The 288,358-nt window shown below is 38.7% G+C and overlaps 6 protein-coding genes across 19 annotated transcripts in view; 2 read left to right on the plus strand and 4 right to left on the minus strand.

Moving 5' to 3' along the window:
* Positions 1-15,696: 15,696 nt before the first annotated feature.
* LOC127625798 (latent-transforming growth factor beta-binding protein 3-like) lies at positions 15,697-81,755 on the minus strand. Of its 2 annotated transcripts, none has more exons than XM_052101169.1 (30): positions 81,059-81,755; positions 53,926-54,074; positions 50,977-51,100; positions 50,694-50,860; positions 50,500-50,605; positions 49,827-49,913; positions 45,372-45,491; positions 45,113-45,268; positions 44,827-44,943; positions 44,723-44,736; positions 44,523-44,592; positions 44,307-44,393; positions 43,973-44,098; positions 43,665-43,790; positions 42,407-42,535; positions 42,015-42,134; positions 41,393-41,515; positions 40,092-40,214; positions 31,535-31,654; positions 31,290-31,418; positions 30,744-30,914; positions 30,564-30,647; positions 30,323-30,451; positions 24,488-24,625; positions 23,191-23,331; positions 22,697-22,825; positions 22,260-22,421; positions 21,065-21,154; positions 20,820-20,951; positions 15,697-19,309 (listed from the first exon to the last, which is right to left on the minus strand). In XM_052101169.1, exons 1-30 carry the CDS (start codon positions 81,297-81,299, stop codon positions 19,158-19,160), a joined length of 3,762 nt encoding a protein of 1,253 aa, XP_051957129.1. In that variant the 5' UTR covers positions 81,300-81,755; the 3' UTR covers positions 15,697-19,157. The 2 variants fall into 2 exon arrangements, with proteins under 2 accessions (XP_051957129.1, XP_051957119.1); XM_052101159.1 differs by having other exon boundaries at positions 22,697-22,855.
* An 11,236-nt stretch (positions 81,756-92,991) lies between these two features.
* LOC127628962 (sal-like protein 4) lies at positions 92,992-100,722 on the minus strand. Its single transcript, XM_052105963.1, has 2 exons — positions 99,646-100,722; positions 92,992-95,804 (listed from the first exon to the last, which is right to left on the minus strand). Exons 1-2 carry the CDS (start codon positions 100,382-100,384, stop codon positions 94,816-94,818), a joined length of 1,728 nt encoding a protein of 575 aa, XP_051961923.1. The 5' UTR covers positions 100,385-100,722; the 3' UTR covers positions 92,992-94,815.
* An 11,656-nt stretch (positions 100,723-112,378) lies between these two features.
* LOC127632904 (leucine-rich repeat neuronal protein 4-like) lies at positions 112,379-123,035 on the minus strand. 3 transcript variants are annotated; one of them, XM_052111754.1, is made up of 2 exons: positions 122,904-123,035; positions 112,379-113,504 (listed from the first exon to the last, which is right to left on the minus strand). In XM_052111754.1, exon 2 carries the CDS (start codon positions 113,497-113,499, stop codon positions 112,774-112,776), a length of 726 nt encoding a protein of 241 aa, XP_051967714.1. In that variant the 5' UTR covers positions 113,500-113,504; positions 122,904-123,035; the 3' UTR covers positions 112,379-112,773. The 3 variants fall into 3 exon arrangements, with proteins under 3 accessions (XP_051967714.1, XP_051967706.1, XP_051967700.1); XM_052111746.1 differs by having other exon boundaries at positions 122,880-122,987; XM_052111740.1 differs by lacking the exon at positions 122,904-123,035 and adding an exon at positions 114,783-114,935.
* On the plus strand, positions 117,548-128,754 carry LOC127632892 (uncharacterized). Of its 2 annotated transcripts, none has more exons than XM_052111719.1 (3): positions 117,548-117,900; positions 126,654-126,743; positions 127,347-128,754. In XM_052111719.1, exons 1-3 carry the CDS (start codon positions 117,732-117,734, stop codon positions 128,042-128,044), a joined length of 957 nt encoding a protein of 318 aa, XP_051967679.1. In that variant the 5' UTR covers positions 117,548-117,731; the 3' UTR covers positions 128,045-128,754. The 2 variants fall into 2 exon arrangements, with proteins under 2 accessions (XP_051967679.1, XP_051967687.1); XM_052111727.1 differs by lacking the exon at positions 117,548-117,900 and adding an exon at positions 123,216-123,594.
* A 31,939-nt stretch (positions 128,755-160,693) lies between these two features.
* Positions 160,694-263,862, minus strand: LOC127630466 (kelch-like protein 13). 8 transcript variants are annotated; one of them, XM_052108061.1, is made up of 8 exons: positions 263,797-263,862; positions 247,648-247,727; positions 185,634-185,778; positions 179,031-179,163; positions 177,024-177,220; positions 176,138-176,933; positions 170,622-170,735; positions 160,694-161,998 (listed from the first exon to the last, which is right to left on the minus strand). In XM_052108061.1, the coding sequence occupies exons 2-8, from the start codon at positions 247,698-247,700 to the stop codon at positions 161,505-161,507; spliced, it is 1,932 nt and encodes a 643-aa protein (XP_051964021.1). In that variant the 5' UTR covers positions 247,701-247,727; positions 263,797-263,862; the 3' UTR covers positions 160,694-161,504. The 8 variants fall into 8 exon arrangements, with proteins under 8 accessions (XP_051964021.1, XP_051964013.1, XP_051963985.1 ...); XM_052108053.1 differs by having other exon boundaries at positions 247,636-247,727; positions 263,797-263,827; XM_052108025.1 differs by lacking the exon at positions 263,797-263,862 and adding an exon at positions 189,511-189,582.
* A 4,664-nt stretch (positions 263,863-268,526) lies between these two features.
* LOC127620935 (WD repeat-containing protein 44-like) overlaps positions 268,527-288,358 on the plus strand; it is a 22,795-nt gene continuing 2,963 nt past the window's right edge. The window contains exons 1-18 of one of the 3 annotated variants that reach the window (XM_052094317.1): positions 268,527-268,819; positions 268,913-269,054; positions 271,403-271,436; positions 273,002-273,079; positions 273,375-273,996; positions 274,177-274,301; positions 274,407-274,499; positions 274,640-274,776; positions 275,725-275,808; positions 281,245-281,503; positions 281,615-281,753; positions 283,369-283,433; positions 284,219-284,335; positions 284,542-284,664; positions 284,745-284,936; positions 285,132-285,233; positions 285,455-285,570; positions 287,155-287,282. In XM_052094317.1, coding sequence (XP_051950277.1) covers positions 268,978-269,054; positions 271,403-271,436; positions 273,002-273,079; positions 273,375-273,996; positions 274,177-274,301; positions 274,407-274,499; positions 274,640-274,776; positions 275,725-275,808; positions 281,245-281,503; positions 281,615-281,753; positions 283,369-283,433; positions 284,219-284,335; positions 284,542-284,664; positions 284,745-284,936; positions 285,132-285,233; positions 285,455-285,570; positions 287,155-287,282 — 2,491 coding nt within the window. In that variant the 5' untranslated portion in view covers positions 268,527-268,819; positions 268,913-268,977. Of the gene's footprint in view, positions 268,820-268,912; positions 269,055-271,402; positions 271,437-273,001; positions 273,080-273,374; positions 273,997-274,167; positions 274,302-274,406; positions 274,500-274,639; positions 274,777-275,724; positions 275,809-281,244; positions 281,504-281,614; positions 281,754-283,368; positions 283,434-284,218; positions 284,336-284,541; positions 284,665-284,744; positions 284,937-285,131; positions 285,234-285,454; positions 285,571-287,154; positions 287,283-288,358 lie in introns of all 3 variants that reach the window. The other 2 variants (XM_052094299.1, XM_052094308.1) reach the window with 2 other exon arrangements.

A 288,358-nucleotide genomic window follows, 5' to 3' on the forward strand; every position in this document is an offset into this window, starting at 1 on the left:
CCATAAATCACTGGACTTAATGACTACAGACTTGTCGCCCTGACATCTATGGTTATGAAGTCATTTGAGAGACTGGTGTTGGCCATACCTGTCAACATTTGGGTACCAAAATCCGGGAGACCTCTGAGCGGGTGGGGTTGCTGAATGGCAGAGGCAGGCTAAATACTATACAAATTGTGCCGTTGTAATCTAATGTGCTGAGTAATTTTTCCCACCATGTCCGATATTAAAATCAGTCCGACACACTTTGCAAAAGGCGTGGGCATTGTAGACATGGCTTTGACATATGAAATTAAATTCTTCCATCCAGGTGTTGTTAAATTTACATGTATATTTTGTTTTTTTCACCGGGGCACCACCTGAGTCTTCTCCTCCCATCAGGACTGGACTGGGAAGAGAAATCGGCCCGGGATTTTACATAGCAACTGGCCCTAAAGTTGAGAGGGAGAGGGGGTGTTCGCTGTCCTTTTCTGCATATCGCGGCGCCGTCTTGTGTTCCGTTTTGCACAATGCGGCAGCTCATTTTAGCTTATCGCGGCCCATTCGGCCCGTTTCGCGGCTGAACCACCAGCCCGCTTGGTTCTCCGGATGGCCAGTCCGCCCCTGATCAGCCCCAAAGTGCGTTGGCTCACAGGGAAAATGAACAAAGGAAACTGACAACTTGATCAATATATTTTAATAGCATGTTGTATTTGATTCCAACTTTTCATTTTTAGTCTTTAAATCTTACCAAGTAATTTTATATCTGTCTCATTTTACTATTTCTCTTCTTGGCAGTACACATTCATGTGCAACAATAAGGACTCCCCCTAGTGGCTAAAAGATTTAGAGCAGCCAAATGACCTGAACAGAACAGTTTACGCCATGAACAGTTAAAATTGCCCCATTGAGAATAATTATGTGCAATACACAGTTTAGTCTTTTTTATATTTATCCAACAAATCTACCGCTTCCCTTCATTTCTGCCATTTCATTCCTCTGAAATTATTATTATTATTTTTTAATTTGCACTGTACATAACACATTGCACTGTGATTTGTATTAGAATTGCACTATGTATGTGTGTGTCTGTGACACACACTGAAAGTTATGGATGCTGTTTATTTGTATTTTCATTTTTGTTGTTTGTGTCACTCAGCAGTTGAGACAGAGAGAGAGACAGACAAGATGGTTCCTAGATATGTCTGTGTGCTTGTCACCACAGCAGGTTTGTGGTTTCACATGTGCTTTGCTCATTATAAATTAGGGGTTCAAAGCAAAATGTACAGCACAGCAGAATTTTCTTTTTTTAAATCCTGAATATAAGACATGAAATTAATAAGATCACTTCTGAGCTGATGTGGGGTTTAGTCTTGGGAGTCACTATGCCCCTTTGCTACATTTTCTGAAGCTTTGGGGCAATGAAGCATCTTTGAACTGAAACACATATCATTGCCGGTGATTAAAAATAATAAATATGAACCTAACATCTGATCTGATATCCGATTATGAATGTTCTAGACCTAAGAGTGAGAACATGATCTAATATCTATGGCTAGTTAAAAATGAGACAAAATTAAAGGGAAAGTTCACTCAAAAATGAAAATTCTCTCATCATTTACTCACCCTCAAGCTATCTTAGATGTGTATGACTTTCTTCTGCTGAACACAAACAAAGATTGTTAGAAGAATATTTCAGCTGTGTACAATGTCATACAATGCAAGTGAATGGTGGCCAGAACTTTGTAGCTCCAAAAATGATAAAGGCTGCATATAAGTAATCCATAAGACTCCAGTCTCCAGAAGCAATTTGATAGGTGTGGGTAAGAAACAGATACATTTTTAAGTCATTTTACTATTAGTCTCCACTTCATATTCACTTTCATATCAATCCAAGAGAGCTGAGATATTTTTCTAAAAATATTTATTTATGTTAAGTAGAAGAAAGAAAGTCATACACATCAGGGATGGCATGAGGGTGAGTAAATGTGAATTTTCATTTTTGGGTGAACTGTCCCTTTAATTAAGAAAACCAATGGGTTATCAAAGGTTATCAAAGATCAATCACTACCTTGTTCTGCTTACTGGTCCATTTATGTCTCCCATCTTTATGCAGGGGTGATCTGTGTAACTGGTCTGCTGGCATCTTGGATGGACAGGTAAAAATCTTTGTAGTCCTTTAAACCTACACCACACAAAAGAAATGTGACAGTCTATTAAGGGTGTCAGTAAGACTGCAAATTTAATTTCATGAGAGAAACACAATCAAGAAATGTATTCTGGATTTCATATGTAAGAAGGGGGGAATAAACATACACATTTTTTTCTAGGTTTGAAAGATCTCCGATTAGAAGGAAGTTTTCAATAATTCCATCAACAGTATGCTCAGATGCAACTCAAACAGAAATGACAACTTTAGCAGGTACAGTACCTATGACTAAAGGTGAATCAAACATGCTGAAGGCACACACGTCTGAATCATCTGTGGTATCAAGAGCATCATCTACCATTGCTATTGCTGAACCCTCTTTGCAAACAACAGCTGAGACAGCAGCAGTGAATGCAGCTGGGTCAGTCGAAACTACAGCTGGAGAAACATCCAACTCGTCTGAGACTGCAGAGAAAGAGAAAGATAAGACATTCATTATATCTACAACAAAAAAGGCTGAAAGGCTAGAGACACCAGACACAACCATGGCAATAACAACAGCTACTAAATCAGAAACAACAACATTCAAAACATCAACAACTACAGCTCCTTCCATAGACACAACCACAAGAGCAGTTTCAACAACTGAGACTACAAACAGAGTACCGGTAACAACAGAAACAACCCCAGGTGAAACAGTAACTTCCTGTACAGAAATAGATCAAAGAATCACGGTGGAAACATCAACACATGCAGTTGAAGAAACAACCCCCAAAACTGAGAGAAGTGTTATTGATTTTGTACCAACACATAAAAGTGGAACAGATGTGACAATATTTGGAAAACCAACAGAAGTAAGCATCATACCAACAAAACCAGAATCAGAGACATCTAAGTCTGGAACTGTAGCGACAAGTGTAAATGCAGCAAAAATCAGGGGTGCAACTCCAATACCAGAACCAATTACTGATGGAGCAACAAAATCAATTACCAACAGAATTACTACATCAAAAATAATAGCTGAAAATAAAGCATCAACAAAAGCTGGATCAGAGTCTGCATTGAGGACAACAGCAACTATAACTGAAATCATTACAGCAATTGCAGATTTTGCAAATATAAACACAGAAGGAATAATGGCACCAGGCACAGTCCTAAAAAATCTAAAAACAGTACGAACAGAACCATCAAACGATAAAACAAGGGAAGAAACCACAGCCAGACCAAAGGAATCTATACAAGCTAAAACAACGTCATACAGTCCAACTACAATCAATGGGGCAACCAATATAAAACATCCAAGTATGACTGCAATTACCACAGGAACAAAAGAAATTACAGATGGAAAACAATTAACTGGTAAAAGCAAATTGTTTACAAAAACTACAATTAAATCAAATAGATTAACATCTTTCAGGTCCCCAAGTCTTTTGACCACCACCTTAAATGGTTTAAGCACAAACACCATTTCAGCAGAGAGATTGTCTACTAAAGCGTTTCACAAGTTGACAATGCAGTCACACAAGTCATTATCACCTTGTACAGGCAAATGTCAAACCGAATCTACCACAAAGAACCCTGCAGGCAAACATGGCCAAGGAAAGGTACCCATGACCACAGATAAGACTTTCTATTCTGCTATAACAATGGGTACCATCCTAGTTTTATGTGCCCTCCTAGCTCTTATTGTGTTTATAAAGGACTTAGTTAGGAACTGAGAAGATATTCAGAATGTTATTGTTAATTTTTCAGTGCTAAACAGGTTAATCATGTTTAAAATTTAAGAAAAAATTGATTTACTATAAATAAGTGACTAATTCATTTAAGATAATTGAAATATCACAGAAATTGGCTTAAAGCTTAAGAAAAATATTTGATAACTTTGTGTTTGTTTCTAATAATGATGTACTTGAAATATGCATGTTTTCCATATTTATTTAATAAAATTGTCTTTATTATATTTGTTTAGTAAATTTGACCAGACTCAAGCAGCTCAAGTGACAGCAAAAATGTTCTCAGTAAATTTAGGTAAAAGCCAATTACGTGATTGTTGTTATATATTTCTAAATTATATAACGTGTTTCCATACGTGTATTATGGCAGTATCTTAACTGTGGTGCAAAATGCAAGTTACATGTTCTTCAAAACAGAACAGTGTTTTAAGGTTAGTTCTCTATTGAGTTTTAAATGAACAAAACTGACCTTCCTACCCTAAACCTAACCGATAGTTTCGTTAAAAGCAAATGAGTAACATTTATGCCATGTGTATACCATGTGCTTCAGGTGCACTGGCATAAAAATTGTCACAATATTAAAGGGGACTTATTATGAAAAATTCACTTTTACATGGTGTTTGAACATAAATGTGTGTTGGCAGTGTGTATACACAACCACCCTATAATGATAAAAATCCACCCAGACCTTTTTTTTAATCCCCATTATTAAAAAGCACTGTCTCAGAACAAGCCGTTCGCAGATTCTGTACAAAGTGACGTCGTTTTGTGTCTGAAGCAGAGATGTCATAACTCTGCCCTATTCTGGATATGGGGCGGGGAGCACCAGTTAATTTGCATTTAAAGACACACACACACACACACACACACACACACACACACACACACACACACACACACACACACACACACACACACACACATACACACACACACACACACACACACACACACACACACACACACACACACACACACTTGTTGTGTTTCCATGTTTTATGGGGACTTTCCATAGACATAATGGTTTTTATACTGTACAAACTTTATATTCTATCCCCTAAACCTAACCCTACCCCTAAACCTAACCCTCACAGAAAACATTCTGCATTTTTACATTTTCAATAAAACATAATTTAGTATGATTTATAAGCTGTTTTCCTCATGGGGACCGACAAAATGTCCCCACAAGGTCAAACATTTCGGGTTTTACTATCCTTATGGGGACATTTGGACCCCACAAAGTGATAAATACACGCTCACACACACACACACACACACACACACACACACACACACACACACACACACACACACACACACACACACACACACACACACACACACACACACACACACACACACAGCTCATTTTTATTACCACCCAAATATTTTGCATTTTCAACATGGTATAATAAATTATCTGTAGGGTATTTTGAGCTGAAACTTCACAGACATTCTGGGGACACCAAAGATTTAAATTACATCTTGTGAAAAGTACTATTAATTTAGTAGTATTCGGCTGTTCTTGTGATCCTAACATGGCAGCCCCCTTGAGGGGACCCTCTTCATGCAGGATAAAACACCTTTTATTAGGCTGCTGATTTGGGGTCTTAATGTCTTCATCTCTTTATTGGAAAAATAACAGATTGTTATAACATTGTTTTGATTAAAATTAATTGATTAAAATTCAATTAAAAGGTGGCAAGGGATCATTTTACCCCACAATTGGGGTAAAAGGCGCCCACATATGGGGTAAAAGGCGGTTTAAAGTGATTGTGACGAGGAGGAGGGCATGGCCAGGCTGTGAGTGTGCATGGCCAGTGCTGAAACAACTATTCAGCAGGGGACAGAGATAAAAGGGAGCTGGAGACGCCAGTTCGGTAGATAGAGACACACGCGGTCGCTGTGTGTGTGTGCACACATGTCTGTTTATTTTATGTTGTTTTAAGTTTGTGTATGTTATTAAAGTTCTGTTGACTGTTCTGCTGATTCCCGCCTCCTCCTTGCCCAACCTGAACCCGTTACAGTTATAAAGTGTAAATATAGGGACAATAGTTGGATATATGCTGTTGCATGTGAAAATAGCAGGTGCATCAGGCTGAACATAACCTTCCCCAATGCCCCAAGAGATGTCATATAGTTCCCCACATCCCTGAGGGAGGGAAGTTACGTAACTAGCCTGGGACCAGGGCATGCCAGCCTCCGGTCGCCTCTAAGGAACCTGATGATCAGGTCGTGCTACCCAAACGACTTACTGTCCACTGCATCGTGGTGAGCCACTACGGTGGCTACATAGACCTTTCCTGCAGGAAAGGGAGCACAGTCCGACTGCGCACCTCTTCGGGTCTTCAGATCAGGAAGAACACCCATTTGCGAATAAGTGCCACTTTGGGGCATAAAGCCTGGTAGAAGGAGCTCTGGCTTGAGTGATCGTGTCTACGATGGCTGGTGGTAGACCGTTTTAGACCTTCCGCATCCCATCCAAGGGCCAGACATGGAGTTTCCAGAAGTCTGGGCACAGATGCCAGAGGGTACCCCGTCCCTGGGAAAGAAGGTCCTTCCCCAGAGGAATTTGCCAGGGAGTTGCTTTTGCGAGGAGCGTGACATCTGAGAACCAAGTCTGAGTGGGCCAGTGCGGGGGCCACGAGATTGTCTTGTTCCTCGTCCTCCCTGACCTTGCACAGGACTTGTGCAAGTAGGCTCACTGGGGGAAATGCATACTTGCACAGCCCCCGGGGCCGGCTGTGTGCCAGCATGTCTGTGCCGAGGAGGGCTTCTGTCAGAGTGTACCATAGCGGGCAGTGTGTGGAATCTCGGGAGGTGAACAGATCTACCTGTGCTGTGCCAAACAGGTGGACCACCTGAGGGGGGGAGTCTCCACTCTCCGCTGATCTTTATCTGTCATGACAACGCATCTGTTGTGGCATTTAGGTTGCCCGGGACATGAGTGGCCTGCAGCGACCTCAGAGATGGCGGGCGAGTTGCGACATGTGACGAGAGCGAAAGCCACCCTGGCAATTTATATACGCTACTGTCGCTGTGTTGTTCTGAACGAATCAACACGTGCTTGCCTCGGATCAATGGCAGAAATCTGCGCAGAGCAATAAATAAAACCAGCAAGTCTAGGCAGTTGATGTGCCAACCCAGCCCGGGCCCAATCCAGGAGCCAGTGGCCACATGCCCATCGCACATGGTGCCCCAGCCCAACAGGGAGGCGTCCTACGACGCATCTAGACACCTGCTGCAGGGGGACTCCGGCCCGTAGAAAACAGAGGTCTGTCCAAGGGATGAATAAGTGACGGGGGTGAGGGTCACACGGTATGTGCCACGGCGCCATGCCCATCTCGGACGCGAGTCTGAAGCCAGTGCTGAAGCGGTCTCATATGCCTGGCCGTCGAAAGCGAACCGTGGAAAGGGTCTGTGACGGGGTAATATTGAGACGTGAAAATACGTATTCTTCAGGTCTACCGCCGTGAAACAAATCTTGTCTGCTCCTTCACCGCTGTGAACTGCTCGGCAAAGTCCTCTACAGTGTCGGGAGATGGGAGCGTTGTGAAAGCGAGCCTTGTCAGTGTCCCGCATCTTGACCGGATTCAGCCACAGATGATGTTCCTGGACCACGAGGGTGGCCATCGCCTGTCCGAGTGCATGCGCCATGACCTTGGTGGCCCGGAGGGCGAGGTCGTTCACTGAGCGCAGTTCCTGCAGCACATCAGTAATAGGACTACCCAAGTGCAGATCTCTGAGCGCCTTGGCCTGGTGGACTTGCAGGAGAGCCATGGTGTGCAGGGCAGAGGCGGCCTGTCCAGCGGCGCTATAGGACTTGGTCGCCAGAGACGACGTCAACCTACAGGCCTTGGAGGGGAGTGATGGTCGACCCTGCCAGGTGGCCGCGTTTTGCGGGCACAGGTGCACCGCAACAGCCTTATCAACCTGGGGGAGTTCCATGTATTGCCCTCCCGTCAAGGGTAGTGAGAGCGGACGAGCATGTAGTGTAAAAGGTACACTACATGACTTCGTCAAATCATCGTACACCTCCGTGAATAAAGGAATTGGGCGGAGGACGTGGCTGTGAGTGGCACCCCGTGCCCAAGAACCAGTCTTCTAGCTGCGAGGGCTGGGAGAGGATTGAGGGTTCCAGTCCAGCCCAACACTCGTGGCGATACCGTGCCCGTTGAACTCCCAAAATTGCCCCCAGCGCCAGACGCGCCAGCCCTATACCCATGGGATGAAGGCGCAACGTGGGGGAGGCTGGAGTGGCTTTCCCCCAGAAGAAGGAAAGCTGCTACCGCAACGTTACCATAGTCATGTTCTCACAATGACAACATGAGCCATCTACATACGCTGCCTCAGTGTGTTCTCTGCCCAGACACGTGAGCGCCCGTGGCCGTCTGAAGCAGAGAGGTAACGACCGCATCCAGGAATATCACAAGGATGGAAAGGCATCTTGAAAAAGATGCATCTTTAAAAAGATGCTCAATGTCCAAGTGCTTGCTCTTTTAGAGAAAATATACTCTTTTAGAGAATAAACTCCCAGGGGCGTAGTCTGCACTACTCCCAGGGGCGTAGTCTGCCATATCTCCAACAGCATATGCTCTTGATAGAGGTGAGTGGAACAGCAGTAGATTTATTCAGCTTGCTGAAACACAACCGCTCAGCTCTGAAGAACAGTTCAGTCTGAGCAGACGCACGCCTCCCTCCTTTTATACCCAGAGGGGCATGCAAATTCTGTTCGCTAATTATCATTGGCATTTTCTCAAAGATAAGAGGTAACCAAGGTTCTCAAGAGAGACCCCAAGTGTCACTACATCGACACAACGTCGAGTGAGTGACAGAAGGGGAACAGCTTTTATTCAAGCATTCAGCTTCACATACAAAGTATAGGATTTTCAGCTTCATAAACAAAGAGCAGGCTTTTCAGCTTCACAAACACTAAACAGACATTCAGGTTCATGAACACTAAACAGACTTCACAGATACAGAAGTGGCTTTTCAGCTTCAAGCAACTCTTCCTCACTGGCGTTCTCTGCGGCCTTTTCAAGCCCATCTCTGTCATCACTGTAACAAGAAACGGGTGTTACGCATCATTAATCACCAGGTGATGACCCTTACCACTGCCTCTCACCCCAGTGACAGACACATGACCAAACAGGTATTAAGGAAAATTCTGTGCTGTTTTTGATGCTGTTTAGTGTTTTGGGATAAAATAAAATAAAAATGACCCACTGTACCCTAAAATGTTTTTTATGAGGAAAAAATGGCAGAGGCTATTTGCACTATTCTGGCCAAATTTCTGAAATCATCCAATAAGATTTTCTTGTTCCCAGACTTTGCGAATTCAACAAGAGAGAAACGCGATTGATTCAAGGAATGAAAGATCATCAAGAGCACCAAATTCCTTGGTGTTCACCTGGCGGAGGACCTCACCTGGTCCCTCAACACCAGCTCTATTACCAAGAAAGCCCAGCAGCGTCTCTACTTTCTTCAAAAGCTGAGAAAAGCACATCTCCCACCCCCCATTCTCACTACATTCTATAGAGGGACTATTGAGAGCATCCTGAGCAGCTGCATCACTACCTGGTTTGGGACTTGCACCGTTTCGGACCGCAAAGCCCTGCAGAGGATAGTGAGGACAGCTGAGAAGATCATCGGGGTCTCTCTTTCCTCCATCAAAGACATTTACAAAAAACACTGCATCCGCAAAGCAACCAGCATTGTGGATGACCCCACACACCCCTCACACAAACTCTTCACACTCCTGCCGCCTGTACCAAAGTATTCAGGCCCTCATGGCCAGACTGTGAAACAACTTCTTCCCCCAAGCCATCAGACTCCTCAATACTCAAGAGACTGGACTGACACACACACACACACACACACACACACACACACACACACACACACACACACACACACACACACACACACACACACACACACACACCCACACACCTGTACACCATCCAACTTTTGCACATGTCCAGAGTTGCACTTAATTAATTGTCACTTTATACCTGGCTGCTACCTCAATAACTGCTATGTCCATAAAACACTATTTCATAGGATGTTATGTTTACATTTGGCATTTTTAGAGTGTAATCTTTTTGCACTATTCGATTACAAATGTGTCTCTCAATGTGCCTATTGTCCTGTTCCTTTTAGTAATTATTGTACTGTCCCATATTTTTCGCACACGTTGCACGTGCCCTTTATGTAGGAATGTTATTTAGTCTGTGTAGTATCATGTGGTTCTGTGTTTGTCCTATGTTGTTTTATGTAGCACCATGGTCCTGGAGGGTCGTTTTCTCGTTTCGCTGTGTACTGTACTAACTATATATGGATGAACGACAATAAAAACCACTTGACACACTTGAAATATTTACATGCCCACAGCAAGCAATGTCCTTTATAAAGTCAATGGAATAAGTAAGTTATTGTGTGATGCTCTCGATACAGCTAAGTAGACTTGACTAACTAAACATTCACTTGATTGTCCGAGGAGACTGGATGGCTTCCTTGTTTCTTTTTGTGTTGATTCATAACGTGTCTCTCTCCATGTGGAATGTGAATGAGTTGGGGCACCACATAAAAAGAAGGAAGGTTATACATTATACATTCAAACAGAGTAAAAATAAATTAGGAAGAGTCATTATTGTTTTAGCAGAAATTCAGAGGCAAAGGTTGATTTTTGCTAATATTTGTGTACCTAACGCTGATGATCAGGGATCTTGAAGGGATGTTGCAAGCCACTGGCACCCCTCATGATATAATATTTGGAGGAGACTTTAATCGTTTGATGGACTCAGTCTTTGATCTTAGTGAAGTAAAAGTGTGTAAGCCCCCTAGAGCAACATTGACGCTTCTCAGGATGAATAATCATGGTCTTACAGATATTTGGAGACTTTTGAACCCATCTGGTAGGGACTATACATTATTGTCATCAGTCCATAAGATCTGTTCTAGAATATTTTTTTATATCTAAGTCCCTCATTTCATCTGTTGTTGATTGCTCAGTTGGAAACATTTTAGTCTCAGATCACACCCTGGTGAGTTTAGAGGTGTTGCCACATATGGAGAAAAGGAAATCATATAATTGCCTCTTTAATGTATCCCTTTTGCAAAATTCTAAATTCCAACAAATGCTGAAGGCTGAAATCAATGTCTATATGGAGACCAACTGGTCCTCAGTATCCTCTGTGGGCGTGGCTTGGGAAGCACTTAAGGCGGTTCTTAGCCTCATTCATCAAAAAATCCAAAGCATGGGAACTTGTGGAGTTGTAAGGGAATATTAAAAGTACAGAGCTGAAGCACCAAATATCGTCTGATGGCTGATTGAAATACAGATATAATACTATTTTGTCATGGAAGTTGGAGTTTTGGCTATTCAGGGCAAGACAGTATTTAAGCATTTGGCTAGATATATAAAGCAAAGAGAGTCTTTTTCTACCATTCCCTCAGTGAAATCTGCTGATTGTGAGATATTTACCATTTATATTAATAATGCTTTTAAGGAATTCTATCTTGATCTCTATAGTTCCACGTCTTCGTCTACTGATGAAGACATTAAAAAATTTGTGGAACCAATAGAACTCCCTAAATTGACAAATGAGCAAAACAAATATTTTGATTCTGAGATAAACCAACTGCCAGATGTTTTTTCCACAGAATTTTTTAGATCTTATGCTACAGAATTGGCTCCACGTTTGTTAGAAGTTTTACGGAATCATTAAAGAATGGAAAGCTTCGCCAACCATGACATAAGCCCGGATCAGTCTGATTCTTAAAAAGGACAAAGATTCAAGCAAGTGGAAGAGTTACCATCCAATTTCCCTGATCTAGCTAGATGTAAAAATATTGTCAAAAATTCTGTCTAACAAGTAAATTATGACATGTCTTATACATATAGATCAGGTGGGGTTTATTCTGGGCCATAGCTCTTCTGATAAAATCAGGCGTTTCATCAATATTAGGTGGTCAGTGGTGAATGATCAGACTTTTTATCAAACTAATCGTAGAAGTTAATTTACACCCCTTTATCTTGCATTTGCACTCGGTATGGACAAAAGTGTTCAATTCTGACATTTATTGAAATATTGCCTCAAGCATATGGCTGAACCCTAAATGATGTATTAATAAGTACCCTTTCTGCAGGTCAGAGTGGATTGTGAGGGGGGTTACTACACTGGGTGACCTGTATGAGAGTGGAGTGCTGAGATATTTAGAAAATTTGGTTCAACATTTTAGGATTCCCAGATCTCAGTTCTAAAGGTATTTACAGCTGCGCCACCTGCACTGTATTGTTCTTGGGAGTAGCCAAACACCCCTAAAGTGGCAGATACTCTGGGAGAGGTGATTACTGCTTTTGGAAAAGGTCACGAGGCATCAGTGTATTACTCCCTGCTAATACAGAGTCTGGGGGACAGAGCTTCAACTTCTCTCAAGAGATTATGGGAGAAAGATTTCAATTTGGTATTAGAGGAGGGAGTGTTGGCTAAGATTCTAAACAATTTCAAATCTGCATCTAGAGATGCAAGGGTTCACCTTATGCAATTCAAGATTATACATAGATTCTATTTGACACTCTCTTTATATTTATATATTTTTTAGATTTATGCATTAGGCAGACTCTGTATTTTGGGTGATGGGGCGGTCATAAACTTGGGGGATAAACATATTTAAAAAAAAAATATTTTAAGGGGTTGGAAGTCGGCGGGAGCACCATCATTTCTGGAGTGATGTGAGGAGATGGGGAGGGTAGCAGCTTTCGAGGAGGTGGCAAGTAGGAGGCTGGGGTTTGGGGACTTGTTTGTTTGGAAATGGGGTAATAATTTAGCATTTTTAGGGGACTCTCAGGGAGGGGATGGGGAGAGAGAAGTTTACTTTAATTATAGCATGTTTATTTTTATTTATTTAATTTTTTGAGTGTGTAAAATTATATGTGACCACAGGGGTGTTCATTGGGGGTCAGGGTGGGGTTGGTGATTGGGGAGAGAAATTAATGGGGGTTTAATGCTAAATGTTGATTCGATGTGTATGTGTTGTGTTTTTCTCTGTTGTGTATTTTTGAATCAATAAAAAATGTTAACTGAAAAAAAGAAAAAAAAAAAGAGTGGAGACAGGAAACAGATGGGAAAAACTGGGAATCGAACCCAGGTTGTGCGCACGGAAGAAACACATACGTGTGGTGCGCATGCATAGAACAGCTTAAGCTGCCTGTGGGTGATTTATTTTTTTTTTTAAAGATGCCTATTGTGTAATTTGGAATTAAATTATTACATAATTAAATAACCTACAACACAACACATTTCTGATAATCATTTAGGGGACAGGGGCAGAATTTTCACTCGCTTATGATGCAATTGGACCTCAGATCTGTGGTCCCAGTGCACAGTCAATTATGCTGATTCCAGTAAGGTTGTATATTGCATAGAGGACCTCATGTGCACCCAATAAACCACAAAGTCATTGATGGCCTATATAAATATTTATTATAAAAACAATTATAGGATATTCTCTATTCCTTTTCATATTTAACAAAAATTGATAAAGAATAGATGATAATGAGATTATTAAAATCTAAACCAATAACATCAAAATTATATCATGTGAAGAAGTGTTTTGGTCTAATATTTATCCAATAATTTGTACAATGGTGGCAGGTGAGGAGGGCAGACCATGAAGCTCTAAAACACGGGGCATGCAGGTAGCAGCAGAGGTGGGAGGGGCCAAAGGCGTGAAAGGTAACCCTCTGAAACTAGTTGGAATCAGCCAGCACTCACTATAGTTAATACAAACATGTGTATACAAAAATAGAGTACATTCACCAAATGGTGCTTTGATAAGTCTGGCTGTGAGAAATTTGGAATATGTTGTGAGCACACCTGGTAACACTAAATGGAAGCATAGAGAAGTACTCAATGCAAGTTACAGAACATATTCTAACTGCTGCAATATTGAGTATACCCAAAAGAACAATGCAGGGTAGAAAGAAAGTGGTAATTTGGTGGAATGAGGAATGTAGCACAGCTATATATGAACAAAACAAGGCATTCAGAGCATTGAGGAAAAACAAGAGAATCTTATGGATTTACAAAGGAAAAGGGCAATGGCTCATAGAATAGTTAAATATAAAAAAAATAGGACATGGAGAGAATTTTGTTCCACCACTGGCAGAGGAACAGAGTTAGGGGATGTCTGGTCTACAATTAAGCAAATGAGTGGAAATGAAATGTGTCAAAATCCCAACACTGGATGATGGAGAGAGGCTGGCAGTGTCAGACAAAGAAAAGGCAGATGTGTTTGGTAGGATATTTGCTGCAGCACATTGTGGGGAGCACCTTGATGATATCCATAGACAGCAGAAAGACCCTGTAATCAGAGAGAATAAGAATGTGAGGGAGAAGAGAGAGGATAATATATCAAATCTGGATGAGGACTTTACAATATCGGAACTCAAAATAGCCTTGCAAAATACTGGGTATACAGCCCCAGGACAAGACCAGTTATGTTATGCCATGGTCCGACAACTACCATTGGAAACACTGAAGCTAGTGCAGAGATTTCTTTAATAAAATCTGGAGGGATGTAGTAATGCCGAACTGTTGGAAAACAAGTAATACTACCATTTAACAAGCCAGGGAAAGATCCTGTTAAATGTTGTAGCTACAGGCCCATAGCTTTCACATTACATATATGAAAATGGATGAAGAAGATAATAGTACGTAGGCTAACGTACTGGAACAGAGAGGGCTATTGTGTAATTTTCTGTTAAGATTTTGAAAAGGACGTTCCACAACAAATGCTCTAGTTAGAGTAAGTAATGAGGTGGAAAAGACAATAAAAATGAAAGAGTTGGTGGCAATAGTATATTTTGACATCAAATAGGCATATGATTCTATGTGGAGGGAAGGGTTACTTATCAAATTAAGTAAAAAATGGGTATTAGAGGAAGGATGACAATTGGATAATGGACTTTCAAACAGCCAGAAATATTAGAGTCAAGGTTGGTGCAGAGGTATCTAAGGAATCTGAAATAGATAATGTTATCCCCAGGGAAGTGCAATCAGCCTTGTATTGTACAACATAATGATAAATTACATCTTTACAAATTTAGATGGATACATCAAGTCAGCACTACATGCAGATGATGGGACTATATGATGAGGGGAAGAAATGTGACATTTGTGTTAGAAAATTTAAGAAAAGCAATAGAAAAAGTTGAGAAGTGGGCATATGAGTGGGGGGTTCAAACTTTCAGCAAGCAAATCCTGTTACATGATGTTAACAAATAAGCACAAGATGGGTGCTGAGAAACGAACACTATATTGTCAGCCGATGGAGAGGGTGTCTGAATTTAAGTACCTGTGGCTATGGCTAGATAACAAATATACATGTAAAGTGCATATCAAACACCTAGAAACAAAATGCAAAAAAGTAATAAATCTATTATGAGCTGTGGTCGAATGTGAAACTGGGGGGCAGACAGCAGTTATTAATTGACATTTGCAGGGTGATTATGAGGTCAACAATAGATTATGGTTGTAAAAGAAAAGAGAATGGCAAATGAATTAAGTGGGAGTTAAAACAAGTATGTACATGAGGAATAGTTGTCACAGTCATCTCAAAATCTGCACAGATGGTTCTAAGAACAAACAGGACTGTGTGGGAATTGGTGTGTATATCCCGGAGTTTAAAATATCTATCTCCATAAGGTTGTCTATACAGCAGAAATAGTGGCAGCCATTATTGGATCACAATGGGTTGAAGAGGTCAGACCAGATAGGGTGGTGATATATACTGATTCAATAGCATCTTGGAAAGCATACAATCAACAGCAAATGTCAGAGAAGATTTACTCATTGAACTGTACCAGTTTATTTAGACTTCATAGAGGTGGTATTGCTGTACAATTTAGTTGGGTACCAGCTCATGATGGACTGAAAGGAAAGATCATAAAATACAAAAGTCTGTCATAATAAAAATCTATAAAAAAAGGAACAGAAGGGAGGAAATCATCATAACAAGACTCAGATTGGACCACACATGATTAAATAACACCCTGTTTATACTAAGGAAAATGAACTGTGATATGTGTGTGATATGTGTTGTGTCTAGTTATAGAAAATGTTGAACATATACTGCATTGTACCATGTATGGAGTGGAAAGAGAAAAGCTGCGTGATAAAGTCTGAGAGGTGGGACAGGAGTGTGATCTGATGGGGATACTTGGAACAGAGGGAGAGGGGGTAAAAATCACCAGGAAGGCACTGTTTACTTTCTTAAATGGTATGTACCATTTAAGAAATAGGGTAAAATTACATGTTACACACTTGTAAAGTACCGTAAAATTGTTTGTGATCCGCCAGTAAACCGAGAGAAGAAGAAGAGTTGGAATGATGTCACATATTCCATTGTCTTTTGTTTTAGTGCTCATTTTGTGATTGTTTTCCCCTGATTGTTTCTTATCCCCTGATTGTTTCCCCAGGTGTTCCTTGTTTCCCCCAGTTTATTTGTCAGTTCTCGCATGTTTGGTTATGCTATGTGCTAGGTTTGATTTATTCTATGCTTTCTTGTTTATTTGAATTCTGAGCTTTATTCCATTTTTTTTTTTCAAACAAGGAACACCTGGGGAAACAATCAGGGAATAAGAAAAAATCAGGGGGAAACCAATGACAAATAACTAAAAAAAAACTAATAGGATACAGGAACTAAACAAGAACTTCAACAGAAAAGCACAAAAACAAAAGACAACAGGGAATATGTGACAAATGATCTGTTGCTTGTTTCTCATGATGTAAAAAGCTTCTTTGTTTTTTTTAAAGACTAATTGTTACAAAAAAAAGGCGTCTCCACAAGTTTTATCAAGACGACTGGTCACCCTGGTTTGGTCTTTTGTTGAAATCATGACTAGAAACAGGCTTGACTGACAGATTGCTGGGATGTCAGCAAATACTACTAATTTAAATCAGTTTGTGAGATCTTAAGACAGTTTCCTTAATGCACCCCTGTAAACATGTTAATTTTAGGCATACAAAATAATTTTGGTTTCAAATATCTATAACCGTTTTTGAGATTTTTCACAAAGTTATTCAAATAACTGATTCTATTGTCTTGTTTTTGGAATGTGATAGCGGTTTCTTGGAGATTGACAACACAATTAAAGTTTTTGCTTTGTTTGGGAAATATCACATACACAAAGCAAAGTGTATGTCAAAAGTACCAAATATTAATTTAGAACTTTATCCACTATGACCGAATGCATAATCACATCACTAAAGATCATGTGTCCCTGCCTTATACCAGTATTTGTAACAATCGTGACACAAATTATAACAACTGTACAAATATGTGTATCGTCAGGCACAAAACGTCACAAGATTAAAATCACATAACGATTTTCCAACTGATAAAACCATATAAAGGTTTATACTCCAGAGCTTTGGCGCAGTTTTAGTTTTTGCCACTAGAGAAAAGTGGAACAACACAGACAAAACACTGTCTCAATGAGAATGTGTTGAAACGTGTATGGTAAAACATTGGTCAAATGAGCTCACACATGGTGTATTAGATTTTATTTTTTAAACAAGTTCCATCAAAAACATTTTAGAATTCCTTCAGTTGGCACTTGGTTATGTACAACAAATTCAATTTATCTCTGTAGTAAGCCTGTTTGAAAGTCAAACTTACTGTATTGCCAGCACTTCCATGATTTAATTATAGAGCTGACCATTTTGTTCAGCTTAGCTTCTGAATTAGTTTTGTTATTTGTTGGTACTCACAATTTCTCTCTTTTAGTAAGTAGTAAGGAAACTACACAGATGTTTATGCATCCCATTTGAGACCCAAAGTGTCTGATCAGGTGATACCACAGCTGGTAGTTCATGAAAGAATGATGCTGTAATGTTATTTTTAAAGTCATTACTTGTTTTTTTAAAAAGTAATTACAAAATTTTTAACTGGTAGACTATGTCTATAAAGAGGGACAACAAAACTGACAGTGTTTCCCTCCATGTGAAGCTGCTAAAACCTAAAATCTCTGTTCTATTTTCAAAGCATGTGCAAACATTTCATATTTTATTTTGAGCTTTAGTCAATTTTATCTCATTCCTAATGATTTACCAAAAGCACCCAGTTTTAACCCAACCTTGATTTGAAAATAATAATTATCAAAAGAAAGAACAAATATAGAGAGAATAAAAGTCATACAGCACTGAACATTAAGGGTTTGACATCCTTTCTCATTTATAAATTCATCTTCATTTCTTTGGTAAATGCATCTTTCTCTCTTACTGTTAAAGTATGGCGCTTGCATAGTTAGGTCTAAACTGTTCTGCCTTTCCCCATGTCTCCCACAGTCTTGGCAAGATGGCAAAGGTATTTAAGAAATTTAAAACAAACATTTTGTATTCTATATCAATAGAACATTTTTGAATAATTTAAATGGTTTGGTCAACCAAAATTATCACTGCCATCTTTTTCAAAGACTAACTTCATTTGTAAACAGGCAACAAAGGCAAATTAAATAAGATTTGGAGCAATGCAAAGAAAGGCAAACATTTCTTCAGAAGAACACTAACTTACATGCTCAGTGCAACTGAAGAAAAATGACGGTTGCATTATCATATAAAGAAAACAATGTAAAGAAAAATACAAAGCAAATTAATAGAACAAAACACAATAGACAAATAAAAACAATAACACAAACAAAGAAATAACACAAAAATCAAATCATCATTTGTATCAAACTGTCTGAATAAGAGCTTTGGGCACAAACCAAAGGGTAAAAAAAAAAATATTCACTTTAAAATCTTCAAAGTTAAGTCTTAAAAAAATAATAAGAGGAATAGATTAGAAAACAAATTATTTAACAAAATGGTGAGCTATGTTAAAGTTACCCATAACTTGCAGAGCAGCATAATTACAAAAATTAAGAACCACAATTTAAAATACACATTTCATCCAAAGCGAATTCCTCTTTTAATGACAAACGCATTTTCAAATGGGTGCAACAGATTAATGGAAGAAGGAACAAGCATAAAAGTTATAATAAATGCAAACTAGCAAGATATTTATATTTAAGAAGCTAATGGTGATTAACTCACATTCCCAACATAACGTAGAAGGGAATGAAAGGGTGAACACATGAAATTGCTTGTAAATGCTGTTACACCAAAATTTATGAAGTGTATCAGTGGTGGCATATCACTTTTTACGTATGTACATAAAAAGAGTGAGGGCACAAGTGAGTGTTTGTGTGTGGAAGTGTTTGAGAATATAGTGGATGAGACGCTTTGCCGTTATTGGGACCTAGCACGTATACAAACATGAGGTCGTCGTGCCGCTACAAATCCAAGTTTACAGTGACATTGAAATGAGCCAAAGGTGTTAATACAGCGTGCATTCTTGCAGGGGTTCTGCCCTGAGCTTCGCCCTGCACACTCATCAATATCTAGAGAAAGAAAGAGAGAAGGAGCCAACTTCAGACAGGGTGACCTCAGATTAGTAAAACAAATAATAATAGGAAAGTGTGTGTTCACACTGCATCTTCATCATGTTGATATCATAACCAAAAAATGCATCATATACTGTATGTATAACAACATCTTTCTATCCATTTAACTTCAATTCTATAATTTCAACATCATTTTATTAATGTTTATCATTTTCTTCATTAGTAAGTAAATTCAAAGTGGTCAGTAAAGTGTAATGAACTTATCCCAGCAAGTTTAAAGGGGTCATGTCATGAGTAATAACATTTTCCTTGATATTCTGACATATAAGAGGTAATTCTACTAAAAAACATCAGTAAATTTTAGAACTCAAAACTTAATCCCCAATACAATAAAATAATTTATTGAAAACAAGCTGCAAAAACACCTCATTCTCTACTTCTATGACTTTTCTACGTCACTTGGGGTCCATTAATTCATGACCACCTCTACAACAAAAAAACATAATTGCCTACTTTATGTCATCACACCCATGGCTTCATCAATTGGTGCTTCAGTTCGTAAACTGATAGAGAGCAGGACAGACAGGTCACAACTATTCCTGAACCTTTGGCTATTTTGAATTATTTTTGTATATAAACATGCACTACACAGAATATTTTGGCCATTGTCATGTATATGGCACTGCTTTTATAAAACGAAGTGTCAAGTTACAACTCTGAAGAGGAAATACCATTTTGTCTTATTCAACTACTGTGCCTCTTGCTCTTTTGAGCTCAAATGCATCATTAAAATGTTCTTTCACTCATCCGCACTATTTTTAATTGTTGGTGTATGTAAACATGCACTAGATGGATCTCCAACGTTTGAACATTTTGATGCGTTTCCAGTGATGTGATGCTGTTAGTACGTCTATTCTCCATGCTTTGGACTATGTATGTGCATTTTTTACGGCTCATATATCAGCGTGGATTGTATATTTGTTCAGCTCAAATCAGCATGGATTGCTTGTGAAGCAGTCATAATATGATTCAAGCTTTGCAAAGGAACTGTGATTGAAGGATGGGGAAGTAAATAATAATTGGGACCCGATCAAAAAAATAAGTAAACCGTTTCCTTTATGAATATTTCAAATGTCATGACTGTTTGATAGCTTATTGTACTGATGTGCTTGAGATGAACAGTGTATATATACGGATGCAATGTGCTGGATGTGCGTTATGCATATATATTTGAGTTGCACAATGTTAGCAATCATAACAGTGGCCGTTTAGGCACTTAGGCCAAACCCGAGCATTTCAGACAGAGGGCCAGAGACAGGGTGGAAAATGATCATATATTACTAAATTATGACTGTTTTGGTGCAAACAAACTTTATTAACATTATCAGTGTACCTCAAAAAAGATAATAAATACTATTATTACGAACATTTTGTGACCCCTTTAAAACGTTTATGTAGGAATTGAATTGAATTGAATTGTGTTAAGACTATCTGCATTAATACTCACCTGTACAGCGTGTTCGGGAGTGGTCCAGTACAAATCCAGGATTGCACTCACACATTGTACCCAGATAGGATCGCACACACCTACCATTAGCACAGCTACACTCATCTGAGTCTTCTTCTGAACTGTCTCCATCTGAACAAGTGACAGGAAGAGTAATAGAACATTCAGTCAGTTTTGATACTGAATTAACTTTCTACTTAGCTCAAGGTGAATGACACAGTCATGATTGGCTGTTTCAAGGTCACCTGGGTTGTAGTTGGAAAAAGCTGCCAAGAATTCCCCCTCTCCATCAGACTCAGTATCCAAATGCATCTCACACAACCTGTTAAAAAGCACTGTATACACACACACACACACACACACACAAACATGCGTGCACATACACCAACCAAATAAATAGAGTAAAATTACTTTACATTACCCTATGCATGTTTACTTTAATTTGGATTTTACAAATATTTTGACAACCAGAATAATTTAATATAAAATCAATATCAATGTTTATAAAGACCTCGGGAACCTCAGTTAAAGTTATAGAGAAAATTATCACCGTTTAAAAAACAATCTTTTTTTAACTAACTTTGGGGATCCAATGTGTGATTGTGTTAAATATGTTGTTTTTTCACAGTACTTCTCATTTATTTTGACCTATGTGAAATAACACAACTATAGCTACATTTCTCCTAGTTCACTTTCTTATGTATTTAGAATTTTATTTAATTTTCTTTGCCCTTGTGAGTAAAATAACAGTTGTTGGTTCAAGTTCTGCTGGCATAACATCCCATTTTGAAAGAGAATCGAAACAATAAGGAGTGTCCAATACCTGAAACTGCTCACAAAGGCCAATGTAGTAGCAGGGCCAGGTATGATCCTCAACATAATTATTTACCTTAGTTATGTACTTAATGTTAAATTTTAAATAATCACATATTGTCTAATTTATTTCAATGGGGTGTGTGTTTGTGTATCCAGATCATGCAAAAATGTAAATTCTGTCATTATTTTCTCACCATCATTTTATTCTAAACCTGTTTAGAACACTAAAGGAGATGTAAGGCAGAAAGTTAACCTCAGAAAGCTTGACTTTCATATATGGAAAAAAAGATGCAGTGAAAGTGAATGGAGACTGTCAGTCACTAACATTCTGCCTAACATCTCCTTTTGTGTTCCACAATGGAAAGATAGTAATATTGGTTTGGAACAACATAAAGGTTGAATGATCACACCCTCCTGTTCTAGGAGACGCATGACAGATGTCAATAAACATAGATGCAAGGGAGTTGGGGCCGTTGTTGCTGCTACTCTGTTCCAAGTCGTGAAAGAAATGGGCCAAGCGTATTTGTGTTCGATCTTGTGTGGCAAGACAGAGTTGATCGGTGGAAGTGCAAAATAAATATATTGATATTGCTCCTGCAGGAGTGGAGAAGTATTGGGCATTACCTGAATTTCTATTGGGACAGGTACGGCACTCTGGGCCCCAGCCCCGACCGTAGTGACAGCAGCACTCAGAATAGGTCACCGTTAACTCGTTCGGAGGCATAGTACACATAAGATCCTCATCAACCTCTTGGAAACATATATCTTTATGTGCTGCAGTGCGGTCTGAGAGAGAAAGAAATGAGTGATGGAAAATATAGAAGTGTAAACAAAATACAGAGATCCAAGTCAAATACTGCTAAAATAACATATTTTATGGTCCTTGCTCAGCAGTCATGTGGTGAAGCAAGGCTTAGAGGAGAGCACAAAAGTTTATGGACTGCAAAGCCACACGAAGTCTATCTTAGACAAAAAATAATTTGCTAATCATGTGGACCAAATGTTTTCTCCAATCACAGGTATGCATTTTGTAAATATAACAAATGACTTGTGATACCCACCATCATAGACACATTGCTTGAGGGCTGCACTGAAGGTGAGAGGCTGCTTGCAAATGCAGTGGAAGGAGCCGGGAGTGTTGACACATCTCCCGTTCCTACAGTAGGAGGGATCCTCACACTCATTCACATCTGAAAGGTGCACCACAGACACACCCGTTACTAAAGAGATATACAGAGGAGAAGAGATATAGAGAAAAAGAGAAAAAAGAAGGAGGGAGGAAGACAAGGAGAGAGGCATAAGAAGCACACAGTCTTGGGCGAGAACTTCAATTAATGTTTATACTTATTTAATAGTTTATCATTATTTGAAGTAGTACTTAAGTAGACCTGGCAAATACAAACTACTTTGAGAATCATCACCATTATACAAAACATATACAAAATGTAATACATTCACAGAATCTTTGGTATGCTATTTGTTCCACTTTTAACAACTCTTCCTCCAAGTCATGCCATCTGTTGTGATGGTGATGATCCTGTAAAGCCATGCTCACCTGCCTGTTCCTCATGTGTAACACATCCATTACGGTCGGTTGCCAGAATCCAGGGTGGAGTACAGATGCAATAATAGGAATCTTGGGTGTTTACACAGTGGCCATTTTTGCAATTAGCAGGGTCCTGACACTCATCCACACCTATGGAAAAAACACACACATGCTAAAAACAGTGAAATATGGTTTTTGGAACATGGTAGCTGGTTGACCAGCTAAGGACCAACTTGGACCAGCGTAGGACCAGCTACCGTGTTCCAAAACACAGCTACCAATTAAAATTTTCAGGGACATCTGATGTAGGATAGCTCAACTAAATATATAATTAAATATAACTAAATATTCAGACATTTGATTCTAAAATGCATTTCTTTAACAATACTTTTGTAGTTAAACCCATTGGTTTAGACTTAAGTCTCCAACCATATGCTCATGAAAGCACGACTGAAGTAGTAATGCCTCAAAATTTGTTGACTGATTAAAAGTAGAGAAGATGGCACCTAGTTACAGATGAATAGCATCAAATAATAAATAAAAGTCACAGGAAATATTTTAATGCTAGCTACGTTACAAATTGCTAGGGGGGTTTAACAAGGCTGTAAATAAAAATATTTGCTGAAAGAGATCTCATACTTCGTATGGTTTGAGAAAAAAATTTACGCATTTATGCAAGTCTCATCTGTACAGATATTTCAAGTGGAAAAACAGTGGGAGACCTTAAACAATATTTTTCACACTCGGTTTTATTTTCTAACTATGCCAGGTCGATTTTGTGCATCAGTGCGTTCTGATGTGTCAGAACACAATTCATAACACTAAGCAAGTTGTGTTGCATGTAAGCCTTGCTGCAAGAGCCACTATAGCGGACATTAGTGTGAACTGTCGGCTTCTACTTTGAGTTTTCTCTTTCAAGTCAACGGATTGAAGAGCATGTTGCTGAGCATATAATTAAATTCAATATTTCTATAGCAACTTCCCTGAATAATATCAACAAATCTGATTTTATGGCCACCTTTTTGAGAACTGAGGTTTATTACTGTCACAGTAATGCAAGAAAACACTTCAAGCATGTTCAACCAGACTATGCGTTGGCAAAGCATTTTCCAAGTGCTCGCATCTGCGTGAATTATGTGTCATTGAGTCTACATAATACGCCCCACAAGGATGACTTTCAATGACTCGTAGGCAGCGCATCAATCTCAAAATCTGATGGTTGTGAGTTTGATTCTCACAAGGGGCAAAAACTTTTTAACAAGTAATCTTTACTACTAGTGTAACATAACAATTTATACACACATACCTGTGAATGTGGGAAAGACACACTTTTTGTTAGCAGCGTCAGGGACCCAGGGTGGATTGCAGGTGCAGTAGAAAGAGCCTCGAATGTTTACACAATGCCCATTTGTACACAGGGACTCATCATGACATTCATCTACATCTATAGAGAGAGAAAATGGTGTTTACAAATTGTTAGTGTGTTTTGAGTTGGATATATGTAAAGGTTTAAAATCTGTGTATCATTCGTTCATTTCATATTCAATTAGGAATTCAAAATTGGAAAAACAAAAAACTATTTGTTATTTTATTATTTGTTTCAAAACCAATATTAAAGGTGCAATATGTAATAACTTTCATGTAATATTCGACTTTTTTTGCCAATGTGTGAACGGCTTGTAACGCAACTTAAAAAATTAGCCCTTCCCGGACTTCCTAGGTTGCCTATTAAAGCCTGTAGACTGATTTTCATGCAAAGGGTATGGGTCGCTTTTGCCAGGAAAATCCAAAGGATGTGACGTTCATTTGCGCTCCCGAGAGCTTTGCCTCAGTAATTTCTTCTCTTCCGCTATTCAACAGCAGGGTTGGGACTGTTACCACTACAGATTACAGAACAAATTCTGTAAAATGTAATTTGTAACATATTCCGTTAGATTACTCAAGGTCAGTAACATATTCTAAATACTTTGGATTACTTCTTCAGCACTGGTCGATTTTTTTCACTTGTTTTGACTATAAAACTCTGCCAGTACAGTAAGACAAAATACACACATTAAAAATACATTCTCTGTAAAACCTAAATATCTTATGCAGTGTTGTTTCTAAAACAAGATCAATCAAATTGATCTTTTTTTTTCTTCTTTTTTTTAAATATTTTTACAGGAATACAATACAAAAATGATCAAGAATACTATTTTTGTCCTAATATCAAAGGTAACAAAGTAACAAAGAAATTATGATCCAACATGAATTTTCTTGATAGGAAAATATGATCATGCCTGGTAACATGTGCATGTAAAATGGCTAGAAATTTCATTTTAGCTTAGCGTAAAGCTGACAATGTACACAAGGTTTATTTCTATTTCTTCTGCTCCAAACTTACATCAAACTTATTTCTCTGTCTGCTCATATGAATGTAACACATCATAAGAAAGTGTTTCACCGCTGTTCAAATGCACTTTATATTGTATCATTTATATGTTTAAATGTTTTCCATCTGAAAGGACTAAATATTAAATTAAACAAATGACAATAAATTGCAAAGTAATCTCTTCAGTAATGAAAATACTTTTTGAATGTAACTGTATTCTAAATACCAATGATTTAAATTGTAACTGTAGTGGAATACAGTTACTTATATTTTATATTTTAAATCTGTAATCTCGTTACATATATTTAGTTACTCCTCAACCCTGTTCAACAGCGACAACAAACTGTAACACTAATAATGTAATTTGAGATGAGTCTAGCAAATGTCCGGCTCCCAGCACAATACCGACTCCTACATAAACTCTGAGTAAGCCAAAAAAAAATGTTTATATACTGAGTCCCGTCTGGTTAAGCGGGAACGGGATCATGGTCGAGCGAAAACTAGAGTGAACATCGGCAGGGTATTTGATTCCTGGAGGGATCTTTGTTCAGGTTTGGGGACCCTGAATTGGCGTTCTTCTTACTGGACAGGTAAGCTTACATAACTGTAAAACATGTGAAATATAGTGCCATAAGGATTGAACAGTCATTTTAGCTAACTTGATCTTGTAATTATTCTGCAAGGTAAACTACAATAATACATGAAATGAATGCTATTCAATGTTCAAGATAATGCAAAAAGACCCATTCATTAGTGTAATGTAACTTGGTTATACAGAAAATATATACATTCTATTATTATAAAGCAATAGCACATCGATATACCAAAATGACAGTTGTGATGGGATCACATCAATACTGAATTGTCTCAACATATTTATAATGTACATAATATTTTATAAACAGCTATGGTCATCATCCACCAAATTTAGCTAACAGCTTTTGATAAAGCTGGCTGGCTAGCTAACGCGGACATAGACTATCGTATAGATGCAGTCAAAGTATCATGCAAAGAAAAGTGATTACTTAAATCTACAGTCTCGCATAGCCAGACATATATCCACACTTTGTTTTAGCCCTATTCCAGCACCGGAGAGTCAAATATAATATGCAGTCATACATCATAACCGTGTAATTTCAATTATGTCAGCATGATGCCAGTGAATGACGTTGTCTCGTTGTACATTACGCCATTGTTTTGGCTGATGCTCGCGTCCCAATGGAGTGTGTGCATGAGCACGAGCAACAGTTAGCTGGCTGCAGTTCACTTAATGGCTACAGGTATAGGACATTGGAAAAATAGGACATTGGAAAAATAGCTACAGGACACAGTGCGTTTTGATTATATGATTTCACTAATAATTGGCTTGAATATTTGATTTACACTTATGGGTGGACCTGAAACGCCCCTTTCTTCTGATTGGTCAACCTGCACCGTCGTCTTTCTCGATGCTGTGAGACTAAATAAATGTTCTCTGCTGTTTCATTGTTCAGATAAATTCTCAGTTAATATTACAACTTTACTATTTATTCTCCAAAACTCACCACGTTTTTTGCAGCCAAGCTATTTCTCTCATTAAATAGTCAAATTTATCAGACAGACCTACACATAAACCTACTGTCTTTGACGTTGCTTCGGTTTGAAAAGGCATGATTTTAAATGAGATGATGAAAATAATCATGCATTCATAAGACTATTGAAGCATATGCCTACATTGTAAAGACACAGACTTACGTTTAATTGCGGGATAAATTAGAAAGATCGAGAAATATTCATTAGATATTCGCATATGGTGCATAAGGGACCATCTGAAACCTCCACCCACAACTAAAGCATCACTGGCGTCAGAGCAGTCATTAATTTGACAAATGACTTGCATCTAAAAAAATACATTATTTAAAAAACAAACAAACATACAAAATAAACATTTCACAGGTTTTAGTAGATCACCAGAGTGATGGCTGTGCATATGAATGTACAGTATTCACTTATATTATGAGGGGTAAAAATCACTTAAATGAACAAAAACAATATTTTCACCTTCCAAAGATTGTAGTAACTTCAGGGTGAGCAGACTGACTAACTACAGGTGTGATTGTTACAGTACATCCAATAATATGAGTAGAATTTGATTATTTTAAAAATGAATTAACTAAAATGCACCAAAATGTTATTTTCACATTCCAAAGATTGTAGTAAGTTCCCATTAGATAGACTTACTACAGGTGAGATTTTTACAGTTAGTCAGTCCAGCCATTGGGAAGTTACTATAACCTTTGGAATGTAAAAATAAAATTTTCAGGAATTTGTATGATGTTTATTCTAAAATATCCTTATACTGTACTCATATTATTTACTGTAATAATCTCACCTGACATAAATCAATCTATCTACTTGGAATTTATTACAACCTTTGGAATGTAAAAATATAATTTTGGCGAATTATTATTTATTTATTTTAAATCTAATACTGTATTCATATTATTGGACATACTGTAAAATTTTCACTTGTAATAGCTTAGTCTTTTAACTGGCAACCTACTACAACATTTGGAATGTAAAAGTGTACATTTTTGTAATGTTTTATGTTTAACTTGCACGTCAACTGAATGAGTGATTGGACACTGCCAGTGTTAAATAGTGAGTGGAATTTTCAGATGGTCCGTTAAGTATGCTAAGCAATGAAAGTGCATCGGAGCATTTTCAGTCATAATTCTGCAGCTACACCAACTGTCAGTTCTGAGTGCAGTGTTTTATGTCTGTATATTATAGTTATATATAATTTATATACCATAACAGTGTGTGCACAACCGAATATAACAAAATATCAAACCTAAAACTAACTTTACCCCGCTCTGGGAGCTTAAGCGTTAGGGACTTGCTCATCATGGAAATTATGATAAAGAAAGTTCATGAATGCTCATCTCTCAAAAGCTTAACCAGTGAATTTAAAATCAGCATTTAAATATAGCCTTCACATTTGTCCGATAATAAATGGTACACAAACTTGCCATGTATATGAGTAGGTAAAGGCTACCAATAATCCCATTCAAAAACATGAAATTAGTACTCTTTGCTTCCATGTAATTACTTATTGTTTTATATTAAATGTAACAATATCTTCCAATTTATTTGTTATTATTTTTATAAATTTAGCATTTGTTATTTACTGTTGTAGCTGTTATAATTCACTCGTATGAATGCTCATCTGTCTTGGATGCACCCTACGTTAAGTCTGTATATTCCCTGAACCGCATCTTGCTTTGCTAATTGCACTGCAATATGTAAAAATGTAAATAAACTGATTCTTTCAATACTCTTTGAAGATTTCTAATTTCAAAAGCATATGAAACACTGGTCAATTTAAAAAAATCAAACTATAGCTGCCTTAGACTAATTATTAGAGCAAAATGTGTCCCGGCTGTAAGTCCACCATAAGGCGGAAACATGATTTGTAAAATCGGGACTGTCCCCGGTTTTAAAGTGACGTCTGTTCACATTAACTGCGAATGCCTGCCGATTCTCCAGTGCAGTGTGGACAAAAATGTACCCATTGAAATCCATTAAAATGGCAATATTTGATCCCAGTGCCATTAAAGCATAAAATCATGAATTCTATGACATTATGCTTCACTCTGGAGCCCTGGCTTCAAAATAAAAAAAATAAAATAATCCCCTTAGCATTTAGTATATGGAAATTATATAAACAAACTGGCATTTAAAGGGTTAAAATCCTGAAAATTCATGAACATTTGGTAGTCATGATCAGGACTGATGCTGGTTAAATAATCTAAATAATATAATATATAATGTATATAATATTTTTATGGCAGTTTTTGACACTGACATTTTTGTCTCCTAAGGTCCTGAGTGTGAGTTTATTATTATTTATTTTTTTTAATCTGAAACTACACAAATAATAATAATGCATCAAAATCAGTGTTGTTGCTACTCATTGACATATGTGATATTCCAAAATAAATAATACATATAAATCCCCTTAGCAATTAGTATATGGAAATTATATAAACAAACTGGCATTTAAAGGATTAAAATCCTGAAAACTAAAGAATATTTGATAGTTAATATCAGGACCGATGTTGGTTAAAAAAATGTACTAATTGAAAGAGGAAATAAATATCAATATACATTATTATTTGGGCAGTTTTTTTCCCAGTATATCGCCACAGAATACTCCTTTTTAGCTGTATCAATCTGGCACACACAGGTTGTAGAAAAATAGCTGTTTGTACACGTTTTTCAATAATTTTTGTAAAGTAATCTAATATGCACTCAAAATTTCTTTTGTACTTTTTACAAGCGACTGAAGTCTAAACTATAAAACACTAAATTATAAAAACTGAATGAAGAACTATATTATTAATTTTATTTAGTATTTATTGATTTACCAAGGAATAATTACAAGGACTAATCCTTTTATAGTATTGTAAATATAAACTATAGGATTCAATCTGGGAATAGATTCAATATAATATTTGTATAGTTCCTTTTACAATACATATTGAATTGTTCCAAAGCATATAAAGATCAGATTAGTTATTTGCATTTACCAAACATTGAAGTAGTTATATTAAAATCTAAAGTACTTAACACACTGAAAAGTCTTATGAAGAGCATTGATATGAACAGTTTTGTTATGGAAAAGCTTATAAGAGTGTTTATAAACTGCAAGAACAGACATGAGAAATTGTCTGTATGTTCTTGGCTGTGTGTATATGAACAAGCAAATGTGTGCATTAATGAATTTACCGATACATTCCAGTAGATTGCTGTCATAGTAGAATCCCTGTTGGCAGTAACATTCAAAGCCTGGCTGTGTGTTCATACAACGTCCCTCCTTACAGATCTCATTAGAGAACAGGACACACTCATCAATGTCTACAAAGAGAAAAACAAAGAATCATACATTTATTATTAGTGTGTGTGTGTGTGTGTGTGTGTGTACAGTATGTATTGTGTGGTTGAATTACACATATATGTGCATATGTACCTCTACGTACTGGTAATCCATATTCTATCTTTCCCTCCTCATGGTAAAATCCTCTGCCGGTTGGACAAAGTGAGTGATACTCCGCTAGAAACAACAGACACCATCAGTCCAACGCTTGTAAATGTACTCATCTATTAATGTACCCATACATGAATAAATCTTGACCTCTCTTAATCTAACCTGAGTGGTAGACTGGACAGGGGTATATCTCGCAGTGATCACCCCATCCCACACCAATAGAACAGCAGCATTCCTGCTTTGTAACATTGGTTGCCAGAACACTGTCACAGAACACGGTGTCATCCAGATTTAGATAGCATTCCTTCTTGTAATTCAGGTCAAACTCAACCTCTGTGGGGAAACGCACACACACACACACGCACACGCACACACACACACACGCACACGCACACACACACACACACACACACTTTTGTTTAACAAAGATTTCTCATTCAAAGCAATTTCTTTACGCAAAAACAGACACTTAAACTACATGGTGGACTTGTTGTTGAGGGATAGTTAGCCCAAAAATGAATATTCTGCCATCTTTTACCCTTATGTTATTCCAAACTCATAGACTTTTTTTTCCGTTAAAGACAAAATGAGACGTTAGGCAGAATGTTAGCCTTAGAATGTTGATATTGCAAAGTTTTTGGTGGCTTTGGCAAACATTCTGTTTTTTGGATGAACTATCCCTTTTTAAAAAGTGAAAAAACCTCTTACCCTCACAGCTGTGTTTGTCTTCAGATAGTATGAAACCATCATTGCACACACACACATATCCACCCTGTCTGTTTTCACATACACCATGAGGTTGACAGAGACTCCTGTCCTCAGCGCACTCATCTATGTCTGAGAAAGAGTGAGAAATGGTGAACAAGAGGACAGTCTGGGGTGGCAGTAAGAAATCTCTGTTTCTATGTGTGTCTGTACTAGGTTTGAATGTTGATGAATGTGTGTATAAATACCTTGGCACCGGCGACTACTGACCAGCATGTATCCTTTCTGGCACTCACAGCGGTAGGAACCCATTGTGTTAATACAGCGTCCTCGCTGGCAATTGGAGGCTCGCTCACACTCGTTGATATCTAAATAGATAAAAATGTCATGGTTACTGTTGTAGCCTCTATTCCCTGATGGAGGGAACGAGACATGTCAAATGTAGTGACACAAGGGGTCTTTCTTGAGAGCCTCATGAACCTCTGAACTTGCGAAAAGGCCAATGAGAAATTGGCAGACAGAATTTGCATGTTCCGCCCCTGGACATACGGGTATAAAGGGAAGCGTGTGTGCATCTGAGAGTCAGGTTTTTGCACTGAGGAGCTGAGAATAAGGTACAACCATTTACAGTGGTAGGTCTAGTGTCGTGGCAAGGGGTGCATAAGTTCTCGTTCCCTCCATCAGGGAATGGAGGTTACAAAATAACCATGACGTTCCCCTTCTGTCACTCACTCGACGTTGTGTTGAATGTAGTGACACAAGGGTACCATTTAAAAATGCCATGCACTAGACAGTGTTAGGTGAACTGCTGACACAGGTGCAAGCAAGCTACTGACAAGCGTCATCTTAAAGCTATGAAATGCATCGGGGAAGGCGATCTTTTCCATTCATATTCTTTCAGGTGGAAAAGACCCTGAAGAGATTACATCCTGCACAGACTGGGGGGAGGTAACATGAAGCCAGTACGTCACATGGGTTGTCAAACCACATGTGGAAGTGGAGCAGTGACAGGTCCTACCTGGTGAGGAAGAAGCTCTACAAACACAGCGACAGGGGGCAGAGGGACTGCCCAAGGGAGACTCGGGTCCGCCCACAGGGGGACCGTACAGCGGAAAATACATAACAGGGAGTTGCCTGAAGAGGGTATTAGGCCTGTGGAGCCCTACCCCAGTACAGAGCACTTGAGGCTCATAGTGGGTCTGGACGCAAATTCCTCCACTGAATTCTCAGGCCAGAAGGCTAGGGAGGAAGCACATCCAGGAAGCGAAAGCTTAGTGGCTAACCTGGGATAGAGAGCGCACTGGATCACTTTGGTGAAGGGCGCTAGGTGCAAGGTATTACCGAATTCTACCAGCTCGTACCTGACAAAACATGGGATGAGACCGACTCAACCCTGAGATTGTGGAATCTTGCAAAGGTTTTGGGTGCTGCCCAGCCCACTGCTCTGCAGATGTCTGCTAGGAAGGTGCCGTTGGCCAGTGCCCACAAGGATGCCACACTTCGCTGACAGAAAACACTTGCAGGTCCCCAACCCTCTTGATGGAAGCTAGCACTATCAGGAGGGCCATCTTCAAGGAGAGGGCCTTGAGTCAAGCAGCTAAAAGTGGGGTCTCTGAAGGCCCAAGAGGACCACTGAGAGATCCCAGGAGGGGAACAGGCTTGGCCAGGGAGGGTTCAACCTCTGGGCGCCTCTAAGGAACCTGATAATCAAGTTGTGCTTACCCAAGGACTTGGTGGTCTTGGTGGGCCGCGATAGCGGCTACATACACATTCAAGGTGGATGGGGACCACCTCCCCTCCAACCTCTCTTACAGGAATGAAAGCACTGACAGAACTGCACATCTCTGCGGGTCTTCAGACCGGGAAGAACACCAATTTGCAAACAAGCAGCACTTTAGGGCATAAAGCTGCCTGGTGGAGGGAGCTCTGGCTTGGTTGATCGTGTCTACGACTGCTGGTGTTAGGTCACTCAGATCTTCCGCATCCCATCCAGAGGCCAGACGTGGAGGTTCCAGAGGTCTGGGCGCGGATGCCAGAGGGGAATTTGCTAGGGAGGTGCTGTCGCGAGGAGCTTGAGATCCGAGAACCAAGTCTGAGTGGGCCAGTAAGGAGCCACTAAGGTAACTTGTTCCTCGTCCTCCTTGAACTTGCACAGCAACAGTGTAAGAAGACTCACTGGGGGAAATGCGTACTTGCACAGCCCCCGGGGCCAGCTGTGTACCAGAGCTGTGTACCATTGTGCCCTTGAACAAGGCACTTAAATCCAGGTTTCTCCGGGGGGATTGTCCCTGTAATAACGGCTCTGTAAATTGCTTTGGATTAAAGTGTCTGCCAAATGCATAAATATAAATGTAAATGCCCGGGATATGAATGGCGTGCAGCGACTGTCACTGCTGACTCCAAAGGAGGAGATGGCAGGCGAGTTGTGACGTATGATGAGAACGCACGCGGCCATGGCGATTTATGTACACTACTGTCGCGGTGCTGTCTGAACGGATCAAGAAGTGCTTGCCCCAAATCAGCGGGAGAAACCTCCGCAGGGCAAGGAATACAGCCAGCAACCCTAGGCAGTTGATGTGCCAATGCAGCCGGGGCCCTGTCCAGGAGGCACGCCGGTCTTGCATCGGACCCGGACAGAAGCAAACGAGCGTAATTTCATAGGGATTTACCCGGCAAAACCGAGCCTGTTGCTCCCCCCAAATCGCCTTTATCGGCTGAAGTGGATTTCCCTCGGAAGGGAGAAAGCCACGATCACAACGTTGTCATGGCTATGTTCTCGCTGCCTCCGTGATCGCATTCCAGACACACAAGGAGAGAAATCCATCCAGACACCCATCAGGAGCGGAGAGAGCATACAGGAACTACACAGAGACAGAAAGACATCTTTTAAAAAATGCGTCCTGAAAAGGACGTTCAACGCCTGCTGTGTATTGCTATTTTGTGAATGAAAATACTCTCTTTTAGAGGGAAAAATATTTATCTTTCAGAGGTATACACACTTTCACAGCAGCTTGCTGCTGCACAACTGCTCAGCTCCAAAGAAAAAATCCAGATTGACAGATGCACGCCCGCTTGCCTTTATACCCGTATGTCTGGGGGCGGGACATGCAAATTCTGTCTGCCAATTTCTCATTGGCCTTTTCTCAAGTTCAGAGGAATACGAGGCTCTCAAGAAAGACCCCTTGTGTCATTACATTCAACACAAAGTCGAGTGAGTAACAGAAGGGGAACAATATCTTGCTCATCAATATTGTGCTATATTGTGTGAACTTCTGCAGTTAATCCAGGATGGAGTTCAAAGACATTGGTCATTAACCTTACAGTTCAAACTAAATCGATGTTTAAACACTTTGATACTTGATACCAATCTGTCCTTTGAAAATCAAATTACCAATTTGTGTAGAACAGCATTCTTCCACCTAAGAAATAGTAGGCACATGCTCTCTGTTGCTGATGCCGAAAATCTAATTCATGCTTTCATGACCTCAAGAATAAATTATTGTAATGCATTACTGGGAGGATGTCCAGTGTCACGATCCCCTGTTGTCTGCCCCGTGTTTCACCTGTCAACTGTCATAAACTACACTTCCCATAATTCCCTGCCCTCATCACTGCCCATGCACTTCATTGTTCTCACCTGCATGTCGTTTAGTCATCATTGTGTTTGTGCATTTAAACCCTGTTTGTTCCCCAGTCATTGTCGATCATTGTTTGTAGATGTTGGATGTCGATGTGTCAGCCCAGTTTAGCCCGTTCATGTACCCTTTGATGTTTTCATGTTTTTGTTTCATTTTTCCCATCGTGGATGTTTCCTTTGTTCCTGTCTGTCTTGTTTTCACCTTTAGCCCAGTTTACCCTGTTCATGTACCCTTTGATGTTTTCATGTTTTTGTTTCATTTTTCCCATCGTGGATGTTTCCTTTGTTCCTGTCTGTCTTGTTTTCACCTTTATAAATAAAACCCACACTTAGATCCTCACTCCTCGTCTGCCTCCTCCTACTAATGTTACAGAACGATCGACCAAATATGGATCTAGCGGTTCTCCAAGCGAAATGTCGACTCCTAAGCCTCATGCAAGAGGACCGTCCTGTGGAAGACCACATCTGTGATTTCCTTGAGATGGCGAGTGTCACGGACTTCCCAGACTCCTCCCTGGTGGTTTTTTTCCGGGCCAACCTGAACAGTTCGCTCAAGGAGCGGTTGCCACCGGCGACGCCCGGCTGAACGCTCAGCGAATTCGTGGAGGAGACTCTGCTGGCCTGCGGCTCGCCGTTCACTGTGGGCGTCGTCGAGGAGGACCCTGCCTCTCCTACCACAGTGGTGACCCCCCCCATTCGTCCATGGCTCATCCCTTCACGCCTGCCCCGCCTGCCAGCGAGCCAACCCCCACACCTGCCTTGGTCAACAAGCCAGCGCTGCCAGTCTCGTCTTCCCGGAGGAGGAGGAGAGGAAAGGTTCCGCTCCCCAGTTCACGCCTGCGACCGTCAGTGAGCCAGTGCCTGTAGCCTCGAACGTCAGTGAGCCAGCGCCTGTAGCCTTGACCGTTCCAGAGCCAGCGCCTGTAGCCTCGACCATCCCAGAGCCACCGGTTCCCGAGCCTCCCAGGGCTCCGCCACTCAAGCCTCCCAGGGCTCCGCCTCCTGAGCCTTCTACGATGCCGCCTCCAGAGCCTCCCTCAGCTCCGCCTCCTGAGCCTCCCTCGTCTCCACCTCCTGAACCTCCCTCGGCTCTGCCTCCAGAGCCTTCCATGGCTCCACCTCTCAGGGCTCCGCCTCCCGAGCCTTCCAGGGCTCCGCCCCTCGAGTCTTCCACGACTTCAATCCCCGAGCCTTCTAGGGCTCCGCCTCCCGAGCCTCCCTCGGCTCCGTCTCCTTAGCCTTCTACGATGTCAACTCCCAGGCCTCCAGAACCTGTCCCTGTCTTGTGGCCAGCTCCTAGGCCTCCTGAACCTGTCCCTGCCCTGTGGCCGCCTCCCAGGCCTCCTGAACCTGTCCTTGCCCTGTGGCCAGCTCCCAGGCCACCTGACCCAGTCCCCATCTTGTGTCTCCCGTGGACTGCCTGCTTGCCCTCTGTGCCTCCGTGGACTGCCTGTCTGCCCCTTGTGCCCCCGTGGTCTGCCAGCCTGCCCTCTGTGCCCCCGTGGACTGCCTGTCTGCCCTCTGTGCCCCCGTGGACTGCCTGTCTGCCCTCTGTGCCCCCGTGGACCGCCTGCTTGCCCTCTGTGCCCCCGTGGACCGCCTGCTTGCCCTCTGTGCCCCCGTGGACTGTCCGTTTGCCCTTGTACCCTCTTTGGTCTGCCTGCCCCCCTCCTCACTCCTTGGACAATTTTGTTTTTGTTTTTTGGGTATTTTTTCTTTCTTTGTTAGGAGCGTCTGGAAGCTGCTCCTTTGAGGGGGGGTTATGTCACGATCCCCTGTTGTCTGCCCCATGTTTCACCTGTCAATTGTCATAAACTACACTTCCCATAATTCCCTGCCCTCATCACTGCCCATGCAATTCATTGTTCTCACCTGCATGTCGTTTAGTCATCATTGTGTTTGTGCATTTAAACCCTGTTTGTTCCCCAGTCATTGTCGATTGTTGTTTGTAGATGTTGGATGTCGATGTGTCAGCCCAGTTTACCCTGTTCATGTACCCTTTGATGTTTTCATGTTTTTGTTTCATTTTTCCCATCGTGGATGTTTCCTTTGTTCCTGTCTGTCTTGTTTTCACCTTTATAAATAAAACCCGCACTTAGATCCTCACTCCTCGTCTGCCTCCTCCTACTAACGTTACATCCAGCAAGATCAATAAATACATTTAAATTTGTTTAAAATGCAGCAGCCAGAGTGCTAATGAGAACCAAGAAATATGATCATATTAGCCCCATTTTATCATCGTTACATTGGCTACCTGTTCATTTCCGTATTAATTTTAAAATTCTGTTAACTACGTACAAACTTTGAATGGTCTAGCTTCGCAGTACTTAAGTGACCTTCTACCACGCTATATTCCATCAGCTTCATTACGATCACAAAATTCTGGCCTGTTAATAGATCCTAGAATATCAAAATCCACAAAAGAAGGTAGATCCTTTTCATATTTGGCTCCTAAATTATGGAATAGTCTCCCTATCACTGTTCGAGATGCAGACACACTGCCTCAGTTTAAGTCTAGACTAATGACTCATCTATTTAGCCAGGCATACACCTAATAACACTCTTCGAGATGCAGACACACTCCCTCAGTTTAAGTCTAGACTAAAGACTCATCTATTTAGCCAGGCATACACCTAATTTATCCTCCAACCCACAATTAGGCTGATTTAGTTTAGTCTGCCAGAACCAGAAACCAGAAACAGTGATCATGATCTCTAACTCTGCAATTAATTGAATGGCATCTATGCTTATATTATTTTATTTGTTTCCTGTTTCAACCTCGGGACTCCTATCCTGAGGTCACCAGAACCGGCTGGATCCAGCACCATTCCTGCTTCGTGTTGGAATCCACTGCTGAATGATGATGACTAAATGCAGCCGCTGCCAGCCAAACATCACTTCAAACTATTATGATGTACTTCAGAGGATGAACTGATGCCAATTCCAACCATAATATGATATATACATTATAAATACGTTATAAATCATATGCCATTGTCTGAACCTTGGATTTAGGATGGACCACACCAAACCTCACCGAAATGACCGGCCAGGTTGAACTGTGATCCAACTCACTGATCTCTGCCTGCAGCACCTCAGTCTATTGTAGGGATGCACCGAAATGAAAATTCTGGGCCGAAACCGAAACCGAAAATCCAGGATGCACTTGGCCGAAAACCGAAACCGAAATTTTTACCTATTTAAAAAAAAAAAAAAATGTTGTGTATAATTGTATTAATGTTATACTTTTTCATTAATTTCATGAATTTAATTAATCTGAATTGAAAAACTACAAACCAATAAAATAAATCACACTTTTATTGAAAGTAGCACACCAAAATTGGACAAAAAATATATTAAAACTATATTAAATATTCTTCTTCTTTCAGTTCTGTAAAAATCTAATTTTACAGATTTTATTAACAATTATCCAAATCATGTAAAGTTTTAGAAAACTATTATATGCAAAACAACAGTCAAGTAATGAACTTTGCTAACATCTTTCAAAAACGTTTAAATATGCAACAGTAATTTTAATTAAAACAACAGGCAGAACACAGAATGGTCTCTATTCCACTGATCTATATATATCTATAATATATAATTATATATATAGATCAGTGCTCTATTCTGTGTATGTAAACGTATGTACACTTTAAGTGAAAATGATTGTGCAAAACAGCAGTAATTGAACTAAATCCAACCTCAACTGTAAACGACAGATGTATCCTGAAGTGAAGAACAAGTGTAATGTAATTGCTATACACATCATATTGGACCGCTTTCTATTTAAGTACAAGTGACAGGTTTCTCTTCAAGAACAAAAGTTGCTTAAACGTTCTGACAGTCTCTCCTGTCAGAAAGCTCATCAAGAACATGAGATGCTGCACTGAACAGTCTCTCACTCTCTGTGCTGGTGCTTGGGCAGATAAATACCTGTGCGCAATCCGCGCAAGCAAAGGAAAGCGGTGTTTGTTTATGCGCCCGTAGTCAAGGAGATTGTCGCTTCTGGCGTAGTTCAGCTATACGTCTCAAGTTGTGTTGTAGCTGCGCTAGTTGTGACATTTTCCTGTAGAATCTCTTGCTGTATTCTATATAATATATATATATATATATATATATATATATATATATATATATATATATATATATATATATATATATATATATATATCTTGAAAGTTCTGCTGAATAAACACTGCAGATCGCAAATTTGATGTCCTTATCAGAAACTTTGAAGAATTTGCACACCGCTGACATGATCGCCTTTGTTTGGTAGCGCTGTGATAAGGGCTAGATCGATCCAGATTGAAACCTGAGCTCTGAGGGGCGGGGCGAGGAGGTATATATTTTCGGCTCATATTTTCGGCCTTTTTTCTCTTTCGGCCGAAAACCGAAAGTGCTGAAAGTGCCATTTTCGGCCGAAAATTTTCGGCGGCCGAAATTTCGGTGCATCCCTAGTCTATTGATGGACGATGCTCTTGAAATGGAATGCATAGACTAACAATTGCCAACAAAAGCCTTCATCAGCCAATTAACAAGGACAATTGCATCTATGTGAACTTCTGCAGTTAATCCAGGATGGACTTCATAGACATTGGTCATTAATCTTACAGTTCAGACAATATCGCTGTTTAAACACTGAACCTTAACACTTACTTAGTTTAATAATTTTAAACCATGACTTTAACTATACATAAGTAAAATTTACATTATATTCATGATGTTAGCCAGAGGGGAACTGGCCCCACAGTGAGTCTGGTTTCTCTCAAGGTTATTTTTCTCCATTAATCAACATCTTATGGAGTTTTGTGTTCCTTGCCACAGTCGCCTTCAGCTTGCTCACTGGGGTTATTAATACAATTATTATTTAATGACTTATTTTTAAACACGTTTATGATTATTACACAATGATGATTCATCAACATTATAGACATTACAGTTTTATCTTCTGTTAATGCCTATCTTCTGTAAAGCTGCTTTGAAATGATGTGTGTTATGAAAGGCGCTATACAAATAAAATTGACTTGACTTGAATAAAGTCACAGCTAAAGGGGTTGCAGACTGTATTCAAAATACAGCACAGGCTTTTGTACCTTATTGCATAAATGTGCAGTGTGATCTGTAAAAATAAGTTTGGAATGTTGCATTAGTTGGTAATAGCTGACCTTCACAGTGGCTTCCCTCTTGTGTAGGCTGGAATCCAGGGTAACATTGGCACCGGAAAGATCCTTCCGTGTTAATGCAGTGACCATTAGCACAAAGACGATTATCCTGACACTCATTAATGTCTGTAGACAAACCAATAAATACTTACAGATGGTTCAAAAGTCCACATAAAAAAATCTGGGTTTTAAAATCAAATTTTAATTTTAGGATTTTTTTAAAAAATGATAAAAATATTATGATGTAAATTGAATACGACATATTTAAGATTCTGTGTCATTTCTAGGACACTAATTTGTGACATTGACCATGTTAACTCTTTTGTACAAAAGATCTCCATGCTTGCATAACTTGAGTTCATGCTGACATTAAAGGAAAAGTTCACCCAAAAATAAAAATTAACTGATCATTTACTCACTTTAAAGCCATCCCAGATGTGTATGACTCTTTCTATCTTCTGCAGAACACAAAGATTTTTAGAAGAATATTTGGTGACCATTTGGGAAGAATAACGGTGGCCAGACCTTTCAAGCTCCAAAATCACATAAAGGCAGCATAAAGGTAATTTATATGACTCCAGTGTTTAAATATGTATATTCAGAAGCAATATGATATTGTGGCTGAGAAAAAGATACTTATTTAAGTCCTAGTTGTTCTATAAATGTCCACATTCACTTTTAAAATTCTTTCAAATTCTGAAAGTGAAAGGTGAGATTTATTGTAAAAAAAACAAAAAAACATTGAAATATTGTTCTGTTTCTCACCCAACGTGATTGCATCACTTCAGAAGACATATATTAAACCACTGGAGTCCTATGCACTACTTGTATGCTGCCTTAATGGGATTTTTGGAGTTATTCTTCTAAAATATTCTTCTAAAAATCTTCATTTGTGTTCAGCAGAAGAGAGAAAGTGAGTAAATGATGAGAGAATTATCATTTTTAAGTGACCTATCCCTTAATGCAAAAGAGGGACCTATCAAATACTGATACATTCTGAAATTCATGTAATATTTTCAATTAAACGTTTCATTCAAAATTGTAATGCTGACAACATCATTTGTATTAAAAAATTTTTTTTAGTAGTTGTAGAAAAAAAGCACTTTCTCAAGTGGACTCTTGTAAACCCCACTGTAATTGCAAGCACACACATCCACATCTGCTCAAATCTGTTTTCATTCTATTTTTTTTCTAGAATGAACTTTTGCATAAAATTATATAATACAAATAAAATTAACCAATGGTAGTATTAAGTTTCCATCTTGCACCATGTTATATAGTTTTTTTGGATGCGTGCCACTGACCTCTGCAGCCTTTGCTGTCAGCCTCAGGCAGGAAGCCCTCATTACAGAAACAGCGATGCGATCCAGGCAAATTCTCACAGCGGCCATTCAGACAGACACCACGCTTTTGACACTCATTGATATCTGATAAAGAGAGAGAGATAAAGAGAGAGAGACCAGACTTAGACATTCCTTGTAAGATTACCCTAATATCAAATAAATTAAATAAAACTAGCATAAACTAACATTTGTCATCCTAACAATTTACATTAGAATTTTGGGGTTTTACCAGCAACTGCTTTGGTACTGTTTTTATAATGCCATAAATGTTAAATGTTACTCTATAAGCCCCCACTGCAGCCATTAGACTGCAATAAGGGCTTTGAACTGAAGACGCTAGTGTAGGATACATACATGCTGTACAATACATACGCAGTTATTAAAGGTGCACTCATTTTTCTCATTCCAAATGTTTTAGACATAAATAAATAAATAGCACTCCAGGCAAATCTGTTTAAAATCATGACCATTCACATGAGACGAAGACTTTTATAAATCTGTCGATGAACGTGGGCTCTTCTTTGTGTTTGTGAGTGGTTACATGTGTGCACAAATGTATGTGTCTCTATGTGTGTGTTCTGACCGTAACACATTCCTCCCTGTGCTTGGTGTCCAGGTTGGCAGGGTATACACTCATAGGATCCAACAGTATTCTCGCACTGTTCATTAGGACAGGTATTCGGGTCCAAACATTCATTAATGTCTGTAGACAGAGAGTGAGAGAGAGTGAGAGATAGAGAGCGAGAGAGAGAGAGAGAGAGAGAGAGAGAGAGAGAGAGAGAGAGAGAGAGAGAGAGAAAGAGAAAGAGACAACATTCCAATTGTTATAGACAATCAAAGACAATCAAAGGTTTCTCCTTAGAAAAAAGAACATGCAGAAGGGGAATGAACCAGAATTGTTTTTAACATTAACAGTTCAACTTTAAATAACATTATAATGTAGTTGTGTGTATGTGTGTAGGCGGGTGTACTCACCTTCACAGATAGGCTGTCTGCGGGATTTGCTCCTGAAGCCTGGCAGACATTCACATTTATAGGAACCATGCAAATTAGTGCACTGCCCTCCAATTCCACAGATATCAGGCCTAGAGCATTCGTTTACATCTGAAAACATTTATGCAAACAAATGTTGGCCACCATTTATTTCTTACTAGTAGCAGGCATTATTGTTTGAAGTTAACATAAAGCCTCTGACTCTAACTGGACATGCATCTGGTAGTTAACAGGTAAACACCATAACACAAGTGTCTCTGAGACCCTGTTTCCACCTGGTATTACGATGCGTCTCAGGGGATCTGATCACATGTGGTCAGGTGAGACACATCGCTGTTGACACCTAGTCTCTTAAATGCATCTCTTGTGACCACTTCGGATTTGGATCTCGGATTTGGAGGGGATGGTGTCAGTTTCATGATGACATGCATCAATCACTATGACAGCGTGTTACTGCATGATAATAAAGTGCAACAAACCCAGAAAAGACTAGGAAAGTGTGAAAAAAACGGCGCACTGTTTCTCCCAGTTGCGGTTGATATTTAATCTAAGCACAAACACAAAATGTCAAGCAGAATTATCCATTATTTTAGTGGATTACCTGTATTAAAGGAGCTTCAGGTGTTCGTGCTCTCATCTGAGTTGATATCAGACACACTAAAGCAGATCAGTGATTGTGTATGTATCCGCTTTTTACAACTATCAGATCGAACGGTTATATCCTTTTAAAGCCACTTGTAACTGGCAAACTCTAAACTCTTGTTTTAGCGCATCAGTTGACTGACAGGTGAGGGGTGATGCTTCACTGCTGCCAGGATGCATACAGGCATTTAGACCTCAAATGTGATGTGTTCACATTCGTTTTTGACCTCATTCATAAGTGTTTTTTGTGATCTGATCACAAAACATTTAGACCCCGTTTAGACAATGCATCTTAATACCAGGTGGAAACAGAGTCTGAGACAAAAATAAAATAACTAAAATAAAGTATAATTCAGCTTGACATTTTTTTCTTGCATTCTTTGCCTTATCTGACTTTGTTGTGCTTTAAAACGATGCAGTGAATCATAGTGACCAGGTGTAAACATCCATGTGTCTCACCTGACCACATATGATCACCCGAAACACATCTTAATACAAGGTGTAAACAGGGTCTGACTGGTCATAATTACCATAACTGGTAGCTGTCAAAAAGAGTCTTTGAATGGCTGAATAAACAGTAACTCTGATGGACACTCACCAATACATCTGCGTTTCCCATGAGGCACTGCAAGTTTATAGCCAGGTTGACAGTTGCATCGGTAGGAACCAACAGTGTTAATGCAGGTGCCTCTACCGCATGGCTCAGAGTCACATTCATTTTCATCTAAACAGACAGTGAGACAGAAATGTAATCTTGGATTCTATCTATCAGTGTGTGTATAACTACAATGTTTAGGTGTGGATATTTTATATTTAGAGAGGTTTTAGTGCACTGAAGATATGGGTATTTCATTTAGGATACATCACTCTGGCATTTCATTGGTTGTAGAGTACGTGTGTACTTACCCACGCAACTCTTTTTCTGAGCATGTGGTTGATATCCGGTATAACAGTGGCACACAAAACCATTCTGTGTGTTTACACACTCTCCATGACCACATATATTCCTGTTCAGTTTGCAGTCATCCATTGCTGTTGTTCACAAACACAGACAGACACACACACAACACACCGATGAACGAGAAAAATACAGAGCACACAAAATTGTTTGAATGCACAAATGCTAGCACATTCACAGAGTGGCCCATTATTCTCAATAAATTACCAAGAGGAATTTAGCGTAGACAAATATTTTGCAATTATCTGACAATTGAATGAGAGTTCAACTATTGGAACTCACGTGAGACCTGCGTCTGTGCCACCTCCAGTGAGTCAGACTCTGGGGGAACCCAGGATATGGGAGGAGGAGTTGGCTCAGCCACAATGACTGAAGAAGAAACAAAATAAATACTCAAAGAAATTGTAAGTACATGAAAACGAAGGAAAAACAGAAAGGCAGATGAAAAATAGATACAGATACCTTTCTAATAAATTGGAAATTAAAGAATGAGTCTACCTGGTATGCGAGGACCGTGCGGGCTGACTGGTAAATGCTGCATGGGCGTGGTTGTCTGAATGGGGCCTTCCTGTTGACATAATGGACAAATCAATTTGGTGAACTGTGAAAAGACCCTAATATAAATTGTGATTTTAACTTGATTTCTATTCTTCCCTGAACCAGTAGTTTAGACAGAAAATTTTTACTTTCAATCTTACCGGAGGCTTGACCTCTGGAATACAAACACAAAGAGATACAATTAAAATTAAGTTTTATAAATAAAAACAACTGTAATATTAAAATGTAATTCCAATTATTGTACCAGTGTCAGGTTTGAGATTGTGTTCAATGCTAGTCAGGAAGGGCTGAATGGACAAAGTTCCATGATAGGTCAAGAAAGACATCCCTTTCCCTGCTGGACAGATCTTATTGAAGGCAGCTATTGAGTCACAGAGTGAGATAAAATATAAAATTAGACCATCAGAGAGAGAGCGAGAGGTGTATATTAAATTGTTTGCGTTTGGTGCATCCAAGAGTCCAAGTCTTTTAAAGTTTAAAGTTGTGCACAATCTAGAGACTGACTTCCACACAGGGACGAACACACTCACCTGTGCCATCCTGTGGACACCTCTCACAGTTGCTACCCCATGCTTTACCAACAGTGCAGCAGCATATCTCATGGGACAGGCGTGTTGGAAGAGCATGTTCACATTTCCCTGCCTCCGTAACCATACGAAAACATAGACCCTGCTCAACAGTTGATGCTAAGACAGAAGTTAAAGTCCTGTATGAATGTTTGTTATAGTTTGCAAATCTTCTGTAATTGTGTGTAAATTTGTGTGAGCTTGCACAACGTTTTTGCCTCACCTATGCAGCGTGTTCTGTCTGTCAGTACATATCCAGGCTTGCAGGTACAACGGAAACTTCCTTGTGTGTTTAAACATTCTCCATTCTGACACAGTCCCTGCATCATACATTCATTTATGTCTAAGATATCAACAGAGACAGGGACAGAACAACAAATAAACAATAAGTATATAAGTTTGCTAAACTCAAAACGGTAAACAATTCAGTTTACTTTAAAGGTGTCAGTCTCATGAACTCAAAAGAAAGAGAACGTTGTAAATACTCATCAAGGTTAATTTATTTGAACTAATTTGTATTATTAAATGTTTTAAAAATTTATAAAAACAATTAATTATTTTGAGCATTAGGGTTTTTAGTGTACTATGTACACTGAATTGTCTGCACAAGTATGTGTTCTCTTTCAGGAAAGCACTAAATTATGTTTCTTCATTAAATATAGAGGATTTAGGTTAAAGGTTAAATCATTAGTCATTTGATACCTTTATAATAGTAGGTTAGTGGGAATTACTTCAGCTAAAATCTTTGTTTATCTGGATTACAATGAAGCTGATTAATTGCAAAGTTCTCTTCTCTTACTCAACAGGTATTAGAATATTTCAAGCAATTGTAAAAGAAGCATGATTAAGCCTGTACCACCCTAAATAGTATAACATTTTTACATTCAGCAGATTATCTTTTTCTACAATGCTGATGTAACTGATCCAACTGACGTTTTATTAAATTCTTAATCTTGTGCAATTGAGTTTTGATAGTTTCTGCTTCTTGAGGCATGGCCTGCTCACATCCTCCAGAAGATCATGGATCTGGAAGACATGATCTACCACCACCAGTACCATCTCCTTAGCAGAAGGAAGCTTGGAGAGGAGAATGAAATGGACCGCCTTGGAAAAGCAGTTCACCACAGTTAGGATGACCTTATTGCCACTGGATGGAGGAAGACCTGTGACAAATTCCTGGATAATATGGGACCAGGGACAAGAGGAGATGGGGAGGGGCTGGAGCAGACTAATGCGAGGCTTGTAAGAAGGCTTATTCTGGGCACAGACCGTGCAGGCTGCAATAAACTGATGGACCTCCCCAAACATGGAAGGACACCAAAACCACTGGCAGATGGATACCAGCGGTCCTCCTCACATCTGGATGGCAAGCAAGCCTTGATGAGTGGCCCAACTGGAGGATAGAGGACCAGATAGATTTAGGCACAAATACCAGACCCTCTGGGCACCCCTCGAGCACCTCAGCTGAACGAAGGGCTTCTCTGACCCCTGCCTCGATGTCCCAAATGACAGCCACCACTACCCATTCAGGAGAGATGATCGGGTCGGGAGTGTGGCTGTTGTCCGGGCCAGCGAAGTGATGAGACAGGGCGTCAGGTTTTACATTTTTGGAGCTCGGACGGTAAGAGAGAGTGAAGCTGAAGCCGAAGAACAATGCCGAGCAGGCCTGCTGAGATGTTCTAAAGGTTTTCTTGATCCATCCAGACCAAGAAGGGTTCCCTCACTCCCTTCAACCAGTGCCACCACTCCTCCAAGGAAAGCTACACCGCCAACAGCTCCCTGTTCCTGACGATATAGTTCAGTTCGACTGGGGACAAGCGGTGGGTATAGTAGGCTCACAGGTGCACTTTATTATCCTTCAGGGACCACTGGGAAAGGACTGCCCCGACCTCTGAGGCATCCACTTCCACAATGAACTGTTGTCCAGGATCTGGAAAAGATCATATGGCAGCCGAAGAGAAATTGACCACAGGTGGCAAATCCCCAAAACGCTGCAATGCCTTACAAGAATTGGGAGCCGGCCAGTCAGAGATGGCCCTTACCATGGCTGGGTCTAAGCGGATCCCTTCTGCCGAGATAATGAACCCCCAGGAACGGAACTGACCTCACGGGGAAAGTGCACTTCCTGGCACCCAAGCTAGACATTTCAAATGGCTGCATAGGCGCACTGCCAACCGGTGATCAATTCTGATGACCAGGTCCACCAGATCATCAAACTTGGCTGGTAGCTCATGGGTGAATATCTCATCCTGGATTTCATCCACTAGCCCATGCAGGAACTGATTCCACTGGGCTGCCTCATTCTAGCCACAGGAAGCTGCCAGTGTGCGGAACTGGATAGAGTAGTCTGAGACTGATTGGCAAAGTGAAACAAGGTGCCATGCTTCTTCCCTCCCATGCACTGATCAGTCGAACATCTTGATCATCTCTACCTCAAACTCCTTAAAGGAAGAGCTTGGCTAGCCACACGGTGATTCCCCACACACGTGCCCGGCTTGTGTGCAGGGTGATCATGTAGGCTTCTTTGGACTCTTCAGATGAGAAAGTGGCTGGAGGGCAAAGTCCACAGAGCACTAGGTCAAGACAGCTTGACAGGACTGACCCTGGGTTTGGGAGCTGGTCAAACAGGGAGCAGAACAGCAGTGGTGGCAGCGGCAGCCAAGGCAGAGTCCTGGTCAGACCTGAGTCTTTGGCGCTGAGGTCAGCGATCTGGGATGCCATCATCTCCATGGAAAGCTGGCTCTCGTGATGACCAAACAGGGCACCCTGCTGGGCAATAGCTGATCTAACTGGGTCTTCACCTGCTGGGTCCATGCTGGCCAGATCGTTATGTCAGGACCAAAGATGGTGAGACAGGACCCAAATGCAGGATAACCACAACTGAGAAACTTTATTAAAGAACAGAGGCAGAACTCAAAGTGACCCCATAAGGCGAGAGCAGGAACACTCCAATAGCTAGGCAAGATCTGCAACCAGCAGGCAGGTGAAGCAGGATGACCAGGCCGAAGAGGGGCAGGCAGGGATAAAAGTCATGGCAGGCTGGGTTTTGAACCGTAAGGGCAGGCAGAGATTAATAGCCAGAGGGAGCAGAGAACTAGGCAGATATGACCAGACAGGGAATGGTCTCAGACAAACTCAGGGGCAGGCAGAGCTTCAAATCCGGTGAAAGGTGCAGGGCATTCAAATGTGAAAGGTGCAGGGCAATAGATCCAGGCCAAGGGCTGACTAACTCAGGCAGAAGACAAAAACCTGTAGGACAGGAGATCAGGCTGACAGAATCAGGCAGAGGGGGTAGACAAATGTGCCAAGAATTCAGGAGCCATCAGGAGACAGTGCAGATACATACAGATACTCCATAAATTCTTGCCCAGTGGAACTCAGTAGTCTTAAAGGATTAGTTCACTCAAAAATTATTATTTTTTTATGATTTACTCACCCGTAAGCCATCCTAGATGTTTATGTCTTTCCTTCTTCAGCAGAACCTAAATGAAGGGTTTTATTAGCACATTTCAGCTCTGTATGTCCATACAAATAAAGTGAATGGGTGCCATGAGCCTGTTGGCTGTTTGATGGTCCAAAAGGCACATTTAGGCAGCATAAAATGTATCCACACATCTACAGTTGATGAATGTCTTTTGAATCAAATCAATAGGTTTGTGTAAGAAACAAATCCATAATTAAAAAGTTTTACACTGAAAATCATTAATTTATGCCAACACTGGGAAACTGATTGAAATGACCAAACTCTCACATTACATTCTTTCTTCTGTTGTATACAAAGCACGCTTCCGTCTTCTCTTGTGAATGCACCATTGTGCTTGCATCACGTGACAGCTCTGTGATGAGTCGACTAGTGGCAGGAAGCATTTTAAAAAAGTGAATAAAGTTTTAATCATCAATTTATTTTTTACACAAACCTATTGATTTGCCTCAGAAGACATTCATTGATCAACTGGAGTCATATGGATTACATTTATGCTGCCTAAATATGCTTTTTGGACCATCTAACAGTCAGCAGCCTCATGGCACCCATTCACTTTCATTGTATGGACATATAGAGCTGAAATATGCTTATAAAAATCTTCATTTTGGATCTATTGAAGAAGGAAAGACATACACATCTGGGATGGCTTAAAGTTGAGTCAATCATGAGATAATTTTAATTTCTGGGTGAACTATTCCTTTAATCCTGCCCTGTCTCTGACAGAAGTCATGCATGTTAAAGCGCTTTCTCTTTACAGCCTTTTAATCCCTTAAATATCTGCATTTGCGCTTACGTAATCTTTCAGAATGCTGCTTTCTGCAAAACCCCGGAATAAGCAGTCTTCTTAATTCCATGTAAACATGGTCAATGTCTTGACGGAATGAAAGATATATATGGAATAGAAGATACAGAAGCCTCAGCGGAATCAAATAATATCCACACTGCAAACTATCAGGGAACTATGTTTCTATCTACAGGTGGAGAATTATTCAAACAACACAACTTAGCAGTGCTGTTTACAAATGTTTGATGGAACTTTGGTTTCGGGAAACAACAACTAGTTTAACTATTTTGGTAATGATGGAACTTGCAACCATAGTTGGCTAAAAGTGAGTCAATTAATTAGCAATCTACAATTAGTAAAACCATGACACTATGTAAACTTTCCAGCAGGCACATGTGTGCACTCATTACCTTGGCAGTGAGTCCTGTTGAGCCTCTTGTATCCCTGAGGGCATGTGGAGCCAAATTCCTCTACTATAGTCTGGTGTTTCCCAGTATCTGAATGAGAGAAACCCAGAAATTCAGACCGTTACTATGAAACATCCAGCAAATGAGAAGAAAGTAAAAACAAATCTAAATAAAAATGAGAATGAGGCAGATGTTGGATTTTATTTGGAAACTGGTGGTGTAGTGAGCTGCTGAGTGTGTGATGTGGTTCTTTTATTTGTATGTGTTTGTGCAAAAGAGAGAGAGTGAAGGGCTGCAGTGGGAACTTTTCTCTGAAGCTTGATATTTTCTCGTCTGTATAAGAACATGTGAAAACAGAGACAGAGTGACTTTCCAGAGAAGCATTTGCCAAAGCCAATATTTTTTTCATCCTATTTTCCATCCTTCACTTTTGTCTACTTTTACTGCAAAGGGTGTGGCATAGGAAAATATGATGTTGCTAAGACACTCGCAGACATTCACACACAGTCAAATGCAAACACTCATACTAACACACATCCGCTCACACACAGAATCATTCAACTGGCCAGGATTTTCAAAAAGAACCAGACATATTCCAGAGAGCCATCACTGTCTGACTGTGCTCTAAACTTTCAATTAAGTGTTTGTGATCTTTAATTACTTACTAGATACTTACAAGGTAGTAAAGGGCATTTGTAACATTTGTTTTGGCCCCATGAATTACCCACACTGCCACAGCAGTCTTCCTGATTGGTCAGACCAGGGAGAGGGTTACTACTACACTACAAAAAGAGAGAGAGATAAGTTAGAGAAATTGATTTCATAGACAAATCAGATATCAGTATCATCCCATTTTCATCTGTCACTCACAGCTTGTTTGGGTGTGGTTTCCTGGAAGCACCTCCCCTTGGGCTTATGTGTCTGTGGAGGAAGGCGGGTCACAGCCTTAGTACTGTGGGGCTTGTTCTCTGATTGTTCGAAAGGATGAATGACAACTGAAGTGTCTGGTGCATGAAGAACATGGACATTGACCTGCACTGGAAAGATGGATTAATAGAAATCAAGAAAAAGATTAAAAAGAGGGTTATATTCATATTTTTTTAACAATAAAAAAACAAAGACAGCTCAGTAAAGCTGAAAATGTTGTGATTACCTTCAGAGGAGTGGTGCCCAGCACCTTGTGATAAAGGCAGTGTGAATACAGAGTGAGTCTGTGCTAGTTGCTGTCGCCCACCTGTGCCGCCTTGATCAGACAAACCCTGGGAATCAGGCATCACCTGTAGAGATTTATCAGTCATATATTAATTGAAACAAAAATCAGTGTCTACACAAAACCCTCAAGGGACATGAGACATATTACACTGCATCAGCTATTTAAATATTCTTTCTATTTATCTCAGCCTGCTGTTGGCGTGGTTCTGCCCCTCTCTGTCAGTCAATTTTCCTTGGGGGACATATTTTATAAACAAGCCTCATTTATGCTTGGTATTAACATTCATCAAGTTGACAGCGCTAAGACAGGTGTAAATGGGGTCCAAAATGCTTTGTGATCATATCACTCAAACCACATTTAGAGGTTGTCAGAAAGCATGTGACCAAATTACATTGAAGTGTAAATGCTGATCTATCCTGATGTGTCCCAGACAACATCAAAGGATATAATGTGTACTCACTCTTCAATAATCCGTTGCACTACAACAAGCGTTTTAAGGTGTTTTCACACTTGGTTCGATTGATTGGTCTGGTCTGAACCTGTGTTCGATTCCTTCCCCCTTCTCCTTTACTTACACAGAACGGCATTTGCGTTTGTCTGCTGCGGATGTATTGAATGTGCAAAAATGTTAAGAATGTTAGTGTTTTTTTTTGCTCAGCAAATCATAGAGTTTACATGAACCGTACCCCAGACCATCTTTTCATACAGAATTGGGTGCAGTTTGTGGATCCACCCTCATGTTTAGAAAGCAGCGTTCACATCAACGAAAAAAAAAACCATAGACATCAAATGACCCCAGGTATGCTCCAAAAGCACTAGTGTGAAAACACCCTTAAACTTTGCTGACTATGTATGGCAGAAAGAAACTAACTGTCTGATCTGAGAAATTGGAAAAGCCCTTACATACACACTGATGAGCCAAAACAATATGACCAACTGCCTAATATGTTGTTGTTCCTCTTTGATGGTTGGTCCTCTTCCATCAAAACAGCACGGCACCACAGAGGCATGGGCTCTACAATACCCCTGAAGGTGTTCTGTGGTATCTGGCACCAAGACATTAATTGCCGGACCCAGGGTTTCCCAGCAGAACATTACCCAGAGCATCACAATCCCTCAACTGGCCTGTCGCCTTCCCACAGTGCACCCTGGTGCCATCACTTCCCCAAGTAAATGGAGCACACTTACATGGCCGTCCATGTGCTATATATGAAAACGTGACTCTTTGGACCAAGTGACCTTCTTCCACTGCTCCAAGGTCCAGTTCCAATGCTCGCGTGCCCATTGTAGGTGCTTTCGACGGTGAACAGGGATCATCATGGGCACTCTGACCAGTCTGTGGCTACACAGCTGATACGCAGCACGGTTCACGGTGTGTTGTGACACATTCCTCCCGTAACCATCATTAAAAGTTTCTGTGACTTGTGCCAAAGTCTCGCATCAATGAGCCTTGGGTGCCCAACAACCTGTCGCCAGTTTGTAATTAGTCCATCCTCGGACTACTGTTGGTAGGTACTCACCACTACTGACTGGGAGCACCACACAAACCTTGCCATTTCATTGATGCTCTGACCCAGTCGTCTGGCCATAACAATTTGGCCTTTATCAAAGTCACTCAGGTCTTTACTCCTGCTCATTTCTTCTGCATTTAACACCTTGACTACAATAACTGATTGTTTGCTTACCATCTAATCTACCCAGAACTTGACATGGTGCCTTGTTAGAAGATGATCAACGTTGTTCGGTTCACCTGTGAGTGGTCATAATGTTTTGGCTCATCGGTGTACATGCAAAAGACTTCACTGAAAATTTTAAGTGTGCCATAAATCAACATGCAGTGATACAGATCATGTGAACCATACACATCCTCAATTAATTTAAAACAGGTAGTTGACTTAAGTAATGAATCATTATATTTGTGGTAAGATTACAAATCAAGTTTATTGGGGAAAAACGGTGCACAGATGTTTTTTGCTTTCAACATTCAGTAACACACTAGTGTAGTAATTTATAAATGTAGTCATGAATTTAGAGACCCTCCCCTCAAAATCTGACCACACAGACTGATCACACTGAATTTGGCTACAGGATGTCAAAAGTTTTGCTCCTGAAATCGCTCTGTGCATACTGAAATGCAAACCACTGACCCAGTGGCTGAAGCTGGAAGCGTTGTTGAGGTAAAATGTCCACACTGTAGTGGCAAAATTGAGTTTTATTTTTAGTTGTAAATTATGAAATAACTCAACAGGAATACATTTTAACTAACCCTCTTGCCTAATCCAAACCACAACCCTAGCAATTAGTGGAGTAAACATTTTATTTTATAATACAAAAATGCAATCTTCGTGAATGCGATTACTTCCTGCTTTCCAAGGGATCAGAACCCATGACATTTGTAAAGGTGAACGCTTGTCAGTAATTCTGGATAATAGGGTCTATGTAATGATACATTTGGAAGCAGCATGTTGATTTTGCATTTGATCATATTGGACCACAAATGCAACAGAAGACACTGGTTACTACCAGGAGTAAACAACAATCTGTCTCACCTGACCACTTGTGATCAGATCAAACAAGATCAGGGGCGCATTAGCACACAGGCTTATATGAGCTGACGCCCAGGGGCCTACAACTCCCATGGGGCCCAGCTCGCGGCCATGGGGCCCATTTCCCCCTATCTGTGTTTGTGGGAGGAGCACGTTTAAATGCTTTCAGCGGGAGACATGGTTGTTGACATGGTGACAGTACGCAACCATTAAAGGCATCTGTGTAGTGCTTGTTCAATGCCAGCGAGCCCATGGGCCCAGAGGTACCTTAAAGCGCCCCTGCCCAAGATGGACATTAATACCATGTGCAAACACGATTAGTAAATGAGTTGAAGATCGCCACCTGCAGGGTGTAGACAGGCTGCTTGTTTCCACGAGAAGCTTGAGTTCGAACAGGGTATTGGCAGAGGCGTCCAGTGAAGCCTGGTGGGCAAAGACAGTGTGTACGAGTACTACACACTCCTCCATTCATACAGGTGAGAGGACACACCACTGCAAACAGAAAGAGATTACACATGAAAGACTTCATTTGATCTGACTGCATTTGATTTTCACTGTCACAAAAAAATCTGTTTTATACTGTGGTGTGTTTATAGGCTAAGGTTGTTTTAGAGCTCTCTTGTGTGGGCTGAAATATCAGACCAGGCTAAACCAGGTTAATTCCAGAACACACTGGCAAAGCTCATGTGTTTCAGATGGGGAAAAGTATCAGTATCTGTCAGTTATTCTATTCTGTTCTAATGTATAAATATCTACTCTACTCTTTAAGTTATTCAGCAGTATTTTTGGTGACTGCTGAAGAGGGGCAAATGAAAAGTTCCATTTTAAAATCACAGCTGATGATTTAAATAAGAGACAAACTATATAGCAAGCCTGGAGAGACCAAATATTTCATGCAAGAATGCCAAACCATTGCCAATGTTATGGATTTACAGCAAAGAAAACATTTAAACATATACGGTTGAGCATTGTAACCAGTCACAGACATTTCCTTTGCTAGCGTTCTCACTGCTATTAATGGTTTGGATAAATTGGAACACCCAACGGCTGTAAAAAGTTCCGCCATGCATGTAAAAGAGCCAATCTGCTTTTAGATAAAGAGTTCACCTGTGAATCAACTCTAGAATGTGCATTAGCATTAGCTGAACAAGACTGAAAAATAGAATTTTTTTAAGCGTGACCTGAGCAAAAGTAGCACAATGTATGATACCATTGTTACCAGATTTTATTGCAGATTTGAAACATGTTCTTTGAACGTAATCTTGACCAACCATTTTGAAGATTTTTTATTTTTATTTTTGAAGATTTTAGTTCTTAGAGAAACGGTGAACAGATTATTTTACTTTTTTGTGCTTTAAAAACATTCACAGACTTATGTAGCAAATTATAAATTACCCCTCAAAATTTGACCACACAGAATTCAGATGTGTTGAAAGTTTATGAATCAACAGTAATAATCACAATTACAATATCAAGGGAAATAATCAAGAATTATGATTTTTGGCATAATTGTGAAAATGTAATAACAATTAGATGGATGATGTTATATATGAAGTTAATGTTTACAAACAAATGCTCTGCCCCACCCCTTCCGGGTTCTTTTGGTAACTCAGGAAATAACTGCTATGGGTGCTTTACTCAAATTGTGCTGAAACTGTCCAAAGAGTGCTATTTGTGGGGTTGAAACACCCCGTTTCCCAGTGATTATTGGAGATTAGGGCTTCTTTAAATTTCCACCAAATCATGCATCAGGGAAAACACAGGATTTTACATAAATGATGATATTTCATGGGTCACTGTCATTGTTGTCGTGTCTGCTTTATTAGACCCAATTGAACCACAGCAGCTTTTGGTGGATTTTAACTTTTACGAAGAAATCGTGCAAACGCAGATTAAAAGTGCTGTCACTGTGACAGATACAAGGTCATATATGATCTAATGATGATCAAGACCACTATAGTTGAAGTCAGACGTTTACATACACCTTAGTCAAATATAATTAAACTCATAAGTTTTTCACTCACCAAATATTCTTTTCACAATTCCTGACATTTAATCATAGAAAACATTCCCTGTCTTAGGTCAGTTAGGATCAGTACTTTATATTAAGAATGTGAAATGTCAGAATAATAGTAGAGAGAATTATTTATTTCAGCTTTTATTTCATTCATCACATTCCCAGTGGGTCAGAAGTTTACATACACTTTGTTAGTATTTGGTATCATTGCCTTTAAATAGTTTAACTTGGGTCAAACGTTTTGGGTAGCCTTCCATATGCTTCTCACAATAAGTTGCTGGAATTTTGGCCCATTCCTTTAGACAGAACTGGTGTAACTGAGTCATGTTTGTATGCCTCCTATCTTACACACACTTTTTCAGTTCTGTCCACAGATTTTCTATTGGATTGAGGTCATGTCTTTGTAATGGCCACTCCAATACCTTGTCTTTGTTGTCCTTCAGCCATTTTGCCACAACTTTTGAGGTATGCTTGTGGTCACTGTCCATTTGGAAGACCCATTTGCAAATGAGCTTTAACTTTCTTGCTGATGTCTTGAGATGACGTTTCAATATATCCACATAATTTCCCCACCTCACGATACCATTTATTTTGTGAAGTGCACCAGTCCCTCTTGAAGCAAAGCACCCCCACAACATGATGCTGCCACTCCCATGCTTCACGGTTGGGATGGCGTTCTTTGGCTTGTAAGACTCAATCTTTTCCTCCAGGCATAATGATGGTCATTATGGCCAAACAGTTCAATTATCATTTCATCAGATCAGTGTAAAAATACGATCTTTGTCCCCATGTGCACCTGCAAACTGTAGTCTGGCTTTTTTATAGTGGTTTTGGAGCAGTGGCTTCCTCCTTGCTGAGCAGCCTTTCTGGTTATGTCGATATAGGACTCGTTTTACTGTGGATATACACTCACCTAAAGGATTATTAGGAACACCTGTTCAATTTCACATTAATGCAATTATCTAATCAACCAATCACATGGCAGTTGCTTCAATGCATTTAGGGGTGCGGTCCTGGTCAAGACAATCTCCTGAACTACAAACTGAATGTCAGAAAGGGAAAGAAAGGTGATTTAAGCAATTTTGAGCGTGGCATGGTTGTTGGTGCCAGACGGGCCGGTCTGAGTATTTCACAATCTGCTCAGTTACTGGGATTTTCACGCACAACCATTTCTAGGGTTTACAAAGAATGGTGTGAAAAGGGAAAAACATCCAGTATGTGGCAGTCCTGTGGGCGAAAATGCCTTGTTGATGCTAGAGGTCAGAGAGCAACTTTGCCTGAAATAACCACTCGTTACAACCGAGGTATGCAGCAAAGCATTTGTGAAGCCACAACACGCACAACCTTGAGGCGGATGGGCTACAACAGCAGAAGACCCCACCGGGTACCACTCATCTCCACTACAAATAGGAAAAAGAGGCTACAATTTGCAAGAGCTAACCAAAATTGGACAGTTGAAGACTGGAAAAATGTTGCCTGGTCTGATGAGTCTCGATTTCTGTTGAGACATTCAGATGGTAGTGTCAGAATTTGGCGTAAACAGAATGAGAACATGGATCCATCATGCCTTGTTACCACTGTGCAGGCTGGTGGTGCTGGTGTAATGGTGTGGGGGATGTTTTCTTGGCACACTTTAGGCCCCTTAGTGCCAATTGGGCATCGTTTAAATGCCAGGGCCTACCTGAGCATTGTTTCTGACCATGTCCATCCCTTTATGGCCACCATGTACCCATCCTCTGATGGCTACTTCCAGCAGGATAATGCACCATGTCACAAAGCTCGAATCATTTCAGATTGGTTTCTTGAACATGACAATGAGTTCACTGTACTAAAATGGCCCCCACAGTCACCAGATCTCAACCCAATAGAGCATCTTTGGGATGTGGTGGAACGGGAGCTTCGTGCCCTGGATGTGCATCCCACAAATCTCCATCAACTGCAAGATACTATCCTATCAATATGGGCCAACATTTCTAAAGAATGCTTTCAGCACCTTGTTGAATCAATGCCACGTAGAATTAAGGCAGTTCTGAAGGCGAAAGGGGGTCAAACACAGTATTAGTATGGTGTTCCTAATAATCCTTTAGGTGAGTGTAGATACTTGTCAAACTGTTTCTTCCAGCAGTCATTGGCTGTTTTTCTGGGATTGATTTGCACTTTTCACACCATCTCTAGGAGACAGAATATGTCTTCTTCCTGAGCTGTATGATGGCTGTGTGGACCCATGGTGTTTATACTTGCACATTATTGTTTATACAGATGAACATGGTACATTCAGGCATTTGGAAATTACTCCCAAGGATGAACCAGATTTGTGGTGGTCCACAATTTTTTTCTGAGGTCTTTTGATGTCTTTTGATTTTCCCATTATGTCAAGCAATGAGGCACTGAGTTTGAAGGTAGGCCTTAAAATACATCCACAGGGACACCTCCAATTCACTCCAATTAGCCTGTCAGAAGCTAATTAGCTAATTGCCTAAAGAGTTGACATCATTTTCCAAGCTGCTTAAAGGCACAGTTGACTTAGTTTATGTAAACTTCTGACCCACTGGAATTGTGATATAGTCAATTAAAAGTGGCACAATCGGTCTGTATACAATTGTTGGAAAAATTACTTATGTCAGGCACAACGTAGATTTCCTAAACAATTTGCCAAAACTATAGTTTGCTAATATGAAATATGTGGAGTATTTTAAAAAATTACCATATTGAAGTAAAATATTATTATTTGTAGTATGTGGGTTAATAATTTAAGCAGTTAAGACACATATTGTATGTCTGATGGTAGTTTTCATTTCTAAGTACCCACATTTTTAGGCTTTAGAAATGTGTTAAACGTGTGAGGATGTGTATTCATCAACCTGTTGCATGTCTGACATAATCATACAGGCTCATTGAACCAAGTTTAAGCTTGATCATAATTTTATCATAAAAGAACCCACATACTTACTTCAATGTAAACCACAGATATTCCTTTATAATAACTGTTATTAGCATTTACAAACATTATTACATTCTATAAAGCTTAAAAGATTATTAAAACTGCAGCGCTGCCTATTTCCACTATTGAAATCTGCTGCTCGAAAAAACCCGGAAGTGTGGTTTTTCTGCAGTGTGATGTCAGATTACTTTCATCTATGAACAATTTACTCTACTCATGATACTATTGACAATGTCAGTGTTAAGACTCCTTAGACATACAAGAACACACACTACTATACTATTCTGTCCTGGCCAGGCTGGGGAAGTAATGGACTACTTTTAACAGCGAAAATTTGTTACTGTAATCTGTTAGTTACAAACACCAATTTAATCAGATTACAGGAACATTTTGTAAAAATTTGGAATATTATCAGGATTCCATTTTTTTATTTACAACAAAAGAAACAAAAAATCCTACTGACGTAAAATTATAAAGGCTGCTGCTAGCTTTAGAGTGGTACAGATATGATCAGATACACGCTCGACATCTCTTCTAGTTCTCTCTTGTAACTCACATGTCAGAAGTGCCACTTAATGTCGGATGGGCAAATAACACCTGTCTTGGATCATCACTGTGCTCTCGAGGCAAACAAAGTGAAGCCATAAAAAGGGCTATTTCACTGCAGTGGCCACTGGGGAAAATACATTATTTTCATTTAAATTTCAACATTCTCATGTCTCTTCAAAGAAGAAAAGGGAATGGACCATATTCCTGTACACAGGATGCCTGTTGTCAAAACTTCACTGTCACTTCTCATTTCCATCATTACTTCAGTTGAAAATCTAAAGTTATCATCTGAAATGCTTTTGTGATGTAATGACAACAGCAATAGGGACAACAATTATTATTAAAAAAATACAAATTTTGCACATTTTACCAAATTAATTGAGTTCTTATGAAATTTTTTTTTCTGTATTCTCTGTAGCAGTTTGAGGACTCACCTGATTTGTATAACAAAATACTGAGTTGTTCCACATTTTAACATATTCTATTTTCCTATCGTGTCCCTGTTTTTCATGTTTTTTTCCTATATATATAATAATAGCTTCATTACTTACAACATTATTTGAACACGTTTTGTTTGCATCCGGAAGGCATTAAACCAGTCTTCAAGATCATATTTATTTTCTTTTGACTTTATTCACAAATGTGACCCTAAGGCAGAGGTGGGAGCAAGTCACATATGTTCAAGTCAGTGACTCACCTCAAGCAAATCAAGTCGAGTCATGATTAGTTTCAAGTCAAGTCGAGTCAAGCCATAGTACTAAAATAAATAGAGGTTCATTTTTTAAATGAATATTTATTTTTGCTCTGAAAAGATGAACTTATATAAATCTTGAAATATTTTTTTTTTAATATGAATTGTATAACAGTAATGTGTTATACAATATATATATATATATACTGTAAATTAGTAAATTGTGTTAATAAAAAAATCATTTAAAAAAACAATTTTTTTATCATGGGCACTTAAAATACTGTGAATAATTCTAGATACCTCATTATCTGAATTATTTTGATTTTTTAAATTAACCGGTTAAAATGTATGACACTGTATGACACTGTATGCTGTGTCAAAATGCAGTCAGATTTTCACATTGACTAAGAAAAACGGCAGACGGGCTGAATGAAAATGTAAATTCACTCTCTGACAGTAGGTGGCGCTTATGCAGCAGAAATATAGCTGTTATCCTGGTAACGCCTGTACACAAAGCAGCCCTGCACTTATAAACAATACTATATTAGGCATTATAAGGAGGTAAGATGAAAAGAAAATGCCATAGAAACTTTTGAAAACAGTCAGTTCCCTTCAGAGTAGGACTGCCCCCTGATATTCAACCAAGTTTTGATTGGTCGGTTGGTCGCAGAAAAATACCGACAAACCGGTATTACCGCTGGTTGGACGCTAGGTGGTACTATGGAGTAATTTCATTAAACATGGTTAGGGTTAAGCCTTCAAAATAAAGCAAGACACCTTGATTTCAAACTTCTGAACTTTATTTTTTATATATTTTAACAAAAAATTTAATTGAAACTGGAAAAAATAAGTGCAATTAAAATGTGCATTCGTGCATCCGTGCATTCTTTACCAGTCAGGTATTTCGATATTCGTGAAAATACATCATGTATGTGAATAAATTATTTTTTCCCCTCCTTCACGATATATATACACACATATATACATATATATATATATATATATATATATATATATACAGTGAGGAAAATAAGTATTTGAACACCCTGCTATTTTGCAAGTTCTCCCACTTAGAAATCATGGAGGGGTCTGAAATTGTCATCGTAGGTGCATGTCCACTGTGAGAGACATAATCTAAAAAAAATCCAGAAATCACAATGTATGATTTTTTAACTATTTATTTGTATGATACAGCTGCAAATAAGTATTTGAACACCTGAGAAAATCAATGTTAATATTTGGTACAGTAGCCTTTGTTTGCAATTACAGAGGTCAAACGTTTCCTGTAGTTTTTCACCAGGTTTGCACACACTGCAGGAGGGATTCTGGTCCACTCCTCCACACAGATCTTCTCTAGATCAGTCAGGTTTCTGGGCTGTCGCTGAGAAACACAGAGTTTGAGCTCCCTCCAAAGATTCTCTATTGGGTTTAGGTCTGGAGACTGGCTAGGCCACGCCAGAACCTTGATATGCTTCTTACAGAGCCACTCCTTGGATATCCTGGCTGTGTGCTTCGGGTCATTGTCATGTTGGAAGACCCAGCCTCGACCCATCTTCAATGCTCTAACTGAGGGAAGGAGGTTGTTCCCCAAAATCTCGCAATACATGGCCCCGGTCATCCTCTCCTTAATACAGTGCAGTCACCCTGTCCCATGTGCAGAAAAACACCCCCAAAGCATGATGCTACCACCCCCATGCTTCACAGTAGGGATGGTGTTCTTGGGATGGTACTCATCATTCTTCTTCCTCCAAACACGGTTAGTGGAATTATGACCAAAAAGTTCTATTTTGGTCTCATCTGACCACATGACTTTCTCCCATGACTCCTCTGGATCATCCAAATGGTCATTGGCTAACATAAGACGGGCCTTGACATGTGCTGGTTTAAGCAGGGGAACCTTCCGTGCCATGCATGATTTCAGACCATGACGTCTTAGTGTATTACCAAAAGTAACCTTGGAAACGGTGGTCCCAGCTCTTTTCAGGTCATTGACCAGCTCCTCCCCTGTAGTTCTGGGCTGATTTCTCACCTTTCTTAGGATCATTGAGACCCCACGAGGTGAGATCTTGCATGGGGCCCCAGTCCGAGGGAGATTGACAGTCATGTTTAGCTTCTTCCATTTTCTAATGATTGCTCCAACAGTGGACCTTTTTTCACCAAGCTGCTTGGCAATTTCCCTGTAGCCCTTTCCAGCCTTGTGGAGGTGTACAATTTTGTCTCTAGTGTCTTTGGACAGCTCTTTGGTCTTGGCCATGTTAGTAGTTGGATTCTTACTGATTGTATGGGGTGGACAGGTGTCTTTATGCAGCTAACGACCTCAAACAGGTGCATCTAATTTAGGATAATAAATGGAGTGGAGGTGGACATTTTAAAGGCAGACTAACAGGTCTTTGAGGGTCAGAATTCTAGCTGATAGACAGGTGTTCAAATACTTATTTGCAGCTGTATCATACAAATAAATAGTTAAAAAATCATACATTGTGATTTCTGGATTTTTTTTTAGATTATGTCTCTCACAGTGGACATGCACCTACGATGACAATTTCAGACCCCTCCATGATTTCCAAGTGGGAGAACTTGCAAAATAGCAGGGTGTTCAAATACTTATTTTCCTCACTGTATATATATATATATATATATATATATATATATATACACTGCTATTCCAATATCCAATTACATCTGCAACTCTTGGGCTGAGGGATTGGTGAATATTCTTGCTTCAGTGATTTTGCATTTAAATTTAATTCATTTATTTAAAAAAACGAAAAACTGAAATAAAATAAATTTCTAAATTCAAATTGCACTCCAAACTAAATGAAAATGCAAATAAAATAATGAAGTGGTCAAATAAAGTATATATATATATATATATAGATAGATATAGATAGAGAGATATATAGAGAGAGAGAGAGAGAGAGAGAGAGAGAGAGAGTAACCAACTTTCCATTTACTGTCAAGCAAGTCTCTGTCTAAACATGCAGGTGGAAAATTATTTTGACTATTATTAACAAATGAAGACATAAAAACAATTATAAATGTATGATGATTGTAATCACTGAAATATAAATCATGGTTTGAGGTGAACGTGTTTTTGTATTATTTTATGTTTTAATCACAGATGTATAGGCTATAGGATGCAGAGCTGTGGTCACAAGGAACTGCTCTGTGGAAATAAAGCGAACTGAATTCAAAGCACCTCCTGAGCTGAGAAGTCTGAGGTCATTTGCAGCACTTATAGACGATACTGTTCTTGCAAAAAAAAATAAATAAATAAAATCAGAAGACAGAAACAAAGAAACATGCGTGTGCTCCACAAGACTGCATGTCCCTGTATCAGCGTGTCAGACATGTGCATAGGTGGCTTTTCTGTAATCTGTTCTTAAAAATATAATAAAGTGTTTCTTCAAGCATGTGTCTGTTTGTCTAACGGCAAATTATTAGAAATATTAATCTGATAATAATAATAGCCTAATAATAATAATAATAATAATTTAATACATTAATGGGAAAACATGCCAAATATCGCCTTGACATCGGCAAAGGCATCAGCTATTTGCGATCACTCTGACCATCGTCAATCCCCGAGATCATCGTCTGTTGGCACAACCCTAATATGCATTTCTCTCTATAAATTAACAAAATGTTCAGACAGTCTCTTGCTGGTTTTTCCGACACATTCAGAATCATTACCGCTTTTGCCAGCATGGATGCGGTTCTCTTTGTTCATGCGCTTGTAAAAATTATATTTTAAAGGCTCATTATTACAATTTAGTATTTCTCTGTAATGTAGAACAGTGTTATCAATGTTACTTATAACATTCTTTCTCAGCCCTGGAACTAAAACCATTTTTGGATGCTGGCCAAAATATAGTCGACTAATGGCTTAAATTACTAGGAAAATCTTTGGTCGGGGGCAGCCCTACATCAGAGAGACATTTATATAAAATAGTCATAAAAGTATTGCATTCAAGGGCTTTAGTTAAAGTCTTCAGAAGTCATAATCACTATGAGAGCGCTTGGATTTCATCACGAGTCATTGTGTATATATTATACTACTTGTCATGTATTAAATGAAGTGTTGTGACTGCAATTCTGCCTGTTATGTTTTTATATTGCCAACAAATGGTTATTATATTTTCTTGACTGTTGAGAAGGTTTAGAAGAGGCACACACACATTTAGAGAGTAATTGTCGGGTCATTTCAAACTTGTCGTGCTACAAAACATGAGATTTATCGTGAATCATTTAAATTTACTGACAACCCTCAAACATTTGAACTGTAAATTTACATATTAATCTTTCTGGATAATGAAATGATAATGAAATTATTTACTTTACTTTCCTTGTGGTTTTTAAATGTCTGATGAAATTTGAGGTTGTGGTGGTTGTATCAGATATTTTTGTGTTGCATATTTTCATACTTTTTTTTAATTCACACAATCCAATTTGAAATTTTTATATCCAAAGGAGATTATTTTGGGAACTTGACAATCATCTGTCATTTTTGCTTGTGTTAACTGCGCAGATGCAGATCAGTGGTGCTGGCAGGGTTACATTTTTGCATATGAATTAATTGATGTTGCAAAATCTTTTTAAACACATTTTGTTACTGTTTATAATAAGATATTAAAAATAATAATAATAAAAAACAGTCAAGTCATTGTCCAGTCATGTAGTTAAAGTCAAAGTCAAGTCTCGAGTCACTGGTTCTCAAGTCAAAGTCAAGTCAAGTCATTTTCTTCAAGTCACAAGTCCTTAAATTTGCGACTTGACTCGAGTCAGGTCATGTAACTCGAGTCACCCACCTCTGCCTTAAGGTAGTCCAAAAATTATTAAATGTAATATGATTAAAGTCATTTCTTCTTGTGTCAATTGGATTAGGTTACTGATTACATTTTTATTTAGTAATCAGAATTTGTAACGGATTACATTTAAAAAGTTATCCTCCCAATCCTATTCCTTGCATTGTGTTGGGTGCTACTATGTTCTATAATGTATGTTTACCAATGTAAAAGGAAAATGTCAATGTTTAAGGCCAGAAATCAATTTACAAGGCCAGAAATGAGACAACTGGAAGATATTACGAAAAACACATACAGTACAAATATACCGTAGTGTATGAGCTTATATGTTTGTATAATGAACCTGGCAGCAGCAGACTGTGGCTGACCTTCTATTGTAGCTTGATCAGGAGGACACAAGGAAACAATTACAGCTGGCCAGAGAGTGTCTTTGTGCTTATGACTTCCACCCACACACACACTCTAACTGATTAAGGCTCTGTTTGAGTGGTTAAGAAGCATCGTCTCATTAATCTGTTATAGAGACGCGGAGTACACTTCTGAAGGCTTTGTGGAAGGACATGCCTCGTGCCAACCTAGAGAATGCTGTCTATGAACTATGCCAGGATCCACCAATATGGCTTCAATGTGCTGACCTGACAATGTTGTAACCTTTTCTCTCTTTAAAATCTTTGTATGTTTACTTAAATTTGGTTTTGACAGTCAACCTGTGGGTCCTGGTGCTCCCTACGGCCAATCTATTTCTGGCTCTGAGTGCATTGATATTCTTGCTTTTCCTTAAAAAATAAATACAAAAAAACCTTCTCTTATATTATATCCATGAGGGCACGACACAGAGGGAACTTTATGAGAATGGTGAGAGAATTAAAAAAAACACTTCAATCAAAATAAAGTAGTTTATGACAGAAATAATCAAGTAACCAAATCGTCTAGTAAAAAAAAGAATAGCCCTAGGAGGAAAAATATGGAAGAACTAAAAGGGGAAAAAAACTTTTTTCATTTCTTTCTTTCTTTCTCTTTCTTTCTTTCTTTCTCATAACCCTTTACAAGATGGCAGTCTGTGACATGGTAATGGCTTTGTAATCATATCAGAGACATACACTGAATGTCTGTGTACTGTATACCTTTAATGGGCTAGTGGGCTAAAGGGTGTGTATGCAGGAATCTGACTGATTTTCTGTGTGGAGGCCTGTGTTTTTGCCTATATTAATCTGTATTTGGATGGATGTGCATGTCATAACTCTGGGTAGTAGGGTTGTATGTGCGTGACTATGTATGAACCTGTCAGCATGTGTGGGAATGTAGTGTGTCTGTGCTTGCTGAGTTAATTGCAGTACTCCAGACAGACAGAAGTTTAAAAAAAAACAATACAGCTTAAGACTTCACTACACTACTTAATCACACACATACATGAGACTTTCCCCAGTAGTGTTTAGTTCTCGGGGCATATGGTTTAGTATATCTTTTGCTTTCGTACTTCAAATTCACCTTCCCTAAATCGGCTTAGACTGTCTATAAAATTTGTACTTTAATCTAAAAAATGTAAGGCCTCAAAATGTTATGTGCTTATGATATCAGAGGAATCACAAATTCTTTCTTACTCTTTTGTCTGAGCCAAAGAGAATGTTAATAGATTTAACAGACCCAATCTGTGTGTATTGTATGTGAGCGTGGATTGATGGGTGGGGTGTACATGACAGAATAGACTGTGTGATGATATTTTATTTTATTTGCTGGTTAATGGGGGGTGTCTGCCTTGCATGTCTATCCACTGCCCATCTGAAAATCACTGTGTTTAAGAAGCTGAAAATTGCATACCAGCTTTCGCACACCAGAGTATAAAGGCAGCTGAATCCATAAATCTGCCACAGTAGTGGGATAAATCAGTTTCACTATAGCAGGGTTCTTACACGTTCCTTAAAGTGCTTGATTTTCAGAAATTGAAATACCAGAATACTTGGGAAAACAACCTTAAAAAGTCCTTGAATGTGAGTTTATCAAATATCTTACTGAAATGTCTGCCATATTCTGATTGTCAGATCACTTTTGTGTAATGTGATTGTTAAAATACTCAAATGTTATGTTGCAGGGCTACAACAGACTATACTCAGTATCTGTCAAATGGCAGGTAAATGCTAATTTAATAAAGCATTCCTTAGGAAAGACACAATTATAAATTAAGGGGTCATGAACTGAGAATTCAAAATTCCCTTGATCTTTTGACATATAAGAGGTCATTGTACTATAAAAACATCCTGTAAATTTCAGAACTCAAAACTTTCTCGTTAGTCTAAAAACAGCTTATATTGAAGCCAATCTGCCAAAACGACAGGATGTGTAATGTGCCACTTTATTACATAATAGTGTGGCTAAACACCGCATCCACAGAAGAAGATCAACGCCTGCTTCTACATCACTGCCTGTTTAGCCCCGTCCACCAATTCACGCATGTAGTAGGTAAATAACGAGAGAGGCAAACGCAGGTCTACGCAGAATCCAAACAATAAAAATGACAAAGACAACAAGACATTGCCAAGTTGTGGAAAAATACAGTCTTTGCATTGCCTTCCTTCTGATCCCAACATTAGGAAAGAGTGGATGAACTTTATTTTTAATGAAGTTCCAGACCACATCAGTAAGAACTTAGTCCTTTGTTCGCTTCATTTTACCGCAGATTCATTTACAAACAAGGCAAAATTCGACGCAGGATTTTCAGAAAGATTGAAAGTAAAAGCTTATGCTGTGCCGACTCTATTGGATCCAGCAGTAATGTTGCACCACACAAGTGTGAGCAACTGTTTTTATTACGTGGTCACTATTGCTTTGTCTGTTATTACATATCGTTTGATATGAGTATTTATGCGTTTTTAACCTAAATCACAGCAGCGTCCATCTATGAAGGATGTAGGCTGTCAAACATTCATACAGAAGTTTACATCGGTGGGCACACAGCAAAACTGTTAGCCAATCATACCAGTGGGCGTTTACTTCTGAGTCTACAATCTGTCACATCTATTCTTGTTCCGATGAGGGGGTCAAAACAGGACAGAAAATAGCCTTTTACTTATAAATTATGATGATTTTTATGTAAAAATCTTAATAACATTATAAGTGGACCTTAGAGACCAGTACAAAATAAAAAAGGCAGTTCATGACCCCTTTAAATCTCTATTATGTCAATTGTTTCTCCAAGAGATTCAACATAGAGAGTCAAATAAATATAATATACATCCTTCATCTGGTGAATATATAAGATATAAAAAGCTTAATTAAATTAATACTTAAATATAGAGCATTGTAACAGAGCCATGTCTCTGTCAATTAAAAAGAAAGTCCTTGGTGTGATTCAGGCTTGTTTAAAAGTCCATTGTTATGCACCAAATCTTCATTTTTTTCCGGTATTATCTGGTATTTTATTCATTTTGGATTCTTGTAGCCTCTATGCCAGTCACAGTAAGGAAAGACTAAGCCATTTTTTCAACATTCTATAAACAATTAAAAATAATATCGGCCAATTAATCAGTTATCAGCATTTCCACCACCTAGTTATCATATCAGCAAAACACACTATCAGTCTACCTCTAATTATTAATCATTAGACTATAATTTTTTAGATTGGTATATCATTTTCATAAAAGGCTTTAAACTACTACATTGTTCCATGTTGTTACACAATGAGATTTGTAAAACAAAGCAACATTTAATCATTTCAAGGCCATTGTTAATAAAGTTAAACACAAGTATAAAAAAACAAACTCCAAAATTGTTACCACAAGGCTTTTATCAGTCAGCTCTCTACCTCTGTGTTCTTCAGAGTAGATTGGCATGCCATGTATCAATCATATCTTGTGCTTAACTAAATGTTTCTAACCCCCAAAAATGTACCTTTCACAAGCACATAGGTACAGTATTAAAAAGATTATGTACAAAGTCTTTCATCAAGACTCCAAGACACAAAGACTTTTCATACAGCAGACTTTTGGCAATAAAGGTATTTTCCAAAACAAAGGAAACAAGTATAACCTTTTCAGAACTTTGGAAAGAAGGAGATAGAAAAAGATAGAAAGAAAAAAACTAGCCTGTTTAAAACATTCACACATGTGTTTTAGGTGCCAAAGGAGTGTGGGCTGCTTTCCCATAATGCAGTAGTGGCTGAGCGGGAACTGGGCCATTAAGTATGTGTGTGAGAAAAAGAGTAAGTCTACCGTACATTGGTACAGTGGTGCAGAAGCAAAGAACTTTTACATTCCTCAGATACACTGGCTCAAAGGCCAGCAAGCTCAGACACATACACACATATTGTAGATTATGTGCTCTCTTGGGCACACAGGCACATGACATAACCACAAACAAATTATGTTTGTATTGATTATTTATTCATAAACTGTACATCTTATTTATATCTATAGTCAGCCGAGACTGTGACATGAAAATGACAGACAAGATATTAAAAAGGAAAAAGCACTTTAAAACAACCCAAAGCAACAGTGCCCTGATCTCACTAGCTTACTAGCTTAGCATGCCCTCATTTACATCCATCCACCTTCTCACACAGATTAATTTTTTTAGCACCAGATAATATGTTGGTCTACCTATCATTATGGGAACTTTCCATAGACATAATGATTTTTATACTGTACAAACTAAAGATTCTATCCCCTAAACCTAACCCTCACAAAAAACTTTCTGCATTTTTACATTTTCAATAAAACATTGTTTAATATGTTTTTTAAGCTATTTAAATTACAGGGACACTAGAAATGTCCTCATAAACCACATTTATAGCATAATACCCTTGTAATAATACCCCAGTTTGTAATAAAAAAAATAGTCCTTGTAAACCACATAAACATGTCCACACACACACACATACATTCTGGTTAGAACTGACTCCCACGACATATTACATTATGTAGGGACAGTTAGTTTGGATTTTGTGAGTGGAAGCCTGTTTAGTATAGTTCCCTAGACCTGTAGTATTGTGGCGTGTTTACTAGCAGCGTTTCCGTGTCATAAGAGTTGCATCTTTTATAATATCTATATTATAGTGAAGTGTAACTTAAATGATTGTGACATTAAATTGATCTGCCTGTTACATGCTTTATATTGTTGAAAAGTGGTTAGGTTTTTAGTTGGTGTTTGGGTTGTTAGGCAATGTAAAATATTGATATGATAATAATATGTCACTAAACAAATATATTTCTAAGCATAATACAATATGAAACATGCAAAAATATCCAAAGATTGCAGAGGCTATAACAGAATCGTTTGACCTGATTAACATAACAACTCTGATGTTTTCATGGTGCAGTCAAAAAGTCGCTATGGTAATGCCCTTATGAGACTGCCCTGGCTTCAACTAACTAACAACTAACATCTGACCGCAAACATACCAATCAACACACCAACCAACATGTTATCTAAATACACCAACTAACTTATCTTCTAACAAAGTTACTAACACATGCTGACAAACCACAAACCCTCCCACTAAATTACATCTTAACAACTATAATTTGGGGATTCTGAACACATACAGAAAATACAAAACTAGCCATTAGTGTCAAAACAACAGGAGGTTGGGCCCAAGAATATTCCACAACATAATGTGTTTCTTGACAATAGCTTCTCATGGGACTGTGTTTTTTTGGTGTTTTGTTGTGTGTTTATTTTTGGGGCCAGAAAAAAAACAAAAACAAAAAAAAAACAAGCACACACCCATTATAATGCAGACTTCATGTTTTCTAAGCAATCTACTCCCACTGCTATCAACTGTGTTGAAAACTAAACAGTCATAAAAATATCATGCGGATCAGATTTTGGAATCCAAAAACAAAACAAAACAACAACATTAAAAACATAATCTCAGTTTTTTTAAAATGCTCACCTGAAAAAGTCAAGAAAAGGAAAGGGTGGGTGTAAACCGAAAGGGCATGTTCATGGACTGTATATTAACATACATAAGCACACCCACATACAGTATGAATAAATACCACATTTATAAAAACTTTAACATGCTAACATGTATATTGTGCATACAGCGGTTGTTTCCTGAAAACCTTTAGTATTCAGCAAAAACTGTGATAAAATGCATAATACGTTGAAAAATTAAGCTGTCTGTTTTTGTTCCAAACACACAAAGTTATTTACAGTGCTCCAAATATGTATTTCTATTTCTTTAAATTCTGAAAAATATATTTCAAAGACTTTTTTCAACAGTCTGACCAACATTAAAAATAAATTTCAAAATATTTGTACATACAAGCACAGCAAATAAAACATCAAACCAGCTCAGGGGAAACCCTTCTCTTTCATGTCAGTGTTTACATTTCTTGCTATTTCTTAATTCTTAAACAAGCCTTGCCCTATAGTCACATGGGGGACTTGAACAAGTCGTAACCTTGGCAACAGCAGAGGTTCCAATTTTGTAAGCCAAGCAGATGTGAGAATTAAGGCAGCGTAGATGGATAAAATGCTAGCAATGCACCGTGACTGTGATGTCATCATCAGCGGTTGACAGGTATTTGTTAATTTATGGCAAGGGAGGAAGAGGAAGGGGGACATTTATATGGAATGTTAAGGAAAACTTTGTCCCAAGAGTAGACAGAAAAAAAAATCAGCCAGACACTACAAACACTAACTTAAGTCTCATGACTTATATCAGAATCGCAATGACTCATCGAAAATTCCTTTTTTGAAAGTTATTTAAAAAAAAAAATACAGTCTTTGGAAGATGAGGTGCTTTATCATAATGCCTGCGTCAGTGTTTATCTGTATTTGCAAGGTTTAGTCTGACTGAGAAAAATACTGATGTTGTGAAGTCTCCGTTTGAATGAGCCCTAATGAAGGAGAAAACCAGAAATGTTGTTCCTGGCCCTTGAGGGTCACTGCAGGGGCAGTTTAAATATATACAAGGGCCCAAAGATTACAGTATGTCCTGGGTCATGCAATTCTTAATGACCTCACCGTTTGCTTCTTGCTGTTTTATGAATCAGAATTTGGATTCAGTTCTATTTAAACATCTTGTTCTTTCTCCTGTGCTGTCTTGAGAATGCAGTAGGTACTAAAAATCACAACTGGACAATAGAGGGGATGTAGAAAACTAAGTTTATACCATCATTTAAGGGGATCATGAGGAAACAAACTTGATCTTTCGCATGTAAGAGTTTATTTTACTATAAAAGCATACTGTAAATTTCAGAACTCAAAACTTCCTCAATTCAAAAAGAGCATTTATTTAAACCAAACAGCAAAAACAGCTTGTTTGGATTTTCCCTACTTTGTGACATCACCAAGAAGAATACATAACACATGACTGCCTCTACAGCAAGACATCAAAGCCTACTTTTACATCATCACACCTTTGGCCCGTCCACTGGTGCTCAGTCAGAAAGGTGAATAGGAGAGAAAAAGACAGATTGGCCTTCTATTCCGCAACACTAATGGGGACTTACAGAGGACAACTTCTTGTGCCAATATGGGCTATTTTTAAAAGTTTTTCATAAACGTGCAATAGACGAACTGCTTCGAACATTACCATACATCTCACGCCACATTTAGAAGACGCAGTGTCAAGTTTGAACTCTTTAAAGGAGACCACCATTCTACAACTTGCTGTTTTTAGTATAAACATGTTTTGGATGCGTTTTTGCACCCATCTGCACCCCCCCCCCCCCCTTTCTCCCCAATTTGGAATGCCCAATTCCTCAATGCGCTCTAACTCCTCATGGTGGTGTAGTGACTCGCCTCAGTCTGGTGGCAGAGGAGGAATCTCAGTTGCCTCCGTGTCTGAGAAGTCAATCTGCGCATCTTATCATGTGGCTTGTTGAGCGCATTACCGCGGAGACCTAGCATGTGTGGAGGCTTCACGCTACTTTCCGCTGCATCCACGCACAACTCGCCACCACTCAACTCACAACTCCCACAGAGAGCAAGAACCACATTATAGTGACCATGAGGAAGAGGAGGTTACCTCATGTGACTCTACCCACCCTAGCAAACGGGGTAATTTGGTTGCTTAGGAGACCTGGCTGGAGTCACTCAGCACGCCCTGGATTCAAACTTGCGACTCCAGGGGTGGTAGTCAGCATCTTTACTCATTGAGCTATCCAGGCCCCCCCCATCTGCACTTTTTTTAATTGTTGGTCTGAATAAACATGCTCTAGATGGACGTTTCTGACCATTTTAATGCATTTCCGGCACTGTGCGTCACATTTTAAGAGCAGTACAAGCTAAAATTAAAAATTTTAGCTTGTCTGTGTCTGTTGTGCTCCTTTCCATTGCTGCCGCTGGCTGGGAGAACCACGTCTCATACAGAGTAAACAGACAATGGAAGATGTGAGATGTTGCACCTGTGTAGACCAGCGTTTCTGATACAAACTGATACAATGTACAGTATACCGTACCTTGAATGCACTATTAGTCACTTTGGATAAAATTATCTGCCAAATGCATAAATGTAAATGTCTCTGCTTTGGCCTCTGTTGAAGCATCCCAACATCAGGAAATAGTCAATGAAGTTTAAGAAAGTTCCTGATTACATCAGTGAAGAATGATATGCGTGTGCTTCATGTTTCACCATGCGTTGGATTATGTGTGTACATCACGTTTCACAGTAAATTGTATTATGTGTGTTCAGCAAATTTCAGCATGGATTGTATGTGTTTGACTGTTTGATAGTTATTAGTGATGTCGGAATGAACGTGTTAATCGCATGCGATTGATTTAAAAAGTTTAACACTTAACTTTTTCTTAAACGTGATTAACGCATTTACCGTTAATACAGCATAAACACTTGTTGGGAGGGCGGAACTTTGCAATGCGTCCGCCTGGAGTCATTACACTGACATGTGCATCCCTATCAGAGATTACCGGCAGATTAATATTGTGGATGATGAGAGTTTATGAGATTTAATGCCCATTGCAATGAATACTCAACTTTTGGGGACTAAAGCCATCTTTACACTGCAAAGGTGGCACAGAAGCTGCATCTGAATTGGCAGTTACTTGTATTTTCACAGAGCAGGAATAAATGCAATTACACAGCAGTTACAAATGCATAAAAAAATATTATGAGATGAATATTTTAAATGCAAAATTATGTATATAGAAATATGAAATTAATGAAAATATGAATGAATACTCAACCTATGGAGACTAATTCCTTCAATAAGTCAACTTCCGAATTAGACTTTGAGAAAAGTTTAAATTTAGATGAATTGGTGCTATTTTAGTGCATTCCTGTCTGTGGAAGTTGTTTACATTAAAGTTTATTGAAGTTAAGAAAACTTTTCCCTCCCCACCAACATCAACTCAGTTTAGTCAAATAATATGTGACTTGTATTACACAGAGATACCTAATATTGCCATTATATTCATGCTGTATAACCATACGGAATGGTTCGAACAGACAGAAAGGCTACAGTATCTCAGATAACCACTCTGTACAATTGTAGTGTGCAGAAGAGCATCTCAGAATGAACCTTGAGGTGGATGGGCTACAACAGCAGAACACATCAGGAACTTTATTAGTGTTCCTTATAAAGTGCTCAGTGAGTGTATATTCCTTAATATTAAAATAATATTGTTAAAATATAAAAATACATGTTTTAGTATCAACTTGATACAAGCACTGGTACTGACATCTCTACAAGATGCTAAAAAATATTCGGGGCTTTGCGAAAAAAATGTTTTGTCTTAAGCCCCGGAAGCCCAGCACTTGCACCGCCATGCTGCTCAATGAGGACTTTAAGACATTACAGCATAATTTTCTGTTACAGCATCATTTTCTGTAAAGCTGCTTTCAAACGAGTTGTGTTGTGAAAAGGAGACGCTGAGGGCAAAAACATTATGACTGTTTTGGTGCAAAAACCTTTTCTAACACTATAAGTGGAGCTCAGGGAAAATAATAAAATTATAAAATAAGAGTATGTCATGACCCCTTTAAATGTCCAATACTATAAGCTTTTAGATGTTTTCAGTTCTGAATAACTTGAGGGTAGGCAGCCAATAACAAATACACACACACACACACACACACACGCACACACATACACATTCCTCTACTCTACTTTAAATAACTGGCCTCATTCTCACAGTGAAAAGCACTGAGTTTACTCTGAGTAAACCAGAATGCTTTTTAAAGGGCCTGAGTTTCAATATTGCCCTTTAAAAAAGCCTCACAGCTGCCACCTCTCTCTCAAACATAGACACACTAATCCACACTTGCAATAAGGTTGTATTGTTAATATTAATGTAATTAATATATACTTAAATGAACAATACTTTTAGAGCACTCATTAATCTTGGTTAGTATCAAATTCATAATTTACTAATATATTTGTAAAACTAAAAGTTGTATACAATAATACAGTTAATGCATCACGATATAACATGAACTAACAATGCACAATTGTATTTTCAGAAATAACCTTTAACCAAGATTTATTGTAAAGTGTTCCATCCTTTGTTAAACTCTTTATGTGAGAGTGCATGTGCACAAGAAGAACTTAAGTATGGAATAAAACCGAGGTTGATGACACAGCAACTAATAACCACATCAAATCGTACTTGAATGACCACTGACTCACACTCACAAAGACACAAGGATTGGCGTGTTTCTGGAATGTTTGACTGGATTTCTGACACATTTTCCTCTCTGAAACTGCTCCTTTGTGGCTTTCTGGATTTTCCATGAAGAGCAGCGTGAGTGCAAGAGAGAAATAAAGACTATAAGACAGACTATCTAAAAAATTTTACATATCTAGTTATGTAATATAAATAGCTTTGATTCCTCTTAGCTCTTAATTTTGTGTGCACTACCTAAATCACAGCATACACTGAACATTAAACTATAATAACAAGGGACTAAAGACTAGAAGTACAACTGAATTAAATAAAGCAAAAATATGTCACCAAAATAAGAAAATAATATGTGATGCTTATGTGTAAAAGAGAGGCAGAGTGTGTGTGTTTTTGTGTTTGTGTGTGAATGAGGACAGAAAACGGTGTTGGGTAGCCCTGCTGTGGTGGCTGACATAATTCTGGGCACTCTGTGGCACTGTGGAGAAGTGGACGATGGTTTGGGGTTTACACACCTCTCACCACATGACAGCCCAGAAGCTGGCAGAAAGAGTGGGACACATAAGAGGCAAAGCTTTCACAATACTCAAAAAACATCAGTCTGGAATTCTGAATCTTATAGGAATACTCTAGGTTCAATACAAGTTATGCTCAGTCGACAACATTTGTGCCATAATGTTCAAATACATTTTGACCTGCCCCTACTTTTCTTAAAAAAAAACAAGAAGCAAAAATCTTGATTACAGTGAGGCACTTACAGTGGAAGGTGACTGGGGCCAATCATTAATTGTTAAAATTCTCACTATTTCAAAAGTATTGCCACAAGACATAAACAATATGCGTGTTGGTGTGATAAAATTACTTACTAACATTTTCTGTGTAGTTTTATTTAATTTTAGAACTTTGCTGCCATGATGACATAATGCTACAAAATGATTTAAAAACTTTAAAGCTCAAATAATACACAAGTTTGAAGAATTAGTGTGTGTTTTTATAAAATTAATAAGCTTTGCATTTCTGCCTTCAACCTCAATTTTTGATTAAAGAAAAGGAGAGACAAGTTGAAATAATTTTTTGAGTTAATAAACATTATGCCACAAAAGCTGTCGATTGAGCTTAACTTGTAATGAACCCAGAATATTCCTTTCTTCTAAAAAGTAAATATAGAGAATATAGAGCCAGACCAGTGTCTGTCAAATACTATGAGTCAACATACAAATGTTTCTGAAGTGCCATGATCTTCAAGGCAGTCTTTCATTGCATTCAATGACTGAAACCACAAAGACCAAGTCATAGAAAAATGTAGACTAATATGTGTCAGGCCTTAGGGGCCAGATGTAAAATTCTTCTATTAATGTCAAACTAAATTATTGTATTACAAGAAACCATTATTGTTATGATTATGATTATACAGTTTTAATACAGCCTGAGGGTAACTGGAATGCTAACTTCCACTGAACACAACAGAGATGAACTCTGGACTCTTAAGATCTTTCAAGGCTCAGGTTGCGGCTTGGGCTATTCAAGCACATGAAAATCCTTGTTAGGAGAGCATTATTCCCCACTGGACTCTTACAAGCAGCATACGTTTTAAAGAGACGTAAGGTATTCATATTCAAAAAGACTCTGGGTAGCATTTTATTTATCAAATATAATATATGGGGGGTATCTAAACACATAACATTTTTGATAGATACATGCTCATGCACATATCAGAATCTCTGTGAGATTGAGGAAGAAAGAATAAAAAAAAAGTAATAGAAAGAGCATATTTCTCCCTCTCTCTTTCTGTACAAAGGACAGTTTTAAGCCATTTAACCTCCTGAGACCAGAGCGTAACTGCTGTGTGCATTTTTTGTAACTAACATCCCCTAAGAAATATGCAACAAATAAAAAAATAAATGTTTTAGACCAAATAGTTTTCCTAAACATGTATGTCCACACTGGCTCAAAAACAAACACAAAGACAATGTTAATCTTCATTTAACAAATCAAATAGCTTTCAGCTGTGCTTGATATAATGGCAAGTGTTTTTCTAGTACCAAATTAGCAATTTAGCAAGATTACTCAAGGATAAGCTGTTTGAGTGATGGCTGCTTGAAATGTGGCCTGTCTAGGTTTGATCAAAAATGACTTTTTTCAAATAGTAATGGTGCTGTTTTTTTTACATCAGTAATGTCATGAGTATACTTTGTGATCAGTCGAATGCCACTTTGGTGAATTAAAGTACCAATTTCCTTCCAAAAGAGCAAAAGTTTTACATTATTCTCAATGTGATAATGCACAGTGAATATGATATTTTAAGGAAAATGAGAATACAGTCTACGCACATGGTCATTGTGTTTAACAACATGCCATTTCTTGATAAATCACTAACATTTTTAAATCCAACAGGTTTCAATATAAAAACTTAACAAGGTTTCTTACCAGATGTAGTTTTGTTGGCATTTCAACCAAACACAAACTCTGCTGTGATTGATGGCATGTTGTTTGGTCACATGGCTCATGAAATTATGCGTTGCGTATAGCGAAGCCAATATACAACATCCATGCATGTGGACACAGGTTTGCACAAGGCTAAGGCTTAAAACCATTTGCAAAATCGGTGAGTGTAATTGGTGAGGTTCTATTGTTTTGACCTCATTAACATTTTCTTTTCTCACACTCTCTTTCTCTCTCATGGCATTAAGTAAAGCCATGGAAGCAGGGCCGTAGCTAGTTGGGTGAAAAGTGGTAACGATTCTAGGGGCCCAAATGTCCAGGGGGCCCCACAACATATTCAAAACTGCATTTTTTACTATGTAAGGGGCCCAGAGCAATATACAGTCTGGAGGCCCAGAATTCCTTGTTACGGCCCTGCATGGAAGCATGGGGAAATTTTGAATTATCTCATATAGTGCAAAGGACAGGATATGATGTCATGCTCGAGGGCTTCTGGTTTTAAAAATAATAAATCGCAAATAACAATAGTAATATTACAATTAAATTGTTAAAATATACCATCTACTCAGCAGCTTTGAAATACATTATGTATTCTTTCTATTGAACCAAGAGATCAGTGTGTAAAGGTTTGATCTTCTATTGGTCAAACGTTTTCTCATCATACAAATTCACTTTCATCCACAAATGGAAAGTTACTCGACATGAGCTTGCATTTCTGGGCTACTGATTTCGGACACGTTTGAATGGAAGTGAATGGAGTGTGAATTGTAGTGTGACCACAGTTGTTCTCAGCAGCTTTTGCTTCAGGACCCATTTTTATACTGAACATCAAGTGGTGACCCAACACAGAACAGAAATTGCCTACAAAAAACGTCCTTAATATAATTGAAATGTATTCATATATTTATATGTATATAAATCATTTATTTATATTACCATGAATAATTGTTGAAAAACTCAGCAGGCTTGTCTGCATAGTTTAAAAGTGTTTGGTTTCTAAATATCTCTTGAATTTCTGTGGTTTTATGCTCTTGGCTGCCAATAATTTACTGCACAACACACATCGTGTTTGGCACAAACCATTTTATCCTTGTTGCAAGAGAACCCATATTTAAGGTAGCCTGGCTCATATTTTACCTTGAAGAGTTTTGTTAATGGTTTTTGAGGATGAGCAGATTTCAAGCAACTTGTCCATGTTGGCATCTGCCTATTTTGACTAGTTTCTTCCATGTGAATTTGCACCAAGACACTATGGGCTTTGATGGGACTCACAGTCTTTTAAATGCAGATGATAAACCTATTTATTTTTCTATCCTAACTATGCTTGATTATATTGTTAGCTGTATTTTATTATTTACATTTAGTATTGTTTTTACTTTACTGCCCCTTCAGAACAGACCTGAAACCCATTTTTGTGTCACAACTCACCAGTTGAGAACAACTGAACTAGGAAATATTCATGCAAATTGTGAGTGTTTGTCACGTGTTTACAAGTCAGAAACATCTTGAATTCAGTACTCACTTATGACTTTGAATTTACTTTTAAGCTTCCTACATTGATGCAGTCTCTGTGCACACATTTATTTAAACACTTCCTAAGTTTATGCCGCATTCCAATTCCTAACACTGAGAAGCCAACCAACAACTGCATAAGGTTGATATATTTCACAGTGATATGCGGGATGCTATATTGGGAAATTTTTATTTGTTTTAAGGGACCTATTAAAGCTCTGCTTGGTTTGGATCCATCCATAAGGCGTTTGTGTAGTGCTGATGAGAAATCTACCCTTTTGTAACCCTGTAGAACTTCCTGTTCAGAGCTATATATCACACCATCACTCACGGTTGCTAATTCAACACATCAACTATGACAGAAACTATAACCAGGATTTAACTAAATAAGTCAAATAGATGGATAAGTAAATAGGACTTAGGGAGAGATAAAAATAAAAAAAAAAGACTATTCTAAGTATGAGAGTTATCACATTGCTGTTTAGAAAGTCCCCCATTCCACATTAATATACACTCACTTAATCACACAAACATCTGATGTGTGTGTGTGTGTGTGTGTGTGTGTGTGTGTGTCTCCATCTTCTTTGGACTTCCATAAATGTAGCTTTCACTGAGCTATGAATCTGCTCTCTCTTTTATTTTTACCACATTAATTTATTTTTGGACTCAACTCGCATTCATTTCAAAGCACATGAGAGCAGCAGACAAAATTAGAGAGTAAGAGAGGGCAAAAGTGAGTGAGGGAGGGAGAGAGAGAGAGAGAGAGAGAGAGAGAGAGAGAGAGAGAGAGAGAGAGAGAGAGAGAGAGAGCAAGACAGAAACAGAAAGACAACACCCACAAAATTAACCTGCTGAGAGGGAGAATGACGATGACTATAATGATCAATTTCATCACTAGTCTGATGAAAAACACTGACACACACACACTTGTAGATACTCCTTACCATATCAGCCCCAGACATTCTTTACTTGAAATAACAAACTGGTGCATATAGCTATCCAGAGGGGGATTCCCATCACCAGAAACACACACACACACACAGATTTTTGTCTGTTGACTATGTGTGTGTGTGTGTGAACGTCATCATGGACAAAGAGAATGTACAGTATGTATGTGGGTTTTTAAAAGAAGAATAAGGGAGTGTATGTGTGAGTGTGTTGGTTTTTGTGGATTACAATATTTTTTTTTAGGTTACACACCAGTAATTACGAGGGTATTATGCTATAAATGTGGTTTATGAGGACACCCCTAGTGTCCCTGTAATTCAAATGGCTTAAAAACACAATACAATTTTTTGTTTTGTTTGTTTGTTTTTATTTAAAAATGCCAAAAGGTTTCTGTGAAGGTTAGGTTTAGGGGTAGGAGATAGAATATATAGTTTGTAAAGTATAAAAATCATTATGTCTATCAAAAGGCCTCGTAATGTTTGGAGTATCAATGTGTGCGTGTGTGTGTGTGTGCGCGCATGTGTGTGTGTGCAGGGCTAGAGCAAGGTAATCTGGGACCCCTGCCTGTACATTGCTCTGGGCCCCTTTCCTATTATAAAATACAGTTTAGAAATTGTTGTGGGGCCCCCCTGGACCTTTGGGCCCCTAGAATCTTTACCAACTTTCACCCCACCAGCTAGCCCTGTGTGTGTGTGTGTGTGTGTGGGTGCGCTGCATAGACTTTATGGCACCATGCCTTACCACCACCTCCAATCTGATACAGCTCAGAGTGAGAGCTACCCTTCCAACCAGACAACATGCAGAAACCATTACGAAGAGCGAGTTAGAATATATGAGAGAAGACCATTATGTTTTTTGTACATTTTGTGTGAGAATCACTGAAAATAAGCCCACTGTCACATAGGTAGATTGAATAAAAAAAATGTTTCATAACAAGAGTTGATATTAGAGTAGCAATAACTGTCCAAAAACCTGCTTGATTTTGCTTACCGACTCGGAAGCCATGTGCGGTCAGTGTATCCGCTGACTGGCCGTTTTCCCCGATAAGAGTCGTATTGTTGCCCTGCTCGCAGGTGTCCTGACACTGGCCCTTCAGGCACGTCCGTTTGCAGATGAGAGGCGCGATGACCACTTTGAAGCGCTCGCGAGTGGATGCGCGCTCGGCGCACAGAGCCAGCTGCTGGAGCGCGAACCAGATGAGGAGCAGATGGGAAAGAATCAGCGAGGGCATGCTGGCATCCCTCAATGCCAACGCAGGACAACACAGAGCATTCACGCTACAACCCACGGTATATGCACTTAGAGCCTTGGTAGGTCAGGCAGTCTCTCCAGGCTCGACCGCAGAAGACGTTTCACTGGAAACTTGAGTGGAAAAGTTACGCCAAACTGCCTCGCTTATCCCAGGCAAACCTGACTAGAAAAGTCCTCGCGCAGAAAGTTTTCCTGGTGCCTCCCTGTCCCCTTTTACGTAAACACTGGAAAAACTACGTCCGTTTCGATGTATAAAAATAGAAAAATTATCCGTACCCCAATTTGGGACATTTTCAAAGACCGTTTAAAAAATCGTACATGCGGTGTATGTCAGCTTTTCAGTCGAATAACGTGAAAAACGCTTCTTTTCAATTCATTCCTTAAAACCTGCTCCTCCTTACTTCAGTCGCTGCCTGGCTGGCTCGTATGTGTGCATATCGCAGTTTGGGAAAGTTTAGGAGGAGGAGAGGCAAAGAAAGAGCCAATCCACGGGCAGTCGAACTGGCTCAGGTCCAGAGCAGTAAAGGAGCGGGGCTCCAAAGTGGTTTGGTTTAGATGCTGCTCTTCTTAACCTTATTTACCCTACTCTCACCTATCTGTGCGTGATCTTCCGCTGAGGTCATGGTCAGTAAACACAAGAAACTGCATTGGCGATGACAACTGGGGTGACACAATTTTTACATGATATCCAGCGCGTTTACGTGCTTTAAATGCTAAAACTTGAGCAAGAGTGGGCAACCTAACACAGGAGAGCTCCAAATTATGCATTTTACCTGTCCCACTGACACAAAAGCGTACACTAGTACTAACATAGTACCATATTTCTTTAAAGTATCTTGGAGTACCAGGTTAATCATAGTAATCATGAAGTAGGCCTACATGGTATGACTACTTGATACCATATTTGTGCCATGGTACTGTTTCAGTCCTTTTGTAAGAATACTAACAAAAGATTTCCATGGTTAACAGTTTGCTCACAGCACATTACAGTAATTTTAACTACAATCAAAATTGTGATAACTTGCATGGTATTAGCCACTAGTGACCTAAAAAACATGACTGAAACATTCAGAATCTTTCTCAGCTGTTTGAAGGAAAATCCACAGTAACATATTTTGATTTTACAGAAACTATGGTATTTTAGTACAAACTGGTAACCATCCAATTGTTTTGTAAAGGGGTCAGAATAAAATAGGATAAATTAATCTAGGATTAAAAATAATATTTGCGTTATGGCAGCTATCTGCAAGTTAAACAACTTTTTTTTTTCTAAATTATTAAGAAAACAAGACGCTCCCAGGAGAATATTTCCAGTCATGCCAGTGCAGCTCCTATCTATTTGATTGGAGCTGCACTGGCATGACTGGTCAAGTTAACATATTTAAGATAACATTTAACACAACTAATTAAGATAACAAAAACATATTTCAAATCAGCAATACAATCTGACAATACTGGTATCATAAAATGCAGTGGCGGCTCATGCATTTTAAGTCTTGGCCTTCAGTTTGATTCATGCCATTAAGAAAAAACTGTTTAACAATTAAGACACACTATGCCTATGGACACCATACATTACATCACAGCCAAATAATAATACCAATTGACATTTTTAAAACACATCCCTGCATGAAAGCCAAAACCAACAAGGTCTCTAATAATATTTGCGATCTAAATGTTGCTTGCAATAATTTTTGTTTTGTAAGGTTACATGGTTACTTTTCAAAACTTAAACTGATACTGAATGCTCAAGCAGCCTAATTTACACTTAGAAAACTCCTGATGTTGCTATAACAGTGCAAAAAGCACTTACCAAATTACTTGAAAGGAAAATCAGCCCTCCTTTCCTGTTTACGTCTCAGGTTTTTAAATCCATAAGGATCTCTTTCTCAAAGCCAATAGTGGCAGTGGCAGCCTACTCGTCAGCTAGAGCTTGCGCTCTTTGCTTTCAAATGATGTACATCACTGAAAGCGAGACTGCATCACTCAAGGCCAGCTAGAAGACCTGGACTGGGACATATCTTAAAGACCACACCCACAAGAACAAATAAATCAATCTGATTGGCTGATGAATCTGACAATCTGGCTTTAGATGCCTATTCAATGCAGTGTTGAGGGATTCTGTAGGCTTTACAGGGTGGAGCTCAGACTTACGTGCTGCTTCAGAAGCGCTCGGCTTTGGGCATGTGATTTGTGAACCAGTTGTCATGCTTCGCTTGTGACGCTTGAGCAGAGAGGCAGACGAGGAGATGCGGATCCAAAATGCGGTTAAGACTTTATTAAATAAACAAGTAAACACAAAGGAACAACCCTCAATGGGAAAATAAAACATAAAACTGAAAACTAAACACGATGAACACAAACAGAAAACTCAGACCAGGCTAACAACATACCTCCATTAACAAACAACGACTGACAGAGACTGAACAAACAGACAGGGTTTAAATGCATAAATGTGGGAAAAAGGGGCCAATGAACAAACAGGACTCAAACAAGATAACAAGGAGTTTAACAGAGACCAAAGGCAAATTAACAAGGGCAGGTGAAAACAATGAACAGTGAACACAAGGGAAAACAAGACTGTGGAGCTACAAAAGGGACAAAAATGGTAAACAAAAAGGGCAACAGTGGAACAAGACAGGGTATACATAAGAGCCCCCTCTCAAAGGATCGGCTTCCAGACAATCCTAAAAACCCAAGACAAAAGACAGAAAACCCACAGAGAACAAAATGATGGCACCGGGGGCAGACAGACAGACCAGGGGGGGCACAAGAACAAGGAGGCAGTCCAAGGGGCACAGAGGGCAGGCAGGAAGTCCAAGGGGGCCCACGAGGGGAAATGAGACAGTCCACGGGGGCACAAAGGGAGATGAGACAGTCCATGGGGGCATAAGGGGCAATTAGGCAGTCCACGGGGGCACAAAGGGACAGGTTTAGGAGGCCGGGGTGGTATTGACGGGACAGGTTTAGATGGCCCGGGGGCTGGCCATAAGGCAAGGGCCGGTTCAGGGGGCCTGGGAGGGGGCCGTGGGCCAAGGGCCGGTTCAGGGGACCTGGGAGGGGGCCACAGGACAGAGGCCGGTTTTGGTGGCCTAGGAGATGGCCGTGGGGTAAGGGCCGGTTCAGGGGGCCTGGGAGGAGGAGTGGCCACTGGGGAGGCCGGCGGAGCCAAGGAGGACCTCTGAGGCGGAGGCGAGGGAGGCTCGGGAGGCGAAGCCGAGGGAGGTGATGGCTTAGAAGGCTCAGAAGGCGGAGCTGAGGGAGGCTCAGGAGGCGGATCCGAGGTAGACGGCGCCGTAGGAGGCTTTAGGAGCGGAGACCTGGAAGGTTCTGTGGTCTCTGGAGGCGGAGCCGTCGGAGGCTCGGGAGGCTCGAGAGGCAGAGCCATAGGAGGCTCAGGAGGCTCTGAGGGCGGAGCCGTAGGAGGCGGAGCCGTCGGAGGCTCGGGTGGCTCGAGAGGCAGAGCCATAGGAGGATCGGGAGGCAGAGCCGTAGAAGGCTCAGGAGGCAGAGCCATGGGATGTTCTGGAGGCGGAGCCGTGGGAGGCTCGGGAGCTTCTGGAGGCGGAGCCCTGGAAGAGCTAGGAGACGGGGCTGAGGAAGGCGGAGCCGAGGTTGGCTCAGGAGGCCCAGGAGGCGGAGACCTGGAAGTCTCTGGAGGCGGGGCCGAAGGGGGTGGCGCCGTAGGAGGTTTCAGAGGCGGAGCCCTAGAAGGCTCTGGGGTCTCTGGGAACAGAGCCGTAGGAGGCTCGGGGGGCGGAGCCCTGGAAGGCTCGAGAGGCTTGAGGGGCGGTGCCCTGGAAAGCTCGAGAGGTGGAGCCCTGGGTGGCTCAAGAGGCTTGAGAGGCGGAGCCCTGGGTGGCTCGTGAGGCGGAGCCCTGGGTGGCTCGTGAGGCGGAGCCCTGGGTGGCTCGTGGCGGAGCCCTGGGTGGCTCGTGAGGCCTGGGAGGTGGAGCCCTGGCAGGTTCGAGAGGCTTGAGAGGCGGAGCCCTGGAAAGCTCAGGAAGCCCAGAAGGCGGGGCTCTGGAAAGCCCGGAAGGCGGAGCTCTGGAAAGCCCGGAAGGCGGAGCTCTGGAAAGCCCGGTAACTCGGAAGGCGGGGCTCTGGAAAGCTCGGGTAACTCGGAAGGCGGAGCTCTGGAAAGCTCGGGAGGAGGAGCCCTGGAAGGCTCGAGAGGCACTGGCTCTAGGATGGTCCTGGCTACAGGCGCTGGCTCAGGGACGGTCGAGGCTACAGGCGCTGGCTCAGGGACGGTCGAGGCTACAGGCGCTGGCTCAGGGACGGTCGAGGCTACAGGCGCTGGCTCAGGGACGGTCGAGGCTACAGGCGCTGGCTCAGGGACGGTCGAGGCTACAGGCGCTGGCTCAGGGACCGGTCCGAGGCTACAGGCGCTGGCTCAGGGACGGTCGAGGCTACAGGCGCTGGCTCAGGGACGGTCGAGGCTACAGGCGCTGGCTCAGGGACGGTCGAGGCTACAGGCGCTGGCTCAGGGACGGTCGAGGCTACAGCCGCTGGCTCACTGACCTCTGAGGCGACAGGCACTGGCTGGGTTACCGTGGTATGCGCCAGTTTGGGTTCGCTGGGCGCTGAGAGCAGAGCCAAGAGGGGTTTAGGGCACGGGGCTGCGGCAGACGGAGGCTGGAGAGCAGAGACCTTTCCCCTTCTCCTCTTCCTCCAGGCTGATGCGACTGGCGAAGCTAGGATGCTGTTCCTGGTCAGCGTGGCCTCAGGCTCGCTGGCCGTGGCTGGCGTGGGCGCAGGCTCGCTCACGGTGACAGGCGTAGGCTCTGGCTCGCTCACGGTGACAGGCGTAGGCTCTGGCTCTGGCTCGCTCACGGTGACAGGCGTAGGCTCTGGCTCGCAGACCGGGGCAGGCGTGGGCCGGGAGGCGGAAACCCGTCTTCTTTTCCTCCTCCGAGCGGACGAAGTTGACCATGCTGGCTCATGGATGACGACAGGCGTGGGGGCGAGCTCGCTGACCGGTGGGGCAGATGGAAGAGGACGAGCCAAGGACGACTGGAGGGTCACCGCCGTGGGAGTAGAGGCAGGATCCTCAACCACACCCATAGTAAGCAGCGAGCCGCATACCAGAAGTGTCTCCTCCATGAACTCGCCGAGCGTCCAGCCACGCGTCGTCGAGGGCAACCGCTCCTGGAGTGAACCGGTCAGGCTAGCCTGGAAAAACACCACCAGGGAGGAGTCAGGAAAGTCGGTGGCGCCCGCCAGGTACAGGAAGTCCCTAATGTGATCCTCCACCGGGCGGCTTCCTTGCTTCAGGTCCAGGAGGCGGCAGCTTGCCCGGAGAACCGCTGGATCCATTGTTGGGTCAGTCGTTCTGTTACGCTTGAGCAGAGAGGCAGACGAGGAGATGTGGATCCAAATGCGGTTAAGACTTTATTAAATAAACAAGTAAACACAAAGGAACAACCCTCAATGGGGAAATAAAACATAAAACTGAAAACTAAACACGATGAACACAAACAGAAAACTCAGGCAGGGAACACAGACCAGGCTAACAACATACCTCCATTAACAAACAACGACTGACAGAGACTGAACAAACAGACAGGGTTTAAATACATAAATGTGGGAAAAAGGGGCCAATGAACAAACAGGACTCAAACAAGATAACAAGGAGTTTAACAGAGACCAAAGGCAAATTAACAAGGGCAGGTGAAAACAATGAACAGTGAACACGAGGGCAAACAAGACTGTGGAGCTACAAAAGGGACAAAAGTGAAAACTAAGGAGTACAAAAGTGACAAAAATGGTAAACAAAAAGGGCAACAGTGGAACAAGACAGGGTATACATAACAGCTTGTAAGCATCAAGAAATACATTCTGATTGGATAAACTATTCAGTATTTGCTATTCGTTTTTAGATGAATTAAGGGTGGAAAGTGATTGAAAATAAGCAAAAAGGTGTATGAGAATGAGAATATTTATTAGACATGTTAGGCCGGCAGGGAAGGCTTTTATTACTGATCAAATGTGATTCTTTACCTCATATTACGCTAAAAAATGCAATTTTCCCGGCTTGTATATCTAATGATATACAAGACTTGATTGACAGGTGTTGTCTGTGTCTAAAAGATGATTGGCTCTTTTTCCTGTAAGAAGGGACTTCCTTTCAACATCCATTAACAGTTGGGTGCTAGAGGTGTTCCGATTTCTCCCATTCATTTTAATAGAAGTGGCCCGTCTCTGCTAAATAATCTCTGGTTGAGTCACTTCCTTAAAGAAAGGTAAGAATGTTTGCTTTAAGTCACTAAGGAAATGACTGCATGAGAGAGTTCCTCACACACACACACACACACACACAGAGAGAGAGAGAGAGAGAGAGAGAGAGAGAGAAAGAGAGAGCGAGAGAGAGAGAGAGAGAGAGAGAGCGAGAGAGAGAGAGAGAGAGAGTTCACAGGCAGATCTTACATTTTTGGCTACATAGAGGCATGCAGCACCGAAACCCAAGCCACGCACAGTTTCTCAAATACATGAATTTCTATGCTAAAATACATCCATACACAGTTGAACCAGAGAACTACCACATGACCACAAAAAACAAACTGTTGCTCTCAATGCCAGCCTTCATTTTTGCTAACACACACACACACATAGTAAATGACTACACATTCGCTGACATAAAAATTTTAAAAATGAGTTTCCTTACAAACAGATGTCCTTGAACATTCTGGTGCAATTTAACTTCACAGAAACCAGAATTCATGTAATTTGTCAACAGGGTTATGTGTTTATTGGCTACATCTAGAGGAAAAAACATTAAAGGGATAGTTCACCTAAAAATGAAGATTCTCTCATAATTTAATCACCCTCATGCAACCCCAGATCTGTATAACTTTCTTTTTTTTCTGCTTAACAAAAAGAAAGACTATAAATCTCCACGTTCACTTTTGTTTTTTGTGATTCGCGTTCTATGTGCACATCGCCACCTACTGCGAGGGAGGAGAATTTATAGCAAAAAAAGATTTAAATATTGATCTGTTTTTCACCCACACCTTTCAAATCGCTTCTGATGACATGGATTAAACTACTGAAGTCACAAGGATTACTTTTATGCTGCTTTAATATGCTTTTTGAACCTTCAAAGTTCTGGCCACTATTCTCTTGCATTGTATGGTCCTACAGAGCTGAAATATTTGTGTTCAGCAGAAGAAAGAAAGTCATACACATATGGGATGACATAAGGTTGAGTAAAATTTTTTAATTTATGGGTGAACATTCCCTTTAAAAACCAAAGCTACATATCCAGGTATATTTGCTTATGACAATATATTAAACTAAATGTATTTAAATAATTCTACATTGACAAAATTCATGACCCTCATCAAGTGAGTTTAAAGAAGCTTTTAAGATGACTAAGGTAAAAATGGGAACAGAGAGCCAAGGATCTAAAGTTCATAGTGCAACAATTATAGCACCACAGACATGATCCCTAAATGTGATATTAAACCTGCTCTCCACCGCATTGAGAGCAAGACTGTGGTCTGGAGACAGGGTGGGGGCTCAAAGACTGCATGGTCTTGACTTATGTCACAGAGACTGTAATCATGGCTGAGGGGTTACATGAGTCATTTTGAAATCAAGAAGGGAAGGGAGTTCTGGTCTGAGACAAAACTGAACAGTGACATTTTTCAGTGGAATGCCTTGAAAGTTACAGGAATTGTCAGAAAACAATTAAAAAAGTGGGGCAGTAAAAACTTCCGGTAACGACCGTCCACACATTCACTGGCTTCCTCTATCCTCTGCGCTTCTGCCTTCATCACTTCTCACCGGAGTTTAAGCTACACCCTATGTCAATTCAAATTGAATCTCTCGTGAACGCATGGATGGCTGTTACTGGAAGCCAGTGATTATAGTTTATAAAGTTATAAATATGGATATTTTTCTTACAAGAAACGCATTGCTTCGATTCAGGCCTTTATTAAACCCCTGGAGCTGTATGGATTACTTTTTTGATGGATTGATGCACTTTCTTGGGCTTCAAAATCTAAGGTACCATTCAATCCCATTATAAAGCATGGAAGAGCCAGGATATTTTTTTTATTGTATTTGGCACATAGAAGAAAGTCATATACACCTAGGATGGCTTGAGGGTGAGTAAATCATGGGATCATTTTCATTTTTGGGTGAACAAACCCTATAAAGCTTATTCTCTGGAAGGTTAAATTCTATTGTGAAGTCACACAATATTGACACCTAAACTTTTAAAATATCTTTCCACTTAAATTCCATTACTTATTCTGTTACCCAATGTTGCATTATTAACCCTTAAAGGTATTATTAAAGCATGTTTAACACTTAAGTTCACCCAAAAATGTAAATTCTTTCATAATTTAATCACTCTCATGCCACCCCAGATTTGTATGACTTTCTTTCTTTTCCTGAACACAAACAAAGATTTTTAGAAGAATATCTCAACTCTGTAGGTCCATACAGTGCAAGTGAATGGGTACCAAAACTTTGAACCTTCAAAAGCACATAAAGACAATTTAAAAGTAATCCATATGACTCCAGTGGTTTACTCCATGTCTTCAGAAGCAATATAATAGGTGTGGGTGAGAAAAGTTATTTTTACTATCAATCTCCACTTTCACATTCTTCTTCTAGTGTTTTTTTTTTCTTCTTTTTTTTTCATTTAGAATTTGTGGGTGAACTATCCCTTTAAAGAGCCAACAGCCTCAGTCACCATTCACTGCCAATGCATATTTTTTCACACAATGAAAGTGAATGTTAACTGAGAACATTCTGCCTAATATCTCTTTTTGTGTTCTATGGAAAAATGAAAGTAATTTGGGATTAATTGGAACACAAGGATGAGTAAATGATGACACAATTGTATTTTTTGGGTGAACTATTCCTTTCAGGGGAGGGACATAAACACTAATGATAAGTTAAATTGTCCTTTTGAATATTACAGTATTTATATAAATTTAGCATTTCTGTATTTTTTCATAGATTGTTAATTCAAAAGAAACAAAGTTTCCTCTGTTTTTGTATCCAATGAGTCAAACTATCTGCATCTGACCCTAGCATAACATCTGAGTAAACAAACATAAAGGAAAGACTATTCCCACAACTAAAGACTATTAAGTATGGCGTGCCAGAAGGCTCAAAAATAAGACTAATGACTTGCCGAGAAAAGCCACTCAGCTACTGAAAGCAACTATCACTGATAGAACGACGCTGACTACTGAGAAGCCGGCAGTGCATCTGGGTTGGCCACTCACTCTCCTCACCCAGCGGAGGACTCACTCTCCTCACACAGCGGAGGACTCACTCTCCTCACACAGCGGAGGACTCACTCTCCTCACACAGCGGAGGACTCACTCTCCTCACATAGGTGGCGATGCACTCTCCTCTCCCAGTGAATGAAATGAATGGTTGACAATCCAAGAAACATTTAAAATAAACCAAATATCAGTTATTTGTACAAAAAAAAAAACATTATTTTCAATAAATCTAAATCCCCCTCATTCCAGTATGTTAAGCAACTAAATTAAAGTTGGTATACAAGTTTATATTACATATAGCAATATGACTAGGGTAACATAGCTGTACCAATTATACAATAAAGAAGCTAAGGCTTCTTTTTGCACAAGTGTAATAAAATGAGCATAAATGCACACTTGAAAATGAACGAGGGGGAAAAAAAAAACAGTCTTAACTTGCCAATATGATTCACAGCATTTTGTTTTCATGCAAAAAAAAAAAACACTACTACTGCAGCTTTCTGGACCATTTTTTAGTTTCCAATCAACTATATAGTTTTAAAGGGATAGTTCACCCAAAAATGAACATTCTGTCATCATTCACTCACCCTCATGTCATGTCATGTCAAACCGGTATGTCTTTCTTTCTTCTGTGGATATCTTGAAGAATGTTCTTTGTCCATTCAATTACAGTCAGTGGGGTCCAAAACATTTTTCTTCAAAATATCAAACATATAAAACATTCTTCAAAATATATTTTGTGTTTTGCAGAAGACAAGTTGTTGGATCCTGTATGGATCCTGTCAATCCATACATGTTGGATCCTGTATGGATCCTGTCAATCCATACATGTTTGGATTGACAGGATGACAATTTTTTGTCAAACTTTTCCTTTAAAATGTTAGCAAGGAAATGTTTTGTAAGCATACAATTAGTACATCAGAGGTTGCATTTGTGATTAAAATTTTTAGCAGCTAACAACAGATGCAAACACATCATAATAACCAATTTCCTTGAAACAGTTTAAAATTGTAAAGTGACTGTTTCTTACTGTATTCTAAGTAGACATCCAGGCCAAAAAAGGAACATTTATTTAAGGAACATCATAAAACAACCTGCATCAGAGTGAGTCGCGGGCACGAGGAGAGCAAGTCCTGATGCACCGCCGGCTTCTCAGTAGTCTGTGCAGTTCTATCAGTGAGTGACTCAAGAGCTGCTCTCAATAGCTGAGTGGCTTCCCTCGGAAAGTCACTATTCTTATTTTTGAACCGTTTGGCACACCATCATAAAGAACACCAAGACATAAACAGAGAAAATAGACATTTCTGATTTTATCTCTATTACAAACACACACCACACCTAAAATGTGCTTTTCAACATGTTCATGCCCCATAATTACATATAAAGTATGCACTGCTGTCTGAACCTTCTGAATGCTCTCACCCTGGTGTACGGTGCATTGCTAAATCCTCACTGAAACTACACACCCACCTTGCCTTTAACACCGATAGGGGAAGAATCTTGCAAGAAATTTTTTAATGCAGATTCAAAAAATAAAATACTTTTTATACTTTTTAATACTTCTTGTACACCATTATGATATTCATATATATGCATGATATGAGTGAAATTTAGTTTTATGGATAATATTGACACCAGTGAGGACATGGCTGTGCCTTTCTTCATGTAAAAGTAATAATTGGAAATGCATTAACATATTAAAGCATATTCAAGTAGAAATGCATTTCAACATCAAAACAATTATATCAAAACTTACCAGTATTTAGATATACTACAATGAAGTATAATTCTGGAAAATAAAAGTTCATTAAAGGTGCACTGTAACCATTTTCATGTAATATTCGCCTTTTTTTTGCCACTGTGTGAATGGCTTGTAATGCAACTTAAAAAATTAGCCCTTCCCAGACTTCCTAGGTAGTCTAAGCCTGTAGACTGATTTTCATGTGAAGGGAGCAGGTCGGTTTTGCCGGGAAAATGCAAAGGATGTGACATTTATGCTCACTCCCAAGAGCCTTCTCCTGACTGCTGTCTGGCTAAGCGGGAACGTGATCTTGGTCGAGCGAAAAATAGAGTGAACATCAGAAGGCCATTTGATTCCTGTAGGGGACCCTGAATTGGCGTTCTTCTTACTGGACAGGTAAGCTTACATAACAGTATATGTGAAATATAGTGCCATAAGAATTGATCTGTTAAGATCGAGCTAACATTATCTTGACTTACACTTCCTAAAGTTCATTTAGAATGCAATTTTCCACACACAGTTTTTTTGTTTTTTGGAGTGCTTACTATAAATTCAATACAGTTGGCAACAACAGCTCTACAATATCACATGTTGGCACATGATCAAATGAAACATTAAAACAGTGAACAGTTCAAAGTCTAGTTATTAAAACACTTGATATGGATAATTTTCACACAAAAGTTTTCTATTGCAGTTTAATGTACAGAATATACCATTTTAATAAACAAAATGACATTTCAAAAGATTTACATGGGAAAAAAATATTTTTCTGTGGGTAGAAAAAAAAAATTCACAAAACCACATTACAGATTGGTGCATTGGCCACCACAGAAACGACTTCTCCATGTTTGGAGGAAAACTAACCCAAGAAGCACTTAAAAATTATTTTCTTTCTTCCAGTAGAGGGAACAGTTTTTTTAAGCTTACTTTGATACTTGCTCAGCGCAGACAGGTGGCTCAGTTGTTAGCACTGTCACCTCACAGCAAGAAGGTCCCTGCTCAAATGGGCCTTTCTGTGTGGAGTTTGCATTTCCTCCGGGTATTCCGGTTTCTCCCACAAGTCCAAAAACATGCAGGTTAAATGTTAAGTCAGCTGAACTCAGATGACTTGACAAAGGGCCCTGGCAGTCATGTTCTTCACTCTTTGGATGAGCACCCTATGAGATGGTCTTAAAGGAATAGTTCACCCCAAAATTAAAATTCTCTCATCATATACTCACCCTCATTCCAACCCAAATGTGTATGACTTTCTTCTGCAGAACACAAATTAAGATTTTTAGAAGAATATTTCAGCTCTGTAGGTCCATTCAATGCAAGTGAATAGTTAATAGAACTTTCAAGCTTCAGAAATCACAAAGGCAGTATAAAAGTAATCCATATGACTCCAGTGGTTAAAACAGTCTTTTTAAGCTATATGAAAGGTGTAGGTGAGAAACAGATCAACATTGAAGTCATTTTTTTTTTTTTACTATAAATCTCCACTTTCACATTCTGAAAGTGAAAGTTAAAGTGGAGATTTAAATAAAAAAAGATTTAAATGTGAATCTTTTTTTTCACCAAAAGTGATTGCATCGCTTCAGAACACATATTAAACCACTTGAGTCGTATGGATTATTTTTTTTATTTTTAAAAGGTCTGGTCAGCATTCACTTGCATTGAAATGTCCTACAAAGCAATATTTTCTAAAAATCTTCGTTTGTGTTCAGCAGAAGTCATACACATCTGCGATTTCATAAAAGAGAGTTAATGCAAGAATAATTTTGGGGAAGTAAACTATCACTTTAACCTTGTATACAACATCTAAACATTCTCAAATACCCTGACTAAACCGAATTCAAATTTTACAACCTGCAAACACCCAACATATAGATTAAATAAGGTGAAATCCCAGCTAGCCTTCATTACATGAAAATATCTACCGGTACATATTTGTATGCACATCAGTGTGTGGGTCTGTGAAATAAATCCATAGTTAAGGCTTTAATGTGTTTGTTTTATGTCAGTCATAGCTCTTTAACAGGCACATTAAAATTACTACACCAATTACAACACCCAGAACTTGTGAGTAACAGATCATAAAATACCCTGTTAGTCCCACTGAAGCATTTACAGCTCTAGTACTAAATCACAGTATTATCTAGAAGTTGAATACACAGAAATAAAAAGTTCACAAGATCTACAGGTTGTTTTGTTATGTGAAATCTGTGACATGATACTTCACATGAGTGAATAAATGTTGTTATACAAGTTATATAACCATATTTAAAAAAAAATGAGCTTGTTGCTTGGTTGAATGTTTTAAAGACTCTAGATGAAAAGGTTGAAAAAATGCCACTGATGGTGTTTTTTTTAGTCCAGGACAAGACAACTTTCACACACTTAAAAGAGAGAAATAACATTTACAAAATTGTCCCCTCAACACAGTCTTAAGTCATGTCACAAAAAACAAAACCTTCTTTGTTCAGTTTTGCATGTTTGCTTTTCAGTAAATCCTTGTGTTGCCACGACTACACACAGTCCACAACAGGCTCCCCTTCGTTCCCTTCCTCTTCCCCCCACATCCCAAACCTCATATCCTCATCATCCATTGAGCCTCCATCCCCCTCTGCCAGACCAGCCATGGCAACAGCTTCCTCTGCTCCAGGCTCCCCTTCATGGGCACGGAGGTGTTTCTTCAGACTGGCCGGATCTTTAAAGGCTTTTTGACAGAGTGGGCAGCAACACGGCCGCTCTCCTGTGTGTATGCGCTGGTGGTGCTTTAGATGCTGCAGCCGGCTGAGACGTTTTCCGCATACACTGCACACATATGGTTTTTCACCGGTGTGTGTGCGCAGGTGCTTCCGCAGGCCGTCTAGATGACGAAACTGCGTTCCACATTCGGAGCAGGAATATGGCTTCTCACCTGTGTGGATGCGAATGTGAGTCTTGAGTGCTCCTGACTCACGGAAGCGTCTCCCACACACGGTGCACGGGTATGGTTTTTCTCCTGTGTGGATCCTCAGGTGCTTTTTCAGGCTTGAGATCAGACGGAATGTCTTGCCGCACTCCAAACACAAGTGAGGGCGTTCTCCAGGCGCCTCTCCCATTAGCTCAGAGATGGAGCGTCGAGTGGACTCATCTGGAGATGAGCCACCAACCCCAGGGCTCATCCTGGCTGTCATACTCAACCCAGGGGCATCTCTCTGGGCTGATCTAAGCCCTCGTGGAGGTGAACTACTGGATGAGGGTCCATTGTGAGGCCTGGAGGTGGGTGGTGGTGTCGGTTTGGAAGGGTGGTTGTGTGAACGGGAGCTTAATTCTTCCTCGACCATATGGGCATATGGCAGATCACACACATTCTGTGCAGTGTGATCAGTTGCTGTGGGTGGCTCTCTTACTCGCACACACACCTGCCCAGAAGCAAGACCCTGTTCTTCTTTAACAGAGAAGATAGTGTTTGTGGAGGGGTTTTGGGCTCTAGTGTGTGAGAGCCTTCTGCTGTCATCCACCATCTCACCTGTAAAAAAGATCACAAATTTATACACTGGTAGGACAGCTCTACAAGAACTGGCAAAAAGTCAAACTTGGCCATGAGATACATTTTAAATTTGTAAAACATTTCTCTCTTTGTGTTTCTTACCAGAATATTAGATTCCCTTGAATATATTAAAGGGAGGGTTCACCCAAAAATGAAAATTCTCTCATCATTTACTCACAATAATGCCATCTCAGATGTGTGACTTACTTTCTTCTGCTGAACACAAACAAAGAATATTTCAGCTCTGTAGTTCCATACAATGCAAGTGAAAGGGAGCCAACATTTTGAAGCTGCAAAAAGCATATAAAGGCAGCATAAAAGTAATCATATGACTCCAGTGGTTAAATACATAACTTCAGAAGCGATATAATAGGTGTGGGTGAGAAACAGATCAGTATTCAAGTCCCTTTTAACAATAAATTCTCTGCCCAGTAGGTGGCGTTATGTATGACAATTGTGAATCGACAAAAAAAGAAGAATGTTAAGTGGAGATTGATAGTAAACAAAGGACTTAAATTAGATGCGTTTCTCACCCACACTTATATATATATATATATATATATATATATATAAAACCATTGATTTAACCACTAGAGTCTTATAGATTACTTTTATGGTGTCTTTTTATGCTTTTTGGACCTTCAAGTTTCTGGCCACCATTCACTTGCATTGAAAGGACTTACAGAGCTGAAATGTTCTTCTAAAAATCTTCATTTGTGTTCAGCAGAAGAAAGAAAGTCATACACATCTGGCATGAGGATGGGTAAATGATGAGAGTATTTTCATTTTTGGGTGAACTATTCCTTTAACAATGTGATTATAGTGTTAATGGCAGACAGTGAGCCTTAAAAGGACAGTTCCAAAATAAAAACAAATCGGTCATCATTTACTCATGTCTTACCTCATGTCTTTCCAAACCCATAATACTTCTACAGGACACAAAATGAAATGATTAGGACTATTTTAGGCAGACTGACAACCCAAGTCCACATATAGTTTGATTGTAAGGAAAAAATAAGCGATGAAAGTCACTGGTCAATCAATTACATTCAACCCTAACATCTCCTTTTGTGTTCCACTGAGGAGAGAAAGTCATACATGTTGTAGAGACAGGAGGATGCGCAGAAATAACTTAAATTGTTGGGACAACTATCCCAATAATCTTGTGAATTTAGACCAATGAACTGACACTCGTCAAACTTAAGAATAATAGATCAGACTATTTCTATTCAACCACTCAATTTATATTACCACACTGTCTAATATAAGTATGGTTCTGTGTTGTAACACAAGCAAATGAAGAGCAGCATTACCTGCATATACAGGGGTGTAAAAGAGTATGGAAAAATAATACTAAAGTAAAAGTTCTGTTACTTCTTAAAACATTTAGTTTGAGTGGAGTAAAAATATCTATCCTAAAAACTGCTCAAGTAATAGTAAAAGAGTAGCTCATCTAAAAGTACTCATGAGTAGTGAGTATTGAGTACTGAGTTGCAAAAGCTATGCCCCTTTATAATAAAAACTCTATGCCATAATTTAAAAAAGTAGCACACTTACCATCATTTACATTCCCTTTTTATGGCTGTTAGCCAGAAAGAATAAAAAATATAGGTGTTTTATAGGTGTATGTGATTGACAACTTTTAAAATACATCACTTATCTATTATAATATAAAACACTACATGAATCTGATGGAAACACAAATAAAAGGGCGACATGATTATAGAAATGAAGATGAAAAAGTAATTTTTAGTACAATAATTCCCATTTTATATTGTAATGTATGAAACAATTACATTAAAATAATTTTGCGTAGAGTCTAAATTTCCCTTAATGCTGACTAAGAGAGTTACTGTTGCACATAAAACATGTTCAAAACAATCAAGGAATGCGAAAAAAGAAAAACACTAAAAAAAGCAGGGTCACTTGGCGTGTCATGTCCCACACAATAGAGGGGGTAGAGCATTTGTTTGGTATATGGGCCACATCGGGCTTCAAAGGAATAATTCACACAAAAATGAAAATACTCTCATCATTTAATCACCCCGGATGTGTATGACTTACTTTCTTCAGCAGAACACATTGAGATTTTTAGAAGAATTTTTCAGCTCTTTTGGTTAAATACAATACAAGTGAATGGGTGCCAAAATTTTGAATCTCCAAAAAATAAAAATCACATAAATCAGCATAAATGTAGCCTAACCCATGTGGTAAAAATCCATGACTTCAGAAGAAATATGAAAGGTTGGGTGAGAAACAGATCAATATTTAAGTACATTTTTAACTACACATCTCCACTTTAACTTTCACTTCTACTTCTACTTTTGTTTTTGGTGATTCACATTCTTCATGCATATCACCATCTATTGGGCAGAGAGAAGAATTTCTAGCAAAAATGGACATAAATATTGATCTTTTTCTCACCCAGACCTATAATATCTCTTCTGAAGACATAGATTTAACAACTGGACTCATATGGATTACTTTTGTGCTGCCTTTATGTGCCTTTTGGCATCCATTCACTTTCTATTGACCTTCAGAGCTGAAATATTCTTCTTAAAGTCTTAATTTGTGTTCTGCTGAAGAAAAAAAAAGTCATACACATATGGGATGGTGTGTGGGTGAGAAAATGTTAAAATATTTTGACATTTGAGTTAACTATTTCACATGGGGGGCCACACTGCACTCTTTTTGAGAAACAATGTTCCAGAATTAATTTAGTTCTTGTATCTTTTAAGATCAGCAATTGTTGTATTCTCATTTTAATGCATAATGCACAATTTTCTGAAGTCTGTGACTGGTGGAATATTCTGCCTGAAGTATTGCTGTACAAAGGGTGATACTTTTCTATCAGGCATTGGAAAAAACTTGATCAAGTCTAAGCATAATTATAAAACATTTTATCATCTCTACTTTCCTGGTAATTTATTATACAAATTAAAACACTCTCTACATCAGGGGTCGGTATTATAAAAAAAAAAAAAATATTCAAAATTATTGTTATTAAAAATGTCAGTTTTATTCTATTACACTAATACTTTTAAAGCTACTCAAGTTATTCAGCCAAAGTAGTGAAGGGTTTTCTCGTTTCCTTGTTAATGTTGTTTGATTAATAGCCTTAATATGACATAGCCTACTAGACAGTGCTCAATTCAGTTAAATGTACACTTCAAGTCCGACACAAATACTCTTTTTGTCCCACTGTTTATGTTCACTTTAGACCAAACCGACTGCGTTTACATTAATGCTTCACCAAGACGGGCATTGGCAGAATTATAAAGTGTATTTGATGGTTTAGGCGTGAACCCGCATTAGCGCACAACATTAGGCGGCTATTCTAGATGTAGAAAATAGTTTAAGTATAGAAAATTACTAAAAAATGTATCATCAATATGGAGAACATCTCTCTCTCTCTCGCTCTTTTTTTTTCCAGATAAACATCAAAATTGTTTTATCGCCCAGCCCTATTGATAACATTGCATTAATCGCTCACATCAACCAAATAATCTTAGTGATAGATAGGTAAATTACAGGCTAAATTATAGACACGGTCTCTAGTAAGCACAAATATTCAATTTACATTGATTTGTTTCTTAAAATTAGAGGCAGGATTAATGTTGATATCTGGCTTGAGCAAGTTAAATCAGGACAGGGAAGTAGCGAACACAGACGGTGGGAAAAATAGAGTTACAGCCCTTAAAATGTACTCAAGTAAAAGTATACAACTTTTAAACAACTTAAAGTAAATTACTTACAGTAACTTGAGTATTTGTAATTCGTTACTTTACACCCGCATATACAACACTGATTGTTATCTTACCAGTTCGGTTCATATCTGAGCAGATGTTAGACGAATGGACGGCTATAGGGTCATAAAAACTGTTCGTCACCGTTCCATCCGCCTGAATGGAGAGGTGGCAGCTCTTGAATTCCTCCCTGGCATCAAAGCCGTGTATGGCATCACCCAGCGCACCACTCAACTCCGGCTCACCTCCAGTAAAACAGCGTGGATCTGCCTCGGGGGCACTCCGATGAGTCAACCGACCCGAGTTTAAGGGTCCAGCTGTGGTGTAGATGTGATGTCCCGGCATGGGTGGGTTACCAAAGGGACCTTGAAGTTGATCGATTAATTTCTGTGCGCTACAAAGACAATCTTGTAACGTTTTGAGCTCTCTCTCGGAGACCTCGAGGCGAACCTTTAGTTTCTCGTTCTCTTGCTCTTTGGTCAACAGTTCCCGCTGGGTTTCGGACAGCACCGTCACTATCTCGCCCAGCAGGGTGTCCACCGCAGCGGACAGAGTGGACCGGATGGTCGGACCGAGGCGACTTCTGAGCGTGGAGATGGACATGCTTTTGTCCCGTGTTATGTTTTGCACGGATTCACCCTTCTCTCCCTTGTTTGATGAGTTGATTGTAGTGTGTTTACGGCTGGAGGCGCTCGCTTGTAAGCTGTTTGTTGCTGTTGATATCGACACTGGGTTGATTCTGCTTGCCCCGTTATCACCGTTATTGCGTTTGGAGTTCATCGCCAATGACTGGACTACAAGCGAACAGGACATTTATTTTATAAGTTATTGCTGTGATTGACTAGTGTTATATGAAAGTTAATGAGCATGCTTGGAAGTCTAAGTGCTACAGTCATTTGTTATTACTCAGAAATGCAGAGCTAAAATTGCGACAGCAGCCTCCCAATCGAGCTACTCTAGCTTTAGCAATCTAGCCCGCAGATTTCTCCTACAAACCCAAGCTTTCAATCGCTTGGGTTTTTCAAAAAAATCAACAGATTAACACCTTGAATAATCAAAGTAACCGTAAAATAAATCTGTTGTAATTAACAAATCGTTATTTCAACGCGCGCCAGATCCGCAGCCTTCATTCCACAATACAAACGCCTGAGGTCAATCCTGACTTTTGATTGGTTAAAGATGTGGTCGCGGCTTAATGACACACTCATGCGTAAACACAGCGCGTGTAAATGACGATTTTCAACTTTGACCTTTATAACTGAGGCGAATACATAATTATTGTATTGTACTCTGGAACCTGTTTGTTGTTTTATTTTTTAATTTGAATGAACGTTTCTCTTTGTTTTGATTATTCTTGTATAAAGCAACAGTTAACAGTTATTATTTGCAGTTATTTTATTGTACATTTACATTACAAAACAGTTACAACATGGACACAACTAGGCCCTATCAAGATAAACACAAAAAGTAGTAAACTAGAAAAAAAAAAACAGTGCAAGGACAAGAAGGAAGATTTAGAATGGGTGGGGAACTGAAAGACACTACTGCATTACTGCACTAAAATAATAAATACTTTGACATAGAGGAACATTAAATTGCAATCTTTCTATTTTGAGTTTTTTAAGTACTTTAAACTCTGAAATGTTTTTGCACAATCACAGAAAAAGTATTTAAAAGAGGATTTATTGTTTTCAATTTACATATGTAAATATGACATTTAACCAACAAAATATAATGTTTACAAGGTCAGAAATTTCGGAATTTCAATTGCTTTTGAAAAAAATAATAATAATTTAAACAATGGGAGGAATATTATGTATTTGTCTTGACAGCCATTTATGCACATCCAACCAAAATGTATGTGCTGTGCAGTGTGTAGTGTTCAGTTTTTACATTTATTCATTTGGCAAATGCTTTTTATCCAAAGCGACTTACAAAAGAGGAATACATGATAAGAGAATCATCTTAAGTTTCCCTAGCATCAGAATAGTAGTATTCAAGACAGATTAAAGTGAAAAAAATCTTATACTGTATATTAAAACTTATGCCACAGAATAAGTGAAAGTAAGCAAACACACATACAACCCTGGGAATATTCATACAGAACATTTAGACACATTTAATTTAAAGTGTAAGTACACACGCAAAGCATACATTAGGATGGTATTAGCAATCTATCAAATAAATAGTATATCAATAAATACAAATATATAAATTAGGAAAACCTTCTTCTTCTTTTTTTTACTTTCACTTTATTTTTAAATCAGTGGAAAACGGCTGCTTCACTCAGTTCTGATGAAGAGGAAATTAAGAGGAATTTTGGTTTGGTGAATTGTTCCCAACACTTAAACACAACATAATGCAATACAATAATCAAATCCAACAAATGTTGGTATACGGTACCTCACAGCAGCACAGTATTCAAAACAGCAGAATATTGTTAGCAAATGAAAAGTGTTACAAAAAAGAGGAATATATCAGAGTTACATGCCTAGATCAAGCATGTTAAATTGTTTATCACAAAAGTCACTGTATGCTGTGCTTTTGTGCCTGTTCTTGTCACTGTCTGTTATGTTGCACTGTTTTCAGACGGTTTTCAGTTTTAAGACACAATTATATAAGGCAGATGAGATAAATGCATTTTGAGGAACTTAGGATGTGTGAACAGATTCACTACCATAGTTGAAATTTTTGAGGTAACAACCAAATTTCAATGTCAAAACTTTTGTATTGCATGGTTGTGAGGTTGGCTCAGAATCTTAACAGAAACATCCAAGTAGATTTTGACTGATCTGGGTTAAACCTTGACCATAGTCCAGGAGAGAATCTGATTTGATACAAACTTAGAGAATGGTGCCAGAGAATCTCATCTATCAGAATCTAGTCAGATAGCTTAATTCTGCCATCTTCCAAACTCAGATTCATCCATGAGAGACCCTGATGGTAAATCATGATTCATTACACCACAGTTCCATGGCAGTGAGCTTTAAACCACTCAAGTGCAGTTTGGCTTTGGAACAATCATTTTGTATTGCTCCAGTGCACACCCATATAAACTCATTTTATGAAGCTCCCAAATTAAATTTCTTTTTGAACTTTGAAATGTTAAAACCAGGGAATTGGTAATGTTTACACGCTATGTGCGTCAGCACTCTGTAATCCTGTTCTCTGAGCTTATGTGGCCAACCACTACAGATATGAAAGCCAAAATGAAGTGGCAGCATTTTTTGAAGAATTTTCAACAGTATTTGAACTGGCTCTGCTGTAACAGAACTTCAATATTTTACAGTACTTTTCAGGAGATTCTGATTTAAGTTTCAATTCAGTGATGATGAAACATTCTCTCTGGATTACAAATTAATGCACATTTCTATGAATTCTTCATCATAAATTTACCTTCATATAATTTTTAAACAAAAGCTGAGAAAACATTTGCTTATTTCAATTTTTCAAATATAAATTTGTCTTTCTTTTGAAAAGTACATAATGTTCAGTAATTATACCTCATAACCCTAATATCTATAACCCCCCTCCCTTTTTTTTTATTTGTACACAAAAATGTACACAAACCAAGCATACATACTTGTATCAAACTAAACAGAATGTTGTAACAAAAGTAGAAAAATATATACATAAAGATTTAAGAAAACATTATAAAGAATTCTCTTTAGCCAATAACACAATGAGATGACAAAAATGCAGAGACCTGTGTTGCTTCCTTAAAACTCACTGTAATAAAGAATGAAATTTTTCAGAAAAACAGGGAGCTGAGTGTAATACACGAGACCTTATTTGTGCCTTCTTATGACAATTCTGCTTTAAGTTAGTTAGTTTCATTTTGTACTTGTGGCTTTCTAAAATATGGAAGATGTCAAAGAATGTAAAGCACAAAATGGAGAGAACAGGACTGTTAAAGGAGCTGTAATAGATTTTTCAAGGAAATGTATGCAAAAAAATAATAAAAAAAATACTGCAACCAAGATATCACTGAAATACATGTGTATCGTGAGATATCTCACCTTTCTCTGTGATCCAGTTGGTTTTGGGTAAGACCAAAATATAACTCCTTTTTCACTATGCATATTGTCATTGCAGTCTCTAGGCAGGAACATAATTACTCTTCCTAGTGCTTGACGCATGTTTAAAACGCTAGATGGCGCTTTAGAACATGTAAATGAGCATGAAATCATGATTACCAAGGAGATTACTGTCAAGATGTACAGTGAAAAAGGAGTTATATTTTGGTCTGTTCTCACCCAAAACCAAATGGATAGCTTCAGAAGACATTTATTAAATCACTGAAGTCTTATGGATTACTTTTATGTTGACTTTATCTCCTTTTTGGTGCTTCAAAGGTCTGATCACCATTTATTGTATGGACCTACAGAGCTGAGATATTCTTCTAAAAATCTTTGTTTGTGTTCAGCAGAAGAAAGTCAAACACATCTTAAATGGCATTTGGGTGAATAATGATGAGAGAATTTTCATTTTTAGGTGAACTATTCCTTTAACAATGTAATGCATTTTTACACTGGTGGCATAGGTGTGGTGGTGGCGTAGTGGGCTAAAGCACATAACTGTTAATCAGAAGGTTGCTGGTTCGATCCCCACGGCCACCACCATTGTGTCCTTGAGCAAGGCACTTAATTCCAGGTTGCTCCGGGGGGATTGTCCGTGTAATAAGTGGACTGTAAGTCGCTTTGGATAAAAGCGTCTGCCAAATGCATAAATGTAAATGTAATGTAAATTTACTCACCCTCATGCCTCTCCAAACCCATAATACTTCTATGGGACACAAAATGAGATTATTAGGATTATTTTAGGCAGTCTGACAACCTAAGTCTACATATAGTTTGATTGCTGACTGCCATTTTTATACTATGTTGTTCATAACAGTTTTCAGTTGAGGGCGCTATAGAGCGAAACAGAACCCGCCTACTTTTTCAGTATTTTCCAAATTCATTTCTTTTTATAAAATCCTTAATAAAAAAGTTGTAAGTCATGAACAGCTCCGAGGTGAATCACAACATCACAAACTTTGTTTTGAGACAAAAACGTTTTTTATAATTGGACATAAAGATGAAGGCACAGACTACAATCCCATTAAGCATTGCAAATTATGTCATTGAATAAAAAACAACGGGAATATATAAAACTACAGATTTTAGGTTGTTGAATAGAAGTAAAGAAACAATAAATTTAAAGTTTATTACAAAATATTCAGATATGTACCAACAGATAAGTAGTTTAAGGGTGAAGCGAGACCGGCTCGATTACATCATTCACAGTGCATCATGGGAGTTGGCAGTTGCTCCGAGGCACATTTCGTGGGTTTTGTTGGCTGCGGTTCTCTGACTGGTGGATTGTTCTCTGCTCTACCATGGGTTATGTAGTTGTTTACCATGAATTCCGCTATCGAACACAATTTTTAAACAATGAATATGAAATAACGCAGACGGATGGCTTCAACGGAAGCATATATACCATGGATGAACAACCTTGTAGCTCAATGTAGGTCTGTCTTTAAAGGTTTTTAAGTTATCATTGAAAATCAATTAGTCTATGGGACAAATGAATGGGATTTTAACTTCTGTTGCTGAACCAGACTGTTGCACTTTATTTTGCTGCTGTTGTTTTTAACAACCGCTTCTGCTCAGTGTTGGTCTTAATAAAGCTCAGTTGGTATCTTTAGTGTGTGGGTTTTGGAAAGATGGGGCATGACTAATCCAACAACAAAAGCTTGTGGTAAATCGCTTACAGCACATTTAAGGAATTCTGCTGATTCCTCTAGAACGATGGAAGTCCTCTATCTATTCTAGAGAGATTTACAAATGTTTTATTTTTTTGCTCCCTACCCTTACTAAAACTGTTTTTGATGCCCCCTTTGTGTCGATGGTAGACTTGCACTCTACAAAGTCCTCAGGAGGGAGTTAGAGATAAAGTGAACAAGTGTAACTGGTTATGAGAAGACATTTGTGGACCATTTCTGCTGTCTGGGCACTGTTGTTTCAAATAATTTGTTATCCTGTGGCAAATAAAATATTTTCACAGACTCTTCCCAGAACTACTTGTTTTACTTCTTTACTACTTGCTTTTAAACAGAAGAATTAACTGTGTTCTATGGATCTTTTGACAACTCTGGGAGCAAAAGAGTACATTTTAAATGCCTTTCCATGAAATTGAATGTACAGCACTGTTTTCCTCTCTTGTTAAGATGACTTTCTAGTCAGGTTTGTCAAGTGAATGTCTTTCTTCAGATGAAAATATATATATGACATTTAGTTATATAAAATATTTTGTGCTCAAGACTTTTAGAACTAGAATTTCAGACCTGGAGTTTTTGAACTGTTTTTGAACTTTCCATTGTCCCTTATCCTTTATTGGACACTATTATAAAACTGGCATCAACTAGCAACAGATGGAGCTATCAATCAAGGGTAACTGTTTTTTTTTTTTTTTCAATTACATTTTTATTGATTAATAAATAAATAAATAAATAAATATACATATATATATATATATATATATATATATATATATATATATATATATATATATATATATAAACACAACATATATACACTGAATCAACATTTAACAATTTAACAATTCCTTCTCACACACACACACACACACACACACACACACACAAACATAATAATCACATATAATAAAAAAAAAAATCTCTCTCCCCAACCCCTCCCCAAGAGTCCCCCCAAAATACCAAGTATTTACTCCACTTCCTGTCGAACAAATTCTGAACCCCCAGCCTTCTGCTTGACATTCCTTCATAAGCAGCCACTCTCCCCATCTCCACACACCACTCTGGAAATGAGGGTGCCCTATCTGAATTCCATCCCCTTAAAATAATTTGCCTGCCCATCATAATTCTGTCCAGAACCCAGTTTTTTATGTGTTTATCCCCAAAATTTAAGACCGCCCCATCACACAAAATACAAAGTCTGGGGCAGAGTGAAATTCATGTGTCTAAAACAACACACAAAAAACTCTTAACAAATCTTAACAAACCCCCAAAAAGCATGGGTTATGTCTCCTTCTTCTGACTGGCATCACCAGCAGGTGGGTGAGTCTTTAAGACCAAGCCTATACAATCTAGGGGGTCCAATAAAATCTATGGAAACTCTCCAATTGCATTAGGCAAATCCTTGCATCTCTAGATGCAGATTTGAAATTTATTTAGAATCCTAGCCAACACTCCCTCCTCTAATACCAAATTGAAACGTTTCTCCCATAATCTCTTGAGAGAAGTTGAAGCTCTGTCCCCCAGACTCTGAATTAGCAGGGAGTAATACACTGATGCCTCGTGACCTTTTCCAAAAGCAGTAATCACCTCTCCCAGAGTATCTGCCACTTTAGGGGTGCGTGTGCCACTCCCAAAAACAATACAGAGCAGGTGGCGCAGCTGTAAATACCTATAGAACTGAGATCTGGGAATCCCAAAATGTTGAACCAAATTTTCAAAAGATCTCAGCACTCCACTCTCATACAGGTCACCGAGTGTAGTAACCCCCCTCACAATCCACTCTGACCTCCAGAAAGGGGACTTATTAATACATCATTTAGGGTTCAGCCATCTGCTTGAGGCGACATTTAAATAAATGTCAGACTTAAACACATTTGTCCATACCATGTGCAAATGCGAGATAACGGGTTGTAATTTAACTTTTCTGACTAGTTTGATAGAAAGGCTTTGCAATAGTAAAATAGGGGCAAGAACTTCTTGTTCAATACAAAACCAGTGAGGGGCTCTCTCAGGTGGAAGCGCCAATGGGCCAAATGTCTGAGCCCGAATGCATAATAATAAAACATAATCTTGGGTAGGCCTAGCCCACCTTTGTCAATCGGTCTATGTATCTTATTAAAATGTAATCTAGGACGCTTACCATTTCAAATGAAGGACTTTGCTATGCTATCAAATTGCTTGAAGTGGGGGACATCTATTGGGAGAGATTGTAGCAGGTAGCAGTGTGAAGTCCCATGCTGCTTCAAACGCTCAGTTATTATCCCTGTCCCTAAGAAACCTAAAATCACAGGACTTAATGACTACAGACCTGTCACCCTGACATCTGTGGTCATGAAGTCATTTGAGAGACTGGTGTTGGCCCACCTGAAGGACATCACTGGACCCTTTCTGGACCCCTTCTGGACCCCCTTCAATTTGCTTATCGAGCAAACAGGTCTGTGGATGATGCAGGCAACATGGGTTTGCATCACGTCCTGCAACATCTGGACAGACCGGGGAAATACGTAAGGATCCTTTTTGTGGACTTCAGCTCGGATTTCAACACAATCATCCCAGATATACTCCGTACTAAGTTAAACCAACTCCCTGTTCCCACCTCTACCTGTCAGTGGATTACCAGCTTTCTGACGGACAGGCAGCAGCTTGTGAGGCAGGGAAAATTCACTTCCACCACCTGTACCATCAGCACTGTTGCCCCCCCAGGGATGTGTGCTCTCCCCACTACTCTTCTTCCTCTACACCAATGACTGTACCACCAAGGACCCCTCTGTCAAGCTCCTGAAGTTTGCAGACAACACCACTGTCATCGGCCTCATCCGAGATGATGATGAGTCAGGTTGAAGGCTGGCTGTCTGGTGCAGTCAAAACAACCTGGAGCTGAACACGCTCAAAATGGTGGAGATGATTGTGGACTTTAGGAGGAACACCCCAACATTGTCCCCCCTCACCATTCTAAAAAGCACTGTGGCAGCAGTGGAGTCATTCAGGTTCCTGGGCACTACCATCTCACAGGACCTGAAGTGGGAGATACACATCGACTCCATTGTGAAAAAGGCTCAGCAGAGGTTGTACTTCCTTCGCCAGCTGTTCTACTCAGCTGTCATTGAGTCTGTCCTCTGCTCTTCAATAACTGTCTGGTTTGGTGCAGCTACGAAATCAGACATCAGAAGACTACAAAGGACAGTTCGGTCTGCTGAGAGGATTATCGGTTGCCCCCTGCCCCCCCTTCAAGATCTATACACTTCCAGAGTGAGGAAAAAGGCTGTAAAAATCACTCTGGACCCCACTCACTCTGCCCACTACCTTTTTGAACTGTTGCCTTCTGGCCGGCGCTTCAGAGCTCTGAACATCAGAACCGTCAGACACAGGAACAGTTTTTTCCCTCAGGCCATCCATCTAATGAACAATTAAATTGCCCCATTGAGCAATAATTATGTGCAATACACAGTTTAATTCTATTTATATTATCCAACATATCCACTTCTGCCATTACTTACATTGCTCTGTACATAATATAGTTTTTTTGTTCTTTATATAACAGATTGTAATAGATTTTCACTACGTGTGTGTATGTGGGTATGCATGAAGGTGAGTGTATGTACGTATATTTATTTATTTTGTATTCTTTTTTGTTTTTAATTACCTATGTCTTGCTGCTGTTTTTGGTATTGTTTGTATTGTTGTACACTGGAAGCTCCTGTCACCAAGACAAATTCCTTGTATGTGTAGGCATACTTGGCATATATTTAGTAGGTTCAGAGATGAATAATAGAATTTCATCTGCGTAAAGCAAACGTTTATGTGCCACACCTCCCGCCACCACCCCTGGAAAGTCATACTCCTTTCTTACCGGGTGTCTATTAGTAACTTGATCCATCCAATAAAAATATTCCCAAACCTGTATATTTCCAAAATCTTAAAAAGATAATCCCATTCTACCATATCAAGTGGCTATTCGGTGTCAAGTGAGGTGCAGCACTCTGAGTCTGATCATTCGCCACTGACCACGATTTTGATGAAATGCCTAATGTTATCAGAAAAGCTGGGGCCCCGAATAAACCCCACTTGAACTGTATGTGTAAGAGTTGTTATAACTTTACTTCATCGGTTAGTCAGAATTTTTGACAATATTTTTACATCTAGCTGGATCATGGAAATTGGACGGTAAGTCAATGGCTCTTTTTCCTTTTTAATAATCAGACTGCTCCGGGCTTGTGTCATGGTTGGCGGATGCTTTCCATTCTTTAACGATTCCGTATAAATATCTAACAAAAGTGGAGCAAACACTGCAGCATAAGATCTAAAAAATTCAGTCGTAAAACCATCTGGCCCCGGAGACTCACCTGTAGGCAAAGCCTTAATTTCATCGCCGAGCTCCTCCAAGATTATCTCAGAATCAAGAGACTTTTATTGCTCATTCGTCAGTTTAGTGAGGTCTAATGGTTCTGCAAAATGTCTAAAATCTATATCTGCATTTCAATCGGGTTAATTCTCTGAGGCCATTAGATGACATTTGGTGCTTAAGCTCTGCCTCTGCACTTTTAATATTCCCTTCCAACTCCACAAGTTCTCGTGCTTTGTATTTTTGATGAATGAGACACACTGTATGATCCGGCCCCTAAGAACCGCCTTAAGTGCCTCCCAAGCCACACCCACAGTGGATAATTAGGACCAGCTGCTCTCCATATAAACACTGATTTCAGCCTTTAACATTTGTTGAAAATCAGGAGTTTGCAAAAGGGATACATTAAAGCGGCAACTATATGATTTCTTTTTCTCTATATGTGACAACATCCCTAAACTCACCACGGCATGATCTGAGACTAAGATGTTTCCAATTGAACAATTAACAACAGATAAAATGAGGGACTTATATATAAAATGTATTCTAGAATAAATCTTATGTACTGATGAAAACATTTTATAGTCCCTACCAGATGGGTTCAAAAGTCTCCAAAAATCTGTAAGACCAAGATGAAAGATAATGCTTGCTGAGGACATGTAAATAAGTTGCAGCCATCCTTAGTATCTATTCTCAGTTTTGCCGGGAACATCAGTGCAAAAGCGATCTTCCGTTGATGTAAGAGTTTCTTGCATTCCTTGTTTCGATAACGTTACTCTCTTGTCGAATACGCAAAGTCTCGGAACAAGAAAATGCTGTTAATTACAAGAAAGCTTACCTTTGCCTCGTGCAACCTGAGATCTCGGATGATCTCAGAAATTTGGCCAGAACTGACAGGGCCTGTCTCCCTCTGTGGATCTGCGAGCCGGGACCATGTGAGATCTCTCAATTTAAGCTAATGTCCTGTTATGTCGAGCAGACTCTGGAAGAGCTTGTCTAGGAATTTCACCATATCTCTGCCTTTTTCATGCTCAGGAATTCCAACAATTCGTACATTGTTTCGCAGATTACGATTCTTTAAATCCTCCAGTTTTTCCCAAATGCGTTCCAAGTCTATCTTGGTCGCTAGCGGATTAGTAGCTAATTCCCTCTTCGATGACTTCAGATAATCGATCCATCTCTCGATGTCCCCGATTCTTGAAAGCAACTCAGAGAATTTAGTTTCCATCTCAGTAATCGATCAGCATTTTACAGCAAGATCCTCTTAGTCAGCAACAACTTTCGTCAGCATCACCGACATGTTGGACAGCTGCTGCTAGATTCCTGCCGCCGCACCGTCCAAACTGATTCCCTGGTCTTTGGGCCTATCTGAGGTATCAGCTTTTGCCATTTTGACTTCAAAGTACCAAATGTCACCAGTTTATGACATAAAAATAATTAAAAACTAGCAAAGTGCACAGATTTACACGCCATTTACACATCCGCTCCTCGCATGGTGTCACGTGACTGACCCCAATCATGGGTAACTGTTAAAACATGGTGTCCCTTAACACAGATGACATTCAACTTTAGATATGAACATCATTTTATTGATATACATTTATTTATAAACATCTTTTTAAGATCTTTCATCCAAACAAATGTTCAGCCTGTTAAGAAACCGTCTCCCCAGAGCAACCTCGTGTTAAACAGCCTTGCTCAAAGGCACAGTCATGATCTCTGGTGAGCAACTTCTCAATAAATAGTTCCAGAACATTCTGCAGATATTTAGCCATTATACTACAAGAAACAGCTTTGGACAAGTTGTCTGTTACTGCAGATGCAAATAACTTTAGATCAAATTCCAAAGGCAGGGGCATTTTGTCCCAAAATAATTTAAGATTTAATCTTATTTTTATGTTAAGCAAATGACCTAGGAATATATTCAGTAATGAAATTTTGACAAATCTACACTGAAAAAAAATGCACCTTAAAATTAATTAGGTAATATCTAAATGAATTGGTTTTATTCCAGTAAAAATGACTAAATAAGCCTGATAAATGAAGTTACACCTGCAAAAGTCATTTTTATGGGTTAGAACATGTAGAAGTACAGTATATCATTGAGTTAACAATCGCAGGTCACCACTTTTTTCAGTGCATGGTTTTCAATGGTCAAATTAAAATAGCTTTGATTTTATCGGAAAATAAACCCAGAACATGCAAAAATGCCATCTTATATTTTGCGAGATTTACATTTACACTGATGTTCTTAGCAAATTCTTACTTACCAAAGTGACCTAAAGAAAGAACATAAATCACTTCGAGATCAACAATCCAGAACTAAATCTAAATATATATTATATAAATAAATGTGGATTCTGCCATTATTTGTCATTAAGAAAGAATGATAAAGTGTAAAATTCACAAACATAATTATTCTAAGTTTGTGATGTTTAAAAAGTGTGTTTGTGATTTGTGAAGTTTGTTTGGTGTCAACACACCAGTATACTCTGCAGTCTGTGCTAAATCACATTCTCAGACCCTGACGACTAAATGAGAAGAATGTGCTGAGTCATTCGCCCACATTTTCTGAGCCCCTCTTCTTTCTCTTCATATTCGAGTCAATCATGCACTGTCTCTATCCTGTACACACACAATGGGCTTTCAGTCCCCAGTCATTCTTTTATTCTGTATGCTAAATTTACACACACACACACACACACACACACACACACACACACACACACACACACACACACACACACACACACGTGCGCTCGCGATGCGGCAATCCTTAGATAGTCCATAGACAAAATAATTTTTATACAGTACAAACTATAGATTATATATTTTATCCCTTAACACTAACCCTACCCCTAAACCTAACCCTCACAGAAAACTTTCTGCATTTTTACATTTTCAAAAACATTGTTTAGTATGTTGAGTGATTTGAATTATGAACCACATTTATAGCATACACCCTGCCACAGCATAATACCCATGTAATTATCAGTTTGTAACCTAAAAAAAATTCCTCCTAAACCACCCACACACACACTACGAGAAATAATGTGCATATTTTTGTTTAATTCCACGAGTACTATGCTCTCTCTTTTAGAGAACCTCGTCTGCTCTTCTCTCTGTCTCTGTCCGTGCTGAAGATTTATGTCGTGTTTTGTGTCTCCACAGCAGTATAGCCAGTAACAGCAGCACTATAAGTCCCACCACTCCCCCTATGATCCCCAGCTTCAGCGCTAGTCCAGAGTGTGAATGTTGGGGCTCAAACGTGGTACACGCTTGAATCTCATGTTCGCTTAATCCAGCGGAATTCACGGCCTGTACACACACACGCACGCCAGTTTCCACATCCCCCAGTAATGCTGTCCTCTTCTTCTCTTCCACCTGTATGGTCTTGTGTATGTCTTTGGCATAAACCCAGATAACATAATAGGATACCATAGAGGTTGGAGCACACCAATGTACCACAACCCCTTTGCCGTCCTCTTCAGACAACTTCAAAAGGCGAGGTGCACTTGGACGGATATCATGTCCACTCAACCCAGGGCAGAGGCACCGAGCTTTTATTGAAAGATTCAAGCATGTTTCCTGCTGCTCCACACACATGTCATAGAGGCATTGATTGTTTTCAGGATCTTCAAACTGAGTGGGGGATGAGCTAGGTGGCTCAGCGTCCTCAAACTCATTGTAGTAATCTTCAATGCCATCAGAGGGGCGGAAAAGTGGTCGACTGGCATTTTGAGATGATGTCATAAAGGAGAGGTTGAGTAAATTGATGATGAGGAGTAGAAGATTGATGAGAGGACGTCCACACCTCAACATGACTCCTGTTCAAAACACATAAATACTTTTTTGACATAAAATCTTAAAGTTTGAATCGTTTTTATAAATATACTACCAGAAGTTTTTGCTGAATACATTTTAGCTTTATAACTTTAGCACACTGTGATTTTAGGCCTCAGCTTTATCAGCAAATATTGTATACCTCAATTACCCTGTTACTGCAGACACACATTGAAAAAAATTACCAAAAAAATAACCAAAAAAAAAATGGTAACATCTATTTTAACTAGTTTTATTCAACTAAAATGTTTTATTTGAAATCACCAAATCAACCTGAATACATAAGTTTGCATCAACAAATCTGACTTAGGGTAAAATCAAGTAATAATGTAACGATTTTAATTGCAGGCAAATAGCAGTACACAATTCAGATTAGACTATAAGTGTCATTTGTTCAGTGACTACAAATTACTCAAAAAAAAAAAAAAATAATAATTTCAGTGTAAGCAGTTTGAATTATACTTTCACTTTTAACCTGACTACATTAGGTTAGTCTGACAAAATCATTTTTAAATTAAAGGTCAGATCAGGTAGAACACTTTTTACAGTATGCCAGGTTGATCATTTATTGTAGCACTTTATATTGTACTGTATATTGAATATTTTCCCAGAAAACAACCTAAACAGGAATACCACAGTGTAGTAAGAAGATTTAAGGAATTAAGAATTAAGAAAATGGTTTACAAAAGAGCAAGAAGGAAAGTTTGGCATTTGAGCTGCATGGCTGTGGAATAGGGGATACGAAGTAAACATCCAAAGGAAAAAGAACCTGCTTGATATTCCTCGTGTGACATTCAACAATTCCAGTGCAGATTCGTAAAACAATGTGTATTTACCAGATACAACCAAACCAGCTGTCTAAATCACTATTTTAAAACAAATCATGGAATTTCTACACAAATGTGAGTGGGTGTGTATGTGTGTACCATGCAGTGTCAGCTGCCCTTGGTTAAGGTATCGATTAACATTCCTTTGCATGGGTTAACGTGATTTGAGACCATTGAAGAGACCATTCTGTGATCATTTGTAACAGATTTGTTTAATATATATGAAAAGAATTTAGAGAGGAAAAACACTTGAAACCAATGTGGGAAATTAATACAAGGTATTTTGATACTTAAATTAATGGCTGTTGTATTAAGCTTATTTGTTGTTTACTGTCTCTCCATTACCTTATACAACAAAAGTTGTAAAGTGGATCAAACAAAAGAGTTAATACAAAGATATGAATCCAAATGAGATAATTGTAAAACTAATCTTACCTGTTTAATTGGTAATCCAAGAAGTTATATTCTACAATCCTAAAATCCAACAGTAATTTTCTGATATCCTCTTTCTTTGACTCTTATTCCCTGTCTGTCTTTTATAACCACTTTCTCTAACTCCCCAATAATCAACTCCTTTTTCTTTAAACCCCATCCCCCTCACTCCCTCTTTCTCTCATCGCTCCACCTTTTCTCAGTTAATATGCATTCTGGCAGAGAATGTGTGTGTGTGTGTGTGTGTGTGTGTGTTGAATCTCAAAGATTCCAGCAGAATTTATGCAGGTCCGAAACTTGATGATGACACACACACACACACACACACACACACACACGCACACACGCACATACGCACACACGCACACACACACACACACACACACACACACACACACACACACACACTCGTGCGTTTCCTAGTATCTGAGAAGATATTGGGTAATAGGTATATTTGAAGCTTCCTCGTATTACATTTCATCTGCAGGAGATATGTCCTTGACATAGATAACACACTTGAAAAGGAAATGTTACATGAATGTTACAGGAAAAGCCATGTAGTCTGCCTATGGCATGTACAGTAGGTTGATATGATAGGGAACAAGAAACATAAAACTTTATTTTATGAAAAGATTTGCAGACTGAATATCAGCATGTGATTCACTCTTCAGTGAAAAGCAGAGATGGGGTTAGTGTTCCAATTCAAATAAAATAGCCCAAGTTAATTTCATTCAGAATTGTGTAATTTGATAGTTCAATGAAAAGCTTTATTGCTTCCTAGATTTCTTAATCAGTATTTCTGTGTTGTTTTCTGGTAAAAAAAAAAAAATACTGTGGCATCCTTAAAACAAGATAACTGTAGGGTACAATGGGGCTAAAGGAACACCTTAAGGAAAATTAAATTTTTTCTGGTCACAAAGTCTATTAATATTGAAAGAATTTAATATTTTTTTTTGAATATTGATGGAGCAACATAATTTGTGTGAAAATAAATAATTACGGAAGATTTTTTAACAAAACAAGGTGGCGAGGGGGTTTATAGAGATGTCGTGTAAACATAGTGACAACAGTTTTATAGGGCACATTTTTCAATTTAGGTAAACACATTTGAGACAGCATGATGCTTTTTTGAGTAACAATTAAGATGATGCTTATTTAAAATAACACCTTCATTAAACATTTCCTGTTAATTTTCAATCAGATTTGGCATTTCATAACATCTCAAGTATTCTATAAACAAATTAATCTCAATTGTGATTGGATCAGTCAATGTGATTCATAACAAATCTATTCGCCCCACTTAAGAAAAATACATGTATTTTATCTAAAAATAAATGGGTTACTTTCAGGGATTTTCATTAGCTATATAAATTTGCAACTGCTTAAAAATTATTAAATATCAGATCAAATTAATAATAATTTTAGACATTATATGCAATAATATCATGGATCAGGAATAATATGAAATGTACTGTTGTAGTTTTTGTTTCTATTTAGTGTTTGGGAGAAAATAAAATGTTTACCCTGAAGAGCCTTTAGCCCCATTGTACCCTACTTAGCAAAAAGATTGTAAGAAAAGAAGACTTATTTTCAGGGAATATATTGTGAATTATTTTTATTTTTCTTAGCCCATTGGCAAATATTTCTTCTTGATTTCAGCATACACATCTATAGAATTCAAAAAAATATTTGTCTATTGTTTGTGAGTGTGTGTGGGTTTGTGTGTGTATGTGTGTGTGTGAGAGAGAGAGAGAGAGAGAGAGACAGAGAGAGAGGGAGAGAGAGAGAGGTTGTGGTGCAGCTACTCAGAAGGAAGTCTGTTTTTACAGCCTGTATTAATTTCACAGAATTACAAAAACAGAAAGAGCCAAAGTTCACATCGGTCACTTTATTACACACCCTTCCTCCCAGTTCACCCACCTTACCACTCAAACACACACAGAAAAACACTATGTCACATAGGATTGTTGCCAGGATTATGCGTTCGTCATAATATACTAATCTTTGAGTCATATAATCAATTGTGTAATAAACTCAGCAAACAGTCTGTAGACAGAGTTTGGATAGACGATGATTCAAATGTTTGTGTCTGTTTCATTCAGGATTTTTCTGAGGAGCTGACAATGAGGTTCGGCCGCAACAGTGGCTCGGTTCAGCGACGTGGCTGGGAGGACACAACGTCGAAGTGAGCGACACTAGGGGTCCAAATTAACTCACGCCATGCACTAAGCCATGTACGTGTACTGCTGACACAGGAGCGGGCAAGGGGATCACTGTCCGTAGAAAGCAGAGGTCTGTCCAGGGTTTGAAAGTTTGGTGTCAGGCAGGGGTGAAAAACACACGGTGCATGCCCCGGCACCATGCTCGTCTCGGGACTCGAGTCTGGAGCCAGTGCTGAAGTGGCCTCATAAGCATCAACCCCAGCGGCGCGACCGCCGCGGAGGACGCCATATGCCCCAGGAGCCTCTGGAAATGTTTTAAGGGGACTTAAACTGATACGCCTGGCCGTCGAACGCAAACCGTAGAAAGAGTCGATGTCAAGGCAATATTGAGAGGTGGAAGTACGTGTCCTTCAGGTCTACTGCTGCAAACCAGTCTAGATGCCGGACGCAAGTTAGAATGTGTCTTTGCATGAGCAATTTGAACAGGAGTTTGAAGGGGCATGGCTGTGAGCGGCACGCAGACCCAAGGAACCAATCATGCAGCGAAGGCTATGGGGAGGACGGAGGGTTCCAGTGCAGCCCCACGCTGACGGCGGCCCGGGAAAGCATGTCGGACATCTGGGCGTCAGCCTCAGACTGGGCGTGCTGGCCTGAAGGCGGCAGCCCAGTCGAGTCATCCACGTCAGACGCCGGACCACTCTTCAATGCAGCGGCGAGCTCATCCAGCTCAGGGGGCTCAAGAGAAAAGGCAGGTGGGCCGTGAGGCGAGCCGCTGTTGCCTCGTGCCCGGATGGAAGTCAAGGAGCGTGTTGGGGGGCTGGTGGTTTGCGGGGACGTACCCGGTGAAACCGTGCCCACTGCCATCCCCAAATCGCCTCCATTGCCAGCCGGGTCGTCCTGGAGCAACGAGGGGGGTGTCTGGAGTGAGGAAGGAAAGCCGCGACCGCAACGTTGCCATGGTAATGTTCTCGCAGTGCATGTTCTCGCAGTTCTCGCACATGCAAATTCTGTCTGCCAATTTCTCATTGGCCTTTTCTCATAGAGTTTACCTGAGGGGGTGGAATAATTGATCCTCACTTGTGAGGACCTCTGACTCCATTGTGGCTTTGCAACATGTAGGTGGAACCAATACCTTAACAATAATTAGCAAAACTGTAGGATTACCCTGTTGAAAAGACCAACAAAGACTACCATAAATTCCCATACTGGTTAGGTCGGTTTATGCTTTTTTGTGCTGGTCTGGCTCTCAAAATCTAGTGAGTACTGCAACTAAATATGAGTTTCCCAGCTGCACTGCTGGATCCCAAACATGCAGTTCCCCAATTCTTTCCTCACCAAGAAAATGTATTTTTTTTTGTAAATAAAAATGTAGTATTGTGTCAATTCACAGACTAGACCTTGTAAATACTAAAAATACATCTTTATTTAATGATAAACATGTGTTTTCCATGGAGAATCCATCACATGAGAATATTTTTCTGTGGGAAAGCTGGACATATGGGCATCTAGGGACAGAGATACTGAGGGGGAAAAATACTTCAAAAACTAACTCTACAGTAAATCTTTTTGCTTCACATCATAGATCGAAGTTATTGTTTTATTCATCCATTTGCAATTCTTGCCATCATTTCACATCGATAAAAACTAATTTTGAGCTGTGATTAAGTATATTGTCACCAAACTTGGCAAGTCGTGTTAATTTTTTAGGACTAGCAAGTCTCCAGGGGGCGTATTACAGAAAAAATTCTTAACATGATTTAGGATTCTTATCTTACAAAATCGTATCTTATCTCTAGATAGGAAATCCTAAACCGTTCCATCGAGGGTAGAGCAGAACCTTTTCACTCGATAATCATGAGCTACACGGATGGGTTTAGCCATTGCGCATCCTCTCCGTGTTTACATACATGCCCTCCCGAGAACATCGACAGGAAAATACAGGGACTGTGTTACTGTAGTAAAACCATTACTGATTTACGTGCTTACATGCTGAATGGAACCAATCTACAATTGCATTATCTAGGTCTGTTAGTTTGATCTCGGTTGGATTAAGGCATTTATATGACATTTTAAAAAGGAGGGACACAACGTCTTGTTCGCTCCATCAGGGAACAGAGGTCACGAAAGTAACAGGACGTTCCCTATCTGTCACTCACTCGACGTTGTGTCGATGTAGTGACACTAGGGGTCCCCTATGCGAAACGCCACAACTAGCTGAACTTTGTTATGTGAACTGGCGGTGCGAGATGGGCAAACTACTCTGTGCCTTGTAGCCAGCGCACCAGGCCGACATGTAACCTCCCCCAACGCTGTTATGAGCATCGATCAGCCGTTCGGGGACAAGTCAACTGCTCAAAAAATATGGTCAGGCTAGCCCAGTTGTGCCTCTTTCCCTCCCCAAAAAGCACTTACATCGAAGCACTTACCTGGCTCCTGATACCCACCAGAGGATCGGTCGGGGACGGGGGAGGAGGTACATTGTCCCCACAGTCCGTCGAAACCATCTGGGTGTGGGCATGTTTGTGCCAAATCTGGGCGTGCAGGGGCGGGGGCACTTTAAAATTGGAGAAACCGCCCTGGAGAAGCCAGGCAGGAGAAAGCATTTAAAGAATTTCAGTTAGAATATTGAAGCTTTAAATAGAGTAAACCACTCAGTAGAACCATGTAGAACAGCCATCTAGGAGAGCTGAGTAGGAGAATTTGAAGTTTGAATAACAGATCAAAAGGATAATAAATAGAAGAGGATTTAGAGTAATCAATAACCTAAACATTTTATATCAAAAAAATTATCAGAAAGTAATTAGAGCATTAATCTAAACTAGAGGTCAACTTAAAATTGGAATCAATTTGTAAAGTGTAAATTAACAATAATTGCTTTACTTCAGCGCTCAGAAAAGACAGAACAATGCAGAGACCTTCAAAGGGAAATCTATTCTATTCAAAGCGTTCCACTCCAGACCGATAGGTTTATGAGTGTGCCCTTCTTTTCCATGCCATTTACATTACAAAGCTAAGACAATATTCTTCTCACTGTATCTAGTCCAGCGTGGAAATAAATGGCGGACTGTGTGTAGATCACTCAGGGGAGGATCTATGATAATATGGTGGAGTCCGTCACCAGTTGTGGGCGAGGCTTGCTGTAACGTGACATCACTTTAGAGCAGAAACAAAAACCATTCATTTTGACAAACAGTTTTTTGTTAATAGAAATATAAGAAAGAGGAGTGGTCAGACTTTTAACATTGTAGGGTGGTTGTGTACACACAATGCCGACAAACATCCTGTAAAAGGGAATTTTGCATAATAGGTACCCTTTAAATTCTCTCTCTGTCTTTCTCCTCATCACATCTGGTAGTGGTTAGCTGGTGTGCTGAAAGCAGCTGGAAAAGGGTGTAGCTGCAAAGAAAAGAAAGCCTGCATGCAAAACATCCAGCCATCAGGGTGTGCCCATGTGTGAGTGTTTAGAGGATAAATTATATATTTGTGTGTATCAGAAAGTTACTGCTTTCAACATGTTTTACTGTGTTTTTATCACACTTTGTGTATTTAAGTTTCGATATGTCTAAAGAATAGGTGACGTTAAGTACTAAAACATGTAACTAGGGCTGTCAGACATTTCTGAATGACTAATTGTTTAGATTTATGTGTGTGGATGTGTTTATTAAATGCCCTGCTATACAACAATTTTGTGTTTATGAAGTACATCCTGTCCCCATTACATGGTCATTAATGCTGAAGTGAGGCAATACTGTACGTCATCAGAGGTCTGAAATAATGCCTCTGCAACATTCTGGTATACCACTTCTTCCCTTTTACAGTATACTTCATTCCTTTATTTTACATAACACTCTGGAACATTTCAGTTCCACATGAAAGAAAACCAGGCTGGATATTTCTCTTCCATGTTTTTTGCTCAAATTAAGACTGTTGTTGGGTAAGCTTTGGTTGCAGATCAGTGAATTGAGCAATAGGCTGTTCCTGAGTTCTCAGCATAGAAACTGTAATCTGATGACATTGCAAGCATGTCCAGACTCTATTAATGGGGCATGCTGGCAGACTAGTTTCTGCAGTTCATATGGAGTGTGAACATGCAGTATGATCATTAATAGTCTACCTTATTTTCTTATCAGGCATTTCCTTTATATTCCATCTGTTAGACAGCCATTTTGTTGGTAAAAAAAAAAAAAATTCAGTACATATACAGCACATCCCTTTTCATTATAAACATGAACATTGCCACAGAGTTATCACTTTAAATACAAGCTTTTTAAAATAGTATGTAGAGAATCATAAGGAATTTTGACCAAATATAAGTTTAAGAACTTTTTAAATGGCTCGAAAATGACCCAAACATCACAGGAGGGTTAAAGTCAAACACTTATCATTGGCACTTGCAGATAATTTCTTGTATTGACCAAAAAGTCAAGCACATTAATGTAATTCTGCTCAAATAAAGGATAGAAACAAAGATAGAATCTAGATAGAAACAAAGATAAAAGCTTGAATTGCAGTTACATAAGGCTCACTATCAGCACAGCTGTTTGAGGAACAAATACTGTACTGGCTTTCCAAGTCTAGATGATCTGGCCATTGTGTCTTATCTGTGTGTTACCTGGTCTAAGGGCCTATAATGTTCTAAAAAGTCACAGGAGCCAAATAGAGAGAGAGAGACGCATTGAAATATTTTTCTGAGGATGACACAAAACACTAGATAAGCCAATGAAATGTTATATTGCACAAAATGTAACAGCAGTCATTTTATTTGAACAACAGTTTCCAACACTCTGAACCAGTGGTGGATTTAGCAAATTGGGGGCCCAAGGCGAAGGTATGTATGGGCCCCCCCCCCTCCAAAAAAATTTACAGACTGAATGGTGGATAGGCAGGTAAAGCTAATCTACGGCCCGTAGCAAGCCTACAGTGCTTTGGTTGGTGGCAGCAGGATTAGCACAGCTAGGGCTTGGGCTATTACTACACTGTAAAAATAAATAAATAAATAAATAAAATAACAGTGAGATTTACAAAAAGATTTTCTCTGGCTGATTATAAAACACATTCGTTATGGCGTGAAAATCCAAGAGAAAATGTGATCAGGTGTTGTTGGCTATTTATTGATGATGACATAATCATTATGTAGTGGCCTGATTCACTGATCTACAGAGAGGAATGCTTAATACGAATTAATATTTCACATTTTTGAGCATTAAAGCTCTGTGAACCTACCGCATGCGAGCTAGCAGTGACAAACAGGTAATCTGAAGAACTTTAAAAACACATGGTGTACAATAACGGTTTTGAACTACAGTATGATGTAGACCAACACAGACATCAAGAATCAGCATATGAATCTCAACAACGGTGACAATCAACAAAATAATCCAATAAAACTCTGAACATCACAAAACAAGCTACTAAAAAGTTGCAACAATAACAACAGCAAAAATAAAAGCAGATAATAATAATAAAAGAAAATACTAAAGGTGATGATACACAGGGCAACTTTTTGAGCAATGTTGCCGTCAACAGGCAACCAGATGAGACACAGGGCCTACGACCGATCTAAAATATCCAGATAGAAATGTATTGCCCATTTTCAATGGGAAAGTGCCCAAGCAACATTGCTCAAAAGGTTGCCCTGTGTATCATCACCTTTAGGCAATTCAGCATAATGTATTCATGCTGCAATGTATGCTGGGAGATATTGATGAGTTTTGATTGATGGCTCCCATCATGCACTGCACTTATATCATCACAGTTGTTGATAATGATTCATTATGCTGAATCTTGATGTCTGTGTGTGTGTCTGAAAGTTCAAACCTTCATTGTGCACAATGTTTTACAAATTCTTCAGGTTAAGATTATCACAACATATGATGGATCACATGCTGTAGAATCATAGGGCTACTACAATTACGTTAGTAAAAAAAATATGTTTTACCGTAAATTTCACAGGTTGACTCACCAAAGCCTCCTCATCGCTGTCAAAATGGCCATCACTGGACAACTCTTCCTCAGTGTCAACCTCAATAACACTGTCGGTGACGGCGGGCGGCAACAACGCGATGTCCTCTTCAATTTCTTGGTTGACGTTATCCTCACCTAGCACAACTTCACGGCTAGCTGCTGCTGTAGCGGCATGTTCAACTCGTTGGACGTTTTATTCCTGTCTGTATCAGTAACGTTAGCCGTAAAAAAGTGTGTCATCTTTGGCAGCGTTGCCAAATACTTATCAGCGTCTTTTCGCTTTTTTCTTTTAATTGAGCCGCTTGGGTAACTTCTTTTCATTTTCGCGTTTAGACTCGTCTTGTTTCGTCTCTGTTTGTGTACATCCCTGTCCTCCTGTCGTTGGCCCTGTCCCAAATGGCGCACTTCATGCGGACTTTCGGTCTCGTGGACTTAAATTGCGCGTGCTCGCTGAGTCTACGAGTCCGTAGGCCGTCCCATTTAGCATTTTAACGCTCTGAAGTGTGCTCAGCAGCGCCCCCTTTGTACCCTTGAAGCGGTCTTCCGCGAAGCCCGCATAGATCCAGGCTTCACGCACTTCAAGTACCCAGGAGTCCTTGCGAAAGGCCAATCAGACAACTGGTGTGAAGAGCGCTTTCGCTCACGGACACAGACAATTGATAACATGGCTGAGAAGAAAATATTTAAGTGTAAGTATCATTATGGTTTTTATGACTGTGTACATTTTACCAGTTGTTACCTACAGTTTATACAAACATTATGGTCATCGACCAGTGGTTGATGTCTCAAACATAGTAATAGCGCTGAATAATAGGCTGATCGCATAACGATTCATTATATAGAACCGAATGGCAGGGCTTTACAGAGTCATATGTAAGTGAAGTATGGATATTTAAACCTGTAAATTAAAAACGACATAAAAAATACAAGGTACACATAAAAATATTAAATACATATATATATATATATATATATATATATATATATGTATATAAAGAAAAAAGAAAATTAAACAGTAAATCAAATAATAATGACTTAATGCATTAACGACTTTTGACAAGTTATATGTTTATCTACAAAGTCAATAACATTTACTTGCTTACCCTTTCCTCCGTGCATAACATCAGCATTTGTATGCATGAAAAATAATCTTGTCTTCTACGACGTCGGAGCGTATAAATGTGATTTCTCTGCATGGCAAGCCATCTCGCAAACACAATAGTAAAAACAACAACAATAGGCAGCATATTTCCCCGAACCAAACCTGCAGCTCCTGTCCAACAATAACCACGCTTCACGATCGAGTCTGTCCCAAAAATACTTCTCAATGCGCCCTGGACTTGCGCGAGGGGCCCTATAAGTCTGCACTACATGACGTCACCGAAGTGTGGACTCTGAGGAAGTCCACAAGTCCGGAGTGTGCCATTTGGGACAGGGCAACTGTGTGTTTATCTTGCGCGGCGCGCACCGTTACGGACTAGTCCATTTCATTGTGAAAATAGGGGGTGTGTGTAGGGACAGATAACCATGAACTGGACATTTTAACCAGTATTTGAACGTTTCAACGTATTTCTTAAGAATGTTAATAAAATGTACTATGCTTTTGAAGCGTTCATGATGATAAGGGGCCTTTTATTTGATTATTTCTTATTATTTGTTTTAGGTTGGTTGGGGGCCCCCCTACTTCGACCGCTGGTAGGGGGCCCCAAGCAGCCGCCTACCTATGCCTCTATGTTAAGACCGCCTCTGCTCTGAACACAAGTTGCACTGGGCAGAAATGATCTTATCTTCTTATCAGTGCATTGGAGTGAGCCATCTCTTAACAGAATATGAGTCAAGAGAGGCTAATTGCAAAATAGACAACTGCAGTGATTTGGCTGGAGGGGTATTTGAGAGTTACACAGCTCACAGGATAATGCCTTATAGACACAGTTCAGTCAATCTAAATCTTTATTCACAGAAATACAGATTGAGAAATCCTATCTAAGCAAAGCCTCCAAGGAATATCTTTGCTTTGTACATTCATACAGTATTGTTGGATATATGATTAGATTTAGTGACAATTATATACTTTGATGTACACAAAACAATGCATATGAATAAGAATATAAATTATTTCACATACATTAATTCCAAATAAACTATTGAATGTCACATATTTTGCTTAGACACTTTCATGTGTGACACAGATACTTAAGAATAATATTATCATTCATAAACAGCTTCTTGTGACGCTCTGAAGGTAACACTTTAGTCAGGTTCTCTGTCAGGAAACTGTTGTTGTTCTTAAATTTCATGCTATTATTTTTGATGTCACTGTTGATGTAAGTAATTTATTTGATTGCTTTTAATGTAATTGTTTAAAATACACTGCAGTTTCTACATAGAGGTACTAATACAGTACTGTGCAAAAGTTGTATGCACTTTTAAAAAAATTTGCATTGTGAGTATATCTTCAAAAATAATGACATAAATAGTTTTCATTTATCACTTAAATGTCATACAAAATCCAGTAAACATAAAAAAGCTAAATCAATATTCAGTGTGACCACCTTTTCCTTTAAAACAGCACCAATTCTCCTAGGTACACATGGACACAGTTTTTCTTGGTTGATGGCAGATAGGATGTTCCAAGCTTCTTGGAGAATTCACAACAGTTCTTCTATCTATTTAGGCTGTCTCAATTACTTCTGTCTCTTCATGTAATCTCAGACTGACACAATGGTCAGTGGGGTCTCTGTGGGGTCCATGAAATCTGTTGCAGGGCTCCCTATCTTAATCTTTTCTATTTACAAAAGTAATGTTTGGGAGTCTATTTATATTTCCTATTGACACAATAAAGCTGAAGAAATAAATAACTATCTTAAAACAAATGCTTTTGCCAAACATCTTAAGTGCCTAAGACTTTTGCACAGTACTGTACATTTACAATTAAACTCCCGGGTTGACAGCCCAGTTCTATTTATAATTTCATCAAGTATTCAATGTATAAAAAGCAACAACAACAACAACAACAACAAACATCTAATATTTTTGCCATCTTACATGTTGCCCCTGAAACATTCATATGTAAACTGCTGTAACCTTTTTTAATTAAAGAACATTTAAAAATAAATTAAATAGTGAAATATCTGAATATAGCAAATTCAGTTCAGCTTTTTATGAGCTTTTACACTAGAAACATGAGGAAAAACATGCATGTTACATTGCTTCAAATGTTTTGTGCAGTCTGAAAAAATTAAACACAAACTAGTAAAAAAAACGTGTCAGAAAAATAATTATTTAGATATGAATAAAGTGAATATTTAGATTTTCAGCTTTCTTAATTAATTCGTTTTTTCTCACCCCATAGTAGCACAGGAAAAGTCACGGTTACATCATGGTTACCCTGAGGGAGGGAACGAGATGTTGTGTCGAATGAAGGAGTCTTGCGTACCTATGAACTTCCGAAAAGGCCAATGAGAAATTGGCAGACAGAATATGCATGTCCCGCCCCCAAATATACGGGTATAGACGGTTTTATCTGGACGCACGCGCATTGCCAGGGTTACGCGCTGGCCCGAAGTTAACTTCCGGTCTGTGTTTGTTTATCGGTAACAAAGTATGGCGCCGACTACAAACGCAGTTAAAATTAAGGTGATGAGTAGACTGAAGTTGGGCTCAGGTTGTTGTGCTGTGGGATGCAACCTGACCTCTGGAACAAATACCTTATCAAAAATAAAAATGTTTCTGTTTCCTAAAAACGAAGGGAGACGGCGAGCATGGATCACCGCTGTGCGAAGAGAGGCTTGGCAGCCAGGCAAGAATTCAAGGATCTGTAGCACTCACTTCGTTACAGGTAACAAACTCATGATAAGCAACAGATAATAGCTAGCTGACCAGTAACAAGCCTGCAATAGTTATGTATTAACTAAATTGATTACTACACACGTAGCTAACATTGTATACATTAATTTTACACAGTAACATTAGCCCAATGTTGTAGTTGATACGCTTTAGTTATGATTTAAACTAGCGTTATGATACCTGATATCTATCAAACATAAGAGCCACAATGTTTTTCCATCAATGCTTTACAAATAACCTACATTATTTAACTAACAGTCGCCTTTGGCTTGTTCCCTGGGGACATAAATACAATAATGCTGAATAAAGCTCTTCTAATGAAGCTTTAAATGAAGTACTAAATATGGACTTTTACTACATTTTCACTGATCTGTTAAGCAGCTTTAAAACGATGTGCATTGTGAAATAAATTTGACTTTGACCTAATTTCATTGTACTAGTAGGCTACTAATATTTTTTTAAATCAATAAGTTGTAATCAATATCATAGAAATGCACATGAAACCAGAAAAGTTATGGATTATGCCAAGCATGTATGTATGATGCTTAGCAAGGTGCAATACTGTCAACACAAACTGTTTCTGTCTTTATTTTAGGTGCGCCATCAGTGGACCCATGCCATCCAGATTATGTTCCATCAATTTTCGCTCATAAAAACACCATTGATGGTTCACAGAAGTTGGAGCGATACCAGAGGAGACAGAGGAGACCATCTGTGGTTGAGTCTATGGATTCACCTTCCTTAGAGGTCACCCATGCTGACCCTGAAGAAGGATGCACTGCTGTGGGTACAGATCTGTCAATGGCAGACATTGACCAGCTACAAAATGAAAATGTTGAATTAAAAAGAAAAATGGCTTCACTGGAGAAGAAACTGGAATCTCAAGAAAAACGACTACAAGATCATATTGGCAGTCCGTCCGATTTTATTTTAAATGATGACAAGCACACTCATTTTTACACTGGTCTACCATCTGCTTCTGTGTTCTTCACCCTCCTCACTTACCTGACAACAACATGTAACGCATCATCAACCATATTTACCCTTCCCGAGCAGTTTCTTGTGGTCCTGATTAAGCTTCGCCTAGGCTTAACTCATCAAGACCTCGCTTTTCGCTTCAGAGTGAGTTGTGGAACTGTCTCAAACATCTTTCATGAATGGCTCGATGTAATGGCTAAAGAGTTACAATGCCTTGTCCGGTGGCCATCCAGGAAAGATATCAGAAGAAATCTCAGCACCCTCTTCAAGACTACAGGTTTCCAACAAGTTAGATGTATAATAGACTGTACTTAAGTGTTCATTGAGAGGCCAACTAGTTTGCAAACACGGGCAGTCACATACTCCGACTACAAATCACATAATACTGTGAAGTTCCTTGTTTTTATTAGTCCAACAGGAGCTATTACATTTTTATCAAAAGTCTGGGGTGGTCGTGCTAGTGACAAGGTTATAACAAAAAATTCAGGGTTAATTGACCTTCTTGAACAAGGAGACCATGTAATGGCTGATCGAGGCTTCAATTTTCCTGAATATTTTGCCACCAAATGTGTTCGTCTTCTTGTACCAGCATCTACAAAGGGAAGAAAACAATTGACAGGATTAGAGGTGACACACTCTAGAAAAATGTCCCGAGTGAGAATCCACGTGGAAAGGGCCATAGGAAAACTGAAGACATTCAGAATTCTGCGGAACACCCTGCCAGTCAGTATGGTCAACCGGAGAAATGATAACAGTCTTTGCACAATAGATAAAATATTAATTGTTTGTGCAGCACTTTCAAATCTGGGGAAACCACTTGTACCAAAATAAAGCAGGACTTAACCACAACTTAAAGGGATAGTTCACCTAATAACCCTCATGCCGTTCCAAACCTGCAAGACCTTTGTTCATCTTTGGAACACAAATTAAGCTATTTTTAATTACTTAGGCTGTCAATGGAGGGACAGAAAGCTCTCGGATTTCCTCAAAAATGTGTTCTGAAGATGATCAAAGGTCTTACAGGTTTGGAACGAAATGAGGGAGAGAAATTAATTACTTTTTTATTATTAAATATATTAAAATACCAAACACATGCATTGATATTTGTAGTGTTGCACTTGTATCACAATGTTTCACATGGATTGTAATTATAAAATGAAATGATATATTCAGTAATGAACACCAACAACTATTGAGTAACTGATTTATTGACTGATGAATAAAGTACTGTAGACTATGATTTCCGTTTTTAATGTATTTATGTATTTGATGTAAAAAGTGAAAAAGCTTGCTGATCAAAAAGGCAGGAACAACCTATGCTTTAAGAAAAATAACTATTTTTCTTGTAAAACTGATTTCAGATCAGCACTATTAAGTTGCTTTTGAGACAATGTTCATGTAGCTGTCACTCAACTGCAGTCTTCCCTCTACAAATGCATCCACAACATTTGGCAGCATGTGTTTAAAGTAAAAGCTACGTAGCCTTTGCATATATTTGGAGACAAAACCATTGCCATAAGGCACATCAAGTTCCAGGTGCTGTACTGGGGTCCAAATAACTAGACAGTATGTTTTCAGCCCGAGACAGTGCATCCCTAACTATATCTGCCTGTAGTAACCTCTGGGGCCTTTTGGGTTCACAATGTACTGCCCACCCTCCACTCTGATGTCTTGGTTTGTGGCAGTGAGTGCATCATTAAGGGATGTGCAAGCACTGAGTGTGATAGGGAATTTTACTTCTAGCAGCTTGTCATCAATGATACCATCAGGGCTTGCTGCCAGCCATGGGTCTCCTGCACACACTACCAACCCTTTGTCCATCACTATGCAGCCCCTCTCCCTAATCTGCTCCTTAGCAAGTCCCTCGCTTTCCTTCCCATACCTTGTGGCCACACTCCCCTGGAACTTTGGGTAGAGGTGTTCAGTGAGAAACTTAGCCGTCAGTTGTCTCACGCTGAGGCACCTTGCTGGCTGTGCTTGCTGTTATGCGCATCATGCCAGAGTGGTTCTATGCTCTGTTTTCTAGTGTTTCTCTCTAGTTCCACCAGTTGATCTGGGTTCAGTTTAATGAAGGCATCATAAAATGTTGTGCACTTTGGACAGCTCAGAACACTACCATGCTCACTGTGGGGCTGAGCTAAGCTGCTGAACACGTAGAGTACCTCTCCCTGAGCATCATGCTCTCCCTGACTGCTGGTGAAATCCTGACTACCTGACTCAGAGGCTGTGTCTGTCCCACTGCTGTCACACATGACAGAAAAGAGAGCACAGCCTGGCACAACTTCCTAAAATACAGGTGAAACTCAAAAAATTAGAATATCGTGCAAAAGTTATAATTTTGATGATTATGGCTTACATCTTATGAAAACCCCAAATTCAAAATCTCAGAAAATTAGAATATTACATGAAATCAATAAAAAAAAGGATTTTAAATACAGAAATGTCAGCCCTCTGATAAGTATAATCATGCATATGTATATAGTTATATATACTAAATATATTAATTTCACCTTTTAATTTGAATTACTGAAGTACATGAACTTTTTTCATGAATTTTTCTAGTTTCACTTATAAATGGTGAAAAGACCTTATCTACACTGCCATATATATATATATATATATATATATATATATATATATATATATATATATACTGAATCTTTTACATTAGACTAGCTGATTTGTTAGAGATATATGAACTATAACTTACTTTCAGGGCTTTAAAAAGCATTTTTGGTGACCCATCTGGATTTTGTTTCTTTTACTGTCTATGGTTTCTACAGATGAACTCTGTTGTTATTGATTCTACCGGAAGTTAAGTTTGGGCCACTAAAGCGCGCATGCGCAGTAACGTTTGTTTATATTGTTGCCGTTGAAACCGCCTATAAAGGGAAGCGGGCGTGTGTCTGTCAGTCAGGTTATTGCACTGAGGAGCCAAGAATAAGGTACGGCCGTTTACAGTGGTAGGTCCAGTGTCGTGGCAGAAGGGACACAACGTTCACAAGGGACACAACATCACAGAGGTTACAACAGTAAATGTGATGTTCCCCTTCTGTCACTTACTCGACGTTGTGTTGAATGAAGTGACACAAGGGGTTCCATTCAAAAGAGCCATGCACTACACCGTGTTACATGAACTGCTGACACAGGTGCAAGCAGGCTACTGCATGCTAGAAGCAACAGTATCGGCCACACGTAACCCTCCCCAACGCCCCCAGAAAAGGTGTCATATACAGATCTTAGGTTCCCAGCACCCCTGAGGGGGGAACAGGTGCTACATGACCAGCATGGGAGCAAGCCCAGCAGCTGCAGCCTTTTCTCTCTCTATGTCACTCGCATAGAGTGTAAAGCGGCTGGGCCTATCTTAACACTATGAAATGCGTTGGGGAAGGTGGTCTTTCCCGATCCTATTCTTTAAGGGGGAAAAGACCCTGCGGAGGTCACATCCTGCCCAGACTAGGGGGAGGTGATATGTGGCCAATACACCACGTGGATTGTCATTACATCACAGGGAGTTGCCTGAAGAGGGAATTAAGCCTGTGGAGCCCTAACCCAGTACAGAGCACGTAGTGGGTCTGGTTGCAAATTCCTCCGCTGAATTCGCAGGCCAGAAGGCTAGGGAGGAAGAATCACCCAGGAAGCAAAAGATTAGAGGCTAACCTGGGAGAGAAGGCGCACTGGATCACTTTAGTGAAGGGTGCAAGGTGAAAGCGGAACACCCGGTTGGCTGTTCCGTATTACCATGTTCTACCGGTTCAGAAATGACAAAACACAGTACGAAGCCGACTCAACCCTGAGATTGTAGAATCTCGTAAAGGTGTTGGGTGTTGCCTAGCCCGCTGCTCTGCAGATGTCTGCTAGGGAGGTGCCATTGGCCAATGCCCATGAGGATGCCACACTTCTTGTCAAGTGTGCTCGAACCCGCAAGGGGGTGGGCATGGCCTGGGTCTGGTAGGCCAGAGAGATGGCGTCAGTGAGCTAACCTTTGATTGGAGACGGCGTTCCCTTTCCGCCGTCCACCAAAGCAGACAAAGAACTGCTCAGAACATCTAAACCTCTACGTGCAGTCCACATAGATACGCAAAGCATGTACTGGACACAGCTATGAAAAAGCTAGTTCTGTCTCCTCCCGGGGCAACGCTTGCACAACTTCTTGTTACCATGTGGTTGCTGCAATAAATGTGGTTGCTCCGAAGAAAAAATCTGACTGACAGACACACGCCCGCTTCCCTTAATACCCGTATGTCCGGGGGCGGGACATGCAAATTCTGTCTGCCAATTTCTCATTGGCCTTTTTTCAAGTTCAGAGGTACGCAAGGCTCCCAAGGAAGACCCCTTGTATCACTTCATTCGACACAATGTCGCGTGAGTGACAGAAAGGGAACTAAGTTTCTCTTCACAGTCTCTAAGTTTCCAGAGATCAATATGAAGGTTTCGGGCCCCACAGCGTTCAGTATAGACAGGACATGAAGGCAGTGACATCTGGCTGGCCAGGCAGGAAGTGTAGACCTGTCCAGAAGCGAACTGTTCATGTACTGAACATGTTTTTGGCTGTGAGCAGATCACTCTCTGAGGTAAGGCTGGCCAGGTCAATGTAGGTCACCCTGCAGTGCTCCAAAGGCTCTTCCCAGGTTTTATTATCTTCCACCAGGATCAGATCTTGCACTTTGTAACAAAAAACATAGTATATTCCCTTGCAATTCAAAATTGACCACATACCATCAATCACAATTACACACTGCTAAGATGAAGCTGTATGATTGTCTGTCAGCTGTGTGTATGTCACTCGTTTACCAATGTCCAAGAAAGAACAAAGTGAGTACAGAGATAAATCAGTAGAGGTCAATAGTGTCAATGCACAACTGGACAACTCTCAAATAACTCTCTGGTCCTCACCACTTTATGACTGTATATGACTGGAACAGTGTCACTTTTTATTTTTTCTAGTCACGTCAAATATGTCAGAGGCTTTTCCACAACAAATGAAACTTTTTCAAAACAAATGAACCCCTTTTTACTCTCATTTGAGGTATTTTGCCTCCACAAATGATGTTGAATAGTGTATTGAAATAAACATCTAATGTCACTTTGTGACTATAGATATGCACAGAATGAAAGACCAAAACTGAATAGATATTTAATGTTGAACATATTGTGAAAAAATTGGAGGCTTACTTTTTATCAGTGGCTCAACTCCCTTGAGCATTTTGGCACTTAAATATGGGACACAAAAGGCACGTCGTCATTTCGGCCAAAATACAGGATGTCCGGCTAATACAGGACAGTTGGCAACTATACTCTTTTCCATATAAAGAAAGTACATGAGAACTGGGGCCAGGTGCGAACTGGCCGTTGGGAGCACCAGACGTTTTCCCGATGTTTGGGCCAGCCCGTTGCTACGCAAGTACTGGTCCGTTCTACAAGTGATACAGGCGTCTGCCCTGGGCTCAAACATAGCTGTGCAGACCACATTACAATGCGAATATTCAAAAAAATAGTGATGGGTCGTTGGCGAACGAGTCGGCTCTAAGAGCCGGCTGTTGTAGGTGAACGTTGGGAGCCGGCTCGCATATCAGAAGAGACTAATCTATTTATAAAAATATTAAAAAAATTAAGATATGAATAATAAAAATATGTAAATTAATAGAATTTATTATAAATCAAAGAACGAAAAAATAACTAAAATAATATAGGCCTAAATGCTCAAGCGCACATACATTCGTTCTGCCTGTCTGCTCAGACTAACAGCCTCACCTGTTGTTCCTGTCAATCAGTGTGTTCTCTTACGAGAGGTTCTCTCGTATTGCGTAAGCTAGCTTACGCTACGGGAAAGATTCATCTTTTCTGAGATATTGAAGCCAAAAAATTATCCTTAATTTTTGTATCCATTGTCAACGCAGTGTGGCAGCTGCAGACCTTGAGCGGGCTAGCTAGCGAGCTCATAGGTTGCTCTGTGGCAACTGCTGCAGCCTATAGACGAGCTTGGGCTGAACTCGCATCCAATGAGAGGCGTCCAGCGCTCACTGCATCAAAGCCCGCCAAAATGGGCGTGACTAGAGTGCATATAAGCGTAGTTCGTAGGCTGGAACCCTGATTTTCATCTCTTCAACGAAGCTCTCCGCGATCGCTGACCTGGAAGCCGCTGCGCCGTTCGAGGGGCATCTAGCAAGCGTGGACAGCGCTAGAAGAAGCCGGCCGTCTCAGCCACCTTCAGCCATCCTGCGAAGCTACGCCATCCGACGACGTATCCTTTTATTCAGCAAGCTAGTTCTCACGAACTATTCACAAAAGAGTACAAGCGTCTTTTTCAAGATGCCTCGCTCCACTTGCGCCTCATGTCGCGCCCTTCTCAGCACAGGAGACCGCCACATCATCTGCGCTCTCTGCCTGGGACTGGGGCACGCAGAGCTCGCCCTCACTGAGGGCGGATGCGATTTCTGCGAGGAGCTACCGATGTCGACCCTGCGGGCTCGACTCGAGCCGGTCAAAGCAGAAACCGCCACGCCGCTTACCCTCAGCCGCGCAGGAAGAAGCGCCGCTCACAAAGGCTGCCGGAAACTGTGGTTGAAGCGACTGCCTCGCCGAGCCTCTCCCTCGAGCATCGCTTTCACCCTCCCCGCCCCGGACGCCAGCAGTTGCCGCCGAGCGGCCGCAATGCTGCCATCTCGGATGACAAAGCGGAGGATAAGGGCCGCTGTTCCATCATGGCTTCGGACAGCGAGGAGTGGACAGGCTCCCAAGCCTCCTCCTCAGCCCAGGAATCCAGCAGGACCCGCGCCGAGTCGAAGGGGAGTTAACACGCCTCCTCACACAGGCCGCCGACCGCCTCCGGCTCGAGTGGTCACCGCCCCTGAGCAGGCACCCAACAGACTCGACGGCTGCTTTCTTCAAAGCCATCGCCGCTCTACACCCGCGGCCGGGCCGCCCCTTCCTGCCGGAATTACATACGGAGCTTGCAAAGTCGTGGAACGCTCCTTTTTCAGCCAGGACCCGTTCACACGTCTCCACCTCTCTCGCGTCGGTGGACGGCGCCACTGAGAGAGGCTAATCCTCCATCCCCCCGGTCGAGGACTCGGTAGCAGCACACCTTTTTCCGCCCTCCGCGAGATGGCGTTCCAAGCCTGTGCTCCCGTCTAAGGCCTGCAGAGCGACTTCCGCCTATATTGGCCGCGCCTATTCCGCCGCCGGCCAAGCCGCATCTGCTCTGCACTCAATGGCCGTTTTACAGATCCTACAAGCAGACCTTCTTCGGGAGTGGGATGAGAAAGGCAGGCACCCAGAGGCTGTTACTGATCTACGAAGCGCGACAGACCTCGCCCTTCGCGCTACCAAAGCTGCAGCCCAAGCTCAAGTGACCGAGAGACACTTATGGCTAACACTAGCCGACATGGGAGAAGCAGAGCGCTCCACGTTCCTCAACGCACCGCTCTCTCCGACCGGTCTCTTCGGCTCCGCGGTGAGTGGCATTGTTGACCGCTTCTCAGAAGTCCAGAAAGCCACCCAAGCCATGAACCTCTTCCTGCCGCGTCGCTTAGCTCCTCTGCAGGCCGCTCACGTGATCAGCCTCCTGCACGAGCCTCTTCACAGCGCCCAGTTCAACAATCTCAGACTTCTCAGCGTCGACAGGGCGGCCGCCCTCGATCAGCGCTCAGACAGCCGCCGCAGACCGCCGCCCCGCGGGCCTCGATTTAAGGTAACGCTGAAACCAGAGCAACCGAAGTCTTCCTAACTTTGTTGAACAAGCGACGGCTCAGTCCGCCGCGGCGGACCACCGTCAAAGCTTTGCCCCTGTCAGTCCCCTTCTCTCAGGCTACTACAGTGGTGAATTTAGCAGCCAACAAGCCGGTGACACTGCCCGCTTGCTCTGCACTCAAACGCCGTTTTCACGGCGACCCAAATAAATCTTGTAAAGAGCAAACATGTCTTATGTGTAGAAAAAGTGCCCACAACCCAGTGTTCGCCCCTACACACAAGCATAACACATCCCGTGCCCCTATCAGAGCACGCTCTCATAAAGCGGTTACTGAACCGCTCGAGCGTCAGAGTCAATGAAGGCGCCCACAAATGCGTCTGCGCGCCCATTCTCTGCCCGCTCTGTCACACGACCAGCCCTATGTGTAGAAAATGTGCCCACAATCCAGTGTTCACTTCTGCACACAAGCACTGCATGTCTCGTGTCCCCACCAGAGCACGCCCACATAAAGCGGTTACGAACCGCTCGAGCGCTAGAGTCAATAAATGCGCCCACAAATGCGTGCGCGCGCCCATTCTCTGCCCGCGCTGTTACACGGCCAGCAACCATTCCTCTGTGTGTTAAGTCCCGTGCCCATGACTATGCTTGCGCATCACGTAACAGATGTGACTCTTTCCCCATTCATTTCAATCGGGAAGTCACTCACAAAACAGCCTGTTCATGCTGTCTGCGAGCAATCATGCATGAACACACTAAACGCGCTCACACATTTTGTTCAGCGCTCTGTGTGCGGCAATCAGAGCGAATTGGCCATTCACCCTCTAGCGTTACGCTTCAAAGCGTGGGAAGCTATTCCAGGGATATCCAAGTGGGTGTTAAGCACAATACAACAGGGCTATTTGCTACAGTTCGATCGCCGCCCCTCGCTTCAGAGCGCGGCTCGAAACCACTGTGAACACGGAAGCAGCGTGCATGCTTCGTTCAGAAATAGCAAGCCTTCTGTGCAAAAGGGCCATAGAAAAAGTGCCACCCTCTCTGAGCGAGTCGGGGCTTTACAGCCGTTATTTTCTTGTTCCCAAGAAAGACGGCGGCCTCAGACCCATATTAGATCTCAGGGTTTTGAACAAGGTGCTTGCAAAAGACCGTTCAAAATGCTTACAATCAGGAAACTCCTCGCGCATGTGTGCCAGGGGGACTGGTTTATTTCTCTCGATCTGAAAGATGCATACTTTCAGATTCAGATAAATCCCCGTCACAGGCCATTCTTGAGATTCGCCTTCGACGGCCAGGTTTATCAATACACCGTCCTTCCGTTCGGCCTGTCCTTAGCAACCCGTACTTTCACGAAGTGCATGGATGCGGCGCTCGCACCCCTGCGGAGTCAGGGTTTGCGAATTCTGAACTATTTGGACGACTGGCTGATTATGGCTCAGTCGCATATGGAGCTTCTGTCTCACAGAGAAGTTCTCCTCAGCCATCTGAACAGTTTGGGTCTTGCAGTCAATTGGACCAAGAGCTCACACCACCCAGTCAGACCATTTCCTTCCTGGGAATAGAACTAGACTCCGTGGCAATGACGGCTCACTTATCTACACAGCGCGCACGCCGTGTTCAGCGACTAGCCGCATCTTTTCAGATGAACAGCCTCACGCCTCTGAAGAAATTCCAGAGAGTGCTAGGTTACATGGCCTCAGCCGCAGCAGTACTTCAGCTGGGTTTACTGCACATGCGCCCGCTTCAGCATTGGCTAAACACCCGCACGTCTCGCCGGGCTTGGGCCACAGGCCGCCAGCCCATCAAGGTGACTCAGACCTGCATATCAGCTCTGCAGCCCTGGACAGTGGCCGAATGGTATCAGCGGGAGTGACAATGGGAGCTGTATCTCGCCGAAAAGTCATCTCGACAGACGCGTCCAACACGGGTTGGGGCGCGGTCTCGCGAGGGCTCTCCGGTTTTCGGCCTATGGTCAGTTCAGGAAAAGCTCCTTCACATAAATTGTCTGGAAATGATAGCGGTCGAGTACGCGCCGCGCGCTTTCTCCCGGTCATTCAGGGTCACCACGCCCTGGTCCGTTCGGACAACAGATCTGTGGTATCCTACCTAAACCGCCAGGGCGGTGTCAGATCCAGGAACCTCTTCCATCTGACAAAACGCATACTGAGTTGGTCCCAGTGCCACCTGCGCCGCTGAGGGCGACGCATGTGCCAGGCCACCTGAACGACGGCCCGGACAGACTGTCCAGAGACAATATTCCCCCAGGGGAATGGTCCCTGCACGCTCAAACAGTCCAGACGCTATGGCACCTATTCGGCAGAGCAGAGATAGACCTCTTTGCGTCCAAAGAGAACTCTCACTGCCCAATATTTTTCTCGAAGCGAGGACGCCGCTGGCCCAGGACTGGCCCAGACGCCCGCTTTACGCCTTCCCTCCCGCCTCGCTATTGCCACAGGTAATGCAGAGGATCAGGAAACGCGTCACTCGGTGCTCCTCATAGCCCCACGCTGGGAGAATCAGACATGGTTCCCGGAGCTTACGCAGCTGTCACTGACAGCGCGTGGCCCATCCCAGTGAGAGCAGATCTCCTCTCTCAAGCTCAGCGGCACAATCTGGCATCCCCACCCAGAGCTGGGCGCTGCATGCGTGGTGATCAACGACTACCCGTCGCTCTGCCAGAAGGAGTAATAAACACCATCATACACGCTAGAGCCCCTTCCACGAGAAGACTCTATGCGCCAAAATGGTCTGTGTTCTCAAAATGGTGCACCGACAGAGACCTGGACCCGCGGACATGTGGGGTGTCGTCGCTGCTCAGTATTTCTACAAGAGCTGCTGGATAAGGGCAGATCCCCATCCACGCTCAAAGTGGATGTGGCGGCCGTTGCGGCGTTCGCTGAACCCCTGCACGGCCAGTCATGGGGTAAAAAAGAGCTGGTCATCCGCTTCCTCAGGGGAGCTAGAAGGATGAACCCCCGCGCTCCCATCGGTTCCTATCTGGGATCTTTCTATAGTTCTCGAAACTATGAAAGCCCCCTTTCGAACCACTTCAATCCGTGGATTTGAAATACCTTTCACTCAAAACCGTTTTTCTGACTGCCCTGTCATCAGTCAAATGTGTGGGAGACCTTCACGCGCTGTCTGTCAGCGCTGCGTGTCTTGAGTTTGGACCAAGTGACTCCAAGGTCATTTTAAAGCCTAGACACGGCTATGTTCCCAAGGTGATCGGTACTCCTTTCAGAGCACAGGTCATTTCCCTATCGGCGCTGCCAGCACCGGATAGCGAACGCGACGCCAATCTCCTTTGCCCGGTCAGAGCACTGAGATTGTATACTGCGCGCTCCGCTGCTTTCAGACGCTCCGAGCAGCTTTTCGTTTCGTTCGGAGGGCGCACCAAAGGTCTCGCCGCCTCGAAACAGACACTATCTAGATGGATAGTGGATGCTATTGCTGCTGCATACGCGTCAAAAGACCTGCCATGCCCGTTGGGCATTAGGGCTCACTCCACTAGAGGCATGGCATCCTCGTGGGCATTTCCATTCACGACATATGTGTGGCAGCGGGATGGACTTCCCCCTCCACCTTTGTCAGATTTTACAATATGGAAGTGCCCGCTCTGCAGGCAAAACTACTAGCGGTTTAATACGCTACAGCTCCCCTGGTGAGCTGCACTGATGGGACACATTCCACACAGACCGGCACCGCCTCTGTCGCTCCCTTCCTACTATGTGCTTATGTATTACACAATCAATGACCCGCATTCTTGCCGGCCAAATATTATTTCCCCACTCATAAGGGCTCCCCGGGTCCCCCTTAATTCCCTGGGGCTCATACAGTGGATGCTTGGCGCGCACGGCGTTGACAATGGGTTCCCGTGAGCGTAAGCTAGCTTACGCAATACGAGAGAACCTCTCGTAAGAGAACGTATCGGTTACCTAACGTAACCTCGGTTCTCTCTAGATGAGGGAACGAGTATTGCGTAGCCGGCCGTGCTCGTGCCACGGCTGACTTTTCGCTTCAGTCAATGAAAACCAGGGTTCCAGCCTACAAACTACGCTTATATGCACTCTAGTCACGCCCATTTTGGCGGGCTTTGATGCAGTGAGCCGCGGACGCCTCTCATTGGATGCGAAGTTCGCCCAAGCTCGTCTATAGGCTGCAGCAGTTGCCACAGAGCAACCTATGAGCTCGCTAGCTAGCCCGCTCAAGGTCTGCAGCTGCCGCACTGCGTTGACAATGGATACAAAAATTAAGGATAATTTTTTGGCTTCAATATCTCAGAAAAGATGAATCTTTCCCGTAGCGTAAGCTAGCTTACGCAATACTCGTTCCCTCATCTAGAGAGAACCGAGGTTACGTTAGGTAACCGATACGTTCTCCGGAGTTTGCATTTGTCGGCTGCATACGTCATCGAGGCTGTCTCGTTTAATTTTTTTTATTATACATTTTTTTATTATTGGGAATGCAAAAAAAGGTTTACAACTGTATAAATTTAAGTGCATATACATAAAAGGCATTGACTATCGAAAAAAAATAAATAAGAAAAAGAAAGACCAAAAAAAAATAAAAAATGTAACGAGACAGAATCGATGACGTATGCGGCCGATAAATGCGACCTCCAGAGGACGCATCCTTCCAAATGAGACATAGCCACACACACTTGGCAGCCGAGGAGAGAGAGGAAGGACAGCTGTGAAAACAACAGCTGGAAAGTGGAAAATGAGTCGGAAGCAAAGTAGCATTTGGATGCATTTTAATAATGTAGACAATGTGCACAGTGTAGAATTTGCCAAAACAAAATATCATATAAAGCCGGTTCTACGCACAGCCTACATCAGCATATGCGAACTGTGCATCCTAATAATTTATTTCGAATTGTTTTAACAACAATCATAGTCAAACTATCGCAAACTCTTTGTGGGCAGGAGGTGGAAAAAATACAAAACATATATTTTTTTTTTAAAAGCTGAGCCTCTTTTTGGTGAACTGAGCTGAATGAGCCGGGTCACTGAAAAGAGCCAGAATGCCCATCACTACTAAAAAATCTGTAAGGTAAAGTGAATACAATGACTTTTATTTCAAAACGACTTGCATATCGTAGCACATTTCCATATGTGTGCAATAATTGTCACTGGTGCTTTTTATTTTTTTCTAGTCACGTCACATAAGTCAGAGGCTTTTCCACAACAAATGAAACTTTTTCAAAACAAATGCAACCCATCTGAACCCCTGAACCTCAATATTTGAGAAATCACAATAATGGTGACAACCAAAGACAACATATTAAGTAAGATTAAGCAGATTAATTAAATGAGCCCTGAATAATCACAAAATGACAAATAACTGCAAGTTACAGCAAATACAATAACAGCAGTGTATATAAAATCAGCAAACTGTAAAGCTATGAGTAGTACATAGTAATTTTAATCATTTATACATATCGCAGGGCGCTGAATTGCAGCTTGCTGAGTAATGTTAAAAATGCAGAAAAAAAGTCATGAATAATATTACTTTGTGGCTATTTGAATCTTTGAGGCTTACTGTGTTTAAAGGAAAGCAAAAACAGCACTTGTCAAAGCATTGGGCTTTTCACTTCAGGTGAAATCAGGTGATTCTGTTCAACCTCTCTTGGACTGTATTGAAGACATGAAAAAGTGGTTATCGAGTAACTTTCTCCAGCTAAACAATGATAAGACTGAAATGATTATTTTTGGTTCTGCTGAATCCAGAAGCGCTCTTGCTAATAAGCTTGGCCAATACTTCCCCAATGTTAACTCGCATGCAAGGAATCTTGGTGTCATTATAGATTCTGACTTGGGCTTAATCAGACAGATAAATTCAGTAGTGAAAGTTAGTTTTTATCAGTTACGAATGATTGCTAAATTTATATCAGCTTCAAAATGCTATGGCCAGATCGTAGAACAGGGGTGACCATCCCTGCTCCCAGGAAGCTATTTCCTGCAGAGTTTAGATCCAACCCTAATCAAACACACCTGAACCAGCTTATCAAGGTCTTGGATTACTTGAAAATGACAGTCAGGTGTGTTGGAGCTAAACTCTGCAGGAAGGTAGCTCTCCAGGAGCAGGGTTGGTCACCCCCTCATATTACCCCAATCCAGGCTGGATTTCTACTGGATTTCTGTTTTTTTCAGGATACAATTTAAAATACTGTTGTTTGTTTTAAAGCTCTTAATGACCAGGCCCCAGCATATATTATGTATTTAATACAGCCATACTTATCTACTAGGCAGGGCTGGACTTGTAATCTGGCATACCGGGCATTTTCTTGGTGGGCGGACTCCCTTTGGGGCCGATCAGGGGCGCAATGGCCATCGGGAGAACCCAGCGGGCCGGTGGGTCGGCCGTGAAACGTGCTGAGATAAGCTAAAATGATCAGTCGCGTTTTTGAGAAAAGAACAGCTAAACAGAGGACATTACATAACAGAAGTATATGGTTCTTGAATGAATCTCTATTTTTAGTTAGATCTTTTCAATAAATCTCTGATTCTTGAGATAAGGGAGTAAACATGTTTTAAATCTGTTGTTATTTTGTAATACAAAATTAATTTGAAATTGATATATTTGTATACAAAGGTCTCAGCTAAACAACAATGTAAAGCCATTTAAAAACTCTTTTTTTTTTTTCTGAAATTTGACATTTATTCACTTTATAGCTTACATCTTACTGGAATTCATGTCAACTCCGTCAGACACACTAAAAGCATTCTATTTTAATTTGATCCATCCAACAAGAGTGTAAAGTATTTAATTGTTTAATGATGTTCAGTAAAGGAGATAAGTGCTAAAATACATTCTATAAAAAAAATTATGTTTTCACGCTATTATGAAAATTTCCATTTTAACCACGTGTTGTACACTGGAGCCATTTCTTTTTTCTTAAGTTGAAGCTGCCACTATAACCTTAACTAAATGGCAAAATTATTCCACAAGTCTTAGAAATGATCACAATGGGATGACGGTGTTGACATGTAGCTGTGACTGCAGAGACTGCTGGGAAAGGGTTACTCAGAGTTATAGCTAACCATGGCATGTCTGATTTATTCAGGATTATAAAAAGTGTTGATGGACACACTTTTGATTGGCAGTTCTTTATGGAAAATATATTTTAAATTTTACTTTATGTATTGTTTGATATCTTGCAGATTTCTGCCTTTCATTTTATATTTATATTAATGAATTTTTAGCAATTTTTAAACACTGATGGTAGTTTAACATTTTGATCTATTGCTGAGGACAGTCTAAATTACATGTGTTTCCAAGAACAGAGCATGCCTTTTATAAAATATATTCTAGTGAATTGTTTAAAACTATAAGTAATAAATGCAGTGAGTATACACATTTCCTTTAGATTGAAAGTTTTCAACATTTTTGTTACTATGAATTTCTTGATTTTAACACAAAGAGGACTTTTGTGTATAGGACATGTTTTGTCCCATATCTCAAGAATCAGTGAACTATAATATTTTTAATCAATCTGAATCTTTATTCACTTACCTGTTCTTCAAAAATGCATATTTTGTGTTCCATGGAAGAAAGTGAGACATCAGGGTGAGTAATAAACAATTTGTCATTATTTACCATGTCTGGATTAAAAGACAGGATGACACCATTTACTATTTCGTAAGGTCTCTTGTCGTAAATCAGGAATTAATCACCAGTTTCCTGCTTAAGCATTACTTTTAACAGGCCGAAGCTTTCATATGGAGACCAGTGATCATTTCCAAGGTTGCATTATTGTGCCTTCTGCTGTCCGTTTTATTACTAGCATGCAATTCTATATTTGGTCACCAGATGTCACTTAGTTATTCGGCGAGCAGATGTCACTTAATATTATGCACCCTGCTTAAATAGATATTAGCACTGCTAATGATCAACATCCCACTTGCAAACACATCAAAGGACTATACCCAGGGAAGAAAAGGGACTACTGGGGAAAGAGGACGGCCGACTATAAGCACACCAGATTTCTGTAGATTCCTCATATCACTGGAAAAAATATCCCAATGGATGCAACTAATATAATAATAATTTAACAGTTCAGACATGCATACAAATATAAGGACATTAAGCTAAATAGTAACCATAGCAAAACCATATAAATGTTACAGTTTTGTGAAATGTATCATAAACCCCTTTAGGAGAAAGAAAACAGACTATACTGTAGATTATGAACTCAAGTATAGACATTAGATAGATTAGAGTTAAAAATGTGTGTACATGTAGTTTGTGCTAATATATACACTACCGGTAACATTTTTGAAACACTTACTCATTCTTATTATATATGTGTATATATATATTTCACATTTTAGAATAATAGTAAAGTCATCAAAACTATGGAATGAAATATATGGGAATTATATTGGGACTAAACAAAATCCAAAATAAATCAAATCTGTGTTATATTTTAGCATCTTCAATGTAGTCACCCTTTGCCTAGAATTTGCAGAAATGTACTCTTGACATTTTCTCAAACAACTTCTTGAGGTATCAATCTGGGATGCTTTTTAAACAGTTTTGAAGGGGTTCCCAACTATGTAGGGCACTTATTGGCTGCTTGTCTTTATTATTTGTTCTAAGTCATCAATTTCATAAACTTTTTTTTGTAATTAAATTTTATTTTTGTAATTATAGTAATATGGTGGCACAATTATATTTTTGTCTATAAAACCAATTTCAAACATTTAAGCATATGCCTTCAGATCAAAAGATTTAAGATCATGAGAAACATTTCAGTGTTTCAAAACATTTGACCGGTTGTGTGTGTGTGTGTGTGTGTGTGTGTGTGTGTGTGTGTGTGTGTGTGTGTGTGTGTGTATGTGTGTACCACTCACCCACAACATTAAAACCTGCCTAATATTGTGTAGGTCGCCCTCGTGCTGCCAAAACAGCTCCAACCCGCATCTCAGAATAACATTGAGATGATATTCTTCTTACCACAATTGTACAGAGCTGTTATCTGAGTTACCGCAGATGTTGTCAGCTTGAACCAGTCTGGTCATTCTCTGTTGACCTCTCTCATCAACAAGACGTTTCCATCCACAGAACAGCCCCTCACTTGATGTTTCTTGTTTTTGGCACTATTTGGGGTAAATTCTAGAGACTGTTGTGTGTGAAAATCCCAGGAGATCAGCAGTTACAGAAATACTCAAACCAGCCCTTCTGGCACCAACAATCATCCATGAGAATATCTAATCAGCCAATCGTTTGACAGCTGTGCAGTGCATAAAATCATGCGGATACAGGTCAGGAGCTTCAGTTAATGTTCACATCAACCATTAGAATGGGGAAAAAAATGTATCTCAGCAATTTAGTGGCATGATTGTTGGTGCCAGTTGGGCTGGTTTGAGTATTTCTGCTATTCTAAGATGCAGGTTGGCGCTGTTTGGCTGCACGAGGGGGACCTACACAATATCAGGCAGGTGATTTTATTGTTGTGGCTGAACGATGTATGTATATATGACTTAATAATTTTTCACAGTTCTCTCCTAAAAACTAGGCAATCCTCCAAGATGAGATGGAAATGAATCTCTATCAAACATTTACCCTAAAATATGCCATTCTCTCATTAATTTTTCCTTACCTGTCCGTATTCTCCATTTGTATTTATATAAATTTGGTAACTGAGCAGCTTTTTCTGTTTTTTTATCATCCTATTCTTTCGAAGATCATGGTAGCCATGGCAACGCAGAGTGAGTTGAAAGATTATGCAGGAAAGTCTGTGAGAGTTCATCAATGCCCTCTTGTAAATGGACAACACTGCAGTTGCTTTCTCACTTTCTCCATCTGTAGCTACATTTCATCCTGTTACTTTGTATGTCCATCATCCCCCATCTTTTTCCTCATTTTGCCATATGTTCTCAGTTTTATTTATCTGATGTTTAATAATCAGCTTCATCTTCCTCTGCTTTATTTAAACCTGACACATTTCAGCTTATTCTCTTTAAATAAAGGCAATACACTGTTTGAATGTTCGACTTCACATCACTTATGGGCATGGTTGGGGAGTAGCGGAATACATGTAACAGGATTAATTAATTAAAATATAAAATATAAGTAACTGTATTCCACTACAGTTACAGTTTAAATCATTGGTAATTAGAATACAGTTACATTCAAAAAGTATTTTCATTACTGAAGAGATTACTTTGCATTTTATTGTCATTTGTTTAATTTAATATTTAGTCCTTTCAGATGGAAAACATTTAAACATATAAATGATACAATATAAAGTGCATTTGAACAGCGGTGAAACACTTTCTTATGATGTGTTACATTCACACGAGCAGACAGAGAATTTTGAAGTAAGTTTGGAGCAGAAGAAATAGAAATAAATCTTGTATAAATTGTCAGCTTTATGCTAAGCTAAAATGCTATTTCTAGACATTTTACAAGCACATGTTACAAGAAAATGTATTTTTTATTTTTTTACTAATAAGACCTTTGATATTAGGGCAAAAATAATATCTTTGTTGATTTTTAAATAAATCAAATTATTATTGTTGATAATAACTTTTTATTGTTTTCCTGTAAAAATATTTACAAATTCTTAAAACAAGATCAATTTGAGTTATCTTGTTTTAGAAACAACACTGCATAAAATATTTGGGTTTTTCAGAGAATGTACTTTTAATGTGTGTTTTGTCTTACTGGCAGTACAAGTGAAAATATCTACCAGTGCTGAAGAAGTAATCCAAAGTATTTAGATTACGTTACTGATTTTGAGTAATCTAACGGAATATGTTACAAATGACATTTTACAGAATGTATTCTGTAATCTGTAGTGGAATAAATGTCAAAAGTAACCCTCCCAACCCTGATCACAGGCTGATTAAAAGTATGTGCTAGCAAATTTTTTATTTATTAATAAAACTATTACAACAGTTCTGAGTTATTCATCTCAGATGAGGTACATAGCTGTGCAGGTAATTTAGGGTGAATTTTAATCACTGTGTAAAACAAGCTCTTACTAAATGTTTAGTGGTATTTTTTGTTCACGCTTTAAGCTTAGTCTTTTACATTAAAGGGTTAATCTGATGCCACAAACATTACCTCACACAGTGCCCAGCTAGTCTATGAATAATGTATTTTGTTGGGCACATTGTGGCTGCCAACTATGTTAGGCCAGGGTGGTCTGTGCAACCAGCACCATGACAACGGCCCTCTCAGCCAATCAGAGATGAAAATAGAGCTGTACCAGATCCAGAATTCCCAAATTATGATTTGACAGGGGTAAAAGGAGAGGGAGAGGCAAGAGAGCTGGATATTCTGCTATCAAAAGAAGAATCAGGATAATGCGAATGATGTCACACAAGCACGCACATTTGAATTGTACAAAATTCAGCAAATTTTGAAACGTTATAAATTTTGAGAAAATTAATAATACTAGATTTCATACTGCATTTGATGGGAGCTAAAAGCCAAGTGACACCATAAATGCCTCTCAGAAAGAAAGAAAGCAAGAGAGTCAGAAAACTGAAAGAACATAAGGGCAATTACCTTCACATTAAATCAAGTCGAAGCACAAAGGACCTCAGATTTGTTAAGTGCTACCCTTCTTCACACACACTTTGGATAAAAGATGCTAAATAACAGCTAACCAAACACACAAACTGACCCAAACTGAAATCATCATTAACAGACTGCACAGTTTTTACATCAAACTAACAGGCAAAAAATAAAATAAAAATCATTACACTTTCTTTAAAGGTTTAACCAAATATGTAAATTCTCTCATCATTAACTCACCTTCATGCCATCCCAAATGTGTATGACTTTCTTTCTTCTGCTGAACACGAAATCTGTAGGTCCATACAATGCAAGCGAATGCTAGCCAGACCTTTGAAGGTCTAAAAAGAAGTAATCAGTCAGACTTTATTTGTTTAATCAATGCCTTCTGAAGGGATCCAGTTGGTTTTGGATGAGAACAGACCAAAATGTAACTCCTTTTTCACTGCACATCTTGTCATTGTAGTCTCTTGGCACGATCATGATAACAAGCTTGATTATACTTCCTAGCACTTGACACATGCACAGAGTGCTAGATGGCGCTATAGGGAGTGTATTTGAGCTTTATCGCCAAGAAGACTGCTGCTTTTAGTCTGTTCTCACCCCAAACCAACTGGAATGAAGAAGACGTTGATTAAACAACTGGAGTCTGATGAATACGTTTTATGCTGACTTTATCTCCATTTTGGAGCTTTTGGAGTTCTGGTCACTTTACTTGCATTGTATGGACCAACAGAGTTGAGATATTCTTCTAAAAATCTTCATTTGTGTTCAGCAGAAGGAAAGTCATACACATCTGGAATGGCATGGGGGTGAAAAAAGACGCGTCCTGAAAAGGACGTTCAACGCCTGTCTGTGTATTGCTTTTTTGTGAGTGGAAACTCAAACTCTTTTAGAGAATATAAACTCTTTTAGGAGGGGAAAACACTCTTTTAGGCAGTGAAAGCGCTGTTCAAGCGCTCAGGGGTGTGGACTGCACAGCGTGCAGAGAGAAAGAACGCCAGCTGGAAAGCACCATAAGATCCAACAGCAGTGCTTCTTGCCAACAGAGGTGAGTGGACAGTGATGAGCTTCAGCTTGCTGTTGCACAACCGCTCGGCTCCGAAGAAAAAAATCTAACGCACGGACGCATCCCTTTATACCCGTTATGTCCGGGGGCTCCTCTAAAACAGGAGCTGATATTAAAAATAGCTTTACATATTTAACACAGATCTTGGCAAAAACAACCAATCATACTATTACCAAACTATATACCCTATAAAAAACATGGATAAATGAGCATTGTTGAAAGCAACTTTGTAGAATTTAACAGATTGATTAGTTGATTAGACTGTCTGACTGACGACCTATTACATAAAGGTTGTTTCGGTTCAGGAAACTCACTTGTGATTGGCTGGATGGTCGCTCAATCAGCCCAAAGTAACAAAACGCAAAGAATAATGTATACAAATCCACCATTTGGACTCGATGTGGGTTTAGCTTGGATAAGTGTCCCCCACATCCCCCATAACTGTTTTGAATGTAGCCAGACACTGAACTCAGTTCTCCCACACATACTTCTCAAATCCAGCTTTGCCTTCACAGCACAGATCTGATATAATTCCCAGAGCACTGTCAGATCTGCAGTTCAGTTCATGTCTGAAGTGCAGTCTGCATTAATTCTGTAAATCACACACTATCAGATGTGAGCCAAGCACATAGGATATAAATTATACAATTAAAGGTTGTTCACCTTAAATTCTGTCATAATTTACACAACACAAAACATAAAAGCAGATGTTAGTCAGAATGTTAGATACTTTCATAACATGGAAAAAATGGAAGAGAATGGTGAGTGAGGCTGTCAGTCCCTAACATTTTCGTCATCGTTTGCATTCCACAAAAGAAAGAAAGCCATATGGGTTTTTCACGACATGAAGGTGAATAAATGATTAAAGGATTTTCATTTTAGGGTGAACTATCCCTTTAGTTGTACAATAAGATACATAATATACATGATATAAAGTGGCTTCATAGAGTTTGAATTATTTAACAAAATTTCAAACCATTTTATCTTGTCAGAAATATGGCATAAATACACTTTTCCAGTAAAAGATTTAACAACAAAAACAATCAGGTTTAATGATAAAATAGTTATATTGTTCAAAAGTAGTGGAATGTTGCTATAGTTACTGTGATGAACTACATCTGTGATTACTCATAATGCATCCACTAATATGTCCTTGACACTACTACAGAAAATGGCTAAGAAAAGTGAAGTGAGTTTCATATATAGGGGATTATTAGGAAGACAGGATAATTTGAAACTTGGCCAGGACTTACACCCCAACTCATTTTGAGATATGCCCTGGGATTTGTAATGACCAGAGAGAGTCAGAACCTCGGGTTAAAGTCTCATTCGAAATACAGTGATTTTTATAGTACAGCGTATCCGTCACTATACTGTAGCATTAGGACCCACACCCCCTGCTGTTCTTAGGAATACCTCTTCCAGCAGCAACCATAGTTTTTACCCAGGAGGTCTCCCATCAAAGTACTGACCAGGTTCAAACCTGCTTAGCTTCACTGGGTAACCAGGCAAGAGCTTGATCTGAATAGCATGTTTTATAGACATTATTCAGGAGAAAATTTACTCACATCAACTTCACCTCCAAACTATTTATATGTCATGATTTTATCATGTTGTCAGTTGATATAAATTGTCATGCCACATGTCATAACATGTTTGTATCACACTGGTGAAGTAAACACACCCGGGGCAGAATTTCCGTTTTCACTTGAGTACATTTTTCATCTTAAGTGACAGCATATGACATAAACCATAAAATTACAGGCATCCATGACAACACAACAATGCCTCTCCTCTCTCATTCTATCAGTCTCCTGTTCTGTTCTAAGAATTTTCTACTTTTTCTGTCACTCTCACCATGTTCATGCTTGTTCGGATTTTTCCCTCTCTCTGTGAATAGAGGATATACAGCGGCCCCAAAATGTATTTGGAAACTTAAAGGAATATTCGGGGTTCAAAAGAAGTTTAGCTCAACTGACAGCATTTGTGGCATAATGTTGATTACCACCAAAAATAATTTACTAGTCCCTCCTTTTCTATGAAAAATACCAAAAATTATAGTGAGGCACAATGGAACTGAATGTGGATAATATTTGTAATGTTTAAAGCAGAAATGTGAAACTTATAATTTCACTAAAGCACTTACATTAATTATTTTGATTAAACTCATGTATTATTTGAGCTGTAAAGTTGTTTAAATCATCATTTACATCGTCATGGCAACAAAGTTGTAAAATTGGCTATAACTTTACACAGAAAAGTTTAGTAAGCGATTTTAACACGCTTTTATTACACATTGTAAATACTTCACTGTAACCTTGTATTTTGCACACTTTTTTTTTTTTTTTTTTTAAAGAAACAGAGGGAAAGTCTAAATTAATTTGATGGTAATCAGTATAATTTCACAGATGCTGTTGATTCAGCTTACTTTTACCTTTTATTGAACACAGAATATTATTTTAAGTCACACTTAATGCATAAATGTCATTGCATTAGATAAAATACCAAACCAAGTTGCATATATTTTAAAGAAAGATGTATTAAGATGAAAGTGCATTTTTCAAGCAAAGCAAAATACAAGAGATATCATTTTTATTTTGAGTAGATATTCAGAATGAAGACAAAACATATTTGGACACTTTGGTTGTGGAATATCATATTAATATGATGAACTACATCTGTGTGAACATGAGGGGAACTGAACAAAAAAGTACTACTTCTGAGAGAAATGTAAGAAATTTTAAGTGTGGTTTAAAGGTTCGGTGGGCTGGGGATCTCATCGCTGCTTTTTGCAGATGATGTTGTCTTCATGTCATCATCGGTCCGTGACCTTCAGCTCTCACTGGATCGCTTGGCAGTCGAGTGTGAAGCAGCTGGGATGAGGATTAGCACCTCTAAATCTGAGGCCATGGTTCTCAGCAGGAAACCGATGGAGTGCGTACTCCAGGTAGGGAATGAGGTTTTGCCCCAAGTGAAGGAGTTCAAGTACCTCGGGGTCTTGTTCACGAGTGAGGGCACAATGGAGAGGGAGGTTGGCCGGAGTATCGGGGCAGCAGGGGCGGTATTGCACTCGCTCTATCGCACCGTTGTCACGAAAAGAGAGCTGAGCCGAAAGGCAAAGCTCTCGATCTACCGGTCAATTTTTGTTCCTACCCTCACCTATGGTCATGAAGGTTGGGTCATGACCGAAAGAACTAGGTCGCGAGTACAAGCGGCCGAAATGGGCTTCCTCAGAAGGGTGGCGGGCTTCTCCCTTAGAGATAAGGTGAGGAGCTCAGTCATCCGTGAGGAGCTCGGAGTAGAGCCGCTGCTCCTTTGCGTTGAAAGGAGTCAGTTGAGGTGGTTTGGGCATCTGGTAAGGATGCCCCCTGGCCGCCTCCCTAGGGAGGTGTTTCAGGCACGTCCAGCTGGGAGGAGGCCTCGGGGAAGACCCAGGACTAGGTGGAGAGATTACATCTCCACACTGGCCTGGGAACGCCTCGGGGTCGCCCAGTCAGAGCTGGTTAATGTGGCTCGGGATAGGGAAGTTTGGGGCCCCCTGCTGGAGCAGCTGCCCCCGCGACCCGACTTCGGATAAGCGGTTGAAGATGGATGGATGGATGGATGGTTTAAAGGGATAGTCCACCCAAAAATGAAAATTCATTCAACATACAGGTGAAACTCGAAAAATTAGAATATCGTGCAAAAGTTCATTAATTTCAGTAATTCAACTTAAAAGGTGAAACTAATATATTATATAGACTCATTACAAGCAAAGTAAGATATTTCAAGCCTTTATTTGATATAATTTTGATGATTATGGCTTACAGCTTATGAAAACCCCAAATTCAGAATCTCAGAAAATTAGAATATTGTGAAAAGGTTCAGTATTGTAGGCTCAAAGTGTCCCACTCTAATCAGCTAAACACCTGCAAAGGGTTCCTGAGCCTTTAAATGGTGTCTCAGTCTGGTTCAGTTGAATTCACAATCATGGGGAAGACTGCTGACCTGACAGTTGTGCAGAAAACCATCATTGACACCCTCCACAAGGAGGGAAAGCCTCAAAAGTTAATTGCAAAAGAAGTTGGATGTTCTCAAAGTGCTGTATCAAAGCACATTAGTAGAAAGTTAAGTGGAAGGGAAAAGTGTGGAAGAAAAAGGTGCACAAGCAGCAGGGATGACCGTAGCCTGGAGAGGATTGTCAGGAAAAGGCCATTCATATGTGTGGGGGAGCTTCATAAGGAGTGGACTGAGGCTGGAGTTACTGCATCAAGAGCCACCACACACAGACGGGTCCTGGACATGGGCTTCAAATGTCAAACGTCTTACCTGGGCTAAAGAAAAAAAGAACTGGTCTGCTGCTCAGTGGTCCAAAGTCCTCTTTTCTGATGAGAGCAAATTTTGCATCTCATTTGGAAACCAAGGTCCCAGAGTCTGGAGGAAGAATGGAGAGGCACACAATCCAAGATGCTTGAAGTCCAGTGTGAAGTTTCCACAGTCTGTGTTGGTTTGGGGAGCCATGTCATCAGCTGGTGTTGGTCCACTGTGCTTTATTAAGTCCAGAGTCAACGCAGCCGTCTACCGGGACATTTTAGAGCACTTCATGCTTCCTTCAGCAGACAAGCTTTATGGTACCAAAGTACCAAAACCTGGTTCAATGACCATGGTATTACTGTGCTTGATTGGCCAGCAAACTCGCCTGACCTGAACCCCATAGAGAATATATGGGGCATTGCCAAGAGAAAGATGAGACATGAGACCAAACAATGCAGAAGAGCTGAAGGCCGCTATTGAAGCATCTTGGTCTTCCATAACCCCTCAGCAGTGCCACAGGCTGATAGCATCCATGCCACGCCGCATTGAGGCAGTAATTAATGCAAAAGGGGCCCAAATCAAGTACTGAGTACATATGCATGATTATACTTTTCAGAGGGCCGACATTTCTGTATTTAAAATCCTTTTTTTTTATTGATTTCATGTAATATTCTAATTTTCTGAGATTCTAAATTTGGGGTTTTCATAAGCTGTAAGCCATAATCATCAAAATTATATCAAATAAAGGCTTGAAATATCTTACTTTGCTTGTAATGAGTCTATATAATATATTAGTTTCACCTTTTAAGTTGAATTACTGAAATTAATGAACTTTTGCACGATATTCTAATTTTTCGAGTTTCACTTGTATAATCACCCTCATTTTGTTTCAAACTCATGTGACTTTCTCTTCTTTTGTGGAACACAAAATAAAATGTTTAGGAAGAATTTGGTTTCATTACATCTTTTTCCATACAATAGAAGTGCATGGTGACTGAGACTGCCAATCTACTTAAACATCTCCTTTTGTGTACCATCGAAGACAAATTTTTTTTTATAGGTTTGGAACAACATACGGGTGAATCTTTATGTATTCAATAACGTTTTGGGGCCACTGTGAATATACTGACATCTTTATATACTTGTCATTCATGTCTTTAACTGCAATATAATATATACTTATAACTTAATAAATACTGTAACTTTGCATTGTGTGTCCTGTTTATATAATATTTGTCCATACCAGCAGGGTTACTTTTGAAATGTATTCCACTAGAGATTACAGAACACATTCTGTAAAATGTAATTTGTAACATATTCCGTTAGATTACTCAAGGTCAGTAACATATTCTAAATACTTTGGATTACTTCTTCAGCACTGGTACATTTTTTCACTTGTTTTGACTATAAAACTCTGCCAATACAGTAAGACAAAATACACACATTAAAAATACATTCTCTGTAAAACCTAAATATCTTATGCAGTGTTGTTTCTAAAAAAAAAAAAAAAAAAAAAAAAAAATGATTTTTACAGGAAAACAATACAAAATTTATTATCAAGAATTAGTCTTATTAGTAAAAAATAAATTTTGATCCAACATGAATTTTCTTGATAAAAATATGATCATGCCTGGTAACATGTGCATGTAAAATGGCTAGAAATTGCATTTTAGCTTAGCATAAAGCTTTAAAAATGTATTTCTATTTTGACTTCAAACTTATTTCTCTGTCTGCTCATATGAATGTAACACATCATAAGAAAGTGTTTCACCGCTGTTCAAATGCACTTTATATTGTATCATTTATATGTTTAAATGTTTTCCATCTGAAAGGACTAAATATTAAATTAAACAAATGACAATAAAATGCAAAGTAATCTCTTCAGTAATGAAAATACTTTTTGAATGTAACTGTAATCTAATTACCAATGATTTAAACTGTAACTGTAGTGGAATACAGTTACTTATATTTTAAATACGTAATCCCGTTACATGTATTCCATCATTCCCCAACACTGCATACCAGATATTCATGTATTCTTTAGTCAGTGGACATGCTAATATGTGTTGTGCATTTTTGTTCTTTTTTTATTTATATCCATGCTCGCTCTCCAAAGGATTTGTTATATAAATGATAACATATATAATCATCAATAAAGCCATTAGGTGTTGGTTACAAGAGAAAAAAAAAACACAGATGCTTTTACCCAAAGCGACTTACAGTGCAATTATTACAGGGACAATCCCCCCGGAGCAACCTGGAATTAAGTGCCTTGCTCAAGGACACAATGGTGGTGGCTGTGGGGATCGAACCGGTGACCTTCCGATAAACAGTTATGTTTACTACGCCACTACGCCACCACCACTCTATAATAAATAATAAAAAAATTAAATAGTACAAAGCATTTATTCTTAATTTTATTAATTGCAGTGTAAGCCCTCTAATTATTTTACTCAAGCGTTTGAGTGTGAGAATGTCACAATAATTGATGACTGTTTTTGTGTCGAGTTTAACAGAAAATATATTTAGTTTTCATTGGTTTAAGATGTTTTTCTACTCTTGAGTGGCTTCATCATCATCTTCTTGTGCAGGTGTATTTACCAGTAGTGACTATAGGGTGTGACCCTGAGTGCTGTCTCTGCCTAGAAGCTTTGGGTTTAAATGATACTATGGGAAGCTCAGTGGAGCGCACCATCCCACTGGTCACACAAAGATGGAAATGCATGGAGAAAAAATTGCAGAAGTACAGAGAGAAAGCGTGTTAAAGGGATGAGTTAACATTATTTTCTGTAATTGACAGCATGCCACAGATGTACTCAACTCATAACATGAAAGTAACAAATAAGCACCATGCAAATGGCATTGATGAAATACTTTGATTTGCTTTACAAAGGGGCCATTTGGATAGACTTATTGTAAGTCTCTTAAGTCCAGCTTTTGCCTCAGACATTTGACAAGATTTCACGAACATGTAATCGCAATTATAATTGTTTATTGATGTCATCTAATTAAATTGCTAGCCAATCAGACACACCAGACAACCACAACCAAAATCTGGTTCATTGCTTGATTTGGAAGCAACAGAACCTCTTAGAGAGAAAAAAGTCATAGTTCAGAAAAAATCTAATATAAAATGTGATGTTTATGTTGATAGTGATATGGTGACACTTGCACCTGAAGGATGACAGATTGAAAGAGATAAAAAGAAAGAAAAAGAGAGAGAGGCACAGACAGTGTGTATAGTACAATAAAGTAGGTCATGAAAGTGCCTTGGAACATCAAAATCTCCCTCTCTCTCTGGATTGCTCTATTTTTGGAGCAACTTATTAAAAACAGGAACATACAAATTTGTTTTTTTAGAGTAGCTGGCTGGCTTCTTTGCTCTTTAAGTGAAAATTCTGGGACAGTTGCTTTGTTCAAATGGAAAAGCTTGTAAACAGAAGACAGTACTTTTATTTAGGTCTGATTTTTTTGTAGCCTTTACATTAGTTGCTGTAACTATGACCGAAATGTAAAGTTCTTAAGAAAAGTTTGTAGAAGTTGTTCTGAGGCTTTTGAGCAAGTGAGAAATACATCTAGACTGAAGACAAACTCTCTGATAGAAAATGTTTAGTTGAGTCAGGAGCATGAACAGTTCTATGTTATACAGTTTGTTCCAGTCCTCTAATCTGACTGGACAAGCGGCAAAGTGATTGATTCGTTTGAAGCAAAAATAGACAACGAAAATTTGTGAATAAAATGCAAGTTACTCAATATTTACATCTTGCTTACAGAACTATCAAGCTCTACTGTTTATCATACACAGAGGAGCTAAAACATTACGACCACCTGGTGTTGGTCCTCCGCATGCCGGCAAAACAGCCGACCTGCCGAGGCATGGACTCTACAAGACCCCTGAAGGAGTACTGTGGTATCTGGCACCAAGACATTAGCAGCAGACCCTTCAAGTCCTGTAAGTTGCGAGGTGAGCTGCCGTGGATCGGACTTGATAGTCCACCACATCATTGGTCTCATCAATCGGATTGAGATCTTGGGAATTTGGAGGCCAGGGCAACACCTTGAACTCTTCATCATGTTCCTCAAACCATTCCTGAACAATGTGTGCAGTTTGTCAAGGTGCAATATCCTGCTGAAAGAGGCCACTTCCATCAGGAAATATCATTGCCATGAAGGGGTGGCTCATCCTAAATTAGTCGAAATATAGTGATAAACAGCAGCAATTAACTATATATTTCTCAGAAAAAAACAAAGCACAGTCAGGTGCAGGGGCTCAAGTGAACTAGTGAATCATTTATCTTTTAACATGAGCCGTCCAAACAAACCGACTCACTAACAGGAATTGGAATTCCCAACACAAAATATAAGAGAGTTGGTTGTTTTAACCAGTTAAATTACATGAACTGCCTGAAAGATCCAATTTACTAAAATTACTTTGATTACCCAGCACTTCATAAGATAGAGAGGAAAGGTTAGGCAAGCGTGTATGATTAAGTCCTCGGCTCCATTGGATGCGCTATATAATGTGACCAGTTTAAAGTTTTGTTACTCTACAGTGCTACACTTTGAAAACTGTAGCTCATTACTGGAAAAACGACACAATTGTGAAATTAGCTTAACTAGTGACACTACTGAAAGAATGTAGTATGATGGATCGCTACTTTTAATTAGTTACTCTCCAACACTGAATATTACAGTATTATGTAGGACTTGTCTCACATGATTGATATAAATACACACAGCTCATAAAAAACAAGCATAGCATTAATAATTCACAATCATTTCACTCTATTGTCCTGAGAGTGAAAAAAATTAGATAGAATGAGCAAAGCTTATAACAAATTCTTCCCAATTATGCACATTGTAAAATGTAACAGTGCCCCTAATGCATAATTATTACATTCAAATCCATTTAAATAAATATTTACATATATTTGCATATCCTGAGTTCATTCTGCTAATGAGGTAAAGCTCTGTCATTAAATTCATTTTAATTAACTGTTTATTATGACAATATGAAATGCAAAACGTTTAGCTGCTTCAAGCCAAAAGCAATCAAGACAGCAAACTATTAAGACTATAGCAAATCAATCTTCCCTCCCCAATGGAGAAGACCAATAACTATTATCATACCACCAACTGTGAAAAACACTCACGCACAAATAGTCAGTCATCACATTACCACATCATCAGTACAGACTACAAACATGGGTCCAGTGTATCCAAACAGAAATAATCTGTCTGTGGTGAAACATGACTGCTATATCCATTTATTAATAATGCAAGCACATTTTGTGACTAGACTGTAATAAATGTACATTTATTTATTTGTTAGAAAAATTGCCATTATTCCTTCATACGACCTGATTTGCAGGACACAAGTTTGAGGTCACAGCATGAATATTATTCAGCTAGCAATAAAAGGTCAAACCTGTAGTCTATTTCTTGCTTAATATCAAAGACAAAGAATAAATCAAAGACACTTTGAATTAAAATGAACAGGAGAAATCTGAATGTTCAATATGGTGGTTGTAGAAAAGGTAAAAGAACAAGTCACCTTTTAGATACAGACATCACCTGTCAGTCACGAGACTCGAGAACGTGCATGCACATAAACTGATCCAGCTTGACAAACAGCATTTGTTGCATGATCTTAGCTAAAGAAGCACAAATTATGATACTATTGTTGTCAGATTTTACTGCTGATTTGAAATATGTTCTTTGAACGTAATCTTGATCAACCGTTTTGGAGATTTCTGCCTTTCACTTATTCAAGTAGATAGGAGCTGTACATTTATGCCACTTTTATCCATAAAAAATTGCTGCCCGGGAGCATTACAAAGATGGCCACCAAGTGGACTGACTTGCCTTGAAAGGGACTTTCATATATTAAACTATCATGACTGACATCAAAGCAGCAATATAACAGTGCTTTACAATTCAAATTAAAGCTGCACATTTTCAAATATTAACACCATCTATTTGAAATGATTACAGCAATTATTTATCACATCATTCATATTTAATGATTAAACATTGTCTTCCTCTCAATTGGTTCATTGTGTGTTTTCTTCAGATATCTGAAACCAATTTAAAAGGTACAATCCATGACAATCAGTTTTACTCCAGAAACTAGAGCTGAGGCAAAAATCTAAGTCTAAAAGTCTAACGTTTAATAGAATAGTTCAGAAAAACTATCTCCGTCATCCTTTGCGCACTCTCATGTCGCTTAAAATCCAGTTGATTTTCTATGGTTGTGAAAGACAAAAGGTATTATTTGCCACAAAGTTCAGGCTGCTCTGTTCCATACAATGTAAAAGGGTGATCATTTATAACTGTCTAACTGTATAAATGCACAATTTTTAAGTTTTTAAAAGCTATTTGTGTGAGAAACATACCACAATCAAAGTCATTATTGACTGTAAATCTTGCCTTTTGACCATTCAAACCAGGTGTGTTTACAATATACGCAGCAATGTCTTTGTTTGTATACTGTTGGAGTGGCACACTGAAAACCATAGAAGAGAAAAAAACTTGCACACAAAAGCTTCATTGGTTCTCACATGTATTGTGAATGTGCTGGTTTCAAACAATATATGAGAGCAAGGGCAGAAATACCATACTGGTTTTAAGTGACATGAATGTGAGTAGATGATTACCGAATTTGTATTTTGAAAGAACCGAGGCAAAAATCAAAGCCAAACCTTTAAAGGAATTGTTCAGCTTAAAATAAAAATGATGACATCCATTTGATTGAATTTGGAAAACGATGTGAGGTTGAGCAGATGATGTCAGAATTTTCATTTTTGGCTGAACAATTCCTTTAAGCATTAGGCTTTGATTTTAGCCTCATTTCACCCCAATATTTTGTGAACTATCTAACATTTTTGGGCCAATATTTGAAAGAGGGGTTTATGGGAGTGGTGATGTTGTCTATTTGCTATTGCACTGCAGTGATAGCCAAACAACAGTGACAACTGTGTTCTTAAACCCAGGCGTATACAGACAGAAAAGTAACTGTTCTGTTTATAAAATACAGTTTGTGCAGGACAAGATAAGTGAACTAAGATACCCAGAAACATGACAGTGGAACACTAGTCTGTAGAACAGATCTTTGACTGGAAGGAAAAGGTGGCACACACAATCTTTAGTCTAGATTGCAGAGGCCAGACAGTTAAATCAGTATGGAGAAATATAAAAAATTTTGCAGGTTGGGCTGCAACAATAAAAATTTCCACGGACAATTATTAAGCAGATTTTTGTCTCTTTAACCTCCTCTTCTGAAGCTATCTATCTAGTGTTCTGATCCTCTATAATAGACTGGTTAAATGTAAAGAAAATATGAAGGCATGGATCCCTCACTTTCTTACCTCTACACTCTGAAGAACATTTGAGAACAAAGGCACACCCTCTGGTATTATATTTATTAGAGAAGTGTAGTGAAACATTAAAGGGTCTTTAAAAAGTAGCCCTATTCTTCACAATTGTAATACTAACAGTATTAGAGCCAAAACCTTCTATCGTACACAAATTCCAGAGGCTCTCATCTGTAGTCGCCCTTGACCCTGCACTTAGGGTTTTCCCATGATGCTTTAATGCAATTTTGAATAACTGCTGCAGCCCCAGGCCAAAACAACAAACAGGCCAGGCAGATATACGGTCTCACTGCAGTAGTTTGCAGTCAAATTGAAAAAAGAATGACTGTGACATGCTCTGTCAAAACTCACTATTCACTGGACTAAATACAATTTGACGAACTGGCACAAAACTGCCCTCTATTTCTCATAGTTATTATCCAATAAAAGATATGCATTTTACTTTGTCTCACAGGGCCATATGGTGAGGGTAGGCCTAGCCCTGTTCCTCTCATAAGTTGTAATAGATTAGTGACCATATGTCTCATCTGGAAAGCCTACACACATACAGATTTGTTTGTCACGTTGGCAACCTGAGTAACACTAAGTCAACAGGCTGAGGTGAATACCTACCTGAGAGAGATAGAAAGAGAAATCGAAAGAGAGTAAAGAAAAGTTGTGTTTAGACAATTTTATATCGGACCACTTTTAATGACTCACCAATTAATTAAACCAAAAACAGTTCAAAACAAGACAGTAAAAGAACTAATAAAATTAAAACGCTACCATTTAACTTCATTCAGTCTTACATTCATTAATAATATTTTTTTTAATAAGTAAGCCTCTCAAGGTCATGCTATATTGTGAATATAGTCACTGCTAAAGGTTTTGATGGCACTGCATTATTGCATTCAAAATACAGCACAACCTCTTGTACTAAAAAATCCTACTAAAGACTGTGGGACTGCCTTTACAGCAGATGCAAGTAAGTTTAGTCAAAACAATGCCATTTTCTTTTTTCTCAAAATTCTGTTTATTAAATTTAGAAAACACAATTCTGTTAATGGTTCATAACAACAGCAGGAGTAGTGAAATGAAATATCAGTTAGATAGGGTGGGATGGGGGTAGGCCAACCCCTGAGTTTAAAACTGTGTCCTCATCCTGTGGTTAAAGGTCAACTAACCCCCTGAGAGGGAGAGAAGGAGGGTACAAAATTGAGCAGGAGGAAAAAGGGTGAGTGTGAACAAAAACAGGGAAAAAGAGAAGGCAAAATGGAGAGATAGTGAGAGGGACAGAGAGAACCATGTGGGGGTAGGCGACCTCAGAATAGGGGGCATCAAGGAAACATCTTCATAGCAAAACTCAGAAACTCAGGTAGAAAAGTTGAATTGCAAAGTTTTTTGTTTTTCAAGTCAGTGTTATTCCTGCCACAAACCCCCAAATGCAAAGTTGACATCTAATTACGCACAACCCTGGGAGTATTTCCATTTTTCTTTCTCATCACAAAACAAATAAGAAAAGGGGATGAAGGAAAGAAGGATGGATTGACTGGAGGATGGGAAAAGAGGGATGAGGAAGAGAAGTGGAATTATTTAAGGGAAGGGAGAGGGGTTTTTACCACAGACAGATTGAAACGTATTTCAGTGGGGACTGCTAACATTGTCTTTTTCCTGTGGGGACAGAGAGAGATACAGATAGAGAGAGAGTAAGAGAGAGAGAACAAGAGAGACTGGGGTGCATGTCTGCACAGGGATGGAGCTGTTTTATTTTCAATCCATCCATCTGTCCATGAAGCGTTCTATCCCTTTATTCCTCTGTCTCTCTTACCCTCCCTCCATCCATTCTCAAGGAGCAGAGAGGGGAGACTCTCGATTCGGTGAGCCAGTAAGCGAGAGGTCCTCGGGGGGAAACACGGTCAGCGTGCAGGCCCTAATACCACCGAGGGATTCCGGCAGGTCGAAAACTTTATGCCATTCGTCCTTCTCTGGGTCGTACTTCTGTACGATCTCTACCATGCAGCGGTTGTTCCACGAGTAGCCGCCCACAACATATATCTTATTCTCAAATACAGCCACGCCCACATCACTCTGCCCTCGCAGCATGGCTGCTATTGGTGTCCACAGGTCGAGGGCGGGGCTGTAGTACTCACAACTCAGCACGTCGTCGTAGTCACTGGTGCCCCGGAAGTGGTTTCCGCCGATGACGTAGAGGCGGTCACCGACAGTGCACATGCAGTGCAAACCACGGACTGTCGTCATGGGAGCCTTCTGAGTCCACTTGTCTGCATCTGGGTCGAAACACATGAGCTCTTTCTGGAAGGTGTCATGGGTTATTCCACCTGCAAAACAAACAAGAGAGATTTACATCATTTCCACTGCTGAAACAGACACCCTCCTCAGAAAGCTCTGAAGCATGCATGAACATACTTTAGGAAGTAGTGCTGTCAGTCGATTAAAATGTTCAAATCACAATTAATCACATATTTTTTCATAGTTAATGGGAATTAATTGCAGATTTTGAAAGTGCTAAAATTTTACAGTCAAAATGCATTTGTTTCCTACAATATGGAACAATGTTTTATTAAAAATTTTCAAACAAAGCTTTCCATAGTATAAAGATAGAAATTAACCAAAATATCACCAATTCAAGTAAACAATTGTTCCACTTAATCTAAGTGGGAGTTTGACAAATTGAAAAAACTAGTCTGCCCATAGGTTGCCTATTCTTTGCAATGGGGATTAAATCTCGTAAACACTCTTACTCCACAGTATTAATCAGTCAGCAGACTGTGGCTATCCACTTTGCTATAGCAGCCGTGTAGCCATATTCACAATTTACATTATGGCGTCAATGCCAGTGTCAAGTGGAGCTTTAAACTCCACATGAAATCTCGCTCTGCATTTTTGTGATAGTTGAAATTTGGCGTGCTTCTGTGGTAATTAAACTGTGCATTACAGAGGCTGTAAAGTACTTGATTTCTATCACAAGTTCCATCTGGGCTTGTTTTGCACAACAAATAGCGTTAAGAGCTCCCATTCATTTGATTACTGACACGGCTGGTGTGTGTTTGTAGTGTGTGTGTCAGTGTAATGACTCTGGCGGGCACATTGCAAAGGTTCCCCCTACTCCAACCAGTGTATATGCTGGTATATGCTTTATTAACAGTAAATACGTTAATTGCATTAAATTAAGAAAAATTAATGCGTTAAACTTTTATAATTAATTGCATGTGTTAACATGTTAACTTTGACAGCTCTATTAGGAAGCAATATATATACAAAAAGTAATACATAACCACACATGCATCTCATGGTCTGCTGAGAAAAAAAAAAAAGAGTTAAGGTCAAATATACTCTGGTTGTCCGGGATGCTGATCGCTTTATACATAGTATGCATTATGTTTTTCTCGACCCGATGACGCAGTCCTCGTCTGTGCGCATGCACCGGCCATTGACTGTACTAAAAGTGGATTACAAAGTAGTCATATAATACATGCATCAAATGTGTACATATTCGCTCACAATCAGAAAAGTATACTTTGAAAGGCAATGCGGTCGAGGTTTCACATCCGAAATGAAGAAAAAAACTAAGTGCGCATGCGCACGCACACACGCACGCACACACGCACGCACACAAAAGTATAAACAAATCACACACAGTCTGAGGTTCTGGGGCTGAGACTAGAAAGGGAAGAAATGGAAAAAGACAAGAAGAAAAATAAAACAGGACATGTCTACAGGGAGGGCTGAAAATAAAGAGAACAATCCCATCAGGCACCTGGGCATCAGCCAACTACACCCTCCTTCCTCTATCTCTCTCCTAGTTTTGCATTCTAACTCTCCATCCATCACTCTCTTCTCCCAGAAAGTAGAATGGAATCACACACATACCCTTCTCCCCTCACATTTATGTGAAACAAAATACAAATAAGACAGAAAAGGACAAAGTTTAAAATGAAACCAAGGCAATTGGAAAAGAGAGGACGAGGTGAGATTAGGAAAATAAGAGAAAAAGAGAGGAAACACTAGAGCATGACGCAGCAAAAAAGACAAAGAACTATCATTAAAAAAAACAAGACAGATATGAGACCATTTCATACTTTCACATGAATTCACAATGCGCAAACAGAGCTTAAATACCAAATACCCAGAACACCAATTCATGACCTATATAACTGGCAGAGAGAGAGGGGGATGTAAGAGTGAGGGCACACACACCAGAGTAAAAACAAAAAGATCAGCAGTTCCAAAAATACTCGAGTAATGGAGAAAGAGCATGAGTGAAAAAGAGAAAGGAAAAAAGAAGTGTAAAAATAAATTCAAATGTGTGCATCACTGGCATTTGTGAGTTTCCACACATACACGCATAAGTACACTATACTGTATTTGAGGCAAAAATGAGAGATATGATGGAGGGGTCTTACAAGAATATATATAAATACAAGGACAGTTTAGACAAGACTTCTCAAAGCAAACATTACCACTCCCGTAATGACAAAATTAATGTTTTCCCAGTGAAGAAAATGTGTCCATGCCATTGGCCACTGTTGTCAAACTAGAATAAAACTGATTTCAGAATATTCAGCGGAAAATTGTAGGAAGGCATTAAGGTCGAGAACCGAGAACCGGTTCTAATTCAGATCGGAATCCATATTTTAGAAATACCAGAATAACAATTACTAAACAGACAGAACACAGTACTAAAATACTCTTTACAGTGTTTCCTGAGCTACCATTCAGCAGCACAGCAACACTTCTATTGAATCAGTAGCACAAAGCAAACAGTGAGGCTAGTGTAGCCCGATTCCTGAACGAATGACTCTTATGAGTGTTTTTTTTTTTTTTTTAATCTACACTGCAAAACATACAGTGCTTCATCCAGAAATAATTTAATTTCATCTTGTCCAATTTGAAATGAACTAAGAAATGTTACTGTATGTGTACTTCAGGCTTGTGAAACTTATGTCAGTTATTACTAGATGGTTGTTGGTATGACAATGTGTAGTTAAAGATACACATTATGAGTTTTGTTGTAATTAGTGATATTTTATAAACATGACTGAATGAATAAACATTCTAATTAAAAAGTCTGTGCAACCACAATAAGTTCTCTTAAAATATGAAATGATCTTGTTTCTTCCACAGAAGTACTATATGAATCGTTAATGGGACCCTTAAGGAACTGGAATCATAAAGAGGAATCAGAATCATTAAAATCCTAATGATTATCATCCTTAAACAGCACTTGATACATTAAACTGTGTGAAGTATGCCAGGGGCGTCGCACCCGTGGGGGATGTGGGTGTTTTAACACCCACACATTTCCCGATGAGAGGGTTCAACACCCACACTTTTTCTGCAGTTTTGCCGCAGTTTTGCACAAACACCTTACTACAGCCGCTCCTCCGTGTCTCTGGCCGCTCTGTGTCTGCGCTCGCTGCGGCTGCCTCCTCTCCCCCTCCCTCTCAAACATGACACAGGCTTTGAGTGTGACTGGCTGATGATTGGCTGTTCTACCTTAAGTCCCGCCTCTCTTGGTGTGTTAGATTTATCGGTTAGCTCGTGCTGAGGAGGCGGGAACTTATGGTTATGGTTATTTGCATCTCCCTCTTCCAGATACTTTGAGTGAGTGTTTATGCTTTCGAGGTTTTTAAATAAGCTTGATATGTATTTGGGAAGATGTTCTGTTTATGTTTTGTTGACATGTCGAGTGTTTTCGGTATTATATTTAGTTTTTTAGACTAATGCTAATTGGGATATTGCTCAGCAGCTAGCTAAATTTGGTTATGTATGTGGCATGCAATGTATAAAGTAACTGTGATGAAGGCAGGGAATTGACGAGGAGGAGGGACAAATTGCCATTGTTAAGCAGTGTATAAGCAGTGGGTTTATTGCCAGTGTAATTGATTTAGAAATTTTGAGCATTGTTTGTTGATTAGCTGAATACTTTTGTGGATACTTACCTGTTGTGTTTGATTGTACCTGTTGAGGAGAATTGAAAGTGAGAAATGATGACATTGTTTGCATACCTTTTGAAGAACTATGAAGGAAAAGTGTATATTATCTTATGTTTAAAAACAGTAAATTGTTACATTATTTATACCACCAGAGAAAAAGCTTTGTGTGGGCGTTTTCTTTTTTTTATATCTCCCCTTTTCAGGGCGCAAGTAAGCAAAATTTAGCAGTCTCAGTCACAGTCCTGTCAGACCCATGTCACTATCAAGCTTACCAGTCTTTTTGTCACACAGAATCATTAAGATGCAGAAAAGAAAGAGGCAGGAGAAGATTGACACCTTTTTCAAGAGAAATCTTGTAAGTGAAAGTTAAAAATTTGTTGACATTAAACAACAGTAGCCTATTACCATTAGATATTGTTTGCATTTATTTCATGATATTACTTTTCAATATTCACTGAGGTTTGCTAGTGCCACAGCTGTAACTGTTTGACCCTATTCTTTTACCACTGCACCCTTGTTTAGGAGAGGAAGTTGCTGGAGGCAGCAGTTTCAGAGAGAGCACAGGAAAATTCACAGGTGAAATGAATGTTACCGTTTGTGAAAGAGGTCTATGAAGGAAGAGAGGCCATGTGTGTGTTTTAGGCATGTGCCGGTATCACATTTTCATGCTGCGGTTAATTGATTGAGCTTTTATCACGGTATACGGTATTATCACAATATTTTAATTCCACAAGAGAAATGGATGGATTGGGGGGGATGTAAAAAACAACAACTTGCATCACAATAGGTGTAATTGTGAATGTCAAAACATTTGGTAACTAAACATAATTTTATTAAGTTTAGTGACAACATGTTACAATGTTTACATGGTACAATGACTGGTAGGCTACAGTTTGTATTATTGCTTAGCACAATTTTCATGATTTCAGTTCAATTCTTGATTTGATTTCAATCTTGATTCAATATTGACTTATTTGGATAAATATTAGGTAGGCTACAGTATATATTCTCAAGAAAAAATATATCTCACATAATGCTGTAATCATACAGACAGCCCTATCAGCTGGAATTATTAAAGGTTGAAAATAACAAATTAAATATAATGTGGTTTTCATTATAATAACAATTATGTAATGACACAAGTAAAAATATAATAAATATGTAATATAGTGCACATAGCCTATTTAGCAAAATACTCCTCTCTATAGCTATTTTTTCTAGTCAAATAACGTGCTGGTATTTAAATGGCTTTCCTGAGGTAAATGTAACGTTCTGTGACAATATTGTTCTCCTGCAGTTTTATTGACCTCTTTCCGTGGTTGAAAAACACTGATTAATCGATATTATGTTGAGTGTGTTTTTATACTTTTCTAGTATCACTCATTTAAATGGGAAGCTTTTTATATCTTGTATGTTATACCTTTTGTACCCTTCTGTCATTGCATTCATCGTTTTTATTGTTAATAAACAAACCACATCCATCCCCCGCACTTTTGAAAAGCTTGCTACGCCCCTGAAGTATGCCATTACATTATTGTATAACATTATTTTCCCTGTCCATGTGGCCTTGATTATGTTAAAAAAAAACATGGTTTCATAGATAAAGGGATTACATTTTGAATTAAGACTATGAAAACAATTCTTTTTTTTTTTCTTTTTAAGAACAACCAGCACTAAATGTTAATTTTACATATATCAGATATTCATTTTTAAAAAACAAAGATGCAAAGACAATGTCTTGTGTTGTTGGTTATTGTTATTTATGTGTGCTTTTTATCTTTGTCCCTTTTTCTTCATGATTGGATTATGCTAGACTGTTTTGTTTTCGTTCAAAATAATGAATGAATATAGAATAATGTGCATCGATGCACAATAAGAGCAGGCACATTTATTTAAATGGATCAATTTCCATTTCATGTTGTCTTCAAAGCAATCTCTCCAATCTAATATTAGAGTACAAACATAAAAAAGGCATTTTTATACATTACTCTAGACTATACTGATGGCGAATGATTGTTTGGGGACCTGCCACACAAAATGTTCCTGCCTACAGCCATCCTGCCTAATATATGGAGCTCATATATCATGTAAAGGAGTTGAGAACGTTATTTAGAAGTTGCCGGAGGTAAAAGAGAGTCATCTGTCTCATGCTTGTGTAAGTTTGAATGCTGATGTATGGAGAGGTTTCTATACGCCCTGTAAATGTGTGTGGGGGGGATCAGAATGCCTTGAGCAGCCATATCACGGCTCTGTATGGGTGTGTGATCACACTCCTCCTACATACTTCAATGTTCATTATCACACAGAAACACACTCCTCTGATTCATGTCATCACTACATCTCCTCTCACCACCCTATCCTACCCATTTCTCTCTCACGCTCTCTGTTTAACATTCTCAGAGAAAGCAGGACTCGTCTCCATAAAGCGGGATTTGTGCAGCAATCCTGTGAAGTGAACATGTGATGGCAACAATCCTGCAGGTTAACACCCTTTGAGAGTGTGCATTTGTGTCTTCCTCTATTTAGATGGGAATTTCAATTGAAAGTGTTAGGGTGTGTATGACTTAGAAAATACACACACACACACACACACACACGTATGTTGTGTTTCCATGTTTTATGGGGACTTTCCATAGACATAATGGTTTTTATACTGTACAAACTTTACATTCTATCCCCTAAACTTAACTCTACCCCTAAACCTAACCCTCACAGAAAACTTTCTGCATTTTTACATTTTCAAAAAACATAATTTAGTATGATTTATAAGCCGTTTTCCTCATGGCGACCGACAAAATGTCCCCACAAGGTCAAAAATTTCGGGTTTTACTATCCTTATGGGGACATTTGGTCCCCACAAAGTGATAAATACACGCTAACACACACACACACACACACACACACACACACACACACACACACACACACACACACGTTGGTGCAGCTACCATTATGAGGACTCTCCATTAGACATAATTAATTTTATACTGTACAAACAATAGATTATATCCCCTAAACCTAACACAACCCCTAAACCTAACTCTGCATTTTTACATTTTAAAATAAATATTTTTTGTATGTTTAAGCGATTTGAATTATGGGGACACTGAAATGTCCTCATAAACCACATTTATAGCATAATAGCCTTATAATTTAAGCAGTAATTACCAGTCCATAATCCAAAAAATGTCCTCGTAAACCACCTAAACCCGCCAACACACGGAGAAATGTATTTATGCTGACCTACACAGCCACAATGCAGTAACTAAGGCAACTCTGAAACTGAGAAAAATGGCTTCAAAGTTTTTGGATTGTCCAGTGAAATGTGGATAATAAAATTGTCTCTCGTCATTTTCTCTGATTCGAAGCATAGCTGAACCAAACCTGTCTGTCACAGGACAGATCATAGCCTAAGAAAAGGGTTTTTAAACTTTTTGATGCCAAGGACCCCCAAAAATGAAGATCCCCTTGTGAGGGACCACCATCCTTAAATATATAGGAAGCTGTACATTTTTATGCATAAAATAGGTAAGTGTGATATTATAAAGACAACGTGTTCACAAAATTAAATAATTGTTATAATATTGTCATAGCTCATGCTTTACAATTAGTTAAAGCATGAGCTATCATGAGCTAACAATTAACAATATTTTTCAAAAGCATTTATTAATCTTGGTTAATATTAATTGATAAAAACACAATTGTTCATTACTAGATGATGATAGTTTTTTTTTTATGTTAACATATACAACTTTTAAAAATATATTAGTAAATGTTGAAATTAACATTAATCAAGATTAACAAATGGTGAAAAGTATAGTTTGTTGTTATTCGTGTTAAATATAGTTAACTAATGTTAGCAAATGGAGCCTTATTGTAATGTGTTACATGTTAATGTAATAAAGGAAATTAAGAAAATTAAAATAAATGATTAAAATATAATATAAAAAAATATAGTGCATATCTTTTTTTCTATTAAGTGTAATGTTAGATGCATGAACCTGGAAAATCTATTAAATGTAATTACATGCATTTAGAAAGCAGAATGAAAGAATAATATTGTCTAAAATAAATGTACCCCCCTCCATGTTCCATGGAACCCCTAGTGCCCCCCGGCAGTACCTGGACCAGAGAGTTTGAAAACCCATGGTCTAAGAGACCCATTGTGCCAACATTTTTACTGAACATATAGTTACTGCGTTTTGCTGTTGTAAACAGTATTTTAAAGTATCACACAGTAGGTGCCCTCCCTACATGAAGGCTGTTCCAAAAAGAAGGCAACTTTATAATTCTGCCGTCTAAAATACTGTGATTTTGATACATGTGAAGGTAGCATCGCATATATCTTTCACAGAGAAGGCAGTCCCAGAATGCACTGTGATGAGATCAGTGACAAAAACAAACCCAAAATGGTGGACAATGTGAGAGAAGTCTACTTTGTAAATCTAAAACTTAAAATGTATTCAATTCACTCAATAATCAAAAGTATAGATAAAATAGTAAAAAATGTTTTACCCTAAATATGTGTGTGCCATGTATATTTAAGCTTATTAGAGTATTGGGTCATTCCTCTAATGTTGCCTGTATTGAAATCAATTGCAAAAGGCTCCATTGAGGCTCCATTTCATTTATAAACAAAGGCTTTGGAACAAAGCCTGTGTGTGTGTTTATAAGTGAGTGCGATGTGAACATCACATCCTCTCCCTTTCTTTCTCTTCCTGTCAAGTGACACCTAACACGCTACCTGAGGTGTAAAAATGTGTGTGAGAGTGAAAAAGAGAACATACAACTAAATTTAAAGGTGATATGCATAATTACTATCCTATTTAATGAGGACTGAAAACTATATGTAAGTCATTCATAGGTTGTTTTCCCCCCAAAAAAGGTAAACAAAGTGACTATGCATATGCACTACCTGCCAGGTTACACCTCCAACCAGATTTTTTGACTTGCACATCAGACATATGCACAAAAATGACAACACAAACTTGTATTTGAGTGGTACCTGAAATGTACATGAATCCTCCATAAACTGTGCCTGCGTGTCCGTAATGGGGCTCATTCATTTTGGCCACGTAAGTCCATTCATTCGTCCTGGGGTTATAACATTCCACAGTTGCTACAAAGAGTGAGAGAAAGAGAATGAGGGTAAAAAAGTAAAGTATAAATGCCAAGAAACTACATGACTACTAGACTAACAGCTGATTTAATGTGGGTCCAGGAGGACAGGACAGCATGAGATCTGTCCTACATTAGTCATGCTCTGACAAACAGGAGAGAACAGGGAAGTGCTCCATTATACATGACCACACAAATGTAATTACACTTGCATACAGAACATGCACATATATAACGGATGAAAATGAAGATGCTGATATCCAGCAATTTAATAAAGACCATATACAAATAGATATCCATTATTAGCTGACATAAGGTGCAGTATGGCACACAGCCAAAGAAAAGATGAACTATGATTATTTGATTCAATTATATGATCCCAAAAAGAGTTTTAATCATTCTCAGTTTCTCCTTTATGGACACAAACAAACACCTTTATTTCACCTTTTTAAATGTTCAGAAATACTGTTAGTCTCATCTACTGTAATCTATCCAAATCTGAACATATGCTTATCTTACATTTTATATAAAAATAAATAAATCTAAGGAAACACATTTGAATTGTACATATTTTGATATAATGTGCATTTATTAATGAATATATAATGAAGATATCTGATATAGCCACATAATAATACACTTCCAGTCAAGACTGATCCAACTCCAGGACTGAAGGAGCTCCAAAGGCTCCTACTTTTGTACATTAGTATTGGTATCAGATAAGATCCAACCAACCACATAACAACACATCTCTTAATGCCAAGGCTGTGTTTTGTCTTAAGGACATAAGCAGTGAGAGAGGTCTAGATTACTGTTCTTTAAAGGAAAGCATGGAAATAAATAGACAGCACATTGTTAAATACATGCAGCTCATTTTCCACTAAAGACCTTGACATTTCAGAAGAATCTGTCACATTGACTGATTTAGAATAAAAAATGCCACACTCAGTGCTTAAAAAACAAAACAAAAAATATATTCATCTGAAAACAGACAGTTCCATTAAAAGTCTGTTCCCCAAAAATGACTACATATCACTCGTTGCATTCTGCGTCCAGATGATTTCATTCATCAAATTCTCCAAGACCTCTCTACCCGCTATGTATTTTCACACAAAGAAAAAATCATTACATCTTTTTAAATCAAATAAATTGAAATGTATATTTAAAATTAGTTGCATCAGAATTGTATAAAGATTACATGACTAATCTACCATTATTCAAACTTTGATGCATCTTTCATAAGAAAATGGATGTTGAACAATACCAATTCGTTTTTATTAAGAGTCTCTTAACTCACCAGTTATCTGGGGACTGTAGTTCTAGAAATCAATCACTTGACACTTGAAGCCAACTCTCATAATAGCAAGTTCTACATTTTAAAAAAAATAATCGATTTAAAGAAAGCTAAAAAATAAATCTTAGTCTTTCCTTACTATGATGGGATTACACTGAGGCTACAAGAGTCCAAAATGAATAAAATCCCACAAGCAGTTTACTGCACAACCAAAATGTAAATAATAACCTTAAAAATGTGGTGCATAGCGCAGGACTTTTAATTATAAACAAGCATGAAACACACAGGGACACTTGTTTTGTATATATCAATATTTCACCAGGTGGAGTTTATTGATGAGGAATTTTATTTCAAATTAGCAATTGATAAATCAAAGATTTTTGCCGAAAACCGATAGTTCCAAAAAGCAACAATCAGCTCTGATTAATCCCTAACACAGACATATCGGTCTACCTCTAGTAAAAAGATTAAATTCAACACAAAGTCATAAATTCCACATGACTGTCATGACAGTGGTCGCTTTGGAAATGAAGACCATGGAAACACTTGGTACTAATTAATGCTTAAGGATTTAATATTCTGATAAACATGAGAAAGCCTAGAATTGTTAATGTAAGTTCAATTACAGAGGGCTGCGAGTTAAATTGCTCACACTCTCTTTGTAGTGTGTGTGAGTCCATATCAAAACTCAGTTCTCTGTAGAGTGAATCCTTTGTGTGTGTGTGTGTGTGTGTGTGTGTGTGTTTTGTCTCCTTTCTGTCATTTGTGGGTAACCTCTGGCTGCTTAAATTAGCTGGACCAGGCCCGGACTGGCCATCGGGAGCACCGGGACAGTTTTTTTTTTTTTTTTTAATTATTATAATTTTATATTACTACCTTTACCAGTGATCATTTTTGAATTCGTCATTCAATAAAATTATTATTAATATTAATAACAATAAAAAAAATAAAATCATGAATCTGTTAGTCTTGACTGGCATGGCTACGATTCGATTTTACGACAAACGGTTAAACAGAAAATGCGAGCAGCACCTGATGATGGAGAGAAAACGGCCAGGTGGAGCAGAGAGGGAAAGGAAAAAAAAAAGAAAGCACTCCAAGAAGAAGCAGCAAAATGTTGCAAAATTACTGACCTGTTCAGGGCTTCAAGTGCAGGACAGTTTCATCTGTAAATACTGTACTTTTTTCTTCGTTAACTTAGTATTGAACTGCTAGCAAATGTAAGCGGTAGCGCCCGTCTAACTTTACATTCGTGGAGAAATCAAAACAAATGAGTGCACACAGATTATAACATATGATTTAGTTTAACATAACACAACTAAGGGAGCTGTTTTGCTGAATATTATCACGATTGAAAATGTTACATTGAATTTATTGTTCAATAAACAAGTAGCATAGTTAATATTTATTATTAAGTTACTTACATTTTAGACACAACCCATATTAACTGTTTTTGTTCCATTTCACCGACTAAAATAGTTCCAAAGGAAAGCTACAGCAGTGTTTCGTTACTGAATGATTCAGCGTTTTGAACAAATCTTTTATATGAATGACTCACTAAATAAGACGGTCACTTGCCGCCACCTATTGGCTGTTTAGTTTAATGTTTAAGTATTGCATTTTTTTTATATTCAAACATTTATTTAAAACATCAATCTCATAACATTATTTATTGCAGTTGTAATTGCAGTGCACATTTTTTTTTATTTGATGGGTAATAGCCCTATAGTGTCTTATTATTATAACTGAATTTATTGATCAAATGTAAGAATTTGACATGAAAGATGATGCATACATTTAATAAGGTAATACAAATTTCCTTTTTTTTCATCAAATGAAGGTGGAGACAGCCAACCTAGCACTAGCTGTGGTGCAATGATCACACATCAGATTTAGCCAGGGAGTGAGATGACAGGTAGAAGCAAAATAAGAAAAGAAATTTTTTTACATATTGTATGAAATATAGTGTTGCTAAATGTTGGATATTTAAGTAGTTTTAAGATAAAAACAACAACATTTTGTCATAAATATAATACTTTGATTTTTACTAAAATAAATGTAGATTCTGGGCAAACAAATTACAATAAGGTGGTTGATACTTGTTGGAATTGACATTGACAACATTATTAACTTACGCAACCTGCTGACCTTCTAAGCTAACATTTTTGTTTAACCTCTCTTCTGCAGTTTATATACACTTATGAGTGAGAAGTAGAGCGGTAGAAACAGCTTTGGACTTCTAGGGTAAATGCTTGTACGTACGTTATGTGAAGACACATTTGATATTAGGACTGCTTTACTTCTAGATTGGTTGTTTATGTTTTTATGTTATGGTCATACTGTGAAATAAATGTAATTTAGGGGAAAAAAAAAAAGATTGTCCGTGTTTCTAAATTGTGTCCCAGTCTGACCCTGAGCTGGACCTTGTGCAGTCCGTTGTGTAAAAGAGAAAGAGGTTGTGCATTTGTGTACATTGTATTTGAGAAGAACATTGGAGATAGGATGATGAAAATTGTATTTATGTTTGAGTGTGCACAATATGCATACATGTGGACATCCATGTGTCATGTGTCTGTCTATATCCTGGTAATCCGCTTTTTCTAGTGCTATGCTGGCATTTCAGTATGCTACGTTCCATTGGGAAATTCACCCTGCAAGAACCTTCTCTTCCAGTTTTTCTCCACCTTTGTCTGATATGGTCTTTTAACCATAGCGTCTGCCTTGCTTAGCAAAAATGATTACATCAAATTCAGACTGATTGAATAAACAGCACATTGATAATTGCATGCACTATTACAAGACAGATTACGATTTTTTTTTTTTTCCCATATTGTTAAGTAGTCAAGATTCACCATTAGTTCCTGTCTAAAAAGCTTTAATAGGTTAATTTTAGATCTAAGAGTCTAATTGAAACACAAAACAGAAGAACTCTGAAATAATAGCATTCATTTGTCCCTACAAATGAATTGGATAAAAATTTAGGGGTGTAAAAATCACATTTCATATAAACTAATTATTGGACCAAGCCAAGGGAAAATCAATTCACCATCTGTCCATTAAACGCAAGGCTTTGTTTTAATAATTTATCCAAATTGAAGTAGTATTAAACTGCAAGAAATTACCAAATATTTACATTCTGTGATCATTAAGCAATGCTCATGTTGTTCCAAACCTGTACAACTGTATGTCTTTCTTCTGTGGAACAAAAAAGGAGCTGTTAGGCAGAATGACAGCCGTCAGTTTCAATTAACTTTCATTGTACGGATGCAATGAAAAGATGGAAGTGAAAGGTCACAGACTAACATTCTGTCTAACATGTCTTTTTGTATTCTAGGGTTGCTCCAATACCACAATTTTGGCTTTGGTGCGATACCTCGGTATCAATACAAAATTGATACTTAAGCAACAAATAAACAGCCTCAGATTACTGAAAAAAAAATACACAAAAAAATTACGATTATAAGAACTGCATAAAGTCTTGCAGTTACAAATTCGGTGTTTTCTGAACACAAAAAAAGTGTGCTGATATTTCATACGCTCATGCTTTTGTGATCTAGCATACATATTATAATAATAATAAGAAAATAACTTAGATGTTAAATTATTGTTAATATTAGTATTATTACTACTACTTTGAACATACAGTATTCATATTTTAGAGTTCTTCCTGTTTGTTTTTATGGTAAATTTTAATAAGCTCCCCATTCCAAATGAAATACTGAAATACCCGCAAGCTATAACCTCACAGTTGCACCGGAGTGTGAGTGTTATTAGCCACTCCTGCGCTGAACACATCGCATCATAAGCATCACGTGAGATCCTCTCATTCATTCTGAAGCATGCAGCGCATGCAGACTATATACTGTGTGTGTGTGTATGTATATATATATATATATGTATATATATATATATATATATATATATATATATATATATATATATTTAATTTAATCATATTCTTTTATGGATTAATTGCGGTAAATTATGACTAAATTTGTGAACTATTCCATTAATATCATTTTAACAAAACATCCCACACTTCCAACAACTGAAACAGCGAGTTTCATAGAAATCTCTCCCCTGCTCTCATACAAAAATAATTTTCTTACCCAGCTCTCCTGCAGCATTTCTTCCTCCCACGGCATACAGATGTCCTTTGAGTGCACTTAGATGAAAGAAGGTTCTCTTCTCATTCAAACATGCCACCTGAATCCACTTGTTATACCTTGGGTCATATCGGAACACAGTATCCACAGCTGTTTTACCTTTAGTGTCATAGTTACTCTGTCCACCAACCACATACAAAAAGTTCCCAATCACCGCAATCCCGTGCTGGTAGCGTGGTGCGTCCATTGGTGCCAAAGCCTTCCATTCGTGCGCTTTTTCGTCAAAAAGTCGCAATTCTTTACTTACAACTAGCTGTTGCCGCAGCACTCCCCCTAGCGTTATTAAATGAGTGTTGTCCGAACGGATAGCAGTTCGTTCTGATTGCATCACTGGCTGCATGTATGGCATCATCTGGTAGTTGCTGGCTTCTAATAAAAGATTAACACAGGTATTGTCTGTACGCATGAAGTCGACAGTCTGTACATGGTTTATGAGTTCTGTTGGACTCATGAGTGGAAATCGGATATTGCGCATTAGCTTGGCGGCGTATTCCATCCGGCCATCTTCGTAACGTAACCAGCGGCAAGCGGCTTTAAACAGGTCAAGCTCACTGCAGTGTTTTAGACTGTTAGAGGAGAGCACAAATGCTAGACGTTCAAATGGAAGTTTGACAAACTCGCCGGTGCCCAGTAGTGAGGGAAAATTCTTGAGGATGAAGTTGTTGACGTATTTGTCAACCTCAGTGAGGTTATAGGTGTTGGCGATACGGCCCACCTCCACACAGTTATCCAATGACACCTACAATGGGAGATGGAGCTGAGATTTAGTACTATAAAGTCTAAAAAACCCTATTTTTAAAAGGCATACAGGTAAAAATCAGTGTCTTACCCCAGAAATGAGAAAGACTTTGCAGAAGTCAAGGACAGGCAGAATCTGGAGAAAGCTAGCAGCCTCTAGGGTGTCCTGTAGGTTTTCCATGTTTAGAGAGAGTTTGGCGGTGTAAATGAAGTCTATAATCTTCTTTAGCCCTATTCGATTCACACCATGTAGCTTTATACACATTAAATCCTGCTCTTTCATTCCACCTGCGGAAACAGTAAAAGAAAATGCAAGGAAGAGATGAAAGAGAGTAAATCGGTGAAAAGAAATGACAGCAAAATAGATTTAAAATAGGAGAATGGGCAGATGAAAAAAAATTAGGGGAGGGATTTGCAAAAGTGTATTGCATAGGGAGAGAATTAAAGGAACAGTGGGGAGTGACAGAAACAATAAGGAGAAAGAGAAAAAAGGAAAAGAGTGAAGATAAGTGAGTCTTACAGCAAGCTGTCACCAATTCTCTCTACCAAGATAATAAGCCATTTATTCAAGAGCCACGTTTGAAATAAATCACACCACTTTCATTCATTCAGATGTGATTTCTCAACTCTTCAGTGAAAGAGAGAGCGCAAAGGATAAATGGAACACAAGGGAGGACGAAAGAAAGCAAAACAGAGAGCAAATCTCTAAGTCTTAATGTGCTGAACCGCTCATGGCACATATCTGCTAACAGGACTCTGAACCCTTTGGAGCTTGATTTGGCTAAATATTTCTCATGTATTAGGAGATGCACAGCATTAGCTGAGATACAGACAAAAAGGGAGAGCACATTTCTCAGCTACATACAAACAGTATAGAATTGAATTTGGCTAGGCAAATTGCTCCCTTTAACTATAACATAGTACTCTCTCACAATGGCTCTGCATTAATTTAATCCCTAGTTGTTGTTTTTTTATGAATTCATCCAGGGTTTTATAGTATGTGGTATTAAATGGCATAATTATTAAGGGAATAACTGAATTCAAATAATGAGATGCTAGCCCTTTCCATCTAACAGACTATCTTTGAACAAGCTTCTCCAAATAACTCTAAGCAAGTCCCTTGCTTTCTTATCTTTTAAACCTGCCTTGCTTTGATCTTTGTGAGCTCTGAGGGAAATCTCTGATGCGACTAAATGAGACTGACATGCTACTGATATTTAAATGAGGAACAGATTGAATAATAAAACAAGCAGACAGAAAAGAAAATATTTAAAGGAATATTCCGGGTTCAATACAAGTTTAGCTTCGTCAAAAGCATTTGTGGCATAATACTGATTACCACAAAAATGTATTTGACTTGTCCCTCCTTTTCTTCAATAAAAGCAAATATCTAGGTTACAATGAGACACTTACAATGGAAGTGAATGGGGGCCAATTTTTTAACATTAAAATACTCACTTATTCAAAAGTATTGCCACAAGACAAAAACAATATGCATGTTAACATGATTTAAGTGTGATAAAATCACTTACTAACCCTCTCTGTGAAAAGTTATAGCCAGTTTAACAAATTCTTGCAATGATGACGTAATGTCAACAAACCCTAAAATGACTGTACAAATTATGATTTAAACAACTTTACAGCTCAAATAATACATGAGTTTATACAGAAGAATTAATGTAAATGCTTTTGTAAAATGATAATCTTCACATTTCCACCTTTAAACCCTCCAAAAATTGTCCCCATTCACTTCCATTGTAAGTGTCTCACTGTAACATACATTTTTACTATTTATAAAGAAAGACGTCGATTAAAGCTTAATTTGTATTAAACCCGGAACATTCATTTAAGGAGACAGTTTAGTTCAGTACAGTACATAATCTTGATTTATAACCCATTCATTCATTTCCATCTCAAATGCATTCTCTTTCTCCTTTCTTTTCGATATCCTCTCACAAACTTTGACCTTTCCGTCTTTAAAACATGGATGTTTTTAATTCTTCCTCTCTTTAAAACTCTCCTCACCTGGAAACTTGGCATTACCTCATATAATCCTTTGTTATCCCATCTCTCTCCCTTCCCTTGTTCTCTCGCTCACCTGTAAACATGGCTTTAAAGTAGTCACTAGAGGAGGCCATCATGGCTCGGTGAACAGGAAACGCTTCATCCCCATCTCCTGCCACCAACGTGACATCACACAGCAGGCCTTCTATCCTCAACTGGTCAAAACCCTGAGAGAAAGAAAGAGAAAGAGAAAGAGAGAGAGAGAGAGAGAGAGAGAGAGAGAGAGAGAAATAAGACAGAGGAGAGAGAATGAAGGAGCTGACAAGCATTTCTGTAGTGCACATAATGAATTCAGTGAACATGGGGAAAAGAATGAATAAAGTGCACTTGAGAAAGAAAAAAAAAAACCCCACTACAGCATCTGTTATTACCTCTCATGAAAACTGAATGTTAAGGAGCAGTATCATTACCATTCGTCCCATGAGCGCCATATCTGAATGAAAGATTGTGGGGTTAATTAATGAACATGAGGTCAGATGTGTGAGGGGACTGCAGCAGAGATGGGCTCCCATGGTGGAGACGAGCCATAATTAACAGTACAAAGCCACCGTCCACTTAACACACACACACACACACACACACACACACACACACACACACACACACACACACACACACACACACACACACACACACCTGCTGTCCGTTTCGCTCAATCCTCTGGCATGTGAAAAGGTAAACGCCAAACATGTGATAGGACATGAATTAAGCCAAGATCCAATCACAGATGTACTTACCAAAACTGCACATAAGCTTATTAACCATCCAAATGCTGTCCTACTCCCTGTGACCTACAATTTATCAGTCATTCTATGATAAATGTGGGAATGACAACTGGCTGTCATGACCGTCCTTACAATATCAGCCAGCACCTGATGCAAAATCTCATACTAATGATGTTGACACACTTGATAAGACATTGACACTTATCATTTGCTGCATCTAATGTGTGATCTCAAAATGTTGAGCAGTTACATAAGGGTTCATGACTAGGCATGTAAGAGAACCTGGTGAGATGTGTGTTTTAGCACTGATGGCTGTTCAGTGTGTGTATTTCTGTGTTTCCTACAGAATTCTGCTCTTTCAGCGAGGGAACCCATCCCCTCTTAATAATTTAATTCTCAAATAAAATATCTAAATATATTATATTCTTATATAGTTTATTATGTATTATATTTACATGATATATTAGTAACAGTTTAATGTTTACATTTATATAATTAAAAAAAAGTTATTCCAAACGTTTATCTGTTGCTAGCTATACGCTGTCATATGAACACTGAACAACACTGATTCTGTGAGTTCATTGGTAACACTTTAAAATAAAGTTAGTTAATGCATTAACTATCATGAACAAACAATTAACAATATATTTTCTACGGCATTTATATCAATGTTATTTCATGTTAGTTCATGGTTCAATAACTAATGTTAACTAATATAACTTTTGATTTTAAAAATGTAATAGAATATATTTTAATTAACATTAACTAAGATTAATAAATGCTTAATATGTATTGTTCATTGTTAGTTTATATTAGGTACTAATGTTGCTAACTAATGTTAACAAATGGAACCTTATTGTACACTTATAAGTGTTACCAGTTCATTCATTCAAGGATCCATCAGACTGTGCACCTTGTGATGGGGCCCACTTATTCCTCACTATTATTTGGAACCAAGTCAACTTTAATATTATATCATTGTAATATAATACTGAATCATAATAATGATAATAATAATAATAATGGTTATTACTACTACATTAAGAAATTACAGAAATGTATTGTATATGTTTTATAATAATAACTATATTAATACTATGTTTATTAATATACAAGTAATATTTCTCTAATAATTTCTCAACTTGCATGTGTGGGATTTTGGAAGAAAACTACAGGAACTTTCTGTGTGAAGTTGCATATACAATAGCCTTTGAACGAGCGCCCTTATTCCAGATAAAGTGAAATGCTCTCATCTCCTCTTCTGTCCACAAAAACCTGGTGTCATAGGATAATTTTAGATTTGTAAAGTAACCTGTAGTGGCCAATTAAAGTGAATTTAAAGCACTGTAACAATAAGCCTGGCCCATGTTACCAAACCAAATTTAATGCAACACACCTGTTAATCTGTGCACGAGATGAAATTTGTGAAGCGATCAGAGAACCACCTCACAAGTGCTCAGAACACAGCTGTGCAAGAGCAGCGTGTGCAGACCATTTGATTAAATTACAGCTCTTGGCAGTTTAATATTCACTAATGGTCATATCTTGATTTAGATTTTATTTTGATGTATAGTTCAGCCCTACACAATGCCAATAGAATGACATGTTGTTTTTGCGTTACTTCACGGCATGCGGCTCTGTTAATCTTATCACATTCCATTCAGAATGCAAACTCACAACTTTTTTTGAGTTCATTCTCTGATTTCAATGCTTGAATTGGGAAAATATGAAGAAGAAAAAAAACTATTTAATAAATAAATGAATAAGGCAAAGAAAACAAATTTTTATTGCTCCCATTAGCATCTTTTCCACCATTGGGCTGAATGGTTCTCATTGGGAAGCTGTGCCGTTCTTTGCTGATCCGGGTCAGTTGGCACGGTTATGGTTTCTTTTTCACTGTGGTGCTTGAACAAATTAATACAAATAAAAGTACCAAATACATTAATTGCCAATGGCATGAGAGGTAAACATTGGAGACTGAGCTAAAGGGAATTTTCACACATTCCAGTTTTTAGGACTATTTTTCCCCTGGTTTTTGCTAATGCACAGGAAAGATGTGCCCAAAAAAAGCAGCTATAGTTTGCACATTTCTGCAGCTTTTTATAAAGAAAACATGTGTGTATATATATATATGGATATATATCGTGATATTTACAGTATAAAAACTGTGTTAGAAACTTTTATTAGGAGTCAATAGTTGCCCCCTCATATCAGGTTTAGGGCCATTTTTTCTAATGATAAATACTTCACTTGAATAATTTTCATGAAATAGATTCTGAATCTGAACAATTGTGCCTATAAAAACTAATTTGTCAAATACAAAAAGAAGCTTTAAACAATACACAAGATTTATACCACAAACACTGAATATACACTCACCTAAAGGATTATTAGGAACACCTGTTCAATTTCTCATTAATGCAATTATCTAATCAACCAATCACATGGCAGTTGCTTCAATGCATTTAGGGGTGTGGTCCTGGTCAAGACAATCTCCTGAACTCCAAACTGAATATCAGAATGGGAAAGAAAGGTGATTTAAGCAATTTTGAGCGTGGCATGGTTGTTGGTGCCAGACGGGCCGGTCTAAGTATTTCACAATCTGCTCAGTTACTGGGATTTTCACGCACAACCATTTCTAGGGTTTACAAAGAATGGTGTGAAACGGGAAAAACATCCAGTATGTGGCAGTCCTGTGGGCAAAAATGCCTTGTTGATGCTAGAGGTCAGAGGAGAATGGGCCGACTGATTCAAGCTGATAGAAGAGCAACTTTGCCTGAAATAACCACTCGTTACAACCGAGGTATGCAGCAAAGCATTTGTGAAGCCACAACACGCACAACCTTGAGGCGGATGGGCTACAACAGCAGAAGACCCCACCGGGTACCACTCATCTCCACTACAAATAGGAAAAAGAGGCTACAATTTGCAAGAGCTCACCAAAATTGGACAGTTGAAGACTGGAAAAATGTTGCCTGGTCTGATGAGTCTCGATTTCTGTTGAGACATTCAGATGGTAGAGTCAGAATTTGGCGTAAACAGAATGAGAACATGGATCCATCATGCTTTGTTACCACTGTGCAGGCTGCTGGTGGTGGTGTAATGGTGTGGGGGATGTTTTCTTGGCACACTTTAGGCCCCTTAGTGCCAATTGGGCATCGTTTAAATGCCACGGCCTACCTGAGCATTGTTTCTGACCATGTCCATCCCTTTATGGCCACCATGTACCCATCCTCTGATGGCTACTTCCAGCAGGATAATGCACCATGTCACAAAGCTCAAATCATTTCAAATTGGTTTCTTGAACATGACAATGAGTTCACTGTACTAAAATGGCCCCCACAGTCACCAGATCTCAACCCAATAGAGCATCTTTGGGATGTGGTGGAACGGGAGCTTCGTGCCCTGGATGTGCATCCCACAAATCTCCATCAACTGCAAGATACTATCCTATCAATATGGGCCAACATTTCTAAAGAATGCTTTCAGCACCTTGTTGAATCAATGCCACGTAGAATTAAGGCAGTTCTGAAGGCGAAAGGGGGTCAAACACAGTATTAGTATGGTGTTCCTAATAATCCTTTGCGTGAGTGTATGTTACATTTAAATAATATGAAGGCTATGTAAGTTTATACAGCTCACTATTTTCTATCGTCAGGGTGATTTTGATGTGTATAGAACTGTTTTTTTTTACCATAAATGGGAGCATTTTCTTCATGACTGATGTTTTCAGAGATGTTAAACCATATTATGTTATCTAGACAGCGACAAATCACTACATTGTATGAATACACTCTAAAGCTATTCTAAACCCCCTAAGCTAGAACAATGAAATTATTTAACAAGAAATATCCCCACAAATATCTGGGGCATTGTTGTCATTTTTAGTGGCCTTTTGCCACAAGACCTGGTTAATTTCTGACTCTGATGCGCACACACACTAAACTACCATCTTCAGCTAAAAGTCCAGTGTGAAATGCCAGTGTGTGTACAGTGTTTCCGATACATCAGGACACAGAGCCTAAGGGTGCACACCCAATAAAATAAAAAAATTAGTGCTGTCTCTGAATTAAATGACTTGAATCAAATCATCTTTCCAGCAGTTAGTGATATTGGCGAGGACGAGGGCTGCTGCGCTTTAGGACACATGTGGCATGTGACAGATTTAAACTAAAATGTAGCCGCTTCATCTCAGACATGATAACCGGCTACCATGTTAACAGTTCTAACCAGACTATGCGTTCTTAAATCTACACGATAGCACAATTTGCACCCACTAAGAGTTTGTAAAGAATGTTTGTGTATCTCGAAGCATTGGCGCAGAAGGTGGCGCATCCCCCTGACATATGGAGAACTGTTTGACACAGGTTTGAATCGGAACCGGAATCGTTAAATTCCTTATGATTCCCATCCCTAGATACATGCACAATTGTCTGTCATATGTTAAAATAATGATCATCAATAGCATTTTGATTTACCAAACACTTTCAGTCAAACTAATTCATAGCACTATTACAGCAGTAGCTGGTTGTTGCCCTGATGCTGATGGCGAGCTTGGTGATGGATGGCAGCTGTCAATAGTGACCTAGTCACGGCAATGTCAACTGTTACTGCTGATGACAACAAGAGATCACGTAATATGAGTGTATGTCTGTGTTCATGACATGAATGTCTGTGTTCATGAATTTTCCCCCCATGTAAAGGGTGACTGAACTTCTTTGCAGTTCAGAGACGAACTCTCTGGCATGCAAATGTCCAAAAAGTCTAAAAAAAACACATGCAAACATATTACCCACAGGCCAGAAAAATCAACACCTAGATGCACAAAGTGGACATTAACATTCATCCAAAAAAAGTATTTGGACACTCAAGACAGACTTGAAAAAATATCAAACAAAGTAGCATCTACAAACAGATATAACTTAACTTTTCTTGCCAACTGTATACTTTTTTTAGTGGATGTATGAAGCCAGCTCTCCTAAAGTTATCAATGTAACCACAGGCTCAAGTTTGACTACAAGAAATGTATCCAAATTATACATAATTTAAAAGATTTCTATTGTTTAGTTTTTTTACTTTGAAACCTAACAAATGTCATTTTGAGAAATGTTTTCAAATACTTTTTGAGGTCACAAAATGTACAGATGCACTATATATCAGATGTCCTTCACCTATTAATCTGTCTGCAATGACTGACTTGGCAATTTCCATTTTAATTCTCACTTTTGTTTCCACACAAGCACACAATGACACATGTCAGGTGACCTGCAGATACTGTACGTGCAAATTAATCTTCTCTTGGACATCATTTGACAATATGCATATGAGCTGCCAGTAACAGCAGTAATAACCTTCACAGTCTCTTACAAACACTTGTCTGTGGCACAATGCCATGGTGGCAGATGGTGATGCCCCAGATACTGACTATAGGCGCAGTCACATACCTTTTTATGGCAAAATTCTGCAGGCAAAATACAGTAATGTCAGTGGGAATCCGCACGATTGTGGATTTCGTTCTATGGACTTCTGATTGCAAAGAATTACCCCTTGTGGATTCCGTGTGAAATTCGAGTTTGGTGAACTTTGACAGGCGAATTCACCACGTTGACCAGTGGAAGTTGCATGGTTTGGAAGTGACCTTCATGTGGGTGGTGCTTCGTACACGGCAACGCTGAATATTCACAATGGGCAAGGATATAATTTTAGAGGTGAGTTTCTTTTTATCTTAAGTCTTAGAGTATTATGTGCAGTGTTAAAAAGAGTCTTCTTGACAATTATATTTTTGCTGGTTACAAACACGATCAACGTCCGGCCACGTCATCTTCACCTGCGGAATTCCGCCATGCGAAGGTATGTGTGATCACGCCTTATGACATTTCATATGTACGCAAACACACAAAACACACCCTCACCTGTAAAACAACAGAACTGTGTGTGTTGCTAGTAAAGAAGCGTGTATTTCCTGTTTTTGAGGCCTGCAAGTGGGAAGAGAGCCCCATTTCACTGCATCCCAGGGACACCTTCATCATCTGAGCATCATCATCCTCCACCAGTGATCTGTCCATCAGAGAGAGAGAGAGAGAGAGAGAGAGATGGTTAATATGCAGAATTAACTTTTTATCATGTTTGAAGGTTATATATAAAGCACTCAGTGCATTTGTCTGTAAGCACAGATCAAATATATTTGACTACAAATGCAATATTGATTCATGTGATGTGTTTCCTTATGATTTTCCATCAGCACATCACACATCACTGTTAGTTAAAAGAGTACATCACACAGACACCCCCTCCAAACAAAATGAACACATAGCAACAACACATCATCTTCAAGACAAGGAACCCAAATCACAACATCTTGAAAATTATTTTCCCCACTGTCATACACAGACATGTTTAACAGACACAACAGATAGAAGATATTTTAGGCCTCTCAGAATCATTCCTTTTACTACAAAGTCTTGTCTTTTCAACAGAGGCTTCTCATTTTCAAGAGCCTTAAATCAGTATTCATCATAAAACTTGGTCTAGCAACATGAAACCAATATAATTTCTTTAATGGGACATATTTTCCAGTGAAACAGGGAATTAAACAGGAACAAAACTTATAGGCTAGGACTATCCATTGGGAATTTATAAAAGTGGGCATAACATTTCAGACGTAATGATGATTAGAGGATGGGTTGAAAAAAAAAGAGAGATTGGTGACAAGAAAAGAAAAAGACTGGCTGAAAAGAAAAGTTGTTTCAGAGGCAGAACAAGTTATATTTGATGGAACAATCTATTTTGTGTGTGTGTGTGTGTGTGTGAGCGGGTATTTATCACTTTGTGGGGACCAAGTGTCCCCATAAGGATAGTAAAACCCGAAATTTTTGACCTTGTAGGGACATTTTGTCAGTCCCCATGAGTAAAACAGCTTATAAATCATACTAAATTATGTTTTTTGAATATGTAAAAATGCAGAAAGTTTTCTGTAATGGTTAGGTTTAGGGATAGGGTCATGGGATAGAATATATAGTTTGTACAGTATAAAAACCATTATGTCCCCATAAAACATGGAAACACAACATGAGTGTGTGTGTGTGTGTGTGTGTGTGTGTGTGGCATATTTTGCACAGTTGTATTGTTTGGAATGAGACCATGAATGTGAATTAAGATAATAAATAAAAATGCTGAAGAGCTGAGAATGGGACAGAGTAAATAAGTTAACCTGACTTTTTAGGACACATCTATAAAACATAAACATCAAGCAGGCTTATTAGGCTAATCTATATTTGCCATTTCTTTCAAGTCTAATGGTAAAACAGCAAACAAGTCAAAATAGTTTAGGATCAACCATGATTCTAAATGACAGAAGAACACAAAACAGTCTTTATTCAGAAACTAAAAAAGACAAACAAAGAATAGGGGGCTATAAGTGACTGACTACAAAATTTTGAACAAAAACAACCACAACAACCAGACAAACAGTAGGGGTCATATAAAAGGGTTTGTAAACATCAGGATTTATAAAAAGCAAATGTGACAACTTTTGTCAATTTATATGCACATTTTCACTGGTATTGCCATGATAGCAACTCCAGTGCCTTTATGCCGCTGTTCTATGGCAATGTTGCAGAAACAAATTCTCCAATCACTGTTAATGAACTGTTACTGGTTTCTAAAAAAATTATAGCTAAAATCTTTCTGTGCTCATGTTGACAATAAATGCAACAGCGGAGAATGAATTTGCTTTTTTCAACCGAAAACACTTCCAATGCATTAATGCGAAAGGAGTCGTCAAAATCTTATGTTTGGCTTGTTAGATGTTAGAAAACAGTACATTCAAACAAAGCCTTCCACACTGCAGTACTGCCCAACATTGCCCAAAAAAGGGGTTCTACTTTTTGACCCTGACCCCCAGCACAATGACCTTGACAGTGACCATCACAATATGGTAGTCAATGCAGCAGCAATTCAGCCCATATCATTCAAATGTAAAAAAAAAATTATAAGCTTGGGGCCTGGGTAGCTCAGTGGTAAAGACCCTGGAGTTTTCTAGTTCGAATGCCAGGACATGCTGAGTGAATCCAGCCAGGTCTCTTAAGCAACCAAATTGGCCCGGTTGCTAGGGAGGGTAGAGTCACATGGGGTAACCTCCTCGTGATCGCTATAATGTGACCGCATGAATTTGCTCTCGGTGAGGCGCATGGTGAGTTGTACATGGATGCCACGGTGGATGGCATGAAGCCTCCACATGTGCTACATCTCCGCTGTAAGCTCAACAAGCCACGTGATAAGATGCGTGGGTTGACGGACATGGAGGCAGCTGAGATTCGTCCTCCACCCGGATTGAGGCAAGTCACTACGCCACCACAAGGACTTGGAGCACATTGGGAATTGGGCATTGCAAATTGTGAGAAAAAAAAAATTTGAAAAAAAAAAAAATACAATTGTAAGCTCATATGTGATAAAATATTTCATTCCATTTGGTACTCAATTTGGATCAAAGACATTTCTGTAAGTTTATTGACAGCTTGTAAAATATATGTATTACCAGTACTTGTCAGTTCGCAACCTGAAGGTTTTTGTTTATCGCAGTTACTGTACGGTGAAGCAGCCTTGTTGCCAGATGGTGTAACTCGCATTATTTTATTTCTAACACACACAGAAAAAACAGGAAAAAATATTTTCTATAATATTTTCTACCTTCTACTTCCATGAGTGACTTCATTTTGAAGTCTTCTGAAGCTTCTCCTCTTTACTTCCTCCATTGTTTCTACAAGCAAATTCACTAAGAAATATGGCCAAGTTTAAATTGATGTTAAATTATAAATGATTTAAAAAGTGCTATAAGAAGCACTTACAGTATGGTTAACACTGTGTGCCTAAAGGTACACGTGCGTTTACAGATAATTTAGATGAATGAAAGAATTGTGTGCAGGACATGGTGTATGTGCGGTTTAATAATTTAAAATGTTTTGAATATTCCTTAAACTTTAGCACTGGACAATAGAAAAACCTATAAGGTCAACACAATTACATCTAAAGTATTTCATGGTTCTCAACCATAAGAATCGCAGCATCAAGCTCTATTGCTTTAACAAATTAAAAGAAGAAAGAGTCAAAAATGTTGCCCTTTCATCTAGGTTTACAAAGTGATCCACTGTCATGGATGAAAAGATGCGTAACAGTGAGATGGTTTTGGGATCAATCGCTAATTGATTTGGCATACCTCCATGGAATCGGGGAACATAAAAAAAAAAGAAACAACTTAAAAGATTATAGTATTGTAATGCTTGTCACGATACTGAACCAATACATTGGCACCACTTTTCATGCATTGCACGGCACTGCCAGTTTTCAGTATTCACAACTAAATGCATCACCTCCAAAATTGTACGATACTGCATTTGTAGGCAATGGTTGAAGCAAAGATTTGAGGTGCATCCAAACAGGTGCAGCCATCTGAATCGAAACTAAGCATGTCAATTACTGTTAGTTAAAATATTGGGATGCTATTGGTGTGAACTTATTGCAGTCATATTAATAAATACATTATTAGTACATGAATAAATAGTAATGTGTTGCAATATTCTGTATATCGCAACACAGAATGATAATATGTACTGTATCGAAAATACATGGTAACAAAGGAACCTGGGTGATTCCACGTCCTACAGAGCTATGGTGGAAGGGACATGCTAGTCAGGGAGTCACTAGCAGATGTTGAGAAGCTTCTATGGTAAAAAAGGAGGAGACTAAAATGGCAGACACAGTCACATGACACAAAGCGGATTTGTGCATTACCCTGTCAGGTGATAGGTTGGAGATGCAGCAAGCAGAGAGTGGGTGGTCCACACCACAAACGAGTGCTGGTGGCTGCCAAAAACAATGAGATATAAGATCACTTAACACACGCACACTCTGAGAATACATGCAAACACACACATGAAATAGAGAAAAGCTTATGCACAGACAAGTGCTTACAAGTGGACAGACAGCCACTAGATGTCTGGATCCCGACCTGATTTTCAGACCGTTTTAAAAAGTATAACTTTGGGTTTTGATTTGTAATAAATGAAATATTATGAAAATTATATTAATAAATATTGTGATTAATATAAAAAATAGCTTTGTTTTAATAGATTTTTTTAATAGATGTTAAACATGAAAAAATATATGTAAAAACATAACTCACTCATAGGCATGTGTGAACAGGGGTTAGGGGTTGTTCACACAGAGCGTGCATTTGTGTGCATCTGCATTGGTTTTCGATCGTGTTTTATGTTAACACAGTGTCTCCTGCAGGACCAATCACAATTTTAGACACTGTATCAAGTAAAAGAACTTTAAAATAAAAAAAAAAGTATCTGATTCCTCATATCATGACACCTTTAAAATGTATCAGTACCAGTCTGGTATGGGCCAGGTTTGGGCTTTAACTTAATGCCAGTGCAAACCTCTAACAGACACACACAGTCTGACAAATAATATAAAATGACAATTGCCAATCATAACATTAAAGAAGAACAGGACTGACAGAAAGATCACAAGGGAATTAATTTATTAAATAAACAGTTTATATTGGTCTCTTAAGTATTTAAATTAGTCTGATGAATTAGATAAAGATGATTGTAGTGATGGGAAAATGCATCGCTTTAATTAGGACAACCTGACATGAGATGGCAGACCATAACACACAACAAACAGACTTTGAAATCGAAATGGTGGTGAGACATGACATGAACATATTGACGAAACATAATCAAACATACAAAGACAGCTTTAATGTTCCAACCACACAGTACAGATATTCCACTCTCACTACGTACTAACCATCAAATGTGACATAGGATTACATTTCTTTAGAAGGACCATGAGACATATAATTAGTGATGAGGAGAGATAATGAAATATGAGTGGAGGCAGACATTTATGCAGAATGAGAGATAGATGAATTGAGAAAGGAAGAGAGAGAAAGAAAGAGAGTCAGACAAAGAACATCAGCATAACAGCATTTTATATATTTTTTTTAAATGTAATTCTGCATCATGGAGTTCAGTAAAATCGCTGCATAACAAGACAGCAGAACAGCTGGGCTGACACCACACACAAATGGAGAGGGACCTCGACATATTCTGATTTGATTAACCAACATCCTTCTCAACTCTCCTGGACCAGATCCCTGCCTGTTAATTAGGCTTTGAGCACACGGACGGACACACACACATACACACACACACCTGCTCTAACACCTGGTATTAATCAACAACATCCCTGAATAAATGACACTATCATGCATTTCCCTAGTAGACTTTTAAAAGTAAAGTGAAAAAAACACTGAATGAGCACATTATTAGGAACAATACACTACTACTGTGTAGGGCTTCTCTTTGCTATCAAAACAGCCTCAATTGACATTTTGCATTTTGCATCCTTTGAGATTCTGGTCCATGTTGAAATTATTGCATCAAGCTTTTAGATTTCTCAGCTCCACATTCTTGCTGCAAATCTCCTGTTCTACCACATCCTAAAGGTGTTCTATTCAGATCCGGTGATTGGGAAGGCCACTGAAGAACAGTGAACTCAATGTCATGTTAATGAAATCTGTTTGAGATTACTTTTGCTTTGTGATTTTTTCACATGGTCAGCAACAGTACTTAAATAGGCTGTGGCATTCAAGCGAATACTGATTAGTATTAACGGGCCCAAAGTGTGCCAGGAAAACATTCATCACACCATAACACCACTGCCACCAGCCTGGACTGTTGACACAAGGCAGGTTGGGTCCATGGATCCATGCTATTGGCACCAAATTCTGACCCTACTGTCTGTGTGCCACAGCAGACATCGAGATTCATCAGACAATGCTAAGTTTTTCCAGACTTCAACTGTCCAGTTTTGGTGAGCCTGTGACACTACAGCCTCAGCTTCCTGTTCTTGGCTGACAGAAGTGGAACTCGAGATCGAGAGGTCTCCTGCTGTTTTAGCCCATGCACCTCAAGGTTCGACGTGTTGTGCCTTTTGTGCTGATATTCTGCTCACTACAATTGTACAGAGTGCTTATCTGATTTACCGTAGCCTTTCTGTCAGCTCGTATCAGTCTGTTCATTCTCCGCTGACCTCTCTCATCAACAAGGCATTTTCGCCCGTTCTCTCATTTAATCACAATGCCACTCACAATGTTTGTTTGTTTTTTTGGCACCATTCTAGGTAAAAACATTAGAAAATGGGTGAAGAGAGGGAGAGCACACGAGCGAAAGATACAGATGACTGGTTTGATATTATTATATGTGTTTTTGAAGCTAAATATAACTACTATGCCCTCTCTAGAATGTTTTTCCTAAAAAGATATAATAGTGAAGGACGACTTTAAATCTAGGACAAAATGCTTGAGGGAGGGAGCATGTACCTGCTGCTAGAGGATTGCACATTCAAGACATTTTAGTTCTGATGTTAAACTGGTGCAATGTTAGATCAAGGTGTTTGATTAGGGTAAAGGGAACAGTGGGCCACAAGGGGGCCTCAGCAAATTTCCAAGGGGGACACAATATGACTTAACATTACTTTAATATGCTATATTAAATATTCTACGGGCATTTTCACATCCAGCACTTTTGGAGAATTTGTTTAAAAACCTGGTGCGGTTTCTGCATTTATGAAAACAGCAATTGCACACTGATCTGCACCAAATCAATCAGTCTCAAAGTTAGTTTGGAATAGGGCTATATATTTTATATATGTGTTACTTTATCATTCCTGAGATAATATTAGTATGATTGCTTCTACGGCATTAGAAACTTTTTGACAGATTTAAAAAACAAACATACAAGAAAGTGTGTGCTCATACACTGAAAACACCACATCATGAGCATTATGCGCAATCTGTGTGTGCGGTAGATGACAGAGAGCATAGCTCATTCCCGCTACAGTGTGCAGCACATCCAGACTACATATACATTTACTTAAATTGCAGCCTTTTACAGTTTAATAATCACTCTGGTTCATGTAGCGACCGGCCTTTCTGGAGGTGTGAAGCAGAAGTCATAAACATACAGACTGAAATGGCTTCACTCTGTATCAGCCCAAAAAAAAAGCTCCATTTAAATAGAAAAATCTGAAAGATATATATCACTACTGTATAGTTACGAATGTAATATTCACTGTAATATTACTACTACTACTACTACTAAAAATAATAATATGAATAAATCAATAATAATTGTATTATATTTAAGCAATATCTCACGTGCTCTGTTGTGCAGCACTTTATTTAATGTTGTATTTTGGATTGTGTTGTGAGGATCTGTATAAAAGTATTTCATATGATAAAAATAATGCAATGTTATGTTGAAAATTAGTTGTTCTATTGAAATTTTTTTTAAAGATGAACTACTTAACTTTGTGCTCTCTATCGACATCATTGGTTGAAACTTAAAATTCCCCGTGAAGTGCCTTGAAAAACACAGCTTACTTTACACTGTTGGTGTATTTCCTACTGAAACCTGAAGTTGGGGTGGGACTTGTTGAACCGCTCATGCCATTTTTTCACACACACACAGACGCATTCCTCTGTCCACTGTGCTGCTAGAGACTGAAACTGTACAGAAACTGAGTGATCTCATCCTAGTTCAGCGGCTTTTCCACTGACTTGAGATCCAAACAATGATCAAGCTGATCCTGTTACAAACAAAAGCAATGCATCGCAGACTTCACTAATGATGAGGCAGGAGCTGTTGAGCATGTCATGTAGATGAATCAGAAACAAGTGAATAAAACACTACAACATATCAATGTTTTGAATCATACTACGCTAAATAGAAAGAGCAAATAAAACTTGTGATGTACATCCCAAGTAAAATGGCTGCATAAAATATAAACTCCAGACACTTTCATCGTGTCTAACTCCTGTGAATGCGTTCCAATCAGAAGTGATAGTCCTTATGCCCTATTCCTTTCAAAGACACTCTGAGGGGTTCAGGGCTCTGAAAGGTGATAACATTCAGTCACAACTCATTTCTACAGTGATTATTATTGGACATTCTGTTTGAAAATACCCCACAACATGGATTGTGCTCTCTTTGAAGTGCCCTGCAAAGAAATCATCAGTGCAGGTGAGCAGATTATTGGGGCAGGTTACTTCTCGTTCTAAAACGCATTTGATAGGACAAAGTTTCTCTAGTACAGTTTAACGCCATGACTTGACCGTGTCTGTCTAGCCAGAAGAGCGAGACTGCAGAATTGAAATGCTTATATCTTCTCAAAATAAACTGTCAACCTTTAGAAGTACACTGGCATATAGATGACCCTAAAGCTATAGATATGTACTAAAAGCAGCAGAACTTTCATTTTGATTTCACAGCTAACCTTCACATCGCCTATGTGTTATCATGACTGGAGATGGAGTCATAACGTGCTATTTTCATGTTGATGTTATATGATTAAACATTTGAAACAGAAATATTACATGCTTTGATGAAGATAAACAGCACTCTTATTTACATTTTTGAACGACACGCAATTGACACTTTTCTGACACTACACGCGAAGCACTTTTAAATAGAGAACAGGGGTCTCACCCACCAACAGTATATCTTAATATAATTATGCAAGTGTTTTATCTACAAATAATGATTGAATTGTACTACACTTTTAAAATTAAGAGGTTAAACTCATGATATGTCTGATACAAGTCCAGCAGAAGACTTTGATTTTATACTGAATGGACCAGCCTCAGTTACTATAATAGCATGTCTATGCAATGCACACAATAACACCGTAAACCTAAAACAAGGATTCAATAAAGAGGGGGATATATTTTTTTTAATTAAATGTAAAAATAATATGCTCAATTTCAATTTCAGAAGTCATACATATTAAACATGTCACAATAACTTCACCGGACAACATAGATTCATCGCGATCGGTTAACACAGGAAATATGTTCGATTCATACAAGCATGACAAGCAATATAAGCTTCAACAACCCTACCAGAAAACATATCCAAGCATTATAGCAGGTAAACAACTTTAAAAACAACTAAACTCATACTTAAAAAAAAAAAATGTTATCAGGACATGTCTAATTTGACCATCTTTATGTGGCTTACTCACTGTGTTTGTGTGTGCGTGAGAGAGAGAGAGAGAGAGAGAGAGAGAGAGAGAGAGAGAGAGAGAGAGAGAGAGAGAGAGAGAGAGTGAGTGAGTGAGTGAGTGAGAGAGAGAGAGAGAGAGAGAGAGAGAGAGAGAGAGAGAGAGAGAGAGAGAGAGAGAAGCGAGATGTTACAACTCCTATCCATCCGAATAACAGATGTTTATTTGTAGTGCAACTGCTGATTGGATCACTTTTCTTTTTTTTTTTTTTTTTTTTATTTGTTTGTGGCCGAAATGAAAATGGTTCAGTTCTTAAGAGGAATCAGTTGAGAACCCTCGGAGAAGCCGGTCTTTTTAATGGCAGTAGAACATGGGCAAACATTACCAAATTTTGGTTAAAAGGAATTCCTTCTAGTTTTTGTTATTATATTGCAGTTCAAATCGTGAATGTTTTCTAATGCATTTCACATTACATTTTACATTTATTCATTTAGCAGATGCTTTTATCCAAAGCGACATACAAATAAGAAATACAACAAAAGCAATTCATCCTAAGGAGGCAATAATATGAAATGTGCTGTAAAATAAAGTTTTTAAATGCTCCGGTAAGTACAAGTAGTGAGTAGAGTCACTGCGGAAAGAACGGATAGAGATTAAATGTTTTTTTTTTAATAGAAGACAATGGCATACTCGACAATACACAACAAGAATTGAAAATGTGTACCAGTTAATACATTTTTATCTGTATTGTTTTAACTGGTAGCATATATCCAAACACAAAGATTCATACCAATGAGAGGACAATGACATTTACTAACACATGTTGCCTGGTGAAAGTAAACTGAACCAAGGAAGGAGTTAATGTAACATTGCAAATGTAATTTTAGCCCATGTTTCTGAACAAATAATATGAGCTACAGGTCTGAAAATGGCCTAATTTAATTAAAATGCTAAACAACACGGTTAATGCTAAATATCTAGACCTACAACATGAAACTTCATGACAATAGGGTGCCTTGGAGTCAACAAGCTTCAATGGGTTAAAAGAATATTCTGAGTTAAATTCATCTTAAGCTCTATTGACAGCATCTGTGGCATGATGTCAATTACCACAAAAGATAATGCTGACTTGCCCCTCACTTTAAAAAAAAAGAAAGAAAGAAAGAACGGGAAATGTGTTTACAGTAACGCACTTTCAAAGGAAGCTGAATGTTAGAGGCAAGATATTCTGAGGGTATAAAAGTTTCTGAAAGAAAAAAGAATCTGAAGCTTGGATTACTGTTAAATCACTTCCATGAACTCTTCAGCAGAAAGTTATTTGAGATGTAAAGTTGCCTAAATCCTCCTATTAAGATGGAACTACTTTTCAAGGTGGATGAATTTCTGGTTGTGCATTACTGACGAAATTAGGTTTCAGCTGAAACAAGAAAGTGACTTACAAACCACTCACTCTTTTGTCATCTTTGCCTTTTCTCAGTGCTGGAGTGCATGTGTAGCTGCATGTAACAGTTATGAAAATGCATGTAGGAGTGTGTAATTTGTGGGCAGAAATCTAAGGTTCATTTTGTTTTAATGCATATTGAAATGGCATAAAAATCCTCAGGGTATGTGTGACTCACAAGGCGACACATGGTCACACAAACAAAGATTTATCCGCAGTATAATGAGAAGATTTAGGTGTTGATTGAAAGGGAGATGATACGGAGACAGCAGACTCTGATGAAGTGCTCAGATACTGACAGACCAGCATGAAGCAACAAGATCAAATGAGCACCTCAGGCAGTAAGAGATATTTCTGTCAAATTTCTTTTTGAAATTTTGAAAACTCCCCAATACAAAAATTACACACTTGCAAAGGGTGGTGTTACAGCCACACTAACACTAAAATACATATAATATAAATCATACAATTTATTTCTCTGCCTCTTATTTGTAGCAAGCATGAAATCAAAAGATCGGTTATCTAACTGTAGTTGCAACTCTTTGACGGATTCAAATACTAATTAAATGCTAATTAAATGCTAATTATGTTAAGAATGAACTTCATATTATTTGCTCTATACTGACCCAGGGCTGCTCACCATTTTTTCATCAACATGATCTGAACATATACACACACGACCCAACAGATGTTTACTGTGTCTATAACGTACTAGAAGTCCTTTAAAAAATAAATAAAAAAAAAGCCATTTCATTAAAATACTGTATATGGTTTGGTGAACTTATTTGTAGCATAGGTTTTAAAAAAAAAAAAAAAAAAAAGAGGAAGTAACAATGAGGCACATGTGGTGCTGTTTTTATCTGTTGTCATGTGACCACTCAGGGACGTCCAGCTGCTGCAATTACAGATTGATCCAACCTTAAATTGGGTTCAAAGGAGCTACATTATATTTTTATCACATATGCAGGGAGATGAACACCGGCCATCTGCTGCCCAAGATCTGCATCAGTTTTACAATCACAATTCATCATGTATCCAATTTGAGTGTGCGAGTTTACATAATGGAGTGTCAGCAGATTATATATAGTGGATTTATAAATGTTATAACCTCAAAATAAACAGACCGAGAAGATATTTTCACCCAAAACACAAATTTAAAGCAATCTATGAAAAGGTGACAAAATACACCAGTCTTACTCGGTTTACACATAGCAAAAATATCTCAAAATATTTCATGCTAATTGAACTTCAAAGCTCCTGGATCACACAAAAAACAGTACTCTGCCGTCAACAGTCCCTCTTACTATCCGTAGGCTTAAATCTCCTTTTAAAGGCTCAACTCATAACAGTGTGTGTTTGTGTCTGCATTGCTGAAACCAGCCTAACTGAGCTGATAGCATAGTAAAACTACTTTCTAGAGGTTAGCACAGGCCTTAAAATTAAACCCAAACCCGAACCATACTAGAGACCGTCTGACCCGGCCCTACCCGGTACTGTCAGAATTTAAGCACAAACCCGAAGTCACTCAATCTTTTTATAACTTCTTCTCCAAGCAAGTATTGTTCCAATAGCCTGTATTTTTATGTAAGCATTGTAGTAGGTAAGTCATAACAGTTTAGTAACGATAAACTAGGTTTTAACAAGACACGGTGGCCCCTCAGCACACCAGAGCAAAAGGAAAAAAACATTGGCTTACCGTTTATCAAGTGCCAAAACTTTGCTCTGTGCAGAAGAATCTGGATGTAGAACAATGTAACAATCACCTCATTGCAGCCTGAAGTTTTTCAGTACATTGAATCTTTATGACACCTGCACTAAAAACAAGCCAGAAGAACACAGATGTCTTGACATGCGTTTTTTTAAACTTGAAGTTCTTCTTAGCTTGGTGTCTAAAACAATGTGCCAGTCCTGCACATGATGCTGATGAAACAGTGAGATTGTGAACGGCCCCTAACACATCCGTTCACACGTGTCTGTGAGTGAGAATGCATGCATGAAAAAAGTTGGGTGGGCCTTTTTATTTTTTCATTAATTACAAACCTGAACCGAACTCGAACTCATACTTGAAAACTGACCTGAACCCAGCCCTAATCTAGGCAATTTCTCGGGTCCCGTTGGGCCCAGGTCAGGTTGCAGACCTTTTACAACTTTCCTTTTGTCCTTTATCTCTCCATATCTTGCCCTCCTTTAGCACTACATTTCCATTCTTGACACTTAAAAAATATTTCCTTCTTTATCCCTCGCTTGTAGCCGAATATCCTCATCCTTCACACAATCTACTTCTCTTTCAATCTCAGATCTCATTGTCCATATTCCACATCTCCCACTGCCCATTCCATATATTCAATGTCTCACATTCCCTTTTCAATGTCTCCCATTCTACCCTCAATATCACTCATTCTAAATCCTATTACTTTCATTTGCCTTGCCATTTTCCACCCAGATCTCATCATCTCCGTCTAACCCACTTTTCCATGCCCTCTCTCCTCTTCTCTCAACTGAGGTGATCATGAGGTGAAAATTGGATTCCTGTATTTCCTATTAAAACAAAGAGATTAAACATATGTGAATAAACAAAGACAGCGAAAAGGTGAGAAAATACTCCAAGAGTGATGGTAGGACAGAGAGAGAGAAAGTGTGACAAATCAGCTATCATCCCCCTCTTTTCCTCTCTTCTGCCAGGTTAATGTTGGCGGAAGCGTAGACTCATTAGATGATGTATTTGATTTTGATAATGTAATGTATGGTGTTGTGTGTGAGTGTGTCACAGTTTTTTTTTTCTTCTATTTTTTAGATGACACTCAGAGGTGTGGGGGTTTAGCTAACATTAAATATCACAAGGAAACATTAAATCTCTAGCTGGCAAGCGCATGGGTGACACATTACTGCAGTACTGACTTATTCAATATAATTACATTAATTATATCACACACTTATATGCAGGGTCCAAAGTGAACACTCGCAAAGCGCCAATTGGAAGTAAAAATAATGCCGGTAGTTGGCTGGTAACTTTATTTGGAACTGCCACATTACATGCAGGGTCCAAATTAAACTTTCTCTCACCTGTAAATGGTAGGTGAATTGAAAAAAACAAAAACAAAACAACAAACAAACAAGAAAAAAAAAAACCACCCATTACTGTATTTTGCATTATTTTCTATTTTAAAAATAGATTTTTGTCCCCATGACAATATTTAGCTTTGTTTCCTTGCCTTGTGACAAATATTGTCATTGTGTCTCTCACAGCACAATGAGCCAATTTCTGTCTACATATTTTCATTTTTGTGGTTTAATGCAAGGAATTACACACATATTTATATGTCGTTCTGGAGAAAAAAAACTATAGGCATATTAAAAAAAATATCTGACTATCATCAGGTAAACATTCATCACTGTAATGTAGCGGTTCCTAATAAAGTGACCAGCCAACTGCCATTTTGGTTTCAATTTTGTACCATGATTGTATGGTTTAAATGACAATGTAAGAACGATATTTTGACACTTGCTGATGTAAGAGATGTGTGTGATTAATTTTGAACTAACTTTTACTTCAATGGAAAAATAACCATCAGAGGTTAATCTGTGATCTAGGGCAGCACGTTTTTAACTAATTTCTTTCAATTTCAAACAATCTTTAACATTAATAAATGAAAATCAATTAATCATTAACAATAACAATAATAAACTGTAAGTGGTGTACAGCTTGAAACTCAAAAAATACTCATTTCAATTCAAAGCTTTATTTAAACAGTTAGATTTTTGACTGACCAACCATTCTAATGCAAACTTGATAACATCAACATTGCATCAGCGAAATTTTTTTGCATCCGGTGTTTTACCGGTGGGCCGCTGGGTAATTTGGGCCAGCCCATTGCTGCCCAAGTACCGACCCGTCCTACAGGCAATATAGGCGGCCGCCCTGGGCTCCAGCATGCCCACGCAAATCCCATTACAGAATGAATGTTCAAAAGATTTACATAATTTATTCATACTGCAGGGACCTGAAGTGTGGCTTGCTGAATAATGCTCACGCCTGATAAAAATGCAGAAAATAAGTCATGAAAAATATTACTTTGTGGCTATTTGAGACTTACTTTGTTTAGAGAACAGCAGAAACAGCACTTGTCAAAGCACAGTGCTTTTCACTTTTTCTCAAGAATAATCTGGTGAAGGAATTAAAACTCACATGGAGTGAAAATAAGAGCAATTCATCTGCAAAATTCTACACTTTAAGAGGCATGTTTATTTTGTTCTACATACATTTATATTTGTTTATATTTATAAATGTACATATTCTGGCCAACTTTGGTTTCATAGATTTTTTTAAATAAACATTTACACATAGTTATGAGAGTAATTGACATGAATATTTAAGCATCGTAAAGTTAATTGTAGAGTTAAATATTATGATCTTGTATTAGTATATATATACACACACACACATACACACACACTGGTGGACAAATGTTTGGAATAATGTACAGATTTGGCTGTTTCTGATGGAAATTGGTACTTTAATTCACCAAAGTGTCATTCAACTGATCACAAAGTATAGTCAGGACATTACTGATGCAAAAAATAGCACCATCACTATTTGAAAAAAGTCATTTTTGATCAAATCTAGACAGGCCCATTTCTAGCATCCATCACTACAACACTGTATCCTTGAGTAATCATGATAAATTGCTAATTTGGTACTACAAAATCACTTGCCAGTATATCAAGCACAGCTGAAAGCTATTTGGTTCGTTAAATGAAGATTAACATTGTCTTTGTGTTTGTTTTTGAGTTGCCACATTATGCAATAGACTGGCATGTCTTATGGTCAATATTAGGTCAAAAATGGCAAACAAGAAACAGCTTTCTCTAGAAACTCGTCAGTCAATCATTGTTTTGCGGAATGAAGGCTATACAATGCTTTAAACAAAAAAACAAGGACAGAAAGAGATGTGGAAGGCCAGATGTTCAACTAAATAAGAGGATAAGTACATCAGAGTCTCTAGTTTGAGAAATAGATGTCTCACATGTCCTCAACTGACAGCTTCATTGAATTCTACCTGCTCAACACCAGTTTCATGTACAACAGTACAGAGACAACTCTGGGGTGCAGGCATTATGGGAAGAATTGCAAAGAAAAAGCCACTTTTGAAACAGAAAAACAAAATGAAAAGGTTAAAGTGGGCAAAGAAACACTGACATTGGACAACAGATCATTGGTGTTGTGGATCTTGACCCCATTGAGATTTGTGGGATCAGCTAGACTGTGAGGTGTGTGAGAAGTGCCCAACAAGACAGCCACATCTATGGAAGTGCTACAGGAAGTGTGGGGTGAAATGTCACCTGAGTATCTGGACAAACTGACAGCTAGAATGCCAAGAATCTGCAAAGCTGTCATTGCTGCACATTGAGTTTTTTTTTATTTTTATGAGAACTCGAAGTAATTTTTCATGTTATTAATGTCCTGACTATACATTGTGATCAGTTGAATGCAACTTTGATGAATAAAAGTACCAATTTCTTTCCATACACGCTAAATCTGTACATTATTCCAAACTTTTGGACACCAGTGTGTGTGTGTGTATATATATATATGTATGTGTATATATATATGTGTGTGTGTGTGTGTGTGTGTGTGTGTGTGTGTGTGTGTGTGTGTGTGTGTGTGTGTGTATGTATGTATGTATGTATAGTATATATATGTATATATATATATATATATATATATATATATATATATATATATATATATATATATATATATATCCCATTGTTACACTAACAAAAATGTATATATAAAATGCAAAAAACAGTTTTATGGTTAGGAGTAAACATTTATGGCCAGTTAATTTTCACTCGTCATTGGCAGGTGAGGCAAAAAGTTAATTTTAGACATCATGCCATACTGTGTTACTGTGTATCGCAAAGAGGGCTGTTGTGGTCACATGATCAGAACTGCGAGCTACAGGCTGTCAGTAATAAATACACTGTGGAACTGTACCCTGTACCACTGTATTATTATACTCAAAATAGACCACAACAGTACACCACATAGGTATGGATCAACACAAACCTTAAGCACTCAAAATGTATTATGTATGTCAATCTATGGATTATAAAAGTAGTTATGTCAGAAAATGAGCTTTAAATTGTAGGTGGGGAAAAAGTTTAAACCGTATGATTGGCAAATTTGTGAGGCCTGTTTAAATTCAAACAGAGTGTGGATTCATGTTGATTTTAAAAGTAGTAAAAACAAAAGCTTCATATTAAACATGTCTTACTGCAGTCAAGTAAAGATTAATTATTTGCACTGTACTTCAATTCTCTGTGACCTTAAATTCATAATACACCTAAAGTAATGTGATTATATTATATCACAGGATCCCTACACAAATCCCCTACTTACACTACAGTGTGAAAGATGCAGTTTTTATCTTTACATATCCTTTGTCTTGCAAAGTTTAAATGTGCAATATGTACAATTTTTCATGTAATATTTGCCTTTTTTGCCAATGTGTGAATGGCTTGTAACGCAACTTCAAAAATTAGCCCTTCCCAGACTTCCTAGGTTGTCTATTAAAGCCTGTAGACTGATTTTCATGCGAAGGGAGCGGGGTCAGTTTTGCCGGGAAAATCATAGAATTTACATTCTATTATTATAAAACAACACACATCGATATATCAAAATGACAGTTGTGATGGAATCACATCAATACTGAATTGTCTCAACATATTTATAATGTACAGTATATTTTATAAACAGCTATGGTCATCATCCATCAAATTTAGCTAACAGCTTTTGATAAAGCTGGCTAGCTAGCTAACACTGACATTGACTGCATTTATCCGATAGCCTATGTATCATGCAAAGAAAAGTGATTACTTCAAACTACAGTCTCGCATAGTAAGACCTATATCCACACTTTGGTTTAGTGCTGTTCCATCACTGGAGAGTGGAATATAATATACAGTCTCAAAGTTTGTAGTAAAACAATCATAACTGTGTAATTTAAATTATGCTATCTCATCTGTCAGCATGATGTCGGTGAATCACGTTCAGTCTCTTTGTACGATACGCCATTGTTTTGGCCGATGCTTACGTCCCTATGGAGTGTGTGAGCACAAGCAACAGGCAGCCGGCTGCAGTTCACTTAACGGCCACAAGTGTCACTAATTACAAGGGTTTCTGAATCCTACAAACTGCACCTTTAAGAAAGCTGCAAAGACCAGAGCAAAAACAGACTAAAACCATTTTAGCCAGATGGATGCAAAGCATGCTAGAAAACAGCTAGTGGCTGGGACAAAATCAGAAAAAAAAAATTTATTAATAAAGCAGCTCTCTCTCATTCTGCAGAGAATTTCTTTCATCTAAGATCACAAGAAAGGGCAGAAAAGCTGGAACACCGATAGAATCCAATGTGAAAGGTGAACATGAAAAGAGTGAACTACTGACTGTTCTTGCTTTCATTTTTGTGGGTTTGACATTGTCTTCCCAGGAGACAAAAGCACAGCAGTCAACGACAGGCAGGAAAACAAACACTAATAATTACGTTTAGCCCTGGATAACAGAAACACAAAGAATTTCAGGTTTGGCAAAAGCACAATATGAAACAAGGCCAAGGTCCCTCTAGCAGCAGGACTTTAGATCTGCCATCACTCCGTACCAACTCTACCTGTGTCAACACAAAAACACGTGTGCGTCATACTCTACCCCCTGCGGCACAAGCTCTCCGGCTGTCACTCCTCATCACTCAGCCCAAGAACAGGAGTTTGTCCTTCAATTCACTAAAATAAGAATGGATTTTTTAGGTTTTCTAGTTTAAACATCTCCTTAGAAGTGTGCATACGCATTCTGTGTAGTGCATTTATTCATATTCACTCTGGCCACTCAAAATTGTTTGCAATTTCCTGTGTGTGCATTTTAGTGGGTATGGACACCTCTCCCTCACTACTGGCAGTGGGTATATTTAGAGGTGAGGTAACACTTCAGGAGTACACACACCCATATCTAAATGAATCCCCACCTTTTTTACACTCCATGAACATTAAGTACAGTAATGTTCAACTCAAATCTAAACCCCTAACTCACACTCTCTCTCTAACACAGACTGCCAATACACATGCAGGGAGCAATTTTTAACAACTGGCAACAATATCCTATTATTATATATTTTCAGTAAATATATTTCAAACGCAGATTGAACAAACCCCTTAAAAAAGATTGGTACATGTGTCCAAGACACATCTCTCCTCCCATTGATAAATACAGAGACCACAGCTCACCCTGTAATCACGCACAAAAACACAGCCAACGCAGTAAAAATAGACTTTGAAGTCTTAAATGGGAGGGGCTACAGCAGGGTTGGGAACCCAACACAGTAATTCACAACACCAATCCTTAAAGGGTCATGAAACCCCAAAACAAATATTTTTTTTTAAATGTTAACATATATGTACAGTTCGCACATCACTGAAAACAATTATAGCACTAATTTTGTTTATTAAGGGTAAAGCAGTTTATTTATAAAATTTTTTTAGCCATTTCGTTCTCCCTGTTTAAAACATAAACTTGAAACAATGCCATAAAATATGAGGTATATGCATAATCTTCGAGATGTGATTGGTGCTATAGTGTGCTAAAGGCCCCGATTTAATTCCAGAGAAGTTCTTCTTCGTTCAGGGGTAAAAAGAATATACAAAATAGAAAAAACTTGCACACATCGTTACTGCTCTAACATTTTAATCTAAAACCATGTGGTTAACGTTTCAACTCATACGAATCTTCCACATTGCAGAGTTTATTTTGGTGTGCGTGGGTTCTTACATATATTCTAAAAAGAAGATTTAAACAGCCGAGCAACGATATTCTGTTTACAAGCATTCAGACATCCACCACACCACTGTGGGAGGTGTTTAGATGAGCATTTAAATATGAGGACGCTCAGTAAAACCTTAACTAAAGTGACATTAAAATGTGTTATCAATGACTTATGCCTATTCTATAAGTAGAATTCACATGAGGTCAGTAAAAGAAGTTGTTTAAACCACTAAATGTTGATTTAAAGTAATATATATATATATTATAAAATTATTGGCCAGACTGGTTTGAGCTGACAGAAAGGCTACTGTCACTCAGATAACCATTCTGTATAATTGTAGTAAGCAGAAAAGCATCTCAGAATGCACAACAGACGAATGGGCTATAACAGCAGAACACCACGTCAGGCACTTTACTAGGACCCTAGTGTCCCTAATAAAGTGCTAAGTGAGTGTATATTAGGTCTCATCGCTGTCCTAGTTTTGGTGGTTTTACAAAATATTAGAATCTTTCACTTGCAAACTGCAGTTTAAATCTTAATAAATCATCTTCAATCTTATGTTCATATTTTGGAATCATGATTGAAATATGGCAAAGTACCCCATTACTCCTCTCACCTTTTGATGTTCAGCCATCTATATCGAGAGCGAGTTCATTGTTGTGCTTGACCCCTGCCATCCTTCCCCCTTCCCTCCCACTTTTTACATCTTATCATGCCCATTTCATGACCCTTTTTTAAAATCTGAGGAGTAAACAACTTGTGCTGATCTATGGGGGTTTCATGAAACTTTAAATCAGAAAAGATAGAGAGATGCATAGCTAGGCAGATAATTTATTGATCCTCAAGTGGAAATTTACAGGGACTGTATACACACAACGGAATTATGGCAAGAGTGCCATAAAAAAGCAATGCAGAACACAACAATAAAGCCAACCAAGGCTTTTTTGCACCCTGTCTATGATTTAGAACTGAACTAACAAAATCACTTTCAGACAGAGACTGATGTAGCCTATAGTATGATAGCCCTGCACCTCAAACTGCTCTTACACTGAAAAAGATTATTTTGTGGTGAAGTAAATATGGCAGAAAAGATTAAGTAATTTCTACACAGAATAAGTCAAAGCGTGAACTAGAAATGATTAAGTAAATTTTTAATTTGTACTCAATTTGTGTAAACATTAATGCTCTAGCTAGCTTATAAGTTAATTATTCATGACTGTTTGTTATCTTTACTATGCATCATCATGTATCAATCCTAAAGTAGAAAACCTTGTCATATGTATTTGCTTATTTAAGGTAAATTTCACAGGTAGACAAAATAAGTACATTTTACTTAAAGGTGCAGTATGTAAGATTCAGAAACACTTGCTATTATTGACACCTGTGGCCGTTAAGTGAACTGCAGCCTGCTTCCTGTTGCTCGTGATCGCTCGCACACTCCATAGGGAGACTGAACGTCATTCACCGGCATCAAGCTGACAGATGAGAGAGCATAGTTAAAATTACACAGTTATGATTGTTTTACTACAAACTTTGAGACTGTATATTATATTTGACTCTCCGGTGCTGGAATAGGGCTAAAACAAAGTGTGGATATAGGTCTGGCTATGCGAGACTGTAGATTGAAGTAATCACTTTTCTTTGTATGATACATTGACTGCATTTATGCGATAGCCTCTGTCAGCGTTAGCTAGCTAGCTAGGTTTATCAAAAGCTGTTAGCTAAATTTGGTGGATGATGACCATAGCCGTTTATAAAATATACTGTCCATTATAAATATGATGACACAGTTCAGTATTGATGTGATTCCATCACAACTGCCATTTTGCTATTGTTTTATAATAATAGAATGTAAATATTTTATGTATAACCAAGTTACATTACACTAATGAATGGGTCTTTTTGCATTATCTTGAACATTGTCTAGCATTCATTTCATGTATTATTTACTATTATTTATTATTAGATTACCTTGCAGAATAATTACAGATTAACATTGACATTAACCTGAATTCTACTATAAAGAGAAGATTGTTTAAATCATTTGAAAGTTATGAAGCAAGGTAGCTTGCAATTCGTCAGCGTTAGCGGGCAAGATCAAGTTATCTAAAATTACACAGATCAATCTTTATGGCACTATATTTCTCATGCTTTTATGTGAGTTTACCTGTCCAATAAGAAGAACGCCAGCTCAGGGTCAGTTATGATCCCCAAAACTGAACAAAGATCCCTCCAGGAATCAAATGCCCTGACGATGTTCACTCTAGTTTTCGCTACACTAAGATCATGTTTCCGCTTAGCCAGACAGAATTCAGTATAATTACATCATTTTTTTGGCTTACACAGAGTTTGTTTAGGAGTCGGTTTTGTGCTGGGAGCCGGACATTTGCTGGATTCCATCTGATAACATTACTTAATGTTGCAGTTTGTTGTCGCTGTTGAATAGCGGAAAAGATGCTACTATCTGAGGCAAGGCTCTCGGGAGCGAGCATAAACGTCACATCCTTTGGATTTTCCCGGCAAAAGCGACCCGCTCCCTTCATATGAAAATCAGTCTACAGGCTTTAATAGGCAACCTAGGAAAGTCTGGGAATGGCTAATTTATTTGCGTTACAAGTCGTTCACGCATTGGCATAAAAAAAGGCAAATATTACATGAAATATTTTACATATTGCAACTAACTTTTTGAAGCTGGTGTTCCCTGTTTGAATAGTTAATGAGCTTGAATGGTTTCACGGTTTGCAAGTTTATTTACACCTATTTTATTGTCAATTTTGTTGTTTTGCTTGGTCATTTCTTGTTTTGTGAAGTCTGTATTTGTTGTGAAGTATCTTGTTCTTGATGCCAATAATGCATGAACATGTTGTCTTGTAGACATAGCATGCATTAAGTTTTCTTGAGGGAGGCTTCCGTATGCCATGTGGTACAAAATTAAACGTGTATATAAGGAAAGTCCAAAATGTAATTTGTTCCAATTAAATGTTCATTTAAAGTTTATTTAATACCATGTACATTAGATTTGTAAGTAAAAGTTACTGTATTCATGGAAATGTTTAAAAGTTACATTTTCTCACACACTGTAATCAAATTTTTTTTTCACAAAGTTTGACTTAATTTTATGCCATTATTATTTACTTAGGAAAAACTATGTGCAAAAACCTGCAAAATAAAAATAAAGTAAATCTTACTTGTCTTCTTTTTTTTCAGTGTAGAGGCAGTTGGCCATGGTTGAAACTTTATTAAGATTACAATAAGCAGCATTTTGACTGAGGAGAATTAAATTGTTAAAATCTAAAATAAATATAGCCAGCAGCATGGTATTCTGAGATCACAGTAGCAGACAGATGGGAAGGCAGATCATTTTTGGTTATAGATCATGCTACAATTTCAGATAGTCTATTTTTCCCACTTACTACTTTTCTTACATCTCGTAACTAGTTAATACGTTTTATAAATATAAATGGCTGAACGTTCCATTATACAAATGAATAGCATTATAGTGCACAATTATTTTATATTTTGCTTTATAAATGTTGTGATCCACTAAGATAATAGCTGGTCAAAGACGAAATGCAGCTTTTTTTTTGTCTAAAATGTAACCCAAACATCCTGTCTTTGAACGGTGAATTCGTGCCGGAATAAGAAATAAGACGAGCGGAAGCGCTACTGGTCATGTATCTTGTATCCTACAGCATCAGTGCAGCATCCTCCAGCAGCCCACCGTGCCCCCACCCACCACATGTACGCACCAGTGTATGCATCAGGCGGTGCACGGTCTACACTAAATGTTTTAAATTTAACCGTTAAAGACAAGTGGAGTTTCTGTGCCCATTTATGCTGTAAAACAAGCTCTCCAGGCGTTCACAATTAGGTTACAGAAAAAAGGAGAGAAGGGAGAAACTACCCCGACCATAAAACAGCATCATTAGTGAATTAATAAAGACAAAAAATAAACACACTCACGCGCCATCAATCACATTAGAAAACAAAACATTTTTCGACGCGTGTATGATACAGCTACTTACATGTATGCTGGCGAAAGTGGGGAGGACCTGGACGTTTTAAGGACGGGTACGGGAAATTTCCAGCTGACAGGCGAACCGCTTTTCCATTTTAAAGGCATGTTTTTCCAGTCAGCACCTCTGAGTGACACAGCGAGAGATAATAACCGTAAACAGCGAGTCCATAAAGAGGCGACCAGCGCGCGCTTCCATCCCCGGGAGCCCTGACCGAGAACAGGGAGGAAAACAAAAAAAGAGGAATAAAGATGAGGATCAACCGCTAAAGAGGCAGAGCTGCTTCCGAGGCAGCTCTGTTTGAATATTACAGCGAAGGCTGGCGGAAAGCCGATAAAATTGACACTATGCCTGAGCCGATAAGTTAAAAGCAGGTGTGCTTGAGCCGCGGATCATCGTCTCCTGAGAGGGATGATGATGATGATGATGATGGAGAGAACGGAAAAGGGAGGGAGGGAGGGTAGGAAAAATAGGGACCGTAGCGTCCGGTCCGCGCAGAAAAGAGGCATGCGCGGTCGGTGCACTGGATGTTCAGCTACAGTGCCACCTTGTTTGAATGCAGACTGACTGCAGTGAGAGAAAGAGGCGCGCGCGCTCAGATAAGAGTTTCATGACCTGGCATAAAGTGCCTACGCAATGACAGCAGGGACGGGGAAAAATACAATTCAAGTGCTATTCTCTTGAACAATAAAAAGATATTTAGTGAAGAATTCGCCACTGATGTCCATTATATGAGACAAGTCTTTTCAAAACATCTCTTGTCTGGCTGCGCGTGCAGGGCACAAACTCCGCCGCGGGGCTCTTCACCCGCTGCAGTGAAAGTACATGTCAAAGAGAAGACAAAGAGGAAAAGAAAGAGCTACCGCGTTCGTTTCTGCGATTACGTCCGTCTTCGTTAAAAATCCTGACAAGATGTCAGAATAGATGCCTTTTCCCTAGCTCAACCACTTTCTGGCTGTGCTTCAATATTTGAAAGTGTGACCACGCGCTGCACTCTCACTCTCTTCGTTCTCTTCTGTTGTTGTTCACAATGCATGAGCGGAGTCACAAAGCTTTGCTTGAACACTTACATGCATACAGGGCCGGAGTGGGACTCATTTTCAGCCATGGAGTTTCATGCCTTAGACCGGCCCACTTTAGTTCACGACTGACAATTAAAATAATGTAATTAAAACCTCAGTATATAAGTCTGTAATAGTGCAATGTTCTCTACAGCCTTGTAATTCATTATATTTTTGTAAATTATCATAATTTCCAATTCAGTGCAAATACAGTAGCCTAAGTGTTGCTTCACAGTGAAGATTTATTAGAAATTTCCAAATGGCAAAATATGCAGGCATATTTCATATACATTTTTTCCTATTCCCTTTCAATCATGGGCTTTACATATTTATTAGGCCTATCTTTTGATAATAAAAAAAACATAATGGGTCACTAGTAACACTTGGGCACAGAAAGTTGTTATAGGCCTAGTGTAACTAATGTGATCATGCTTACTTATTCACACAGCTTAAATATGTCTTCCACAGTGAGAGCATCAATCTCTTGCATAGGCCTACATCTGGGTCCTAGCTCTGCTTCTGACACTAAATCAAATTTTACAAATTGTAATATTTCTCATCACAAATCTCCCCTTTTTACAAAGCTTTTTGATCAAGTCAAGTAAGTTTCATTAATGTAGTGCTGAATCATCTGGTATCATTAATTATCTCTGGGCATTTTTCACTGAGCAGGTGTACACCATACTAGGGCTGCAACTAACGATTATTTTGATAATCGATTAATCTAATGATTATTAGAACGATTATTCGGCAATTATTGCAATGATTAATCATTTACTCTTAACCGAATATTCAGCTTGTGTCCTCACTTAAAATGTATTAAATGTGCTTACTAACAATAAAGACGACAAAATCATATTTTAAATACCTCTAAATGACATTCACTGAATTAAAGGGAAAAAATACTTTTTATTAAGTTTAATTCAGTAAAGAAATTCACTGCAAAAAAACTTTCAATCAAGCGTTTTTTTCTTGTTTTCCATATAAAAGTCTAAAAATCCTTAAAACAAGATATATTTACTTGAGAATCAACATATAAGTTAGACTTGCTTTAAGAGAATTTATCTTAAATATAAGCGTATTTTGTATACAAGTGTATTTTTTACTTTGTTATACTTCTGCGAGTGCAGTAAAGACAAAATATACTTATATTCATGATCTATTCTCTAAAAACAAGTCTGAATACGTCATATGCTGCTTCTCAGGTGAATTAATAGGATTTTTATATATTTTTAAATATTTGTATTTTTAATATCATATTCAACATTCTCAGATACATTTCTTATTTATTTTGCAGTATAGTTCCTAAAGTAAATGTACATTGTTTTAAATTAGTTTTAGATATTTTTTATTGGAAAACAAGCCAAAACAAACAATAAACGTATTTCGTTGCAGTGTATAATGGGGCGAAGACTTCCTCTCTCACCTTTCTATTCACTTCAATCCATCTTTAACTCACAAAAAAACGAACTCTCTATTATTAATAAAGATGCATATTGCCAATTCTCTTCACGATAACAAATGCACAGTGACATATATTATGATTCAATAAGTCGTGAGCCATCGTGTTATAATCTAGCTTTAGTAAGTGCAGGCTCGAGGGATCAGCGTCCCTGTGACTGTGTGTCTCTCAGCCGGGTGCAGTTTCAATCTCTCCCCCTTAGATCGGACATTCGGGCAGCTCATAGAAGAGGCACTCCAGAGAAATGCCAGTTTCGGAGTTTGTAGTTAATTACATGACCTGATTCCATATTATTTGAACTTGAATACGGAATCAGGTCATTTTTGTCGTGAGCGTGTCGTATTTTTTTTTTATTATTCCCCAATACTTTGGGATCTACATCACCTTAAGCTGTTTGGAAAGTTTAGAGTACATCTGGACGGTGATCTGTGTAATTCTTCCTCAGTCAGACTCAGGCGCGAACTGCAGTGATGCTTACAATACAGTGATGCTTACAATACATAACATGAGCTTACAATATCTCATGTTATGTTAAATGAGATCAAATGACTATTCGACAACGAAAATTTTTATCGACAATATTTTATTGCCGACGTAGTCAATAACGTCGACTAATCATTTCAGCTCTACACCATACTCTTCGTTAACATTTATTCTTCTAATTCTTATATTCACTCAATGAGCAATAGAGGCTGCTGCTGCTGAAAAATTACAAGAAAAAGTTTGATACATAAACGTTGGTTTGCAACAGAGGGGTTACCAGGATATCATGTTTGGGGGGGCATTTGGCTTGTTTGGGGGGGCAACATAAACAATTGAAAAAAATCGGCACAAAATTAAGCTATACTACACACAACCTGTTTTAGTGCATATCTTTTTCTAAGCCAGGAACCCAGAGATAGGCACAGGACCCCTATTAGACTACAGGGCTTAAACTGGATTTTTGTTGTGTCAGACCTCACTCATCTGCTAGCGATGGAAAAATATGCACAAAACAATCCACTTTTAAATTTTAATTTATCATCAGATGCAGAGGCGTTTCCAGCATTGAAGGACATCCGGGGCTTAGCCCAGACAATTTTATTTTCACACTAGCAACCACTTCCCTGTAGTCCAAAGCTGGTGAGAGGGTATTCTTTGAGTTTTGCTCTGGCTGGGCCTGTTTCTACAGTTCCTAAATCTTCCACTCTAGTACTATCCTCAACATCCTCTCTCCTCCCTGAATCATCTGTGATGCAAAAGAACAGATCCAGCACATAACTTATTGCAAATCAGCTTCAAACAACTAATTCATCAAGTGCTACATATGTCAAATTGTGGACCAATACCATTGAAGAAAATGTATTGGGAAGAGCAGATCAGTGGGATTGCCCTAAGATCTATCACGATTCTTGAATTTTCATGTACCTTAACATAAAGTCATCACAAAAGAGTTATATTATAGTGAGTAAAGTGAGGTAAAAAAAAATATTGAATATAAATAATTTATATTTTTTGACATAAATAGTCAAAATGGTGTATAAGATCCTAAGTTAAAGCAATACATGAATGACTTTAGTCTAAGTTCATTGACACATCATGGCATCGAACTGTATATAATTCTCATCATCTCTATGGGAATAATTCATCTGTCAAAATCCTTTCATTAGGATCATTGAGATAAACAATGTTTCACTTTTAACTTTCTCTAAAGTGACTTATTAATTGTTACCAGTTTCCATGCCTGATTCTGGCACAGCTGCTGCTGCTGCTCCTCAGACTGTTGCTCATCTTTGCTACCCTCTACAAAACCATTTAATCAAATCAAAGTGTATATTTCCTACAAACTAATATCACAAAACAAGTCACACATACATTTTATGTTAATGCTTATTGGTTATCCTTAGCGAAAACAACACCTGATAAACAAGAAAAGTACACTCTGAACGGGTCTCGAACCGCGGTCTCCGGCGTGAGAGGCGACTGCGTTAACTCGGAGCTACCAAGCTGCATCAATCTAAACAAGGAGGTTAGAGGCTACAACTCTTGAGGTTTAGCCTACTGTGGGTGAAAGCCAGCTAGATGATGATCTTAAGACTTTAAGGACAAAAACAAATGTGAATTCTTACCCACTGACTTCTTTCGGAAAAATCCCCAAAGCCTCATTTGCTTAATTTTTGCTGTATTTCCTGCTAACTGCTGTTATCTCGTCACTAAGTAACGTTAGTTGATGTCAACGACTGTGCAAGCTCCTCCTCTACCTGCTGCATATTCAACAGAGAGGAAGAAACGGAGTCGCCCATAGGCTACCGACAGCAAAGGAACTTATTCTATAGGCTAGATTATGCCTATGTCTATTTTTACAGGCTGTATGCAGTATGTGCAAAGCCAAAGCACAATGAAATAAGGCAACTTATGATTTCGGGGGTTTACATAGGCTTTTGTCCGGTTTCATATTTGTCAGTCAACTATTCAAAATACATTCGGGGCTACACTCAAAACAACAGATGGACAGATTATTTCTCAAATTCTCAGGGGAGGCAGAGCTTATCCTAGGGGAAACACTGCCTCCCCCAGCCTCCCCCTAGACATGCCCCTGGTTTGCAACATCGTTTTGCACGGCCGCTAGCATGTTGCACTGCTCCTAACTAGCTTAACGTTAGCTTACTGGCCATCTCATCATCTTCATTTGGTGCACTGGTGAAAAAACTGCTCAGTTTTGTACATTTGGCCACGTCAGTTTGAAGAGCTTACTTTTTTTAATCTTGCCTTTTCAGCGCCGCCTTTGTGCTTTCTATTGTCCATTTTAGCCTATATCCTCCATCAACCACAACCACCACTGACAGAAGTTTACAAGTGACGTTATTTTTTTAAGCAAGTTGACGCTGTCGGGAGAGTCAATAGATAGTTACATCATTAACCTGCAGGCAAGTGGGCTGCAAAAAATACTAAATAAAAAGAGTGGGGCTGAGATAAAATAAAAAATTCAAAAGAGTGGGCTGCTGTGAGTACAGGCAGCCTAGGGACAGTATCCAAATTTCAAACCAGTGCCATGACAACACCTGCCCTCATGGCCAAAGGAACAGACCGGCCCACAGGGAATTCTCCCGGTGCTTCCGATTAGCCAATCCGGGCCTGCGTGCATACAAATGCATACATGTGCATAGTTTTTATTAAATCAATAAACATCATACAAAATGCAGTAAACAAAAATGCTTAATAAATATTTGTTGTGTCCACCCTTGTCTTCAAAACAGAACTAATTCTGGCAGGAACACTTGCGCACAGTTTTACAAGGTTGTTGGCAGATCGGTTGATCCAAGCATCTTAGAGAAATTACCATTGTCTCAATTGCTTCGGTCTCTTTATGTAATCCTAGACTGACTCAATAATGTTGATATCAGGACTCTGTGGTGGCCATACCGTTTGAAGCATAACTTCTTGTTTTTCTTCTTTGAATTATATTTGAAAAAATAGATACACTTAAGCAAACAATATAAAAAACAATTTCAAGGCCTTTGCACATCAAACGCTAATTTTTGGCGCGATTAACATTTTATGTCGAAACAGCAGAATCCTATGGAACCATTCACACCTGGAGTGAACATGTGGAGCTAAATTCATGACTAAAGTCTTTGAAGCATAAAAGCATGTCGAATCGCTCTAAACGAAAAAATAAATGCATTGAATTTACAGTGCTTGCATTTAAATGCAATGCATTTAAGGAATGCCTGTGACACAAACCCTACTAGTCAGGGAAGGGTCTATAGACAGTGCTTTGTGCCAACATTCTTCTGCGTTGTCATGGGTTCTGCAAACTACATGTGCCAGACAAATATTAATTGTCTATTTTAGAAATAGCCTATGATGTCCCTCGCATCTGCACGCAAAATTTCTTAGCCTACTTAGACACACAGCCTGTTTTCTTTAGCTGTCAGCTATCAAAATCTCTATCAAATTGTGTGGCGAAGCTGTGCACAGCATGATCATTGGACCACACGGAGCAGATGCATTTATGCTGAAGTGAAGCGCAGACCAGTATGTAGTTTACCAACACATTGTCCAGGTTATTACATAACTCAGATGTTTGAAGCACTGATTGCTGTGTAGGTAGGCATTAGGGACGCACTGATACAACTTTTTCTTTTCCGATCCGAAGTATCAGCCGATACCGATCCAATACCAGTGTTGTTGTTTTTTTGCATAATCAGTTTAGAATAACTTTACATTATTGTGTGGAACTACTTGGATGTGCTCTTTAATATGTAAACACCTGCACCCCTGAGTCTTCTCTTTACTGTTGTACATGAAACTGGTGTTGAGCGGGTAGAATTCAATGAAGTTGTCAGCTGAGGACATGTGAGGTGTCTATTTCTCAAACTAGAGACTCTGATGTACTTATCCTCTTGTTTAGTTGAACATCTGGCCTTCCACATCTCTTTCTGTCCTTGTTAGAGCCAGTTGTCCTTTGTCTTTAAAGACTGTAGTGTACACCTTTGTATGAAATCTTCAGTTATTTGGCAATTTCAAGCATTGTATAGCCTTCATTCCTCAAACAATGATTGACTGATGAGTTTCTAGAGGAAGCGGTTTCTTTTTTTGCCATTTTTGACCTAATATTGACCATAAGACATGCCAGTCTATTGCATACTGTGGCAACTCAAAAACAAACACAAAGACAATGTTAAGCTTCATTTAATGAACCAAATAGCTTTTAGCTGTGCTTGATATAATGACAAGTGATTTTCAAGCAATTTATCATGATTACTCAAGGATACAGTGTTGGAGTGATGGTTGCTAGAAATGGGCCTGTCAAGATATGATCAAAAATGACATTTGTTTTCAAATAGTGATGGTGCTGTTTTTTTTGCATCAGTAATGTCCTGACTATACTTTGTTATCAGTTGAATGACACATTGGTGAATTTAAGTACAAATTTATTTCTGAAACAGCAAAATCTGTACGTTATTCCAAACGTTTGGCCATCAGTGTATGTCTCTGCTAGAAATGAATATACTGTTAGACTAGATAAAATCATTTGAAGTTTTGTTAATTTTTTACATCTGTCAATAACATTTCTGATTTTAATAAAAAGTGTAGAGGGAATTATTTAATTCAGCACCACACATTAATATGCAGATATTGACGAAGTTCAGGAAACGCAAATAACTAAATAAATAAGGGTCAGTTTTCACAATGGTACAATGTTAAATAAAAAAAAAGATATGTTCCCGTAAATCATATTAATGGAATAATTGCATCTTACAAATTAATTTAATAAAATGTGGTCACCCTACTTTATTATGCTCACGTCTACATACAGTACACAGCAATCAGTGATTCAGGGACGGCTCTAGACATTGAGAGGCCCCATGCAATTTCTCAAAAAAAAAAAAACATTATATATGTATATATTTATTTTTACTTATATCTATTATTTAATGTGGCATGACATACAACAAACTGGTAGCTCATTCAAATAATCACTTTAACCATCTATTTAAAGCAGTTCAATAAATTGTTTTTTTCCCCAAGCTTTGGCAAATCTAATAAAAAGTCTATAGTTCTTTCGCAGAGGTGCTCATTGTAGCCTGGTAACTTCAAACAACACTTTGTTACCTGATAAAATGAAAAAAAAAAAAAAAGAAAAAAAAAACCCTGTGCACCTGTGCTGCTAGCTAATCAGAATGGATTTTCTGACATCTCTATTTCATGCCGTCTGAGACTGAATCTAACCCTTAGCATTGACTAAATTAAATTCACCTTCCAACATTCTTGACTTAATTGTTTGATTTACATGTACAAAACTAAAATATAGAAAGTGCAATATAATCAATCCCATATCCATACCACTTTTTGAAATAATAATGACTTGTATTACTATTAATATTCAGATAAATTCTAGCTATTCTAAATATTTTTAGTAACATTCATTATATTCATTATAAGTGTTATTACATTAATTATACATTATCTGTCAACTACTAATATGAATAGTCTATTAGAGGAACACATGGCATGTTGTTTCTACAAGAAACATCTTTGACACAGTTACACTGAATTAAACTTTAACATCTTTAAGTTTGTTCTCTTCAAGTCTCACATCTAGATAAATGACTCACATGTATGGCTTTGTTGGGCAAACAGAGTAATACTTATATTTGATCGCCTCTCAATTTCTCCTGCTCTTGTTTTTGCATACAGCTCATTAAATTATGGATTGCATCTCAAGAGCAGTTGCATGATACAGCGCAGAAGGAACATCCCCTCCACTCAGAAGACATTTCAGAGATTTTGTGATCGTTTTTTGTGAACGTAGACATCAGGCACATTTTACAAGTTTTTTGTCGCAACGCTGGCAATATGCTACATTTGTAGATTTTCCAAGATAGGCATAAAGCTTATTACATGTGAATGGGGCTGGATCTCCCGATAACGTTGCAACATAAGCTTTAACGATCATCTTAACTAATGTCACTTGTTATTTTACGATAGAGTAGCGCCTGTTTCCCAAACCAGGAGTTTGTGGTCTCAACATGAAAATACTGACAAACATGCAGTCATTTGTAACCTTGTTGAGGCACCAAAATGTATTACCCTTTTAGATTTAGTTAAAGAAATTATGCATCATTATGCATCATGCAATTTGTTAATACCTTGTAAAAAGACTATAGGCAAGCCGATTTGAACCATCCATTGGAGGATGGAAGAAGAGGAGGAGGGAGAGAGAGAGGAAATCTCTCATTGCACACTCGCTCTAATCTCCTCTGTTAACCATATTTTAATTATTTATTAAGGCATATTTATTAAATTTTTAAACTGCGTGGTCACATTACTCACGTGTCTTCTTAAATAATCTGTTTAATAAAAGCAGGTCATCTTTCTATTGCCATGACAATTATGCCTATCAATGAAGGCTAATTTAATGTTGTACTGTATTACGCGTCTTGTAAATTTAGACCTATCACGTCGCATGTGCAGACTGTGGAGACTGCCTATTGATTTCATAGCGATTTTTTCAACACTTTTTTAATCCTCCGAAATAGTTTACAATGGCTTTCCAATTATCAAAATATATTAAATGTCCCATTATCTTTTAAAAACTGTGAAAGATGCCAGAAATATATGTTTGAGTTGCACTTAATGGACTTAAGAGCGGTTCAAGAGCGTCCATTTACAAACGTTTTTACAAACAGGTAACAAAGTAGCACTTAAGTACTACTAACGTCCTAGTGCTTTGGAAAACCCAGCCAAGGTTAATAATAATAATAATAATAATAATAATAATAATAATAATAATGCATAAAATAGATATATACACAGGTGATGGTCATATAATTAGAATATCATCAAAAAGTTGATTTATTTCAGTAATTCCATTCAAAAAGTGAAACTTGGATAATGTATACATTCATTCCACACAGACTGATATATTTCAAGTGTTCATTCCTTTTAATTTTGATGATTATAACTGACAACTAATGAAAAACCCCAAAATCAGTATCTCCGAAAATTAGAATATTGTGAAAAGGTTCAATATTGAAGACACCGGGTGCCACACTCTAATCAGCTACTTAACTCAAAACACCTGCAAAGGCCTATAAATGTTCTCTCAGTCTAGTTCTGTAGGCTACACAATCATGGGGAAGACTGCTGATTTGACAGCTGTCCAAAAGACGACCATTGACACCTTGCACAAGGAGGGCAAGACACAAAAGGTCATTGCTAAAGAGGCTGGCAGTTCACAGAGCGCTGTGTCCAAGCAAATTAATAGAGAGGCGAAGGGAAGGAAAAGACGTGGCAGAAAAAAAGTGTACAAGAAATAGGGATAACCACACCCTGGAGAGGATTGTGAAACAAAACCCATTCAAAAATGTGGGGGAGATTCACAAAGAGTGGACTGCAGCTGGAGTCAGTGCTTCAAGAACCACCACGCACAGACGTATGCAAGACATGGGTTTCAGCTGTCGCATTCCTTGAGTCAAGCCACTCTTGAACAAGACACAGCGTCAGAAGCGTCTCGCCTGGGCTAAAGACAAAAAGGACTGGACTGCTGCTGAGTGGTCCAAAGTTATGTTCTCTGATGAAAGAAAATGCTCGCCTGACCTTAACCCTATAGAAAATCTATGGGGTATTGTGAAGAGGAAGATGCGATACGCCAGACCCAACAATGCAGAAGAGCTGAAGGCCACTATCAGAGCAACCTGGGCTCTCATAACACCCAAACAGTGCTACAGACTGATCGACTCCATGCCACGCCGCATTGCTGCAGTAATTCAGGCAAAAGGAGCCCCAATTAAGTATTGAGTGCTGTACATGCTCAAAATCCTTTTTTTGTATTGGTCTTAAGTAATATTATAATTTTCAGAGATACTGAATTTGGAATTTTCATTAGTTGTCAGTTCCACATTTACATTTACATTTATGCATTTGGCAGACGCTTTTATCCAAAGCGACTTACAGTGCAATTATTACAGGGACAATCCCCCCGGAGCAACCTGGAGTTAAGTGCCTTGCTCAAGAGCACAATGGTGGTGGCCGTGGGGTTCGACCCAACGACCTTCTGATTAACAGCCCTGTGCTTTATCCACTATGCCACCACCATTCCACATGTCTCCTTGTTTAATAACAAAGGGGGTTATAATCAATTTATGTAATTGGCAGGACTTTATGACCTCCACTGTGTTCATTGATCCTGGAAGCTTTCATCTCGACCTACAGAGCAATTTGTGAAAACTAAACATTGCAAATGCACATAAATGCACACCTGATGAAAGAAGCATTGATTGTGTAAAAGAAATTCACAATCGTTTTGCACAAAATGCAATTATTAGGATGATCGCTAATTAAGATGAATATCTCTTTAAACATTTCCAGGAAGGTAAATTACAAATGTTTTTAAAGTTATGCACAAATATAATGATGTTCATATGACGAGCACTGGTCCACCCATATTGACGGCTGGTCCACCCAATAAAATCTGCCAGAATATACTAATTTGCTAGTTTAAAATAAATACTAGTTTGCAAATAAAAATAAGCTGCTTTTTGAAGCACGCAAAATAGGTCACATGATAATCATCATATTCCAGTTTTTTTTTATTTCAAATAAGTACACTGATATGGTTTGGGTGAATTGAAATCATTGATATGGTTTGGGTCGTGTCGCGCTTCTCACCGAATCGGTTTGTACCGCTCAGCAGATAATTGAACACGTTTTGTCTCTTTCGAAGTAGGCTCCTTAACATCCAACACAAAAAAAACAGCCACATATGAGCAGTAATAGGCTGACCGTATCCTCCTTTACTTGAGCCTGTCCTTTTTTTTTCAGTCATCTGGACGATTGTCTGGCATAATCAATGTTAGCGTCTCCACCGGGTCCAGGACGTGCTGCGACGGCTTTATGTTGTCTACACTGGATCAAAAATCAAATCAAATCAAATCACTTTATTGTCACACTACCATGTACACAAGTGCAACAGTAGGTGAAATTCTTGTGTGCAGTTCCGAGCAACATAGCAGTCATGACAGTGACGAGACATATACCAATTACAATAAACAACATACTTGCACAAAACAATTTACATATCAAATGTACACATACTTACACATCACAATAATTATATACAATGTACAGTAAACAATACACACAATATAGAATACACAATATACAATAAGTGGGAGTATATGAAATATAAGTAGTTGTATTGAGGAGAATATGTTGACAGTCCAGTGTGAGATTATAGATTAATAAAGTGCAGTGCTAATTATTGATCCTGATAGATCAAGTGTTCAACAGTCTGACTGCTTGGGGGAAGAAGCTGTCATGTAGTCGGCTGGTGTGGGTCCTGATGCTGCGATACCGCCTGCCTGATGGTAGCAGTGAGAACAGACCATGACTCGGGTGGCTGGAGTCTCTGATGATCCTCCGAGATTTTTTCACACACCGCCTGGTATATATGTCCTGGAGGGAGGGAAGCTCACCTCCGATGATGTTTCTGGCAGTTCGCACCACCCTTTGCAGGGCTTTGCAGTTGTGGGCGGTGCTATTGCCGTACCAGGCGGTGACGCAGCCAGTCAGGATGCTCTCTACAGTACTAGTGTAGAACCGTGTAAGGATGTGGTGGTTCATTCCAAACTTCCTCAGCCGTCTCAGGAAGAAGAGGCGCTGGTGAGCCTTCTTCACAACGGCCTCAGTGTGGACGGACCATGTGAGTTCCTCAGTAATGTGGACACCGAGGAACTTGAAACTGCTGACTCTCTCTACCGGTGCTCCATGGTGATGGGGCTGTGTACTCTGTCTTTCCTCCTTGGGGAAAGAAAAACCAAGCTCCTTGGTTTTACTGACATTGAGGGAGAGGTTGTGCTCCTGACACCAGCGTGTCAGAGTGTGCACCTCCTCTCTGTAGGCTCTTTCATCATTGTCAGTGATCAGACCTACCACGTCGTATAATCAGCAAACTTAATCATGGTATTGGAGCTATGTGTTTCCACACAGTCATGCGTGTATAAGGAATACAGGAGAGGGCTAAGAACACAGCCCTGCGGGGCTCCAGTGCTGAGGGTCAGTGATGAGGAGGTGTTGCTGCCCATTCTAACCACCTGACGTCTGCCTGACAGGAAATCCAGGATCCAGCTACACAGTGAGCTGTTTAGGCCCAGAGACCGGAGTTTCTCATCAAGCTTGGAGGGCACTATGGTGTTGAATGCTGAGCTGTAGTCTACAAACAGCATTCTCACATATGTGTTCCTTTTTTCCAGATGGGAGAGAGCAGTGTGTATTGTAGATGCAATGGCATCATCAGTGGAGCGGTTGTTGCGGTAGGCAAACTGCAATGGGTCCAAAGAGGTGGGCAGAACAGAGCAGATGTAATCTCTGATTAACCTCTCAAAGCATTTGCTGATGATGGGGGTCAGAGCAACAGGACGCCAGTCATTTAAGCAAGTGATTGTGGCTTGCTTCGGTACAGGCACAATGGTTGATGTTTTGAAGCATGTGGGGACTACAGACAGGGAGAGGGACAGATTGAAAATGTCCGTAAAAACACCAGCCAGTTGATTCGCGCACGCTCTGATGACGCGGCCCGGAATGCCGTCTGGACCCGCGGCTTTACGGATGTTCACCCGTCGGAAGGATCGGGTTACATCCACAACAGAGACGGAGAGTGAACCAACCTCTGTAGCGTCAGCCGCGAATACTCTCTCCGCGAGGGCAGTGTTATTGTCCTCAAAATGAGCATAAAATGTATTAAGTTCGTCCGGGAGAGATGCAGCGATGTTCATGGCGGAGTCTTTATTCCGTTTGTAGTCTGTGATGGTGTTAATTCCCTGCCACATACTTCTGGAGTCAGTGGTGTTGAACTGACCTTCAAGCTTGTGCCTGTACTGGCATTTGGCTGCACTGATGGTGTTACGGAGGGCATAACTGGCTTGTTTACGCTCCTCCGTGTTTGGAGAATTAAAAGCGGAGGTCCGCGCATTGAGTGCCGCACGAACATCGCCGTTAACCCATGGTTTCTGGTTGGGGTATATCCGTATTGTTTTGGTTGGAACAACATTCTCTACGCACTTCCTGATGAAACACATTACGCTGTCAGCGTAAACCTCGATGTCGTCATCAGAGGTGGACCGGAACATCTCCCAGTCCGCGTGATCAAAACAGTCTTGTAGCGCAGAGTCTGATTGGTCCGACCAACACTGGATCGTTCTGAGGGTGGGTGCATCCCGTTTCAGTTTATGCCTGTAGGCGGGCAGAAGCAGAACGGAATTGTGGTCCGATTTGCCAAATGGGGGGCAGGAGAGGGATTTGTAGCCATCCTGGAAAGGAGAGTAACAATGGTCTAAAACCCGGTCCCCTCGTGTGTTGAACTTTATGTGTTGGTGGTATTTGAGCGATTGTTTTGAAGTTGGCTTTGTTAAAGTCCCCGGTAACAATGAACGCAGCCTCAGGGTGCGCAGTTTCCTGCTCACTTATACTCCCATACAGTTCCCTGAGTGCCCGGTCTGTGTCGGCTTGTGGGGGGATGTACACAGCTGTGACCGCTGTGAATTCCCTCGGTAGCCAGAATGGTCGACACATAAGCATGAGATATTCCAGATCAGGAGAGCAGAAAGACTTGATGAAATGTACATTCCTCTGATCACACCATGATTTGTTGATCATAAAACATACACCACCACCTCTGCTTTTACCTGAGAGGTCCGGAAAAGCCCGTGATTTCGATGGCCGAGTCTGGAATCTCCGCAGCCAGCCAGGTTTCTGTAAGGCAGATAACACAGCAATCTCTCGTCTCTCGTTGGAAAGAGATCCGCGCTCTCAGCTTGCAGAGTTTGTTGTCCAGAGACTGAACATTTGCCAGTAGTATACTGGGTAGCGGGGGTCGATTTGCACGACGTCTTACTCTGATGAGAACGCCGGCTCGTTTTCCTCTTTTCCTTCTGCGTTTCTGCAGCCGAGCAGCCCAGACAAAGGGCTCAGCCGGTGTGTTTGTAAACAGCGGGTCGGCATTAAGGAATTTGAAGTCCGGTTTTCGATGTGTAATTGTAGAACCAATGTCCAAAAGCGTTTGTCTGTCATAAACAATAAGGCAGACAACATCCAAGACAAAAAAACAAAGAACTGTAAACAAAACAAACAATAAACCGCAGTGTTGTATCGGAGCTCGCAAAGCAGCAGCCATACTCGGCGCCATCTTGAGTTCCACACTTCAAAGCGACTGTTCTAAATGTCATTACACACTAGCAAGCTTTAGAACATTTGCTTTTACAAGTATATAGTTCATTTTCAATGAGAGGCACATAGAAAGTGGCAAATTGCGGGCGGTTTTGCTAGCAGCACAGAGGCGGCGTGCAAGCGGTGATCCTACACCCAATATCCTGCTGCTTTCACATGCATGATTTTTCACAACAGGTGCTGCGAGAAGTAAAATATTTTATCTTTTTCTGAACCTCTTCAGCAGTCATCAAAAGGCTTATTATTCATAGCCAATCATCAGGGGTGTAAAGTAACAAATTACAAATTCTCACATTACTGTAATTAAGTCGTTTTTCACAGGAATTGTACTTTAAGTAGTTTAAAAATTTTATAATTTTACTTGAATACATTTTAAGTGCTGTAACTCTACTTTTAATGCGCTATTTTCCCACTGTTTGTGTTTGCTACTTCTCTGTCCTGATTTTATTTTTATTCATCAACATGATTGGCTAGGGAGAGTCTCGTGACTCCTGTCAAATCAAATCACACGTAAAAATTTTGAAATGGCAGCTGTAGATCAGGCGCCAACTTTTATGGATGTGGAGGATGCCTCAAACACAGCTCAACACCTGAACATCACGGCCGCAACTGAAAGGGCTTTTCGCAGTGAGAAAGGCCAATTGCCTGACTGTGTCATGTGAATTTAAGCTCAAGCCAGATATCAGCAATAATTCAGCCTCTAATTTTAAGAAACATTTTGAGGTAAATTTCATATTTCCACTTACTAAAGTCTGTATTTATAATGTAGCCTGTAATTTACCTATCTATCACTGAGATTATAGTTGCTGTGTGAGATTAAGGCAATGTTATCAATAGGGCTGGGCGATAAAATAATCTCGATGTTTATCTGAAAAAAGACAGACAGAGAGAGAGAGATGTCCTCGATACCAATGATAAACTTTTGAGACTATGTTCTACATCTAGACCAGGGGTGTTCATTACATTGATCGGGATAGCAAGACAACCACTGGTTGGTTTATCTAGATAAAATATAAAAGACTGACTTTTTATTTCCTGACGTCTGTTGCTGCATGCTGTTTGATTGACAGGCGGCTAATGTTGTGCACTAATGCGGGTTCACGCCTAAAAGATGAAATACACTTTATAATTCCCCCAATGCCCATCTTGGTGAGGCATTAATGTAAACGCAGTGTGACAAAAAGCTTATTTGCATTAAAATGTCGGACTTGAAGTGTACATGTAACTGAATTGAGCACTGTCTAGTAGGCTATGCCATATGAAAGCTATTAATCAAACAACAATAATGAGGAAACCACTCACTACTTTTGGCTGAATAACTTGAGTAGCTTTAAAAGTATTTATGTAATAGAATAAAACAGTGACATTTTTAATAACAATATATATATATTTTTAAAATATAGTTAGTTTTTTAATACCGGCCCCTGATGTAGATAGTGTGTTAATTTTTATAATAAATTACCAGGAAAGTAGAAATGATAAAATATTTTATAATTATGCTTAGACTTAATCATGTTTTTTCTAATGCCTGATAGAAATTATATCTGATACCCTGATATCAACATTTGCAGAGCAATACTTCAGCAGAATATTCCACCAGTCAAACTTCAGAAAATTGTGCATCATGCATTAGAATGAGAATACAACTATTTCTGATCTTAAAAGATACAAGAACTAAATACATGTGGAACATTGTATCTCAAAAATATCATTATGGCCCCCCATGTGCTACCCAAAAATGAAAATTATCTCATCATTTAGTCACCCTTATGCCATCCTGAATGTGTATAACTTTATTTCTTTAGAAGCACAAATTAAGATTTTAAGAATTTGTCAGCTCTTTTGGTCCATACAATGCCAAAATGTTGACGCTCCAAAAAGCACATAAAGGCAGCACAAAAGTAATACATAAGACTCCAGTGGTTTAATCCATATCTTCAGAAGAGATATGATAGGTGTGGGTGAGAAAAATATAAATATTTAAGTCTTTATTTCTTCTTCCTGCCCAATATATGACGATATGCATGAAGAAATAAATCTCCAAAAACAAAAGAAGAAAGTGAAAGTTAAAGTGGAGATTGACTGAGCAGGGAGGAGAATTTATAGTAAAAAAAATACTTCAATATTGATCTGTTTCTCACCCAACCTATCATATCCCTTCTGAAGACATGGATTTAACCACTGGAGTCACATGGATTAGGCTACTTTTATGCTGACTAGTGGGATTTTTGGAGCTTCAAACTTTTGGCACCCAATCACTCTCATTGAATGGACTAAAAGAGCTGAGATATTCTTCTAAAAATCTTAATTTGTGTTCTGCTGAAGAAAGTCAGTCATACACATTCGGGATGGCATACGGGTGACTAAATAATGAGAGAATTAAATTTTTTGTGTGAATTATTTATTTGAAGCCTGTTGTGGCCCCTGTACCAAACAAATGCTCTACCCCCTTTATTGTGCGGGATGATGCACCAAATGACCCTGGATTTTAAGTGTTTTTTGTTTGTTTGTTTTTTTGCATTCCTTGCATTGTTTTGAACATGTTTTATGCTCAACATTAACTCTCTCTGTCAGCATTAAGATAAATTTAGACATTAGACATTACACATAAACTGATATTAATGTAATTGTTTCATACATAATGGTATTGAAAATAACTTTATTTTTTCATTTCTGTAATCATGTCACCCTTTTATTTTCTCCATCAGATTCATGTAGTGTTTACAGTAACATAAATAAGTGATGTATTTTAAAAGTTGTCAGTCACAAACGCCTATAAAATACCTGTATTTTTTATTCTTTCTGGCAAACAGCCATAAAAGGGAATACAAATTAGAGTTTTTATTATAAAGGAGCATAGCTTTTGCAACTCAGTAATTAATACTCGTGAGTATTTTTAAATGAGCTACTCTTTTACTCTTGAGTAGTTTTTTAGGACAGGTACTTTTACTTTACTCAAACTAAATATTTTAAGAAGTAACAGTACTTTTACTTGAGTATTATTTTTCAGTGCTTTTTCCACCCCTCCCAATCATACAACAATTTACTGAGCTCATATCAGATTGATAAAACATGGAAGAAAAGATAATTGTAGTTAAAATTCCCAAACTATGATCTTTGGTGTTTTTTTACACCAAATATTATCACTAAACAATAATCTGATGCGGAGTGTGTTCCTTGACCATTACCAGCCCTTCAAAACATATAATGTGCAAGGAAGGGTTGGTGCCCTAGGCAGACTGCATAATCTGCATATATAGGGAATGGCAGTACTGCATCTCTGTACAGACAGTATATACAGGAGCTCATGTGCGAGATGCCGTACAACAGTTAAAGAGGTCCATCTAGAGCTTAACATTGAAAAACAGCACGGACGGCACAACAGCACATTCAATGTAAATGGCCCCACCATGAAGAAGAGAGTAAGAAAAGTCTAAAAATGAAAATAGTGTATTTCTCCTTGGATTAGTGAATAGTTGTTTTGGCAGTAAAGGCCTATTCACACCAAATTCCTGACAAATTTGCAAGACCAACAGCTGACGAAAGGTCTAATCACACCAGAACGTAACAAATAAAATGAAAAACAATTTAACCCCTGTATGGTAGGCAGACTTATTCAGCTCTCAATGCATTAGGTTAATTTCTTTAACGTTGTTAAGGCATTTATTTAACTCAGGGGTTCCCAAAAGTTTTTGTCACCCAAACCCCTTTGACCTTAATGACTTTCTTGAAGTATCCATTGACAGGAGTGAAGTAGCGCTATGCGAGGGTCGGACATGCAAACGGTGAGCTCTGCGCACTTTGCTAGTTTTGAATACTTTTTGTATCATAAACCGGTGAGATTCAATGCACCCTGATCCATAACTGTTCTATGAAGACAACACGTCAAAGAATAAAAAATCCTTGGGCTCTGGAGTCATTAAGACACTTACGTGCTCAAACTGATACCCCTGACAGAGCCAAAGACCAGGGACTCAGTTTGGATGGTGCAGCAGAATAGATTCAGCGCCAACTGTCAAACATGTCGGCAATGCTGGCGAAGGTTGTTGCGGACTTGGAGGATCTTGCTGTATTACGTCGATCAATCAAGGCGGAGTTGGTTTCAAGAATGGGGGACGTCGAGAAATGGATCAATTATCTGGAATCCTTGTGTTAATCCTGCCTAATGGCTGGAGCTTGTTTTATAGATTATCTTCTGTTGTGTTATTCTGTTTTACAAAGTTTTGTATAGAAACACCGGACATGAGCAATCTGATGCCAAAGTTGTCGTTGGAGTACATGGCGCTGTCGTGCGTGGGGTTAATGCGCACGTTTTTCTTTTCTTTTCTGGGGAAATTTCGGGGGTTGATTTTTGCTCCAATGTGGAATATGGTCTTTATCATTTAATTTTTGACACACAATCTATTCCCCACAGGAAGCTGAATAATTTGGGAAGATATGGGGTGGACATGTTTTCTTTAGTGCTGGCTCAGGTAAGAGCAGGGGAGTCATTACATTGATAAGTTCAAATGTCTCAAACAGATTAAAGATAAATTAGGAAGAGTCATTATTGTTTTAGCAGAAATTCAGGGGCAAAGGTTGATTTTGGCTAATATTTATGCACCTAACGCTGATAATCAGGGCTTTTTTATAGATCTTGAAGGGATGTTGCAAGCTGCTGGCATCCCTCATGATATAACATTGGGAAGAGACTTTGATTTATTGATGGACTCAGACATAGTGAGGCAAAAGTGTGTAAGACCCCTAGAGCAACACTGATGCTTCACATGATAAGTACAAATCTTGGTCTTACAGATATTTGTAGACTTTAGAACCCATAGGGTAGGGACTATATATCTTTTTCATCAGTCCATAAGATTTATTCTAGAATAGATGTTTTTTTTTTTATATCCAAGTCCCTCATTTCATCTGTTGTTGATTGCTAATTTGGAAACATTTTAGTCTCAGAACACACCCTGGTGAATTAAGAGCTGTTGCCACATATGGAGAAAATGGTGCTTTAATGTATCCCTTTTGCAAAATATTGAATTCCAACAAATGCTGAAGGCTGAAATCAATGTCTATATGGAGACCAACTGGACCTCAGTATCCTCTGTGGGCGTGGCATGGGAGGCACATAAAGTGGTTCTTATGGGTCAAATCATACAGTATGCCTCATTCATCAAAAAATCCAAACCATGAGAACTCATGGAGTTGGAAGGGAATATTAAAAGTGCCAAGGCAGAGCTGAAGCACCGAATGTCTTCTGATGGCCTCAGAGAATTGACCCGATTGAAATACAGATATAATACTATTTTGTCCCGGAAGGTGGAGTTTTGACTACTCAGGGCAAGACAAAACGGGGAAGATTTTGGCTAGATATAAAAAAAACAGATAGTGTCTTTTTCTACCATTCCCTCAGTGAAAGCTGCTGGTGGTGAAATATTTACCTCGGTCATTGATATTAATAATGCTTTTAAAGAATTATAGCTTGAACTTTATAGTTCCATGTCTTCATCTACTGATGAAGATATTAGAAACTTTGTGGAACCATTAGAACTCTGTAAATTGACAAATGAGCAAAATAATTATCTTGATTCCGAGATAACCTTGGAAGAGCTTGGCAAGGTAATTAATGCCTTGTCTACTGGCAAGGCTCCAGGGCCAGATGGTTATGCAACAGACTCGGCTCCACTTTTGTAAGAAGTTTATACGGAATCATTAAAGAATGGAAAGCTTACGCCAACCATGACACAAGCCTGGATCAGTCTGATTCTTAAAAAGGACAAAGATTCAAGCGAGTATAAGATTTACCATCCAATGTTCCTGATCCAGCTAGACGTAAAAATATTGTCAAAAATTCTGGCTATCCGATTAAGTAAAGTTATGACATCCCTTATACATATAGATCAAGTGGGGTTTATTCGGGTCTGCAGCTCTTCTAATAACATTAGGCGCTTCATCAATATTATGTGGAAAGTGGTGACTGATCGGTCTCCGGTTTCGGCCATCTCACTTGATGCCGAAAAGCCATTTGATATGGTAGAATGGGATTATCTTTAAGATTTTGGAAATAAACGGGTTTCGGGAATACTTTTATAGGATGGATTAAGTTACTTTGTAGCCACCCGGTAGTAGCGGTACAAACAAATGGATTAATTTCTGATTATTTTACTCTGGATAGGGGCACCCGGCAGGGTTTGCCCGCTTTCCCCATTATTGTTCTGTCTTGCCCTCGAACCATTAGCAGAAGAAGGGCAGATGATTTTCCAGGGATGGTGGCGGGAGGTATGGCGCACAAGTTATTGCTTCACTCAGCTGATATTTTATTATTCGTCTCTGACTCCATTAGATCTATGACTTACCTGCACATTTTTTAATTTCTCAATTGGTCTAAATCCGTAGCTTTGGCTCTGACAGCGTACTCCCCAGTAACTGCTTTCAGCCGGCACATTCCAGTGGCCCAAACAGGGCGTTAAGTATTTGGGCATTTTATTTCCAGCAAATTTGTCTGATTTAGTTAGAGTTAATTTTGACCTCTTAATAAGAGGTTGAGTGATGTGGGCAGGTGGGCTTCATTACATTTATCTATGATTGGGAAGGTTAATGTTATTCAAATGAATTATAGTCCAAAATTCATCTACCTGCTACAACCTCCCCCTGTAGATCTACCCCTCTCTTATTTTAAGCAATTTTATAGCATAGCAAAGTTCTTCATTTGGTACGGTAAGCATCCTAGATTGTATTTTACTATGTTACATAGGCCGATTGACAATGGTGGGATAGGCCTAACAAGATTATGTTTTATTATTATGCATTCGGTCTCAGACATTTGGCTCATGGGTAGTTTCCACCTGAAAGAGCCCCTCCCTGGTTTTGTATTGAACAGGAAGTTATTGCCCCTATTTTGCCGTTTTCTATTAAACTAATATGTCAAATGACGGACAATGTTTGGAATTATCCGACAAAGTTTTTAAAAATCTGTAAACGACGGAAATATTTTCATATGCAACCACATACTCTCTCACGAACCCACAGAGGTTCGCAAACCCCTATTTGGGAAACCCTGATTTAACGAATTAGGAGTAACTTTTTCATTGTGTTATTTCCATTTTTTTAAGCATTTTAATGGAATATAGAATCTGTGTTTTTTTATACAATGAGATGAGTAAAAAGCACTGTTGTATAAATATACATCCTGTGTCTTTATATTTGCTTTATGTATTTTGCAAAGAAAATATTTCAACCCAACTTCTCTTTTTTTAATGCCTGGATAATAAAGAGCATAGTGATATAAATAAATGTGGAATAATGTTCAATAAGGTAAAAAAAGGTACAGAAAATATGATGCATAACATAAAAAATTATATAAAAGAAAATATGGGCTCTCTGTATTTAATTCATTTGATTAAATTATGTATTGAATTCAGGGTTTCTTGTGTGCGGTGAAAAAAAAAAAAAAGAGTTACAGGAAAAGGAATACTTTGTGTCATAGTTGATTATCCTTGCAATAAAAAAAAGCAATGAGGCTCTGCAATTCATTCATCTATACTGGTAGCAAAATATTGCTTTTTGCAATATTTGAGTCAAAACGACTTGCCGAACCTCATTGCTATTTTTAATGCCTTGATAATATAACAGGCAAAGTAAATGTACATTAAGACAAAATACCAGGTATATAAAATATCATCAAATTACATATATGCTAAAAATGAAAATGTGTTTACAGCGTCTATATTATTTATTTACTACATATTTGTTTTGAATTCAGTGTTTTTGTGTGTAAGACAAGTAAAAGAAAACAGGAATACACTCAGGTGTCTTAATGTTAATGAAAAAAATTTAAAAGTGCAAATAGACTTTCAAAATTAGGCCGTGTTTAAGTTTGAAGGACAAAGTGTGCATGAATTTCAACTAGTCAAGTCAAGTGGCTTTTATTGTCGTTCAACCATATACATTTAGTACAGTACACAGTGAAAAGAGACAACACGACCATGGTGTTACATAAAACAACATGGGACAAACACAGAACCACACGAGACTACACAGACTAAATAACATACTTATATAAAGTGCACATGTAAACGTGTGCAAAAAGTATGGGACAGTACAATAAATCACAAAAAATTAACAGGACAATAGGCACAGTGAGAGACAGTGAAAGACAGTGAGAGACAGTGAAAGACAGTGAGAGACAGTGAAAGACAGTGAGAGACAGTGCAGTGCCGACCAGTACACAGTAGTGCAAAAAGATGAGTTTCTAAAAATGCCAAATGTAAACATAACATACTATGAGATGGTGGTCTATGGACAAAGCAGTTATTGAGGTTGCAGCCAGGAATAAAGTGACCATTTTAATTCAACTATTTAGTGAAAATACTGTGTATCAGCTGCATATCCAGTGCCGGTGTTTGCAAGTTATTTAGCGCCACCAACGTGCTGGATTGTGCATCAGCGACTCTGGAAAAATTATAAAAAGCTCATGTTTCATCGCAGTCCGAAGGAAAAAAAAAAAATCAGACTGCTCACGTTAAAAAAAAAAAAAAACACTCCAGATTGTCAGTGCCTTACAAATTCATCGTCATTTAGCGGAGTCTCCCTCTCTCTTCCAGAAAGAACACTGACATTTGCAATAAAATGTATAAGTGCATTTACTGTATTATCAAACCACAATGGTGGAAAACAACTAACATGCACTGAATGCTATATCTTTGACAAAATTCTCCTGCTTCTGACAAAAAACATGACAGAAGACGTCTTCCCCCAGTCGCTTCTGTCAAGTGTGGCATCAATGTTACTTTAACAGCCAATATCTCACACTACTTTTTTTACACTGAATTCTTTCTTATCACCCATCAGACGGTGTATACATGATAATACTGCCAGTCAACTTGTTCAGCAGGTGAACTGAAATCGTTTGTAAAGTGTCTTGAATGTTTTCTTTCTCGTTGAGTAAATCAGCAACAAACTCCTCATAGCTACTGCATCAGAAAAATTCATTTCAAGTCATTAGAGAACTCACTTGCAAACTTGACAAGTAGTTCTGCTCATCCGTGATGTGTCACCTACTGTAGCAAGGTAAAATTGCTTGTCGATTAGTACTACCTTTTGTAAAGGCATTGTGTTAATGACGATCATTTGCCTCGCTTTTAATGTGAACGTGCCATCATTTGGCAATTTGGTTAGCATCTTTGGTGTGAAACATCTAATGTGCCTAATACATTTGCTCTGTACTGTATATAAACAGACCCATAATTAAAGCAAAAGATGTGCTATTAATACAATGATATTTTCCATTCATCACTCAGAAGCATGTAAATATCAAGTCAAAATATCAATCCAAACTGAATATGGTTTATTGTCATTCAAGCTATATAAGGGTATACAGTGCAACAAAATGTCATTTAATTGGGAAATTATATTACAGACAGGTGGTTAGCATGTGCAATGACAAGTTTGGAAACTTGAAACCAAATCGATGGTATAGGCATTGTTGGCAGACTCTCGGAGCGTGATCTGTTTAAGAATCGGATTGACACATATTTACACTTACATTGCAATACAAACTGAAATATGTTAATGAGAACTCAGAGGAGCAGTAACACACATCGATGACAAACAGTTTAAAAGATCACATGGCTTGCTATGTATCCTGTTATAAGCTGGGTTTAGAGATAGAAAGATCATCAGAGGCCAACAACAGGTTAATTCTGCCAGTGCAGTTCAGTTGATGCATCTTCTGAGCAAACACACAACAGGTTGACAAAGCAATGTTTTGTTCACATGTGTACATAACCAGACAAAGGAGTATCTAGAAAATGGAAATCTGGTGAGACACGTCCAACTGAAGTGAACACACCATGCTGATTTAAGAACAAGAGATTAGTCTACATTAGAACTAAAATTATTTCATTTCTGTGAGCAAAAATATGAGGACATGCCTTATCTCTTATCATTTATTGGACTTTAGTTAGTTTAACAGTGTATGGAGAAGATATAAATGACATTTTAAAAGGGACACACTGAGCCTCTATATGTAGCCCAATCCCACAGCTCAGACCAGATGCTTCAATGTTTAATTTGATAAACTGGACAGTTAAATCTGTTAACAGAAGCTTTTATTAGGGAGCTAATCAGTGCAGGCACGCTAACAGACATAACAGCAAATAAACAAAAATCAATATTTTTCTTTATCTTACCTCTAACTCATCCCCTACTATCCTCTCTGGCCACCATGGATTCTCCATGAAGATATTACTGATAATGGCTAGTGATTATCAGCTACAGGAGGGTAAGCCAAAAATTACAGAATCTAGCATTACATGTCCTTTTCTTTCTTTCAGTGCTTTTTCTTTTGTCGTGTCCATATTTGAATCTTTTTTTATTGTTTCTAAGAACCTGGAATACAGGGTTGTGACCTCATCAGAAACCAAACACATCTTAAAAATGAAGCTGAAAAGAAAGGAACTTGATTAGCATTTCAGGATACATGACACTGCAATTTTCTAATCTGGTTGAGATATGTGGGTGTGGTGGAGTCGAGTGGGGCGGCAGTATCTGAGAAAGGCAAGGAGGACTTTAGTGAACTCAGGGACTGAATATGCATTACAGATGAGAGTGAAAGATTGAGGGATTGCCCTGGTTTGGCAGTAGCCATTTCAAATGTAGATCTTCATGAGCTACGGGAGGATCACGTGAACTCTAAAAGTCAACGATTTAAATGTATTTCAGTCAAGTAAGGACATCAGTCAATAAGGCTCATACATATCCAAGAAGACATAGAAATTTACACACAAATTGTGGTCAGTGGTAATCTGCAATCGAAGAGCCTGAAACAAGATAAAGATGATCTCTAGGGGAGTATAACATTAAAGAGTTATATTCAGCTTTTAAAACCACAATAGCATGTTAAAATGCAGTGGTTCCAAAAAGTATCAAACACATGTGTACATACAACTGACGTACTTGCTAACTTTCCATTTCTCTCCATCACAAACACCAAAGTAACTGGTTTGCATGAAAACTAGCCAAGTTCATTAATGGGGCAAATCCCAGCTAATTCTATTAGCAAAGCAAATTATGTAATATAATACAACCACACGAGAGACTACTAGATACTTGTGCGAATAAGCCCATGTGTCTTACTTTACAGTGTATTAAAGGCTATAAACATAGGCTTGTATGTCTGAGCAGTTTTATGTAGAGAGCAAGAAAAGTGTTGAAAATTTCAAATAGTAATAAACCAACACACATACACATTGATGACCTGGACAATCAGACATGACATATCGTATAGTTACACACCTTCCACTGCCTTTGTTTCTGCTTTTCATTCTCCTCCTCTGATCATTTTCTCACGAGAGAGCAAATGTTCTTCATCCTATTACATCCTACACTCACTCTGCCCTCCTTACCCCTTAATCACTCTATTAATACATTTCTATGAATAGACATGGCTCAACCTCACCACACTTTTAGCACTTAATTAAGTGAGTGAGGACTAAGGGGTGTTTGTATTTAAGAGAGAGAGGCTATAATAAACCTCACTATTTCTGCCATAACTTTCCTGTGTTCAAATTGCATTGTACAAGAGGGTTGAATGGTAAACGTGGCACTAATGCGAGCACACCCTCACTATTTTCTATGAAGCAGTTCCTGTTTCGCAGCATTCATAGCTCACCTGCACTGCCTAAAGTCAAATCATATATTACAATGACTTCATCATGTAACTCACTTATTAAATCCGATAGGAACATTTGTGGAAAGCAGTTGTGTAATGTTTCATATACTTAGAAAAAGGATCAATTATTAAAAGATTCTTGTCAATTGACTTGCACTAGGAAAGAGAGACCAACCTTTGCTAGACTTTCCCAGAATAATTTCACGATCTATGAAAAACACTGCATGTTTAATTTGATAACTATCTGATTGAAGAAAACTCTGTATACTTCCCGAGTTCACATTTTCATCATCTGGTTTGTCAGGTGCACAATAAAGATCTTTCCCAGGAAAAAAAGACCACAATGCCTTGACTGTGAAATGAATATATGTAAAAATTGAAATGCCACAGAGGTGATGGGCACAATAAAATGCTTCATACCATGGTCTGTTCGAATACTCGATTCTGATTAGCTGAAATGCTTGCGGTTCAAACCGCTGAATGCACAGGTAGTTCCGGTTAGGTTTAACAGAGATTATTTAAAAGAGATGGGCCAGTTCTATTAAAATTAATGGGAGAGGGACACTCAACCAAGAAGCTCTGAGCGCCCAATGGTCAACGGATGTAGAGAAAGTCCCACCTTCCAGTTAATTAAAAGAGCCAATCACCTGTCAATCAACTCTAGAACATGCATGCGCATTAGATATACAAGCCAGGAAAATTGCGCTTTTTAGTGTAATCTGAGGTAAAGAATCTCAATTTATGATAACAGTATTGTCAGATTTTATTGCTAATTTGAAAAGTATTCTTTGATTGCAATCTTGACCAACCGTTTTTGAGATTTTGGTCTCTCCATTCGAGTAGATGGCAGCTGCACTGGCATGACTGGAAATAGCCACCCGAGAGCATTCCAAAGATGGCCGAAAGTGGACTGACTTGCAAGAAAGACTTTGGGTGCGTCTCAATCAATTCCCTAGTTCAGTAGTCAGGGCACTGATCAGTGAGTTGGCTATTTTTTGTCTCATTTGCAAAATCATTCCACTGCACTGAAACTTTTGCTCCCTAAAAAAATCTCACAATGCACCATTAAAACCAGGGAGCATCGTTGCTCACTAGGTTCCCTTACCGGAAACGTCATCATGTCTTCTGAAGTCTCTCAAGTCTTTAGATGACGAGCACAAGTGTAAAACAATGAAGTGCAATCATTATTTTCTCTTTAAATGAGATGTTGTTTGTAATATCTTTCATTCATAAATACCATGAAAGTGAAACAATCTTAAATATTTGAGTTGTTAAAAAAAGGTTTTGTAAACAGTTCAATGGAAAGGAGGCAAGAACCAACTTGACAATATAAATACTATTTTTAATAAAGAACAAAAACCAAAAGAAACAAACACACACATAGGACGGACAGCTGCCCATAAACATTCTCTCTCTGTCACAGCACCGTCAGCAGTCGGCCTCTATCCCTCTCGGAGGCTTGATTAGCCATATAAGGGACCGATAAGGGCCCTCTGCCCTGTCAAAGGTTTAAAATACACTCCAATATATTTGTATTTCTTTATTTATGCCATTTATCTGTTATAATAACACTGTACGTTTGAATATCTTCAACGAAATAGACAATAGTATCATTTATACAGTGATGGTGCTGATTAATAACAGCTGCGCTTGAATGCGTGAGCCCTTTAACATGTCGTAGGTGATCGAGTCCCAATGTTCAGTGGATCAGTACCATTACCAGTGCCTGCATTAGTGTTCACAATATACTGATTCAGCTGACTGAGACAAAGGGTTTGGTTTCAATCACTGTTCGATATTAATGCACCGTTTGTAACCGTAGCAACGTGACATTAAAGAGCAAGCCGAGTAAACTATAGCAACTGAAAACATTTCCTAACCACTTTCATCAGCATAGCTAATATAATGGAATTCAGCTTGTTTTGCACGGAGTGTGAGAGAAGGAAATCAGGACCTATTAAATGAATCTTTTGCTGTCTGGCAAGGCGATGAAAAACGATTTTGCAATGTGTTGTGTATGTTATGTTGCTGTGCTGAAGTGTCACCTATAGCCACTGGAGGCCCCCATGCTCACACATCTCTAACTTAAACGCTGAAGGAGAAGTGCTGTTTGTTTACACAAAATAGGCAGCATTTTGCGGTGAAGCGCTACTGTTCAAGGACAAATTGCAAATTAATTCTTAATTCAGTCAATCATGCAGCCTTGATGAATACCATACCGATGTCTCAGAGGAAAAATTCTACAGGTTCCAAAGTGATTTTGAATGGTTTCCCCCTTATTATACAGTAAGTGCTACTTTTAATGTAACTGTCACATATGTAACATTGCTTTTTCCACATTAATGTGAAAATGACAATGAATAAAACATTATTTTTTTTTAATTCATAACAACCGATATAGCTTAACAACTCTTAGAAAAATGTACCATTATTTTTATGTTCTTCCGGTGCTTTGCTTAGGGTGGTTTTTCGCCTCCATGTCGTGAATTTAAAATCGTCAATGCACCTAGCCATGTATTATCCCTTACTTACATGATAAATCGCTATTAAAACTGGTCATTGGGAATAGATTTGTGCCAAACACCCAAACTGTAAGTTTGTGAACCTGAAGAACTTCCTGCTTTCAGTAAGAACAATTGGCTGAATAAGAAAAAACTATAACAACATTCCTATTTGTTGGGTAATAGATGGCTAATATTATTCATGCTGAGGTCAAGATGAATAGGTAGCTAACAAATAACATGGCCATGATTTTTTTTTCTATTCAAGATCTTAGATAAATTTATGAGAGAAGTATATTTTAGATGCTGTAACTGAAAATAATTTCTTTTAGGGCTATTAAGTTTTTCAAATCAGTTTTTGGCAAGTTTAAATATTCCATTATGTCTCTCATTTAATATAAGGTCATTAAAATAGCATGTATCATAATCATAAAAGAATTAGAAAAGACTGTTGACTTCAAATTTAAATTGGTTTGGAAGCGTTTCATTTTTACTACCCTATAAAAAGAGCTTTAATATTCAAATTTTTTTCTTTTGCTATTTTTTTTTTTTTTTTTTGTGTATGACAGTTGAGCTTAACACGAAAGATCAAACGTTTCTTTTAAATAAGAATTTTGTTGAATCTTATACCGTCATTCAACATTTAGCCATTATAATGCAGAAATTATGCAAAACATTGTACAACAAGGCTTATATCTAAAATGATCCTTGTCTTCATGTCTAAGAAGGGATGAAGGGGAAAGACAAAAAAAAAACACTAGACGATCAGCTTGTCATGAAAGTTTTGATCTTAGGGCGTTTGGTGACTGTGTGATCAAAGAAATATTTTTGTCAGAGCTTAATGAAAATCCACAATGAATCCACAATTGTCATTTTCAAAGCATTTCAGGAGCAGTGCCACATAAAGAGAGAGAGAGAGAGAGAGAGAGAGAGAGAGAGAGAGACTCTAACTCACTTGATTAAGCACTTAAGGGAGGGTAGAAAAACCTGCTGACCGGTCAGCACAGGGAAAGGACAAGTACCAGTAATAGGTATAAAAAATAAATAAATAAATAAGAAATTAGGGATGGGAGAAACGAGTGAGTGAAGGAAAAATAAGATTTACAGCGGGAAATGACAACAGTTTAAGGTGTAGAGAGAGAGAGAATGAAACAAAGGCTACATTCACATCACAGCTGAATGTGACCCAACTCTGATTTTCTGCTTAAATCAAGATTTTTTTGTGAAGCTGTTCGCATGACATTTTAATTAAAGCCCAAATCAGATACTGGTCTGAACAGCAGAAGCTCCTAAACTGATCCGAATGCGTACAACACTCCCTGAGCATGCGTATAACAAACTTTGGCATGTTCATCATTATAATTACGTCAATTGCATTTAAAAACGTAATTAGCTGTTTTCTAAGCATTATGGACACCTAATACCTATTGACGTTATTTTTTCCCACCTGTATTCTGGCAACTGTTTACAATGCTATTTATATAATTAACATTTTTCACACTCAGGTTTTTGGAAAGCGGTAGTAAACGATTGCAGGGTAAACTTCGACAGTGGTGAATGGGAGATCACAGAAAATATTATTTTCACTTACCTATTTGCTCCAAGAGCAAAATAAAAAATCCACTATTACATTTGAATGACTTTTCAGAAGAGAAGAAAAAAAATAGAGAGTGGTTGATATGGCAGCCAGATGGGAGAAGATACCAAATATTCCTTCACTCTCCTTCACCCCTTCGCAGCTGTGGTAATTTTCTTTTTAAAACTAATTCCAGGGTTATTTAACACAAAGCATAATGTTATAAATTTACACTCAATATTTATAAAATTTATAATATGAAAAATGTTGTGAGATTTACGCTGCTAAATAAGGTGGAAACGGGTCATCACAATCTGAGAATGTTTAAGCACTCTACCTATAGTAAAAAAAATATATTATTAAAAGATAATTGTAGAATAATTAATGATAATAAGTTTGAGAAAAGAGGTGACAATTTATGTTACATATTGTTTATTGAGTTGTATGGAATATACTGAATAGTAAATAGGTCAATCAGCTGTATAGGACAGGAGTAAAAACACATTCATACACTGGAATATTAATACATGCATGTGATACTTTTGTCCTGTCTAATGTTAACTAATTAAAACTTGTATTGAACTTCGAACTTAGTGGCTGTTTGTTTTTCTGCAATTTATCCACCTTTTTCCTACGTCCCGTGATGCTTAGCAAGAAATATGGGCATTACTTCCTTGGTCAAGTTAATACAGCTGTTGTTGCAGTTTGTCCATTCATTCTTTCATTGTGGTGTTGGGATTTGAGGAAAGCGTGTATGATTTTGTATGGACATACATCAATCACTATATCAGTGTGTTACTGAACAATTATAAACTGAAAAAAAGTCATAAATACAAAGAAAGCGTGAACAAAACTGGTGTGCTGTTTCTCCCAGATACAGTTGAGATTTAATCCAAGCACAAACGCAAGATTACTGTTTGTTTTAGTGGAGTGTTAATTCAGCTTCAGATGTGTGTGCTTGTCATCTGGTCATCCTGCATGTTCAAATCAGACAGATACACTAAGGAATAGCTGTGAAGTTCTCATACTTGGATATGTAACTGTTTTTTCCAAGTTTTCCGATCGGACGGTTATTTAATTTTAAATCCGCATGCAAGGTTAAACATTTGTTCGGCAGGTGATTGACTTGTGAGAGGTGGTGCTTTGCTGCTGTCCGGGATGCATCAGGACGTCATTTTAAACCTCAAATGCGATGTGGTTTTTGACTACCTCTGTAGGTGCATTTTGTGATCCAATCAAAAAACATTTTGCACCCCGTTCACAACTATATTTAGAGCTGACGATTGGATCATTCGAAATGCGTATTTGTGGCATGGGGGGCGTGGTCGTGTGTCGGTCTGCGGGAGAGAGAGCGGTAAGGCTTGTCACCTGGTTTGTAATTACCTCTAACACCTGTGTCTTGTTAAAGTGATACGGAGAGAGACATTTAAGGAACGTCAAGTGTCGAAAGAGGGAGAGAGAGTTTACAGAAAGCACGACAGACGGGAGAGTGCGTCTCAATCGTGCTTAAATTTATATAGATATATACACCTTTGTTGGAGGTTGAATTGTTATTGACGGTCACCGTCGATTCTGTGAGTGAGATAGCATGATCAATAAAAGGTCTGATCTTGAACCTGCCTCGTTGTCTCCTGACTCCTCCATCGCTCCAATCAAACCAGTTCACAGTATTATTACCAGCTGTAAACAGGGTCATAAAATGACTGCAGTCAGAGCTAGGGAATGCTGTAGAACAACTTCTGGTAGAAGTCCCACCCACAATCGTTTCCCCATTAAGACCCTCCAGGAAAAAGGTGGATACGATATGATGACCCTTCTGTATATTATGGTTACTAAGGCCATGTATAAAACTGTATTTTTTTGCTCATTTCCAAATGGTTAGCGGTTAGAATAAAATAAAAGAATGGATAATAATGTACTGTTTAAAATGGCAGTACTCTGCACTAAGGGGTGGGTGAAATTACAGTGTTGCCAGATCTCACAAAAGAAACAAGCAACCTGGTCTGGGATAAAAAGCCCCAAATAAGCCACCGGCCTCACCAAAATAAGCGCACACACACACACAAAAAGAATCCATTAAATGATTTCAGGTGTGGTGGATTTATCAGCATACAAATCGTAACAAGCACACATTAACAGTCAAGTATAATTTTTATTACAGATCTGCTTCTCATTCAAAACCCAGCACTTAACCTCTAATAATATTTTCCTTGTATCTGGATTAGCCATGCATGAATATGTGGTATTTATACATAGTTGTTAAAAAGGTCTTTATTAACAAAATACTACATTCACAACAGAGAATTAGGCAAATAAATGTGAGATGCAGAAGTTTCATTCTAAATCAAAGCATTTTTTTGGCAACATGAATTGGTGTAGTTCCAAAAATGTATTGTGATAAACCTTTTGGCCTTTAGTTTCATGAAAATAGTATTAGAACAAAATTAACCAGTTACCAGCATTTAAAAATAAAGTTTTCATTCCGGAACAATTGAAAACCACTTTGATTCGGTTTCAGTTAAGTTCTGCTAAAATTTTGTTTGTTTTCTTTGAATTCTGATTTGGGCTACATTGAGCTGCAGTTTGAATGTAGCAAAAGAGTGAGAGGAAAGCTCACTGATAATAATCTCATATGAATCTTCATTATCATCAGCATATTTGATGACCCATAAACATGAAATTAATAAACACAAAAGACAGTCAAACACAACATCTCAAAGGCCATCAGCTAGATATTCTTTGCAATCTCTGTGCCATATTAACCTGACCTCTTTAGAAAGAACACTATGGCATCCAAGCCCGAAATGGGAGTTGGTATATGTGTGCAGCAAAAACATTCCCATGATCAATGCTGTGTAGTGTCATCCCACCTCAGTGATCACAGTTACTAATAGTTACTATATTGGTTTTTAGTGAATTCCTGGCACTGACATGACATAAATTAATAAGCTTATATTCATACTAATTTAAGTGCAGCTTCCATTATTCCTCAAATGCTTGTGATGCCATTAGAGCTAAAAGCACAAAAGTTATGTGAGATCAGCAGTAACACTTTCTGTTTAGACTCTCCTACAGGAAACTGCTGCCATGGCGACATCTACAAGCATGCAACAGATGGACAAGGGTTCTAAAACAGCTTAAAGGGAAGATCTGAGTTCCAGGAGAGTGTGCGGTGTGAACTAAGTGAGAGAAATCAACAATAATATATAAAACAAAACAAAAAAATATTCTGAGAATTACGCATTTGAAATTTAATAACAAAATTATATCAAATTAAATTGAGTAAGCTTACATATTAACCTTTTTTTTTACGTTTTATTAATGACATTTTTTTATTAAACATTACACTAAAGATGTCAAAAGTACCGGTACTTCAGTACCAAGTCTATATTCAAATAAAAAAATCTAATGATACCGGTGTTTTTGCAGTACCGATACAACCGAGAACCGGCTCAATTAGATCCCTGGGTGCTGTCTGACTGCCACAAGACTGCTTTCAAATGCTCACACACAAATTTGCCACTCAGGGGAAAAAGTAGAATGCATAATTAATCAAATTAAAATAGTGATATATCCTAGTATAATTATTAAACCACAAAAGGATGTGAATTAATTAATTTACTGTCTGCATGTGCTGCATTCTTACAGTGAATGTGTAAAGCCGCTCATATGCTAATAACACTACATTATAAGCATCACACGTGCTGTGCGTGTTGTAGTACATGACAGAACAGAGCGCTTATTCACAATTAATATATATTTATCCAATTAAATTATATATTATTGAGCTTAAAAAAATGATTGGCCATATAACCAACCGCTTTGATATGTGAAGCTGCTATCAAAAACTCACAGAACTAACAAGCTTTTACATAAAAGCCAGATTCAACTTGTAACAGAAATATAGTACTTCTTTATAGAAACATTTAATATGCACTGTTATAATAATAATAATAATTAATAAATAATCATCATTATTATACTTATGCATTATCTCACAAGCGAGAGAGCTGTTGTACTAAATAAATAATTATAGTGTGATGCTTTGTTATGCAGTACTTAATAAAACAAATACAAAAATAATAAAAATGTTGTGTTGAAAATTTATTTTCTTTTTTCATTAATTAATTAATGTGATTAAATTAAATGATTTAATTTTCTTAGGGCTGTACTAAAAAAACAGAAGCAATTTTTACTTAATTGAGAAACACAAAGAAAACATGCAATTGTTTTAATTTATTATTTACATCGATATTTTACTTTTTAAATAGGCTAAATGATTGTGTTCAATATTATATTACCCATTTTTGCTGTGGTATCTAAATTGGTGTACAGAATAATTAAATTTTGGTATCGTGACAACCCTACAATTACATTTTATGAAACTGCAATGTGTAAATAATAAAAGAAAAAAAAAAAAGAAAAAATATTATTTTAAGTGTATATACAGTATATCCACATTAACACACTGTGCTTTCAGACCAAGATCTAGCTGATGCATTTGAAAATGAAAACATTCTGACATAGAATGAGAGTAAAATGTGAAGGAAAATTAGTCTGCAAATAAAAACATAGATTGAAACAAAAAAGCAAATGAAAAAGAGAACAGCACACATAACTTTGTGCCCAAATATGTTTGTTTTAATTGTGACCAGTATATCTATTGTTTTATCATTTAAAACCTAACAAAATGTATCTTTTGTCAAATGTTTTGCTTAGAAAATGTGCTTAAGCTTTTGTTCTTAAAAAATAAATGCCACTTGGTTTAAGCGTGGCTTAAGTGACCAAATACATTTTGGGCCAGTTAACATGCCTAAAAAAAGAAGAAAAAAAGTGACATAAGAAAGACTGTTTATGGCCACATAAATCATAAATAATTTATCCAACAGAATACTGAAATAGCCCTGTCAATACTGTCCTACACACCAGCTGCAGTCTTAGTCCGATGATCTCAAGGGTCTGAGTCATCACTTTAAACACAAATCTACATGCCCACACGGACAGCCCTCAAGTGTCAACCTGGCATTTGAAGACACAAAACGAGACAGTGTGTATAACATTTCAACTGGCAGCAGTTTGGCTCAGATCAGTCCAGTGGTTTTCACATGCACTTTTGTATTTCTTCTACATAATATACATAATCCACCAGCCATCATGCTTTTGTTGCACTCACTACAGGAGCTGTGATAGAGCATTGTGGTTTAATTGAGTGTTTAGTGTTTATAGTGATCAGAGCTCATGCTGTAATCTGCTGTGATTTATACATCACAGGAGGCAGATAATCATGTCTGACTGTAGAGTGCAGATAACACAAATCTCAAATTTACACAGTCATCTGCCTGCAGAGCCACATGATTCTTTCATCTGTATGTGAGAGGTAGACTGTGTGTACAATTAGTAAAAGAGTGTACAAATGTAATTGGTGTATGGTATGTTAGGGTGTAACGGAAGAAAAAAAGAACAGTATTGTTCGTTCTGCAGTATTTTTCATTCTGAATCGATGAATTGGTGTTAGAGAAAAAACTAAACAAATGCAACAATTAATTAAACACAGAAGCAAATATAAATCCTAAATGATTCACAGAAAAAAGAGTATTTCTGATTGGCTAAAAGACAGTACATACAGTTGAAGTCAGAAGTTTACATACAACTCAGCCAAATACATTTCAACTCCGTTTTTCACAATTCCTGACATATAATCACAGAAAATATTCCCTGTCTTAGATCAGTTAGGATCTCCACTTGATGTCAGAATAATAGTAGAGAGAATTATCTATTTCAGATTTTATTTCTTTCATCAGTGGGTGAGAAGTTTACATATACTTTGTTATTGTCATTGCCTTTAAATTGTGTAACTTGGGTCAAATATTTTGGGTACCATTCAAGCTTCTCACAATAAGTTGCTGGAATTTTGGCCCATTCCTCCAGACAGAACTGGTGTAACGGAGTCAGGTTTGAAGTCCTCCTTGCTCGTACATGCTTTTTCAGATTGAGGTCAGGGCTTTGTGACAGCCGCTCAATACTTTGACTTTGTTGTCCTTTTCCACAACTTTGGAGGTATGCTTGGGGTCATTGTCCATTTGGAAGACCCATTTAAGACCAAACTTTAACTTCCTGGCTGATGTCTTGAGATGTTGCTTCAATATATCCACCTAATTGTACTTCCTCATGATACCATATTTTTTTGTGATTCGCACCATTCCCTCCTGCAGCAAACTACCCCCACAATATGATGCATGCTTCATGGTTGGGATGGTGATCCTCAGCTTGCAAGCCTCACCCTTTTTTTTCTCCAAGCATAACGATGTTCATTAAACAAAAATTTAACGGTTTGGCCATAATCAGACCGGAGAGCATTTCTCCAAAAAGTAAGATCGTTGTCCCCATGCGCACTTGCAACTGTAGTCTGGCTTTTTTATGGCGGTTTTGGAGCAGTGGCTTCCTCCTTGCTGAGCAGCCTTTAGGTTATGTCGATATAGGACTTGTTTTACAGTGGATATAGACACTTGTCTACCTGTTTCCTCCAGCATCTTCACAAGATCCTTTACTGTTGTTCTTTGCGGTTTTCACACCAAACTATGTTAATCTCTAGGAGACAGAATGCATAATTTTCCTGAGCGGTATGATGGCTGCATGGCCCCATGGTGTTTATACTTGCGTACTATTTTTTGGTACAGATTAATGTGGTACCTTCAGGCCTTCGGAAATTGCTCCCAAGGATGAACCAGACTGGTGGATGAAGGTCCACAATTATTTTTTTAAGACTTAAAGGCTGATTTCTTTTAATTTTCCCATGATGTCAAGCAAAGAGGCACTACGTTAGAAGGTAGGCCTTAAAATACATCCACAGGTTCACCTCCAATTCAGTACACCTCCTAGCAGAAGCTAGCTAATTGCCTAAAGGCTTGACATCATTTACTGGAATTTTCCAGAAGCTGCTTAAAGGCACAATTAACTTAGAGTATGTAAACTTCTGACCCACTGGAACTGTGATATAGTCAATTAATAGTGAAACAACCGGTCTGTAAAGAACTGTTGGAAAAATTACTCATGTCACGCACAAAGTAGATGTCCTAAACAACATGCCAAAACTATAGTTTGCTAAAATGAAATCTGTGTAGTGCTTAATAAATTTGTTTTAATGACTTCAACCTAAGTGTATGTAAACTTCTGACTTCAACTGTACAGTATGTGCATATGTGAACATGTGAATAAGCTTATATAAAACTGAAGAGCAAAGTTAAAGTGCATCAGGTAGCATGTTTAGTAACGTTATTTCACATTACAAAGAACCTGATGTGGATTGGGATCCAAAATAATAAGATTTAGTTTGAGTAACTACCAGAGACAACCATGTAACACACTGCAGGACAGATGCCACATTTTTAGTATCCTCTATGATGACAACTTAGACGAGACTGGTGGACTGTAACGTTTTCAAGGCAGACAACAAATAGGCAAAGCAAACCACGGGGAGGGCACCTTAACAGGAGAGATAAGGTAAATGGGAACACATGTGTCTCGGCACTTGGAGGAAGTGTAGAAAATGCGTGAGGTGCGAGTTTTTGTGTATATAAATAAAAGGAGATGACATACATTGCACAGTACCTGTCGTGTAGTCCGATGGACATGGTGTCTCCTCCACGCACAGGGTGGTCCATGCCCGGGCACAAAACCCCAGAACACCTCTGTAAAATTGGCAGAAAGAGAACGACATCATGAGTTACGTAGATCATGAAAAAAGGGAAGAAATCTGGTCTAAAGAAATAGTTCACCCAAAAATGAAAATTTTCTCATTATTTACCACAGACCTGTATGATTTTCGTTCATGGAACACATAAAGAGAAATGTTAAAAATGTAGCAAACTGATCACTTTATTCCACAAAGACTATTTGTATAGTGTTTTTGCATTCTTTGTGAAACTAGAAAGACGCCGTCTCTGTTTATTTTAATTGCATTGAAAAAAAGTGAACAGTTCATTCTTCAGAATGAAAGTCATAGGATTGGAACAACATGAGGTCGAGTAAAAGATGACAGAGCTTTTATTTTTGGGTGAACTATTCCTTTAAAGTGCTTATATTTTCAGCTAATTAACTGATTGGCTTAAAGGAATATTTAACCCAAAAACAAAAATGCTTTCTTCATTTACTCAAACGCTTTCCATCCCAGATTTGTATGAGTTTATTTCTACTGCAGAACACAAACAAAATTTTTTAGAAGAATATCTCATCTCTTTAGGTCCTTTCAGTGCAAGTGAATGGTGGCCAGAACTTTGAAGGGCCAAAAAGCATATCTAAGCAAAGGCAGCATAAAGTAATCCATATGACTCCCCTGGTTAAATCCACATCATCAGAAGCGATATGATGGGTGTGGGTGAGAAACAGAACAATATAAATATATGTTTTACTATAAATTTCCACATTCACTTTCACATTTTTCTTCTTTTGTTTTTGGTGATTCACATTCTTTGTGCATATCACCACCTATTGGGCAGGGAGGACAATTTATAGTAAAAAATGACTTAAATAATAATTTGTTTCTCACCCACACCTGTCATATAGCTTCTGAAGACATGGATATAACCACTGGAGACTTATTTTACTTTTATGCTGCTTTTAAATACTTTTTGGACCTTCAAATTTCTGGTCACCATTCACTTGCATTGAAAGGACCTAAAGAGCTGAGATTATCTTCAAAAATCTTCATTTGTGTTAAGCAGAAGACACACATCTGGGTAGGCATGAGGGTAAGTTTTTTAGGTGAATGATAACTTTAAGCAGAGACTTGTTTATTGGAAGTGTTTTCTAGATCAGTTGCATTTCTTTCATATTCCAAACGTTCTCTGTCTCTGTGCATTTGTGGAGGAAGAACAGCATACAGCATTTCAATTAATATTTAGCTGCTCATGTTTTGGGGTGTTGTCTACCCCCACCCCATTCTCTGCAACTGATTATCAGGTGAGAGAAGCAAGAGTTAAATGATCACACAGTATAGATGTTATCATCATCATCTTCATCAACCAACTGATAAATTCATAATTCCTATCAGCTTTTTTAGCAGCAGACCCTGAATCTACAAGCACACTCGCTATAGCTTATTAATATTATGCCCTTACCCAAACCCCTTATCTAAACCTATGATCAGTAAAGTGTGTAAACATGACAGGAAGCTGTTGTGTGTGACAGAAGTAATTGAGTCACAAGTAATTGTCTTGTATTTGATGGAAACTATGTCCAGCAATGTCATTGGCTGTTGTGAATGTCGTACAAATTCATGCAAGTGCAGTCGTACGATATCATACGAATTACCCAAATTTAGAAAAGTTGTATACGATTTTGCCTTGAGTGTGTAGACCAAGTACAGCTCACTCTCATGATGGGTCTACAAAAAGACTGATAAAAGAAAGTACAGGATCTGTACACAAGTCAGACCTTCAAGTAAAATATATAGTTATTTAAATTAATCATGATCTTCATTTGAACGTTCGCGAGATTGATTCTTATATCCAAGATCGGTCTTTTACTTTAGGTTTACTTCAGTATTAGTTGTGTTGATAGTTATATAGTTATATAAATAGCAATTTAACAGCATAGTTTTCATTAATATAATGAAAATTTTTCCCTATACACAATTTTCCTGACTAGTGGGCGCCGCCATGATGATTCCAATTCCTCATGGACTTTTTTGTAAATCCAGTCTCCATAAGAAGTGCTTTAAAAAACTACCAATAAAAAATTTGATCCAGACAGAGAACAACAACCATTTTAAGTGTTAATTGGAGTAAAATTAGTTGGGCTATCATAACAACTCGAAGTAGGTAATGATATCAACGTAACTCACTCCAGTTCATAGTAAACTTTGACAGTTGAGGACAGTCAAAGAACAGTCATCTGAAATATCGGCACTATGGAGCCACATGCTTTTTTTTTTTACCATTTTTACAAATTAATTTAATACACTAAACATCATATTATTAACGAAGAACATACGCTGATGTGAGTTAATACAATAGAGACTGGAAAACAAAACAGGCTTCAGTTATCGTGAATTGTTCTGTGAATCAAGCATTTACTGAGAGAGAATTTCTTTCATTATAACTGAAATATACTCAAATTAATCGGAACAGAATAGTGAATCGGAATCAAATCAAATCAGACAGGGAAATATATATTGTTACCCAGCCTTAAGATTCAGCTTGAAAATAAAATAGCCACGAGCTTGAAAACATAATGAAGCAAAACAAAAACAAATTATAATGAAGCAATAATTCAACTAAGCAAGTTTCAATCCTAGACTTAAAGGTTAATAGTGTAATTTTTCCTGCTAAATATGCCAGTCAACTATAAGTAAACAATTTTTTAGTTGATTTCCCTGAAAGGTGTATCAAAACATTGATCTGCTTCTTTGAGCATCCTGTCAAGCACATCATAACAACATTGGCTCAACCAATGGCATGAGTTTGGGATGGGACTATCTGTTTGGTCGGTAATGGCAGATGTGGGTAAACCTGTGAAAACAATTCTTATTGTTGCAATTGTATTTGGTGCAAAATAAAGGACACCCATCGTTTTTAAAAAGCATTATGAAACTTCATCTTCCTCTCTACATCAACTCTGTTGATGCTTGAGAGAGCTCTAAGTGCAGGGCATGTGCCTCACCAAAGAAAGAATTTCACTTCTTCAATGGGTTGCAATTTTTCTTCATTTTCTTGGTAACCACTGTGTCTTAGCAACTGACAGGGGTCATGGAAGGACAAAGGATAAGCTGTTATAAACTACCTGAACCTTACAACTTTAAGAAATACTCAGATTAAGCATTTCATAATGTAAATCAGAACCAAAAGTTTGACATGCTCTTAAATTTAGCAACCATCCACCCTATAAACTTTTGAAAAAAGTTAATTAAATTCAACGTTAAAGTCCATAGTCACTCTCACCTGACATATTTGTTAAAGTAATTTCATCTCTCTCTCTATTTCTATCTTTTTTGTAGGGATGCTCTGATCAGGATTTTTACAGCCGATACCGATCACTGATCTTCTGGTCACCTGATCGGCCGATACAGATCTCTTTCATTTCACCTTTTATCAGGATCTCTGTCATAACTGGCTATATGACATTTTTCTGCACACTGTCACTATTAATTGAATTTTCCTCTTCCCAGTAATATCACTTTGCCTAGTTTTTGCTGAAAAAGGCTTATTATATATATATATATATATATATATATATATATATATATATATATATATATATATATATATATATATATTTTAAAGAATTTTAAAGCAGTACATGCTAACAAATTATTCTCTATATTAAAGGGTAACTAAACACTTGCTCAGAGTCTGACTCCACCCACTAGAAATATTTGAAAATGCTGGAAAAGTGGGCAGACTCCGGCGGGATAGAGGGAACGAACCGAAGAGGGCTGAGCTGGGGGCACCTGAGACTCGTGAGTGACGGATTAATTGACAGCTGCTGTCAGACTCTATGTTATTATTATTCCTCACACGGTCGCAAGACGACATGTACATGAATCTGGCGTGGTGAGCTGGAACCTGCTTACGCCAGCTGTCACCGCTACATCACGAGCACCGCAACAGCCAATAGGAAAATTCAACTGCAGTAGCCACCGTTCAACCTGAAGAGGGCAGCACTCAGACGTTTTTACACCATATATTGTAGAATTAAAACACTTTATACACAAATGTCAAAAAAATTACTTGAATCAATGACCAGTACTAATAAAGCCCCATGCTTACAGATCATTAACTAAAAAAAGTTGGTTTAGGGTTTAGTTACCCTTTAACATAGATAATTAAGCTTAGTGTTAAACTGAAGACAGACTGATAAGCCATAGGTGCAATTAAACTTAATGTGACATTTCTGGTAATTGATTCACTGTCATTATTTCATATAATTATTATTATTCTATTTTGTTTCCATTTTATTTTTGCAATATATTTAATACATTATATGGAATTTTAATATCAAATAAAGAACAAAATCCTGCCTTTTCATTTATTTGGATGATTGTTATAAGTAAATTTTTCACTTGTTGCTGCTGGACCTTTATTGAGGGGAACACGCCATCACTCATGTTATGAGAGAAAAAAAAACAGAGAAAGAGTGCAAGATTCTGGACTCTATGGGTGCTATCATTGTTAATGCTGGAGATATTTAATAAACATTAAATTACACCATATCTTGTAAATCACTATATTACTGAGATGCTTATGCCTAGCAGAGACTGAGAAGCTGCAGCCATGAACGATAATGAGGACCGTGTTACAGCTCGCACTGTTTTCCCTATGCCTTATTTTGATATTGATATCGCTTGTCTATATGTGTATAGTACACAAATTTTTCATATTTGCCATACCTCTCCGACTGCATTGTTCTTAACTGCTGAATCAATTTTGTTGTCTTAAAACACTATCCCAGTATTTCCCACATTCCATGATGCCATGACAGTGCTGCTGAAGTCTTTAAGTAGCTGCGCATCTTTAGCAACATGAGCGATCAGTTTCAGAACCAAAATCAGCTTTATTGCCAAGTATGCTTACACATACAAGGAATCTGTCTTGGTGACAGGAGCTTCCAGTCCACAACAATAAAAAAACAGCAACTAGAAATAGATAACAATACAAAATTAGAAAATATTTAATAAATAAAATAAAAACTGAATAGAAAATAAAGTATATATAAAATACATAATATAAGACTAATATATATATATGTATACACACACACACACACATTAGAGGTCGACCAATTAATCGGCCGATTTTTTACATTTTTTAACATAATCGGCATCGGCCAATATCCAAGTACATCAAGTCGATTATTAGGCAGGCGCATCTGTGGGCAGCCTAGTGTTGTTGTGGAACACGTGTTCGACGCACGCTGCCCCTAGAGTCATTTTCCAGCAGAGTGAGCAGACCTCATCCAGTGCCTAAGGAAGGAGCTAAGTTCCTTGGAGAAAACGGTATGGATTAAATTTGTATAACTCCTTAATATTTAAATAAAAACTTTTGATATGTTACTGCCAACTTCGAGAAAAAACGCGACATGACATTCGGCTCCTTTGGATATTGATAGCATAGTTGAAGTTGCATTATCACAGCAGAAGGGTTGCTATCATGTCACAATAAGGAAGCAAGAATTTTGCAATTACAGACAGTGAATATGAGACATTTATTTGTTCTGTTTGTGTGTCTTATATTTGAGAGGGTTGTCACTCAATGCAGAGAAATAAGTAATAAAAAGATACCAACGCACTATAGGCTATCGAAGGACTGGCTTTGGTAAGCTCGGACGTTACCGGTTCTGCAGTCGGTACTGGAGAAATTAAGAAAATACATTTATTATTGCTATAAAGAGAAAGTTATTTTATCTCGCCAGCCATTTCTATGTATAATAATAATTCTATGAAACCATTTGTCTGTGATGCAATTTAGCTATTCGCAGTCAGAGGGAGAGAGAGAGAGCGCGCGAGAGATCTCGCGCACAGCGAGCCCTGCTTAATGAGTGACAGAACTAAACATTCAAACGTAGCCTGGTTTAGATCTGTGATTATTAGTCTGATTTTATTTTAGTTTTCACCTTCCAAAGATTATAAAAAGAATATTTATACATAAGCCGCATTCTGTCTAGCACAACTTCCCTTCACAGCGGTGCACTGACATTTCTCCCTAAAACTCAAACTTGACGTCAGAATCAGCACGATTGGTGATTGTTGTCAAATGCAGTCTAGCTACTGTTGCTAAATTGCGGGAGGCGTTTAATAATAAAAAGAGCGCAAGAGATACCGTTCCCAAGGCGGCGCGTACTCCGAAACACACCCCACGCAACGAGACAAGCAAACTATAGGCTACTTTGGTTTCATGTGCGTGTCTAAACGATCAACTATACACAAAAATATGTCAAAACGACCGGCTTGGAGATTCACTTAAACACAGTTTATGTCTTAAATGGACATAGTTATGGAAATAGTTGGGAGAAAATATGGCGCATCAGGAGTCTATTAGACTTGGTCTTAAAGGGGAAGCATCCTAATAAACATGCTGACGATTGAGCCATTACTGCGAATCAAACAACAAAAGGCAAAGAGAAAATCACTTACAGCTCTTGAATGAATAACTTCTGCATTAATCTATCTATGATAAATTATGCAGTGTTATTTTACAATTGATTACTTAACTAGATTTCTTTTTAGACCACACCTGAACAGTAATGTTAGTAGACCTTTCTGAAATTAAATCACTGTGCCTATATAACGTTTATCTTTGTGTAATTGTTTATCTTTGTTTAATATATATATATATATATATATATATATATATATATATATATTATTACCGTTAAGAATACCGTTAAAGTACCGGATCGATAAGCAGTATCGGTAAGAGTAATAATACCATTAAAACTTAACGATACCCATCCCTAGTTATGCCTGTGCTTCTCTTGGATGATCTGAATATTGGATTATGTGTCTGGATTGCCCCTTAATTAAAGCTGCATTTGGATCTCAACCTCGTGTCTCGGAGCAGTTCGTAACACCTGCTTTGTTTATTTAATATATTTGTTATACATTATTTATACAATATGTTTTTACTTTATACATTTTTAATTTAAGTCTACAAGTGCAGTTTGGTCAAGTGTTCAATAAATGTATTTCTTGAGAAATTTTGTCTATCTTAAGTAATTATTTGTGTTACATTTTATCTTTCAAATAAAAGGTTAAAATAAGAGGTTAAAAACAAGCACATATCGGCCAAATATCTGACAAAATAAATCGGCAGCATTAATCGGCCGACCCGGATTTCAAAAGATCAGCATCGGCCTGAAAAAACCAATATCAGTCGACCTCTAATACACATACATATATACAATCACCTAAAGGATTATTAGGAACACCATACTAGGGTTGGGCGATGTCCCCTACATTGGCAGTTGACGATGTTGACAGTAAAACATCACGATGGGAGATGATATCGTCGGGGGGGGGGGTTATAATTTCATATAATTTTCAAAAATTATGGGAAAAATTATAATTTTGTTATTTTACTAACCCAACTAATGACTCGGCGCTTTATCAGTAGGTTGCACGACATGTGAAGCATTTTTTTTTTAGCTTTCACTTAAGAAGAGTTGTGCACTATTTATTTTAATATATATATTTACATAAATACTATTTTCCACTTAAAAACTATAATTTCGTTATTTTACTCACTGATGAGCAAAAGGTCGAGGCAGAAATGACCATGTACCTGAAGGAAATGGCCATTGATGGGGAAGAGGACCCGCTGACTTGGTGGAAAACGAACGACAAGGTTTCCATTCATGGCAAGATTAGCACGGAAATATCTGTGCATATGTGCTACCAGTACTCCATCAGAGTGGGTCTTCAGCACAGCGGGTAGTGTAGTTACTCCAATCCGCAGCTTATTAAAACCAGATAAAGTGAATATGTTGGTATTTCTGGCCAGAAACATCGAAATTTAAACATGGTCTATGGTGAAAGATATTAGACTTCTTTACGCATTTTTCGCCATCCGCTATGGAGCTATTCGATTTTGCATATTATTTTTTAAACGTTCATTTGTGTAGTTCATATGACCACTTTACAATATTTCAATAACATAATTTATTTTGTAGCCTGTGCTGAAGTTAATTGTGCTGCTAATTATAAGTGAAATGTTAATGCCAAGTTTCGGTCTGAGTGTTGTTCCCTTTTTCTTGTTCTTTGTTGTTCTTCTATGTTTTAATAAATGTGTGTTATTCATATTCACCTTGTTTCTTTCATTTGATTTGACATTATGGATTTATGGCCAAGGAAATGTTTCTTTAAAAGTATTAACCAGACAAAAGGTATTTGACGTTCGCTGGTCTGGGTTGATCTTAAACTGCCGCTTCAGTGCATACAAGAGCTATGTGACAATGAGCAAGATTTTCTGAGACACTACAACTACTAATAATTAATTAATAAATAAAGGCTATTTTCTTGTAGCCTACAACATAAAATATTTTAATCTAAATGTACAGTGTAAGACATGTAAAAAAAAGACAAGAAGCTAACACTGTCAATATCAATATTTGTGTAGCCTGCCTGACACGGTATTTTCACAGACTAACACGTCACGTCTCTGGCATATACTACAGTATTTAAAATAGCATATATGCATTAGTTATATTCTCAATTTAATTTACAGAGCAATCCCTGCAAAGTTTTTAGGTTAACTATAGAAGAGACTAGGATTAGTGAGTCACACTAGCAAAACTCGCAAAAGGGGGCGTGGCATCACGATGGTGGCTCTACATCGTGATGTTGGCCAGCCATCACGATGAACGATGATATTGTCCATCGGCACAAACCTACACCATACTAATACTGTGTTTGACCCCCTTTCGCCTTCAGAACTGCCTTAATTTTATGTGGAATTGATTCAACAAGGTGCTGAAAGCATTCTTTAGAAATGTTGGCCCATATTGATAGGCTAGCATCTTGCAGTTGATGGAGATTTGTGGGATGCACATCCAGGGCACGAAGCTCCCGTTCCACCACATCCCAAGATGCTCTATTGGGTTGAGATCTGGTGACTGTGGGGGCCATTTTAGTACAGTGAACTCATTGTCATGTTCAAGAAACCAATTTGAAATGATTCAAGCTTTGTGACATGGTGCATTATCCTGCTGGAAGTAGCCATCAGACGATGGGTACATGGTGGCCATAAAGGGATGGACATGGTCAGAAACAATGCTCAGGTAGGCCGTGGCATTTAAACGATGCCCAATTGACACTAAGGGGCCTAAAGTGTGCCAAGAAAACATCCCCCACACCATTACACCACCACCACCAGCCTGCACAGTGGTAACAAAGCATGATGGATCCATGTTCTCATTCTGTTTACGCCAAATTCTGACTCTACCATCTGAATGTCTCAACAGATATCGAGACTCATCAGACCAGGCAACATTTTTCCAGTCTTCAACTGTCCAATTTTGGTGAGCTCTTGCAAATTGTAGCCTCTTTTTCCTATTTGAAGTGGAGATGAGTGGTACCCGGTGGGGTCTTCTGCTGTTGTAGCCCATCCGCCTCAAGGTTGTGCGTGCTGTGGCTTCACAAATGCTTTGCTGCATACCTCGGTTGTAACGAGTGGTTATTTCAGGCAAAGTTGCTCTTCTATCAGCTTGAATCAGTTGGCCCATTCTCCTCTGACCTCTAGCATCAACAAGGCATTTTCGCCCACAGGACTGCCGCATACTGGATGTTTTTCCCTTTTCACACCATTCTTTGTAAACCCTAGAAATGGTTGTGTATGACAATCCCAGTAACTGAGCAGATTGTGAAATACTCAGACCAGCCCGTCTGGCACCAACAACCATGCCACGCTCAAAATTGCTTAAATCACCTTTCTTTCCCATTCTGACATTCAGTTTGGAGTTCAGGAGATTGTCTTGACCAGGACCACACCCCTAAATGCATTGAAGCAACTGCCATGTGACTGGTTGATTAGATAATTGCATTAATGAGAAATTGAACAGGTGTTCCTAATAATCCTTTAGGTGAGTGTATACACATACATGCATATATACACATATACATTCACACACATATGTAGTGCAAAACTAAATGCAAATATGTTATATGTTATGAAAGGTAATGTAATGACAGAAGTGGTTGGATGTGTTGGATAAATATAAAAAGACTAGACTGTGAATTGCACATAATTATTGCTCAATGGGGTAGTTTTAACTGTTCATGCGATGGATTGCCTGAGGGAAAAAACAGTTCCTGTGCCTGACGGTTCTGATGCTCAGAGCTCTGAAGCATCGGCCAGAAGGCAACCGTTCAAAAAGGTAGTGGGCAGAGTGAGTGGGGTCCAGAGTGATTTTTCCAGCTTTTTCCCTCACTCTGGAAGTGTATAGTTCTTGAAGGGAGGGCAGGGGGCAACCAATAATCCTCTCAGCAGTCCAAGCTGTCCTTTGTAATCTTCTGATTAATCGTAGCTGAACCAAACCAGACAGTTATTGAAGAGCAGAGGACAGACTCAATGACTGCTGAGTAGAACTGTATCAAGCAGCACCTGCGGCAGGTTGAACTTCCTCAACTGGCGAAGGAAGTACAACCTCTGCTGGGCCTTTTTCACAATGGAGTCAAAGTGGGTCTCCCACTTCACATCCTGTGAGATGATAGAGCACAAGAACTTGAATGACTCCACTACTGCCACAGTACTGTTTAGAATGGTGAGGGGGGTCAGTTTTGGGGTGCTCCTCCTAAAGTCCAAAATAATCTCCATCGTTTTGAGCATGTTCAGCTCCAGGTTGTTTTGACTGCACCAGATAGCCAACTGTTTAACCTCACTTCTGTATGCAGACTCAACGTCATCTTTTGAATTTCCCCTATCTCAAAAGCTCCTGCCTGTCCATCAGAAAGCTGATAATCCACTGACAGATAGACGTGGGAACAGAGAGCTGGTGTAGTTTAGTCTGGAGGGTAGCTGGGATGATGGTCTTGAAAGCTGAACAGAAGTCCACAAAAAGGATCCTTGTCATCTGGGCCCTGTGCTTTCCTTGTCTTTTGTTTTCAGAAGACATGGCACACCTCCTCTTCACAGATCTTAAGTGCAGGTTGAGTAGAAGGAGGGGGGTTGCAGATGGTTTTGGTATTTGTGAGAAGTGAAGGTCAGAGCGGGTGAGGTGTGTGAGATTGGGGCTTTCAAATCAACAGTAGAATAAATTCGGGTTGTCAGCCAGTTGTTGATCCAACACAGGGTTGGGGCTAGGAGTCCCGTAATTCACAAGTTGTTTCATGCCACTCCACACTGATGCAGGGTTGTTAGCTGAAAACTTGTTTTTCAGTTTATCTTCTTTTAGCCACTCTGATATTCTCATTCAGTGTGTTCCTGGCCTGATTGTACAAGGCTTTATCCCCACCTCTATAAGCATTCTCTTTGGCCTGAAGAAGCTGCCAGAGTTCTGCTGTAAACCATGGTTTGTCGTTGTTGAAAGTTAAATAAGTCCTAGTAGGAATACACATGTCCTCACAGAAACTGATATATGATGCCACGGTATCTGTTAGCTCATCCAGGTCGGTGGCTGCAGCCTCAAAAACATTCCAGGCATAGCTGATTTTAGTTCTGTCAGTAGGTTGGAAGATGATGTACAAGACAGTGATCAGAGATTCCCAAAGCTGCTCTAGGGACAGAGCGATATCCATCCTTTATTGTTGTGTAGCAATGATCCAGTATATTTCTGTCTCTGGTTGGGCATGTAATGTGCCATTTTTATTTGGGCAGTTCACGTGTGAGGTTTGCTTTGTTAAAATCCCCAAGAATAATAATAACGGAGTCCGGGTATTGTTGTTCCGTGTCTGTGATCTGATTAGCCAGCTGTTGCAGCGCGGCACTCACACGCGTTTGGTGCGATCTAAACACTCGCCAGAATAAACTATGAAAACTCCAGTGGTACGTAAAAAGGTTTACAGTTAATAGAGAGTGCTTCGAAATTAGGAGAGCACATCTTCTTTAACATTGTTACAGCTGTACACCAACTTTCACTGATGTAAAAGCATGTTCCATCACCTCTCATTTTCCCTGTTAAATCAGTGATGCGATCCGCTCTGAACAGCTGAAAGCCCGGCAGATGTAATGCGCTGTCCGGAATGACTTCACTCAACCAGGTTTCTGTGAAGCACAAGGCAGCAGAGGTTGAAAAGTCCTTGTTTGTACAGGTGAGGAGACGTAGTTTGTCCGTTTTGTTAGGAAGAGAGCAGAGATTTGCTAGATGAATGCTCGGCAGCACTGTTAGAATGCTGCACCGTTAGAGGTTGACCAGTACATCTGCTCGTCTCCCTCACTTGCGTCTCTAGAACAGCAAAGATGTGCCTCCGAAAAAAATGTCCAGCAAGGCATCCGAATTAGGGATGCACCGATTCGATACCTGGATCGGTATCAGCTGTGATACTGAGGTTTTTAAACAGAGCATGTATCCGACGAGCCCGATCCAAATCCGATACTGTGTGTTAGTCATGTTCGTTACTGTCAAGCTCAAAAAATGACATAAAAGAACCATTAAAACACAATTAAATTAGTACATATGACTCATTACTATATTTTATTCAAAGCCACTTGAAGACGTGAAATAGCTCTGTGAATCACAAAAGGCTGTTTAATAATATAAAAAATGTGAATGGTGCGGAGTAAAATCCAGACAGGGTAAAAACATGATGAACAGATAACTCAAAACAGATAGTTGCTGGCAATAATGAAGACACATGTATGTTTGACATAGTAGAAATGTCTGGAGTCAGAGATACTATCATCAGAACAGACAAAGAGTGTGTGTGAAATCGGGTATATGTATATATATATATATATATATATATATATATATATATATATATATATATATATATATATATATATGCAGTCCTTGATTAGCCACAATAAGGTGCATGTAATCAGAACTCATGGGAGTTGTGAGCTGACGGCAGTGAGGAACAAAGAGAGAGAGAGACAGACCGGTGGATTCATGAAAAAAGGTACACGATTGAGATATATTACTATATATATAACTGTTATACTATATTATTATTATCGTCATCATCATAATTTGTTTACAAATTATAATAATATTTATGTTGAATGGGTTCCAAAAAATAACTGTGTGAATGAAAAGTGAGCTGATATCGTACAACTAAATTAAACAAAAAAGAGATCTGAATCTGAAGTCCAGATACAAGCTGAAAAAAAATTGCAAAAAAAAAAAAACAAATGTAAGTTGCTGATGACTTATACTGGAATTACTGTTAATTTTGCTGCTACATTATCCAGTATACTAGTTAATAATCAAGTGTTTCTTAATAAGCTATACATTTATATAGAAATAATGTGTAGTTAGAGGTTTGTGTTTCTTTACATATTAAAGAGTATGCCAAATTAGTTCCACACAATAATGTAAAAATATTCTAAACTGATTATGCAAAAAAACAACACTGGTATCGGATCGGATTGCTATCGGCCGATACTGAGATTTCCAATATCAGAATCAGAAGAGAAAAAGTGGTGTTGGTGCGAATATTCAAAAACCGGGAAAAGATTGTCTGGAATATGCTGCCGAATGTTTAGTCGTTCGTCCCTGGTAAAACTGACTGGAAAAAGATTACTAAACACGGGATAAACAAACAAAAACAACAAAAGAATAGGAATGCTCAACACCGAGGCAGACATACATGGCACCATCATGATGTATCTCAACATGATGTTATTGTGATCGGCCAAATTAGCAATCACCGATCGAGTCATGGGACATGAATCTCGGCTGATACCGATCGATCTGAGAATCCCTACTTTTTAGTGCATACACAATAACAATCATTTTATATATCCTCAGAAGTGGGGGCAAAAATCTATTAGACATGGCCCCTTTCAGATTCAATACATCAATCAATACATGTGCACGTCAAACTGCGATTTCAGAAACTGACAAAGTGATTCCAGATGGACGAACTACTCACATATTTGAGCAAACAACCTTTAACAGGTCAAGCACTTTTTAAAAAGTGAAAAATGTTTGGGTGACTGATCTTGTTGAGCACTGTGAGAATGGTTGTCACAATGATGTGTTTCCAAGATCCGTGTGTAGATCAGAGAAAAACAAGACAAAAATGAAAAGTTGCACAAACACACAGTAAACTAATGTATATAAAAATCTCAGGCGTGATTGTGATATTACTACATGTGCCTTCAGTACTACCTTGACCTCTTGGGAACAATAAAAGTGTCATAAGTTTCGATATTATTATACAATATATTGAATTTATTGTATGATAAATTGCTTGTGCTGTTCCTCATTTGAAAGTAACTTTGGATAAAAGCGCTAGTTAAATAATTTTAATGTAAATGTATTCCAATATCAAAAGACTTTGTGTTAGGGAATTTGTGATACATGTGCATCTATATCTTGTAGGAGAGGTGACTCTCTTCCTATCAAGCAGGGTGGAACCATAGTCACAGGACCCATAAATGACTATTCATAGTTCTGTTAGTGTCTATACGTTATGGACTCCATAAACAATATACTCCATTGAAGAGCTTTATTTAAAAAAAAAACAAAAGCGCATTAAGCTGTGTCAATCCATTTGCTTCCTTCCATCTTACAAAAAAGCAACAAATGACACTGCCAGGAGACAATACACAACACTAGGACGTCTGCTAAAATAAGGTTTCAGCCAGAGGCCCCTGGTAGAAGGGCTTGTTTTTAGCCATCAGTGTTATGTTACTGTTGTCATGGCATTTGAGCACATGGTGGCTCTTACAGCCCCCAGCTGCTTCCAAATCATGCTTTTAATAATTGAGCTTAACTTTTGACACCCTCTGAAACCAGGAGCAAGCACCAACTGAGAATCTTGATGTCCTAAAGTGTATTTAAAAATGAAAAAATCCAAAAGCTAACAGTGAAGTGTTTATTACAACTAACAAGAGTTCACTCTGGTGAGAATGTCCTTATTTGCTAATGCTGCCAACTATATTGCTTACATGGTACACCCAGAAACTGAAGCTAGGGCAAGTGATCACATCATTCCTATATTGGAATCCTTTCACTGGCTCCCTGTTGATTATAAAATTATCATGTTTACCTATGAGGCTTTGCACCTCAGTTTTTGCCTGTGATTTTAACTCTTTATACACCAAAACGTGATCTCAGCTCCTCCAAATCTGGTCTCCTCAGACTAATTTAGGCTCTATGAGTAACAGGGCTTTATTTATTTAAATCACATCTTAAAACATATTATTTCATGAATGCTTTCACTTCATTGATGAAATTTTGTGCCCTGCTTTATTATTAACTCTGTTTTGATATTTACCATGTGTATATGTTATGTATTTTTTGTTATATATCTGTTTCTTTTCTCCATGTAATGTGCTTTGAGAAGCTACCTTTAATGGCGCTATATACAAAATAATGTTTATTATTATTATAAGATTATAATACATGAACTTGAGTACATGACTAATGCAGCATATGATTTACTGTACCATGTTCATCCTCTTTTAAAGTAGTGAGTTCCCTTTGTGAGCATCTTTACTTTCTTGTATAAAGTTGTTTAAGATTAAAAGCACAAACATAATTTATATGAGTTTTAGAAAGCAAAGCCAAAACACAAACAAAACGAAAAGCCTCCAGTAACCAAATACTGCCAACCTACAGAGCAGCCTGGGTCCAGCCAACCAGCCGGATAATAGATGTCCTGTTCCAAAACAGGAGTTTTGAAAGAATAGAAATAAGACAACTAAAGCAGCCCATTTGTTAACAGTATTTCATTTTTCATGGGCGTTGTGTTTGTAGTTCTTACAGTTAGTTTACCCACAGAGTTTGAGGCTCTGCAAAGACTCTTTGTGACATATCTGTCCATGTTTATGTGGGAACTAACACACTAACTACACACAGAACAAAATACACCCGCTACGACATCAGTGCAGCAGCAGTAGAAGAAGAGTTGTGATCGCGGAGCGATGTTTCAGGTTCTGTCCTTTCTTGTAAAGCTCAGTTCTCATTTGAAGGAAGGACAAAACCTGAAGCATGGCTCCCCAATCGCAGCTCTGCTTCTGTTGCTACATTTAGCTTCAGCTCACAACTAGCTACTTTTCGTTTTGAGTTATAAGTATCTTTACGTATACTACACTCATATGTCAGTTTGCCAGACATTATTCCAAGCAAAATTAACTTTAAAAAGCCACATTTACTCACCACAACCACTGGAATTTACCCTTGTTCTCTTCTTAAACCCCCAAATCCACTCTACTCATGGACCTCACTAAGCCCCTCCTCTTTTGTTTTTCATTGGCTGTAGCCTCAAGGGAATAGAGGCCGTACGCGTTGTTGAATGGCCTTCTTGTATGCCTATCAAATCTCGACACTTCCGTTACCAAAATAATTTCAATGCGCAGGGATGCGCCCAGTTATTGGTTGATTCAACAAACGTCTGGATGTGATGAGTTTAATTGGACTGTGCTGTGTATTAAAAACCACTGTGTATGAAACGTCGTGTGGCGATTCATGACATCACTGGATTGTTTAGTTCTAATAAAGTTCAGATATAACGTAAATGTATAGCGCGTCAGGTTGACCATTAAATAATATCCACCAATGAGTCATGGTTCCTACATTACATCATAATAATAAAACCTGTTTGGAAAATTTTGCAGAGACAGGTGTTCAAAGTATTCTAAATTATACTGTCTTTTGATAATCGTACAGATGTACATTAAATGTTATTATAGTATTGCAACATCGTTTATCAGACTGGTTGCTATGAGACGTCTCTAGGTGAACGTAGAACCATTGCCAAACTAACAGGAGAGCGTCATGTTCCGAGCATTGGGCAATGGAATGCATTTATTTTAGGAGATCGGAGATGTCAAGTCGGATTTTCCCCACATCCGACTTTGAATGGAACGCAGCATTAATTCCAAAGTATCTCACCATCGTTTTTCCAAAAATCACCATGTGTATTTTAGCATGTTTAGCTCTATATTTTCTTTGTGTACAATTGTGTGAACATCTTAAAGGAATGTTCCGGGTTCAATAACAGTTAAGCTCAATCGACTGCATTTGTGGCATAATATTGATTACCGCACAATTTTTTTTTTTTTTTTGACTTGCCCAAAATCTGGGTTACTGTGAGGCACTTAACATGGAAGTGAATGGAGACAATCCATAAACATTAAAATTCTCACTGTTCCAAAAATATAGCCACAAGACATAAACCATAGGTGTGTTGTTAACATGATTTTAGTGTGATCAAATCACTTACAAATCACTTACTCTTCTGTGTAAAGTTATAACCAAGTTTACAACTTCATTGCCAGATGATGTAATGACAAAAAACCATAAAACAACTGTAAAAATGACGATTTAAACAATTTACTGCTCAAATAGTTTTAACTAAAGACCAAATGAAAGTGCTTTTATAAAATGATAAGCTTCACATTTCTGCCTTTAACTTTTTAATGCATGAGAATTTTCTTACACTCTTACATATTCAGATCTTTAGAGGCCCGGCGCTTTTATCAGTTTTACTAAAAAAATGCCCATATAGTGTCATATTTTCTGAATATTTTCAAGACAATTGTAAAATAATAAAATATATTTAGATGTTTTATTTTTCCTTTATCTATGAGAAAAAGCAAAAAATCTGGATAAATCTAGAACAAGATTAATTACTTCCACAATGAAATTTCCTGAGAGGCAACTGGCTGCCAAAACCATATTGAGCTACACAACACACATACACATAAGTTACACATAAGTACTTTCTCATGCACTTATTTAGTCTAAATAGATGCACAACTTACATAATTTCAGTAGAACACACAAATGACAACAGTCATATCATACTATTCATGTGTTACACATGCTATAGTTATTTCCATGTTGTTTCTTTATCAAATAGCAATGTCAATTGTAAACAAGTCAATCACTGAAGCAAGAGTGCCACCTTGAGTAAGAAAGTATTCAAAGCACTTACATTTTTCCACATTTTTTTATGTTAGCCTAATTCCAAAATGGATTAAATTAAATATTTTCCTCAAAATTCTACAAACAATACCCCACAATGACAACATGAAAGAAGTTTGTTTAAAATCTTTGCAAATTTATAAAAAATTAAAAAATTAAAAATCACTTGTACATAAGTATTCACAGCCTTTGCCATGACACTCAAAATTGAGCTCAGGTGCATCCTGTTTCCACTGATCATCCTTGAGATGTTTCTACAACTTGATTGGAGTCCACCTGTGGTAAATTCAGTTGATTGGACATTGTGGCAGGACGGAGGGCGGGGCCGGGTCGTGATCCTACACACCCGGTCCCGTGTGAGGCTAATCAAGCCTCCGAGAGGGATAAAGGTCGACTGCAGAGGATCGTGCGGGAGAGAGAGATCGTTTATGGTTATGTCCGTCATGTGTGTGTTTGTCTTTTGTTTAAGTTATATATTAAACTATTATTTATACTGACAAGCCGGTTCTCGCCTCCTCCTTGCCCATTTTAACCTCCTTTTCACTGGTGCTGAAACCCGGGTCCGGGTGTGTAGGATCACGACCCGGCCCCGCCCTCCGCCCTGCCACAGACATGATTTGGAAAGGCACACACCTGTCTATATAAGGTCCCACAGTTAACATGTCAGAGCACAAACCGAGCCATGAAGTCCAAGGAATTGTCTGTAGACCTCCAAGACAGGATTATATCGAGGCACAGATCTGGGGAAGGGTACAGAACAATTTCTGCAGCATTGAAGGTCCCAATGAGCAAAGTGGCCCCCATCATCCGTAAATGGAAGTTTGGAACCACCAGGACTCTTCCTAGAGCTGACTGCCCAGCCAAACAGAGTAATCAGGGGAGAAGGGCCTTAGTCAGGGAGGTGACCAAGAACCCGATGGTCACTCTGACAGAGCTCCAGCATTTCTCTGTGGAGAGAGAAGAAACTTCCAGAAGAACAACCATCTCTGCAGCACTCCACCTATCAGGCCTGTATGGTAGTGTCCAGAAGGAAGCCACTCCTCAGTAAAAAGCCTGGAGTTTTCCAAAAGGCTGGAGGAAACCAAGCACCGCTCATAACCTGGCCAATACCATCCATACAGTGAAGCATGGTGGTGGCAGCATCATGCTGTGGGGATGTTTTTCAGTGGCAGGAACTGGGAGACTAGTCAGGATCGAGGGAAAGATGAATGCCGCAATGTACAGAGACATCCTTGATGAAAACATGCCTCAAAGCGCTCTGCACCTCAGACTTGGGCAAAGGTTCATTTTCCAACAGGACAACGACCCTAAGCACACTGCCAAGATAACAAAGGTGTGACTACAGGACAACTCTGTGAATGTCCTTGAGTGTCCCAGGGGGAGCCCAGACTTGAACCCAATTGAAAATTTCTGGAGAGATCTGAAAATGGCTGTGCACCGATGCTCCCCATCCAACCTGATGGAACTTGAGAGGTCCTGCAAAAAAGAATGGGAAAAACTGCCCAAACATAGGTGTGCTAAGCTTGTAGCATCATACACAAAAAGACTTGAGGCTGTAATTGGTGCCAAAGGTGCTTCAACTAAGTATTAAGCAAAGGCTGTGAATACTTCTGTACATGTGATTTTTTTTAATTTTTTTTTATATAAATTTGCAAAGATTTCAAACAAACTTCTTTCATATTGTCATTATGGGGTGTTGTTTGTAGAATTTTGAGGAAAATAATGAATTTAATCCATTTTGGAAGAAGGCTGTAACATAACAAAATATGGAAAAAGTGAAGCGCTGGGAATACTTTCCGGATGCACTGTATGTGTACACGCATATGGAATACTCATAAATCACCATTGTTAATTCAGTGTCACACAGAATAGATATAGGGTTTATTTGTATGAATATAGTACTAATTTCTCTTGTAATAAACAAAGAAATAGATATGCTGTTATTGTAAACTAAATAATCATACAAATATAATTTATGGAAGTGCAAAAAAAAAAGTGTTGGATTGTTCACCCACTAATAGGGAATGTGAGCTGGGATTAGACTGCCATGACATTCCCTGTTAGTGGGTGAACAATCCAACGCTTGGTGAATTCTGCTTCACAATGATAGGAAGAGCCGACATCAAAGGATCCAAAAAATTTATTTTTGTTTCTCTCTCTCTCTCTCTCTCTCTCTCTCTCTCTCTCTCTAATGGCCCTATACATTTTTGGTACTAAAACTATTATCCTTTTATTTTTTGCTTTTTTTGTGTGTAACACCATGTATAGGAAATATATTTAGGAATTCTAAAGAGGTGTGTGCACAACTCCAAAAAATGGATGAGGTAAAGAGGGTGGAATGAAGTCCCTGGTCACTTAAGACCCAAGGTATGCGTTTAAGGCATAAAATCTCAAAAAAATGTCCCATTCGCTTCCATTGTAAGTGTCTCACTGTAACTTACATTTTTGCTTTTTTTTTAACAGAAAAGATGCTGTTGATTGAACTTAACTTGTATTGAACCCAGAATATTCCTTAAACTACTTTCAAATATAAGGAAAACACTTTTGAAATGTACAGTATATAATATAGGAATATTTATTTACACATTTACAAAGCTTAAACATTTCAATACATTTCTGACCATATAGTCTCATTTCCTGAGTTCTAAAATATTCCAACCATCCATTTTAGCAATTATTTGAGCATTTAGCTACAATTTTGCCAAAGCGACAAAGAAGACTACCAATGGTACCAAAAGGTGTAGAAAATAAGGTAATTTAGGAAAAGAAGCTTCCCCTATAGGGGGAAGTAAAAGAAAGTGATAAGGCACCAAAAAAAAAAAGAAAACATATAAAAGTTAAATAAAATAGAGATAGGCATGAATTTACATAATATGCTATATAGAAAACATAGTTGTCGGAGAAAGGAATTACACATTTTCCCATTTCAGTCATCGCACCAACAACCTGTCCTATCGTTAAACAACGCGAGAGTGTCCTACGAGATTTCAATGGGCGCGAGAAGACCTGTCGCCGTTTCTCTTCCTCCTCTCGGTTTGTTTTCGATCATAAATCCCGATAGGAGATCTTTCCCATGTGCCATGATCACTGTCATTTTGCATGGACAACTTCGGGTGGACCTTCACATTGCATTACGCGTTGATCAGACGGAACGAAAGCAACAGATATTGCTATATAATTAATATTAACTCTGCCGTCTGAGAGATCTTGTAATCTGGACCGTGTGTCTGGCTGCGTTATCGTGCATATTCAGGTGAGCGGAGCGGCCTCTCCCAGCATTCATGCCATCGACAACCTTCAGGTGTAAATTCTGTTGACATATCTTTTCTCGCATCTTGATTTAAAGGTGGTTGAAATTTTCCTTTTGCTGAAACACTAGCGGCGGCGGCCTCTGCATGTAGCCCGGGCTCAATGGCGTCAGACACCAGCGACACAGAGGAGTTTTATGATGCAACGGAGGATGTCAACTTCACTCCAACATATAATACGTGAGTCTCACATTCGACATAAAAAGATGCATATTATTCACCGTATTACGCCAGTGTGATCTGCATACAATAAATCGGGAAATGAAGCGGCATCTGTCAAAGCTGTCAACTGCACCCCCATTCTGTACAGGCATGTTTCGTTTATTATGTGAATATATAAAATCATATGATTTACACAAGCATTCAAGGCGGTGTGTCAAAACCTGTGGAGCTTCTAAGCGGATCATCATATGCGCGTGTCGAGTCAGCTGAGTGTCATGATCATAATATATATATATATATATAATGTGTGTGTGTGTGTGTGTGTGTGTGTGTATCATTGGCTATTTAAACTGTCATTGTGAAAAACCTTAGCTCCTGAAATAATAGCACATACAGATTATTTATATTAAAGTACTAGCTAGTATTATCTTTTTAGAATTTGGGATTTTGTTAATCCTTTTAGGGACTGTAACTCAATTCTGTGTTTTAGACAGCTGCAAAGCATCACATATTTACGACAACATTATTCACAACACATTCTGAATGGCACAGAACTTCGTTCAAGTTCACCTTCATTGTGTGTTTAGATGTAAGTTGTAATATTAACCCATTAAAACAGATACATTTACTGGCACAACATCAGTGAACAGCTCAACTCACAAACGAGGAAATTCCCAAGACTATGCCTAGATTATTTGAATACATTTTTTATTGATTATTCTTCTTGAAAACATTGTTAGTGCACTGTAAATGTTTTGCATTATTATTTTTTCAGCACACATTTTCATAAATAGTAAGTTTTATTATCAAAATTATAAAAAATATTTTTTGTCATCCTCGTTACTGTTGATGAATTCAATTTTGTTTTGCCATTACTTTCGTTAACAAGATTAACAGAATAGGATGGTTCTGAAATGGTATTAATTGTCATTAATTCTTTAAAGCATTCAGTATTTTTTGACCGCTCTTAACAAGGGGTGCTGAAGTACCCCCAGCACCTCTACTTCCCGCGGCTATCTGTGCGGTCTGGTTTTGAGGCAGGCTCAACCTTGCTGTGACATAGCGTTAAGATATGTGATGGTTTTGTGATTATACTTGAGCCAAACACTTTAATATGCTGAACCCTAATCTAAATTAATATGGAATTGTATAAGATCAAATCACTGTTCTATCATTTGTATCACTGCGCAGCACCAATAGTTGGACGTTATTTTTGTAGTATAGCAACATTCAGTTTACGGTTTAGTGTCAGAGACTGTCTTCTAACGGAAGTTTGCCAGTTAATGATTTTAACAAAAAAACCATATTGAATGTTAATAAACATTTGCATTTATTAAGTGGTAACCGTTTTATAAAAGCAATCAGGTACTCGAGGCTGTGCCATAATATAAATATTGTCACAGCTGAAGGCCGTTGTAGGCACGTCGTGATTCTCAATATAGAACTGCCTCTCAAACCTTTTTGCTTAAATATACCATTTATGAAGTGAAAAAATGTGTCTTTTACTAAAGACTTTTTAAATAATTTAGACTATTGATAGTTTAACTGTCAGTGTTTGAGTCACAAACATGACAGATATTTTCAGGAGAGAGCACTCGGATGACTCAAAAACCCAATGACTCAGATTCCAAGTGTTAATCAACGGTGGTTAAAGATTTGGAGACTGCGAAGGCTATGAAAACAATTGCTCTCTTGTGTGGAGAATGAATCTCTTTGTTATCCACTGCAGATCAATCCGCCCTATCACAGGAAGTCAGAGGTCAAAGGTGTGTGTGAGAGCACTTTTGATAGTTTAAATATGTTTTGGTATTGGAGGTGTATATGGCTAAAGGTTGATTGCTGTTGGCAAACATCTGAGGGTCTCAGTGAAAGCTAATTTAGAGTTGCTGGTTAGGTGTTATGAATTAAATGGAAGGGCTTGTCTGTTCATGAATGCAGTGTCAGGCAGGCCACACTAGCTACCTTTAATTAGGCATAGACCTCTATGCAAACTCAGTGCTGGGAGGAGTACAAACACAACCTTATTGACATTCACTAATTAGAGTTTAGAGGATGTTTTACACTAGCTGAAGTGTATGAAGCACAAATTTCACATAGGTTTTGCATCTTTATGAATGTATGCGAGCATAAATGGGAAAATGGAGCTCAGTGTGGCATGATATGAGAGTTATGAATATATGAAGTCTAGCCTGGTAAGCTATGTTCTTAATTAATCTTGTTGCATGGTGTACTTTATGTGATGTATCGTTTGTATTATGTTGAATGTTATGTACAGCACAGTGGTTGTTTTTAAATTACACTCTATATATAAAATTGACTTTGACATTAATCCACTATCCATTTTATTTATTTTTTATTCCCTCTAGGTCACCTGCAACATTCGAACTTCCTCAGCCTGGGGTAAGAGTTTCCTGTTGTCCCTAACAGGAGACAAACTAGAATAGCCTCAACTTTTAAGGCTGTATCGTGATCGTATTTGGCGCTGCGTTACACACAATGACTGTGCACTACGTTTTATCCAACTTTTATGAGAGTACTGTTTCTAAGCGCCATTATAGTGCCAGCTCAAGTGGACATGGGTGTTAGTGTTTGCGCTATCTATTGGTTTATGCGAACTGTGGGTGTATTGTATATTAATGAAATGGCACAAAGCACTATTTGCTATTTTTCTGAATACTGTAATAGGTTATTTAGCTAAGACGATTGTAGGTCTATTTTCAGTGCAGAAAACACCAATTGTTCCAACAAACACCAATTGAACTCTCTTGATACTAGGAATGATTGGTGTGTGTGTAGATCATTATGACTAATTAGAATGATAATATGTTTATTTTGTAGGCCCATAGTGGTTTTCCAAAGCTCAAGGTCGCTGTACAGAAATAAACATAAAACATTAAACGGAGAAACATATAACAAATATACATTGCAAATTAATGAACAAGGGTAGAGAAGAAAAGATTATTTCAAGTAGGTGAGACACGGTCAACCAGGACGAGAGCCTACAGGCACAAAGAAGCTGATAGAGTACAACACGTACATCGTGGTCTGGAGCAGCACAGGCATCACACAAAGCAGGGTATGCATCGCTTTTAGCCTATTTACATGACCAAATTCTTTATTTATATAGAAGTTTCTTGATAGGAAATGGAATATATAATAGGTCGTAGACGGCGCAATAACCGGAGAAGCTCTTGATTGCGCTTGACCCAGCCCATTAGCGCTTTGAGTGCATAATTTCGCCAATTTACTTGTGCTTAGACTTAGCACATGCTTGCATGAAAACATCAAAACTTCATGGCCACGCCCACTGACTTTGTGCATATGCATATCGCCACGCTTAAGGCATAGCACTCTTAAAATAGGGCCCATAGAGGAGAGGAAACATATATTAAACCTAAATTTAAACATAGGATTAGTGGAAATGTAATCAAAGAACATTTTGTGAGAAATTAAGCACAATCAGAAGAATTTAGCTTGTCCCAAACATTTGCCCATGATGGTGTAACTTTTCTTTTCATTAATGCTTTATTCACATGATTGCTTGATGGAAAAATTATCTGAGGTTGACCCCAAAGTCTGAGGCTTTGGACAAGCTCTGTTTAAGCATTTAAGTTAAATTGATCCTACCCAATGAACAAACCAAACCAAATTGCTTTTGAAGACATTTTACAGTACTTTTAGAGAATTCTAGAACTTAATTTAGCATGTAAAGTCTTGAATCAAAAACTCCAGAATGCTTTTTTCCTGAGGCCACATCCACACTAGTTTGTTTTCAGTTTCCTAACATTAACGAAATTCATGCATTTTCAACTGAAAACATAATGGTGTGGACATGGCCACAGTTATTTAAAAAAATTATTACAATTATTTAAAATGGAAAAATATGTTAGAGTAAAGATATGACATGAGGGGTGTGTAATTGTTAAATGGAAGATTTTTCATGTGTTGCTTTTGATTGACTGTAGGGTCTCGCAGAAAATGTGGCACAGGAAGACGCTGCCAGATTGGTTCAGCCAGAGCCCCGCCATGATGATTCCCTTCAAGTGGGTGTGCCCATGATGCAGCTTTGCTTTATTCTTGCTACTTTATTCTTTAGCCTTTCTCTCTTTTCATGTTGGCTTGATGCCAGAATCTTTTGGTCAGTAATTGGTGGACCTTGAGACCTTTGTAGCCATGGTCAAGAGACATTATTGATCATGTAAGAACTACTAGAACTGTAGTCAGTAAAGTAAATAACTTTCATCCCCACATCATTTTGATTTGATTAAACAGAAGTCCATCCTATTCTCTTGCATTCTGCATATGCCATAACACCATATTGACTCTCCCTCTTTCTAGATTATTGACAGTATTATAGAAGAGAGTCAGAAGAGTGAAGTCAATGATCAGTTGTTGAGAGAAGAAAAGAAATCTGGAGCCTCATCTGGAAAGGAGAAGAGCCTAATAGCAGAAGACCACAGGGATGAAGAAAGTCCGGTTCCTGAGGTTGCCACAATACCTCCGGAGGATACTGATCTGAAACCACATGAAGCTGGCTGCACTGAGCAGCTGCCTGATGTAAGACCAGAGGAAGTGAAGTTGCAGGACATTCAGGAAAGTGCACCAGATGGGGCTTATATTGCCCAAGCAGGCCAGGACCAAGCTGTGCCACCCCCTCCTGATATTACAAGCACTTTGGGTCAGCTATCACAACCTGCCTCCCTTCCCTGTGGTGAAACTCCTAAAACAGCTGACATTTTAGAACAAGTTACTATGGCTGAATCAGATGACGCTGGCCCTTCCAAACCTCCTAGACATTTTACAGTGGAGCCTGACATTGTGGCTAGTACCAAGAAGCAACCACCGTCAAGACCACCCTTGCCCAGCGGGGCACCACCTCCTAGGCCACCTCCCCCTACACGCCCCAACTTCCCACCTGGTATAAAGTCCCAGGAAGTGATGCGACCAGCAGGACTAGAAAGTAAGTTTTCAGGGGCAAGCTATTCAATTGTATCTCAGGCTCTTGTGGACATCTCCTTTTTGTCAATTAATGTTAAATATATGGCCTATTATTATTCAGATGTTACTCTGACATTGTGAAATAGTAAGTATTTGGTGAATAAGGCAATTTGTGTGGTCCCTGATTGGTCAGTCTCTGTAGAGCCAGCAGATGAGCCTTGTGGATTGGTCAGCCCAAGCGCCTCAGTGCGATGCAATACTCAAGAACTCCAGCACTCACTGGACCTCGCTAGTGCCACTAGTGGCAATAAAGTGGTTACTGCACAGGTTCGAATAGAAATATAGTCATATCAGAAAATATATATATGGAAGATTGAAAACACTGAAAATTTGACATTATACAATTGTGTTTGTATCCTTGTGTACAAGTAGGAAAATGATGAGCAAACATCTAGTCCTAGTGGCAGTGAGACTCCTGGACCCCAGAGACCAAGGTCTTACTCGGGCAGAGAGCTTACTGATGAGGTATTGTTTACTTGTCTGTGCATACTTAAGTTAGTTTGATTCAACATTGCTAGATAATGCTTCTTCTGTGAAACTGTGGATAGTAGATTGCTCTCATAATCTGAAAAGGCCAGAAATCTGTGTATGTGTGTGTTATATAGGAGATTCTTGCGAGTGTGATGATCAAGAATCTAGACACTGGCGAGGAGATCCCATTGATCCAAGCAGAAGAGAAACTACCCAATGGAATCAACCCACTCACACTACACATCATGAGGAGAACCAAGGAGTATATCTCGTAAGAGAACTACATTTCCCACAATAGGTTTTAGATCCAGTTGCTGTCTTCCAGTGGAATCAGCGGTTTTGTGGTCTGTGCATGACCCAAATGCTGCGCTCTACAAAAAGCCACTAAAAACAGCTGTTGTTGAGTGAGATTTGACTGATGAAATCGTGCCTCAATTGGACTGTTTTTTTTTTAATAACATTGCGTCAATTGGGACATTCCAGTGTTATGGAAGTCGACATCTTTGATATTTAGTTTCACTGTCAGTGTTGCTATTGTTTTAATTGTTATTCATGACTATTACGAGACCTTATACGAGCCACTCCTCGAATATGTATATGAACAGGACAATTTCAAAGTCAACAGAATATGTTAGTAAGTACGGATATCTATGCTAAACCCTGACGGTGTGAACGTAGCCATAGATACTCAAATTGTTTAAACTATGTTAAAAATTGACATCATGAACATCATGAAGTTCTACTGTATTGCATAGTCCAAAACATTTCATGTTTGATATCAGGGATTATTTTCCTTGTATATGACACTTTGCTTTGCTAAAGCTGTGAGGCCCTCAGGCAGCAGGATAGAGTCCTATCAGTAATCCAATTCTCTGCACTCTCATCTGCCCTCGTTTTATCAGCCAGAATGAAACCCACTGACTGTTTTTCCTAATTTAAAGGGAGAAGGCATGTCACCTCTTCCCCTCACCCTGTCTGATTCTAAACCCCTCTAACACAAGTGTGGCATTTTGCAAAAAGTGCTTCATAATGCTGAACTGAATGTACTTTTGTAGTTTCTGTTATTGTGGTTAAACATTGGTTAGTAGATAATTTCTCACTGAACATCAGGATTAAACGCAGTCTAATTTAGAAAGGGGTTGAAAGTAAACTCCTGTCTAAAAGCTATCAGTTCTGGATGCTTTAGGGTGGGATCTCACTCTTTCTCTTTCCTTGGCAGAAATGATGCAGTACAGTCAGATGATGATGATAAGTCCCAGCCTGCACTTACAGACACCGATGGAGGGAAACTCAAACAGAGAACGTAAGAGATAGAAAATTATTTATATTAAGGTATTGTTGGTTTAACACATTCATTTAGTGTGATTGAAGGCATGGTCCCACATACCTTCGCACTGCAAAATTCCATGGGCAAAATACAGTCATCTCAATGGGAATCCGCACGATCGTGAATTTCGCCCGATGAACTTCCCGCTGGCAAAGAATTTCCCCTCAAGGGAAGTTCAAGATTGGTTAACTTTGACAGACGAATTTCACTCCGTTGACCAATGGAAAGTTGCTTGGTTTAGCATTGACCTCTGTGTGGGTGGTGCTTCATACACAGCTGCACTGAATATTCACAAAGGATATAATTATAGTGGTGAGTTTCTTTTTAACTTAGTGTCATGAAACACTACAAATAATTTTTTGAGATGTTAACAGGTATATATGTCTTGCACACAAGGGAAGATAATATTCATTATTTTCAATTTCATGAGGAAAATCATTAATTTAGGGATTTTTGGGGATATATTTATCTTTCGGTTTTTAAATGAACATAGAGCCATTGTCACAAGACGTGGCGTACAGGGTTTAGCGTTCCATTGAATTTCAGTGCCTATACGTAATGGGTGTTCTCAATATTATTCATGAGTACGTGTGGCCTTTACCAAGAGTGTTGTTGCCAGCACTTAACTGCTTCAAACTCTGAAGCGCATATGTTGAGAGAGTTGATAGTACTACTGTGACGCAAGTACCCCTGCGCTGCTGACAGAGGGACAAGACAGGTTTTCATTCAAAGGCAACACCTTTTAAATGTTCATGCAGCATGCATTTATTTACATAAGTGTTTCAAGATATGCGTTGAGGTGAACTGTCTCTGACTGGGACTCATTAGAGATGCGTTTTACATTGATTGCTCCAGACACAAAGGGGGAGTGGTCGAGCGATGCAGGGAGAGGAAGAGCGGTAAGGATTGACACCTGTGGGAAATTATCTCTAACAACTGTTTTGTGTTGCAGTAAGAGCTGGAGAGAGATATAATGGCAGTCCAGACCTCCGGAAGGGAGAGAGAGACCCAGACCTGTGTGTGTATGTTGTCTGGCAAAGATCGCTGAAAAACGAGAAACTAAAACAAATATCCGCTGTGCACAGTTTTTTTATGCTGTCTCCCGCTTCCTCATTCCTGTGCTACCAGGGATGTTTTACAGTGGTGCCATCATGGAGTACCTCACCCTTCGCTGAACTCTTCAAGACCCTCACCAGCATCCACCAAACCCAACATCAGGCTCTGCTTTAGCTGCATGTGGAACAGGAGCAGCAGTTCCAGGCAGTCTTCCAGGCTCAAGCAGCAGACCTGCAGGTGCTACAAAGCTTGTTATACCAGGAGGGGTCTTCAGGCACAACCCCGGACCCACCTATGGCCATGCCTCACATCACACTCGCTAAGATGGGACCTCAGGACAAGTCAGAGGCTTTCATTGAGCTGTTTGAGTGGACGGCGGTAGCATGGAAGTGGCTGAGCACCCAGTGGACAGCCTGCCTACTGCCGCTGTTGTCCAGATAAGCCCAGGTCGGCTGCAGCTCAGAGCATCATCGTCAACATTTCCGCTCGCTTGGCGACGACGGTCGCACGTTCACATTCGCCCAACAGCTCCGTGACACCTGCCGAAGGTGGCTGCTGGCTGAAGAACTTGATGCCGAGAAAGTGATTGTTCTAGTGGTACTGCAACAGTTCATCACCCGGCTACCAAAAGGAACAGTGGAGTGGGTCCAGTGCCAGCGACTGCCGTCGCTGGATGCAGTCCAGCTGGCTGAGGACCATATGGTGGCGTATCGGGGGCCGGCAAGCCCTCTATTTCTGTCTCTCTCTGTCTCTCCCTCTCCTACCTTACCCATCATGTTCCTGTTCCCTGGAAACTGGAATTATGACCCCAAAGCCAGGTTCCCTATCTCTCTCTGCTGTCCCCCACAGGCTGATAAATATGCTGCCACGGATGTGGGCGTGAAGTTTGGGTCGTTCTGCTGGAGCTGCGGGGAACTTGGGCACTTCCAGGACCTATGTCCCGCCATGGAGGTGGAGACGTTGGTCTGGATCCCTGATGCGTCACAGGCCACCCCCAATCGAGCAGGAACATACAGGATGTCTGTGAGTATTAAGGGGGGTACATATCAAGCCTTGGAGGTTGTAACCAAACCTCCATTCACCAAGTCTTGGTTCAGTCCGAGGCTTTGGGTACAAGCCAGCGGGTGAAGGTAAGGTGTGTGCAAGAGGATATTCAGTTACCCTGTAGTGGCGGTCATCATTCAATTTCAGGGACAAAAGCATAGCGTCAAGGCTGCAGTTAGTCCCCGCCTCTCCTATCCTCTAGTTTTAGGTAAGAATTAGCTGGCATTTACAACTTTATTGAGGGGAGTATGTGTGGATGTGTCCTGCAACAAGTTATCTCGGTGTGTGGTTTGCGATTCGCTGACTGGGGAGATGGTGCCGGGGCCAACTACGTCAGCTCCATGTCAGGAGAACACAAGGAAGGGGTAATTCTCTGTTTCTCCAGCCCTTAGAAGATTCCTTGTAGGGGATTTTCCTCTGGAGCAGACATGAGACGAAACCCTTAGGCACGCTTTCGGCCAGGTGAAAGTGATTGATATTTTTCGATTATTAAGGATTGGTTGTATCAAGTGACACAGGACGCTCAGACAAAGGAAGATACAACCCAACTGTTAGTACCGAAGACCCGTCAGGAAATGCTAATCCAGATGGCTCCTCATAATCTGATGGCGGAGCACAGGGAAGGAAAAAAAACTGAACCATCTGTATTTGTCAGGCATTCACAGGGATGTTCTCAGGTGGTATGCGGCATGCTGTGAATGAGCTGGTGAATCCGGCAGCCACCTCAAAAGCATTATTGCACCCCCTTCCATTGATCAAGGTCCTCTTCGAAGAAATTTCCATAGAACTCGTCGGACCATTGGAAGGGACAGCATGCGGGCATCGTTAGTATTTCTTTCAGAATTCACTTGGGAGATAACTCTGAAGAGTGCCTCCGCAACACTTCTATTATTAAGGTGAAACGAATGGATAGAGTTGGAGCATGTCAGATTTACCACCACAACCTCATGAAACCATGGAGAAAGGCTGTTCCTGTGACTTTGGCAATGGTGGTTTCGGAGGGGGAGGAGCTCGGGCTGTAGGTGAACTTAAAAGCGAAGTTACAGAGGTTGCAAAGAAAGTTCTTCGACGTGGTTTCGCCTCTCCCTAGTCACACAAATCTTATAGAGCACCATATCAAAACCACCCTAGGGGTAGTGGTATGCAGTCGTCCCTCCGAACACTAAAAATAAGTAATACGGGAAGAATTGAAGGCCATGCTGCGATGGGGTTATGTGGAGAAGGTGGCGTGGTCGAGTGACGTTCTATGGAGGGCGAGGCTGGGAGAGCAAGAGTGGTGAGGATTGACAACTGTGGGAAATTCTCTAACAGTTGATTGTGTTCCATTGAGAGCTAGAGAGAGAGAACAGGGCAGTCCAAACCACCGGAAAAGAGAGACTACCAGTACTGTATTGTTAGTTTACAAAAGAGTGTATAATTTATTTGTGCACTCTGTTACGAGCAATTGTGAGAATCTTTGTTGCTGTTAACTGTATTAGTGAAGTAATGCTGAGTGACTAATTCAGATAGTTGTGGACTTCTTTCAGATGGCAGCGTTCAACATATTTAGTTGGACTTGAACCTTGCCAGCTATACAAATCTTACATCTTATACTTTTTAGTGATTGCCTGCATGGGCAACTGACAGAAAACAGATTGCTCACTACCGTGCCCCACACACTCTGGGAGGGAGGGGCCCTTGTTCTCACAGCTGTCCATGCCCAGTTGAGTTGCTTTCGAAAACGGTTGTAAGGAAGACTTTAGCTGAATGAGTGTTTAATGACCCTTTAAGTCTCACAGATTATAAAGTGCAGCATTAAAAAGAGGCTGCTTGACAATTATATTTTTGCTGTTTTCACACGTATTCATTGTCCACCCACTTCGCCTGTGGAATTTCACCGCTCGAACGTATGTGTGACCGTGCTTTAAAGCAATCATGCCCCCGATCCATATGTAAATATCCTAATAAGGAATGTACCTACTATCGGACCAATTCAAGCTTGATGTGGCTGTTTTGGGCAGTCAGCTCCAGGTATACAGGCAACACGCCTTACACAATCAGGCTTTTGCACTGGAAGACAGCTGGACTTAGCACAACAGAATGCAGGGATCTTGAGCCATGTTTTCAAACTACATTTAACTTGACAAAATGTTCTAAAAACACAGCGCATGCTAAAAACTAGGGAAACCCAATGCAACCAAAGTGTCCATCTGACACGAGTGCATCCACTAACAATTAAAAATAGCTCAGTCGGAAGTAGGCCAATTCACAGTTTTCCTAAGCAACCACTTGGCAGCACCATGATGATATTAATTGCCTGTTTCTGGTCTTAAGAGGCAATGTAAAACTAACCGAAATGGAAAACAACCATTTAAGTGTTATTTGGAGTAAAAATAAATTTCTCACTCAACTATTGCAGTTATTGGCTGTCATAACAACTCAAAGTAGTTAATGATATCAATGTAACTTATCTCGGACCATCGCTTCATGTCATCTACATAATCTGGTGAGACACTGTAAAAAAATCCTCTTGACTCTGAAGTATCGGCACAATAGAGTCAATTGTTTTTGACAAGAATATACGTAGATGCGGGTGAAAACACAGGAGACAGGAAACTGAAAACAGGCAAACACTTCCGGAAAATAATAGGGTTATTTTCAACGATATGGAAAAACAAACGAGCAATCTTTTCACTTTTAAAGTGCTTAACTTTTCTGCTGCCACAATATATGAATATGTAATTTAATTTTCTGAATTATCATATTTATTATATATATTATATTTATAATTACTTTATATATTATCAGCAAAAATTTTATTTATTTGGGGGCCTTTCTCAGTAAATATTGATATGCAATTAATTTGATTAATTAATCGGCACATCATGTAATTAATTCGATTAAATATTTTCATTGTTTGACAGCGCTATTTCTAAAATTTGTCATAATCTAAAGTAAAAACTTAAGGGCCCACAAACATGAATTTCATACAATTGCCTTACATCTTGGAAATTTTTATACTTTGATCAAATTAATTGCATTATATGAGATTAAACTGTGATTTAAATATTTTAATCAGTATAGTACTTTTTGCTGAAAAAAAGTCCTCAAATGAAGATAATTCAAAGACAATATCGTAGCAGATGAGTAAAGCATTGAATTGACATAAAGTGGCTTTAAAAGTCTATATATTGTTAGATTTATTTTCTGTTTGAGGTAGACTTAAGAATTTGTGTTTTTCCCCAAAATAAAATTAATTGTACCAAATAAACATGTTGAATCGACTGGCCTAATATTTATCTAAATGTGTCCCTGCCTTCCTGCTTCATTTAGTACACAGTTCAAGAAGTTTCTGGGTAAATCTGTGAAGAGGGCGAAGCACCTGGCAGAGGAATATGGAGAGAAAGCTGTAAATAAAGTCAAGAGCGTTCGGGACGAGGTGTTCCACACAGACCAGGATGACCCATCGTCCAGTGATGATGAGGGGATGCCGTACACCAGACCAGTCAAGTTTAAAGCAGCTCACAGCTTCAAAGGGCCATTTGACTTTGACCAGATCAAAGTGGTGCAGGACCTCAGTGGAGAACACAATGTGAGGAGAATGTGTGTGACCTAAATGTGACGTTCCACCCCTCTGATATGGAGTATTTGGGGATATTTTTCTGTGTTGTTTGTTTAGTGACTCTCTCTCTCTCTCTCTCAGGGTGCCGTCTGGACAATGAAATTTTCTCATTGTGGGAGACTGCTCGCTACAGCAGGGCAGGACAATTTGGTTCGGATCTGGGTCCTAAAAAATGCCTTTGACTATTTCAACAACATGAGAATAAAATACAATACAGAAGGTAATTTAAATGACAAATCACTGCTGACTGTAATTTAGTCAGAGGTTAAGCTTAATATTTGTCTAGGAAATAAACACTATCAATGAAAACAGCTGACTTATAACACATCTGATTTCTGCAGTCTGAGCTAGTGGTTTCTTCTCTGCAGCCTGCTCAGACTGAATTGATACTGAGATTGAAACTGTTTGTATGCAGGTGGGGTGGCAGAGCTGTCAGTAATGGCACAAAAATATTTAAGAGTCAATTTGTTTGTCTGAATGCTCCACTTTCAATACTGTAGTGGTATAAGAAAGTAATGAGTCTGTCTGTGCTGTGGAAACAAACTAAATTCTTATCAACTAATAAAAAAAACAATACAAATTTGTTTATATTAGTATTGTCAAAAAAACAGTACTTCGGTACCAAACTGGTAAAATTTTTTAAAAGATGTCACAATACCAGTAATTCTACAGTACCGATAGTTTGGAGCACCGACTCAATCCGATACCCACACGCTGTCTGACTGACAGACTGCTTTCAAATGCTTGCATGTTTATTTGAGTGTTTGCTCTTTTTTTTCTGAAATGCACAATTAATCAAATTAAAATCGTGAAATGTCCTGGTTCGATTATTAAACTGCTAAAGGCTGCAATCTTAGTATGCATGTGCTGCGTGCTTTAAATGAATGTGTGAAGCAGACTGCTCATACTCTGGAAACTGCACAGACATTGAAAATCAATCGCTTGAATGAGATGACAAAGCAAAGCACTAATCCACTGTGAAGCTTGCAGCACATGTAGAATACATATTTACAGTATGTAATTCAATCACAGCATTTGTGCTTTAACAATCACACGGGGCAATGCAGCGATCTGTTTATCCATAGAAGTGGGACTTCCATCAAACCACTTATCAAAATAAAAGCATGTTTCAAAATAAAAGCTAGACACCTGAAATTGCAACAGAAATATATTACAACTGTATAATTATCTGCAATATGCAATATTATCTGTAGTAATATTATTAATAATAATAAATAATGATTAATAAATAATAATACAAATTAAGAAATGTATCAAGCTGTTGTACTGAATAAAAGTTTGTTAAAAAGGCAATGGTGTGTTGAAAAGAAATTATTTTATTATATACATAAAAGTAAAAAATAAAAGTATATTTTAACTATTTTTCACTTGTCAAAATGCTTAAGAATTCATTTGATTAGACACCATTTTGATGATTAAATTAAACTATAAACATAGAATTCTGGAAAAAGAAAAGGGAAAAAATAAAATAGATTTCAGTAAGGCCCAAAGACACTTAAGCAATGCATACTTAATTGAGAAACACTTGAAGGAAACATGCATTTCTTGTATTTTTTACTTTGAAATTGAACTTTAAATGGGATAAAGGAGTGTGTTCAATAGCACATTACTATATTAGTATATTTTTGCTGTGATATTGAAATTGGTATCAATTGAAAACCATTAAATTTGTCTGGTATCGTGACAACAATAGTTTATATAATATTTCCATATACATACTAAATTAAACTATATGTGGGTTGAAACTGGACATTTTCCATTTAAATTAATCTTTCTGGTTTCTCTCGATCTCTTTCTCTCTCTCTCTTTCTTAGGACGTGTATCCCCATCACCTTCTCAGGAGAGCCTGTGTTCCTCTAAATCAGATACAGAGGGAGGGGTAAGGCATTTTTGGGGTTTCTCAGGGTGCTTTCACACTAGCACTTGGTTTGCACCCGAGTCCGAATGACTTCAAATTTCGGTTCATTTAAGTGATGGGAACGCCATTTTCCAAACTCTGGTGCACACCTGGGAACCCCACCTTAGTCCACTTGAAAAGATGGTCTGGGGTATGGTTCACTGCTAATATGAACAAAAATGCAGAGGTAAACCGCTTGTGATGACATAAAATTTGCATCTTTGCAGGCTCCTGATCACAATTATTGTGGTAAAATGCATTTCTCATACCTTCTTGTCTCCAAATAAGTCCTCTTCAAAGAGTAGCTCACATTCTTTAAATATGTTGCAATGCAACCACGTGCTCGTGGCAGACAAACGGCAATATTCCTCAAATCATTGCACATTCAGTGCATCAGCGGGAGACAAACACACATGTTGTTCTGTGCATGTAAAATTCTGGTAGTAAATCCAAAGATACTAAATGTAATACCTCACTTAACATAGTGAAGTTGATGTCTTCTTGAATTGTTACCTAGTTACAGTGAAAAAAAAGAGCTGGCTTGTACTCATGTTGATGATGTAATCGGACCACGGCTCAGACCCAAACAATATGATCTGAACAGGGGGGGAACAAACTCTGGTTCGGTCCAAGTAATTGAACCAAGAGTGAAAGCACCCTCATTGTTTTGTTGTCTTTCTACTCTTTATTTTGGAGTTCATACTGATAAATGAGTTTTAAGGTATCTAAAATATCTGCCTTTGTCTCTCTTGCTTCTTTCCACTCAGTTTGGTGCGGCAGTGGAAGACACAGACACTGAGGACAGAAATGTGCCATTCCGACAGGTTCCATTCTGCAAGTACAAGGGTCATACTGCTGACCTGTTAGATCTTTCCTGGTCGAAGGTGAGAGTTTACAACTTTCAGTGCTGCTATAGCAGCTTCCACTCTTCTGGGAATGCTTTCCGCTAGATGTTTTGAACATTAATGCGGGGGTTGGTGCTCATATTTTTGGCCATGATGTGTATGATAGAAAATTATTTTAGTGTGGAAAACATTTGAAGTTCTCAGTTTAATGAATAGTATTTTGACTTTATTTCTTGTCTGAGCAGAACTACTTCCTCCTGTCATCGTCTATGGATAAGACGGTTCGTTTGTGGCACATCTCCAGGAGAGAGTGTCTCTGCTGTTTTCAACATATCGACTTTGTTACAGCCATTGCATTTCATCCCAGGGTGAGTGTGCATTTGTGTGACTAATGTGTGTACTTGTACATAAAGGTTTGTGTACTTTTATGGCTGTGTCTTTCTCTCAGGATGACAGGTATTTTTTGAGCGGCTCTTTGGACGGAAAGTTGCGATTATGGAATATTCCTGATAAAAAGGTGGCACTGTGGAATGAGGTAGACGGACAGACACGTCTGATTACAGCAGCGAACTTCTGCCAGAATGGAAAATACGCAGTTATCGGCACCTACGATGGACGCTGCATTTTTTATGACACAGAGGTGTGTGTTTGTTCTTGTGAGCTTTTAGATGGGAAAATCCCTATATCAATGGATAAGAATAACTTTTCTTTTAACATGAAGAAATATTTCCATATAGAGAGAACCGTATACTATGTCAATGTATAAATTAAAATGTGAAAATGCACAAAGTTGATCATTAATCTGTAATTGCTTCCTTTATTATATTCTGCTCAGCGTCTCAAGTATCACACTCAAATCCATGTTCGCTCCACGAGAGGCAGGAATCGTGTGGGACGCAAAATCACTGGTATCGAGCCACTGCCAGGAGAGAACAAGGTAAGGCACAAGTGTGGGTTCATGTAACAGGAAATGTTTGGTGAAAATGAGAATCAGCAGCTGACTGGAATAGAACAGACGACAATAGGAAAAAAACTGATGTAAGGCTCTACTTATGTACTCAACTGTACAAACGTATTATTCATCTCAAGGTGATGAAATTGGAGCTCACAGAGCAGATTGAAATTTATTTATGGTTCTAAACTCATTTTTCTCTCCAGATCTTGGTGACGTCAAATGACTCTCGTATACGCTTGTATGACCTGAGAGATTTGTCTCTTTCTATGAAGTATAAAGGCTGTGTGAACAGCAGCAGTCAGATTAAAGCCAGCTTCAGGTGAGAAGAACATCCCTGAAATATAGTCCAGTTATGTCCATCTCTGATCTAAAAATGTTAACTGTAATACTTTTAGCATTAAGGCTGAAACGATTAGTCAATGTTATCGACAACGTCGATAATAAAACATTTTCATTGTCGAATAGTCGTTTGATCTCATTTAACATAACATGAGATCACATTAAACTGTAATGGTGTCTCGAGAGAGCAGCACTGCAGCTCACACCTGACTGAGGAGAAGAATTACACGGATCACAGTCCAGATGCACTCTAAACATTCCAAACAGCTTCATATATGTAGAACGCAAAGTACAAGGGAATTATACAAAAATAACAAATAAGTAAATACAGAAGCATTCTCGTTGTGGAATAAGCAGAGCTTGAGCTCTTTAAAGGAAACACCCCGGTGTTACATCTTAAATGCAGTTATATTTAATGCGTTATAGCTTTATTAAAGTTCAATTAATACAGAAGTAGGTCATGTAATTAACTACAAACTCCGAAACTGGCATTTCTCTGGAGTGCCTCTTCTATGAGTTGCGCGAATGTCCCGATCTAAGGGGGAGAGATTGAAACTGCATCCGGCTGATGCGCACTCTGTTGCAGGGTCGCTCATCCCCCGAGCTCGCACACTTAATGCAGCTAGATTATAACACGATGGTCTTGTGACTTACTGAATCATAATATATGTCACCGTGCATTTCTTATCGTGAAGAATTGGCAATATGCATCTTTATTAATAATAGAAAGTTTGTTTTTTGTGAGTTAAAGATGGATTGAAGTGAATAGAAAGGTGAGAGAGGAAGTCTTCGCCCCATTATACACTGCAACGAAATACGTTTATTATTTGTTTTGGCTTGTTTTCCAATAAAAATATCTAAAACTCATTTTAAACAATGTGCATTTACTTTACTAAACTGCAGAAGAAAATTTTTTATCTGAGAATGTTGAATATAATATTAAAAATATAAATATATTAAAATATCTAGAAATCCTTTAAAAAAAAAAAAATTCACCTGAGAAGCAGCATATGATGTATTCAGACTTGTTTTTAGAGAATAGATCATGAATATAAGTATATTTTGTCTTTACTGCACTCGCAGAAGTATAACAAAGTAAAAAATACACTTGTATACAAAATACGCTTATATTTAAGATAAATTCTTTTTAATTCTTCGTCTTAATATCTCATATTTTGCTTCAAGTAAATTTATCTTGTTTTAAGGATTTTTAACATTTTTTAAATGGAAAACAAGACAAAAACACTTCATAACAATTGTTTTTTTTGCAGTGAATTTCTTTACTGAATTAAACTCGAAGTATTTTTTTCCCCTTTAATTCAGTGAATGTCATTTAGAGGTATTTTTAAAAGATGATTTTGTCCTCTTTATTAGTAATCACATTTAATACAACCTTTTAAGTCAGGACACAAGCTGAATAATCGGTACTATAATCGTTAATCAATTGTCAAAATAATCATTAGTTGCAGCTCTATTTAGCATAGACAAGACAAGAGTTTAATTCAGCCCACGTGATGTTTTTATTTTGAAATTCCCTTTATCACATAATTTCTTTTTCTTGTAGCCATGACTACTCTTTTATTGTGAGTGGCTCAGAGGACAAGTATGTGTACATCTGGAGCACATACCACGACCTCAGCAAGTTTACTTCTGTACGGCGAGACCGGAATGACTTCTGGGAAGGGATCAAAGGTAATATATGATGTGTGTTTAATATGATCAGAATACAGAAACCAATCATAGACTGAGTGCAGCTACGCAGATGTCTGTGTAAAGGCCCCGGTATACTTTATACTAAACGGGTGTGACATCATGTAGAACTAAATCTGGCCTAAAAGGTGTTTTTGAGTTTGTTTCAGTGGTTCGTGACCACTTGCCCGGGCAAACTTTTAAGAAAACTTCTTACTGGCTGCTGAACACTTTCTTACTGCCATTGGAATACATCATCAGTAGGTATGACGTATGGAGTGGTGGTGGCGTAGTGGGCTAAAGCACTTAACTCCAGGTTGCTCCGGGGGGATTGTCCCCGTAATAAGTGCACTGTGAGTCGCTTTGGATAAAAGCGTCTGCCAAATGCATAAATGTAAATGTATGACCAGAAGCTCCAGCTACTTTATTTACGTTGTCCAGTCAGTCAAGATCAGTCAACATGAACACACTGACGTGAAGATTTATTAGCAAGCTGGTGCAAACTTACCCAACATCTTTATGATAGTTCTCGTAGAGAGGATTGCCGATACCATGCCATGCATTTTGTTTTATTAGTCTACAAAAGGAATCAAAGCTATTCAAATACTCAAGTGCCCATTCACTCATGACCTCTGCAGTGAAAGCCATTGACACATCTGCCCAAAGTAATATGTGCCTCTCTTATCATAATTCTTTTGCCTTTTTTCTGCACATTAACAGACTTTTATACACCAGTCTTTGCAGTAGTATCAGTGCTGTCATCATAACAAGTACAGAGTGTAATCGGTGCCTATTATGGCCACTTATAGCGTGTTAGCACCATGATAGTGCTATTTGCACTAATTGCAATTTTTGTTGTTTTATTTAGAGTCCCAAAGACACCATAGACTAGCCCATACCCCTAAATCTAACCTTCCCTTGCACAAATTAACCATGGTTTTACTACAGTAACAATAGTATCACCGTATTTTGTAGTAAAATCATAGTAATCACAAAATTAAACATGGTTACGGTACTTTATTAACACAATATTACTGTAGTAACACCATGATAAAAATGGTTCATTTTATTTGGATCAA

The sequence above is a fragment of the Xyrauchen texanus genome, chromosome 3, assembly GCF_025860055.1.
Source record: "Xyrauchen texanus isolate HMW12.3.18 chromosome 3, RBS_HiC_50CHRs, whole genome shotgun sequence".
Taxonomy (NCBI): domain Eukaryota; kingdom Metazoa; phylum Chordata; class Actinopteri; order Cypriniformes; family Catostomidae; genus Xyrauchen; species Xyrauchen texanus.

Coding starts and splice junctions, on each gene's coding strand:
- LOC127625798 (XM_052101159.1), bottom strand. CDS start 81,299: ATGCCCTCGCTGATTCTTTCCCATCTGCTCCTCATCTGGTTCGCGCTC. Junction 42,536..43,664: donor TGGGAAACGCAGATGTATTG/GTGAGTGTCCAT, acceptor AAATGTTTTCAG/ATGTAAACGAATGCTCTAGG. Junction 19,310..20,819: donor CTCCCGAACACGCTGTACAG/GTGAGTATTAAT, acceptor TTCTTTCTCTAG/ATATTGATGAGTGTGCAGGG.
- LOC127628962 (XM_052105963.1), bottom strand. CDS start 100,384: ATGTCCTGTTCGCTTGTAGTCCAGTCATTGGCGATGAACTCCAAACGC. Junction 95,805..99,645: donor CTCAGATATGAACCGAACTG/GTAAGATAACAA, acceptor TCTTTTTTACAG/GTGAGATGGTGGATGACAGC.
- LOC127632904 (XM_052111754.1), bottom strand. CDS start 113,499: ATGTTGAGGTGTGGACGTCCTCTCATCAATCTTCTACTCCTCATCATC.
- LOC127632892 (XM_052111719.1), top strand. CDS start 117,732: ATGGAAGTCAAGGAGCGTGTTGGGGGGCTGGTGGTTTGCGGGGACGTA. Junction 117,901..126,653: donor GCGACCGCAACGTTGCCATG/GTAATGTTCTCG, acceptor CTAAAAACGAAG/GGAGACGGCGAGCATGGATC. Junction 126,744..127,346: donor TAGCACTCACTTCGTTACAG/GTAACAAACTCA, acceptor TCTTTATTTTAG/GTGCGCCATCAGTGGACCCA.
- LOC127630466 (XM_052108008.1), bottom strand. CDS start 209,176: ATGCCTTTAAAATGGAAAAGCGGTTCGCCTGTCAGCTGGAAATTTCCC. Junction 177,221..179,030: donor CTTTAAAGCCATGTTTACAG/GTGAGCGAGAGA, acceptor CTGTTTCCGCAG/GTGGAATGAAAGAGCAGGAT. Junction 176,934..177,023: donor AAGTCTTTCTCATTTCTGGG/GTAAGACACTGA, acceptor CTCCCATTGTAG/GTGTCATTGGATAACTGTGT.